At 42.6% G+C, this 246,178-nt stretch overlaps 1 long non-coding RNA gene across 1 annotated transcript; it reads left to right on the forward strand.

Moving 5' to 3' along the window:
* The first annotated feature begins 5,793 nt into the window (after positions 1-5,793).
* LOC124790044 lies at positions 5,794-243,310 on the forward strand. The gene is made up of 3 exons (XR_007016208.1): positions 5,794-5,913; positions 160,394-160,649; positions 242,783-243,310. It is a non-coding gene; the product is annotated as an uncharacterized LOC124790044 (long non-coding RNA).
* The last annotated feature ends 2,868 nt before the right edge of the window (positions 243,311-246,178 follow it).

Genomic DNA, 246,178 nt, shown 5'->3' on the forward strand with positions numbered 1-246,178 from the left:
TTGAAACTGATTGTCATTGATCAAGCTTAACACTCGTCTCCGATCGCTGAAGGTTAGGATCATTTTACGGAGCCTTTTCTGACGGCGTGTTACATCGCTACGATTGGTAGATCATTCTATGAAGATGCACTGGACAGTCTGCGTCGATATACCACAAACCGGGCATCATCATTCACGGTCTGATCATGAGCACGCCTAAACACATCGGCTCTCCCCTGTCATTCTGTTACGTCACCATACCGACCCATATTATTGCGCTGATTCCATACAGCCGACTGGTACATACGCACTCTTAGAGGGTTATACCAGCTCTACAGCGCTTCAAAGCGGCCAGCGTGCTCTTTTAAACGTGTGGGTGATACACTGATGAGCCAAACCATTATGACCACCTGCTTTATAGCTTGTGTGTCCGTTTTTGGGAAGAAATACATCAGTGATTCACCGTATAAGGGGTCCAACAGTTTGTTGATAAATTTGTGGAGGTAAGTGGCGTTAAATGTCGACGCACAGTAGCAAATTTAGAAAACAAGTATCCTGTACATTAAAAGGTGAACTACTACGTATCACTACAGAGAAAGGCACTGTAAAACGATAATAAAAACTTAGAAAGCGGTAAGTTCAGTCGAAATGGCAGTGTTGTTACACGAATAAATCTTCAGCGTTCTTTCATATTGTGACACCCACGCTGTGGTAGATATGAGGATTTTAGTGTACTCACTGACGACAAAGCTGTTGGAAATGAGGTCGGGTCTTGACAGTGTTTTTTTTTTTTTTTTTTGGCAATTTTAGAGTAGCAACAGTGGGTTGGCAGAGGAACGTTAGGCCCCATGTAAAGATCGACTCTATTCTTGCTTACTTGCTTATGCAAGGCATGCTGCCACCTGTTCAGTACTGAGGAAATTAGATTTTTTTTTTTTTAATTTCATCCTACTCAGATAATCAGATCCATTGATATAAAATTCTGCTTCAGTGGTTAACAGTTTCTGGCTGACACCTCCATGCTCAAACTACAGACCTTGTTATTAACCGTATTATACAGGGTGTTTCCGCAAGAGCATGCAAAAATTTAACAGGACGTAGCGAATGCTCCACTGAACAATTTGAGATAGGGAACCTGGAGTCGGAGAAGCCAGCTTAAGGAGATATGGAAGTAAACTTGTCTAGCGCTTTGTCTTGCATTACTGTTTTGCAGCTTATTTACAACTAACGTGCGTACAAGTTTACACGTACTATGGCTCTGAGCACTATGGGACTTAACTTCTAAGGTCATCAGTCCCCTAGAACTTAGAACTACTTAAACCTAACTAACCTAAGGACATCACACATATCCATGCCAGAGGCAGAATTCGAACCTGCGACCGTAGCGGTCGCGCGATTCCAGACTGCAGCGCCTAGAACTGCTTGGCCACTCCGGCCGGCTTACACGTACTGTACTGTCTATTTATATGTACACTGTTTATTTCCTGCAAGGAAACAAGGAGGCCGAGCCTGATTACCGGGAAATCATGATGCAGGTTTTGTTTACTTTACTTGTCCATAAGGTGGCTCTGTTGTGTCGTATTTACGTTGACCCATGACAGAACGTGCTACGAGTCAATGACACCCATTCACTACTCGGTGCTATTCAGAGACTTACAGTACAGTACGATGGAGTAGTACATGTACAGTATTTACTGGTCGCTGGACTGGAAGGGGAGGTTCTATTATTTGGCCTGCGAAGTCACGTGACCTGAATCCCCTTCATTATTTCCTACAGGGATATCTCAAGTCACTTGTGTAAGCGTCTCCAGCGGATACGGAGATGGAAGTAGTTGCCAGAATTGTAGCTGCCTGTGATGTGATTCGAAACACAGCAGGGATATTGGTCAGGGTGCGTCCGAGTCTTGTTCGCTGATGTCATGCTTGCATTGAGGTTGATGACCGTCAGTTTCAGCACATTTTGTAATATACAGTATAAATGGTACGTTCATTTTGTCAATGATGCTACAGTTAACAAATGTAAATAAAAAAGTAAGAATTAAAGTGATTCTATTCCTATTACCTCCGTAAGCTGGCTTCTCCAACTCCAGGTTCCCTACCTCAAATTGTTCCGTGGAGCAACTTCTATGTCCTGGTAAATTTTTGCACGCACTTACGGAAACACCCTTTTACTTTTAATAGCAAAGTGTGTAGTCTGCGAATGAGCGTGCCAGTCCGAAACCGGTAATCACTGCAGCAGAATTTTATGTCAATGCAGCTGGGTCTGACGAAATTATATTATATTATATATATAATTTTCTCAAGAATTTATTCGTCTAGCTCCTAAACTGCGAGGCAAGCTACTGATCATCCTATGCTTGCCCGTGCTGCTATTACCAAGTTTCCTGTATTCATGCGACTGAGTACCGGCCGGACCGCCAACTGTTGTACTGTATGCTTTGCGTATCCTCCATGGACACCTACCGAATGTAAGCTTACTATCATTACCTCTCTAAAGTCGTCATTAGTTTTATTTCAAATTTCTCTAATTTCTCCGATAAATGTTGTACCTGTCATTGAAGAGAATAGCACCTACACGCAGCTGTGACTGAAACAGCAGAAATAAAAACTCATGCTCTTTTCTACTTTGCTTCGTAGATTGTGAAGAAGAAACCTCTTTGCTTTCCTTAGGAAATTTTGGAAATCCGATACTCTTTTCTTACGGATATATATATTCGAGCCAAATTGCACTTCTGAAAAGTGTCAACCGAATCGAAATGGAAGATGATAGCAAGTTATGATCTTGTGTTAACGTGAACAAAATGTGCTGTCCCTGTATATGTAGACACTGCTTGTTCTCTATTAATCGACCGATATTATTTTCTGGTTGTTCTTTAGCTGCCTGCAATTAAAATGAGGCATAATGAATTGCAAATACTAATGGGGGATGTACAGACGAAGACTTTACCAATCATTCTTCAAAGATATTTCATAAACATCAGAGCAATTACATTGTCCTGTCTCAATTCCATGCACAATCCTCCAATTAGAATTACAACTGTCCCTTTTTTATAAGAAAATCATTCGCCAGCAGTGTGTACAAGGAGCATGTTCTCAGAACCGTGGCAAGTCACCGCAGGAGCCATCTACCACTGATGATCAACGAGCTAACAGGTATTAAATGTAGTTACTAACTACTGGTAGACATGGCGAGCACAAGATTTTACTAAAGTTGTCTGTTGAGGCCGCGACATGCACCGAAGTGTCGCATTCGGATAAAAGAAGTTATCTAGGTCTGCTATGCAAGAAGTAAAATATCTTTCGGAATTCAGGTATGCGTTTATAGAAGTACGCGTGTATAGAATATGGATGGGCAGACCCAGACTGGAGTACGCTACCCCAACGGAAGTACTATTCACTTTTATTTTTCTGCTATCAGTCTTCTTATATTTGATGTTATATCTGTATCAATTCACGCTGATGCATTTGGAGCTGCGTCTGCTCGTCTTCAGGCATGTAGAGATACATACCAGCTGAAGAATCGCTATAGCTTATATTTCATACTTTTATAGCTGATTACAATTTTTTTCCAGGTAATGAGACTTTCGTATAGCATAGAACTAGTATCCATATGTGCCGTAAATTGAAAAAAAGAAAAGGAAGTCGAATAGCGGATCCTTTTCATTAAATGAACCCAAACAACGATGTCTCTCCTACCAGCAGAAAACAAATACCCCAATATTAGTAGTCTTTATACAGGGTATCTCAAAAGAACACTACAACTTAGCTATAGCACCCAAACTATGTAAGACATTCACACAACGGCTGGTTTATGTGACAGACAAACTCACGAAGTTTTGTTTGTTTGTGTTCCAGGTTGTCGTGAGTGAAAAATAATGATAACGGATCAAGAGAAGGATCAGTATGTGAAATGGTTTCTTGAGAGTAAATTGGACACACAGATTCGCAGGAACTTGTAAACACGGTATGGCAAAGGAACCACCCTCGCGGACGTCGATACGCTAATGATACAGGAAGTTTATGCAGACAGGAAGCGATGATGTGAAACACTATTCTGGACGACCTGGAACAAGTGAAGCCGACACAAAACGGAAACGGTTGGCTTTTCAACGTTCACCGCAGAGCTATTTTCGGAGCTGTTTGCGTTACCAAATGGTTCAAATGGCTCTGAGCACTATGGGTCATCAGTCCCCTAGAACTTAAAACTGCTTAAACCTAACTAACCTAAGGACATGACACACATCCATGCCCGAGGCAGGATTCGAACCTCCGACCTAGCGGTCGCGTGGCTCCAGAATTAAGCGCCTAGAACCGCTCGGCCGGCTCTGCGTTACCACAACTGGCTGACTGCCAAGACAAAGTCGTTTTCCAAAAAGATGGAGCAACGTCACATTGGGCTCGGACTGTGCGAGATGTCCTCGACCAGTTGTTGCCAAATCGCTGAACTGGCTCCGATGGTCCAGTTCTCTGGCCACCTGGGTCGCTTGACATTACACCGATGGACTTCAGTAGGGGTACGTAAGAACAGAGTCTACCAAGCACCTGTCAGCCACATCAATGATTTAAAGAACCGAATCGTTGCTGCCATAGCCACATTTGATGTAGATATGTTGCGCCAAGTGTGGATAGAGGTTGAATACAGACTAGATGTTATGTTTGTCACCAAAGACCAACATACGGCAACTGGCTTAATGGTATAACAACTTTGTGAGATACTGTCTCCTAAGCCAAACATGGCACGAATATCTTAATTAGTTTGGATGCTACAACACATTGTCTCAAAATGTACAGTACAGAGTCACTCTGTACTTTCGCCAGCACGGGCAAAATTAGTTCAGATAACGCCGGTGAGGCTCTCCACTTCTGTCACCAGTACGTGCGTTTCTGTGACCGTACAGGAAGGACTGGATCCTAGTAGAGGAAACACAAACTTGTAAGAAAGGTAAATCGTATTCGACCTACAGGAAATGTATTCGCAGCTGCGAATACGAACAACCATTAGTTGTATAAGCGAAGGACGACAATGAAAACTGGTGTCAGACCGGGACTCGAGCCCGAATTTCCCGCTTTACGCGAGCGGTCGCCTCAATCGCTTTGACAACCCGTGCACGACCTACAGCCAAACTTCCACACGTCGTCGTTCCTGCACCACAACCTGTATTGGTATACATATTGTGTAATTCGCTTACGGGGAGGACATTTTAATTGAAAGTCGCCACTTGGTATCGGTGGATAAATAAAATACTGGAGTGCTGTGTTGTTGAGAAGAGCGACGTAACGTTTGTTTGGACATGCAAACATGTACGAAGCATCGTTCTTCTTAAAAACACAGGCACTGTAATTTCGTATTCGATCTGTTAGCGAGCAAGGGCTTTGAAGTATCAGTAACACCCGATCTGAATAAATAGGACTTCAAATCATACGGTAATTAGATTACGAACAATTGTCTTTCAGCTTCAGCCTGTATATTCGAATCTAGATGTTCTGAGAAATCGATGAGTTGTGCTATAACTATTCCAAATACTCGTACATTTCAATTTTAACGTAAAACTGAGATACAGAAACCTAGGGCCACTTGCGCACCACACTTCTCACCATTTAGCCCGGTACCTGCAACAACGACAAGACTGCTGCCACTTCTGGTCCAGAGAGGAGACTGAAGCCCGCTGGGGCAGGTGAGGCAGCGAGCGGCCCGTGCAGGCGACAGGTTGTGCACGCGGCTCGCCGTTTATTCCTTCCCATTTGCAGCGGGCTGCGGCGCTTTGTGTCCGACTGCAGAGCTCGCCTCCTCCCTGCGACAGGTTCTGCACGAGACGGGCTGCGCCGGCCAGGGTCTCAGCTCATGGGAACCCGCCGGCCGGCGCGGCAGGTACGTCAACGACTCTCGCAGCTCTCCGCTCTGACCTCTGACCGACGGCTGGCCCCAAATCCGCGGTGAGTCTATCTTCTGCAGTTTCCTCACATTCATTTCACAAAACCACGTGCTTCGCCGTACAGCCGGAACAAAGCTGTAGAGAAAACTTCATCCTTGCTTGCGTAGCGTATGTTGTATTGCTTTTCCAGACATGCATGCTGTCCCTGCACGAAGGGACGATATTCGGTCCATCTAATAAGCGCTCTAAACTGCATACCTAAAGTGCTATGAGCACTTCCTAATGCAAATTCTTTGCTTTCCGCGTTTTGGGAGGTGGTTGTATGGACCAAAACAAGAAAAAGAAGCTCAATAAAAATGAGCTTCAAAGTGCATACCTTAAGGGCTGTGCGCACTTGTTCATTTTCGCGACTGTCGAACACATACCTTCTACTGTACAATTGCTCTTAGCTCTTAAGGTATGCACTTTAGAGCCATCTTTATTGGATATTTATCTTGTTTTGCTCCATACTAATATCTCTTAAAAGGGTTTGCAGTAAAACAGATTTATTTCACAGTATCGAAGATGAAGTGCTCGTAGCCCTTAAGGTGCGCATTTTAGAGCCCATGTTTACTAGGATTTCTTGTTTGGAATGATCATTCCTTTTACATCCCTGAATACTGACCATTCCTCCTGGGACGTCCAGTATTCGGAAGCTTGCAGAAACATATGCAGCGGGGAACACTTTACCGCAACGAAAACGCTACAACTAGCCCGCCGGCCGGAGTGGCCAAGCGGTTCTAGGCGCTATAGTCTGGAACCGTGCGACCGCTACGGTTCCAGGTTCGAATCCTGCCTCGGGCATGGATGTGTGTGATGTCCTTGGGTTAGTTAGGTTTAAGTAGTTCTAAGTTCTTGGGGACTGATGACCTCAGATGTTAAGTCCCATAGTGCTCATAGCCATTTGAACCAACTAGCCCGTTTCTAAAACCAGATAAAATAACAGGAACTGTCACTTCGTTTCAGGCTACGCTGCCATCTATTTTTGTGGACGAACAGCCACTACCTAATTTCGAATCCGTTTAGTGCATCAGTTTCACAAAATCTGTTCCCCTGCTTCAAGTAGTCCTCTACAGAGAAGAAGCTTATAACTGCATTGAACGGTATGTCCATATATGCACCTGCAGTATAGAAATGGTGCAAGTTTCTCGACAACGCTGTTGCTTCCCGACCCGACCAAGACGTATGTTCTCAATTTTCGTCTGTTTTATGATTGTAATGCTGCCTGCAAGACGAAGAGGCCAATGCTGTAACGTCACGTAACTTGGAAATCACTTTAACATTCCATTACGGGTGACGAACTCATTTATCGTGTCCTTGCGACCGCTGTCTTGCCCCAGACGCTTGGAAGCACACAAGATGCGTCATAATTAATATCGAAAACTGACGCAGATGAAAGCATGCGATGACACAAGCGAGAACTTTCCGGTAAACATCGGTCCGCAAAAGAGCCGTTTCTCATAAACAGCGAATACGCCACAACGACCCGCAACTAACTTCTGTATGAAACATTATCAAATGGTTCAAATGACTCTGAGCACTATGCGACTTAACGTCTGAGGTCATCAGTCGCCTAGAACTTAGAACTAATTAAACCTAACCAACCTAAGGACATCACACACATCCATGCCCGAGGCAGGATTCGAACCTGCGACCGTAGCTGTCCCGCGGTTCCGGACTGAGCGCCTAGAACCGCTAGACCACCGCGGCCGTCGAAACATTATCGTAGTTAGTTCAAATGCACATGAAGCGCACACTTTTCGATATAGTTCCCGTTTAATTAGTTCATATTTTACCCATGACCTACCGCAAAAACAAATACAATATTACTTCAGCATTACAGTTTATTGTCCACTTGCACCTGTTAAAGGTGTCCTATGTGTAGTTGTCGCATATGCACGTAATACTGCACTAGTCTCTGCAGTGACGTGTGATTTATTTTAAATATCCCTTAATCAGCCCCTAAGTCTTGAGAAGACCGTCCAATCTGCTACTCCAGTTCTTCAACCGTATTGACGGAAGTACTGTTAACTTCACGCCTGAGATAGCCTCAGATAGAAAATTCCAGATGATTGATGACAAGTGATCTTGGAGACGGAGGTGCACGTCCTGCTCCATCTATCCATCTTGGACCATACTCGACGTCATATTTGATCTCACGTCAACAACAAAACGTGCAGGTGCCCCAGCTTGCTTCTACCACATTCCCCAACCATGAACTGTGAGTGAAATTCGAGCCCAATTAGATGGAAACTTAATCGAAAAGCTTATATTTCAAATCCATTTCTACTAAGCAGGACAATATTTTATACGTGCAAAATGTGTATACAGCTGAAGTTATCATTATTGCACACAAATATAGCGGCGGTACCGACACCCATCAGAAGCTTATTTGGTGTACATAAATATTTCATATCGTTGTCAGTAGCATCTTGTAACCACATATCTGTATTATCTTTCAAATGGCTTGTTCGCAGGCCCATGCTTCCTGGAAGGATTTTTGTTCTGTTTCGTATATTTTCACCTCTGTCAGTTTTCGCTGTTAATTATAATGCACCCTGTATAACACTGTCTTTCGGATGCAAGCTAAAAAGTCCAACAAAAGCAGCGAAATGATGCAACGTTATGCTTAAGAAAATAAATACGCGAAATTTATGAAGTATGGGAGAGGCAGTGGGTTTCATAACTCAAAGTAATTTATTAATTTCTACTGAATGACGTTTCAGAGCACATGTCTACTGCAAATACATGTAATGAGCTCATTGAAAAATGCATTATAATTAGAGCGAATATAAGAAAATTAATTAATTAGTTTGGTAAGAGTATTTTTCACTGAACACGTTCAATGAATAAACGAAATTCTGCTGTGTATGTCGCACAGTTGACTGTTATTTCCTTTCTGTCATGCTACAGCTTCATGGCTGCTGTTGTTCCTAATTAACGGGCCGATTTTTTACTTCTGAAATTGCTTCCACCCAAAAACTTACAAACAGGAGTAAAGGACGTACATATGAACTTTACTAATATTAAATTTGAACTTTTTTTAACGTGATTTCAATATATATATATATATATATATATATATATATATATATATATATATATATATATTCCTTACGATCAACCTATGGAATCTATATCGAACACCACACCCAAATACTTTACATATAAAATTCACAGCTATTTCGAACAAGTACATTGGATAACTTCAAACGAGGAGAGAAAATGAGTATCAATAACATATTTCTGAACGTAGTCGTTATATAAACTATGTCAGAGAATAAGTCATTACGATGTTACGCTATGGCTTGAAATTTTGGATGGAACTCTTAAGTTGTACGTATTTTCGCACACATATAACCGATTCCCGGGACACAGCCGACTATGTCTCCTGTTGCTGCCACTGTTCTTGCTGCCTCTGTTCTCCCGCTCCGTGGTTTAGAAATGTCTCACTGTCCCTTTTTATGTTTGATGCAATTTCTTTTCCGTACCAATTACGAATAACTTGTTTCAAGATATCGCCGGGAGAAACATTTATGCAGAAACAAACCAATAATGAGGATAAGCCATTATTTGCACATTCTATTCTCTCTCGTAGTCTTCCGGTACTTTGTCTCAGAGAAGACAGATATGGCAAGTCATTACTTCTCACTCAAAATATAATCCATAGGTATCAGTTGCAAAATCTCTGGATACCGAAATGCTGTTCCTAGCACGGCAACAACTCACATTTTTAATTATTCCTCTTAAATAGCCTTCACATCAAATAGACGTGCGTTCAGATGCAGTATCAAAAACGTCTTTCTTATATCAAGGAGAATAAGTTCCGTCGGTATGTTTACTTAATAACATTGCCTCTGTTTCAGTCTACAATATTACATTCCAGAGCCTCTTACATCTACGATTCCGAATTAAAGGGAATTATTATGTTTGTTCTGGTGCTATTCTCATTTATTATTTTGTTTTAATGATTCTTCTAAATGCACTTTACTTTTAATATCAACGCCAATCTTTGAGAAACAATGACTTAATAGCCTCATTTCTTCAGTTAGAAATAATCCTCCAAATTCCTTCGCTGCTGTTAGTAGTTTCTTTGCGTAAAAGATTGTCTTTATTGGTTTCTCACTATTGATATTGGCATTTGCTATTTCTAAATAGTTTAAATTTATTGTCTATTTCTAAATATCATGCCCCAGAGAATTACAGCTGGCAACTTCTCCTCCAATTGAATACTTACGTGATCTAATTTTCATAAATAAAAGAAACAGACACAATCACTCGATTTTTGCATCTTACGATGCGGGTATCACACGAACTGGGCAACTGCTCACCCAGCTGGTTGGGTGACAGAGGAAAAACTTAAAACAAGAACCAGTACAGGCGATTGCCACTCTAAGGCTGTAATTACACTGATGAAGACAGCAATTACGAATATTCAGTTTTTAATTCAGGTAGACTAAAGTCAATTTCGCGAAATTATAGTGAAATTAACATTTCAGGTTACTTGATATATACATTGGATATTAAATTTCCTTGTATAGCTTCTGATAAAGTATAATATTACGATAGAAAATGATCTGCCGTGGGCAGGAACCGCCATAATTGCTCATCTATAGCCAGAAACCGTCTTATCCCATTTAGCTGTTTCCGTTTGAGTTTTAGACATTTTTATCGGTATGTAATCCCGCTTAATTGCGCTTTTCAAGCGTAGTATCGTAGCAGCAGAAACTCTTACCAGTGTATCTGTTGGTTGCCGAAATTCTTAAGAACTAACGTACGACAGAGCTTAGTAGCATGAAATTTCGCTTCATATCAATGGATGTAGAGAGCGAACAATACGCGTAACGCACAAAGGCGCCGTTAGTACTCAGTAGTTACAACGACCAGAAGTTTTAAAACATGTTGTAGCTTGATTTAAAACTTTGTACTCACCAGTCGATGGCGCAGCAACTTTTACGTCCATCCAAAAAGCTTACCTGCAAAGAAATGAAAACAATTGTTTGGTCTGGTTTAATTTCATAGTATTCCGTTAATAATAAATTAATTTTAATATTAGTGACGTAAGAAAGCGCTGAACTTCGCTGTTATAAATAAATAGGTAGTAATCATATTAAATGGTTCCTCCTCCTCTGCTCGGTACAACAATTTATAGCCTGATGACAGCATTGCATGCCAAACTCCGGTTAAGTACACAAATTAATACTGTACACCGTAGACAAATTTGCGCTTTTATTTATAATTAAATTTTAAGTCATTTGTGGTCAATACCTTCGTGTCATCAATTTCCAAAATTATTTAAGACAGTGTCACTTTGTTACCGTATTAACAAGTTGTTGTTGTTGTTGTGGACTTCAGTCCTGAGACTGGTTTGATGCAGCTCTCCATGCTACTCTATCCTGTGCAAGCTTCTTCATCTCCCAGTACCTACTGCAACCTACATCCTTCTGAATCTGCTTAGTGTATTCATCTCTTGGCCTCCCTCTACGATTTTTACCCTACACGGTGCTCTCCAATGCTAAATTTGTGATCCCTCGATGCCTCAAAACATGTCCTACCAACCGATCCCTTCTTCTAGTCAAGTTGTGCCACAAACTCCTCTTCTCCCCAATCCTACTCAATAGCTCCTCATTAGTTACGTGATCTACCCACCTTATCTTCAGCATTCTTCTGTAGCACCACATTTCGAAAGCTTCTATTCTCTTCTTGTCCAAACTAGTTATCGTCCATGTTTCACTTTCATACGTGGCTACACTCCATACAAATACTTTCAGAAACGACTTCCTGACACTTCAATCTATACTCGATGTTAACAAATTTCTCTTCTTCAGAAACGCTTTCCTTGCCATTGCCAGTCTACATTTTATATCCTCTCTGCTTCGACCATCACCTGTTATTTTACTCCCTAAATAGCAAAACTCCTTTACTACTCTAAGTGTCTCATTTCCTAATCTAATTCCCTCAGCATCACCCGACTTAATTTGACTACATTCCATTATCCTCGTTTTGCTTTTGATGATGTTCATCTTATATCCTCCTTTCAAGACACTGTCCATTCCGTTCAACTGCTCTTCCAAGTCCTTTGCTGTCTCTGACAGAATTACAATGTCATCGGCAAACCTCAAGGTTTTTATTTTTTCTCCATGGATTTTAATACCTACTCCGAATTTTTCTTTTGTTTCCTTTACTGCTTGCTCAATATACAGATTGAATAACATCGGGGAAAGGCTACAACCATGTCTGACACCTTTCCCAACCACTGCTTCCCTTTCATGCCCCTCGACTCTTATAACTGCCATCTGGTTTCTGTACAAGTTGTAAATAGCCTTTCGCTCCCTGTATTTTACCCCTGCCACCTTCAGAATTTGAAAGAGAGTATTCCAGTTAACATCGTAAAAAGCTTTCTCTAAGTCTACAAATGCTAGAAACGTAGGTTTGCCTTTCCTTGATCTTTCTTCTAAGATAAGTCGTAAGGTCAGTATTGCCTCACGTGTTCCAAGATTTCTACGGAATCCAAACTGATCTTCCCCGAGGTCGGCTTCTACCAGTTTTTCCATTCGTCTGTAAAGAATTCGCGTTAGTATTTTGCAGCTGTGACTTATTAAACTGATAGTTCGGTAATTTTCACATCTGTCAACACCTGCTTTCTTTGGGATTGGAATTATTATATTCTTCTTGAAGTCTGAGGGTATTTCGCCTGCCTCATACATCGTGCTCACCAGATGGTAGAGTTTTGTCATGACTGGCTCTCCCGAGGCCATCAGTAGTTCTAATGGAATGTTGTCTACTCCCGGGGCCTTGTTTCGACTCAGGTCTTTCAGTGCTCTGTCAAACTCTTCACGCAGTATCTTATCTCCCATTTCGTCTTCATCTACATCCTCTTCCATTTCCATAATATTGTCCTCAAGTACATCACCCTTGTATAAATCCTCTATATACTCCTTCCACCTTTCTGCCTTTCCTTCTTTGCTTAGAACTGGGTTTCCATCTGAGCTCTTGATATTCATACAAGTGGTTCTCTTCTCTCCAAAGGTCTCTTTAATTTTCCTGTAGGCAGTATCTATCTTACCCCTAGTGAGACAAGCCTCTACATTCTTACATTTGTCCTCTAGCCATCCCTGCTTAACCATTTTGCACTTCCTGTCGATATCATTTTTGAGACGTTTGTATTCCTTTTTGCCTGCTTCATTTACTGCATTTTTATATTTTCTCCTTTCATCAATTAAATTCAATATTTCTTCTGTTACCCAAGGATTTCTATTAGCCCTCGTCTTTTTACCTACTTGATCGTCTGCTGCCTTCACTACTTCATCCCTCAGAGCTACCCATTCTTCTTCTACTGTATTTCTTTCCCCCATTCCTGTCAATTGTTCCCTTATGCTCTCCCTGAAACTCTCTACAACCTCTGGTTCTTTCAGTTTATCCAGGTCCCATCTCCTTAAATTCCCACCTTTTTGCAGTTTCTTCAGTTTCAATCTGCAGTTCATAACCAATAGATTGTGGTCAGAATCCACATCTGCGCCTGGAAATGTCTTACAATTTAAAACCTGGTTCCTATATAATCTATCTGGTATCTTTTAGTATCTCCAGGATTCTTCCAGGTATACAACCTTCTTTTATGATTCTTGAACCAAGTGTTAGCTATGATTAAGTTATGCTCTGTGCAAAATTCTACAAGGCGGCTTCCTCTCTCATTCCTTCCCCCCAATCCATATTCACCTACTATGTTTCCTTCTCTCCCTTTTCCTACTGACGAATTCCAGTCACCCATGACTATTAAATTTTCGTCTCCCTTCACTACCTGAATAATTTCTTTTATCTCGTCATACATTTCATCTATTTCTTCATCATCTGCAGAGCTAGTTGGCATATAAACTTGTACTACTGTAGTAGGCATGGGCTTTGTGTCTACTTTGGCCACAATAATGCGTTCACTATGCTGTTTTTAGTAGCTAATCCGCACTCCTATTTTTTTATTCATTATTAAACCTACTCCTGCATTACCCCTATTTGATTTTGTATTTATAACCCGGTAATCACCTGACCAAAAGTCTTGTTCCTCCTGCCACCGAACTTCACTAATTCCCACTATATCTAACTTTAACCTATCCATTTCCCTTTTTAAATTTTCTAACCTACCTGCCCGATTAAGGGATCTGACATTCCACGCCCCGATCCGTAGAATGCCAGTTTTCTTTCTCCTGATAACGACGTCCTCTTGAGTAGTCCCCGCCCGGAGATCCGTATGGGGGACTATTTTACCTCCGGAATATTTTACCCAAGAGGACGCCATCATCATTTAATCATACAGTAAAGCTGCATGTCCTCGGGAAAAATTACGGCTGCAGTTTCCCCTTGCTTTCAGCCGTTCGCAGTACCAGCACAGCAAGGCCGTTTTGGTTAATGTTACAAGGCCAGATCAGTCAATCATACAGACTGTTGCCCCTGCAACTACTGAAAAGGCTGTTGCCCCTCTTCAGGAACCACATGTTTGTCTGGTCTCTCAACAGATACCCCTCCGTTGTGGTTGCACCTACGGTACGGCCATCTGTATCGCTGAGGCACGCAAGCCTCCCCACCAACGGCAAGGTCCATGGTTCATGGGGGGATTAACAAGTAATGAACAAGTTACTAATGTTCAAATGCAACAACGTTTTGCAACTGTTGCACGGAATTTTTCAAATTGGTTATTTTTTCTGTAAAATACGTTAAGAATACTACGTACAGTAATGACGACTTTTATTATTTCTCGTGCGTGAAAGAACATTTGCTGACAAGTATTTGAAACGTTGCGGTGCGGTTGCATTTCCGTCAGTGAATGTTAGCTAATAGCGATGACAGAAAATACAGCTTAGTACCTGAGACTTGACAGGAAACGAGTGAATTATTGTGTTAATTGTTATGACATTTGTCGAATATCATTTCAAGCAACACCGCACTAGCTGAATCGCATTACAGTAATTACTGTCACGATTTCATACGAGCACAAAAAGAAACAAAAAACGTATTTAACCTTACTTTTAGTGCCTCCTCCATTGTTTAACAATGTCCGTAGCTTGTATATAATTGTAACACGATAACAGTAATAATATGAAAGAGGCCATTTAACTTAGCACTTTCCATACGCCAAATATTCTGCAGGATTTTCACGTTTATCTACCTGCACGATGACTAACTGAGCTAACTAAATTGTTCTACTTCTCAGATACCTCAAAGAGTGACGGAAAGGGATGGTTACCCTGGTTGTCCCATTGGTTTCATTTATCTTTTTATTTTCGGCTTCCTCTTCCAAGTTGTAGAGAGCAGCGTTTTGTCTTTCCACTTTGGTTTTATAATGTTAGGAGAAGCACTTGCATCGTTTTTGGTACGATCTTATTCCGTTCTACGAATACATCTTAAAAATTGACTTTTTCTCGTTTTATATGCCCCTACATCGATGTGCGTCTTGTTTTTGCTCTATATTTTTGTGTTTTCAGTCGATTTCAATAGTTGCTTTAGTTCCACGCCAATTAATTTCAAGTTCCTACCACATCTTAAACAGAAAAGTAATGGCGTCAAGACTATTTTCATATGAAGGAGCAAAACATCGATTACACTCAGAAAATCATTTAGGGCTGTCGTCTTAAGCAGAGTAATTTAAGTGCTTTGAATTTTGAAAGTGAGTAACATCATGCTTTCAACAACACCACAGGCTCGTCTTATGAGTTAACAAAGGACATAAGACACCTGCATCCATGAACGAGTGTTAAAACGTTGTTGGTTTGGTTTCACCTACATGTTTTTGCAATGCAAATATAAACTACCACAGAAGAACCTAAATTGATTCGAAATCTATCAACATATGACTAGTGTAGACTTATTATATAGTCTTCATAACTATGAAAGGAATCAAGCTTGCCACGCCAAGCAAAAAAACGGCGGTTTTAACAGAAAACTAACACCGTGGAAATTCCGTGTCTTTCAGAAGGGACTAATCTGGCGCTTCTGGAGAAACTAAGTAACATGTAGGTGTATTAATAATTTTTTATTGTAACGACTGCTGGTAGTCACTCATGCACTCTCTGACGACTTGGAGGAAATTTCGAGAAACGCATTGAGAAGACGCTCCATTCTTGTAGGATGTCACAAACTGTCATCCAAAGCCTACCACGACAACTTATTCCAGACTCCATTGTCCATGTGATCATGCGGCCATATTGAGATTTACACAGGCTCTCTTCCCAACATAGCAATCATCGGGAAAAGAACTTACAGTTCTTCAAATGTATTGTAGTTAGACGTCTTCCTCAATTCTGCAAATAACAAGCAGTTCCATTAGTAAGACCATGACAGATCCTACCCACTCCCCTAGTTCCCATGGTCATTGCTGCCATTTTCTTTAACAAGACGAGGAGAAGGTGTAGTGTCTTGATTAAAACAAAGCTAAACGTAAATGTAAACAGATTGGAAGTGTGTTGGTTAACACGTCCGATAACGACAGTCCTGCGTTGGAAAGCACCCGCAGTCCTCTAATTACGTGGTTACTCGTGAGTTAAGGCAACTCAAACATCACTACAATGGAATAAGTCTCAAGTGTTCTGTGGTTCGAAGAGGGAAGGAAGAGTATTGTTTATCGTCCCGTTTCCGACGAGCTCACTGAAGATGGGTTAGGGAAGGACTGGGAGGGAAATCGGCCTCGCCTTTTTCAGCAAAACCATCCTGGTATTTGCCTTAAGCAGTTTTAAGAAACAACACTAAGATTATTGTTAATGTCCCCTCTAGTACTGACATTTAATGTAAGTTTTAGAAAAAACTGATCAGAAATACACAAAGACTAGATTATTGCCCAAGTCATGCTGCTTAGGTAATCATCAAAGTGTTACATGCGTTCAGAAAACCTTTCATGAAAAGATACATTTTGCAACTTCATTTGTCTGTAGCTATCTCTTTAGTACTAAGATTAACAGAAATGATTACATTTACAGTTAAGGTTTCGAGGTACACTGTGGTGATGCGTTTGACTAGTATGGCTGGACGTTCGCAGTAGCACTTACTGTCATAGACAATCCCACGCAGTAAACTTACACACATTTTACTGCACGTATTGACACATACTTGCGCTTGTCGTATGTGAATCATAAGCCAATCCAGTTTCAGACTATCAGTTAGAGCGACCATGAAAAAAGTTGCCACACACTTCTATGTGACGTGTTCAATACGAGGAGCTCGTAGGAGAATGCGGCATTTCTACATTCATATTACTGGAGCAGTAGGTACTGACAGCTGTAGATATTACCTAACTATCAATTTAAGTCATAGTTGCAAAATAGTAACACCAATTATTTGCAAAAGAATGGAGAAACTGTGGAAACCGACGTCGGGGTAGGTTATTTTGGGTTCCGGAGAAATGTAGGAACACGCAAGGCAATAATAACCCTACGAATTCTCTTTGAAGATAGGTTAAGAAAAGGAAAACCTACGTTTATAGCACTTGCAGATTTAGAGAAAGTTTTGGTAATATTGACTGGAATACACTTTTTGAAATTCTGACGGCAGCAGGGCAAAACACAGGGGCGAAAGGCTATGTACAACTAGTACAGAAACCAGTCGACAATAATAACAAACCAAAGAAAAATTTGGCTTAGCAATTAAAGTTCAAGAGAATAAATAAAAATCTGGAAGTCTTACGATGGCATTATAATCCTTTCAGAGACATCAAAGGACTTGGAAAAGCAGTTGAACGGAATGGACAGAGCCTTGAAAAAAAGGATATAAGATGAGCATCAACAAGGGTAGCGGAAAGTAACAGAATTAAATCACGCGATGCTGAAGAAAATAGATTAGAAACCGAGACACAAAAGTAGCAGTCGAGCTTTGCTATTTGAGCAGTAAAATAAGTCCCATAAATTTAGACAACATAGTCTACGGAGAGCGATGACCTGATGCTTATTTAAGTTAAATTGAACAGTCGAGATCGCAACAATATGGCTTTTACATAAGCCGAAACCAGTAAATAAATAAATTTTATTGCAATCTCGACTGTTCATTTAAACTTGAGTAAAATAACTGATGATGGCTGAAGTAGAGAGGATATAAAATGTAGATTGGCAATGGCAAGAAAAGCGTTTCTGAAGAAAAGGGATTTGTCAACACCATACTCTTCTTTCCCTGATTTTTAACCCCTTACCATGCAGTGGATAGTCTTAATCACATTTTCTAAGTACTGATTAAAAAGAGTAGGAGACAGAGAGCAGCCATATCTTACACCTTTTCTTAGTTCTTTCCGGTTGGTTCTTTCTCTTCTCAGTTTCATTGACACTACCTAGTTTAATATGATTTAAATATAATCAGTTTATAAGTTATTTGGTTTTCCAGTCCAACCTTTTTCCCTCATTATAGTTGCTAGCTTATCCCGGGCCAAATTTCCAAATGGTGTAGTCCAAGTCTATAAAACACAATAAACCTCTCTCCAAGACTTAGCAAGAGTCCTGATGCATTTCTTGTGCCTGTATTCCGTCTAAAATCAAACTGCTTTTCAGCCAAATTCTCCTCCATTACCTTTCGCAGCCTTCTATTAATGATTCTTAACACAACTTTGCCTGCATATAAATGAGGCTGATTATCCTATGCTAACTGCATTTCTTAGTTCCTCGTTCTTTGGTTCTGAATCATTACTGTTGGCAGGAAGTCCTCTAGCCATTCACCACTGCTGTATTTTGTTACTTCTTCTTGGTTCAAACATTTTAGTGTTTCTCTGAGGAGACATTGAACAGGATTAGTGAGAAAATGAATTTGTGACACAACTTGACCTAAAAAAGGGTTCGGTTGATAGTACACATTCTGAGACATCGAGGTTCAAATGGTTCAAATGGCTCTGAGCACTATGGGACTTAACATCTTAGGTCATCAGTCCCCTAGAACTTAGAACTACTTAAACCTAACTAACCTAAGGACATCACACACATCCATGCCCGAGGTCGCACGGCTCCAGACTGAAGCGCCTAGAACTGCTCGGCCACTCCGGCCGGCGAGACATCAAGGGACTACCGATTTAGTACTGGAGTGTCTGTGTCGGGGGAGGGGGGGGGGTTAAAAATTGCACAGGAAGATCAAGAGATGAATACAGTAGGCATTTTCAAAAAGATGTAGGTTGTAGCAGTTATTTGGAGATGAAGAGGTTTGCACGTTATGGAGTAACATGGAGAGCTGCATTAAAACAATCTTTGTACTGAAGACCACAACAACAACAGCATTTAATGACGGGCATGTTAACGGCGGTATTGTTGGTGAATTTAGGCTTCCTTCCGTCGGTAAACACTTGAGAAAGGTGTTATTACTTTCATGATCCTCTTGAAGTGTGACTCGAAACGTATGCCAACGTGTTCTGAAATTTTGCGATACTTGTGGTATAAATGGTAGCAGTCGTGGGAGGCATGATAAATTACTACCTAATGCCGTAATTGTGAACAAAAATTTACACCCTGGACAGCCGTCCTGGGTTCTAAATGATTAGCAAATTAATTCATATTTTTTCCGAGCATATTTTTAGCGACCGGTAAAGTCGACTACCTAGGAAAAATGTTGAGTTATTGTTCAAATCAAGGTACATGCCACGAGTAACTGCAGTAACTCACGCAAGCTTGCACAAATGGTATCCTGAAGAATGCCGCACATGGAAAGAAGACTCATTACTTGTAGGACAAAAATCTCCGTTTGCTGTGTAGCCGTCAACTACTGATGATTTACCTGTTAATATAATCAACAAGTTACAAAAAATCATCAAATTGCCATCAGTGAGAAGAAAGAACGTTATATTCAGAGTATAAAAATTAGAAAAGAAGAGAATTTTTTTATTGTATTACGTAACCACGCTATGGACACGCCCTATATGACAGTAACTGGTTCACACGTGGCGTGTAGACAGCCAGCCAGTCGGCTGGTGGAACATCCATCCAATTTGGTTGTGGACTGGTCAGCTCCCAGTCCTTATTCAATGTCCCACCTAAGAGTCTCCGTAGCTGACTCTTGTCCTGCTCAGGGATTAGGTTTTCAAAAAGGAGCACAGTCTCTTGTTACACACACACACACACACACACACACACACACACGCACAGACAGAGAGAGAGAGAGAGAGAGACGAACCAAAACATTATTACCACTGCCTGCGGCGAGAACGGATGCCGCCGGGTGGTAAAATGGCCAAGTGACTAATAACCCGTAAACGGTAATTGAGCTCACAACGGATAGATTATGTTTGTACATGTCTGTCACGCTGTATTTGTTTTGCCTGCCACATCATCGTGCTAGTTAGGCACATCCGTATGATTGTTACAAATTAGATTTGTGTTAAGGTATAGATTGGTGCAGGGGTTAGCTAGGACACTGATTCAGGTGTCATTGTGAAGAGCTTGCGTAGCACTACTAAGACCTAAAGCTAGATAACAAAAATATTCGTTGGAATGTAAGTAAAGGTCAGTACTAAACTGAAAATCATAAGAATTGAAGGATACTGTCTCTTATGATTCGAAAATACCCCCGAATTACAGAAAACGCAAATCAGATGAAATCCCGCGCCGAAGGGAATCCAGAAAGCTTAAAAAAAACCAATGCCGAGCGAATGCGAAAGCTACAGCAGTATCGAAAAGGAAACGAAAAAACGGCGCAAAGCGATTAGACGTATCTTCCCCATAGGGCATACAATGGCCAGCGACAATCCAGACTTGTGATTTATCTTTTGTGTAACCATTATACCTCTCCGTTTAAAGATTGTATTAAAGTAACATTAAATTGCATATTAACAAGAAACACTTACTATGACTAAGTACCTGATTAATGATAACTGAAACCAACGGTGGTATTGTAATCCAAAGTCATTTATTCAAAACATGCTACCAGTTTCGACGTCATCCTCAAGCCCCAGGCGTAATCTGCCATCAACGTAAAAACCACAATGACAAAGACCAACGGAGCCTTCACATGGAAACAGTACAACTTATTAAGCATGTTACGCCAGCATGTGCAACCAACAAAGTAGAGTGCACTGGGGCCAAAAACAACTCGATTCAGTATCTTCGTACCACTAACATGCCCACCAATGGTCAGACATCTCTGTTGGTCTTTGCCTTTGTGGTTCGTACGTCGATGGAAGATTATACTTCGGGCCTGAAGATGACGGACGCCTTTCGGCGTCGAAACTGGTAGCACGTTTCGAATAAACGACGCTGGATTACAATACAGCTGTTTGGATCAATTATCATTATTCAAGTACTTCATGTCTAGTTGTTGCCCCGCTGTCCTCGATAGATTACCAGAGACTTATTACGACTTTATCCCGATTTTTTCACGTAACAACTACGATGCGGACGCGAACTGCGCACAAAGAACTTTTCCGTCTTCCTGAATGTTTCACAATTGTTCTCACGAGTATGAGCGAATCACGTTTAGTCCTCGCACTAAGGGGAAGTCCACGGACGTTACTCGGAACTTCCCACTGCCTCAAACGTAGTGAGAGGAGTACCAGGGTGCTACAACGATAAAAAAAGGAGACGACAATGTGACCGGTAATAGATGTTTGCTTCTGCCTCTTTATCTCCGAAGTCGAACACAGTTCTATATGTATTTTGAATCAAATGTGCCGCGATGTTGCCGCGTTGTTTTTGCAAAGGAGGAAATGGGACTACAGACAAGTAAATATATCTGGCTGCCCTGGAGCACCGGTGATTCCTTGTAGCTAGCAGAGATTCGTTTTGCCAGCTGAGGCTGGTGCGTGTGTGCTGTGTGGGGCGGGCGCGGCCTCTCCGCCATGCTGCACACGATCAATAGAGTGGCGAGACTGCCAGCTAACGAGCGAGACGTCAGCCTCCGCTAAATACCCGCATTACATCCCGCAAGACCGACCGCACCGCACCGAGGCCGCAAACGCTGCTCGCACTTCCACCAGCGTTTTTTCACGGAAGCTGTTTCTAGAAAACGTTGACTATACTCCATGCCTCCGCATCCTGTGCAGTCACCATTATATTCTGATGAACGAACACACCGCGTTTCCGCCTATATTAGTAATTACTATCATTAATTACCTTTTTTAAGTCTGGAGGTCGCAATGTTGACGTCGCTACAATTCAAATGTTCATTAATTTTAATATTGTTGTTGTTGTGGTGGTTTTCAGTCCTGAGACTGGTTTGATGCAGCTCTCCATGCTACTCTATCCTGTGCAAGTTTCTTCATCTCCCAGTACTTACTGCAACCTACATCCCTCTGAACCTGCTTAGTGTATTCATCTCTTGGTCTCCCTCTAAGATTTTTACCCTCCATGCTGCCCTCCAGTACTAAATTGGTGATCCCTTGATGCCTCAGAACATGTCCTACCAACCGGTCCCTTGTTCTTGTCAAGTTGTGCCACAAACTCCTCTTCTCCCCAATTCTATTCAATACCTCCTCATTAGTTACGTGCTCTACCCATGTAATCTTCAGCATTCTTCTGTAACACCACATCTCGAAAGCTTCTATTCTCTTCTTGTCCAAACTACTTATCGTCCATGTTTCACTTCCATACATGGCTACACTCCATACAAATACTTTCAGAAACGACTTCTTGGCACTTAAATCTATACTCGATGTTAACAAATTTCTCTTCTTCAGAAACGCATTCCTTGCCATTGCCAGTCTACATTTTATATCCTCTCTACTTCGATCATCATCAGTTATTTTGCTCCCCAAATAACAAAACTTGTTTACTACTTTAAGTGTCTCATTTCCTAATCTAATTCCCTCAGAATCACCAGACTTCATTCGACTACATTCGATTATCCTCGTTTTGATTTTTTTTTATATTAATCTTATATCCTCCTTTCAAGACACTGTCCATTCCGTTCAACTGCTCTTCCAAGTCCTTTGCTGTCTGTGACAGAATTACAATGTCATCGGCGAACCTCAAAGTTTTTATTTCTTCTCCACGGATTTTAATATCTACTCCGATTTTTCTTTTGTTTCCTTTACTGCTTGCTCAATATACAGATTGAATAACAACGGGGGAGGCTACAACCCTGTCTCACACCCTTCCCAACCATTGGTTCCCTTTCATGCCCCTCGACCCTTATAACTGCCATCTGGTTTCTGTACAAATTGTAAATAGCCTTTCGCTCCCTATATTTTACCTCTGCCACCTTTAGAATTTGAAACAGAGTATTCCAGTCAACATTGGCAAAAGCTTTCTCTAAGTCTACAAATGCTAGAAACGTAGGTTTGCCTTTCCTTGATCTTTCTTCTAAGATAAGTCGTAAGGTCAGTATTGCCTCACGTATTCCACGTGTTTAATACCTGTAAGGAATTTTGCCACCCTCAGATTTCGACACATGTTCATCACGCTATCACTGTTGTAGATGATGTTCCAGTCCTTAGTCCGAAGGCTTGTTTGACGCAGCTCTCCACGCTTGCCTGAGCTGCGCATGTGTCATCTCCGCACAACTGCTGCAACCTACATCTACATCTACATGGATACTCTGCAAATCACATTTAAGTGCCTGGGAGAGGGTTCATAGAACCACATTCACAATTCTCTATTATTCCAATCTCGTATAGCGCGCGGAAAGAACGAACACCTATCTCTTTCCGTACGAGCTCTGATTTCCCTATTTTATCGTGGTGATCGTTCTCCCTATGTAGGTCGGTGTCAACAAAATATTTTCGCATTCGGAGGAGAAAGTTGGTGATTGGTATTTCGTCACGAGATTCCGCGGCAACGAAAAACGCATTTCTTTTAATGATGTCCATCCCAAATCCTGTATCATGTCTGTGACACTCTCTCCCAATTTCGGGATAATACAAAACGTGCTGCCATTCTTTGAACTTTTTCGATGTACTCCGTCAGTCCTATCTGGTAAGGATCCCACACTGCGCAGCAGTATTCTAAAAGAGATTGGACAAGCGTAGTGTAGGCCGTCTCCTTAGAAGGTCTGTTACATTTTCTAAGTGTCCTGCCAATAAAACGCAGTCTTTGGTTAGCCTTCCCCACAACATTTTATACGTGTTTCTTCCACTTGAGCCTGTATGCTGTATTCGAGCTATGCCCCCTCCCCTCAGGATATGTCCTATAAACCTATCCCTTCTTTTAGAAAAGTTGTGTTATAAGGTTACTCCTTTTGAAGTTGCATTAGCTACTCAATCTACTCCTCAATTCTTCAGCTTTCTTCTGTGAAATCACATTTCATAAGCTTCTAGTCTCTTTTCTGTACTAGTTAACCTCCACCTTTTACACTTCTACAAGGCTATACTCCAGACGAATGCCTTCAGAAAAGATTTCCTAACGCCCAAATTTATATTCCATCTTAATGAATTTATGTTGTTCAGAAACGTGTTTCTTGTTACGCTAGTCTTCTAATTCTGCCATCATCAATTATTCTGCTGCCCAAGAACCTTTAGTATCTTATTTCCTGATATTAATTCCCTCAGTATCACCTGATTCAATTCGACTACGTTCTATTACCCTCGTTTTACTTTCTTGACGTTGCGTCTTATAACCTCTTTCAGAGACGCTATCAGTTCCGTTCAAATAATACGCCAAATCTTTTGGCATATCTGACAGAATTACAAGGTCGTCGGCAAACCACAATGTTTTTATTTCTTCTCCCTGATCTTTAATTTCCTTTCCAAATTTCTCCTTGACTGCCTTACCGTTTGCTCAAGGTACATACTGAATAACATGGGACGGGGAGGAGGTGGGGAGAGAGCGGCTACTCCTCTGCCTCAATCTCTTCTCAACTACTGCTTCCTTTTCAACATAATTAGTGAAACAATATAGTTCTAATTCAGTTTTGTCACCACTGTTCAGAGATATATTTCTTGAAGGTCACGCTCTGCCTATCTACTCTAGCTCAGTTTCACCTCTTTACACACATCCACATTTTTAAGCATACATACAGATTCGCTAGATCCAGGAAATACTTTTGTAGCTTGCTTCCGCCTCAATAGTATTCACATATATGCTGCAGGAGCTGGCGATTCTTCACAACACAATGCAGTGATAAGAATTAGTCTTCCCTGTGCGATTCTACATTATTATTTTTATAGAAGGTATAGAGGAGCTGGTCAAAGTATGGAAACACCGCGAGGAATGCATGCGCGAAAAGAAATGCAGATGCTAGCCAAGCTTGCAGGCAGCACTGCCGTTTCCGACCACGCACGGCACCTGTGCAATGTCCTCAATGTGTTGCACGTGTCAGTCGTAGCCACAGAAGTGTTCTGTGTAGTTGTGAGTGCACCATGTTCCAGCTAAGTCAATTTGAATGTGGGCTAACTGTTGGCGCTCGTATGGTGGGGCTTCCGTAAACAAGGATGCCGAAGTGTTCGGTGTTTCAAGAAGTAACGTATCTAAGATTTATACTGCATTCGGAGAAAGCGGAAATACATCATCCGCCAAGTCACAACGCGGACGAAAGTCTGTGTTGAGTGATGGTGATAGACGGTCATTGAAGAGCACTGTGACGAAAAATAAGAAGACGACAGCTGCAAAAGTCTTTGCAGAACTGAATATCGCACTCGCGAACCCTCTCAGCACCAAACAACACGAAGCGACCTTCATAAGCAGAGAATTGCACGGCGAGCTGGAGTTCCTAACCCATAAATTAGTGATGCAAACGCCCGTAACCGGAAATCGTGGTACCGAAGCCATAAAACCTGGACTGTGGAGCAATGGACGAACATAATTTGGTCGAGTGAGTCTTGTATCAGACTGTTTCCAACTTCTGACCTATTTTATGTCTGGCGTACGCCATTCAAAGCCTACAAAGCAAACTGCTTGCTGCCAAGAGCGAAGCATGGCGGGAGGGTTCGCCGACGATTTGGGCAGGCATATCGCAGTATCCGATGGGCATTGTGGTTCTTCTGAAAGGTCGCGTTACTGCCGAGGATAATATAAATCTGACTGATCAGGTCCGTCCAATGGCACTGTATTTGTTAAGCAATGGTGATGCTGAATATCAAGTCGACAGGATCATTGTTCAAACAGTTATCATCGTCTGCGGCTGGTTTTGTGTGCACGACGGTGAATTTCGCGATTCCCCTGGCCACCAGAGTCACCATATCTCAATATTATTGAGCCTTTAGGATCTACTTCGGAGGAAAGGGTGTGTGATAGCTATCCACCTCCATCGTCGTTACCTGAAATTGCCACTATTTTGCAGGAACAGTGGTATAAGATTTTGAAAACTATACAGGACCATCCATACTGATACAAGCGGAAAGTTATTTGAATGCCAACAGTTTCCCCGCACAGTGTTAGGCATGATAATGTGTCGTGGTCTTTGCGTTTCGCTTTGTTTTAAGGTAAGGACCAAACTGCTGAGGTCATCGGTCCCTAAGCTTACGCACTACTTCACCTAACTTTAACTTACGCTAAGGACAAGACACGCACCCATGCCTGAGGGAAGACTCGAACCTCCGACGGAGGGAGCCGCGCGGACCGTGACAAGACGCCCAGACCGCTCGGCTACCCCGCGCGGCTCCCTGGTTTTGTCCACCTGTATTTCGACAACTATAATGAGAGTAAATATTATATTTTTCAGCAATGGCGTATTCCTGAAGGCAGACTATAGCCAATTTCCATTTGTGACGAGGACACTATAGATGATTGCATGCACATAACTGTCAGGATAATCAGTTTCGGCTGTTACGTGACGCGTGTTATGCAACGTTATACTGCCGTGATAACATGGATTTAGAAATGTACATACCCCGTAACTGTATATGCAGCTTGTGCGTTAAAAACTGTTCCGCTGGCAAATTTCGGATTTCTAGATTCCTTTCGCTGAGGACTGATTTCCTTACTAAACTAATAAAGAATTTAATCTGCCTTGCCTTTGTTAGCGGGAAAGCTATTCCATGTTACTTTATACTAAGACACCTTTGGATCTTTATTTTATTTTATTTTTGATACCTTGCACCAGAGTGTTAGATTATTACTTATTCTTCTTCTTTGCTGATATATGCATTGCGTCCCTTGCGTCTTCGGTTAAAGAAGAAGCTATCTAAGTTAAGAATTTAGAAATGAGGAACCGCCTCTCGGGCCCAATGGGTATGTAGTAAAGAAAGGTAACTGAATAAACAAAAATTATGTTTTACCTCTTATGAGAAACATCCGCACCGTTGCAGAAAATGGGCGTATACACAAAGCTACCCGGTTGATGTGTGGAATATCAGCGTCCAGTCGTCAAGGTTGGAACATGATGTACTAATCCAGAAGCTGATCGATATAAGCAGAGAAATATACGAACCGACGGTATCCAAATTGAAAGACATTTTCTTGCACTCAACAGGAACTTGCGTTTGAGTGTAGGGTTCGAGATGTCAAAAGTAGCCAATGCGTCCCGAAGTTTTAGTAGGACAACACGTTTTGCCGATTATAACAGAGCTCCGTCAATATCTAAAGGTGTTGACATCGGCGAGACTCTAGCCTTCTTGCTTTCTTGAAAGTGCCTACAAATTTCAGTTTGTCAGTAGGTATATTCTATTCCAAGGAAACACTGTCGCGGGTCTTATTTAGTGCTGCCGCACTAGAATTTTTGCGAGGGACCTAACGATGTTCAGAAACAATAGGCTAAATGCAGTTGGCGGTGGCGTGTTTGTTGCTGTTAGAAATAGATTATCTTGTACCGAAATTGAAGTAAGAAAGCTGCTGCAGAAACAATTAAAAAAGCATCCCAAAGTTAAACGAACGCAAAATCCCCAAGATAGGGGATCTTTTAAAATAGTTCGAAACTTAGCGCGGACTTCCCTAACGAAAATTTGGCTCGAAACCTGGCACAGTATCCAAAGAGATTCCGGTCGCATGTAAAGTATGCTAGCGGCAAGACACAATCTATGCCTTCTCTCCGCGATAGCAAAGGAGATACTATCGAAGACAGTGCTGCAAAAGCAGTGCTACTTAACACAGCCTTCCGAAATGCCTTCAAAAAAGAAGACGAATTAATATTCCAGAATTCGAATCAAGAACAGCTGCCAACATGAGTAACGTAGAAATAAATTTTCTCGGAGTAGTGAAGCAACTTACATCACTTAATAAAAGTAAGTCTTCTGGTCCAGACTGCATACCAATTAGGTTCCTTTCAGAGTATGCTCATGCATTAGCTCCATACTTAACAATCATATACAACCGTTCGCTCGACTAAAGATCCGTACCCAAAGACTGGAAAGTTGCACAGATCACACGAATATTCAAGAAAGGTAGTAGGAGTAATCCACTTAATTACAGGCCAATATCATTAACTTCGATATGCAGCAGAATTTTGGAACATATATTGTGTTCGAGCATTATGAATTACCTCGAAGAAAACGGTCTATTGACACACAGTCAGCATGTTCAGAAAACATAGTTCTTGTGAAACACAACTAGCTCTTTATTCGCATGAAGTGTTGAGTGCTATTGATAAGGGATTTCAAGTCGATTCCGTATTTCTGGATTTCCGGAAGGCTTTTGACACTGTACCACACAAGCGGCTTATACTGAAATTGCGTGCTTATGGAATATCGTCTCAGTTATGTGACTGCATTTGTGATTTCCTGTCAGAGAGGTCACAGTTCGTAGTAATTGACGGAAAGTCATCGAGTAAAACAAAAGTAATTTTCGGCATTTAGCAAGGTAGTGTTATAGGTCCTTTGCTGTTCCTTATCCATATAAACGATTTGGGAGGCAATCTAAGCAGCGGTCTTAGGTTTTTTGCAGAAGACGCTGTCATTTACCGACTAATAAAGTCATCAGAAGATCAAAACAATTTGTAAAACGATTTAGAAAAGATATCTGCATGGTGCGAAAATTGGCAGTTGACCTTAAATAACGAAAACTGTGAGGCCATCCACATGAGTGCTAAAAGGAATTCGTTAAACTTCGGTTACACGATAAATCAGTCCTATCTTAGGGCCGTAAATTCAACTAAATTCCTAGGAATTACAATTTGAAGGAACACACAGAAAATGTTGTAGGGAAGGCTAACCAAAGGCTGCGTTTTATTGGCAGGACACTTAGAAAATGTAACAGACCTACTAAGGAGACTGCCTACACTACGCTTGTCCGTCCTCTTTTTAGAATACTGCTGCGCGGTGTGGGATCCTTACCAGGTAGGACTGACGGAGTACATCGAACAGTTCAGAGAAAGGCAGCACGCTTTGTATTATCGCGAAATATGGGAGAGAGTGTCACAGAAATGATCCAGGATTTGGGTTCAAATCAAATGGCTCTGAGCACTATGGGACTCAACTGCTGTGGTCATCAGTCCCCTAGAACTTAGAACTACTTAAACCTAACTAACCTAAAGACATCACACACATCCATGCCCGAGGCAGGATTCGAACCTGCGACCGTAGCAGCAGCGCAGCTCCGGACTGGAGCGCCTAGAACCGCACGGCCACCGCGGCCGGCGAGGATTTGGGCTGGACATCATTAAAAGAAAGGTGTTTTTCGTTGCGACGGAATCTTCTCACGAAATTCCAATCACCAACTTTCTCCTCCGAATACGAAAATATTTTGTTACCGACCTACATAGGGAGAAACGATCACCACGATAACCAAGGGAAATTAGAGCTCGTACGGAAAGATATAGGTGTTCGTTCTTTCCGTGCGCTATACGAGATTGGAATAATAAAGAATTGTGAAGGTGGTTCGATGGACCCTCTGCCAGGCACTTGAATGTGATTTGCAAAGTATCCATGTAGATGTAGATGTAGAACGTTCCATTCTAGATTTTTTGATGGGTCCGAAAAACATCAGTGTTGAATGGTAGTAAATCAGTTTTAACTCCTGATGAAAATTACAGATTTAACTTGAGGCAAACGAAGAAGTATCAGTCGGCGCGTCAACCTGATATGTAAGGAAACATGTAAGAATCATGAAACTTCCTGGCAGATTAAAACTGTGTGCCCGACCGAGACTCGAACTCGGGACCTTTGCCTTTCGCGGGCAAGTGCTCTACCAACTGAGCTACCGAAGCACGACTCACGCCCGGTACTCACAGCCTTACTTCTGCCAGTACCTCGTCTCCTACCTTCCAAACTTTACAGAAGCTCTCCTGCGAACCTTGCAGAACTAGCACTCCTGAAAGAAAGGATATTGCGGAGACATGGCTTAGCCACAGCCTGGGGGATGTTATGTTATGTAAGAATCATGATCAATGAGACTACCTAAAAGTTGCTGCAGAAAGCTGCGTTTCTCTTAAACGCTTTCCGACGCGGTTTTCAGTTGTCTATAAAGTTCGGAGAAAGTTTATCACAAAAATATTATTATTCCAATATTCTGAAGAACTAATCAAATATTATTATTCCAACATTTTAAAGAACCAGTCAGAACAGCGGATAATTTATGTTCAAGGCGGCTCACAGGTAGAATCACTTTAGACAAAACTTTTAATGTTCATGAAGATGAGCGATTAATGTTTATTTCAAAATTCTCATAGCTTTCAGAAAGATTGCATGTAATAATGGCCGTTATGGACAAATGCAACTTAGAATGCGACAGAATGTAAACCCGGCATAGAACATTTTACAGCTGGCTCGCAGTGGAAGCTGTTAGACTTGGTGGGTCCGCAGTTTGAAGTTTATTGCTTTCTTTAGTCAGAATAAGAATGAACCAACACAAGTATTCTAACCGTTGACAAGCCACAGTTGGGGTGTATTAGATGGACACTGGAGCAGTAACAGTCTTTGAGACTGTCTCTTGATAACGTTGTGAAGACAAGCGATATATGGCAAAATAATGAAAAATAAAAAAACAGTCAATAGCAACCAACAAAAACCGTACATTAAATGGCGAAAAATGCGGCATATAATTGATTTCCACATAGATCCGTGGTCGAGGTAGTCTCCAATGGAGCCAGTCCGATATTCACCTCTAGTGATTTAAGGAAACTACAGATAGCGAAGGTAAATTTGCATAGCTGTATGAGAATTTGAAGTCCAAGCCTCGCGAATGCGAGTATTTCCGTAACAGCTGTGCAGCTCGCCTGTTGTTTGGAAGGCTAACACCAGAATTTGATGCACAAGGTACAGCAGTATTACTAAAAAGCTTCCGTGAAATCGCGGTAGAGCACTGCGTGTGAAATAAACCCCAAGTCTACAGCCGTAGTAAATTGCTTGTGTTTTGTTATTAAAATAGCGACCCGCGCCGACTTCGTGCAGGTAGCACTAAAAATACCTATGGCCAGATGACTTGCTTGGCGTAGCAGTAGAACATCACATATACGAACTTCCCTCGTGAGTCAGTCTCTCTCTTAATGAAAACCATATCAATGTCCCTAGAATAGTTTCTGAGACTAGCCTTCATAAACGAACGGAAAAATGTGACAGGGGACTTCAATTAGTAATGTGTGTAGATAGCATGCGTATGGACTATCGTCTCAGTCGTGGGACTGGACTTGCCATTTCCTGTCAGAAAGGCCTAACTGACGGAAAGTCATCGAGTTAAACAGAAGTAATACCTGGCATTCCCTAAGGAAGTTTAATAGGCCCTCTGTTATGCCTGTTCTACATAAATGATTTGGGTGATAGTCTCAGCAGCCCTCTTAGACAGTCTGCAGATGATGCTGTCATTTACCGTTTTGTAAAGTCATCGGAAGATCAAAAGAATTGCAAAAGACAAGACATCATATGGTGTGAAAAGTAGCAATTGAGTCTAAAAAATGAAAACTGTTACGTCAACCACATGAATAACAAAAGGTATCCTCAAAATTTCGGTTACACGATAAATAACACATATCTAAAGGCTGTAAATTCAACTAAATGCATAGGGTTTACAACTACGAATAACTTAAATTGGAACGATCATGTGGATAATGCTATGGGGAAAGCAAACCAAAGACTGCGATTTATTTGCAGAACACTTACAAAACTCAAGAGGTCGACTAAAAAGACAGCTTAAACTAAACTTGTCCGCCCTCTTCTGCGCTACCGCTGTGCGATGTGGGATCCGCATGAGATAGGATTGACGGAAGACATGGAAATAGCTCAAAGGATAGCTCACTTCGTATTGTTGCGAAGGACGGAAGAGAGTGTCACGGATATGATATGTGTATTGAGGTGCCAATTATTAAGACAAAGGCGGTTTCGTTGTGGTGAGATCTTTTCACGAAACTTCAGTCATCAACTTTCTCCTCCGAATGCGAAAATATTTTATATACGCCAAGCTATATATAGAGAAATGTTAATCGTAATAAAATAAGAGAAATCGGAGCTTGCGCGGAATGATGTAGTGTTCGTTTTTCCTGCACGCTGTTCGAGAGTGGAACAGTAGATAAATTGCCTGAAGGTACCCTCTGCCAGATACTTAATAATGAAGTGCAGAGTGATCACGTAGATTTAGATGTAGATGTAGATGGCTGCACGTAGATATTCCCACACTACTATACCTGGGTGAGTTGCGTAGAAAGACTTCAGAAAGTAATCCGAGTTTATATGACTAGTTTCTTTGCATTTCTCACAATGACTGAAGAAGGCGCAAGACTTCTACGAGACAGCGCTTTACTCACAAGATGGAACGCCCGGTCACCCGGTACACAGGGTAATTTCTTGTGAACCTCTTCTAAATCGAGTGCGGTCTGTGGCAGCTGAGAAACCGACTTCTTCTCAGGTTTTTGTATGTAAAGCCAAAGCCAAGTCATTCGCAGATATACATATATAAAAACAGTGCTATAAACAACGATGAAATAAAATTGCATATGTGCTAAGTAAAGAGACTGTGTTTGGTCCGTGCCTGTTTTTCAGGACTTGCAGGTCGCTTGCAGATATATCGGTAGTTTCGTATGCCTCACATCGAACGATTGTTGTTTACGTTGTAACAGTGACACTGTGCACTGTGTCACTTTATTAACAAGTACGATTAAAAGTTTAATATATGCAACAGTGTACAAACAAGTACGATAGGTTTGATTGTCACTATCTGGTCGACATTTGACGTACCTGTTAGCGTTACCCTGCACTTTAGCTGGTCTTTGTTTGCTGTCGCAGCTGAATATAGGTCTTCAGCACAAAATATCTAGTACACGTATAAGCGATTTTAGTTTTGATGCATTTGATTTGTTATATTCTCAAAATGGTTCCGTAGTTCTTTATGGATCGCTTAAACGTATTCGTGATGTTAGTATGCGGAAGTAATCACAACTAGCTATCTTTTTACGTAAATGCTGATGAATTGTCTGCTTACAACACTTTCACAGGTCTAATAGAGTATCTTTAGACAGGTTAACCAACTTAAAGGCTTTGAAAACTTAGAGCACAGCGCAAGCTAGGAATATATGTCGCAGCCTATATCAGTGTATTACTGAATATCTATTGAGACTCAGTCCATTTAAAATTATTGTAGCCCTCCTCTAACGGATATCAGGTCAATATGAGTAGCAAATAGGGGTAATGCAGGAGTATGTTTAATAATGAATAAAAATACAGGAATACGGATAAGCTATTGCGAATAGCTTAGTGAATGCATTATTGTAGCCAAGATAGACACGAAGCCCACGCCTACCAAAGTAGTACAAGTTTATATGCCAACTAGATGAAGAGATTGAAGAAATATATGGTACGATAAAAATTTTATTCAAATAGTTAAGGGAGACGAAAATTTAACAATCATGGGGGAATGGAACTCGATAGTAGAAAAAAGAAGAGGAAAAATAGTAGCTGAATGTAGACTCGGGGAAAGGAACGAAAGAGGAAGCCGCATGGTAGAATTTTGCGCAGAGCATAACTTAATCATAGTTGACACTTGGTTTAAGACTCATGAAAGTAGGCTTTATACGTGGAAGAGGTCTGGAGACACTGGAAGATTCCAGATAACTTGCATAACGGTAAGAAAGAGAACCAGGTTATAAATTGTAAGGCATTTTCAGGAGCAGATGTGGACTCTGTCCACAATTTATTGATTATGAACTGCAGATTAAAATTGGAGAATCTGCAAAAAGGTAGAAATTTAAGGAGATGGGACATGGATAAACTGACAGAATCACAGGTTGTAGACCGTTTCAGAGACAGCATTGACAAGAATGGCGGAAAGAAATGCAGTAGAAGAAGAATGGGTAGCTTTGAGAGATGAAATAGTGAAGGCAGCAGAGGATCAAGTAGGTAAAAGACGAGGGCTACTAAAAATCCTAGGGTAACAGAAGGGATACTGAATGTAATTGATGAAAGGAGAAAATATAAAAGTGCAGTAAATGAGGCAAGGAATACAAACGTCTAAAAATGAGATCGACAGGAAGTGCAAATCGCTAAGCAAGGACGGCTAGAGGACAAATGTAAGGATGTAGAGGCATCTATCACTAGGGGTAAGATAGATACTGCTTACAGGAAAGTTAGAGAGACCTTTGCAGAAAAGAGAACCACCTGTATGAATATCAAGAGCGCAGATGGAAAACCAGTCCCAAGCAGAGAATGGAAAGCGGAAAGGTGGAAGGAGTATATAGAGGATCTATACAAGGGCGATGTCCATGACGGCAATATTATGGAAATGGAAGAGGACGTAGATGAAGATGAAATGGGAGGTATGATAACGCGTGAAGAATTTGACAAGCACTGAAAGACTCAGTCAAAGAAAGGACCCAGGAGTAGGCAACATTCCATTACAACTACTGATAGCCCCGGGAAAGCCAGCCATGACAAAGCTCTACCATCTGGTGAGCAAGATGTATGGGACAGGCGAAATATCCTCACAATTCAAAAAAAATGTAATAATTCCAATCCCAAAGAAGGTAGGTGTCGACAGGTGTGAAAATTACCCAACAATCAGTTTAATAAGTCATGGCTGCAAAATACTAACACGACTTCTTTACAGACGAATGGAAAAACTGGTAGAAGCTGACCTCGGGAAAGAACAGTTTGGATTCCATAGAAATGTTGGAACACATGAGGCAATACTGACCCTACGACTTATCTTAGACGATAGATTAAGGAAAGGCAAACCTACGTTTCTAGCATTTGTAGACTTAGAGAAAGCTTTTTACGATGTTGACTGGAATACTCTCTTTCAAATTCTGAAGGTGACAGGGGTAAAGTACATGGAGCGAAAGGCCGTTTACAATTTTTACAGAACCAGATGGTAGTTATAATAGTCGAGAGGCATGAAAGGGAAGCAGTGGTTGAGAAGGGAGTAAGACTGGATTGTAGCTTATTCCTAAGGCTATTCAATCTATATATTGAGCAAGCAGTAAAGGAATCAAAAGAAATATTTGGAGTAGGAATTAAAATCCGTGGAGAAGAAATAAAAACATTGAGATTTTTCAGTGACATTGCAATTCTGTCAGAGACAGAAAAAGGACCTGGAAGAGCAGCTGAACGGAATGGACAGTGTCTTGAAAGGAGGATATAAGATGAACATCAACAAAAGCAAAACTAGGATAATGGGATACAGACGAATTAAATTAGGTGATACTGAGCGAATTAGATTAGGAAATGAGACACTGAAAGTTGTAAATGAGTTTTGCTATTTCGGGAGCAAAATAACTAATGATGATCGAAGTATCGAGGATATAAAATGTAGACTAGCTATGGCGAGGTAAGCGTTCCTGAAGAAGAGAAATTTGTTAACATCGAGTATACATTTAAGCGTCAGGAAGTCTTTTCTGAAAGTATTTGTATGGAGTGTAGCCATGTATGGAGGTGAAACATAATTTAGACCAGAAGAGAATATAAGCTTTCAAAGTGTGTTGATACAGAAAAATGCTGAAGATTAGATGGGTAGATCACGTAACTAATGGGGAGGTACTCAATAGAATTGGGAAGAAGAGGAATTTGCGGCGCAACCTGACTAAAAGAAGGGATCGTTCGGTAGGACACGTTCTGAGCCATCAAAAAGTCACCAATCTAGTATTGGAGATAAGCGTGAAGGGTTAAAATCGAAGAGGGAGTCGAAGAGATGAATACACAAAGCAGATTCAGAAAGATGTGGGTTGCAGTAGGTACTTCCACAGGATAGAGTAGCGTGGAGATCTGCATCAAACCAATCTCTGGACTGAAGACCACAACAACAACATGAGTAGCAAAACCTGCTTACACGTAAACCTTTCATTTAGGAAATTTCCGTCCAGCGATGATTACGCTCTTTTGTTCTGGAAGGTTTATCACAGTCTCACAGAGAGCTCAGCGACATATTTCACTACCTACGTTGGCTTACTTCTATTTTTCTCTTATGAAAATAAATCTGATTTTCTTCGCTTTTTACTTTTGCAATATGCAGTTAGTTTTGTAATATTTATAAACCAATCAGAATATACTCGATCCTCTTGTAAATCTCTTTTATAGTAGATTTCTTTTTCATTTAAGTTAGATAATAGTAGTAATTTAACTAAAACTCTTTGCGTTAAATTTGAAGACCTTCCAAACTATTATTTCTCAGTTAACTTTATTATTGGTTTAATATAAAGTTGTTGAAGGGCAGTTTATTTTAAATTATAAATCGGGAACTCAATTTTGTTTTATGTGCCGTGGCTTAGCTATATTCATTGTTAATTTCAATGTCAGCACAGTCAGTTCTTCGGAAGTGTATGAGTGCCAGCAAAGTTCTAAGTCCCCACTGACGAACTATAATCATCAAGAAAAAGTACAAACAAAGATCCTACGTGCCACCAACAGTTTGGTCCAGAATTAAAACCTTTTCAGATGTTGGCGATACGCGACCTACTAAGGATTCGTGGTTAACATGTTCACTCGGCACTTGTAACCAGAGGTAAAAGCTTTTCTGTACAAATGCCTTCAAAAATGTTCCTTTACAGAGCGTGGTCTCTCTTTAATTTATACTGGGGAAGATCTTCACGAACTCAGGGTGAATTTTCACACTAGAAACAATATAAGTTTCCGCTATCAAATGCTAGGGTCTGTCACCTTAGATGCAATGCACTGGAGTCATTAGCCCACTCAAGACTCAAAAATCCACTTATTTACAACCACACAAAAGCAACAATTCAATCCTTAGAGTGTACCACACAATAATAAAATAATAAAAATTTCCACGACTTAATTACCTCTGCGAGTGTTTCCAGAACCATTAGCAACACGCCTCGGAAAAATACGGATTCCAGTCCACTATCATCAAACAACAACTGACAATCACAACCTTTAACGCTTGCTATACCCAGGGCCGGTTTAAGGCTCTAGCTACACAAAATTCCGCTTGTGGCACGAAACTGAGAGGGGCGCCATAAGCGGGAGCAAAATTGATGCTCAGGGTGCATTATAATTAGTAGAGAAAAAAACCCATGTCCACGCACAGCAGTTTTAGATTTATTTTCAAAAGTCTTACCCAGAACACAAGGATTGGCAACTAATGTGTAAGGGAATAGGGTGGGGGAGGGTTGGGAGGGAGGAGGTGGAAGGCGCCAAATGATGAGTGGCTTGTGTGGAACCATGTTCTCTAACCGGTTCTGTCCATATCAAAAAATAATTACTCAAGCCTGTCAAACAGCAACTCGCTACTAAAAATATCCCTGCACCATATGAATCCTAACTTTCTCATCCGCGAAACTAGAAATCAAATCCTCCAAAATTTATTTTGGAAGGATATGTGAAGCGATACGTATCATCGGTAGTCTCTTCCCCAATTACGACTTACCGCACGCAATAGCTCGCCCCCGACAACTATCTTACTTAAGACTATCCCTTCACGACTTGAACAGACTTCTCGTTCTGTTGAAATGTTACTGCCTTTCTAGACCATGTTAAAACAGACTAGAATCATTAATTTTGACGAATGCACAGGATCACTATTCTTTTTAACTATTTAAATATTGCTAACGAAGACCAGCGGCCAGTTCCAATGGTAGGCTGTAATCTCTCTCCATTGCACGGTAACAGGTCGTATGGCAACGTTGGCCAGGAGGCCCCATCCGAGGAAGTTCGGCCGCCAAGTGCAAGTCTTGTTTCAGTCGACATGCGCGCCGGTTATGAGGATGAAATGATGATGAGGACAACACAACACCCAGTCCACGAGCGGAAAAAATCTCCAACCCGGCCGGGAATCGAACCCGGGCCCGCTGCACGGGAGGCGAGCACGGCACCACCCAGCTAAGCAGGCGCGCACAGGTTGTATCGTACCGTAGCAATCCCGAACATGTACGTGCTGCATCTCGATTTTATGAAATCTACAACACAGTTACAATACACATATTAGAAAACTTTAGCAAGTATTGTTTTTTACTTTTCCTTGGATATTAAACCTATTTCCAGATGCTGATTCTGCAAGTAAAACCGAAACAAAAAAAATGGACGTTTTCAGCTTGACACAGCACAACTGCGAAGGGAATCAGACTGTTCAGAATACGTGGTTCGGCTGAGTAATATTAGACCACTTACCAGAACATACACCGCCTGTGGAAACTATCACATATTACACACCAAAAATGTCGGAGATTACAGTTCATGTATGACTTACTACCTACCGTATTTCTTGTCTCGTGGTAGGTGGTATAACGGCTACGAAAAGCCATTCCGTTTTGGAATGCGTGATGTTCAAATAGACGCCCAGCTACCAGGATTTTCGGAGATACTCAGTATGATCGTATGCTGGTTAGTAATCGACTATCTGGTACAATATCGAACGCCTTTCGGAAATATATCTATTGCTCGGAATGTGTTGTGTGTGAATAAACCAATCTGTGTTACACGGAGTGGCTTTTGCCGGAATCCATGCTGATTCTTGTAGGGAAGCCTGTTTCTCTCCAGCAACTTCATAATGTTAGGCTTTAGATAATGGTCTAGGATCCCAGAGGGACGTCAGCAATATTGGTTAGAAATTCTGTACATCTGATCTTTCATTCTTTTTACAAGCAGCACTGATTTTCGCTTTTTTTCCAGTCACAGAGGAATTATCCTCAATAAAGACGACCAAGGAAAGATGTTACTTGTGCGGCATATTCGTTTTAAAATCTAAATGAAGTAGTCTTCATTTTTTTCCAATTCAATGGGTGGTAATGTACATATCTCTCATTTGTGAATCTGTCGAACATTGCCACGGTCATATATTCCTGACACTGTGCCAGAATGGGGACGATCAGCAGTTAATAAACTCAAAAGAAAAATTTCAAAAAGCCAAGATCTCTAGTATAGCATTTATTTCGATAACCGGTTTCAGTACGACTACGCTACCATCTTCGGATCTGCAGTGGATAGAACCAAGTTCCCAGGGTAGCAGGTTTGCAAGTCAAGTATAACACTGCACAAAAATAATGGTCCTTGCGTTTGGAAAAATAACATACCTAAAATTCTACGAATCCACGTAATCTCCTCAACCTGTGCTATGTATGTATTGCCATTTTTTCGCATGGAAACTGAATACTTAATAGATTTAGTTTCTGAGTTCGTTGTTGCAAACACAAACTTGACCATTTCGAGCCTGTTTTTCGATGTATGTTATAGAGTACGAAAATGTTGGCTTGATTACTTACTGGATTACAACATACACTGCTTATGTAAACCAATTCTACATCTCATCAGAATAGGGTGTTAATAATTCCCTAAAACTTTTAACAAAAAATTATTGTTTTAAGCTTACAACGGTTTCTGATTTGGTTTACGCTTTGTATATAAATAATGGCTCTTTTTTCAGTTAGCATATTTAAAGTTACTTGGTATTACATATTCGTGTCTTACACAAAACGATTCTTCATTGTACTACCATGTGCCACTTGCTGGGCTTATGGAATAGTTGTGCTCATTCTGCATTTCCGTCTGCAGTCAGCTGTTCTGTAAGCATGAGCACTTGTGTACCGCGCACTATCCTTACGTTTGTACATATTGTGTATTTTAAATTTGACATGCCGAACCCACTGATTTTCATGATCTTCATACTCCTATTTGTGAAGTGACATGCTACGTAGCAGAGATGGAGAAGATAGCGTGAATTTGTTTTTATAGGTGCATGGACAATTATTTTTTTTCACATCGCCATACTTGTAAAATAATCGCCCTGCCAACTTGGTTCTATCCATGGCAGATCCGAAGATAGTAACGTAAGGTTGCAGAAGCCGGTTATCGAAATATATTCTTTACTAAAGATCTTGGTTTTTCAAAATTTTTCTTCCGAATTTGTTGTTACGGCCAATTTCATTACTCATGCTTACGCAACTGTGGAACAATAAACGTTCCTTTACACTCCTTCAGAGGAGCTAACGAACGTAGAGCAACTTCTTTACGGGAAACTAATAAAATTCCAACTGTTATTGTTGAAGATTTGTATGGCATCAGCTCAAACAAATTTCAAGAAATTTTACAAGCCAAAGGTGGTCATATTATGTGGGAGGACGTTAATATAATAGATTGGTGCGTAATTTCGTAGTGTTTTTGCTCTGCATGTTGGATTTCTGGTTGCTGTGAGGTTTTATTTATTGATTGTCATTTTTTATTTGTATTTTACTGTTGCCATTTACGTTTACGTATTGTTAGTTTGTCATTTGGAGATGGTGAATGGAGTTGTGGATGCTATAAATTGGAGTGCCAAGCGGATAAATTGAAACATTTGCGACATATTCTTATGTTTGAGTTCAATAGAGGGGTGACAGCAGCGGCGACAGCCAGAAACAAAAAAAAAAAATGGTTCAAATGGCTCGGAGCACTATGGGACTTAACATCTGTGGTCATCAGTCCCCTAGAACTTCGAACTACTTAAACCTAACTAACCTAAGGACATCACACACATCCATGCCCGAGGCAGGATTCGAACCTGCGACCGTAGCAGTCGCATGGTTCCGGACTGAGCGCCTAGAACCGAGCCAGAAACATTTGCCCCGTGTATGGAGATCATGCCACTGGACAGAGAAAGGAAAGAAAAGGGGGTTTTCCTTTTAAGGACGATCGTTTTGACATTAGTGGCTCTCCACGTTCAGGAAGACCTTCAGGGTTTGATGAAGATCGTTTAAATGCATTAATTCACAATGCTCCACATCAGTGTACTAGCGAACTGGAAAATGTGGTGAACTTTGGTCATTCCACAATCGTGTGGGAAGCGGATGTATGGGTACCGCACGCTCTAATCCAAAATCACAGAAACAAGCGGGTGAGCATATGTGCATCTCTGCCTGATCGTCATCAATTGGCTCGTGAACAAAAAAAAGGTTCAAATGGCTCTGAGCAGTATGGGACATAACATCTTAAGTCACACTTAAACCTACTTAACCTACTTAAACCTACTTAAACCTAACTAACCTAAGGACATCACACACATCCATGCCCGAGGCAGGATTCGAACCTGCGGCAGTAGCACCCGCGTGGTTCCAGACTGAAGCGCCTAGAACCGCTCTACCACAGCGGCCGGCTGGCTAGTGAACAACACCGACAATTCCTATCCTGCATCGTTACTGGTGATGTGAAATACTGCCTTTATGTTGACGTAAGAAAAAGAAAGAAATGGTTGAGCCAAAACAAAGCAGCAACGCTCCGCACAAAGATCTGTGTGCACTCACAATGGATAGATAATGTTATGCATCTTATGGAACAGCGACGGTGTGGTGAACTGCGAATTGTTTCCCCGAGGTGTAACCATCACTGCTGACATTTACTGTCAACAACTGAGACGTCTTGCAGACGCAGTGCAAGAATAACGACCGGGAAGACTGCCTGAAGTGGTGCTACTCCAAGAGGACGGCAGCCCGCATTCTACTAGAGCGACAAAAAACACTACACAGGAGAAGGACTGGGAAGCCATTGAGCACCCCGCCGTACCCAACTGATCTTGCACCCTCAGATTTTCACCTTCTCCGCTTTCCATCGATCAACCTTCAAGGAACTTCCTTTGTGGATGAAAATGCGCTCCGAATATGGCTCGACTCTTGCGGAATGGAAAAGTTACCCCAGCGTTAGCAGACAGTTGTAAATAGTGATGGAGAATATATTATTGATCACTGAAGTCTCTGTTGTGTTTATTAGACTTATAAAGAAATGCTTCGAACTTATGTACCAACCCAATATACCGGGTGATCAAAAAGTCAGTATAAATTTGAAAACTGAACAAATCACGGAATAATGTAGATAGAGAGGTACAAATTGACAGACATGCTTGGAATGACATGGGGTTTTAATAGAACCAAGAAAATACAAAACTTCAAAAAATGTCCGACAGATGGCGCTTCATCTGATCAGAATAGCAATAATTAGCATAACAAAGTAAGACAAAGCAAAGCAAAGACGATGTTCTTTACAGGAAATGTTCAATATGTCCACCATCATTCCTCAACAATAGCTGTAGTCGAGGAATAATGTTGTGAACAGCACTGTAAAGCATGTCCGGAGTTATAATGAGGCATTGGCGGCGGATGTTGTCTTTCAGCATCCCTAGAGATGTCGGTCGATCACGATACACTTGCGACTTCTGGTAACCCCAAAGCCAATAATCACGCGGACTGAGGTCTTGGGACCTGGGACGCCATGCATGACATCCCCGTGCATAGACGAACCCGCTACAGTCTCCATTTCTTCCTGATCTGTCTCAGCAGCATTACGCCTTGTGCTCGGTCGGACACTACGGGGTCTATCGTCTAAACAACCCGTAGCTTCGAACTTCGAAATCATTCTCGCCACAGCTGCATTTGTCAACGGATCATTACTCATTCGAATCCCCTTCCTGTGGGGATAGGATCGTAACGCTGAACTAGCACATTCCCCATTCTGATAATACAGCTTCACTAAAAGCGCCGTTCCAGGTAACGTCAACATGCTGCGACTGCTGGCGCATCTGATTCTCTCAATTACAGCTCCTTTTATACACGATTGTCATGCGCGGTCACTGACGTTTTGCTGTCCAGCGCCATCTGTCGGACATTTTGTGAACTTTGTTTTTCTTTGTTCTAATAAAACCCCATGAAACCCCATGCATTCCAAGCATGTGTGTCAATTTTTACCTCTCTATCTACATTATTCCGTGGTTTATAAGTTTTCAAATTTATACTGACTTTTTGATCACCCGGTAAATAAATAAGTTATGAATAAAGTGAAAATTTCTTTTAATGAAAAATCGCGCCAAGTTTTTGACCGATTTACTTCAAATTTTTAAATGATGCACTAACACACATTAAGACGGATATAAACTATATATTTTTAAACGACAATGTAAAGGCTTTTTGTTAAACCTGACAGCAGTAAAGAAAGTGCTGTACTTGCGCCGTGAACATGTGCGCTTTAGTTCGCTTTCTTCCAGTTAGTTTCAGTGCTAATCAGGGAATGTAAACCGTTAGATAAATTGCTTTCCCTGTGTGTATTCTTTCTCCTCATAAAAAAGTCCTACTGTCGTCATTGAGTATTTGTATGGTTCCATCCCAAACAAAGAGAGTTTTATATACCTAGAGCGGTCATATTACTTGGGAGGGCGTCCACATAATTTTATTCAGACTCTGTGAAGTAACCATAGACCCGACGGGTCACCGCACTAGATAATCTGTGGTTGTGGATGTTTCTGGCGGCCTCGTTTTCTTTTGGTTACTGCGGCATTTGAAACTCGAACAAGCATTCTTCGTTGCACACAAACGACTGATAACTGTCAGTTTAAATCATCATTTTCCGACACAGAAGCTGGTCTTGAAGTGATCCTTAGTTGAAACAGCGATCGGCCCCTGCATTAGGCGACAAATAACATGAGGAACGGCCGCGAGAGCTGCACCTGCTACATAATTCCTGGCACGTGTGCATTAGAGGAGCGGGCGGCCGCTATCTACACGTGTGCATCGGACGCACGCCGCCTGCCGCGGCCCAGACCAGCCCAGCCCAACACAGCACAGCAGATCGCTTGTTGGGGAAAATAACAACCTGCAGCCGCCGCCTGCGGCCCAAGTAGATTCGCATCAGCCCGCCGCGCGCACTCCGTCCAAAACGAGGACGGCCGTAACAACGATCCAGACAAATTACAGAAGCTAGTACGTAACCTGAGCAGTCAGGTGGCCGAGAAATTCAGTTTGAACGCTTCCGTGCAGCTCTACTGCGCAGGATAAGTAGACCACTTTAACCAGATCATTATTGCGTTTTCCAAGCTGGAAAATTCGCGTTTTGGACCGTTTTCTATGAGTTGGAACAAAGGAAGTCTGGGACTGACAGAGTCCGAGATCATTAGAAGGTGGCGATATCTACGCTCGAATGTGATTGTCTGGAGCGCCATCTTCAAGACTGCGCTCTCGCCTGACGGTCTACAAGGCCACTGAAGATGTAGAAGTTCCTACGAGTAATAAAGTCGGAGTGCGAGTGATTCAGCAAGGCCCGTCGGTGTTTTGCGGGTGTGTTCTGCACTTTACAGTTACGAGTAATTATGCAGCTTCTCATGCTAATAGTTGGATCACTGGTGGAATTGTGCGGTATGCTGGTGATGTAGTGAAGACCGTTGCAGGTCTGGATAGTTTTAATAGTTAAGATATGATTGCTTATCGCACCTTTCAAGTGAACGAGGTGTACAACCGGAACATAGATCAGTCATATTTTACGAGTACGATGATTCTTATGACCAGGAATCATCGTAAAATATATGGGTGAGAGTCCGTTGCTGTATGTTCTAAAGGTCATTGCCCTTGGCTGCCGTAGAGATCATAGCCACAGTTCAAAGAGACGAATACCGGTATTGGTGCATGTACCGAGTGATCACGAAGTCCCATTGGGGAATTGCGTATCCACATCTTCACAGATGAACGCATTGTATTAATGTGGGATCATATCAGAGGAGAGCTGTGAGGCAGTGTGATTGTTCTTTATTAATTATTCCAGAGTTTGTGTGTGTACACCATCGTTTTCATAACCGACTATGATATCCTCCATGTACGATGTGAAATTCTCCTCGACACTCTTGGCATGATGGTACTTAATGCACTTCGAACAACGTCCTTAAATTCGTCTACTATCTCGTAACATGAGGCAGCAACCCTATGTTTAATGAGCACCATAATGTGTTATCTGAAGAGACAGACCACAACTTCGGGGTGGACACTCCAAAAGTGCAGGCAAAGGGACAGCACCACTTCCAATCCAGTTACCAGGAATTACCTCATTGAGATTTTCTCCAGCGGCCGTATCACAAATGGTTCAAATCGCTCTGAGCACTATGGGACTTAACTGCTGAGGTCATCAGTCCCCTAGAACTTAGAACTACTTAAACCTAACCAACCTAAGGGCATCACACACATCCATGCCCGAGGCAGGATTCGAACCTGGGACCGTAGCGGTCACGCGGCTCCAGACTGTAGCGCCTAGAACCGCTCGGCCATTTCGGCCGGCGGCAATATCACAATAGGCTGCTGCTCCATCCTACTGGAACTATATACGACCGACCTTTCCCCGATTTTGCAGACGTAGAATAAACCGATCGTGTAACATGGTGTGATACGCGATGACGTTCAGAGCATCGTCAAAGAAATATGGACCTACCAAGTGGGTTGCAGACATTTAAGACCAGTTCATGACATATGGCGTATTGTGTTAAATTTCTTCATAAAAATGTTGGTATTCTTTACTCCATGAATAAATGTTTTTCGCTTTTGAACTGCGACATATTGCACACTCGTCTCAGAAAAACACTTTCCACAAGCCTGATGGCGTTTTTGCATGTCATTATCACTTAATTCGTTTACACATGAAGGTTAAATGCCCTTAACTCCAAATCATCCGTGATGTGTTTCTGTAGTGTCCATGTTGTAAGTGGACTCATCAGCCACGATGTAGGTGTACATCAGCACACACAACAACAAGACACAAGGATTTAGTAAGATCTCTGTAATGTATAGGGAGTAATGGGGCTTATAGATCACCTTGCGGTACGACAGCACATTAAAAGTTGTTGGCCTCTCTCAAACATCCCGGCGACTGTTCATCAGAAACAAAAGTGAGTGTCCCTGGAAAGTGTCATAGGACAGCCTTTGTTCTCTATATACAAAAGCGATCTGGCGGATGGGATAAGCAGCAAATTTGCGACTGTTTGCAGATAAAACTGTAGTGTACGAGAAATTGTTGTCGTTGAGTGATTCTAGGAGAATACACAATGACAAACAGAATTTCCATTTGATGTGATGAACGGCAGCTTGCTCTAAACGTAGGAAAATATAAGTTAACGCTGATGAGTACGAAAAACAATCCTGGAATGTTCAAATACAATATTAGTGGTGTGCTGCTCGACACAGTCGCACAATTAAATACGTAGGCGCAAGGTTGCAAAGCGATATGAAAGGGTCGTTAATAGGGAGAGCAAATGGTCCAACTTTTATTTGCAAGTATTAGGAGAATTCTTGAAAAATATGGCTGATCTATTAGGGAGTCTGCCTATAAAACACTGGTACGAACCGTTCTTGAGAACTCCCGAATGTTTGGAATCCCTACCAGTTCGGATCAAAGGAAGACATCGAACCAATTCCAAGGAGTGCTCCTAGATTTGTTACCAGTAGGTTCGATCAATAGGCGAGTATTTCAGAGACGCTTCGTAAATTCAAATGAGAATCGCTGCAGGAAAGACTATGTACTTTTTACATGACACTACCGACAAAATTAAGATCATCAGCATTACGATTCTACCGCCGGCAACGTCCATTTCACATAAGGACCCCAAAGACAAGGTAAGAGAGATCAGGGTTCGTATGGAGGCATATAGACAGTTCTTTTTCCATCGCCAGATTTGCGAGAGGGAATGATTAGTAGTGGAAGTAGATACTCTCAGCCATGCACTGTAAACTGGCTTATGGAGTACGTATGTAGATGTAAATACAGATTCCTGTTTTCTGTTGTACAGTAAGAGAGGCACATTTTCTTCTGTGCTTATTGGGTTTTCATACAACAACAACTTCAACTAAACACGTAGGACAGAAATTGCTATTCGTGAGATCTGGCGATCATGCTAATCTTGGAACTGGACCTCCACTACCAATTCAGCGTTGAGGGTAGATGCTGTTAAGTTGTTCACTCACAACAGTGAAGTAGAATGGTTGCTGTGTCGTTGCGTGGAAACTACAACCTCTCGAGAGCAACATCTGAGTCAATACATCTCAAATAGACACCACACAATGTGCAACTTCATAATGGGTGGTAGCTGAAGAGCTGTTACGTGTTGTTGAACAATTTCAGCTCGTAAGCTGATAGAAAATCGTTGCTTGAGATCTAAAATTAGTGTGCCATATCGATTTTCCTTAGAGTTGTACATGACGCAGGATCAGCCCCGAGCATCGCGCACTAGTCCAAAGCGTCACAGGGTAGCACGTCTGACCCGCAGCCCGCCGCGCAAGATAGCGGAATAGCAGGCAACGATCCCACTATGTAGGCCCAACAGATCGCTGCTCTCTGCGCTCCGCTTAGGAATTCACTAGAAATGGGCTAAATTGTAATGAGGAATGGGTTGGAATATTCCAGTTCTAAATAGGTAATAGCTGACAGGAACCGAGTAATTATTGAAAAGGTTCTACACAGGTTGTGAAGCACACAGGAATGGTCAAAAGTGATAGTATTACTGCAGCAATGTTTTGTAAGTGTTTTTCATTATTAAGAAAATAATTTCAACTTAGATTTGTTTAAGAAACTTAACCATACATTCAACCCATGCTACGGTCGCAGGTTAGAATCCTGCCTCGGGCATGGATGTGTGTGATGTCCTTAGATTAGTTAGGTTTAAGTGGTTCTAAGTTCTAGGGGACTGATGACCTCAGATGTCAAGTCCCATAGTGCTCAGAGCCATTTTAACCATTCAGCCCACAACAAAATCATTTAATTTTGTACACGTTTAGTGTTTAAGTGAGTGCGACGGTAATTGTGAACTGGTAAACTTATAGTTGGATATCAATAGCTGAAGTGCTAATCGGATCCATGTGCAGACATGTTGTATACTTCATTACGATTTCACGTTTTTTGCATGGTGCGTTCATGGTGTTGTAACTATAATGGCCAGCAGTTTATGAAATATTTTAAAAATTGAAAAAAATCTTAGCTAAATAAATAAAATACTCCTTCACTTACCTTTTTAAGTTTCCACAAACAAATAATTATTGGCTGTCTTGGAAGTATTAGAGAATTGTCAAGACCGTGCTAAATGAGCCTATATTTGTTCTGCATCGAAAATTCGCTAGAGAATGCTAAATACAAGTCGACGTCTCATAAGAAGTTCAATGAATATTTTTTAAAACGACTTTTAACATTTTTGTTGATATGTTTTTCATGTACTGTAAGTATGTATCTTACGTTTGCATGTATATATTATTTTGCACATTATTAAAATAAACGTGAGTATACATATGTATATTCAGTGTAAGTACTACAGTCTACTATCAGTCAAACTTGTTTACTTGAATTTGTCAAGACCGTGCTAAATGAGCCTATATTTGTTTTGCATGTGAATCTATTACACTTTAATAACTTTTCTTGTGTCCTGACCACACTTTAATTATTTTCAAAAACACCTTACACGTTCCGTCATTTTCAAAGGCAGTGTTATGGCAATCTTCGCTTTCGATCATTTGAATAAATGTTGTTTCGAACTCTCAGTAATTTGAATTTTTTTCCTGGTCTCGCGTTTCAAATTATCGACAGTCGTAAATAGGATGAGTCAACAACTATTGCCACGTAGAATAACATCGAAAGTATGATAGTAGCTGAAAAGTTTGTAGGACAAATGTTGCATGGGACAACGGGGGCCATAATATGACGGTTTTTTGTTGCTAGGTGTGGTCACGTCAGAGATATGAAGGTCAACTTTGTTTTTTTTAAATGGGATGCTGTAGTTTGATACTTTTTTCTGATAGCGGCTATCGAGACGAATCCAGTGATGTGTAACAGTAAGGTCTTTCAAGGTCAACGAAGGTCAAAACGATGGCGTGAACGTCCAATTACAAAAGGTGTTCGAAGTGATGACCATTGGTATCAATTCAGTGCTGCAATCTTATTATCATGGATTGACTGGCATTCCTTATCACTTCGGCACTTATCGAAGCACATTCTCCGACAATTCTATCTCGTATATCGTGCAAATAGTAAATATTCGCCAAATACGGCGTATCCATCTAACGTGCCATTGTCATCTAAACACCATTCGACGGTTTCGCACTACAACACTAACTGGAATGGTAAGACTAGTATGCGAATGGCGTATTACTTCGAAGAACAAGTGGATATGCTTCTCATTAATGGAGAATGCCAACGAAATTCAGTGAGAGCTAGAGACTTATACGCTCAAAGATATCCTCAACGTACTCACCCTACACGTCGTACATTTAAATATGTGTATGATAAATTGAGAACAACTGGATCTTTAACGCACCGGAAACATATCCGGCAAAGGAAAGTTACTAACGAGGAAATGGAAATTGGTACTCTTGCCATTGTGCTTCGAGATCCTTGTGTTAGTTCGCATCAAATCGCAAGGGAATCTGGCGTGAGCCAGAGTAGTGTTGTTCGCGTTCTGCATCGCCATAAATATCATCCTTACCATATCAGTCTCCACAAAGAATTAGCTGGTACGGATTGTATGCGTCGTATTGAATTCTGCCAAAAGGCTCAACTTCAGGTTCAGAGGGATGACACATTTATTCAATTGATTTTATTTACTGACGAGACTACATTCACGAACCATGGAAATGCTAATTTGCATAACATGCATTATTGGGCAACCGAAAATACATTTTAGCTGTGACAAGTTGCACACCAAAAACCGTGGTCGGTGAATGTATGGTGTGGAATTCTGGAGGACAGAATTTCATCGAAAAAAGTCTTAATGGCAGGAAGTACACCACATTCCTGCAAGAAACACTACGTTTGTCATTGGAAGAAATGCCATTAGGAACGAGGAACAGAATGTGGTATCAACACGATGGATGTCTGGCACATTTTTCGCTGATGCCTAGAAATGAGTTGCAGAGACAAATCGTTGGATTGGACGCGGAGGAGATGTGTCGTGGCCGGCTAGTTCGCCAGACTTGACGCCTCTGGGTTTTTGCTTGTGGGGATCCGTAAAAGACATTGTTTATAAAGATGTTCCAACTACACCTGAAGATATGCGAGAGAGAAATGTCAGATAATGTGCTTCGATAAGTGCTGATGTGATAAGGAATATCACTCAATCAATGATAAGAAGATTGGAGCACTACATTTATACCACTGGTCATCACTTCGAACACCTTCTGTAAAGGGACGTTCATGTCGCCTTTGTGACCTTCGTTGACCTTCAAAGACCTTACTGTTACACATCATTGGATCCGTGTCGATAGACGCTATCAGAAAATAAGTACCAAGCTATAGCATTCCATTTAAAAAAAACAAAGTTGACCTTCATATCTCTGAAGCGACCCCACCGTCATATTATGGCCCCCGTTGTCCCATGCAACTTTTGTCCCAGAAACTTTTCAGTTCCTATCATACTTTCGGAGTTATTCTTGGTGGAAATAGTTAGTGACTCACCCTGTATGTATATATATATATATATATATATTTATATATATATATACATATATATATATATATATGTACAGATATACAGGCTGGGTGGGTGGAAGGGGAGGGGCGGGTGGCGACGGGCCAGCGAGCCTGCGCAACCCTGCCACTGCGCGAAGCACCGAAGTCCTGCGGATTGTCTGGGCTGGCCCACGCACCATAGAGGCCACGCCAGGCCGATGACTGATCTCCACCATTCCAGATATGGCATTTGCGACATTCATCATTCACACAACATTAAAGAAACAAGGTTTTTCAACAGAAAATGCCATATATGCTTTCACCAGTCAAATTTTGAATGATCTGAATAACCGAACACCACCCATTGGGATTTTTTGTGATCTCTCAAAGGCTTTTGATTGTGTAAATCATGAAATTCTGCTAGACAAGCTCAAGTATTGTGGCATGAGTGGGACAGTGCACAAATGGTTTAATTCGTACCTAACTGGAAGAGTGCAGAAAGTTGAAATAAGTAGTTCTCGTAACATGCAAAGATCAGCACATTCCTCAAACTGGGGAACTATCAAGCATGGGGTTCCACAAGGGTCAGTCTTGGGTCCTTTGTTGTTCTTATTATATATTAATGACTTGCCATTCTATATTCATGAAGAGGCAAAGTTAGTTCTCTTTGCTGATGATACAAGTATAGTAATCACACCTGACAAACAAGAATTAACTGATGAAATTGTCAATACTGTCTTTCAGAAAATTACTAAGTGGTTCCTTGTAAACGGACTCTCACTGAATTTTGATAAGACACAGTACATACAGTTCCGTACAGGGAATGGTATGACGCTATTAATAAATATAGACCTTAATCAGAAGCATATAGCTAAGGTAGAATATTCCAAATTTTTAGGTGTGTCCATTGATGAGAGATTAAATTGGAAGAAACACATTGATGATCTGCTGAAACGTTTGAGTTCAGCTACTTATGCAATAAGGGTCTTTGCAAATTTTGGTGATAAACATCTTAGTAAATTAGCTTACTACGCCTATTTTCACTCATTGCTTTCATATGGCATCATATTTTGGGGGAATTCATCACTGAGGAATAAAGTATTTATTGCACAAAAGCGTGTAATCAGAATAATTGCTGGAGTCCACCCAAGATCATCCTGCAGACATTTATTTAAGGATCTAGGGATATTCACAGTAGCTTCTCAGTATATATACTCTCTTATGAAATTTGTTATTAACAACCAAACTCAATTCAAAAGTAATAGCAGTGTGCATAACTACAATACTAGGAGAAAGGATGATCTTCACTATTCAAGATTAAATCTAACTTTGGCACAGAAAGGGGTGAATTATACTGGCACTGAAGTCTTTGGTCACTTACCAAATAGTATCAAAAGTCTGACAGATAACCAACAAGTATTTAAGAAGAAATTAAAAGAATTTCTGAATGACAACTCCTTCTACTCCATAGAGGAATTTTTAGATATAAATTAAGAAAAAAAAATATTTAAAAAATAAAAATAAAAAGAAAAACAAAAAACACAAAAAATAAAGTTGTTATATTAACTTAAGTATGTTGTTAAATTAACCTAATTATGTCATGTATTAGAAAATTCGACTCGTTCCACATCATTACGAAATATCGTATTCATGATCCATGGAACTAGTATTAATCTAATCTAATCTAAACGATGCGTACGACGTACGTTCCGAAACAATCATGTTATTTTTCAATGTAATCACCCTTTATTGCAATAAACTTATCACGTTTGTCGATTAAAAACTCTATGCATTTGAAAAAGTAATCTGATTCTTTATCAGCAAAGTGTCCCATTACTGCAGCTTTCACTTCATCACCGTCATCATCGTCATCGTCAATAAATTTCCTTCCTTGAAGATCTTTTTTCAGTTTGGAGCAGAGATAGTAGTCACTTGGGCTACATCTGGACTGTAGGATGGACGATCAATCTTCTGGAAGGTACGTTCCATCACTGCAGCCTTCGCAATTGCCACTGTATGCACTGGCGCATTCTAGTGGAGAGGACCACGTTATGTGACAACTTTTTTCGCTTTTCTAGTTTGACGGAGTCACGTAATTTGTGCAGAATAGAAGCATACATAGTATTGTGCGTTGACAGTGATAGTCCTTTCTTTGAAATCAATCTAGAACCCCAGAACATTGCTGCCATGATCTTCTTGTGGACTGAGTGACCTTCGCCTTTCTTTGTTGAGCTTCGCCTGATTTAGGCCGTTCACGAGATTCTCTTTCAAATAGGGGCTCATAATAAAGAACAATAGTTCCGTCTCCTTTAACAATGGACTCCAGTACTTGATTGTCATGGCACAGCTATAAAAACTTTGTGCACAACTCACGCTCTGCTCCTTCTGCGCTGCCGAGAGAAGTCTGGGTACCTATCTTGCACTGACCTTTTTCATGTACAAATGATCATGCACGATCCGGAAAACGGTAGTTTTTGATAACCCTAACCTTGGTGCAATTTCTTTGAGTTACAACCGCCTGTCATTCAGAACTCCACTTTCAACAGTAGCGATGGCTTCGTCAGTCGGCACCTGAACAGGTCGACCAACACAGCGGTCATCAGCAATGCTCTCTCTGCCTAGACGAAACTGTTTAGACCATTTCTTGACTGTGAAGTGTGAAGGGGAAGCATCAAGCGGACTTTGATTTCAGCTGGCCCTTTTCTGTCAGGAACTTCATCGCTGCACGGTACTCGATTTTATTTATAGCATCACGTCCTACCTACTCAAACAAGTGTCGCCACTCGACTGAGGCTAGTAGCTGGCCCATCTACTGATAGAGGTCGATAGCTCCCCTCCAAGGCGTTTTAAACTACGCGCGCTTATTCAGTGTCAGACTGTAAACTTATGGTTGAAGGTCTCCTGCCCGTGTTTGCTTACAAACAGATTTGTTTTTGGAGAGGGTCCGCCTTGAGCAAAACACAATTTTTATTCCCCAAACATGCTTCACTGAAATTTCAGCATCATCAGTGGGCTTTTTGCTATTTTCTTATTTTCACATGCTGTGGATTTCCTTGATTTTATATAATTTAATGCAGTTGTTTTGTTTCACAGTTTTCATTTTTGTTGGTTTCTGTTTTCCCCATTACCTTCACCGGAAAGGCCAGCACTTAGAAATTTTTCGTGTCTCTCACGCCTTCCCAGAGAAGGTAATTGGGAAACCAGAAACCTACAAAAATGAAAACTGTGAAACAAAATAACTGCATTAAACTACATAAAATCCAGAAAATCCTCACCATGTGTTAACAAGAAGATAACAAGAAACCCACCGATGATGCTGAAACTTCAGCGTAACTTATTTTGGGAATAACAAGAAATAATTGTGTTTTGCTCAAGGTAGAGCCTCTCCAAAAACAGATCTAGTTTCTCGTACTTGTTCTATTAAGATTTCCGCCTTTACGGAAGTTCTCTCTGTATATTCTTTCGCCTTACTGGGCATATCCAATGAACCAAACGGAAAAGAGTAACGTTATATCTTTGATACACAACCATGATCTGAAAGCAATGGTAAATTCCAGAGTGAATAAATCACAGGCGAACGTGCATTATTAATTACGGCAACATCGTTAACTTCAATATGGCAGGCAGTTGTTTGTTAAGTTGTTTGTTATGAAACATAGCAGTTGCAAACACGTGCCTCGCAGGCACTGCTCATTCAGGATCTCATACCGCCTAAAACATTCATTTCCGACTAGTTGTTCGTGATCTCAAAATATTCAGTTATGGATACTCTGCTGTCTTTATAAATAGTTTTTATCCCTAAAGTTTCAGACACACTTATACGTAGGTAGTGTGGTGTGGTCTGACTGCTCAATCTACATCTGAAAAACGAGATTCACCATGTAAGCTAGTACAGTGGCGCTTTAACTAGAATTAACAGGTGTGAATACTGATAGTTGAAACTTCCTTTATCAGTATTCGGCCAAATAGGGAAGATGCTAGTTTACGGTACTTGATCACTGGATCATGCGCTGAAGTCCTACACTAAATTAAAAATCCGTCGGCTGTAGGTCATGGAGTCCAAATGGGGACATTGCAATCAGCGAACCATTTGGTGTTGGTAGAGACGAGTTGGCTACGCATCATGGCACGAGAATTAGGGGACATTGCAATCAGCGAACCATTTGGTGTTGGTAGAGACGAGTTGGCTACGCATCATGGCACGAGAATTAATCTTATAGCTTTTTTCCGACACCACCACCACCACCACCACCACCACAGACACAATCATCATCGTCGCGTCGTCGTCGTCACCATCATCAACAAAAGAAACAAGAAATGACACTCAACACATACTAATTGTAGTCACTTGAACTAAACTGGTATACCCAAGAGACTTAACATGCAAGACCCTGAAATGATATCATCTGGTAAGGTTTTGCATCAGAACGCGTGCCACATAAATAAGTACTTGAATGTGTCCTCACATTCGTGCCTTTTCGTCGCTGAGTTTGGGAATGACCCGCTACATTGTGATTGCTGCAATCACAAGTAGCAGATAATGACCCTCTCGGCCCACTTTTTTTATGTGTACGGCAATCTGCCATGTGTGCGGCCCCAATTATATGCACACTCGTCTCGTATCTCGCTTATTTTCTGCACGGCAGTCACTCAGCCGGCTAGTACAAGGTTTCGCGACCTGGCGACACATTCAGAGCGCCGAGTGGTGAACGGTATAGTAACGTTTTATGAACATAAAAACTCTGTGACAGACAGTTGTATCTGTACCAGACTGATATATCCTGTCTCCACATTTCAAACAAAATACAACATACATCACCTGTCTGGGACTGTGTCTATACGGCGTCGTGTGTTTTGCACTTTTGCATAATTTCTTCACATACAACAAACAACTGGTTCAGCATGTGCGAGTTTTAGTTTCCGTGGCCGTTGTCATATTCAGTAAAACCAGTGTGACTGCTCGTTACGTTGTTTATAAAAACAGCGTTTCGACCACCAAAAGTTGACCGGTAAGTAGATCAGACACGACGGCGTTGATGATGATGATGTTTAGTTTCTTTGGGCGCTCAACTGCGCGGTCATCAGAGCCCATAAGACATCCCAGTTTTTCACACAGTCCAATTTATTTACTCAGTCCAATTTAGCCACTGTCAAGAACGATGATCATGATGATGAAATGACGAGGACAACATAAACACCCAGTCCCAGGGCAGAGAAAATCCCCAACCGGCCCGGGAATCGAACCCGGGACCCCGTGATGCAGAGGCAGCAACGCTAGCCACTAGACCGCGAGCTGCGGTCAGACACGACAGCGTTCACGACATTATCAACCGGTCCGCGCTAATGTCTAGGATTAACAGCAAACTTATTCACTTTGTTTTACGAAGGCAGTGTGTGTTCATAGTGAAACAGAAACAAGATGCTTTTCGTGTGACGCAGGCTGAGGCGCTGTACTAATCAGACTGTGCATATTAGCGTAATACTGCTATTATTAACAATCAGGACACTACCTTGAAGCGCTTGCCATTCTATGACTTTCTAACATCAACGGAGCAGAAATCTAAGTGAAATTGTACATCAACATTCATGTTATTCATTACTACTTACACAATTTCAAATATCTGCGCTACTGGTGCATCCGTAAGCATAATATATAATACTATAATTTAATAGATGGCTCTGAGCACTATGGGACTTAACTTCTGAGGTCATCAGTCCCCTAGAACTTAGAACTACTTAAACCTAACTAACCTAAGGACATCACACACATCCATACCCGAGGCAGGATTCGAACCTGCGACCGTAGCGGTCTCGCGGTTCCAGACTGTAGCGCCTAGAACCGCTCGGCCACAAGGGCCGGCATAATTTAATAGAATATAATATAATAAGTAGACATCATTTGTGATTTCATCCTACCAATTGCAGGGCGAACGTCTCTTAAAAAGTTATTATTTTGACGATTTATGAAAGTGCGAATATTTTAAAATTTTTAGTAATTGCTGCAAGTTTCTTTCAGAACCTTAAGGTAACGTTCGTAAACATAGGTTACAAAACAGGAAAGTGTCTCACTGACAGATGCTGCGGCTTTAAACGTTCCAACTTTACTGCGTAAATTCAATGTGAGCTTCCCACCTTGCAGACTCCATCTTACCATCGGTGTTCAGGGGCCTTTTCCCAGTTACTGTCTTTGTTAGAAAATGAGTTCACTTCCATTCATTCACTTTAACAGTACACCATTCCATGCAGCTATTCCACATTTACTTGTGTGTAATTAGCTGACTAATTTTCTTACTATAATAACTTCTATGTAAGTTTTTCTTAGTCGATTAATATTTAATTGTGACAAGAACAAACGAGAACACTGTTTCTCGATACGTTTCTTATGCGAAAATAAAAGTTACAACCGACTATCTCTCCACAGAATGGCTCCAAGCGTAAACATATTCTACAGGGTGTTAGGGGTGTAACTGTTGACTGCGGACGGTGTATTGAACAATATTACATCAGTATTTACTTCATTTGCACACTAATAATTACTGATGTTACGAGTTTAGGTTGGTTAGTACCCCTAACTAGGTGTGGCACAAGCAATCTATTAATGTTTATTTTCCATTGGGCAGCAGTTCAGGTATTGAAATGTGGACGCGTAGATGCAAAACAGATTGTCTATAGTGACAGGTGTAGTGTTTGCGGGAAGACTGTTACATACCCATAAAAAGCAACTAACATACTTCAAAGAGTACAGCATTAAGGTGTAAAATTCACGACAACTAATTCCGCAAACAGTCTGAGTGTTCTGCTTGATGTGTTACACTTGTAGATGACTGTTTATGTTGGGAATGTTTTAGAAATATTGAAGGAATTCGGATTTGGTTCACAGTAATAATAACTAAACAAGTAACAAACATCTGTTTGTGTCCTACTTGCTTGAAACTTTCTGTCTTGTGGTAATAGTTTTACACATTACATTACGAAAACTTCTATGAGATACTAAGTTTGTTATGCGCGTTTAAATGTCAATAAAAATACACGTCAAAATTTTAGAGAAGGGGGAGGGGGGGAGGAAGAGAGAGAGAGAGAGAGAGAGAGAGAGAGAGAGAGAGAGAGAGAACATAAGTAAGATTGCGTCACTATGACAATTCATTTTCGTATCACTACTTGTTGCGTTCTGCTGTTGCATTCTGTTCCATTACTGGCACGTTGCATATAAAGTGTTAGTTAATTGGCGATGAAATGGATTGCTCGTTAATTAACTCCAGAGAAATACTGGCAGTACCCATATGTCTAAGAAAATCGGTCTTACAAAATTAAGAGGGTCCCATCCGGTCACGAACGTGTGTCCATTAATTCGAAGGGAAGGATTGCACGAAACTTTAATTGGAATTTCTCGTGTGAATATCACCTGAGACAGAAGAGCCCATATTTCATTAGAAATACGTGAAAAGTCTGCCTACGTTAGAGCTTTAATGGTGTAATATTAACATGAAAAAATTAATTACACATCCTGTGTTTTTATAACTGTTCCTGGTTTGCAAAGATAGCCTTCATGAACCGTATTGCTCGTATTGTACTACAGTTATTTTTTCTTCATGAACTACGGTTGTGACTGTGAAGCAGGACAAGTTTGCAAAATAGTAGTTATTCTATTGTTTCCGTTTCCAGAAAAACCATAAACTATCGGAAAATTATGTTACTCTTTTCGTATCAAGAAACACTTTTTTTTGCATAATGCGTGTTATGATAGTAAAACCGACACTTCAGTTCTCCTGACACAAGGCAAAATGTGTTTCAAGAGTTACTGTCAACTGACGATCATAGCGTGAGGAAAATGGTCCATATCTTAATTGATTAAAAAAGGTTAGGTGAATTGGTTGTCATTAGACGACGTCGGCTTGTAAAGAGAGTGACTCAGGATTTAGTATTTATTTGAGGTACACTATGTGATCAGAAGTATCCGGACACCCACAAAAACATACGTTATCCATATTAGGTGCACTGTGCTGCCAGCTACCGCCAGGTACTCCATATCAGCGACCTCAGTAGTCATTAGACATCGAGAGAGAGCAGAATGGGGCGCTCCGCGGAACTCACGGACTACGAACGTGGTCAAGTGATTGGGTGTCACTTGTGTCCCGTTGGAGATTTATATTTTCAGAAAAATATTTCAGTGTCAGCAGAGTTCTATGACTCCTGCATGGGAAAAATATGTTGGTGTTGCCATACAATCTGAGCAATATTCGCATTTTTTACCACACCCGAAACAGCTACGTTTCAGAATGGCACTCCAAAGCTTTTCTATTTCTTGTGTTGTCGGTCATCGAGCGATACGGTGCAGCTGTGGAGTCATTCTCTTCGCTTATGGGAGCGGGCGCTCACTTTCTTTTTGGCTGTTTAGATTTAGGTTTCCTGAGATTTCCCTAAGTCGGTCCGGGCGAATGCTAGGATGGTTCATTTGGAAGGACCACAGCCTATTTCCTGCCCCACTGTTGTCCAGTATAAGCTTGTTATCCCTTCCAAATATCGCAGTTTGTGTAATCCATGTTGATTCCTACGAAGGAATCCTGTTAGTTGGCACTATATCTGAACGTGGCATTAAGAACTCTAGACGTGTACATTGGATGCTGTAGGACATAACAGAGTTGCGTCATGTTGGTCAGGGCATGAACGACAGGATGGTGTATAGGGAGTCACAGTATCTTCTCACATACTCGACAAGATACGCCTCCGAATCTAGAGACCAAACCAAAGGCAACTTGAGTGGGACACTAGAGGCACTGCGACGTACGTGTACGGCGTTTTCCCAGTTAATAAGTTAACAACCGATTAAGAATGTAGAATATCGACGGGTTATGACGGTGACGACCAATATCCCAACCATGTCAGCCGAACGGAATTCAGAAAAATATATTATTTTGTAAATGTAGAAATGAAGGCTCAAATGGTTCAGATGGCTCTGAGCACTATGGGACTCAACTGCTGAGGTCATTAGTCCCCAGGAACTTAGAACTAGTTAAACCTAACTAACCTAAGGACACCACAAACATCCATGCCCGAGGCAGGATTCGAACCTGCGACCGTAGCGGTCTTGCGGTTCCAGACTGCAGCGCCTTTAACCGCACGGCCACTTCGGCCGGCAGAAATGAAGGCTTTGCTGATCATGCGGTTCAGGGTTGCCTCTACTTCCAAGAAGACAAAAAATACATTATGACTGGAATCTGTGAACAATTATCAGAGGATGCGGATCTACTGAATAACGTTAATATTATTGCAAATCACATTTCCGAGAAGCACTTCAGTCGATGAGGTCAAGAGGACACTTGGTATTTCTCCCAAACAATAACGGGGTCGATAAATCAGTCGAGATGATGGTATAATACGAAGTGTTATTTCCACAGCAGTAATGTACTAACCAAATACGATACAGTTTAAAATCATAATACAAACTGTATGGAACAGCCGTCTACACGTGATTCCGCAGCCTCGAGGACTGTCGAGGTATCCATGTACCGGCAAGAAATACGTAGAACACTGCAACTATAACAGATTTCACTGCAATTTGATAGAAAATACTGTGAGACGAGGCGGCCATTTGGATGCATTTTAATAACTTTTCTTACGTCTTGAGCACACTTTTACTATTTTCAAAATCACGCAAGTTTGCCCTTGTCTCATGATTGAGAATGTTGAATGTGATACTCTCTATCTAATGAAAAATTTTACATGACTGGCATAATACTGCCTTTCAAAATGACGGAACGTCTAAACGTGTACGGTGTTTTCGGAAATAATAATAGTGTGGTCAGGACACAAGAAAAGTTATTCAAGTATAATATATTTAGATGTAAAACAAATATAGATTCATTTAGCACGGTCTTGACAAATCTCTAATACTTCCAAGACAGCCAATAGTTATTTGTCTGTGGAAACTTTAAATGGTAATTGAAGGTGAATGTTATTTACTTAGCTAAGATTATTTTAAATTTTTTGAAATATTTTATAAACTGCTTGCCGTTAAAATTACGACACATCAACGCACCATGCAAAATATGTGAAATCGTCATGAAGTGTACAACATGTATGCACATGCATCCGATTAGCACTTCAGCACGACGGCACAGAGTAGGTAGGAGTAATGTCTGTATATAAGGAAAGATTACGCAGCGGCTTTCTCATTCAGAAATAATATTTAAATGTAGACTGTGTGTGAAAAGATGTTGTTTTGTCTTGCCAAAGAACGACTAATGTCTGCTAACACATGTCTGAATTCGAAAGTGGCTTATCGTGACGTGGCACTGCTGTCGTCCGAATATACAGTCCACGGAGAACCGTACTCAATGCCGTATAGGGCCTCAACGATTCCACGCGACTAGCGCCCGAGAGGTCAGATATCCTGTTCACCCGGCCGCACAGTATCGCACAGATTTGTCACGTACTTCGAGTCAGAAACATGGGTTCGTTTGCAGCAAGACAGGTACCCACAGAGATGAGGTGACGCTGTCTGAAGCACCGCGGACTGTCAGCAAGGCGACCATCTCTGCGGCTTTTTTCGACGCGTCAGCAAATGCGCACCAACAGTGGTGAGACCAAAGACAGCACTGGACAAAATGCTGGCACCACGCTGTCTTTTGAATAGAGTCCCTGCTCTGCATATAGAATCACAATGGAAGTAACCGTATATGGAGGTTTCGGGGACAACTAAGCTTGTCAGATTACATTCGTCATACTCATACGTGCCCAGCACAAAGGGCGATGATATGTGTAGCAACTGGATACACCACAGAATTATGTCTGGTTCGAATAGCCGCCACTGTGGTCAGCAGGCATTACATTTCTCACTTGTTAAGACGGCGACTGTGCCATATATTCCAGGTCTCGGAGAGGTTGTCTTTCAACTACACTACTGGCCATAAATATTGCTACACCACGAAGATGACGTGCTACAGACACGAAATTTAACCAGCAGGAAGAAGATGCTGTCATATGCAAATGATCAGCTTTTCAGAGCATTCTCACAAGGTTGCCGCCGGTGGCGACACCTACAACGTGCTGACATGAGGAAGGTTTCCAACCGATTTCTCATACACAAACAGCAGATGACCGGCGTTGCCTGGTGAAACGTTCTTGTGATGCCTCGTGTAAGGAGCAGAAATGCGTACCATCACGTTTCCGACTTTGATAAAGGTCGGATTGTAGCCTATCGCGATTGTGGTTTATCGTACCGCCACATTGCTGCTCGCGTTGGTCGAGATCCAATGACAGTTAGCAGAATATGGAATCGGTGGGTTCAGGAGGGTAATACGGAATGCCGTGCTGGATCCCAACGGCCTCGTATCACTAGCAGTCAAGATGACAGGCATCTTATCCGCACGGTTGTAACGGATCGTGCAGCCACATCTCGATCCCTGAGTCAACAGATGGGGACGTTTGCAAGACAACAACCATCTGCACCAACAGTTCAACGACGTTTGCAGCAGCATGGACTATCAGCTCGGAGACCATGGCTGCGGTTACCGTTGACGCTGCATCACAGACAGGAGTGACTGCGATGGTGTACTCATCGACGAACCTGGGCGCACGAATGGCAAAACGTTATTTTTTCGGATGAATCCAGGTTCTGTTTACAGCATCATGATGGTCGCATCCGAGTTTGGTGACATCGCGGAGAACGCACATTGCAAGCGTGTATTCGTCATCGACATACTGGAGTATCACCCGGCGTGATGGTACGGGGTGCCATTGGTTACACATCTCGGTCACCTCTTGTTCGCACTGACGGCACTTTGAACAGTGGACGTTACATTTCAGATGTGTTACGACCCGTGGCTCTACCCTTAATTTGATCCCTGGAAACCCTACATTTCAGCAGGATAATGCACGACCGCATGTTGCAGGTCCTGTACGAGCCTTTCTGGATACAGAAAATGTTCGACTGCTGCCCTGGCCAGCACATTCTCCAGATCTCTCACCAACTGAAAACGTCTAGTCAATGGTGGCCGAGCAACTGGCTCGTCACAATACGCCAGTCACTACTCTTGATGAACTGTGGTATCGTGTTGAAGCTGCATGGGCAGCTGTACCTGTACACGCCATCCAAGCTCTGTTTGACTCAATGCCCAGGCGTATCAAGGCCGTTATTACGGGCAGAGGTGGTTGTTCTGGATACTGATTTCTCAGAAGCTATGCACCCAAATTGCGTGAAAATGTAATCACATGTCAGTTCTAGTATAATATATTTGTCCAATGAATACCCGTTTATCATCGTTTATCATCTGCATTTCTTCTTGGTGTAGCAATTTTACTGGCCAGTAGTGTACATAACGCAAGACCTTATGTTGTCGATGCTGACCTGACCTAACTAGATGCATAAGGTGTTCGACTGTTGCACTTGCCACGACATTCTCCAGATACCTCAACCGTCGAAAATATCTGCTGAGAGATTGGCACGCCAGCACTTGGCAGCCACTCCGACTCAAACTCTGGCAAATAGATCAAAGAGATCAGTGTACTAAATTTCGTATCCTGTACACCCCAAATCACTTACATCTACATGTTGTTGTTGTTGTTGTTGTTGTGGTCTTCACTCCTGAGACTGGTTTGATGCAGCTCTCCATGCTACTCAATCCTGTGCAAGCTTCTTCATCTCCCAGTACCTACTGCAACCTACATCTTTCTGAATCTGCTTAGTGTATTCATCTCTTGGTCTCCCTCTACGATTTTTACCCCCCATGCTACCCTCCAATACTAAATTGGTGATCCCTTGATGCCTCAACACATGTCCTACCAACCGATCGCTTCTTCTAGTCAAGTTGTGCCACAAACTTCTCTTCTCCCCAGTTCTATTCAATACTTCATCATTAGTTATGTGATCTACCTATCTAATTTTCAGCATTCTTCTGTAGCACCACATTTCGAAAGCTTCTATTCTCTTCTTGTCCAAACTATTTATCGTCCATGTTTCACTTCCATACATGGCTACACTCCATACAAATACTTTCAGAAACGACTTCCTGACACTTAAATCAATACTCGATGTTAACAAATTTCTCTTCTCCAGAAACGCTTTCCTTGCCATTGCCAGTCTACATTTTATATCCTCTCTACTTCGACCATCATCAGTTATTTTGCTCCCCAAATAGCAAAATTCCTTTACTACTTTAAGTGTCTCATTTCCTAATCTAATTCCCTCAGCATCATCCGACTTAATTCGACTACATTCCATTATCCTCGTTTTGCTTTTGTTGATGTTCATCTTATACCCTCCATTCAAGACACTATCCATTCCATTCGATTGCTCTTCGAAGTCCTTTGCTGTCTCTGACAGAATTACAATGTCATCGGCGAACATCAAAGTTTTTATTTAAAAAAAAAAGTTCAAATGTGTGTGAAATCTTATGGGACTTAACTGCTAAGGTCATCAGTCCCGAAGCTTACACACTACTTAATCTAAATTATCCTAAGGACAAACACACACACACACACACACACACACACACACACACACACACACACACACACACCTATGCCCGAGGGAGGACTCGAACCTCCGCCGGGATCAGCCGCACAGTCCATGACTGCAGCGCCTTAGACCGCTCGGCTAATTTTATTTCTTCTCCACGCATTTTAATACCTACTCCGAATTTTTATTTTGTTGCCTTCACTGCTTGTTCAATATACAGATTGAATAACATCGGGGAGAGACTACAACCCCGTCTCACTCCCTTCCCAACTACTGCTTCCCTTTCATGTCCTTCGACTATTACAACTGCCATCTCGTTTCTGTACAAATTGTAAATAGCTTTCGCTCCCTGTATTTTACCCCTGCCACCTTCAGAATTTGAAAGAGCGTATTCCAGTCAACATTGTCGAAAGCTTTCTCTAAGTCTACAAATGCTAGAAACGTAGGTTTGCCTTTTCTTAATCTAGCTTCTAAGATAAGCCGTAGGGTCAGTATTGCCTCACGTGTCCTAACATTTCTACGGAATCCAAACTGATCTTCCCCGAGGTCGGCTTCTACCAGTTTTTCCATTCGTCTGTAAAGAATCCGCGTTAGTATTTTGCAGCCGTGACTTATTAAACTGATAGTTCGGTACTTTTCACATCTGTCAACACCTGCTTTCTTTGGGATTGGAATTATTACATTCTTCTTGAAGTCTGAGGGTATTTCGCCTGTTTCATACATCTTGCTCACCAGATGGTAGAGTTTTGTCAGGACTGGCTATCCCAAGGCTGTCAGTAGTTCTAATGGAGTGTTGTCTACTCCCGGGGCCTTGTTTCGACTCAGGTCTTTCAGTGCTCTGTCAAACTCTTCACGCAGTATTGTATCTCCCATTTCATCTTCATCTACATCCTCTTCCATTTCCATAATATTGTCCTCAAGTACATCGCCCTTGTATAGACCCTTGAAACGCGTATGTATTCAGTACCAGCGATGGCGAGGCATGACAGAATCTCTGACCAGAGAGTTATTTATCGTGTCTAGTCTGCGCTTGACTGCGCGAGAGTTCAGTTGCGAGTTGTACGCAGTCGGAGTTGTGTGTGAGGAGTCGGCGGGCGTCGACATGGGTCTCTGGTCAAGGTTCGGGACGAGGTATATTGTTAAATAAGGTAATGAAGCAGCATTGCGCACATCTGATAATGTAACATATGTTAATTGTAATTAATTTGTTCAAGAATTGACCCAATAATAATTTTGTTTTCAAAGCAATCGTTTTAAGAAAAGAATCATTCCAATTGAAACAATATTTCCTATGCTTTTCCTCCCAGAATCAATTTATCAGATTAATTACTGCACAGGGCCTAAGGTCAGCGCTGCTGCCCTATTATTGTGGTTTTAATGATTAATGTTCATTTCTCAATTTTTGTGTCGAGTTTACATTTGAGTCTTTATTATTCTATAATTTTTGTGGGGAGCAAACATTTGCCTCGTTTTCATTATCATAGACTTTTCTTTATTTCTGCTGGGAGGTTACGTTTTACAGCACCATGTCCATTAACATTTAATTATTTTCCATCATTTTTGTGGGGAGGTTACACTTGGCTGTATTCCGATTAACATTTAAATATTGTCATTTTTTTTCCTTTAATTTTTGTGAGGAGGTTACACCCTCTATATACTCCTTCCACCTTTCTGCTTTCCCTTCTTTGCTTAGAACTGGGTTTCCATCTGAGCTTTTGATCTACAGGGATATTCCTCAAATGACACCTAAGTGCCTGGCAGAGGGTTCATCGGTCCATCTTCACAATAATTTTCTATTATTCCGCTCTCGAACAGCAGGCGTAACACCTGTATCTTTCCGTGCGGGCTCTGATTTACCTTATTTTATTATGATGATCGTTCCCCCTCTGTGTGTTGGCGTCAACAAATTATTTTCGTGTTCGAAGGAGAAAGTTGGTGATTGACATTTCGTGAGAAGATTTCGCTGCAACGAAAAATGCCTATGTTTTAATGATGTCCACCCCAAATCCTGTATCATGTTAAGCGAATCACGTATTATTCCACCTATGCGTTACACGCAAGATATAATTTTGTTATTTGCTATCGTTTCTGGTGTTGCAGTTTGAGTGGCTAGCTGTGTAAACTATACATTTTCTACGAAGCAAAAGCGAACTACAATACCAAATAAAAATTGCATTGTGTAGGCCTGTTTTAGAGATTCTACTTAAAAGGTCTAGTTCCTAGATAACAGGACGCAGCATGTTATTCTCAATGGAGAGAAGTCTTCCGAAGTAAGAGTGATTTCAGGTGTGCCGCAGGGGAGTGTCATAGGACCGTTGCTATTCACAATATACGTAAATGACCTGGTGGATGACATCGGAAGTTCACTGAGGCTTTTTGCAGATGATGCTGTGGTGTACCGAGAGGTTGTAACAATGGAAAATTGTATTGAAATGCAGGAGGATCTGCAGCGAATTGACGCATGGTGCAGGGAATGGCAATTGAATCTCAATGTAGACAAGTGTAATGTGCTGCGAATATACAGAAAGATAGATCCTTTATCATTTAGCTACAAAATAGCAGGTCAGCAACTGGAAGCAGTTAATACCATAAATTATCTGGGAGTACGCATTAGGAGTGATTTAAAATGGAATGATCATATAATGTTGATCGTCGGTAAAGCAGATGCCAGACTGAGATTCATTGGAAGAATCCTAAGGAAATGCAATCCGAAAACAAAGGAAGTAGGTTACAGTACGCTTGTTCGCCCACTGCTTGAATACTGCTCAGCAGTGTGGGATCCGTACCAGATAGGGTTGATAGAAGAGATAGAGAAGATCCAACGGAGAGCAGCGCGCTTCGTTACAGGATCATTTAGTAATCGCGAAAGCGTTACGGAGATGATAGATAAACTCCAGTGGAAGACTCTGCAGGAGAGACGCTCAGTAGCTCGGTACGGGCTTTTATTGAAGTTTCGAGAACATACCTTCACCGAAGAGTCAAGCAGTATATTGCTCCCTCCTACGTATATCTCGCGAAGAGACCATGAGGATAAAACCAGAGAGATTAGAGCCCACACAGAGGCATACCGACAGTCCTTCTTTCCACGAACAATACGAGACTGGAATAGAAGGGAGAACCGATAGAGGTACTGAAGGTACCCTCCGCCACACACCGTCAGGTGGCTTGCGGAGTATGGACGTAGATGTAGATGTAGAAATCATGGCAATAAACTGAATTTCATTCAATATTCCGAATATGTCGTCCGTGATCTAGGTGTGGTAGCGTATAAAAGCGCTCTTCTCTGCTGTTACAATATCGGTTTCTCCATTTCGTCAAATCAATTTGTGTAAGAGCGCTCTGATGTAGACACTTCGGAAACAGTCAACTTTCATAGTTATTCTCTTCACGATTAGATTCTCTATAAACTGTTGTCCATGTATCCCCATGTGTACTGTAATTTACGTTTCTTTATTGTTACCGTGGTAGTGTAGAATGTAAACGGACAACTGCGGAATGTTCTTTTTAGGAAGCTACCAGAATAAAAGTGCGGTAAGGAAGGCATCTTTCTTCGTGCACATTCCATTTATAACCACAGGACATTCGTATAGCGCGTTACTGCCGACTGGATAAGCCAGTCACGAACCATAGAGCTCATCTTCGGACATTCAGAATCTTCTCACTCAGTCTTGCAGAGACGCCACGTGCTTAAACGCTGCCAAGGAATGCATTGGTAATGTCGTTACGTAAGAGGTTCCAGTCACCGATAAGTATATTGTACCTATTCTCTCCATATCAATGGTGTCTCATATCTCATTAGTAGGTTTATTTCGTCAGTTTTAAGTGCTTGGCCTAGTCTATTGATAAACGCAATTGTGTATGGCGGTGGCAATTATCTTGTAACTGTTAGTTGCCTATAACCACACATACCCATTCACCTCTAATGCAGGATGACGGATTTAGGAGGTAACAGTACCATCCTACGCATGCAAAACAAACACAAGCGAGAATGGTGCTTCAATTAATTAATGTACGAACATTGAGATCCTCCACATAATGCAGTAATCTTTATCTCTCCACTGGTCATTTAAAGAATAGAAAACGTCGAATCCTTTACGCTACCCGTATTCTGATACGTTAAATTAGCAAATCGTATTACACGAGGCACTAATAAAGCTAGTTACACTCTGCACATGGCAGAAGCATCTTCCACATACTCAGTAACAGAACTTAGAAGATTCTTGTCACAAAGCTTGTTATAAAACAGCAATTCATTACCGAGCGAGGTGGCGCAGTGGCTGGACACTGGACTCGCATTCGGGAGGACGACGGTTCAATCCCGCGTCCGGCCATCCTGATTTAGGTTTTCCGTGATTTCCCAAAATCGCTCCAGGCAAATGCCGGGATGGTTCCTTTCAAAGGGCACGGCCGACTTCCTTCCACGTCCTTCCCTAATCCATTGAGACCGATGACCTGGCTGTCTGGTCTCCTTCCCCATAACAACCCAACCCAACAGCAATTCATTCTGAAGAAGAAGTCTTTGCAATATGTGTAGTAAGAAGCTTGATCCTAAGAAATGTGGTAATATAACTGCGTACTTTCGCGGTCATAGGGATACGGCAACACCACTGCTAAGCGGAAATCACTGTAATCAGCCACCTGAGTGTTGGAGGGAAAGCCGTACTTACTTGGGTTATGAGGAAATATCTACTGTCAGCTAGAAAATATCTCAAGGCTCTTGGTTCAAATGGCTCTGAGCACTATGGGACTTAACATCTGAGGTCATCAGTCCCCTAGAACTTAGAACTACTTAAACCTAACTAACCTAAGCACATCACACACATCAATGCCCGAGGCACGATTCGAACCTGCGACCGTAGCAGTCACGCGGTTCCGGACTGAAGCGCCTAGAACCGCACGGCCACCGCGGCCGGCTCTCAAGGCTCTTCATTTGACACCACACAACAAATGAGTAGTTGGTTGTATGGTCTAAAACCCCAACGATAAGAATGCTTCAATTGCCCAGTGTGATACATCTTAGGCCCGAGACGATAACAGCAAAGGCTACCCTAATTATTCGGATTCTGCGGAACCAGAACATAATGCACGGAAGAACAGTATCTTCCCGGAACCTCTCAAAGCACAGGAAACAACATTTACTGGTTGTCTCAACATACAGATGTTATTCAAAAAAGGAAAATTGATGCTAGTGACACTTAATTGTGACAGATTCGAAATTGTTCTATTTGCAGTACAAGGCTCATATTCTCGTGAGTCTGATCAGTTTGATTCGTGTGTATATCGTATATAAAGCTGAAAACCATATTTTAAACTCACGAACAGTAATTTAGAAACGAAGAGCATTGCATTCCTGATATTTAATAGTATACAGCGTTCAGTAACAAACTCCATGTCGCCCTCAGAAATACTCTCTCTTTTCACAGAAAAGTGCAGCAAGCCTTACAAGCTGATGAATGGCCCCGTAAATAAATTAAAATAGTTCCTATCATCTAGTTTCGACCAAGGCTTTTGGGAGAATTTCCTTGGTTGGCAGGTAAATATCACGACTGGTAAGCCCTTCCTTCCCAAATATGCACAACTGTGGACTCCTTTACACCACTATCAACTCGCATGGAAATTGGCTAACAAGAGCCAAAGACTCTCTAATGGAAAAGATATACAATGATCCTGAAAAATTAAAAGTTTAGACGTTCTGGTGAGAACTCGAACGAACGCTGTCGAAGGTCACCAACTACCATTTTAAAATCCAAGGTCACCAACTACCATTTTAAAATCCTATCATAATTAAAAATTTCAGTGAGCAGATCGGCAGGGATCGGGAAGACACACTTATCTTCGGGAATTTCTCGGCCCAGACCTCGTCAGCAAAACAAATGCCAATGGACAGCGATTAATAAATGCATGTAGAATGGCACCCTCAAACACTGTCCACACACTTTAAGAAACCACCATGAAATATGACGTCAAAGAAATCACCAACCAACCACATAGAATGACAGGTAGGCTATGTAATTGTAAATGTAGAAAAATGTACGTTAATGCGGATGAGTAGGAAAAAAAAAACAGTAATGTCTGGGTACAGAACTGTAGCGTTCTGTCTGACACAATCACGTCGTTTAAACATCTGGCGCAACCTTATAAAGCGATATAAAATGGAACGAGGATGTGAGGACTGTTGTAGGGAAGACGAATGGTAGACTTCGGTTTATTGGGAAAATTTTGGGAAAGTGTGGTTCAGCATATAGGATGCTAGTGGAACCTATTCTTGAATACTGCTCGACTGTTTGGGACATTCAGCACGTCGGATTAAAGGAAGACATCGAAGCAACTCAGAGGCGGGCTGCTACTTTTGTAACAGGTAGGTTCGAACAACATGCAAGTGTTACGGAATTTCTTCGAGAACTCAAATACAAATCCCTGGAGGAAAGGCAATGTTTTTTACGAGGAACACTACTGAGAAAATTTAGAGAACCGGCATTTGAAGTGGAGTGCAGAGTGATTCTACTACCGCCAACATAAAATTAATGTAGATAAGATACGAGAAATTAGAGCTCTTACGGAAGCATATAAATAGTCGTTTCTTCCTCGGTTTACATGTGAGTGAAACAGGGAAGGAAATGACAGCCAGAGCGAGAGCACCAGCAGCAGCGAGTACTGTTTGTATAAAGCGTTTATTTTGCATTTTGTTTACGACCTTCCACTAAGGAAGGGATTCTATTTGTGTTTATCTGCTCTGCATAGTAACTAACAGTTCTTGATAAAACTTTACGTAGTTTTCGTGTTAGATTTCTTAGTGTTTTCTTGATCGTTTAGAACAGAAAGCGCCCTAAAACCGTCTTTTGTTTGTTTCGCGGCCGTTAGCCACTAGTCACTTGAATCAGCAGTTGTCTTGTGACAGCCAGAGCGAGAGCACCAGCAGCAGCGAGTACTGTTTGTATAAAGCGTTTTTGTACTTATTTGCTGCGCTTAGCTTTTAAATAGTTTTTCTGGGAAAACCTAGCGTAGTTTTCGCGTCTCGTATTTCAGTGAGTGTTTCTTGATTATCAGAGTAGCTCATCAGAAGATTATCTTGGGAATTTGTCACCGTATAGAGTAGGGTAAACATAGTCATGTGTAGGGACTGTGGTTGTTGTGAGCGGACGCAAGGAGAATTGGCCACTCTTCGGGGGCAGGTGGAGGCTTTGTCTGTTAGACTCATCGAGCTCGAGGCGCAGGCGTCGGCTCGTAGTGGCGTTGGGGCAACTGTGGTGAGACCTATGCCTACTTCGGTGGCCTTGGAATCACATGGAACCCCTGATGTCGCTGCGTCTTCCGGCAGTGAGCATCTTACCGGTCAGCCATCACTCCAGGGTGAATGGCGGACAGTGGTGGGCTCGCGCGTGCCTGGCCGAAAGGCGAAGGTGGGATCTGGCCGCGTGGCAGCTGCCTTACCCCTTTCCCACAGGTACGGGGTACTTCCTAGTGGTGATGACATCGTTTCCGAGCCACCACAGGATGCCTCGCCTGTTGGGCCAGTGGCCGATTCTCCGGCAAGGTCCCGACAGTCACAGAGGGCGGGCCTATTAGTTATAGGGAGCTCCAACGTTAGGCGGGTTATGGAGCCCCTCAGGAAAATAGCGGGTAGGTCGGGGAAGAATGCCAGTGTGCACTCGGTGTGCTTGCCGGGGGGTCTCGTCCGTAATGTGGAGGAGGCCCTTCCGGCAGCTATTGAACGCACTGGGTGTGACCGGCTGCAGATAGTAGCACATGTCGGAACGAATGACGCCTGCCGCTTGGGTTCTGTGGCCATCCTTGGTTCCTTCCGGCGGCTGGCTGATTTGGTGAAGACAACCAGCATCGCACGCGGAGTGCAAGCTGAGCTTAATATCTGCAGCATAGTGCCCAGAGTCGATCGCGGTCCTCTGGTTTGGAGCCGTGTGGAGGGTCTAAACCAGAGGCTCAGACGACTCTGCGACTATAATGGTTGCAAATTCATCGACCTCCGTTATTGGGTGGAGAACTGTAGGGCCCCTCTAGACAGGTCAGGCGTGCACTACACACCGGAAGCAGCTACTAGGGTAGCAGAGTACGTGTGGCGTGCACACGGGGGTTTTTTAGGTTAGAGGGACCCCCCCTTGGGCGAAACGATAAAATACCTGACGGCTTACCAGAGAGGACATTATCATCGTTGATAAAGAACGTCCGTCCTCAGAGACCAAAAACAGGAAAAGTTAACGTAATATTGGTAAACTGCAGGAGTATCCAGGGCAAGGTTCCTGAATTAGTATCTCTTATTGAAGGAAATAGTGCGCATATAGTATTAGGAACGGAAAGTTGGTTAAAACCGGAAGTGAACAGTAACGAAATCCTAGACACAGAATGGAATATATACCGCAAGGATAGGATAAACGCCAATGGTGGAGGAGTATTTATAGCAGTAAATAATTCAATAATATCCAGTGAAGTTATTAGCGAATGCGAATGTGAAATAATCTGGGTTAAGTTAAGTATCAAAGGTGGGTCAGATATGATAGTCGGATGCTTCTATAGACCACCTGCATCAGCAACCGTAGTAGTTGAGCGCCTCAGAGAGAACCTGCAGAACGTCGTGAAGAAGTTTCGTGATCATACTATTGTAATAGGGGGAGACTTCAATCTACCAGGTATAGAATGGGATAGTCACACAATCAGAACTGGGGCCAGGGACAGAGACTCTTGTGACATTATCCTGACTGCCTTGTCCGAGAATTACTTCGAGCAGATAGTTAGAGAACCAACTCGTGAAGCTAACGTTTTAGACCTCATAGCAACAAATAGACCGGAACTTTTCGACTCCGTGAATGTAGAAGAGGGTATCAGTGATCATAAGTCAGTGGTTGCATCAATGACCACAAGTGTAATAAGAAATGCCAAGAAAGGAAGGAAAATATATTTGCTTAACAAGAGTGATAGGGCACAAATCGCAGAATATCTGAGTGACCACCATCAAACGTTCATTTCTGAGGAAGAGGATGTGGAACAAAAATGGAAAAAATTCAGAAACATCGTCCAGTACGCCTTAGATAAGTTCGTACCGACTAAGGTCCAAAGCGAGGGGAAAGATCCACCGTGGTATAACAATCATGTACGAAAGGTACTACGGAAACAAAGAAAGCTTCATCATAGGTTTAAGAGTAGTCGAATCATAGCTGATAAGGAAAAGCTGAACGAAGCGAAAAAGAGCGTAAAGAGAGCAATGAGAGAAGCATTCAACGAATTCGAACATAAAACATTGGCAAACAATCTAAACAAGAACCCTAAAAAGTTTTGGTCATATGTAAAATCGGTAAGCGGATCTAAATCCCCTATTCAGTCACTCGTTGACCACGATGGCACCGAAACAGAGGACGACCGAAGAAAGGCAGAAATACTGAATTCAGTGTTCCGAAACTGTTTCACTGCGGAAAATCGTAACACGGTCCCTGACTTCAGCCGTCGCACGGACGCCAAAATGGAAAATATTGAAATAAACGATATCGGAATTGAAAAACAACTGCTATCACTTAGTAGCGGAAAAGCATCCGGACCAGACGAGATACCCTTAAGATTCTACAGTGATTATGCTAAAGAACTTGCCCCCTTTCTATCAGTAATTTATCGTAGATCGCTGGAAGAACGTAAAGTACCTAGCGACTGGAAGAAAGCGCAGGTCGTTCCCATTTTCAAGAAGGGTCATAAATCAGATGCGAATAATTATAGGCCTATTTCGCTTACGTCAATCTGTTGTAGAATAATGGAACATGTTTTGTGTTCTCGTATTATGACGTTCTTAGATAATACAAATCTCCTTCATCATAACCAACATGGATTCCGCAAACAGAGATCATGTGAAACTCAGCTCGCCCTATTTGCCCAAGAAATTCACAGTGCCGTAGACACTGGCGAGCAGATTGATGCCGTATTCCTGGACTTCAGGAAGGCATTTGATACGGTTCCGCACTTACGTTTAGTGAAAAAAATACGAGCTTACGGAATATCGGACCAGGTTTGTGATTGGATTCAGGATTTCCTAGAAGAAAGAACACAACATGTCATTCTTAACGGTTCAAAATCTGCAGATGTAGAGGTAATTTCGGGAGTACCGCAAGGAAGCGTGATAGGACCTTTATTGTTTACAATATACATAAATGACTTAGTTGACAACATCGGTAGCTCCGTGAGGCTATTTGCAGATGACACGGTTGTCTACAAGAAAGTAGCAACATCAGAAGACTCGTACGTACTCCAGGAAGACCTGCAGAGGATTAATGCATGGTGCGACAGCTGGCAGCTTTCCCTAAACGTAGATAAATGTAATATAATGCGCATTCATAGGGGCAGAAATCCATTCCAGTACGATTATGCCATAGGTGGTAAATCATTGGAAGCGGTAACGACCGTAAAATACTTAGGAGTTACTATCCGGAGCGATCTGAAGTGGAATGATCACATAAAACAAATAGTGGGAAAAGCAGGCGCCAGGTTGAGATTCATAGGAAGAATTCTAAGAAAATGTGACTCATCGACGAAAGAAGTAGCTTACAAAACGCTTGTTCGTCCGATTCTTGAGTATTGCTCATCAGTATGGGACCCTTACCAGGTTGGATTAATAGAAGAGATAGACATGATCCAGCGAAAAGCAGCGCGATTCGTCATGGGGACATTTAGTCAGCGCGAGAGCGTTACGGAGATGCTGAACAAGCTCCAGTGGCGGACACTTCAAGAAAGGCGTTACGCAATACGGAGAGGTTTATTATCGAAATTACGAGAGAGCACATTCCGGGAAGAGATGGGCAACATATTACTACCGCCCACATATATCTCGCGTAATGATCACAACGAAAAGATCCGAGAAATTAGAGCAAATACGGAGACTTACAAGCAGTCGTTCTTCCCACGCACAATTCGTGAATGGAACAGGGAAGGGGGGATCAGATAGTGGTACAATAAGTACCCTCCGCCACACACCGTAAGGTGGCTCGCGGAGTATAGATGTAGATGTAGATGTAGATGTAGAGGTACAGTGTACCCACGTTACGCACCGCACGGTGGCTTGCGGATTATGTATGTAGATGTAGATGGAGAAGTAGATCTTTTCTATGGAAACCTTAAGTTTGTGAGTACGCAAGGACTACGTTAAGTCCGACCAACATCTATCATAGACCAAAATCTGTCATAGACCAAAATCTGCTTCAAACCTAATCGGAAAAAAACAGAAGATAAAGTACAGCGATTCGGTCAAGAATGCTTAAAAAGAAATCGTGCGTGAATTTATACGATTGCTGCGGACAAACATACAAACATGGAATGCATTTGACAGGACTATTTTAGAACCAGAAAGAAAATTCTATTACTCAGCGTAAACGTAAACAAGGACGATGGCCCCAATAATGTGATGGAATCTTGGAAATTCGCATCCGTGCCAAAACAAACAGGCGACTTAGATGCACCTATCTCTTCAACAGATGGCCGGAAATTGGTAATAGCTGACCACAAGAGCGTGCGAAATATCTGCAAAATTTTTAGGGAAGAACCACCATATTACAGACAGCCCAATATTTCTTTGCGTATCGAGACTAACAGAGAAGATAATTGTGACATCCTGCTGCATTGCTTTGAGAAACGACAAAACTGTGCACCCACTGAGCAAAATTGCAATCGCACACATATAAATTGAAGTGCAAAATTTTAGCACGAAAATAATGTGCGCATAATGCTCTCGTACCTAGAGCTCCACCAACTGCGGTGACCGAGCGAGGTGGCGCAGTGGTTACACACTGGACTCGCATTCGGGAGGACGACAGTTCAATCCCGCGTCCGGCCATCCTGACTTAGGTTTTCCGTGATTTCCCTAAATCGCTCCAGGCAAATGCCGGGATGGTTCCTTTCAAAGGGCACGGCCGACTTCCTTCCCCGTCCTTCCCTAATCCGATGAGACCGATGACCTCGATGTCTGGTCTCCTTCTCCAAAACCAACTAACCAACCAACTGCGGTGCTCGATGCGGTCGCACATTGTCATCCGTTAAAAATAAGTCAGGGTGGAATGCACCCTTGAAAAGATCCACATGGGGAAGGTGTACAGCATCACAATAACGTTGACAGTAAGTGTACGTTCAAAGATTTGGAGATCAGTACACCCACGCAACGTTTTATCTCTCCACACCACAACACCAGCACCACCAAAACGATGGTGTTCGACAATGGTCGACGCACCCTCATATGGCGAGAGGAGGGAAAATGTGAAGCATCTAGGAACATTGTTGAACATCATCGTACAGGCGGTCCAGGTGTTATGGTGTGGGGGACACATTGGCTCACAGACCTCCAAAACTTTAAGCACAGTACACTAACTGATGAACATTATTATGACACTGTACTCTTTGCCCACATGCGTCTTTGAAGGATTGGCCTGACTTCATTTTTATGGAGGACATTTCGTGACCGCGTCCAACAGCGCAGGTGGAGGAGCATCCGCAAAGAGACGATATTTGGTGAAGCTAATGGAGTGGTCCGCCTGTTGCCAACGAATTAAACCCCATCGCTAGTGGCTGTAAATTATTGGAAGAGGAACACAGAACTGCAGGCCGCAGTGGCCGAGCGGTTCTAGGCACTTCAGTCTGGAACCGCTTGACCACTACGGTCGCAGGTTCGAATCCTGCCTCCGGCATAGATGTGTGTGATGCCCTTAGGTTAGTTAGGTTTAAGTAGTTCTAAGTTCTAGGGGACTGATGGCCTCAGAAGTTAAGTCCCATAGTGCTTAGAGCCATTTGAACCATTTTTGATGGGGGCACTGTCGGATACTGGCCTTTCGAATGGGAGCTGGATGGGGGCTGGGAAAGCTCTGATGGATTGACGGTGTGTTTTAGGAGACAGGGTGGTGGGAGGGGCGATTGGTGGTGATGATGATGGTGGTGGTGGCGGCAACGATGATATGCTTGGTCCTGAGGGCTCCCTGCTCACGTGCTCTGTGTTGAATAGAATTGCAATCGACGAGCCTCCCGGTTGTGGGACGACTGTCCAGCCTACAATCTGGCTGGGGTCCATGTCCGGAGCGGAAAGACGAGGCAAAGCTGCCAAGGCAGTGTCGGGTGTTACACGTTTCCAGCAACAACATCGATCCTAACTGCCTACCAAACGTGGGTGACTGGCGAGCGACCAGACCCTAGCTTGGAAAATGCCCTACGCCTCGGGGGAGCAGGTGGAGTGTCTGGTAGGGGCCGGAATCTTGGTTGGTGTTCTTTGCAGCAGTCTTCAACTGTTCCGGATTGTTTGACCGATGAAGGATTTGCCGCAACCGCATGGAATATTATATACGCCCGCTTTCTTGAGACCAAATTCGTCTTTTACTGTCCCCAGTAAGGCGTGTATCTTGGACGGTAGTCGGATAACCGTGTCAATTTTTTGTTGTTTTAGCAGTCTCCCAATGTTTGCCGTCACGTTGCCTGCATACGGTAGAAAGGCAAGGCCTCGTTCCTCATCTTTAGACTGTCCTTCATCTGGGTTTCTTCTACGTTTCCGTCATCTGAGGGCTGTCTGGATCTGTCGATTGCTGTACCCGTTGTTGTGGAACACATTTTCTAGGTGTTTGAGTTCTTTGTGCAGATTTTGTTCGTCCGATATCGAGTAGGCCCTGTGAACCAGTGTGTTGAGCATCCCGTTGAGTTGTGCAGGATGGTGGCAACTCGAGGCACGTAAATATAAGTCCGTATGTGTAGGCTTGGGGTACACGCTATGTCCCAGTGTGCCATATGATCTTCGCTCTACAAGTACAGCAAGAAAGGGTAATTTCCCTTCCTTCTCCATTTCCATGGTGAACCAATGTTGTCTTGATCGGAATTTAGATGTTCTAAAAACGTCTGTAAATGATGATGTCCATGGGGCCAGATGATAAACGTGTCGTCCACGTATCGGAAAAAGCACACAGATTTCTGTTCTGCCGCTTGTAGTGCTTCCTCTTCGAAACTCTCCATAAATAAGTTGCCTACCACTGGTGAGAGAGGACTCCCCATAGCCATACCGTCGGTCTGCTCGTAGTATTGGCCGTTGAAGACGAAGTAGGTGGATGTAAGTACGTGCCTGAAAAGTTGTCTCAACTCGGGACCAAATTTCTCGCTGATAAGGTGGGTCGAATCTTCTAGAGGGACCCGTGTGAAAAGTGACATGACATCAAAGCTGACCATGATGTCTGTTTCTCGTAGGGTCAGCTTCTCAAGACGACGAATGAAGTCCGCCGAGTTCCGAATATAGTGTTCGCACTTTCCCACATACGGTCTGAGCAGGCATGCCAGGTGCTGTGCGAGGGGGTACGTGGGCGCCCCTGTGTTGCTGACAATGGGACGCGTCCCTTCCTTATGTGTCTTAGGGAAGCCGTATATTCTCGGAGCTACTGCGGAGTGCTGTCGAAGTCTCTTCCTATCCTTCTCCTCGACTGCGCCATTTTCCAGTTGGGTGGCAGTGCTTAGTTGTATCCCGTTGGTCGGGTCCGTCTTGATCTTCCGGTATGCCGGGTCGTCAAATAGATGGAGCATCTTCTCTTCATAGTGCTGTCTGTCAGAAGAGAAGGAGACCGTCGTCCTGCCCGCCGACAAAGGAAACACCACAATCGAAGCGTCGGCGCTCGCAATCGAAATGTCGACGGCCACAATCGGACCGTCGGTGCAGGGAATCAAAGCCCTACTGACGGATACAAATAACACCAACAATGAGCAGACAGACCAAGCTCTAATACCAATCCTTAATCCTTAAAATACCCAACATCTCGCCAACCTCAGGCAATGAGAAGACACTACCGAACACCACCACAGTCCACAGACATTCCCACACACATAAGCATACAATGTGGAGTAAAAGCCAACAGGCTACAAACTCCTCAACACACTTCCCCAAAGGGGGTAAAGTAAAAGGTGTATGTGTGTGTGTGTGTGTGTGTGTGTGTGTGTGTGTGTGTGTGTGAGAGAGAGAGAGAGAGAGAGCAGACAGACCATTTCATCAGAATCACCGAATTCGCCGAAATATCGTGGGACTTCAACGATAGCATACGGCTGGACACCCGAGAGACCACCTGGAAACAACACACACGCCTGGAGAGCATCCGATCACATCTCTCACACCGTTTCTCAGGCGCCGACATAGTTACGTTATAAGCCACCATGTTACACTCTACAATTCGGAGCCCTCTAGTGGCAGAGAACTGCAATGAAGAATAAAGATGTAGAATCTTAGTAACTTCTATTTTATTTAAAAGCTTTAATAGTTTCCACGTAAAAATTCCTAGACATTGGTTTTCAGCACTCTCTCGTACTACTACTACTACTACTACTACTCGTAGTAGTAGTAGTACTACTTCTCTTTCTCCTTCTCCTCCTCCTCCTCCCCCTCCTCCTCCTCGATTCTATAAGAACTATTATGACCTTCCGTTTCCAAACGCTAGTTCCTCACTCTTTAGGACAGTACTTGAGACTCCTTCGAGGGAGACCTTTGTTTCAAAGCAGGGTAACGAACAAATACAACATTAAATAACACTTAATGCTGCTTCAGACGTTATTAGAATATAAGATATTTCATGCAACCAGCGAGCTTTAGTTAGCTGAGGAATGATGAACGAAGTATTAGAAAATCCGAAACTAGGAAAATTGACTGACAGAATTTTGAAGACGAACTTGTAGTTATATAATCGCCACGGAATCCTACACTGGGAAAATTTTATAAATAGGGGAGAACTGTTAGCAAAATCAGCACTGGAAGTAGATTAGTTCTAGTAAAAAGTAACTGCAGAGTTTTGAAGTGCAGGGATTAGCCCGTTACAAACTTCTAGGACTTTTAGAGCGGAGTGAGTAGATAATATTTTGAATTATAATCCATGTCAGGTTCAAATGGCTCTGAGCACTATGGGACTTAACATCTGAGGTCATCAGCTCCCTAGAACTTAGAACTACTTAAACCTAACCAACCTAAAGACATCACACACATCCATGCCCGAGGCAGGATTCGAACCTACGACCGTAGCGGTCGCGCGGCTCCGGACTGAAGCGCCTAGAGCCGCTCGGCCACAGCGGCCGGCTCCATGTCAGGAGACGTACCTTTCCGTGCTACAACCATTTGAAAATACGTTGGTAACGAGACCACTTTCACAAGTCATTGATTAGGTGTCACCCATTATATCATTTATTTTACAGTTGCACTCATTAATGGACAAAAAAATTGCCCTTGTACTCGTCGACGGGTTCTCTTTGACGTGATGCAGTACGGCTTCTTCCAATTCGTGTGTGTGGTGTGTCTTTGGAGCACTGTAATTACGCCTGCTGACGGTGAAGGTAGCCTTTGTCGAAGCCGTTGCGCAATTGTGGCGAAAAGGGTATGCAATGGAGTTGGATTTCGTGAAAAACGATCTTGATAAAGGCGACGAGCAGCGTTTCCATTACCGTGAGCTTAGCCATTCAGAAGAATCATGTTCGTGTATTTTGCAAAAGTGTACTCAACCTTGTTGTTCTAACACTTATTGACACATGATTGAGACTCGAACCAGGTCAGAGAGGTAGGATAGATGTCAAATGGCATCAGCCGTTCTGAAAACAATTCCCCCTCCCCCCCCCCTCCCCAAAATCCCGCTCATCCTTGATTACCCTGTTGTATACCTAACAACACGTTTTCAGACAGCTGCAACATGGAAACGGCATGTTTCCGGAGACGAGTTTTATTCAAAGTATTATGTACTCACTCACCTCCAGATGCCTTTCATAACGCGTAGTAGAAGTTTGTGGTTTCGGTCTTATGAATTTTTGGTTTTAAAAGGCTGAACAATAACTGAAGTACATACTGCATAATATTAAGACTATTTGTATCCAGTGAGCGAAGTTGTATGGTTTGTAAATTCAGTTTATTATATCTCAGGAACAAGAAAATGGTTCAAATGGCTCTGAGCACTATGGGACTTGACTTCTGAGGTCATCAGTCCCCTAGAACTTAGAACTACTTAAACCTAACTAACCTAAGGACATCACACACATCCATGCCCGAGGCAGGATTCGAACCTGCGACCGTAGCGGTCGCGCGGTTTCAGACTGTAGCGCCTAGAACCGCTCGGCCACCCTGGCCAGCTAACTCAGGAACATAACTGATGGTAATGTAAGGAAAAACAAACAGTAATATACAGAATATTGTCGCTTCAGCATACATACCTTACAACAAGTTCTGGAAAATAAAACGTTAGTTGCAACAGAAAAATGAGAGTAACGCTTTTCCTACTAATTTTTCCAGTGTCGATGAAGTAACAGCAGCAATCAAATAAAATAATGAGCTACATGACAGATACAGACATAGCTGTTTAAACCAGAAAAAATTATGTTGTACAGTGGTTTTCAAGCCAATGACAATCTTACAGCAACAAAACTATCTGATCAAATGTATCAGGACACCATTATGTAATGCAGAATTGACTACCGGATGTCACAACATGTGGAACCGCTTGCATAAAAGGAGGTGCGGAGTATTATGATGTCAGTAGAGAAACAGTAACAACAAAGTGGGTCGGGTGGGTCGGTCGGAAGAGTTCGGTGACTTTGAATGTGGACTATAGCTCGCGTCACGTAAGTCGACGCTCCTGCGCATAGAGGCGGAGCAGTGAAGAGACGAGAAGTGCGCATGCATGGCAGCAGAGAGTGGGCTAACAAGGTCCACGTTGCCGAACTGCATTGCTGCAGACAATAGTCAGGCTCATTTGCCTACGGTACATCGTATTATATGTTCAAATCAATGAGGGGAATAGTAAATATTAAAACCAATTTCGATCATTAGTCATGAGAGAAATATTAATTCACGTCTTGACGACGTTGCGTCCATTTGCTCCACAGATTTACTCTGCGTGACGTCGGGAGGTGAGAACAGCTGACACAGCTTAGTGAAGACGTTAAGTACAATTTTTCTCAAAATGACAATTGTCTAACGACAAGATCATTGAAACTGCTTGCAGTAATTATCATTTATTGCGGTTTCAACTTTATTATAAGTAAAAATTTAATACACAACAAAATTAACCTCAATCATGAGTCGAAATCATTATATTTGCTTGACAAATGCTTCTACTCAGTAGGATTTTTAAAAATGTGTGTAAGGTGTGTGTGTTGATGTGTTAGACTGTAGTTAAGTGTAATCACTGGGCATAAAAAAGAATTAGTGGTAGAAAAGACTATCGTAAAAATGATCAGTAAGTTGTCATATTTTTCGCTGTTAACGGGCATTATAAGTGTAACCTAACTCGTTCAACATTACAGTCAGAGACCGCATTTATAATTCACTGAACAAGCAAACAATTAACCATCATCTGCGAATAACGCCAGGGAATGATGACTGGTAACACTGAAAACCATCGATATCTCGACAAGTAACAGTAACTGTCATTTAGGGCCTTTTCCAGTTCGTATCTTGGAAATGACAGGGGTTAACATGTGGAAATATCGGACTTTTGATGAATATATCCAGCTGCATTCTCACGTGTTATTAGAGCATACAACATAGTGGGAGAAACTTAACTTCTCCTTGGCAATATGTTGAACATTATAGTCTGCATAATTCAAAGGATACAAAGTCCTAATAAAAAAGGCAGGAAGTTCTCATTATTATGTACGCAACGGTCTTTAAAACTAAGAAATATTATTACTTCCTTCCAAAGTGTACATCACAAAACCACCGTCACTTCTATTGGAATATGTTTCCGAACAATCTGATTGTAAATTTACGATGACAGGTTCAAGGCTTATATCCATCATCACTTCCTTGTCAAATTATTCTTTATGAAGCTTTTCAGCATGCCGCACAGACTGTGCCCACGCTACAGGTGGAATGTTGCAAATTGCCTCTTGTACAAGCGATTCAGTGAGTGTTATCTTGAATGTTTTTTTTTCTCCCACAAAGCCTTATCCTTTGCCCAAATTAATTCAATAGGGCTAAACTGACAGTGACACATGGGTAAACGCAAACCTGTGTGACCCCATCCACGTGCAAGGAAGTCAAGTTTGTACGTGATTGTATAAATTAACGAACTGCAGGAGATTGGTATGAGTCTGGTTTATATTGTGCTTAATCTTCTTCTTTTAAGCCAGGGAAAAAATCCGCTTTTCTGGTGTTTATACTTGGTGTTTTCTCTGTAACAGTTGAATTATAACTGTCAATGACCGACTTCGAAGCAAGGTACGACAAAAATTGTGAATCACGTCACGAAACTGGCAGCGATCCTTTCCGGAATGGCAGTCACTGCCGTTTTTCTTACACGTAAATACAAGTTTACCCTCAGAAACGAAACCAGAAGAAGAGTCAGCATGTAGAATAATTAAGCGAGAACCTATTCCTATGAAAACTTTAAAACCGTCAGTACCATCACCCATTTTCCAGCAGATCTTCCTGAAATGATTCTAATTGACTCATGTTTCATCAACGTAATACACTGTTGAGCTACATCCTCCTCTTGTATCGTGAATCCTTATATGGGATGTAGTTCATGCTGCACCTACGTCACTTCTTTGAATTAAAAACTCTCTTCTCAATACATCAGAAACCAACGTCTTTTAAATTCTTACCATTGAAGCTAATTTTCTCCTGCTTAGCTGTAACACGTTTTTGTGATTCGGGCATTCATCATTCACCTGGAGCACTTTAAAACATCGTTGTTGAAACCATCCATTTAGGTTAGTTAGGTTCTAGGGAACTAATGACCTCAGATGTTACGTTCCATAGTGCAAAGAGTCATTTGAACCATTTGAACCTTGTGATTTAGATGCTTTCCAGGTGACACAAAACCAACTTTTTTTGCTGTTCCTACCGCTCTGAAACTTTCGTTTACAATTCTCTTTACAGTTCTTTGCCGACATCACATGGTTCGGGACAACTATGGGACTTAACTTCTGAGGTCATCAGTCTCCTACAACTTAGAACCAGTTAAACCTAACTAACCTAAGGGCATCACACACATCCATGCCCGAGGCAGGATTCGAACCTGCGACCGTAGCGGTCGAGCGGCTTCATACTGTAGCGCCTAGAACCGCTTGGCCACTCCTGCCGGCCATGGTTCGGGTGTCCGTTCTTGTGTCTTCAGATGTCAACAGTAGGAGACCTGCCTTCAACTTCACGTTCGGAAAAGTTATAAATGCGGTAAACAATCCCCCTCGCCTGCTTGTGAAGCACTTCACATTTATGACATCAGCTGGCTTTTTTTTTCTTTTTTTTTTAATCGCACTTAAACATTTACAGAGACACATTCACATCTATACTGCTACAAGAAAACAATTACGAAACAAAACTGACAGTTGAATGAATAATTCGGTTGTCGCGAAGAACGGCAGCAGTGCAGCATGTACGAGCGAGATTCTAGCTGTCTAGCTGTAACTCGCTGCTAGCCGCTCGGAAAGAGAATGAATATTATTGGCTGCAAGTGGCTAGTGGTGGGGGATGTGCAGAGCGGCTGAAAACTGGGTCGCCTTCCAACGTGACACAGATTTTAGTCATTGCTTGTCACCCGAGTAACAAATCCGTCAGGGACATTTCAGCCCTTCTTATGCTGCCCCATTCGACTCCTGACGATGTGATTGTGATGTGGAAACGCAGAGGAACAACCATGGCTAAACCAAGACCAGGAAGACCTCGTGTACTATGGACAGGAACCGTCGAGCATTCCGGAGGGTAGTTTAAGAACTAGCATCATATCAGCGAAGGCAATCGCTCATTACTCCTGAAATGCTACCAGCAATCCAGTTATCACAATGATTGTGTGAAGGAGTTAAAAAGAATGATTTACAATGACCCAGCAGCTCCTCATAAGCTGCACATTTCTTTAGTCAATGTTAAGCGACACTTGAGATGCTGTAAAGAGCGATGTCACTGGACAGTGGATGGTTTGAAACGAGTATTTTGGAGCCATGAATAACGCTGTACTTTGTGGCCGTCCGGCAGAAAGGTTTGAGTTTGGCGAATGCCTGGAGAACGTTACTTGCCATCATGTGTAGTGTAAAAACTGAAGTTCGGTGGAGGTGGTATTACGTCATGGGAGTTTTGTTTTCGTCGTCAGGGTGTGGTCTCTTTATTGCGCATAAGAAGATGGTAAATGCAGAGTCATCTGAACACATTTGACGGCGTTGTTTATTGCGTTCAGTAGAGATCTGTTCGGAGATGATATTTGTTTTATCAGCTCGACTGTGAATCCTATCACAACGTAGCATTTCTAAGGCAATGGCTTGTGGACAGCAACATTCCTGAAATGAAATGGACCGGAATCCAGTAGAACACCTTTAGGATGAATTAGAATGTCGATTTCGCTCCAGAACGCAAAGTCCAACATCACTACTTTTTTCTGGTTTCGGCTCTTGTGAAAGAATGAACTGCCATTCCTCCACAGACATTCAGTCACGTCATTGAAATTGTTCCCAGCAGAGTTCGAGTCGTCATAAATGGGAAGTGTGGACACGCCCCATGTTAATGTCCAATACCAGACGTCCTGGAACTGATGAGAGAGTGCATAAAGGGTGTCCCAGGAGGAACGGTGAATATTCAGGGACGTTACAGGAATGACCATTCGAAGGAAAAAAGGTTAGTAAACACGGGTTTTGAAGTACTTACCTTAAGAACGATCAGCACTTCTTCAGTAGAAGAGTAATGTTTCACAAGATAAAAATGAACAAGTGCTCATGGCTCTTAAGGTATTTATTTTAAAGTCCATGTATACTCGATTTTTTTGCTTCCAAGAATCGTTCCTGTCATATCCCTGAATATTGACCATTTCTCTTGGGACACTACGTATACTATTTTGTGCCATATTGAGACTAGTTAAACGGGGATGAAAGGACACAATACAACAACGAAAAGATGTTGAGCACCCGCAAAAATCTATACAACGCATTACAATACCAGATGCTACATGCAAGCAGCTGATATCGACGTAGTTTTACACGTCCACTCAGTGTGGCATGTCTGATATAAAACGACGCCTTGGGACGAAGAGGCACAATAAAGACGTTTTAATTGACACTCTGACAACAAAATGTGTTTCACTACCGCGTACGCTTATGGTACATTCAAAAGTAGGAACTAAATATACGTTAATTCGCAAAAAGTGAGTTGGATGCGTCAGACATATTGTAAAACGAATGGTTTCCCTTTCAATCATACATTGAGCAAGTAATCCCCGTATATAAGGCACAGAGAGAATTTGCTCCAGCAAAGAATCTTTTAGAATTGTCTGAATTTGATGGTTATCTTTTTGTTGATTCGTGAAGCACCAGTTTTTACTGCAGTGCCTTTAACAGAAAGTATCCTACTGGAACGCAATGTTTTCGTGGTATCTTCCCGACTGGTCCCTGGAAGAAATACGAAAAAGGAACATACACAGAAGTTCTACTTGTCCTGTTATGTGTGCTGCTCGTAGAAACATGCAAAGCATTCTCGGAAGCTGGTACGTAGAATACTACGACGTGGAGCAGGAAGTAAATTTGAACGAAGTCAGCTACGACAGTAACCGCGAAGAATTCTAGTGGGACCGTCTTTTATCGCTGGGCCCGGCCCCAGAGGTGCCGTGGGACACGCTGCAAGTTTTAGAAGCTGACCGACAAAGCGAAGAAGCGGGGCCGGCCAGGCGACAAGTAAAAGGAAACAGTAAAGTGCTTGTTCTTACAGCCAGAACGAGGGGAAGGAGTAGAAGCACGCCACGCCAGACGCGACCGCCCTGGCATACAAATACTCACGGTCCCTCCGCAGAAGAATATAATGCCAACTTACAGAGGCGCACATGTTTATTTATGACGAGGCTAGGGTGAAGTGTCCATTTACATTTCCCTTCCCCCTCCCACGCCACCTCGCGGCCTTTCAGCGCATCACTCCGAACCGACCAAAGCGGCAGGCAGCGGGGCTGGTTTTGGGCTGCGGGAAGAGACCTCTGCTGACCGTCCAGGTGCCGCACAGGAGCACTATTATGGCGGCAAACGTCAAATGGGAGAACACAACGCTGAACATCTGTCTGCACCAAACCTACACTACTGGCCATTAAAATTGCTACACCACGAAGATGACGTGCTACAGGCGCAAAATTTAACCGTCAGGAAGAAGTTGCTGTGATACGCAAATGATTAGCTTTTCAGAGCATTCACACAAGATTGGCGCCGGTGGCGACACCTACAACGTGCTGACATGAGGAAAGTTTCCAGCCGATTTCTCATACACGAACAGCAGTTCACCGGCGTTGCCTGGAAAAACGCTGTTGGGATGCCTCGTGTAAAGAGGACTTTGATAAAGGTCGGATTGTAGCCTATTGCGATTGCGTTTTATCGTATCGCGACATTGCTGCCCGCGTTGGTCGAGGTCCAATGACTGTTAGCAGAATATGGAATCGGTGGGTTCAGGAGGGTAATACGGAACGCCGTGCTGGATCCCAACGGCCTCGTATCATTAGCAATCGAAATGACAGGCATCTTATCCGCATGGCTGGAACGGATCGTGCAGCCACGTCTCGATCCCTGAGTCTGCAGGTGGGGATGTTTGCAAGACAACAAACATCTACACGAACAGTTCGACGACGTTTGCAGTAGCATGGACTATCAGCTCTGAGACCATGTCTGCGGTTACCCTTGACGCTGCATCACAGCCAGGAGCGCATGCGACGGTGTACCCAACGACGAATCTGGGTGCACGAATGTCAAAAGTCATTTTTCGGATGAATACAGGTTCTGTTTACAGCATTATGATGGTCGCATCAGTGTTTGGCGACATCGCGGTGAACGCACATTGGAAGCGTGTATTCGTCATCGCCATACTGGCGTATCACCCGGCGTGATGATATGGGGTGCCATTCGTTACACGTCTCGGTCACCTCTTGTTCGCATTGACGGCATTTTGAACAGTGGACGTTACATTTCAGATGTGTTACGACCCGTGGCTCTATCCTTCATTCGATCCCTGGAAACCTTACATTTCAGCAGGATAATGCACGACCGCATGTTGCAGGTCCTGTACGAGCCGTCCTGGATCCAGAAAATGTTCGACTGCTGCCCTGGCCAGCACATTCTCCAAATCTCTCACCAATTGAAAACGTCTGGTCAATGGTGGCCGAGCCACTGGCTCGTCACAACACGCCAGTCACTACTCTTGACGAGCTGTGGTATCATGTTGAAGCTGCATGGGTAGCTGTACCTGTACACGCCATCCAAGCTCTGTTGGACTCAATGTCCAGGCGTACCAAGGCCGTTATAACGGTCAGAGGTGGTTGTTCTGGGTACTGATTTCTCAGGTCTATTCACCCAAATTGCGTGAAAATGCAATCACATGTCAGTTGTAGTATAATATATTTGTCCAATGAATACCCCTTTATCATTTGCATTTCTTCTTAATGGCCAGTAGTGTATTACCGAGAGCTAAATTCCATTCTCCGGATTTTGACTCTTATGTTAGAAGTCACCGTCATTTCGAGACTAGTGAGGTAAAACAAATGTAGGACTGGCACAAACAAAATAATTCTTGTGAAACTTGAGTTTCAAATAAATTACGCGATGCGGCCGGGAAACGTCCTCGACAGCCGCCGATATTTCGAGGGGAGAACACGTAAATGTAGCGTACATCAGGAGGCAACCACGTTTGTAGTTTCGAACATGTTCACTGCATTTCAAAAATAGCAGCAGGCTTCAGGTCGTCCTCACACTGCAGTAAGCAGCACATGGCGGAAGTTAAAGAGTTAGGGCGCTACGTGGTACTAACTTCTAATGGGAAGAAGAAAAACATAATTCGATGATCACTATTCGAAAACCCCACCGCAAAAATTAGAAAGGGAGCAGGAAAGACAAGTTACGGATCGACGCCACTTTTATACATTGTCATCGTTTCGGGAATTATTAAATGGGCTCTGAGCACTATGGGACCAACATCTGAGGTCATCAGTCCCCTAGAACTTAGAATTACTTAAACCTAACTAACCTAAGGACATCACACACATCCATGCCCGAGGCAGGATTCGAACATGCGACCGTAGCGGTCACGCGGTTCCAGACTGAAGCGCCTAGAACCGCACGGCCACACCGGCCGGCAGGAATTATTGGGTTGGTGCGTAAGTACGTATCGTTTTTCCATAATTTCAATATACGTACAAGCGCAACGCACTGTCTTAAAATTTTAGAACGACATTTAAGTTTAGCAAGAAGATGACACGCCGATGCAGGCCGAATTTTACCAGTGTCACAGAAGAGACTGCAGATCCTGAAATCACGCATTCCTTCAACCTGGATGCTATGTGATGGAATGACGCAATCGGGATAGAGAACACACTGACTGATTATTACCCGTTTTACGAATTAAAGTCGAAAACAGTACCGGAAAGTCCACCGACATTCAAAACTGGACCCCTACTTCCCGTACACAGCTGAAGCTTCAGTTGATGCGGGAGAAGTGGCAGGAGGAGGAGAGCAGAGAGGCCGAGAAGCAGGCTCAGCAGCAAAGTGCTTCAACATCTATTAAAGTTCCAGTCAACATTCAAAGCTTTGGTATTGAGGTATCACCACAAGTGCTACAGGTTCACACTGAGTTGAAGAACCCTACTCGTTGCCATGTAATGCAGAAGCGAAAGAATCAGGTTCAAAAATGGTTCAAATGGCTCTGAGCACTATGGGACTTAACTACTGAGGTCATCAGTCCCCTAGAACTTAGAACTACTTAAACCTAACTAACCTAAGGACATCACAATCATCCATGCCCGAGGCAGGATTCGAACCTGCGACCGTAGCGGTCACGCGGTTCCAAACTGACGCGCTTAGAACCGCACGGCCACACCGGCCGGCAAAGAATCAGGTTCGACAGTTCTCGTGCGAGTCGGGTCAGCAGCCGTTACTAGCATCCCGGCAAGTTTTGGGTAGTGTTCATGGTCAGCTTTCTGCAGTACACGGTGCTCCTGTCAATTCTGCACCAGTGATACCTCAGCAGCAGGAGAAATCAGGGCTCGCACAGAAAAATTTAAGTGCTCGTTTTTCCCGCGTGCCGTTCGAGGATGGAACGGTACAGAGACAGCTTGAAGGTGGTTCATTGGACCCTCAGCCAGGCACTTTACTGTGAATAGCAGAGTAATCACGTAGATGTAGATGATACACACAACAGAGACTTTATTCATCTATAATACATTCTCCTTCACTATTTACAACAGTCTTCCACCGCTGGGATAACTTATCGGTTCCGTGACTGTTCTTTTGAAGGGAAGAACTCGTCGAGCCATGTTCGGAGGCCATTTTCATCCGGAAAGGAAGTTCTTCAATGGTTCTTTGATAGAGAGCGGGTAAGGTGAAAATCTTAGGGCGCAAGATGAGATGATTGGGGTGGGTGATTAAAGATTTCCCAACCCAACTTCTGCACAGTGTTTTTTGTCAGTCTAGCAGAATGCGAGTGGGCGTTATAGTGGAACAACATCACTTCACGAGTCTTCCTGGTCGTTGCTGTCCGACTGCGTCTGCAAGATGTTTCAGTTGTTGACAGTAAATGTTAGCAGTGATAGTTACACCTCGGGGAAGCAATTCATTATACATTACACGGTCACTGTTCCACCAGATGCATAACATTACCTCTTGTGGATCCACGTAGGTCTTAGTAGGGGAAGTTTCTGCTTTGTTTGGGCTCAACCATTCCTTTCTTTCCCTATGTTAGCATAAAGACACCATTTCGCATCACCAGTAGCGATACGCGATAGGGATGCTCGCTGTTGTTCATGAGCCACACCAAAACAGCGGGGAACCTCCACCTCGCTGCACTCGCTGGACAGTGAGTCTAAGGCGTTGACCCTGACCGGGTTGCCTCCAAACACGTCTCCGACGATCGGTTGAAGGCATATGCGACACTCATCGGTGAAGAGAACGTGTTGCGAATCCTGAGCAGTCCATTCGGCATGTTGTTGGGCCCATCTGTACCACACTACATGGTGTCATGGTTGCGAAGATGGACCTCGCCATGGACGTCGGGAATAACGATGCGCATCATGCAGCCTATTGCGCAAAGTTTGAGTCGTAACACGACGTCCTGTGGCTGCACGAAAAGCATTATTCAACATGGCGGCGTTCCTGTCATGGTTCCTCCGAGCCATAATCCGTAGGTAGCGGTCATCCACTGCAGTAGCCCTTGGGCGGCCTGAACGAGGCATGTCGTCGACAGTTCCTGTCCCTCTGTATCTCGTCCATGTCCGAACAAGATCGCTTTGGTTCACTCCGAGACGACTGGACACTTCCCTTGTTGAGAGCCCTTCTTGGCACTTAGTAACAATGCGGACGCGATAGAGCCGTGGTATTGACCGCCTATGCATGGCTGAACTACAGACAACATGTGCCGTGTACCTCTTTCCTGATGGATGACTCGAACTGATCGGCTGTCGGACCTCCTACGTCTAATAGGTGCTGCTCATGCATGGTTGTTTACATCTTTGGGTGGGTTTTGTGACATCTCTGAACAGTCAAGGGGACTGTGTCTGTGATACAATATCCACAGTCAACGTCTATCTTCGGGAGTTCTGGGAACCTGGATGATGCAAAACTTTTTTTGATGTGTGTAGTTTAAATTAAAAGATTTTTATGTTTTTTTTTCTGCATACGGAATGACTAAGTAAATGAGGACAGATATATATTCTACTTTTGTCCAGAAGTAAAGGCAACGATACAAAGCACGATTAGTGATGTGGGCGGAGTACAAACCAAGTTTCGAGCATGTAAGTATTCTCAATATGCTGGATGTAATGTGTCAGATAGTTATCAGTGATGTTTATGCTCGTCGAAGTATGCCCATGCTAGTCGTTTTTGTTACGAACAGTAGCGGCAGACTCTCGCTTTTAACACCGCAAGAGACGAACAAACCATTATTAACAGCACGGCCATATGAGCACAAAGTAGGCCAACGTTACGCCCAGATCAAATGGTTCAAATGGCTCTGAGCACTATGGGACTTAACATCTATGGTCATCAGTCCCCTAGAACTTAGAACTACTTAAACCTAACTAACCTAAGGACAGCACACAACACCCAGTCATCACGAGACAGAGAAAATCCCTGACCCCGCCGGGAATCGAACCCGGGAACCCGGGCTTGGGAAGCGAGAATGTTACCACACGACCACGAGCTGCGGACACGCCCAGATCGACAGCTAGGATCATCAAGCACCGGACTTCGAGTAAGGGTGTCAATCAATAGTAGTCCTCTCAAATTACTATGTTGCTCGCCACCGGTACTGCGGACGAACGCAAAGCGCGAAGTCGTGATCAGTGATAGAGAATTGATTCTGGTTTGGCGTTAATGAAGCTTGCTTGTAAATGCGGCATCAACCAGGGAAGCGGTTACAAGATGTGTATCAGGTAGCAACATATAGGTTGAAACCTTGTACTACTGTGCGGAAAGCCACAGTCTACAATGACGGTACACATGTGGTGTTTGTTGAGGAAGCACTTAGCAGTGCAGGATAAGCAGAGAACATCTTCCAGCCCATTGTGTTGCCGTTACAGCGAGTACGGCAGATGCGTTTTGTTACAGGACGATGTTCACGCACATATTTTTCGCATTACATAAGGTGTTCTCCATAATCTTGAACTGCACGAGCATCTTACCCGTTTTGCGTTAAGCAAATGGGGAACTTGGGGTTGCCTTATGTCTTGTCTTCATTACTGGCAACATCTCTTTGTCCAATCGACTGAAACAATTGAAAATAGCAACGAACACTACCTTCCAAGATATTTTTAGAAGGTCTTGGTTCCTTCCAAGCTGTGCAAGTAAGCCAAATGAACATATAATAATAACAGTTTCTTGCATTTGCTGAAGAATCTATCTGCAGTAAAGCCTGGAGAACTCACCACCAACTCCACGAACTCCCCAGGAAGTAGCCTGTACATGGGGGAACACCTGCAGCAACGGGTAGCAGCAATATATCAACCGGTCAGTGCCGAGGTGGAGGCGGTGCTCAAAAGCGTTCCTTTTTTTATTTTGAAGCATTCCGTGCTTGTAAGCTTATAATAAGGTACATGGTAATTACAATATGACACACAAAATGATTGTCTTAAGTTATTCATAATGGATAGAAGCTGGGAAAGGTGACTCCACTAGCCTCATTTGAGTGTGGTGTTGTGATCATTATGTTATGGAATCTTCAACGCAATGTTCGTATAATAATCGTTGAAAAGGCTGGTCGAGTGCGAGTTATGTAAGGATCTGTGTGTGTGATCATTTACATTGCAGCATTTTTTTGGGATCATGCGCATCACATCTTTAGTGGCATCATTTTGATTATGTCATTTCGGTTTCAGGTTATCCATTCAATGACCTCAAGTCTCCTTCAGATATAAGGCCACATTTCGGATGCCGTGGTGAACTTGTGAATTAACATATGTGCGATAACACTTGTTTCACATGTGAAAGTTATGCTGGGGTGGATGTTGTATAATTTTTCATTAATAGCTATTTTGTTCGCTGGCGATCATGTACCACACGGCCTTTCGATGATATAACATTGCTACGTAGATTCCTGCAGATGATATTTCGGTTTATCTGATAGTTCATTTCCTATAGGCGATTTTTTTCTTTTTATATGCATTGGATTGTGGTTCTTGTATATGGAACTGAACCCAAAAAAATATGACCTAATATTTCTAAAGCTGTTGGTATCGTTGTTATGTCGACCGACGGCTCCATGCTTCCTGGTTCCCATCGGTCGACTAACGCTTATATACAACTATGGTTCCCATTTCTCGTACTTTTGTGCATGCGGTTGACCAGGAGAGATTTTATTTTTGCCTTACGTCGGTGAGGTCTAGACCACGCCTCGTTATTGGCAGCGTTAGGGTGTCGGAACACACTTTAAAAATATTTTCCCCATGCTAAGCAAGCATAGCGCTTTGCTATGATAAAGTTGCTGTAAGTATCTATTCCAAGTAACTCAGTTTACGTATTACAGAAATTTTTAGTGCTTGCATTTTTGGTAACAAGCTCAGCGACCTGTCGCAGAACAATTTGATGTTGGCTCTAATTTTTACAGCCTATTTGCCAATATCGTGTCGACATCTTCGCGGGCATTGCTTCCGAGTATATGGTGAGAGTTTTGCAGCAGCTGCTTTGTTGACACAAGTTCTAATGTCTAGTATCACTGATGTCAAGTACAGAGGTTTTTTCCTTCATTTAGCCGAGCAACCGTAGCCACAGTAAAGTCACTGACGTGTCACAGGCGTACGCTGTGCAACATTTCCTGACGTTTCCGATGGTCGCACAGGACTTTGTGGCCAGCATGCTTGTTAAGAGATGCTCTGCAGAGATAGCATACAGAGCCATCGTGAGTTTGCATGCATTTGCCATGTATGGCGCTGTATTGATATGCGCATAAGTTCTTCTTGAAAACTGGCTGCATTTTCAGTTTAACCTCCCTAGTGATGATCTCGTAACCAGATTTTAAGAGAGTGATGGGTTACATTTTATTAATATTCTTGCTGTTGCCCTTCTTAGGTAGCGGCACGACGATGCAATCTTTGAATACGAGAAGTGTATCTTTGGCGTCTCATAACGTATTTGCATTTCCAACAACATGCATCACAAAAGATCCCAGTAAAGTTCGTACAATATTGCGGGTAGCCCATCAGGTCTTTGTGATTTTCGTTTAGCGAATTTGTTAACAGATTCTTTGAAGCCTTCGGCGAAGGATCCCTCAGATTTGCAGTTCCATTCTGTGTCATTCGGACGACGGTCATTTCAAGCACCCTGAGATTAAGGCGTTCCTTACATATTTGTTTGCGGTAGGGGTTGCTATAATATTCCTATGCTTGTGTTATGATTTCGCGCTGATTTAGTAGTCTTTTTGCCTATTCGTCAGTGACATTGTCAACAAAAGTCGCACTTCGTCGCCTGACGATTCTCAGATGGTGGTGTAAAGAAGCGGTTTCCTTGGAGGCTACACTTTGGGCTAAGATCTCACTAAATTCGTCTCCATCTTTCGTCGCTGAAGAGCTATTATTTGGTTTTGTACTGCTTAATGTCCCTAACGACGATATCACTCAGGATGTTACTGCGTTAATTCAAGACGCGCAGACATCGACAGTAAAACTCTGTTGTCTGTTTCTGCCAGAAAGCTTTTTGCTTGGCGTATCGTACGGTTTTATTCCTTATTTTAGATTTAGCTAAGCATATTCACAATTTTAAATCATTATTGTAGCGTCCTTTGTATCGCGAAATCTGATGCCAAGCTCGCGTTATTTCCTCATCTAGTTTGTTATCCTGCAAGAGATTGACGGTGAGCTTCCAGAGCCCTGTACCGCTACGACAGTTTGTACGTTGGAGGTTTATGTAAATCTGATAGGCGCGGTGATGAGAGACGTTGACAGAGCCCTTGTGAGACATAAATTTCGTGCATTCGATTTGCGAGACACCTAATCACGTAAGTATAAGCCGAACTTTCACCATGAAGCTTTTACCACGTGGCCTGCAAACAAAGGTCATGGACAATTTGTTCGTAGTCCTCAGGTTTATTTATGTTTGGAATTTAGTAGTTATCGCTTACCACACAGTCAAAATCACCCCAAGGATAAGATCTGGATTGAAACAACCGTGTGAAACAGGGATATCATTTTTGTAAAACGATGATCTCTCGTGACGTCAGTTAGTTTCGGAAGGTGAAAAAATTCGTTTAACATATGATATTCCCTTCGCACTCGTGAGATACGTAACTTCCGTAAAATTGATACCTACACACAATAAAACTGCCGTTCCAGTTGACTCTTATTCGTTCATATTACTAATTGTTACGTATCATCCAATGCCGATTTAAGCAAGTACTTTTTGTAACAGCGCAATGTCCACATTTGCGCCACAGAAAAAGTTTGTCAGAGATCGTAATTTTACAGCACTTCGGATCCTGTTTACGTTCAAAGTCCGAAAATTTTGAGTTTAAAGTCTTGTTTTACGGAATTTCTGGGTTTCCCTCTGACTTCACCGTCAGACTATCATGCTCTGCCACATTGTGCAGGCAGAGAACTGGAGTTTCCACTATATTTTGTTGGCTGTTTCCAGGTTCTTCGATGTTTACAGCTGGACGCACAAATCCGTTGTTGAGCCCAGGTTACTGCATATTCTCAGGTACTCCCGTAACAACCCTGATACATGCGCTAAAGTATTAGTCTTGGTGACACTTCTTTCTCCATCTCTGACTAATGGCTTAGGAGAAAACTTACGAATGACCTCCGGGAAGGTACCGTAAAGCACAAATGAAGTCACGATGGAGCGGCGCCACACTGATTGTTTGGCCGAAGATCAGAGTTGGACAGTCACCCACTGTCGAAGACAAGTTACCCATATTCTCAGTCACTTCCCATGAAAGCCTTGGTAATAATGCTAAAAAACTTGTGTTGGCAAGATTTGGCATTTGACGAGTAGTTGCTGTGTACGCTTGCGCTTTACCTTTATCGCGTATGGGTATGACTGGATAATCCACAGATAACTTTAAGCGTGAGCATAGTGCGCTCTGCCTAAATACTTCCTCGTGGGCCCAGACAGCTGATATCTCTGTAGAATCTCTAAGACTAACTGCAAGGTTGAATCGTAGCTTTTTGTCGTGTTTAGTCCGAATACCGATTCGATTCAGCTAGCCACGCTATTCTATCATGTGCAAGGCTCTTCACCTGTTCATAAATACAACAACATCCATCTATTTTAACCTCTTTACTGTTGTCAAGCCTTGAACTCCATCTGCCGATTTTACACCGCTTTAGTCAAGTTGTGCCATAAAGCTGTTTTCTCCCCAATACGATTCAGCACCTCTTCACTAATTGTTCGGTCTACCCGTCGAATCTTCAGTATTCACCTTTAGGACCACTTTTTTATCTGCAGTTTACTGTCCACGTTTCACTCTCATATAAGGAAACACTTCAGCAAAATACTTCCAGAACAGACTTCGTAACACTTAAATTTACATTCGATGATAAATTTCTGTTTTTCAGAAATGCTTTGCTTCCTGTTGGCAGTCTGAATTTTACATTCTCGCTACTTCGGCCAATGTCACTCATTGTGCTCTCCAAATAGCACAACTCAGCTACTACTTTTATATTAATTTCCTCATCCATCTCCCTCAGCACCATCTAATTTAACTCGACTATACTCCATCACTCTTACTTCTCTTTTGTTGATATTTATTTTATAACCTCTTTTCAAGACACTAACCATTCCGTTTAATTGTTCTTCCAGGTCTCCCATGCCTGGGATACTGTTGGCCGACAAGTTTCTCAACGAATAATCGCTCCCCGAACCGTGCAAAAATTGAAAATGGCCCTGAGAGAGGAGTGGTGCAATATCCACCAAGTACCCCTCAACAGTTTGGTAGCCAGCAAGAAAAACAGGGGCTAAACATGCATTGGTGCCCAAGGAGGGCATAATCCTTACTGGAAGTCTGATGCCGATCTTTATGTTGGGAGTCTGACCTGTGTCAAGCATGGATGTTATTTATGTCTATTATCCTCCTTTCCCATGTGATGAAATCTGTATCAGTTTTCGTTATAAACACATATCTCCACGTATGTTACGTTTGTACTTTGTTTCATGTCGTCCATTATTGCCTGTGATTATTCCTGTCCAGAAACGTCTATGTGCCTTGGCAATTGTTGAGCAATGTATCTTGCTCACCATGTGGGATATATTTGTCATCGCTGGCTCTCCCAAGGATCTCAGTAATTCTTGGGAATGCCTTCAAATGAGAGTGCATGGTTTCGCCTAAGGTCTTGCAGCACCCTGTCAAATTCTTCTCGCACTGTCGTATCTACCATCTTCAGCTACGTCCTCTGCCCTTTACAGAACACTGTATTCAAGTTCATTCTCTTTGTACAGCCCTTATATATTTATTCCTTCCACCTATCAGTCCTCTCTTCTTTGCTTATTACTGGCTTCCTATATAGGCTCCTAATATCTAGGTGCTCTTCTTTCCTCCAAAGACTATTTAGTTTTCCTGTAGGCTGCAGGCAGGCAGCCAGCCAGCCAGCCACCCATTCATCCATGCACTGCTCCTCTAGCTGTTTCTGCTTTGTCATTTTGTTATTTTTGGTCAATTTAATTTTTAGACGCCTGTTTTCCCTTTTAACCGCTTCATTTCATTCATTTTTAAATTTTTCCTTTTGTCAACTAAGTTGAACCATGGACCTTGCCGTTGGTGGGGAGGCTTGCGTGCCTCAGCGATACAGATAGCCGTACCGTAGGTGCAACCACAACGGAGGGGTATCTGTTGAGAGGCCAGACAAACGTGTGGTTCCTGAAGAGGGGCAGCAGCCTTTTCAGTAGTTGCAGGGGCAACAGTCTCGATGATTGACTGATATGGCCTTGTAACACTAACCAAAACGGTCTTGCTGTTGTGGTACTGCGAACGGCTGAAAGCAAGGGGAAACTGCAGCCGTAATTTTTCTCGAGGGCATGCAGCTTTACTGTGTGGTTAAATGATGATGGCGTCCTCTTGGGTAAAATATTCCGGAGATAAAATAGTCCCCCATTCGGATCTCCGGGCGGGGACTACTCAAGAGGACGTCGTTACCAGGAGAAAGAAAACTGGCGTTCTACGGATCGGAGCGTGGAATGTCAGATCCCTTAATCGGGTAGGTAGGTTAGAAAATTTAAAAAGGGAAATGGATAGGTTAAAGTTAGATATAGTGGGAATTAGTGAAGTTCGGTGGCAGGAGGAACAAGACTTCTGGTCAGGTGAATACAGGGTTATAAATACAAAAGCCAATAAGGGGTAATGCAGGAGTAGGTTTAATAATGAATAGGAAAATAGGAATGCGGGTAAGCTACTACATACAGCAGTGAACGTATTATAGTGGCCAAGATACACACGAAGCCCACGCCTACTACAGTAGTACAAGTTTATATGCCAACTAGCTCTGCAGATGACGAAGAAATTGAAGAAATGTATGATGAGATAAAAGAAATTATTCAGGTAGTGAAGGGGGACGAAAATTTAATAGTCATGGGTGACTGGAATTCGAGAGTAGGAAAAGGGAGAGAAGGAAACATAGTAGGTGAACATGGATTGGGGGAAAGAAATGAAAGAGGAAGCCGCCTTGTAGAATTTTGCACAGAGCATAACTTAATCATAGCTAACACTTAGTTCAAGAATCATAAAAGAAGGTTGTATACATGGAAGAATCCTGGAGATACTAAAAGGTATCAGATAGATTATATAATGGTAAGACAGAGATTTAGGAACCAGGTTTTAAATTGTAGGACATTTCCAGGGGCAGATGTGGATTCTGACCACAATCTATTGGTTATGAACTGTAGATTAAAACTGAAGAAACTGCAAAAAGGTGGGAATTTAAGGAGATGGGACCTGGATAAACTGACTAAACCAGAGGTTGTACAGAGTTTCAGGGAGAGCGTAAGGGAACAAATGGCAGGAATGGGGGAAAGAAATACAGTAGAAGAAGAATGGGTAGCTTTGAGGGATGCAGTAGTGAAGGCAGCAGAGGATCAAGTAGGTAAAAAGACGAGGGCTAGCACAAATCCTTGGGTAACAGAAGAAATATGGAATTTAATTGATGAAAGGAGAAAATATAAAAATGCAGTAAATTAAGCAGGCAAAAAGGAATACAAACGTCTCAAAAATGAGATCGACAGGAAGTGCAAAATGGCTAATCAGGGATGGCTAGAGGACAAATGTAAGGATGTAGAGGCTTATCTCACTAGGGGTAAGAATATCAAGAGCTCAGATGGAAACCCAGTTCTAAGCGAAGAAGGGAAAGCAGAAAGGTGGAAGGAGTATATAGAGGGTCTATACAACGGCGATGTACATGAGGACAATATTATGGAAATGGAAGAGGATGTAGATGAAGATGAAATGGGAGATATGATACTGCGTGAAGAGTTCGACAGAGCACTGAAAGACCTGAGTCGAAACAAGGCCCCCGGATTAGACAACATTCCATTAGAACTACTGACCGCCTTGTTAGAGCCAGTCCTGACAAAACTCTACCATCTGGTGAGCAAGATGTATGGGACAGGCGAAATACCTCAGACTTCAAGAGAATATAATAATCCCAATCCCAAAGAAAGCAGGTGTTGACAGATGTGAAAATTACCGAACTATCAGTTTAATAAGTCACGGCTGCAAAATACTAACGCGAATTCTTTACAGACAAATGGAAAAACTAGTAGAAGCCGACCTTGGGGAAGATCAGTTTGGATTCCGTAGAAATACTGGAACACGGGAGGCAATACTGACCCTACGGATTATCTTAGAAGAAAGATTAAGGAAAGGCAAACCTACGTTTCTAGCATTTGTAGACTTAGAGAAAGCTTTTGACAATGTTGACTGGAATACTCTCTTTCAATTTCTGAAGGTGGCAGGGGTAAAATACAGGGAGCGAAAGGCTATTTACAATTTGTGTAGAAACCAGATGGCGAAGAGTTGAGGGGCATGAAAGGGAAGCAGTGGTTGGGAAGGGAGTGAGGCAGGGTTGTAGCCTCTCCCCGATGTTATTCAATCTGTATATTGAACAAGCAGTGAAGGAAACAAAAGAAAAATTCGGTGTAGGTATTATAATCCATGGAGAAGAAATAAAAACTCTGAGGTTCGCCGATGACATTGTAATTCTGTCACAGACAGCAAAGGACTTGGAAGAGCTGTTGAACGGAATGGATGGTGTCTTGAAGGGAGGATATAAGATGAACATCAACAAAAGCAAAACAAGGATCATGGAATGTAGTCGAATTAAGTCGGGTGATGTTGAGGGTATTAGATTAGGAAATGAGACACTTAAAGTAGTAAAGGAGTTTTGCTATTTGGGGAGCAAAATAACTGATGATGGTCGAAATAGAGAGGATATAAAATGTAGACTGGCAATGGGAAGGAAAGCGTTTCTGAAGAAGGGAAATTTGTTAACATCGAGTATTGATTTAAGGGTTTGGAAGTCGTTTCTGAAAGTATTTGTATGGAGTGTAGCCATGTATGGAAGCGAAACATAGACGATAAATAGTTTAGACAAGAAGAGAATAGAAGCTTTCGAAATGTGGTGCTACAGAAGAATGTTGAAGATTAGATTGGTAGATCACATAACTAATGAGGAGGTGTTGAATAGGATTGGGGAGAAGAGAAGTTTGTGGCACAACTTGACAAGAAGGGATCGGTTGGTAGGACATGTTCTGAGGCATCAAGGGATCACCAATTTAGTATTGGAGGGCAGCGTGGAGGGTAAAAATCGTAGAGGGAGACTAAGAGATAAATACACCAAGCAGATTCAGAAGGATGTAGGTTGCAGTAGGTACTGGGAGATGAAGAAGCTTGCACAGGATGTAGTAGCATAGAGAGCTGCATCAAACCAGTCTCAGGACTGAAGACCACAACAACAGCAACAACTAAGTTTTGATGCACTCTACCAAAACTACGGTTCGGTAGATCTAGTATGCTACATAAAAGACTTAGTAAATGGTACGATTACCAATAGTATTAGTAGAACTGGCAGGGAAAGAAACATATATGAACGCGTAATAGAGAAACTGGGAGACGACGACTTTTCATTGTATTTTTCTTTTTGATAGTTTGTTTTTCACGTAATCATAATGTAAAGAATTCAGTGTTAATCCATTGAGTACTTTATACCCTTACAGGAAATAAATTGCATTTCATAAGTAGCAAATATTAGTTGGTCGAGTAATTTCTACACTTTAATGTAACCAAATTATTTTTAATTGAAGTAACATGCACAAACTTCATATAATTGCTGTTATTTTGTACTCAGTGGAACGTTCTTCATCATGATGAAAGACAAGAGTTTCCTGTTAGTGCTGACAAATCTGAAAACTGAAACTTCCTGGCAGATTAAAACTGTGTGTTGGACCGAGACTCGAACTCGGGACAGAAGAGCTTCTGTGAAGTTGTGATGGTAGGAGACGAGGTACTGGCAGAATTGAAGCTGTGACGACGGGTCGTGAGTCGTGCTTGGGTAGCTCAGATGGTAGAGCACTTGCCAGCGAAAGGCAGAGATACCGAGTTCGAGTGTCGGTCCGGCACACAGTTTTAATCTGCCAAGATGTTTCATATCAGCGCACACTCCGCTGCAGAGTGAAAATCTCATTCTGAATGTGAAAACTGTTTACGAATGACAGAAACGTGTTTGATATGAGTTCGATGAAATATTGAATCGATGTTTGATATATTTTTGTATTACTGGTTTTTTTTTATTTTACCTTTTCGTTGAGTAATTGCGTTTTCTAGCGCTACATGATAAATCAGTATCGTTATCTTTATTTTTACTATGACATCACTCTGATTCACGCTACAAATCAACAATTTTCGTAGCCGGCCGTTGTGGCCGAACGGTTCTAGGCCCTTCAGTCCGGAACCGCGCGACTGCTACGGTCGCAGGTTCGAATCCTGCCTCGGGCATGGATGTGTGTGATGTCCTTAGGTTAGTTAAGTTTAAGTAGTTCTAAGTTCTAGGGGACTGATGACCTGAGAAGTTAAGTCCCATAGTGCTCAGAGCCATTTGAACAATTTGAAGTCATATCCGTAAGGATATGACTGTATTCACAATAAAGTACAATAAAGAAAGTGCATAACAGGAGAATAAAATTTCATTTATGTGGAGCCATTGCTTCAGGATGTTTTCACTTTCCACATTTTTTATTATAGCCTGTAGCCAGCAATCTTGAATGAATAAGCATGCATTCGGCTTCTTTGTAACTGTGTGCACGTTCGGATGAGGTATTAATGGAATTAAAGTGAGGAGTAATGGTGGGTCCTCTGGGGACGGTAGGGACCCCACTTAGCGCCGCGTGTGGGCACTGCCAAAAGCAGGCCCCGCCAAAGGGTCTTCTTTGGAGGCGCGTCGCGGCTGCAGCTTGGCACGCAGCACCGGCGCAGACCGGGAATAGCTGCCGCCCACGCCCGCCGCGCCGCCGGAATGCCTAATGCACTCGCCCGGCTGCCGCGCTTCATCGGTAGCAATGCCCTTCGCTTCCGCTCTTCCAGGCCCCATCCCCAGCCCAGCCCCAGCCCTTCTCTACATACATGCGCGCACACACGCACACACACGCACACACACGCACACACACACACACACACACACACACACACACACACACACACACACGTGCTGAATCGCTCATTTGACTGACAACTTTTCAAGTGAAACACCCCCCAGGCTGTGGCTAAGCCATGTCTCCGCAATATCCTTTCTGTCAGGAGTGCTAGTTCTGCAAGGTTCGCAGGAGAGCTTCTGTAGAGTTTGGAAGGTAGGAGACGAGGTACTGGCATAAGTAAAGCTGTGAGGATGGTTTCTGAGTCGTGCTTGGGTAGCTCAGATGGTAGAGCACTTGCCCGCGAAAGGTAAAGGTCCCGAGTTCGAGTCTCGGTCCGGCACACAGGTTTGATCTGCCAGGATGTTTCATATCAGCGCACACTCCGCTGCAGAGTGAAAATCTCATTCTGGAAACATTTCAAGTGACAAGACACGTATCTTAGGATTTTCTGGTCTCACGTAGCAAGTATTCCTTCCTTGATATCCTTCGGAAAGCCATTAACCACATGTTTTACAGACCTGGACGCCTTTGGACATATGCCTGCTTAAGACATAATGAGGAATAAAGAGTTGTACCACAAGCTAAACTTGCTGACAGCCAGAATAGCAGCTTAAGAAAACTGCAGGTCTACAGCGCCGAGGAACAGTATAGAAGACGCCATGTGCAGAGTGTTCAAACAAGGGGTATACAAAAACATTAGTTTATATTTCAATATCTATTAGGCTTTATAACTTAATTCATCCAAGACTGTATACAGGAGCTCAAATATTCTTTGTATGTTGGTGCAGTTCAGTGTGCGCACGATTATAGCTCGACATATATCGAAACTATACTCCACTTCTCGTCACATGATGTTCCTGAGTATGACAGGTGTTGGCCTCTACTGCGGCGTAGGTCCGTTGTCTCAGATCTACCCGATATCAAACCTGTTCCGGCGTAACGTCAAGCGCCGCCACGACGATCAAAAACGGAAGAGCAGAAGGGGCTGTGAGGCGACTGTGCCAATAGTACGCTGACAGACCCGTCTCGCCGGCCGGGGTGGCCGAGCGGTTCTAGGCGGTACAGTCCGGAAACGCGCGACAGCTACCGTCGCAGGTTCGAATCCTGCCTCGGGCATGGATGTGTGTGATGTCCTTAGGTTAGTTAGGTTTAAGCAGTTCTAAGTTCTAGGGGACTGATGACCTCAGATGTTAAGTCCCATTGTGCTCAGAGCCATTTGAACAGACCCGTGTCTAGGACGACACCGAGACGGGAGCGGTATCTAGACCAAGAGAATACAAGCGCCGCTCCGTCTGGCCGCAGCTCGCATTGAAGACGAGTGATCCTATGAACGGTATTGTTTTACTTGTACTGCAGTTGTATTTACTGAAGGACATTGATTATTTGCATGTCGCCATTTGCTTGCGACACACCTTTGTGAATACGAAAAGTTAAGTATTATCATTTACCTTACTGTAATAAACTTCATTAATACGATTTGCTTGAATTGTTGTCTAGCGACCCGAGAAAGCAGGTTTCCTGGGCACCCTGCATTAGATGAGTGGACAGAACACAACAGAACCTTTATTCTGTAAACAATGTTCTAGATAAACCCCCATGTACTGAAATCCACCGGAGTCAGGTCGGAAGACTGAGGAGGTCAACCCTCCTTCCGATCCAACGCTCAGAAAGCATCTCTTGCAGAAATGTGGTCGTATCCCCATAATAGCGCGATGGGGCACCATTCTGTTGGAAAATGACGTAGGGAGGCATCTGTGGAGCAGCATATTTCGGCAGCATGTCGAGACACTTGTACCCTGTCACTGTGAACTCCATAAAAATGGACCAGTCACATTTTGTTTATGTACTCCGCAGCACACGCTAACTTTTGGTGTGTCCCTTCCCTATTTAATCATTTCTCTTTTCTCCTCGTGTCTCACTCCCCCATGTTCGACAGTTACGAGGGGCGTTTGAAAAGTCCGTGCAAAAATAGAAACTACACTCCTGGAAATTGAAATAAGAACACCGTGAATTCATTGTCCTAGGAAGGGGAAACTTTATTGACACATTCCTGGGGTCAGATACATCACATGATCACACTGACAGAACCACAGGCACACAGACACAGGCAACAGAGCATGCACAATGTCGGCACTAGTACAGTGTATATCCACCTTTCGCAGCAATGCAACTGCTATTCTCCCATGGAGACGATCGTAGAGATGCTGGATGTAGTCCTGTGGAACGGCTTGCCATGCCATTTCCACCTGGCGCCTCAGTTGGACCAGCGTTCGTGCTGGACGTGCAGACCGCGTGAGACGACGCTTCATCCAGTCCCGAACATGCTCAATGGCGGACAGATCCGGAGATCTTGCTGGCCAGGGTAGTTGACTTACACCTTCTAGAGCACGTTGGGTGGCACGGGATACATGCGGACGTGCATTGTCCTGTTGGAACAGCAAGTTCCCTTGCCGGTCTAGGAATGGTAGAACGATGGGTTCGATGACGGTTTGGATGTACCGTGCACTATTCAGTGTCCCCTCGACGATCACCAGTGGTGTACGGCCAGTGTAGGAGATCGCTCCCCACACCATGATGCCGGGTGTTGGCCCTGTGTGCCTCGGTCGTATGCAGTCCTGATTGTGGCGCTCACCTGCACGGCGCCAAACACGCATACGACCATCATTGGCACCAAGGCAGAAGCGACTCTCATCGCTGAAGACGACACGTCTCCATTCGTCCCTCCATTCACGCCTGTCGCGACACTACTGGAGGCGGGCTGCACGATGTTGGGGCGTGAGCGGAAGACGGCCTAACGGTGTGCGGGACCGTAGCCCAGCTTCATGGAGACGGTTGCGAATGGTCCTCGCCGATACCCCAGGAGCAACAGTGTCCCTAATTTGCTGGGAAGTGGCGGTGCGGTCCCCTACGGCACTGCGTAGGATCCTACGGTCTTGGCGTGCATCCGTGCGTCGCTGCGGTCCGGTCCCAGGTCGACGGGCACGTGCACCTTCCGCCGACCACTGGCGACAACATCGATGTACTGTGGAGACCTCACGCCCCACGTGTTGAGCAATTCGGCGGTACGTCCACCCGGCCTCCCGCATGCCCACTATACGCCCTCGCTCAAAGTCCGTCAACTGCACATACGGTTCACGTCCACGCTGTCGCGGCATGCTACCAGTGTTAAAGACTGCGATGGAGCTCCGTATGCCACGGCAAACTGGCTGACACTGATGGCGGCGGTGCACAAATGCTGCGCAGCTAGCGCCATTCGACGGCCAACACCGCGGTTCCTGGTGTGTCCGCTGTGCCGTGCGTGTGATCATTGCTTGTACAGCCCTCTCGCAGTGTCCGGAGCAAGTATGTTGGGTCTGACACACCGGTGTCAATGTGTTCTTTTTTCCATTTCCAGGAGTGTACTTTGCCAGAGAGGTGAAATATACATTCATCACTAACCAACACTGCAGTGAAGTACTCGTTGTTTTCGTCCATGCGATGCAATATTTCAATATCAAAATCACATCGTCTCCAATGATCCTCAGGCTTAATGTGATACAAAAGTTGGAGTTTCTATGTATGCAGCCGTGCACAATGTCGTGCACCGTCTAACAGGGATGTTACTTCCCTACTAGCTTGTCTAATGGATTTTCGTGGACTTCTAGCGAATTATTCGCGCACACACGCCGCAGTCTCTTCATTCACATGCGTTTTAGGATTTTTTACAGCATCTAAAATCAAACTTACCATTTCTCGAAGAGTTCTGTCCCACTGACAAATGGATTTACGCGCGGAAGAATCTTAAGGGATTTTAAATCCTCTAACCATGGCACACACTGCATCTTTCGTTGTAGCATTCACATATTGACTGCCTGGAGTTCGTCTCACTGCTGCATAGTAGACATTTGTGAGCATGGGCCATACGACTCAGCGCTGTTTATAAAATAGTGAGGATCATTTCTTGGAGATTGTCTCTATCGATTGCGTACCTAACAACATAAAATGTCAAGTTCTTTCGTTATTAGCATTTGTTTGTGTTTACCTCTAGCCCGGAAACCATGTATTACGACATGTAAAAAGACAGAACGCCTAACACAACAACAGACGATATGAAAGTCGGGGAGGATCAGGGAAGATTTCCTGGTACCCTTACAGCCATCTCTCTCCCTATCTCTACACCTCACGTGATGCGACAGCACAGCACCCGTGAACCCTGTATGTCTCTACGTGCCAGAGGCTAAAAATCCAGTAAAAAGCAGAAATTAAATTTCCCTTCTAATATCCAATAACGTAGAAAGGAATTATAAATTACAAAATATTAGTGTTGTAGTACCGTGTTGCAGTATCGTGTGCCTTGTGGATTCGGTATGAGCATATACAGTGATGACCTAAAACATTATGACCACTGCCTACAGCGAGGCTAATGCCGCCTGGTGGCGTTGCACGCACATGGCGCGCTAGGTATGGAAGAGCAGAAACGAATGAGGAATGATTTTGCCAACGATGCGTAAATAGGGAGTCCACCGACACAGACTTCGACAAAGGGCAGAGTGTAAGTGCCTGGCCCCTGGAAAAGACCATCTCTGAAACGGTTAAGATGGCCGGCAGTTCCCGTGCAATTGTTGTGAGCATCTACGGAAGCTGGTTGAAGGACGGCGAAGCCACCAATAGGCGACAAGGTGTTGGACGATCAAGCTTCGCCACTCAACATAGGAATCGGAGACTTACCCGCTATGTAAAGCTGGATAAGCGGCAAATCTATGGCAGAGCCGGCGACAGTGTACAATGCTGGTTCAGGTGAGAGTGTACCGGAACACACAGTCCAGTGCATATCGTTGAACGTGGGATTCCACAGTAGATCCTTACGTGTTCCACGTTATCAAACAAAATCGTCAATTATGACTCAGTGAGCACGGTATCATCGAAACTGAACCCGTCAGTTAATGTAAACGTGCCGCCTCGTCAGATAAATCATGTTTCTTATTACACCAGTTCGAGGGGAATGCCCGGATACGCCGTCGTCCAAAGTACGGCTGCTCGAAACATGTAGCCCTTGACAGTCGCAGGCTTGGGCGAGCAAGGGGGGATTTATCCTACGGGAGACATTCATCTAGGCTTCCACACGACCTGTGCAGTAATCGAAGGCATCATGACACCTGTCGATTACATGAACATTATTGCGGACCACCTGCATCCCTTTATGCTTGATGTCTTCCCCGACGGCGGCGGCATCTCACTGCACGGTAACTGTTCGTGTCACAGGGCTAGAATGGGCTACATTGTGTTGGGGAGAACGATAATGAATTCAAATTGATGGGCGCCATCTCCTCGCCCACAAACCACCGGCCTCTAATTAACGAGAATTTTGGTACCCTTTGGTAGACATGTGATGCGTCATACCGAAGAAACCTACCAAGGACTTCTCATACGATGCAGAAGGGCAGTTATGTTTTGTTGCAAAGGTTGATCAGTATGCGGACGTTCATAATCTTTTGGCTCACCAGTGAATGTGTGCGTGAGACGTCCAAAGGCAAGTATGTACACTTTTTTCCCTTAAATCTTGAATTAAAAAATTAATTTTTCAAGCACTAGCGTCAACAGTATTATTATTATTATTTTCGACTGTATTGATTCAAATAAACACTCCCCCTCCCACCCCCCACCACCACCCCTCTCTCTCTCTCTCTCTCTCTCTCTCTCTCTCTCTCTCTCTCTCTCTCTCTCACACACACACACACACACACACACACACACACACATCTTTGGATATATTACCTGTTAAATCGTCCATACAACTACCGTGAACATTTGCCTAGGATATTGGAAATTTGTAGCAAGTTCATGTGGGACCAAACTGCTGAGGTCATCGGTCCCTAGGCTTACACACCACTTAATCTAAATTAAACTAACTTACGGTAATGGCAACAGACACACCTATGCCCGAGGGAGGACTCGAACCTCCGACGGGGGCAGCCGCGCGAACCGTGGCAAGACGCCTCAGACCGCACGGCTACCCCGCACGGCCATGGTATCTAGAAAACATGCTAGAACAATATAGAAGATAAGTAAACACGCCGATAACAAAATCAAAAGCAAATAATGTAAGTTCTGGGGCTATAACTCTGTGAAATATGGAGAAAAACGTTCAGTAAATAATGGACTGACGACTCATTTCTGTGGCAGCAGTGCCTCAGAAATCATTTGCACCCGTTTCATGGCTCATAAAATGTAGGTGACATTTTGTGCCAATACTGCACCATCACAAAGTAGAACCGGCTGCCATAGACGAGGTCGCTGGTGGATGCTACTGCGGTGGCACTCGACCATGAGACTGCCAGTTCGAATCCCGTTGGTCTAAGACATTTTCGTTACCAGTTTACGGGCAGTAATGGAAGAATAAGTGGTAACTTGAAGTAAACCCCAAACCTCTCAGCAGTGTCTCGTCCAGTGACATTGCTGCTGCTGATTTGTCCATAGGACAGCACCGATTTCCTTCATGCTGAGATGATTAGTCTGTGTGCTGATATCGAGTATTATCCTCTTCCTCTTGCCTCTCATCTGTACCAGCAGCTCAAACATGACATTACATCTCTGAAGAAGGTGACTGTGTTCATTGCTTGTAAGCAGTTATGGTACTAAAGACACAATACTCGCTATTTGGTTGTTGAAAGTCTTAGTGTTCGCCGGAGCACCGTACAGATTAGACAGGAATACCAATCACTTGAGGACTTCCAGCCACTAATGCCGGACCGCATTACTTTTTTTCGCATAGCAATAATTTCACAGATACAGGACATACTTTCGGACAAAATACTGTAATTGTGCTCTGCATAAGAACTGTAGCAGATACTCACACATGAAAGAAGTTCAAGAAAATCGCCATACGTCACTGTCCACCAAATGGCGTTTTCAGTAATCAGTAACAGTTTCAAGCCAGTCTGAGACAGAAGAGAAGACACGTATCAAAGGGGATATTAAGTTCTCAGGTTTCGCATTGACATAATAAATTTGTCGGAAGTCTTGCTTTCTTTCCGTTTCGTATTGATGATTAGGTGTTACGAAAAACAAAATAATAATCGAAACATATTCCGTGGATAGCCTAGCACCCGTGGTCTAGGGATAGCACCTTTGGCTAGTAATATAAAATGGTGCAAGATGTTCGAAATACTCAGATACGTACGGGTAAGCTACAAGGAAAGTCAGGTAATGTACGACATGTACAAGAACTAAGAGGGAACAATAAGAGGAAGATCAATAACGAAATGCTCGGATTAAAAATTGTATAAGGCATGCATGTAGTCCTTCGCGCCTACTGTTCAATCTATACATCGAGAAAGCACTAAAGGTTCAAGAGTGGGACTGAAATTCAATGTGAAAGTACATCAATGACAATATTTGCTGATGACATTGCTAAGCTTAGTGAAAATATAGAAGAATTAAAGGATGTGTTGAATAGAATGGTCTAATGAGCACAAGATACGGATTTAAATTAAATCGAAGAAAGACGAAAGTAATGAGAAGCAGCAGAAATGAGAACAGCGAGAAACTTAACATCAGAACTGAGGATCACGAAGTAGAAGACTAGGTTAAGAAATTCTGATACCGAGGCAGCAAAATAACCCATGACGGCCGGAGCAAGGAAGACATCAAAAGCAGACTAGCCCTGGCAAAGAGGGCATTTGTGGCCAAGAGATATGAAACATAGGCCTTAATTTAATGAATAAATTCCTGCGAATTTACGTTTGGAGCACAGCAATGTATAGTAGTGAAAACGGGAATAGAGGAGAATCGAAGCATTTGAGATGTGGTACTACAGGAGAATGTTGAAAATCGGATCGACTGATAAGGTAAGAAATGCAGTGCTTCTCCGTAGAATCAAATTATGATCAATGCTACACCCAGAGTGTCATCCACGACCCTCAGGAACCGTTTACTGTAACCCACACTGCGAGCAAAGATACACATGTGTGTGATGTCAAATGGATCTGAGCACTATGGGACTCAACTGCTGAGGTCATTAGTCCCCTAGAACTTAGAACTACTTAAACCTAACTGACCTAAGGTCATCACACACATCCATGCCCGAGGCAGGATTCGAACCTGCGACCGTAGCGGTCTCGCGGTTCCAGACTGCAGCGCCAGAACCGCGCGGCCACTTCGGCCGGCTGTGTGATGTCCTTAGGTTAGTTAGGTTTAAGTAGTTTAAAGTCTAGTGGACTGATGACCTCAGATGTTAAGTCCCATAGTGCTTAGAGTCATTTTGTCCTGTTGGCCTGTCCCCACCAATGTATGTAAAATTAAATTCCTAGTGGATGTTGTGCAGTCTGATGACATCTAGTGTCCCACTTTTTGTGCATCTGACGGTCGAGAAATTTTCCTTCGTAGGAAGAAACCCTAGCCTCTTTCAGCACAAGCGAAAGGTCGCACAGGCCCAAAGCACTATTAACTTTGGGTTCCCCATCCAGAAATAAGCAGACAAATTTTTAGAAAAAAAAATATTTCATTTTCATATAATATTTTAAGGTAACGTTTCACAAAATTTTATTTCCCTAACTGAAGCCCTTACAGATGAGAAGCTCTTTGATCTCAGAACCATCAAATGATCAGCACTAGTAATGTTAGTGTTCTTAACCCCATTCACCTAGTAAGAAAATACTACTGTTTAGAAATTACCTCCAATATTAAATCAAAATTTAAGTTTTGGGCCACTACTTGCTTAAGCCCTGTGAAGGATGTAGAGGTATATTTGTGGAACTGAGAAGAAAATTTATTGCGGTTAGAGATAAACAAGCCATGAACAACATATATGAACAATGAGACTTATTTTGGTGGTTTACATTATATGGGGTGATTTTTACCACCGTGTACAAACTCTAGAGATTGATCGATGGGAGGATACGGAACAAAAAAGGTCTACTTCATTTCGGATGTAACTTCATCAGACCTTTATTGTTCCGTATCCTCTCATCGATCAGTTCCTAGAGATTGTTCAGGCTGGAAAAAATCACCCTGTATTTATTATAACTCAGCACTGTGCCACAAAAGATTATACCCCCACATCTTGGGGTAAAAGCAGGTACCCTGTGGGGCACAAAAGGGCAATGTTATATTTTCCGTCTGAGGTATGGGATACGCTGATACTCATGGGCCCACTTCTCACACTTTAAAGACTTAATCCAACCATCTGATTTTCTTGTTGACGAGCGGGTCTCTTTGCAAAGAAGATACGGCGTTTCATTCTCATCTTCAAAAGAGTTGTTTGTCCCACACATCTTCAGAATATTCTGACTCTTTTTTTGTGGTCTAGATCCGGAGTCCTGCAACATTTTTGTCTGTCTGGTAGATGCTTTTGTTGCATTGTGTTCATTTTTGTAGAGAGACTCCACGATCAGGGCGCATTTTTCTCTTCACCTGGTTAATGGTGGCCTCTCTTAATGAGGAGACGTCTTTACACTCTCCGGTGATACAGTGCTGAAGACCGTGTTTGCACATTAGTCGACATACCACAATGCGGAGAAGAAGCTGTAACTTACTTTGAGGTGTTCTGAGAATCTGCCATTATTTTTTCTGTTGTATCTGATGGTGCAAATTCATCTACGCCAAATGCATTCGCATTAAGCGGGAAAATACCCATCTTTTACACCCCAGAGGCGTCATTTTGCATCGTTGCTGTTCTGGTATATGCAAATCTACACAACTGAGCCATTTGGTACTGTGTAGCCACTCTTTTAGCATGGCTTTTAAGCCATGTCTTAATTTCCTGACCATAGAAAGTGCTTAATGGTCCCATCACGAATGAAAATACACCCCTTCAATAAGCGACAACTAATCAAACAATTATTTACAAAAATAATGTAAAGATTGGCGCAAAATAATTGTAAATCCTGTGTATGATTAGATTAGATTATATTAGTACTTGTTCCATAGATCAAGAATACGACACTTCGTAATGATGTGGAACGTGTCAGGTTAATAAAAGGTGTCCATACAAGATATTACATTAGACAAAATATTACATGACATTCAATATTTTTAATTTTTTTTGTTTTTTGTGGAGGTTGGGAAAGTACCCACTTACTATATCCAAAAATTCATCTAATGAGTAGAAGGAGTTACCATTAAGAAATTCTTTTAATTTCCTTTTAAATACTATATGGCTATCTGTCAGACTGTTGATGCTATTAGGTAAGTGACCAAAGACTTTTGTGGCAGCATAATTTACCCCCTTCTGAGCCAAAGTTAGATTTAACCTTGAGTAGTGAAGATCATCCTTTCTCCTAGGGTTGTAGCCATGTACACTGCTATTACTTTTGAATTCGTTCGGATTGTTAATAACAAATTTCATAAGTGAATATATATATTGTGAGGCTACGGTGAAGATTTCTAGCTCTTTAAATAAGTGTCTGCAGGACGATCTTGGATGAGCTCCAGCAATTATTGTGATTACACACTTTTGTGCAACGAACACTCTTTTACTCAATGATGAGTTACCCCAGAATATGATGCCATACGAAAGCAGAGAATGAAAATAGCCGTGGTAAGCTAATTTACTCAGATGTATATCGCCAATATTTGCAATGACCCTAATAGCATAAGTACCTGAACTCAAACGTTTCAGCAGATCCTCAGTGTGTTTTTTCCAGTTCAACCCCTCATCAACGCATACACCTAGGAATTTTGAATATTCTACCTTAGCTACAGATTTCTGATCGAAGTCTATATTTATTAATGGGGTCATTCCATTTACTGTGTGGAACTGTATATACTGTGTTTTGTCAAAGTTTAATGAGAGCCCATTTGCAGAGAACCACTTAATGACTTTCTGAAAAACATCGTTTACAATTTCACCAGTTAATTTTTGTCTGTCGGGTGTGATAGCTATACTTGTATCATCGGCAAAAAGTACCAGCTTTGCATCTTCGTGAATATAGAATGGCAAGTCATTAATATATATTAAGAACAGCAGAGGACCCAAGACCGAACCTTGCGGCACCCCATTCATGATTGTTCCCCGGTTTGAGAAATCACCAGTTTTTTGCATATTATGTGAACTGTTTACTTCAACTTTCTGCACTCTTCCAGTTAGGTAACATTTAAACCATTTGAGCACTGTCCCATTCGTACCACAGTACTTGAGCTTATCTAGAAGTATTCCATCATTTACACAAGCAAAAGCCTTTGATAGATTACAAAAAATCCCAACGGGTGACTTCCGGTTACTCAGAGCATTTAATATTTCATTAATTATTAAATAGTAGTTATTAAAACGTTGACACACAATTGTTTACCTTTAAAAGCATATACTTCTTCTGTCGCACATGTAAGTTTTATGCCCCCCATCGCTTCTCCCGGTTTTACCCGAACTTTACCTTATCTGTAAAATTCCTTTCGCATAAGAAAGAAAATGAAGAACCCTTTAATGTGGCCTATGTTCATAAAGCATGTTAAAAGTGTTAGTCTTTGTGTTCAGCTACTGAACAGAAGATATCACAAAGTAAGAAGCACAACCACAAAAATCTAACAAATTATTTTGCTCAACAACAGGACTGACACTTCCAAGCCTCATGGAGGTACTGAAGCTGCCGACTGTCTTCATAGACTAACAGCCAAAAAACAGTGTTACCAATTCGTAAAAATTAATATGGAGGTTCCCAGTCTCACCCCCATACCCGATTGTATCCTAATTTTCCCTATGCACTGTAACCGAACAGGGACCAGTGATGTTCTTACTGAGTGGAAAGAATTTTCTAGAGTGTTCTGGATTTTAACTGTCATTCACATTAATAGGAAATAGAACTGACAGTTGCCCGCCGTCATAAGCGCTGACTGTACATATTTTCCCGAAACCGGGTATCCCAGGGGGAGTGGTCAATATTCAGGGGTATTACAGAACGACCATTGGAAGCAAAAATTCTTCATTTGGACATATGCCCTATTTCAAGTGCTTTCCAAGACGAAACACATTTAATCTACATTGTTATTTATTTTCGGTATTATTCAATCATCAAATTAAAATCGTGTGGCATTGTTGCCAATGAGAACTTGTGGACACGTTGTATGTGAGATTGGTATAGGGTTTCCCCGTGTAATGTTCGCCGTACACGTATTCGTGGGACATTAATACAGGCAGAAAGTCGCCGTGATCTGGTAGCTGGACCATGAATCCAACATTTCAACAATGAGTTGCTATTGCTGCACAGGTTGTTTAACTACACGTTCAGCGAAAACGGGGACTTGGAAGAATATATGCTTCACGCATTGTGCTGAAAACTTTCTAAACACTCTACAATTAGGAATCCGAATTGTCGGAAAGCGCCGACGGTATTCTTCGACGGCAGCTGGATCATTACCGTCGCAGAAGCTGTAAAAATACAGTCTGCATGCAGCAGAGATTGGAACTAAAGAAGTAGTTTGGGTACAGCAAAACATCAAAGAGAATGGTTGGGTAAGACAGGTACGTGCGCGCCGCTAGTCCAAAAACAAATGTGTATTAAGTGTGTTCTGTCTCGGAAAACATTTCCTTGAATATCGACGATTGCTCCTGGAACACCATGTATAATATTACAGCTTACGTCAAAAAGTAAAATGCGTCGTATTATGATCTCATTGGTTGGGAATGCATCATCTACAATGCGCTTATTGATGGAAGCTGAATATACCAGAGGGAACCGAAAGTAATATATTTCTGTACGTGTCGATATTCGTTTGTCATTTATCAGCCCATTGCGTACTTCGAAGTCGTGCCAAAGACATTGTAAGGTTAGAGCGACTTGTTTACTGGTACATAATTAAATCTTAACTTTTTTTCAGTTCGTGGTGAAATGATCAGCCAAATACTAGACGAGCTACGTACAGGCGTCGCATGCTTTTTCTAGTTTCGGAAGACTTCCGGCATAAGAAGTCAGCCTCATTCTGCCAACGGCCTTGTCAAAGAGGGCGGAGGAGCGGATAGAGGTTCAGGGCACTCTCTTGTCCTAGGGGTGGGAAATTGCCCCTAAAGGCGGAAGAATCAGCAATGATCAACGACATGAAGATGTAGAAGGCAATGGAAACCACTGCATTAAAGACACGTAACGTGTATCCACAGGACATGTGGACTGTAATTGAAGAAGTGTCATGATGATCTCTCCATTGGCAAAAGACTCCGGAATAGTCCCCCATTCGGATCTCCGGGAGGGGACTGCCAAGGGGGAGGTTACCATGAGAACAAGATTGAATAATCTACGAAAGGATAACGTTCTACGAGTCGGGGCGTGGAATGTCAGAAGCTTGAACGTGGTAGGGAAACTAGAAAATTTGAAAAGGGAAATGCAAAAGCTCACTCTAGATATAGTAGGGGTCAGTGAAGTGAAGTGGAAGGAAGACAAGGATTTCTGGTCAGATGAGTATAGGGTAACATCAACAGCAGCAGAAAATGGTATAACAGGTGTAGGATTCGTTATGAATAGGAAGGTAGGGCAGAGGGCGTGTTACTGTGAACAGTTCAGTGACCGGGTTGTTCTAATCAGAATCGACAGCAGACCAACACCGACAACGATAGTTCAGGTATACATGCCGACGTCGCAAGCTGAAGATGAACAGACAGAGAAATTCTATGAGGATATTGAAAGGGTAATGCAGTATGTAAAGGGGGACGAAAATCAAATAGTCATGGGCGACTGGAATGCAGTTGTAGGGGAAGGAGTAGAAGAAAAGGTTACAGGAGAATATGGGCTTGGGACAAGGAATGAAAGAGGAGAAAGACTAATTGAGTTCTGTAACAAGTTTCAGCTAGTAATAGCGAATACCCTGTTCAAGAATCACAAGAGGAGGAGGTATACTTGGAAAAGGCCGGGAGATACAGGAAGATTCCAATTAGATTACATCATGGTCAGACAGAGATTCCGAAATCAGATACTGGATTGTAAGGCGTACCCAGGAGAAGATATAGACTGAGATCACAATATAGTAGTGATGAATAGCAGGCTGAAGTTCAAGACATTAGTCAGGAAGAATCAATACGCAAAGAAGTGGGATACGGAAGTACTAAGGAATGACGAGATACGTTTGAAGTTCTCTAACGCTATAGATACAGCAATAAGGGATAGCGCAGTAGGCAGTACAGTTGAAGAGGAATGGATATCTCTAAAAAGGGCCATCACAAAAGTTGGGTAGGAAAACATAGGTACAAAGAAGGTAGCTGCGAAGAAACCATGGGTAACAGAAGAAATACTTCAGTTGATTGACGAAAGGAGGAAGTACAAACATGTTCCGGGAAAATCAGGAATACAGAAATACAAGTCGCTGAGGAATGAAATAAATAGCAAGTGCAGGGAAGTTAAGACGAAATGGCTGCAGGAAAAATGTGAAGACATCGAAAAAGATATGATTGTCGGAAGGACAGACTCAGCATACAGGAAAGTCAAAACAACCTTTGGTGACATTAAAAGCAACGGTGGTAACATTAAGAGTGCAACGGGAATTCCACTGTTAAATGCAGAAGAGAGAGCAGATAGGTGGAAAGAATACATTGAAAGCCTCTATGAGGGTGAAGAGTTGTCTGATGTGATAGAAGAAGAAACAGGAGTCGATTTAGAAGAGATAGGGGATCCAGTATTAGAATCGGAATTTAAAAGAGCTTTGGAGGACTTACGGTCAAATAAGGCAAAAGGGATAGATAACATTCCATCAGAATTTTTAAAGTCACTGGGGGAAGTGGCAACAAAACGACTATTCACATTGGTGTGCAGAATATATGAGTCTGGCGATATACCATCTGACTTTCGGAAAAGCATCATCCACACAATTCCGAAGACGGCAAGAGCTGACAAGTGCGAGAATTATCGCACAATCAGCTTAACAGCTCATGCATCGAAGCTGCTTACAAGAATAATATACAGAAGAATGGAAAAGAAAATTGAGAATGCGCTAGGTGACGATCAGTTTGGCTTTAGGAAGAGTAAAGGGACGAGAGAGGCAATTCTGACGTTACGGCTAATAATGGAAGCAAGGCTAAAGAAAAATCAAGACACTTTCATAGGATTTGTCGACCTGGAAAAAGCGTTCGACAATATAAAATGGTGCAACCTGTTCGAGATTCTGAAAAAAGTAGGGGTACGCTATAGGGAGAGAAGGGGTCATATACAATATGTACAACAACCAAGAGGGAATAATAAGAGTGGACGATCAAAAACGAAGTGCTCGTATTAAGAATGGTGCAAGACAAGGCTGTAGCCTTTCGCCCCTACTCTCCAATCTGTACATCGAGGAAGCAATGATGGAAATAAAAGAAAGGTTCAGGAGTGGAATTAAAATATAAGGTGAAAGGATATCAATGATATGATTCGCTGAGGACATTGCTATCCTGAGTGAAAGTGAAGGAGAATTAAATGATCTGCTGAACGGAATGAACAGTCTAATGAGTACACAGTATGGTTTGAGAGTAAATCGGAGAAAGACGAAGGTAATGAGAAGTAGTAGAAATGAGAACAGCGAGAAATTTAACATAGGGATTGATGGTCACGAAGTCAATGAAGTTAAGGAATTCTGCTACCTAGGCAGTAAAATAACCATGACGGACGGAGCAAGGAGGACATCAAAAGCAGACTCGCTATGGCAAAAAGGCATTTCTGGCCAAGAGAAGTCTACTAATATCAAATACCGGCCTTAATTTGAGGAAGAAATTTCTGAGGATGTACGTCTGGAGTACAGCATTGTATGGTAGTGAAACATGGACTGTGGGAAAACCGGAACAGAAGAGAATCGAAGCATTTGAGATGTGGTGCTATAGACAAATGTTGAAAATTAGGTGGACTGATAAGGTAAGGAATGAGGAGGTTCTACGCAGAATCGGAGAGGAAAGGAATATGTGGAAAACACTGATAAGGAGAAGGGACAGGATGATAGGACATCTGCTAAGACATGAGGGAATGACTTCCATGGTACTAGAGGGAGCTGTAGAGGGCAAAAACTGTAGAGGAAGACAGAGATTGGAATACGTCAAGCAAATAATTGAGGACGTAGGTTGCAAGTGCTACTCTGAGATGAAGAGGTTAGCACAGGAAAGGAATTCGTGGCGGGCCACATCAAACCAGTCAGTAGACTGATGAAAAAAAAAAAAAAGTAACGCAACAGTTGCTTCCCACAACTTTTTCGATGCTTATCAAGGTGCATTATACGTTGGTGAATGCCAAAGGCGATTTTATAAGTACAATACAATAATTCTGATCTTTCAGACTCGTATCGATCAGGAAGACCAACAACTTCAGACAATGTCATGTTAAGGGTGGAGAAACAGTCTAACACTCTTAGCCAATCTTGGTCGACCATCCAAGAAAATTTGTAGTATATTCGTAAAGGAAAACTATGCTAACGCATCTACCACATGCAACATTGCTTTATCGGCACTGGGTCACTGAGGACGAAAGTAGAGTCCTCTGTGATACCTCAAAATGCAAATGGCTGCGGCTCTGTCCGAGACTATCTCCACGAAGTACTGCTGAGCCAGGTTTACACACCAAAAAGACGCTGTAGTGTGTTTGGTGAAGTATTCGCCGGTCATGCATTCTGAAGTGCTGAAACATGGACAAACAATGAATGCAGGCCTTACTGTTAACAACTGGCTCGACTAAATCAATCTTTAATTGAAAAGTGCCCAGCGACTGTCAACAAGAAAGGCATTAATCTGCAACACAATAATGCAAGACCACACTGTGCTAGACGAACCCTGTAGAAAGTTGAAGTTAATGAAATAGGGTGAGATGTATTTCCTCATGCACCGCACTCGCCAGATTTTGCGTCACAGGATTTCCATTTATTCACAGCGCTAGAAGATTCTTAAGCGGCAAAATGTTTGAATAGGTGGATGATGTCCAAACTGCCTTTTCCAGACATCTTTCTGAAAAACCAATCGATTTTTATCGATCCAGAATTAAACATTTGTACACGAGATGACAAAAGGTTGTTGATAAATAGGGTGATTACATCACTTATTAAAAATAAAAATTTGTTAACAATGTAACTGCATGAATTTAATGTAAGAAACGACATTACTTTCCGGTCCCCCTACACTTGACATTCCGAAATTCGGCAGGAGAGAATGAGCACACGGGTGTATCTGAATGGATTAGACAGTGAAGAGTGCATGAAAACTTTCCGCAAATGTTTAGATATATGGTACAAAAACATATTGAAAGACAAACAGAGCCCGAACTTAAATGTAGATGGAGTACAATAAGATCGCAAAATACACACAGCTTTATGTCAATGCTCTATTATTTACTGTGCGTGACTATACTGCGCAAAAATAAACATATAGGGGTTAAGTTTCTGAGTACTATGGGACTTAACATCCGAGGTCATCAGTCCCAGAGAACTTAGATCTACTTAAACATAACAAACCTAAGAACATCACACACACATCCATGCCCGAGGCAGGATTCGAACCTGCGACCGTAGCGGTCGCGCGGTTCCAGACTGAAGCGCGTAGAACTGCTCGGCCACTCCGGCTGGCAATAAACATATAAATCTGAAAAGTAATTAATGTTATTTTCAAATATAAATTTGAAGAGTGTGTGCTACATGTGTTATCCACAGTGCGACAGTTGCGAAAATCCAAAGCATCGCGCAGACCGAGGCTTGTGCAAATTATCGCTATGACGTTTTTCACTGTCCTGGAGACACACATAAGTGGCAAAGTAAGGCATGAAGGCATAGATGTCACAAAATTAGAGCAAAATCCAGTATACGGGCGCACAATGAGGTGTTCAGTAACTGTACATCGTTCACACCCTCCCTCGGCGAATTTGTAGCTGTGTGAATTTCTTCCACCAACATTCTCACACCCAGCTACTTCCGGTGAAGAGCACTGGCGCGTACATGCGGCGATAAAAAAAAAAAAAAAAAAAGACAAAGGAGAAAGAGAGCACAGTCGGTGGGCCTGTAGCGGTAGATGGCGCCTGTAATATGGACGTGTTTTCCGGTTGTTTGCGTGCATCAAGTACGCATCCGGCGGGGCGGTACGATGTGCCTTTTTATAGGGTTTTAATCGGTTGTATTTCCGAACGTAATGGCGTGTAAGCTGATGAGTATTCCGGCGGCGGGCGCAGACGGCGCCGGCGCCGGTACCGCCTTTACGAGACGCGGCGCGACAGCGCGATGGCTATCGGCAGCGCAGGAAGTGCCGCGTGTCCTCATCCTGATCGGAAGTGGACGTCGGCGCGCGCAGCAGGAAGGCAGGCAGCTGCAGTCGGGCTGCAACGGCGCTTCCGCGAATACCGCACAGTCCGGGAGCGCGAACTGTCCGTCGCGGCTTTAGGGCGAAAGAACACTTACCGAAATGAAATTCAACACCAGACTAGTTACAAGACACACATGAGTACGATTATACACTTCCGGCCATTAAAATTGCTACACCACGAAGATGACGTGCTACAGACGCGAAATTTAGACGACAGGAGAAAGATGCTGTGACAGGCAAATGATTAGTCTTTCAAAGCACTCACACAAGGTTGGCGCCGGTGGCGAGACCTACAACGTGCTGACATGAGAAAAGTTTCCAACAGATTTCTCATACACAGACAGCAGTTGACTGGCGTTGCCTGGTGAAACGTTGTGATGCCTCGTGTAAGGAGGAGAAATGCGTACCATCACGTTTCCGACTTTGAAAAAGATCGGATTGTAGCCTATCCCGATTGCGGTTTATCGTATCGCGACATTGCTGCTCGCGTTGGTCGAGATCCAATGACTGTTAGCAGAATATGGAATCGGTGGGTTCAGGAGAGTAATACGGAACGCCGTGCTGGATCCCAACGGCCCCGTATCTCTACCAGTCGAGATGACAGGCATCTTATCCGCATGGCTGGAACGGATCGTGCAGCCACGTCTCGATCGCCGAGTCAACAGATGGGGACGTTTGCAAGACAACAACCATCTGCACGAACAGTTCGACGACGTTTGCACCAGCATGGACTATCAGCTCGGAGACCGTGGATGCGGTTACCCTTGACGCTGCATCACAGACAGGAACGCCTGCGACGGTGTACTCAACGACGAACCTGGGTGCACGAATGACAAAACGTCATTTTTTCGGATGAATCCAGGTTCTGTTTATAGCATCATGACGGTCATGTTTGGCGACATCGCGGTGAATGCACATTGGAAGCGTGTATTCCTCATCGCCATACTGGCGTATCACCCGGCGTGATGGTATGGGGTGCCATTGGTTACACGTCTCGGTCACCTCTTGTTCGCATTGACGGAACTTTGAACAGTGGACGTTCCATTTCAGATGTGTTACGACCCGTGGCTCTACCCTTCATTCGATCTCTGGGAAACCCTACATTTCAGCAGGATAATGCACTACCGCATGTTGCAGGTCCTGAACGGGCCTTTCTGGATACAGAAAATGTTCGACTGCTGCCCTGGCCAGCACATTCTCTAGAATCTCACCAACTGAAAACGTCTGCTCAATGGTGGCCGAGCAACTGGCTCGTCACAATTCGCCAGTCATTACTTTTGATGAACTGTGGTGTCGTGTTGAAGCTGCATGGGCAGCTGTACCTGTACACGCCATCCAAACTCTGTTTCACTCAATGCCCAGGTGTATCAAGGCCGTTATTATGGCCAGAGGTTGTTGTTCTGGGTACTGATTTCTCAGGATCTATGCACCCAAATTGCGTGAAAATTTAATTACATGTCAGTTCTAGTATAATATATTTGTCCAATGAATAGCCGTTTATCATCTGCATTTCTTCTTGGTGTAGCAATTTTAATGGCCACTAGTGTAGAACTACGAAGGGTATTCAAAGGTTTAGTTACCACCTCGAAAAAATCAAACTGCAGTTATAAAACTCCACCTTTGTAACTGAATGGTCAACGCAACTGATCGTCATAAGAGTTGCTAGGAATGGAACGGAGTACATTCAGCCTCGTGATGTCACTTGAGGAGCTTCTTGACCGAGCAGTAGCGGCTCCAGCTCACGACAACTGACAACGGCCGGATGAGCGGTGCGTCAACCTCATGCCCCTCCATACCGCATCCAGTGACGTCACTGGCGGAGGATGAAACGGCCGGTACCGTTGGCCTGCCATGGCCTGCGAACGGAGTTTACGTTTATGACTATGAAACTTAGTCATGGTGTTAGTCCTTCTCTACATGTTCATCTTTCCATGCGATACATTTTTTCCCCGAAAAATGACGACTTTGTGGATACCTTGGTTGTAGAAGTCTGCATTTTGGCTTTTCAGTGCACCGGCCTGTATGGTCGTGGTCGAAGAAACTTTTCGATTCCTGACGTTTTGTCCAGACGTGCGCAGGAGATCTTCGGAGGCGACGATGAGTCTTGCACCTCCGAAGAAGTCCAGCGCAGCTCTGGAAGCAACGTCAGAAACCGAAAAGTTTCTTCGACCACGGTCTCACAGCCTGGAAGACTTATCAGTTCAAAATATTCAAATGTGTGTGAATTCCTAAGGAATCAAACAGATAGATCATCGGTCCCTAGACTTACATACTACTTAAACTAAGTTAAAGTAACGTATGGTAAGAACAACACATACACCCATGCCCGAGGGAGGGTTCGAACCTCCGGTGGGAGTGGCCGCGCAGTCCGTGACATGACGCCTCAAACCACGCGGCCACTCCGCGCGGCGGACTATGACATCCTGTTGTGAAACTTTCTTCGTATATTCAGTAAACTTTCTACCTCGAAGTTCAACCAAGAAAATCAACTCGTCGTTTCTCTGGAAATGCCACCCGCACAGTGATTTTTACATTCGAGGAAACAGGAAGAACTCACTGGATACGAAGTAAAATTTCATTGCCCAAAGAAGAAGCATGCGTGACTGTATCCTGTACACAATGAACCGGGTCATTGCCGAGATACTGAAACACCCCCTTTGACAGTTACCCGTGCAGCTTCTCGTACCCTCGTCGTGAGATTTCCGTAGTACTGTTGTACCTCGGAATGGTATCGCAGTCCAACACTAAAAATTTCTTTAAGTTCTTCACCGTTGACATCAGTGGTAAGTCGCCTGAGTCAATGACCAGCAAACAGCCAGCTACGAGAAAAGGCCAATGAGAACAAGGGAGCCAGCCGGAGTGCCGAGCGGTTCTAGGCGCTTCAGTCTGGAACCGCGCGACCGCTACGGTCGCAGGTTCGAATCTTGCCTCGGGCATGGATGTGTGTGATGTCCTTAGGTTAGTTAGGTTTAAATAGTTCTAAATTCTAGGGGACTGATGACCTCAGATGTTACGTCCTACACTGCTCAGAGCCATTTGAACCATTTGTGAACACGGATGTAACTTCTCAAGAGGGACCAGCCGAGCGTCCTATTCCGCAAATTCAGCAGAAAAGGACATCTGAAAGACGAAGGTACTAAAGTCTGAAGGCACTAGAAGGACTGACCACACGAGTAAACTAGCACACACGAGGTCACGTGCTGACCCCACTGCAGAAGAGCGCATGGAAAGCGCCAGCGTAAGTACTGCGACTTTCTTAAGCTCAGTTTCAGTTGTAGGGGAGGCTATGTTAGTTGTCCCTCTGCTGCACCTAATCGACTACAATCATCTTTGGAGTTGCTAGTCTCGCTGGAGAGACTGTCACTGTAAGCTCTAGCGCCGACAGACATCACTGATGGGTTGTAGAGAGCGCCATCATTTTTTTGACCTGCTGGACGCTTGACCAGCAGGGTCAAGAAGCTGTACGCCATACGGCATCGTGAGGGGAGGGGGGAGGCACTGCTGCTCCACCGTCCAGTTTCTGGCGACGACAGTGATGCTGCTGGCCTCAGCCTCCTAACTGGAGGCCACAGGTCGAACTCTGCACAGCAAAGAGTATTAAGGCCGGGCTGGAGAGCGAGTCTCCTGGGCGCACATCCTCAACGACAGCGCTTCGGAGATCAGCCTGCAGAGGCTACTGTCCGCCGTCGTCCATCGAGGACCTCGCCAGATGCGGCGCCTGGGAGCCATCGACGGCCTGTGATGTAACTGCTGCCACACAAGCCTTCCGCGATGCAGCAGTTCTGCCGGGCAACGCGCGACTGCTACTGCTGACTGGGTTCGCACACCGCTGGCCCGACTAAGCTGCCAGAACCTGGGAAAGACAGTCCAGTATTTTTTTATTACACGCAGATTGACGAACGATGGCGTTTCACGTAGGTCGAGGCACGGACGGGGATTGCATTGTTGCTGGTTCCAAACGACAGCTGCGATAGGTGCTTTGCCGTTAAAGAAAGCGTCTATCCTGCAAATAATATCTCTCGCTTGTTTATGTGAATTTACCACTGACCACCACCACAGCAATGACAATAACAGAAGACTTTATGAGCAATGTGTGCTCTTCACACATGTAACAACCAATGTCCAACTACGGAAACCAGGAGTAAATATTGGTTCCCTGTAATATACATGTACGACCGGATGCTTTTTGTCGTTCGTGCTACACAGCCTGAAAATAACACTAATGAGGAGTCGAAACTAGTAGCCTAAATAAAAATCTATAAAAATAACGGCTGTTGGAATATTATTTTTACAATTCATCGACCAGCCGTAGTCTCACGGTGCATAATCGCTAGAAGGAGTTACATTTATATAATACATTCCTTTACCCAGTACCCCAATGACAAGGTTGATGTCGATGTCCAGGGCAGATGGCATCAAAAGGTCGATGCAGATAGACTGACCAAGCTGCAGCGCTATTGCGTCGGGCGAAAACGGCGGGCGATGCTGTGCGGTCCGTTGCGGTATGCAGACAAGATGGCTGACATTCCACTGCGTGGTATGGGACATGATAATCGCTCTTATGCCCGCTGGTCCCACGCACGAGTCACTACCTTAGTGACTTGGGGAGACTGGGGCACCTCGACCATAGGGGCACGATGGCCAACTTGTATTGTTTCGTTAAATTCCCGCCGGAATACGCCATCGGCCACGGAGGATGGTGGTAACCATACAGTCGTCTTTCCACAAACGTGTCAGTGCAGTTATACTCCCGGGTTCCCGGGTTCGATTCCCGGCGGGGTCAGGGATTTTCTCTGCCTCGTGATGACTGGGTGTCGTGTGCTGTCCTTAGGTTAGTTAGGTTGAAGTAGTTCTAAGTTCTAGGTGACTGATGACCATAGATGTTAAGTCCCATAGTGCTCAGAGCCATTTGAACCATTTTGAAGCAGTTATACTGTCGAACGAGAAAGAGCAAGCTATTATGTTTAATTATTACTCCTGAAAGTAAATTTTACTTGCTCAAAAAATGTGTGTGAAATCTTATGGGACATAACTGCTAAGGTCATCAGTCCCTAAGCTTACACACTACTTAACCTAAATTATCCTAAGGACACACACACACACACCTATGCCCGAGGGAGGACTCGAACCTCCGTCAGGACCAGCCGAACAGTCCATGACGGCAGCACCTAAGACCGCTCGGCTAATCCTGCGCGGCTTACTTGCTCAAAATGTTTTGTTGTGTCGTCTAATACACGCTCTTGCAAAACAAACAAGTGCAATGGTTATAGTCTATAGATTAAAGATTATTAAAAAGTTTACTTAAGCGAACCAAATTTTCCAATATGGCCGTTTATTTAAATATGGGCAAGTCGGACCTCATGACCAACGTGCCTCGCTGTCTTTTGGTAAGTAGTAACGTTAATAGGTAACTTACTAACGTTAATAGATCATCTCCAATGCAATTTATACGTAAGCAAATTGTGTCCTGCATTGATTTTAAACTGGAAACATTTATGCAATTGTTTGATTTTTTTTTTTATTTTGCCTTCCAAAATCCACAAGTTGTGTTCAAATATTCAATTGAAACAACAGTAATATAAACTTTAAATTACTACTTACGGGACACTGCAGAACACTTATTTGGAAGTATCAAATCTACATGTTTCTTCGAATGTATGTTTACATTCATCGTCATACTGCGAATTTGGTTTTAGAGTGCTTCGAAATCATAAAAGGAAAACTGAAAGAAGGAATGTTTCTGAAGCGACTATCAGATAAGCAGTGATAGAAATAAAACGGCATGGAAGATCAGTTAGGTAGGATTCAGAACCTACGGAAACGGCATCAAAAATCTGAGATAGATTTGGCTTCGCAAAAGATTTCGGGTAATGCATTTCTTTGTTTTGTAGTATTGTACTCAATATTTTCACTACTTTAATAACAACATCAAATATAATGGAAATAATATATAAAACTAAGTTCGCTAATCATTTTCTGACAGCTTTACTTATTCATAAACCATTTAAATACATAGCTGAGACAAATTCATTTTTTCAGGTGTAGGAACCTGAACGGAAAACATGCTATAAGAGTGCTTTACTAAAGCTAGTGACATATACTCTGGCAGTCACCAAAAGAAGTTATGCAGTTTACATATATCTAAGCAGTTTCCTGTCCACCCCAATTCTGGACCGCCTAGGGAACGACGTGACCTGATTGGTTTTCAGGATTTGTGGAACAACACCCAACGGTCTTCATTAGAACTAAACAAAAAGTTAGTTTGTCACGATGTACTCGTTTCAAAAAGCACAACACCGTCTTTTTTTTTATGACAACCGAACGATGTTTTGACAGGAGTGAAACTGAGACTTGGTAATATCTGGAGTTTTGTTGAAACTGGAATCACGACAGTCCAAAGGCTTGACAGTAGGCGCCCGAAGGGGATTACGTCAAATACGGCGGGTACCACCTGCTGAAACAGGATCACTTATTACCATGGCTTTAGCTGTTGGTGCAATTGGGAGCAAGAGTGCCTCCATTCTCATAGTCCCTAGGGTTAACTTCAAGGCACATTTTATCAGAGACGGCTTGTTGGGGCGGTTGGTAGTGACTAACATTCGGGGTGGATGACATAAACTAGCTTTTGAAATATATGATACTAACTGACATCCATAGTTCCCATTTAACCACTGAACTCATAGAATTTTGGAAGGAAAATGTTGTTACACTTTTGTTTTTTTCCGGCTCACTGTGCCACAAACTACTGCCTTGGACAGAAGTGTTTGCGTCCCCTTTAAGAAGTTTGTAAACTCCGTGTGCGATGCGTTGGTGACAACAAGCAAATGACCAATGATGATAACGACCTCCCAGACATAGTGAAAACACACTATCAAACGTAACTGTGCACAGAAATATATAGGCTGGACTCAAAGTAGCAGGCATCTCCCCCTTAAATAGGAACATTTTCACCGTTAGTGACATTCTGGCAATGTAACAGACAGATCTGATCCTAAAGCTGTTGGTTGTCGCTTGATTGCTCGAACTGGCCCCATTCAGCTGCTCGAGAACACGTGGGAGGCCTCTACTGTCAGTAACAACGCCTGTTACATTAAACTTCAAATCACTAACCGTGCTTCCAAATGCCTGAAGAAGTCAGACCATTTGAAAAATTTCAACCAAGGAAAAAGACAACAAACAAACGAAAAAGAAATTCAGCAGTACTGACAGATAGCCCTGTGAACGACGGTTTACAAGGAGAACAAGTCTCCACGTCAACGAAGAAAACACTTTAAACAGAAATATGGCTGGTCTCCGAAAAAAAGGTTTCTAAAAAAAGTGTCCGTGGTCAAACTAAATCACACGAAAAAGTCCTCAAAGCGCAGGAAGGAAGTAGGCATCCCCAAGAAGGTTATTTGCAACGGTCGTTCACTCAGCACGGGAATCCAGGATATTTCACGTTGAGGCTTTCCTCTTACCTGTTGATATTATAATAGCGTTTGTGAATTTCTATGACTTTCCTCAATAAGCGGCCGCGGAAGCACTTGACCACAGCGGAAATGTCCGTATCGACAAATTTTATTATTTGGTTGGCCTCAAGCAACGCGTGCTCCGCCACAATTTAGATGTGAACAGAACCCACAGTTTGTGAGGAACTTAGTTGCACTGAATTATCCATATCAGTGGCCATCAGCATAGCCTGAAGTAACAAGTAACCTAATGCTATTTGTAAGACACGTCAAACTTCTGACTTACGGCTTGTTCGACGCCATTGAAAAGACATCACTAGCCGCCAGAATAGAAGAGGCTTCCTCAGATGAAGTAACACTCGTGAGAGTCTTGGTACGATATTGACGGAAGTAAGAAGTAGGCGCTTTGAGAGTTAACAAACCTGTATATTTTTGAGGATTGCGCTGTATTGTGTTTGCCTAGTGTGAGGGTCGCAATATTTACGCAGCGACAAATTTCAGTTCATCTATCTGTGTTACTGTTCGAGTGTTGCACAATAACAAACAAAGGATACTCAGAGTTTTTGTTTGTTCTATACAAAGTTAAGTTCACGTCAAGCACAAAATGGATCAGTCGACCTTCAACCGTCGACATTCAACGACCGCAAGTATATACCGGGTGATCAAAAAGTCGATATAAATTTGAAAACTTAATAAACCACGGAATAATGTAGATAGAGAGGTAAAAATAGACACACATGCATGGAATGACATGGTGCTTTATTAGAACAAAAATAAAAACCATATCGCTAGACGCGTGAAAGATCTCTTGCGCACATCGTTTGGTGACGATTGTGTGCTCAGCTGCCACTTTCGTCATGCTTGGCCTCCCAGGTCCCCAGACCTCAGTCCGTGCGATTATTGGCTTTGGGGTTACCTGAAGTCGCAGGTGTATTGTGATCGACCGACTTCTCTAGGGATGCTGAAAAACAACATCCGACGCCAATGCCTCACCATAACTCCGGACATGCTTTACAGTGCTGTTCACAACATTATTCCTCGACTACAGCTATTGTTGAGGAATGATGGTGGACATATTGAGCATTTCCTGTAAAGAACATCTTCTTTGCCTTGTCTTCCTTTGTTATGCTAATTATTGCTATTCTGATCACATGAAGCGCCATCTGTTGGACATTTTTTGAACGTTCGTATTTTTTTGGTTCTAATAAAACCCGGTACTTCGTGATTCAGTTACCCCTGTCGATACATTTTATGCAACCCGCTCTACGTCTGAATCAGGAACGGTATCTAGACAGGCGGCAGCCACGTAATGAATCTAAGTTCCCTCTTAGAGCTACGGATGACTGTTAGCAAACGGAATGATACATAAAAAATACAATTGACGATTGGCAATGAGTTACACGGCATTTTTGCACCAAGATTCTGCCATACTTATCTAAATGTCTTCTATCTTTTTTTGCGTAATCAGCAGTGTAGTCATAGAGGTTTTACAGGTCTCTGTAAGTTTATTACGTTTGTATTTAATCTTTCGAAAATGGTGCAGAGGTTATATACCGGAAAGTTATTACTTCCATGCTTCCCATTTTGATATCTCATATTAATTGCATTGTTTCCGTTGGTGAAACACACTTTATAAGCCAACGTTTCTGAACCATTCACGGAATGTTAAGTACTATAAACGGAATAAACTTACACAGACGTCCAAAACCTGTATGATTACACTTGGATGAGTAGCAGAAGAAAGGTATGTCTTGGTCCAAAAATACGATGTAACTCATGGCCAATCTTCACTTGTATTTTTTTACAGAATGCTTGTTAACAGTCTCCCAGTTCTCTGAGAACTTACATCGATTAGGCGGCTGTCGCCTGTCTTCGATACCATTCCTGATACAGATGTAGTGTGGGTTGCATAAAACGAATCGGTAGGGGAAGCTGAATCATTGGCATGAATTGTGGATTTGGGATTCTACATTACGGTAGCTGCTCGTATTAATGGCACTTCAAATAGTTATAGAATTATCTCTGTGGCACACCCAAATATTCCAATCGCTGTAGCGACAGCAAGCGGTTTCTCTGCAACACATCAACCGCGACTGCTCATGAGGGTCTGCATTCGCCACATTGCCTTAATTTTCCACATCGCTCCATAAACGGGCAGTTGTATATTGTGTAAGAATCGCGTGAAGAAGCGCAATAACCGCCATTAAATGGTATTGAAGATTCAGCACTTAAGATCAGTGAAATAGATGACACGCAGCCATTTCGCAATAAGGGCTACGATACTTTTTACATTAAGCATTAATTATGAGGCGTATGTGGTTGAAGTAAGAGCCGCATTTTTTGAATGGCGAAAGAAAACAAAGGTGAAGAATTTATCTGTGATATTTGGATTTTGGTTAAAAGAACTCTACGAATTTATGAGACGGTTTCTTCCTATAAATTATACTTGAGCCACCTTATAACAATCAAACTGATTGAAAGCAGTGGATGGAAAACAGCGGTCCTGTAAAAAAAAAAAAAAAAAAAAAAAAAAAAAAAAAAAAAAAAAAAAAAAAAAGACGAAATCGATATCATTTGCCAGAAATGTTACAGGGGAATACTTTGTAGGAAGTAACAGGTACTAATTTCATTGCTAAAGAGATTCTTTCTAAATCATTTCCCTGCAAACGGTTTAACAGTAACTACTGACTAATACACAGATCTTCTGCAAAAACTAGGACAAATGACTGGGAAAAACTGATTTTCCGAAAATAATTATTCAGGTCAGTGGACCAGTCCATAAAGATACTTCGGCAATGGAAATATTAATGGATCAGAGATTAGAACAGTCACCCTATTCAGTGGATTTAGCACCCTCTGATCAAATGTCGGAATAGGTAGTAAAGAAATTAGTGGCTCAACAACGTTTGGAAAACAGAAACAGTCGTAAATGAATGTTTTGCAAGCCTTCCAGATTCACACCCCAAGTATGAATCATCTGACTGGAAGAACTATGGACTTCATGAAAACACTTTTAATGCGGGAGGATATGTCAACCGGGTGCGTAATAACAAGACACCAAAGGGTATTTGTAAAATGGTGTCAATAAATGTAGAGACCTGTTCTTGACACCAAGAAATATAAATAGTCTTTATGAATATGGTTCCGAAAATCCTTCGCTACGGAGTTACATGGATTTATTGCTAATATTAAATGTGATACATTTAACAATGTATATTTACGAAAATTTCTGTAAGTGACATCCTCCACATTTTTAATATATATTTAGATGAAGCAATTCGGAAAGAGAAGGAGATTTTTAAGATTAACAGTAAACAGCAAACAACTGGCGGATAATGAAGAGGACCTACCAAGGGGAATACATTTATTAGATAAGCTTTGTGAGGAGTAACATTTGACGATTTCAGAAAAGAAGACAAAATCAGTGACTTTCAAACGGAAACATCATGTACGGACAAAAATTATGATCAACAACAGAATAACAGAGCAGGTCAAACATTTTAATTATTTAGGTGAAGTCACATATGAGTAAGTCAAAAACGTAGAGAAGAAATTTGCAGAGTTTGGAAATATATGTGGAACAATTAACAGATGTCTAAAAAGTAAAACGAGGAAAGAAACAAGACTTAAATTTTATAAGGCAAAGTTGGTTCCAATGCTTGCTTACGGAAGTGAATTGTGGGTTATTGGTAAAGGTCAAGATAGTCGCTTACAAGTCACGGAGATGAGGTTTCAAAATGCAGTAAAGGAATGCACAAGAGCCGACAGATATAGAAATTCGGAAATCAGAGAAGAGCTGAAAAATAAAATACAAGAAGATAGAAGAAACTGGATTGAACATCGTGAGACAATGAGTGGAGAAAGATTGCCTCTCGTGATAAGAAGATTTAAGACAGCTGGGAGAAGAAGTCAAGAAAGACGGAGGAAGCAATGGGTACAGTAACAAACAAAACAAAATAAGCCTACTGCTTGATGTGAAGATGAAGATGAAGATATCCTCCTGCTTCTATGTATGCCTTGAATCTGCGTCTCATGTGTTGCCGTACTCTGTAGAAAATTGCTGGAATGTGTCGTATTCGTGCAACTCTGTTTTCGATACGATCGGCCAGAACGTTGACATTAGATACAGAAGTTAAATCTACTAACGATTCCATAGGTAAAATTCCAATCAATCCAAATCTGGTGATCAGGCAGGCCATACAATGAAACATCTCGACCAGCCCGTTGATTCGGAAACTGGTTATTGAGATTTCGGCGAAGTTTTAGAGTAAAATGAGGTCGATCACCATCGTGCATAAACCACAATCACTGGATGACATCTAGAGGTGCATTATAAAGTAAATGAAGCACCTCATTCCTGAGGTACAACAGGCATCTTTGCTCAGCAAGACGTTATGGGGAGAAACAGGGGCCAATAAGACTGTCACGAATGATTCCTCTCCACATGATGATGCTGAACAAAAGACAATGAGACAAACTAAAAGCAAATGCTAAGACACGTCTAAGCAGGAATGTAAATAAAAATGCACGTGTGCGGTCCATTGCGTAATCGGAGGTCACTACAGGGAATAACTTTAGGAACTCCATAACGACTGATTTTCGTACTTTTGTTCAAATAGACTTTTTATATTACTTTTGTGTTAGGAGCAGACCTCCACATTTATGGGCACCAATTTACTAACACCCTACATAGAGTGAGTCGCGCAAGACGTAACACTTCTTTTACTTCGTGAACGATTAAGTTTTCGGCAAATGCTAAAGCGTCGAGGGACACGCATTATTATTATTTTCTTGGTTGTTTCATTAATGTTTTTAGCGCTTTTATCAACAGTGATATTTGAATAAGTACTTTTTTTAAAAATGGAACCGTATACTTTTTGTAACTTGTTTCGTTAGCTCGTGGGAAGGTAATTACAGGGATACAGCGTTTGTTAATGTTGTAAAAAAATCGAGAAATGTTCTCGAATTTAAGAGCACGGTGGCCAACATTGGCGTTAGCGGTGCAAACACCGCCAACCAGAGCTCTCGTGCTACGCTGTATCAGAATGTCAACAGATTTGGCTGTTTACTTGACTGCACTACAGGCCGCTCATTTTTGCTTCAACATTCGTTGCTTGTACACCAATGAGAAGAAGTACATTACTTTTACATGGTGAATGTAAAAGAAAAGCTTTGAAAACAGTAGAGCGGTATAGGGCTATCTATCGGGATTGTCAATGTCCGACGGAAAAGGCAATTGCACGAATTATTAAGACCTTAGTGCGGAGAGGCTGCTTGAACGTCAAAAATATGACTGCAGTTGACAGAGAGCACGAAGAAGCAGTTCTGGGTACAACGCTAATGAATCCGCACAGTGGTGCGAGACACATTGCCAATGAATGTGCAGTCAGCCAGGCGATTGTCATTCGCATCCTGCATAGACAAAATTTCCATCCCTATCATCTGTCACTACAACAGGTACTCGACGACCGTGATTTCGAACTTCGTACAGAATTCTGTCTGTTTTCCATTCAGCAACTGAGAGACGACCCTACTTTTTCCTTACGAGTGCTCTTCGCCACTGATGCAACATCTACTAACTACGCTAATGTAAATTTGCATACCATGCACTACTGGGCAGCCAAAAATCCACACTGGCTTCGTCAGGTGCGACATCAACGGCCGTGGAGCATAAACGTATTGTACGGCATCATAGGAAATAACATTGTGGGACCTCACTTCATCTCAGGCGTTATAAATGGACATTCGCACGCACTCTTTCTGCCAAAGATTCTGCCGGTTCTTCTAGAAGATATTCGACAGTGTATGTGGCTACAACACGACGCTTGTCCAGCTCACTCGTCCCGGTGCAACACAAATACTGAACGAGAACTTTCCTGGACGTTGGATAGGACAGACTTCTATTGTCAAATGGCCTGCGAGACTCCCCCCGTTTGACTCATGTCGATTTCTTTCTTTGGGGAGTACTGAAAGATACAGTCTATGACGAAGCCAAACTACGCCAGACGAGATGTGTCCTCAGATAACCAGAGCATTCCCTACCATATTATCCACTGTAATTATATCTGTTCATCGTTCTTTCGAACGGCGATTGCAAATGTACCTTTCAGTCCATGGTCAATAGTTTGAACACATGCTTAAAGAAAGGATAAAGTTATTTTTTTGGAAGACAAAACTTATGTTACCTGATATGGGTGGCTACAAAATCAGTGTTAGTAAGTTGTTTATTTCATTTACGTGCGTATGAAACTACAATGCAATGTCAAATAATCGACTGCCTTTCTTGCAAGTAACTGGTAACACTATCATTACGTGCTAACATTCAGCATGAAACGACGTTTCGTTAAGAAGAATATTTACTTTGCGGTGTAAGGGTGGTCACCAGAGTATTTTTAATCAAATATCTAGTTCAGCGAATGTATCCAGTATGATATAATTTACAGCAGAGTAGGTGGAGACAGTTGTTCTGACAGCATGTATTTGTACCTCTAACAAGCACACAGCCATGCACAGGAAAAGATAGGTCACATGTTCCTTCTACCATTTAGATATTTAATACAGCAGTTGCTTTTTTCAGCGTGTAAGACATCTTTATTTTTGAAGAACGAACAGCTGCTTTCTCTGTTTCAGCTCACATAAATCTGGGAGGATACACGAATGTGAAATAGTTTCCCTAAGCCCTTTGTGATACGCTAGATTCTAGCCTATGTCGTATTTCCACATAATACATTCGTAGGCGAACCTGCATCTAGGTCTTTACTCCGTTCAAGGGGAAATAAACCTTTATTCTCTTAGCCCAGGCCTACCTTACGTTATAGAACTTCGTTACCGGCCACCGTGCTCTCACTTTCTAGGACATTTCTCGAATTTTATTTTTTTACGACAGGTTTCAACGTGAGCCTTTAAATGCTATATCACTGTAATTATCTGCTCAAGAGCTATCGAATGCAGTTATAAAAACTATAAGATTCCATTTTTTTAAAATGAACTTGCTTCAATATCTCCGTTAATACTAGCGCTGAAAACATCAACCAAACAAAAATATACGAATTCCTCGACGCTTCAATGTCTCCGAAATCCGCGTTTCGATATTTGAAATAAAAGGGGTGTTGTGTCTTACGTGACTCATCCTGTATAAACGACGGAACTTCAAAAAGGAAGTTACACATTATTATGGCAGGCGAAGTAACTTAGACGCGCTGAGCGGTCAGAGGCGCCATTCACGAACTGCGCGGCCCCTCCCGCCGGAGGTTCGAGTCCTCTCTCGGGCATGGCTGTGTTTGTTGTCCTTAGCGTAAGTTATTTTAAGCATCGTGTAAGTCTAGGGACCTGTGACCTCAGTAGTTTGGTTCCTTAGGAATGCACACACATTTGAACATTTTTGCAAGTAACTTTTATTGACTGCTGCACTACCTTGCCGGCCGTTGTGGCCGAGCGGTTCTAGGGGCTTCAGTCTGGAACCGCGAGACCACTGCGGTCACAGGTTCGAATCCTGTATCGGGCATGGACGTGTGTGATGTCCTTAGGTTAGTTAGGTTTAAGTAGTTCTAAGTTATAGGGGACTGATGACCTCAGATGTTAAGTCCCATAGTGCTCAGAGCCATTTGAACCATTTGCACCACCCCAAATTGACGCAGACACATGACACTAATTTCCGACATAGTCGCCAGTTTTCTGTAAACAACAGTCAGAACGTTTGTAACAATTGTTAAAGTTCTCATCGATCTAAATCTGCTCCTTGGTCTCTGAGCCATTCAAGAACCGCTGGTTGAACGTCGTCGTCATCAATATCATTGGAAAAATCTGCGATTGCTGCGACTCAGTTCCTCGATTGCCTGGACATTGTCCTTATGTAGTTGATACTGGTGACCATCCTTCCCAGTCAGCATCAGCACGTCTGTGCGGCCTTGGTCAAATTGTGGACACCATTTCACTACGGGTGGGATGGATGAAGCATTTGGTTCGTGCACAACCAGAATTTCAAGCTCAATCTGTGCGCAGTTTAGACATTTTGCCCAACGAGAATCGTACTGGGCCGCGTTCTTTGGAATATGTTTCCAGCTGGCGCAGCACTTCACTCGCACACTGCGATGCATCTGTTATTCGCGCCGCAGCAGAACTGTGTCTACCCGTAACTCTTCTCTTCTGAGGAGACACTACGACTGTTATGTAATGATATTTGCATAGGACGATCTGTATAACTCACTTTATGACGTCCCTCCTGGGACATTGCGCAGGGTCCACAATTTCGACATTTGGTTCAAGCCAGCCAGACAGCTATTATTTATGTTCATTGGGATCTCTCAGTAATGAAGGTATTTCCATCCTTACCCAGGTCTGCAATACCTCAACAACTGTACGTATTATCTCAAAAGCATTCTGAGGAACATTTGTAGAAATCGTATTCCTAAGTTTGCCTCAGATTGTCGCAGCCGAATTTTAACAAGGGCACTGAAGATGACTATTTTAATACTAGTCTTAGATCAGTAAGTACTAGTTCCACACCGAACTTACATGCCAGTAGTTACCGGTAGACGTTAACGAAAACAAATCGGAGCGCGGTAAAGTGGTTTACCCCATCACTTACGCAATAATTATTGTTGCAGCGACTTTAACTTCACAGTTCTCTACAGCTGCGCACGCATCATTTTTAGGACTGGTTTTATCTTTAGGCCTGCTTTAGTGTGTTGTCTTTGTATATAACGCGATGATTTATTACGGTATTATTTCTTTTTCTGTATAAGCGAGGAACAATGTGGTCTGCAAAACTAAAATTACGACGTAAGGTTTGATTCTTCCCGCTGCAACGCCACAGTAACCAACAAACAATATGACACGCGAAGCTCACTACAGGTTGCAGACGACACTCTAAACTCGTTACTGATGTGATATAGGGCTGAGTCCTTAACACATCAATCTTTTCCCTCATACCATTTAAAGGCAAATGTAATGTGATAGCGGAAGTCTCCATTCAGTGTCTCGAGGATAACGAGTCAAGTGAAATGCTGAAGACGACAATAACTGATAGCATCTTCAAATCTTGAATAACGTGAATAATTAATCTAACAGGTTTGTCATGAACTATCGTGAGGTCTTTAAGAGGTATAAAACACAGTCAATAAAAGGTTTCACATTGCAGTATTTTCTCTTGTGCCGATGACTGCGTTCCGAAACCCAACCAAAGTGCCTTTAGTTAGGAATAAACCGAATTTCATGCTATGCTTCTGCTCTTCTCACGTTAAAACCCAGTAGTGATAAATACGTAACACATAGGGGTTTCATGTTGGCTTTCAAGAGACATGTCCACAAAGAAAAGAAAATTTTTCGTAGGATTCCAATCAATAAAATGAAAAGAATTATGAAAAGGGTAAATAATTTACAGAAATGTTTGATACAGCCTTGAATGCAGTATATCGTCAAGTTTTATTTCCGCCAAACACTGTTAGTTCCCGACGTGGGAAGTTATTCCAACAGTCACCATGGGGTCGTATAATGGTGCGTAGCGTGCGCAGTGTTATTTATGATTTCATGAATCCAAACCCGCTACCACAGTCCTTACACAAATCAGGAATAAATGTCCCAAGCCATCATCTCAGAGATAATCTGTTATTAATTATTACAATCGTTTCACCGAAACTGGCTGTGTATTAAAAAAAAAAAAATGGTTAAAATGGCTCTGAGCACTATGAGACTTAACATCTGAGGTCATCAGTCCCCTAGAACTTAGAACTACTTAAACCTAACGAGCCTACGGACATCATACACATCCATGCCCGAGGCAGGATTCGAACCTGCGACCATAGCGGGCGCGCGGTTCCAGACTGAAGCGCCTAGAACCGTTCGGCCACAAAGTCCGGCTGGCTGTGTATCACATTGGACGCTAGGTCAGCAGTCTCTGATGCAGGAATTGAATGAATTCGGCAATCTTACGTTCGTAGTCCGGGTAAATCAACGAGACGTGCCAGTTTAGAACTGAATATGCCTAGTGTGGAAAGTATTACGGAAACTCCTGTCTTTCAAACCCTACAAAATGGAACTGCCGCAAGCTGTAAGAGAAAGTGACAAAGAAAAACAAGCTGAGTTTTGTGTAGAAATGTTTAACAAAATGCAGACTGAAGATGATTTTCTTAATAAAATAGTGTTCAATGACGAAACTACCGTCCATATCTGCGTTAAAGTGAATCGGATCGGCACAATTTTTTTGTATCGGCTGTGCAGAAACCATGTCAGGTAATCGAACGTGTGCGGGACTCGCCTAAGGTAAATGTTTTTTGCGCTTAAGCTGTAACAAGATTTACGGTCCTTCCTTTGTTGCCGACTCGACTGAGACTGGTATATCGTACCTAGACATTCTTGAACATTATACAGAGGGGTCCAAAAAAATGAATCTACTGTTTAAAAGTCCATAACTGGCAAACTAATTAACGGAGTGGTCTCATCTTTGGTAGTGTAATAGTTTGCAGTTCCGGCAATCGCTACACAAGCGATGTATTACTTTTTTTTTTTTTTTTGGTCGGATGACAGTCGCCAGAATAGTTAGCGTTTTGTTCTTAGTTGCACCTAGTTACTCGAATAAACATGGCTGGCGCAAGGCTTACATTCGATGAAAGTAAGTCAGTTTTGAAGTGGTATTTTAAGTGCGAAAAAGTTAATGAGGTTCAACGGCGTTTGCGAAATGAGTATCAAACAGAGCCACCGACACGTTTAACGATTCGTCGCATTCGAGTCCAATCTGAAGCCGAAGGCTGTGTTAAAGGTGTACACAAACAACGATTTGGACGACCTGTAACAGTAACAAGTCCAGCTAACTCCCGTCGTGTGTTACAACAATTTACTCGCTCACCACAGAAGTCTGTAAGACAGTGTGCCCGTGAAACTGGAGTGAGTTGCGCAAGTGTTCGCGGAATTTTGAAGACAGCAAAGTGGAAGTGCTACATCCCACGATTGCTACACGCATTGAACGAGGACTACCCAGATCGTAGAATGGAGTACTGCGAGTGGTTTACTAAGCATGGTGCGCAACGATGAAGAGTTTGCAGAGATCATTGTGTGGTCTGATGAGGCACAGTTCAAACTCAATGGTACAGTAAATCGCCACAATTGCATCCACTGGGCCGCCGAAAATCCGAACGTCCATGTAGGCAAAGCCGTGAATTTGCCAGGAGTAAATGTGTGGTGTTGGGCCATTCTTCTTTGTCGGCACAGTTACCGGTGAGGTGTCCCTTCAGATGTTTCAGACATCCATTTTACCTGCCATCCGAGACTTGTATGGAGACGGAAGAGTTTACTTTCAACAAGATGGTGACCCAGCCCACTACCAAATTTGTGTTAGAGCGTATCTCGACGAAAATCCACCAGGAAAATGAATAGGCCGTAGAGGTGCTGTGGAGTATCCACCACGTTCCCCAGACCTAACTCCTCTGGACTTTTACCTGTGGGGAACACTAAAGGACGTCGTTTATCGTCAAAATCCACGCATATTGGATGAACTTCGAGAATCCATCGTACATTCAACTGAACACATTGCAGTCAGTAGTTTGTGCTGCAATTAGGCGGCATCGTTTGTGTGTGGATGTTAATGGTGACCATTCCGAACTCCTACAGTGATATCTTTAAGTTGGACTTTAAGCTACACTTTCACTAAAAATGAGACAACTCCGTCAATTATTTTGCAAGTTATGGACTTTTAAGCAGTGGATACATTTTTTTGGACCCCTCTGCATAATGTCTCAATTACATCACAATATGGACACAACATTTATTTTCCAGCAAGATGACTCGTCAGCACGTTATCATTGTGAAGTTGTCACTTATCTCTGTATGAATGTGCCGAATTGAATGTGGTGGAACAATATTCTGACCACCACGATCAGCTGATTTAACCCAAACGGACTTCTGTGTTTTGGGTTAATTAAAGACAGAATGTTTGTTCCTCCGTTTCCGGGAAACGTCAACGAGCTGCGACAAAGGATAATACAAGCAGCTACCATCATACACCAAGACTTCTTCATAGCATCTGGCAGGAGACTGATTACAGATGGAACATTTAACGTGTTACAAAAGATAGCCACATTTAACAGTAAATAGAACTTGAAGATATACCGCATTCAGTGCTGTAACGTATCAAATATTTCTGTAAGTTATTTACCTTTTCCGCAATTAAAAGTTACTTTGTGTCTAACTAATGTATAGACACCCTGTACATCATCCGATAAAATATTAGCGCACTACCAACATTCCATTCGACAGAAATTATTTACGCTTGAGTGGCAACGGATGAGATCAGGCAACAAGGCTTTGCCTGGAAATGGATTCGCGTATTCCATTGTCACTGTGTTTTCAAGCGTGCAGAAGACCACCGAAAAGGGACCATCTCTTGTATAAAAAGTCGTCCGCGTAACATGCATGAAATGTCACGCGCAGGTGTGGTAAGAGGTAGTTAGAACGCCTTGAGCCCGGTGGATGCATTTCGACTCGCTTTTCAAGATCCTCCGGAAAAACGCCCCGTAGCTGTTTCATTTTTTATACGACGTTCCAGAGCATTTCGTGCACGGCTTAGCATTTCCAATATATTTTCCACGGCTCTCTGCGTTCGTTGGTACCATTCTACAAATCTGCAGAAAGAAACGATTCTGGGTTTTGAAAACCACCCAAAACGTTGGACATTACTTCTTGTATTTCTAGACTTCTTACATGAACAAATAAACTCTGGTCAGAAAATCAGTTTTAACGTAGTTTTCCGAACTGCGTATATGGTTTACCTGATGGTCAATCTGGAAAAAGGTGCTATAACAATCTTCACAAACTTGCTAAAAGGATGCCATAAAGTGGCTGGAAGAAAATGCAGACGAGAAATCGCGCTTCACACATTCGTAATGTGATATATTCTGGTTCTTAGCAAAGAATGGTTCCTCGTTTAACAATCAGTTACGAGTACACATACAAAAAATATGTCGGTAACTAGTATTTAGGTAGAGCTTTATTTACGTTTTGTTAATTAACAACAACATAACTCATAAAACTTTAGGATCAGTTATATTTTCAATTTTAGACCCAGTGTATGGAGGTATGGAGCTATAGCGAGTGTTATGTCTTTATTGTGAAAATTAGTCCCTACCGCGTAATATTTAATATTAGCACTGTTAGTGTTTTCGGTCAGTAAACCATCATTGGACGTGCTTAAAAGATAAAAAGGGTCACAAGACTTGGCGATCTACTGACGGAAAATGCTAAAAGCATTTATATTAAATAAACGCGACTGAGACTGTTTATCACACCTAAGTAATGTTTTTCTCCGTACAGCTATGTTCTCCTGATGCTCAAGTAGTCAGCACAATTATGTACGTGGTGAAATCGCGATTTATGTACATGAAGTTATTTCAGAACAATATAGTTCCTTGCATGCACATAAACGTTATTGAAGCTAATCCGATATTTCCTAACCCAGAACGTCTCCTCGTATCCAATTAGAACATGACCGGTTTTTACCTTATTTAGACAATAATCAACCACCAGAGACAGTATTTTGATCTAACCTACGTTAAACACTAAGAACATAAAAAATAACGCTATTGGCTCTGAAGCACTGGCAGACTTTGTGGTCTGTTTATACATAAAGTTATTTGCTGTCAGTTTTATACGGAACGCGTTATTGGGGTAAGTGTCTTCCACAACTTCGTAATACCTTACACAAGTTACCTTAATCCTAGGCCGTAAGTCGTGATTGGCTCGGTAGAATAAAGTGTTGCTGTGACGAAGTTCCGTCTTTCTGAGCAGCAGTACTGAACAGCAAATTTAAACGATAGCTAAGCTAGACGGATTCTTTCGAGCAGTAGCTTCTTATTTATCACGTCCGGATACATATACTTGAGGGTATAAAAATAAAGCATCTACTAGGACAGTATTTTCACGATTTATTTTTAATGAGGACGTCAACGAAAAAATGCTTTCAGTTGCCTGTTATTTGAAAGTTTGCTTGAACATAACACACAAAATTTAAGTGATGGTTATGTCCTAGTAACAGACTTATTCTTGGTCTGATTCTTTAACAGCGACAGCCTCCTAATTAAAAATTGTACAAAGTGGCTGCGCGGCAAACGAAATATTCCATTTAAAGCAGATCTTAGAAGAAGGGAGGAAAGTAGATTATAGACTAACATCATTGGGGACTTAGCGCAAGATGTGACTGAACAACGACAGAGAAGTAAACTGGCTATGCCATTTTCCAAGGAACCATATTCTCCTTAATCGATTCAGGAAACCACGGAAAAATTAAATCTGGATGAGCGGATGTGGAATTGAACCCTGTTTCTCCTGAATGTGGGCCAAATCTCCTAATCAATGTAAATAATAGAGGGCGATGTCTTCATTTTACGTGCATTTTCTCTCTTCATACAAATGCATCACACATTGCTCCACAAGCGTAGTGAAGTACATGCTGATATGTGACTTACGTAACTTTGCTGTATCTCGTGTCTCTAAGTACGTATCCTAATTTTCCGTATTATTTATTTATGAGAAATACAGGACAGGTACAGCACAACAGTCTCTATATTACATATATATGTGGTGTCTGTTCTTTCGACAGGACCGAAAGAACAGACACCACATATACATAACTACGGTAAGGACGGCCAATGATCTCTTCAGCGCGGATGTACACCAGGCTCGAACTCTTACGGGAATCGGCGAAATGCCGTGAGTAATGAGTATAATGGACAGGGGCACTATGAATATAGTGCGAGACAATAAGTCTCACGAGAGGCGTGCCAGAGATAAGTCCCTGCAGCCGCACTATCCTCTGTGTCCTTGGTGGCTCAGATGGATGCCGACACGGTAGCTGAGCGTGTTCGGTCAGAGAGCTGGTTGGCCTCTGTAATAAAAAACTGAGTGGAAGGATCAACTAACGAACTTTAACGGATCTCATGTGACGTCCGCAACGACCAAACACAACGATCAACAACGAACAAAATGGGAAAAAAAAGAAGATGGATGCGGCACGGTAGCTCAGCGTGTTCGGTCAGAGGATTTAGCAACCCTCTGTAAATAAAAAAAAAATAAAAAAAATGAATGAACGGTTCAACGAGCAACCTGAACGGGTGTCATCGGACGTCCGCCAAGAAGAAATTCAACAAACAACATAGAACAAAATGAGATCCCAAAAAAAAAGATGGATAGAGCGTCTGCTATGTAAGCAGGAGATCACGGGTTCGAGTCCCAGTCGGAGCACACATTTTCAACTGTCCCCGTTGACATATCAACGCCTGTATGCAGCTAGGGGTATTCATTTCATTGTAATTTCATTCTAACGAGCTGCATCGTTGCCGATGGTATCTGTTCTTTCGGACATGCCCGAAAGCATAGATACCATCTTCATACATATATTTATTTATTTAGCGCATGAAATTACATATGAACGGCGACTAGCAATTGTGGATTACATAGTTTTACAAAATTTTACAAAAATATATTAATTTCATAATTTATAATTTAAAAAGTAGGTCTATAAATTAATATCTAATTTGTCCATCCATTCAAGGGCTGCCTCTGTCACTTCAAAGAAATCTTCCCACTTCCCATGGTAGGCTCTTCTGCTACAGCTTGTTACAATGTGATGGTGTTCATTCCCACAGTAACAATGAGAAGATGAAGCCCTTCCCCATCGGTAGAGGTTTTCAGCACAGATGCCGTCATCTGTTCGGATCCGATTAATTGTTCTCCAGGCACGTCGCGTTAGTTCCATACCGGCTGGTCTTGTGTCAGGTCTTTGGAGGGTCTGATGTTCCTCATGGGCAATAGTGTTCCACATTTCTGTCCACTTTTTGTTGACACAACGAGGGTCACTCCAAAAAAAATGCACACTATTTTTGTAAAAATACAGTTTTCATTCTGCATATGTGAAAGTTTTACAGTGTGTAGATACATCCTTCCCGCTTGTTTTCAAACTTAGTTCAACCTGTCCCCCTGAGTGGCGCCGTCACAGCATGTCTTCAAGATGGCTGCTACACTTGACGTTCGTCAGAAGTAACGTGCTGTCATACAATTCCTGTGCTGTCAAAACGAGACAGTGGGAAACATCCACAAGAGGTTGAAAAAGGTGTATGGAAATGCTGCTGTCGATCGCAGTACAGTTAGTCGGTGGGCAAGCAGGTTACATGATGAAAGCGGGCACGGTAATATTGAGGATTGTCCTCACAGCGGCAGGCCTCGTACTGCACATACTCGAGACAATGTGCAGAGAGTTAACGAATTGGTGACTGCTGACAGACGAATCACAGTGAACGAATTGTCACGCTACGTTGGGATAGGGGAAGGAAGTGTTTTCAGAATACTGAAAGTGTTGGCGTTAAAAAAGGTTTGTGCCAGGGGGTTCCCAGGATGTTGACAGTGGTTTACAAAGAAACAAGAAAAACGGTATGCAGCGAACTTTTGGAACAGTACGAGAATGGTAGAGATGAATTTCTTGGAAGAATTGTGACAGGTGATGAAACCTGGCTCCATCATTTTTCACCAGAGACGAAGAGGCAATCAGTGGAGTGGCATCATGCAAATTCACCCAAGAAAAAAGAATTCAAAACCACACATTCTGCTGGGAAAGTTATGGCAACGGTGTTTTTCGATTCCGAAGGACTCTTGCTTGTGGACATCATGCCAAGTGGAACCACCATAAATTCTGATGCATATGTGACGACACTGAAGAAACTTAAAGCTCGACTGAGTCGTGTTCGACCACATCGGCAAAAGCAGGATGTTGTGCTGTTACACGACAATGCACATGTTAGCCAAAAACCATGGAAGCGATCACAAAACTCTGATGGACAACACTGAAACACCCGCCTTATAGTGCTGACCTGGCTCCATATGACTATCATCTCTTTGGGAAACTGAAAGACTCTCTTCGTGGAAGAAGGTTTAAAGATGATGACTCCCTTGTGCACGCTGCCAAACAGTGGCTCCAACAGGTTGCTCAAGAATTTTACCGTGCGAGTATACAGGCGCTGGTTCCAAGATTGCCTAAGGCAGTTGAGAGGGATAGAAATTATGTGGAGAAATGAAAATATTGTTCCTAAAGGATGTATCTACACACTGTAAAACTTTCAAAATTTTAGAATAAAAGATGGATTTTAAAAAAAAAATTGTGTGCATTTCTTTTAGTGACCCTTGTAAAAGTAGCTGCCTGTAGCGATTCTGCCTGCAGGACAGATGGTTACCTAGATTTTAACCGGTTCATTCGGAGTGCAGGAACGTCTGAGTGCATTGGAAGCTCGGGGATTTTAAGTAATTTTTGGTATTCCTTGAGGATTGCGTTGTGTCTTCGGAGGTCTGGTGGCGCAATGTTGCTTAGAGGTGGTAACCAGTATAGAGGAGTAGATTTAATTCAGCCTGCATTTAGCTCCACATCAAATTTTCTCACATGTGTGCTACTGAGCCACACTGGGGCACACTATTCGGCAACAGAATAGACCAGCCCCAAGGCAGCGCATTGCAGTGTCGTAGTTCTTGCGCCCCTGAGGTACCACTCCGCTTCTGTATGATGTTATTGTGTGATCTCAGCTTTGCTGCGGTGTGGCCCATACCCCTAGTGAGATCACGCTCTTGCGAATTAATGATTCTACTGTTCCCTTTAGTTTCTAGACTGTATCTGATACGAGATGATTAACAGTATTTTAGTATTTGTAACTACTGTTTAATAGTCTATTTCGAATTTTGAGTTGGTGAAGAAAGGAACTCAATATTCTGTAAAAGTTATGTAGCAGACAGTTTAATAAACAACACTACTCAGAGGGATAGGCAAAATGTAAAATGCATGAGAATAAAAGACAGGGAACTTGTCGTACAATCTGTACACTATTTTAGACACTGAGCCCGGTATGACAATGGAATTGCACGTTCACGTCAAATTTTCTAGAGCGAAAGAACTATTCGCGAACTCTAGTCTGCCCCATCCGTTAGGCCGTATAGACAGTGACAACGTTAAATGTAGATCTGTTCTTGTTGTGCATTTAATCTACCTTCCTCGCATTTTTTTTTTTTTTTTTTAGCATCGTGCTAACACCGATTTAAGACAATTTTGGTAAAACCGATGTCGGAATAGCTCATACCGAATGTTAACCACGGGCTTACTAAGTATGAACTAAGTTTTTTGCAACTTCACTACACATTTAGCAACTGCCACTGTATATAATTTTCTCCTGATTGCAGGTACTGTTCTTTGATTGCCTCTAGCCCATCAATTCAATCAGCCCTTCCGTTATGGAAGGATCGTACAACTTCAAATGCATCCGTAACACAAATTGTTATATTCACAAACACGAAATAATCGGATTCCGTAAGCATGATTGCTGAAGAAGTCCAGTACAATCACAATCTATCAAGATGTACGAGATTCGAATTCTAGTAATGGAAGAAATTTATGTCGCCAGTTTTGTTTTGAGCAAAGGAGTGGGAGATAAGCGGTCACCAGACTCTAAGCCAGTGCCACTGGTTAAACTCCAGAACTTTCCGTAAAGCCACCAAGTACAGCCATGAAATAATGTGATCTATATCTCGGCAAACACGATGCTGCTATTGGAGAGTAGTTATGTCCCAGTGCCAAGATTGACCAGATCTATTTTCTTCCTTCAGTATGCAATGATTACAGAATGAACCCAGTACATCATTACAATACACCAATCAACTACTAACGAAAGTCATCCAGAAGATATGTTCATCCACTTGATAGGTACTGATTTAGGTGGAATTGCGCATGAAACACTAATCTCGTTTTCGGGAGGAACGGTTTCAGATCCCGGTCTGGATATCCAGATTTTGTTCTTCTGAGGTTTCCCTAAATTACTTCCAAGGAATGCTGCGTGGTTCCTCGAACAAAGCAACTGCCTCGTGTTTCTAATATAGTACTCTTCACCAAAGGTATATACGCCGATGAGCCAAAACATTATGAGCACCTGCTTAATAGCGCGTTGGTAGGCCTTTGGAACACAATGCAACAGAGATTCTACGTGGCATTGATTCGACAGGTCCGTGGTAGATTTCTCGACGTATCTGGGACCAGATGTCTGTGCAAAAGTCAGGCACCTCCCGAAAATTACGGGCCGGCGGTTTGTGGGCGCCTGTCTGGCATTCGATAGCTTACCGTATTTCTCCGATCGGTTTCAGGTCAGGAGAAAATGTTGACCAGGGCATCAACGTTAATTCAGTATCGCTCTCTTCAAACCACTGTAGCACTATTCTAGCCTTGTTACACGGAAAGTTATACTGCCAGCCGTTGGGAAAACTTAAATACAGGTTTCTAGCAGACGTTCGCCTGGATGACGACGTATTCGGACACGACCATCGAGCTGGTGTAACAAGAAACGGGTCCATCCGACCAGTTGACATGTTTACATTGATCCACGGTCCAGCCTTGGAGAACCCGTGCTAATGCAATTGATGTCGTCTGGCAACATGGGAACACGTAAGTGTCAACTGTTTTAGAGCCTCAGGTCCAATAATATGCGTTGCGTGGTATGTTCCGGAACACTTCTGCCTGAATCGGAACTGTACTCTTTCGTCATTATCTGCCACGGATCGCCGCCTATCGTGGTTTACAGAGCGGACAAATCTTCGATCTCCACGTTCCGGAACGAGGCGTAGCCGTTCAACACCTTTTCGCCTATTTCTGGTTTCACCGTCCTTCAAACAGTCTGTATGTCCAGACAATAACATGCGAGCCGCTGACAACCTCTGCCGTTTTCGACATGCTCGTTCCCAGGCGCCAGGGCATAACAATCTGTCCACTGTCGAAGTCGCTTATGTCAGAGGATTTTCCCACCTGTGGCCCGAATCATCGGCAGAATAATTCCCCATTAGTCTGTGATCTGCTTACTTATTTCACTATCGCACGTACCCGCGGTATTTACTCTCGTGATGGGCAATGGTCATAATGTTTTGGTTCATCAGTTTATTTTGAACAGCCTAAAACTCCCGCATTTCTACTTTCCTTCGTCCCTTTCTTCTTCTTTCCAGACGAAATTTTCGCAACATGTCAGAGAACGACAAAGAGAAATTACATCTGTAGACCAGAACAAAAATGCATGACATTTGTATTGTTCCCAACGCAAAAGCACTCCTTTCCGGCCGGCCGCGGTGGTCTAGTGGTTCAGGCGCTCAGTCCGGAACCGCGCGACTACTACGGTCGCAGGTTCGAATCCTGCCTCGGGCATGGATGTGTGTGATGTCCTTAGGTTAGTTGGGTTTAAGTAGTTCTAAGTTCTAGGGGACTGATGACCACAGATGTTAAGTCCCATAGTGCTCAGAGCCATTTGAACCATTTTTGAACTCCTTCCGGTGACGAGACGTGCTAAGAACGAGGCATGTAGGGAGCTGTAACACTGAGACATGTCTCACGCTGACATCCTTAGCTGGTTAACTCATGGCCCTCATGTCACTGAATTTGCACGTCGTTCATTAGAGTGACTTCAAGATCGCACATGTTTCCACATAACAAACTTTGTTAAGTCAACGTTGAGGACATATTAACAGAATACTACACAGCAGCTAATGGAACCCGTAGTGTCTAGGAATCCTGCGTACTTAGTTCGCTAGACAAACATACAAGTACTATTAATGAGTTTTATTACAATAAGAAAATTATAATACTCAACTCTGGCAATTACAGAGATGTGTCGCAAGCAAAGGGCCAAATACAGAATAATCAATCTTCTTCAGTATAGACAATCCCAAGTCTGTGCTACATGGAGAGAACAAGCGAAGTGCCTAGCGTTGACGCTGCTCCAAGTCGCTTATCTTGAAGCTGTTATCGAACTGTGCCGTCACCAGTCGGTTGTAGAGCTTATGTCCTCTTCCCAGAGGAGCCACTGCTCTCACGTTATCGTCCTGGAAGGGAGGTCGATCAGCGTGGGATTGGCTGGCCCCTTCTCACAGCCTTCTCTGCCTTATCGTTCCCGACTGACGTACCGGCGGTTGGGTTTACGCCGTAACAGAACCAAACCAAACCAAACCATTATTTGGATCCGCTTGTATAAACTAATGACTCTCACATGAGTAACCATAATATAAACTGCTACAAACACCTACATATCTGTGGACATGTGTGGGCTTTTACTCAAGCGGAAGAGAAAATGTAAGAATAAAACTTACGAAAAAAAGGAAATAACTTTTTTGTTATTTATAAACAAAGCAATAACCAAGACAGGCTGTTCGAAGGCGTACGTCTTCGCATATGTGTGAGATCGAAATTTGAAGATCAATAATCTTCAGTACCGTGTTGCTCCAGCCACTGTGTTTTAATTTCCTTGACATGCTCTCCACAGATGGTCAACAAGAGACTGCTGGTGATTATCACTCTTCGACGTTAGCTCTACCGAAGTTACCCAGTGTATGAGGACGACTCCTGCGACGACGGACGGTGCTATGCAAGTTTCAATTGATTTTAAGCATGTTCAGACGGGTTCATGTCTCCAGGCGCCGCAGGCCAGCACATTCGGTTGATTCCTGTCTACTGGAGAAAGGTGTTTACGAGGGCTCGCATTTTATTCGTGCGTTAGTACTAGGTGACGTGGAGATGGTTGCGTATTGTCTGTGTCAACAGAGCCTTTCCAATTCCCACTAAAAAGACAGTGCGCAGTTGTGCTGCATCCTCCTAAAAACTAAAACTAAACTCCATCCGAACAGGCCGTGAAGGCCCAACGGTAGCGACCATCCTCAGCTCACAGGCATCACTGGATGCGGATATGTGGAGGGGGGGGGAGGGAGGGGGCGGGGGCATGTGGTCAGCACACCGCTCTCCCGGCCAGTTTACGAGACCGGAGCCGTTACGTCTCAATCAAGTAGCTCCTCTGCTCGCCTCACAAGGGCTGAGTGCAGCCCGATTGCCAACAGCGCTTGGCAGACCGGATGGTCACTCCTCCACGTGCTAGCCCAGCGCGACAGCGCTTAACTTCGGTGATCTGACGGGAATTAGTGTTACCACTGCGGCTAGGCCGTAGATACCTTAGGGGTTGCGAAGCAACTCAAATCGCTTGATACGGGCAAGTCTTCAGGTCCAGATTGTATACCGATGAGGTTCGTTTCAGATTACGCTGATACAATAGCTCCCTACTTAGCAATCATATACAACCGCTCACTCGCCGATAGATCTGTACCTGCAGATTGGAAAATTGCGCAGGTCGCACGGAGTAATCCATCGAACTACAAACCTATATCATTGACGTCGGTTTGCAGTAGGGTTTTGGAGCATATACTGTATTCAAACATTATGAATCACCTCTAAGGGAACGATCTATTGATACGTAATCAGTATGGTTTCAGAAAACATCGTTCTTGTGCAACGCAGCTAGCTCTTTATTCGCACGAAGTAATGGCCGCTATCGACAGGGGATTTCAAGTTGATTCCGTATTTCTAGATTTCCGGAAAGCTTTTGACACCGTTCCTCACAAGCGACTTCTAATCAAGCTGCGGGCCTATGGGTTATCGTCTCAGTTGTGCGACTGGATTCGTGATTTCCTGTCAGGAAGGTCGCAGTTCGTAGTAATAGACGGCAAATCATCGAATAAAACTGAAGTGATATCAGGTGTTCCACAGGCAAGCGTCCTGGGACCTCTGCTGTTCCTGATCTATATAAATGACCTGGGTGACAATCTGAGCAGTTCTCTTAGGTTGTTCGCAGATGATGCTGTAATTTACCGTCTAGTAAGGTCATCCGAAGACGAGTATCAGTTGCAAAGCGATTTAGAAAAGATTGCTGTATGGTGTGGCAGGTGGCAGTCGACGCTAAACAACGGAAAGTGTGAGGTAATCCACATGAGTTCCAAAAGAAATCCGTTGGAATTCGATTACTCGATAAATTGTACAATTCTCAAGGCTGTCAATTCAACTAAGTACCTGGGTGTTAAAATTACGAACAACTTCATTTCGAAAGACCACATAGATAATATTGTGGGGAAGGCGAGCCAAAGGTTGCGTTTCATTGGCAGGACACTTGGAAGATGCAACAAGTCCACTACAGAGACAGCTTACACTACACTCGTTCGCCTTCTGTTAGAATATTGCTGCGCGGTGTGGAATCCTTACCAGGTGGGATTGACGGAAGGCATCGAGAGGGTGCAAAAAAGGGCAGCTCGTTTTTTATTATCACGTAATAGGGGAGAGAGTGTGGCAGACATGATACGCGAGTTGGGATGGAAGTCATTAAAGCAAAGACGTTTTTCGTCGCGGCGAGATCTACACTCCTGGAAATTGAAATAAGAACACCGTGAATTCATTGTCCCAGGAAGGGGAAACTTTATTGACACATTCCTGGGGTCAGATACATCACATGATCACACTGACAGAACCACAGGCACATAGACACAGGCAACAGAGCATGCACAATGTCGGCACTAGTACAGTGTATATCCACCTTTCGCAGCAATGCAGGCTGCTATTCTCCCATGGAGACGATCGTAGAGATGCTGGATGTAGTCCTGTGGAACGGCTTGCCATGCCATTTCCACCTGGCGCCTCAGTTGGACCAGCGTTCGTGCTGGACGTGCAGACCGCGTGAGACGACGCTTCATCCAGTCCCAAACATGCTCCATGGGGGACAGATCCGGAGATCTTGCTGGCCAGGGTTGTTGACTTACACCTTCTAGAGCACGTTGGGTGGCACGGGATACATGCGGACGTGCATTGTCCTGTTGGAACAGCAAGTTCCCTTGCCGGTCTAGGAATGGTAGAACGATGGGTTCGATGACGGTTTGGATGTACCGTGCACTATTCAGTGTCCCCTCGACGACCACCAGTGGTGTACGGCCAGTGTAGGAGATCGCTCCCCACACCATGATGCCGGGTGTTGGCCCTGTGTGCCTCGGTCGTATGCAGTCCTGATTGTGGCGCTCACCTGCACGGCGCCAAACACGCATACGACCATCATTGGCACCAAGGCAGAAGCGACTCTCATCGCTGAAGACGACACGTCTCCATTCGTCCCTCCATTCACGCCTGTCGCGACACCACTGGAGGCGGGCTGCACGATGTTGGAGCGTGAGCGGAAGACGGCCTAATGGTGTGCGGGACCGTAGCCCAGCTTCACGGAGACGGTTGCGAATGGTCCTCGCCGATACCCCAGGAGCAACAGTGTCCCTAATTTGCTGGGAAGTGGCGGTGCGGTCCCCTACGGCACTGCGTAGGATCCTACGGTCTTGGCGTGCATCCGTGCGTCGCTGCGGTCCGGTCCCAGGTCGACGAGCACGTGCACCTTCCGCCGACCACTAAAGACAACATCGATGTACTGTGGAGACCACACGCCCCACGTGTTGAGCAATTCGGCGGTACGTCCACCCGGCCTCTCGCATTCCCACTATACGCCCTCGCTCAAAGTCCGTCAACTGCACATACGGTTCACGTCCACGCTGTCGCGGCATGCTACCAGTGTTAAAGGCTGCGATGGAGCTCCGTATGCCACGGCAAACTGGCTGACACTGACGGCGGCGGTGCACAAATGCTGCGCAGCTAGCGCCATTTGACGGCCAACACCGCGGTTCCTGGTGTGTCCGCTGTGCCGTGCGTGTGATCATTGCTTGTACAGCCCTCTCGCAGTGTCCGGAGCAAGTATGGTGGGTCTGACACACCGGTGTCAATGTGTTCTTTTTTCCATTTCCAGGAGTGTATTTACGAAATTTCAGTCACCAACTTTCTCTTCCGAATGCGAAAATATTTTGTTGAGCCCAACCTACATAGGTAGGAATGATCATCAAATTAAATAAGATAAATCAGAGCTCGGACAGAAAGGTTTAGGTGTTCGTTTTTCCCGCGGGCTGTTCGGTAGTGGAATGGTAGGGAGATATAATGATTGTGGTTCGAAGAACCCTCTGCCAAGCACTTAAATGTGAATTGCAGAGTAATCATGTAGATGTAGATGTAGATACATCTCTAAGCCATAATTCGTAGGAAGCGCCATCAGCTGGTGGTGTTGACAGCTGGCGACCAGTACGACACAGACTGCCGATGATTAGTGTATCAGGATAATGGCTGGACGTTTCTATGCTGTCAATGTAATGTAAGCCGATTCGGTGGGCTATTTGCTGTAAAGTGCCGTAAACTGAGAATGCGCGTACCGTCCAGCCTTGGAATGACGCATGAGACATATTGAATAGACTTCATTGTCCCGTTCAGGATTGATAGTTTCCTGTGTTCAACTGCTGTGAGAATGTAGGCTTACTTCCACCTTTCACTAATCAGGAGGATGCTCCAGTGTCTGTGTCAAAAAGAGTACTGAATAGAATGTTTACTAATAAAGAAACATTCACGCTAACTACGTACATCATGGGAGCGGTGTAAAACTTGTTGTGAGTAGACTTGTTGTGGGTTGGCACCACAGCTTTGATAAATTTGAAGACTGACATCGTTTCCACTGGGCTGCTGTTTGAAACAGTACTTTAGTAAGCACTAGAAACTAGTTTCGTGCTTTGCTCATTGTCAAATGTAGAATAGATGCGGAGGTATCCTTCCTTTATGCTGTAAACAGAGTGGTCAGAAACAGTTTGAAAATCTTGTAAGGGTATTGAAACGTAGATTGCGCTAAGAAATAACTGTTGAGAAAAAGTTCGATACATGGAAGTTAGTCGCGTCGTTGAGCGCGAATGCAAGTAACCAGCAAGAGACATAGTCGCCAAATGTAGTCACAGTTTGGTTTCCTCAAGCCCAACAAACGTAGCTTTTATTCATATAGCTGGAATTTATCACTTCCGAGAAACGCAAATTTCATCTGGTACCGAGCATTTCGGTAAGAGGTAACTTACGAACCCATGGATGTCAGTGCATTTTAGCGCGTGCAAGTGCTCGAATTTACGCGCTCAACGATCTGATTCGCTAACGTCAGTGCTAATCAAATCGGAACCGGCGCAACCTATCGAATTTTTTTTCTTAACAATTACTTCTCAGCACAACCTACTGCATTTCATACAGTTTCTGGCCATCCTGTATAACAAAAGGCATATGCCATCCGCAGTACATGTAAAGCTTGGCCATCAATGTACACGACCTCTGAATACGTATCCACAAATTACACATACACAAACTGTTTGAAGTTCCGCCTTAGGTGTACAAGGGACTTTAGTTGTGTATAATTTACGAGGAGAATATATCCACATCCATTATGCACTTGACAATGAGTAAAGCTCGAAACTCACAACCAGTGCTTAATAAACAACAGTCTGATGGAAACGACGTAATTTTTCAAGTTTATTACTGTTTTGGTCTCTCTTTGGATTACAACTCGAGATATCTAACTGTGGACACATTCGGACGTAGAGTCACCTGCACCGCCTTCGACAAGGGGAACGCGCAGAGATTAGTCACTGCAGCGAAGCGTAAGCACCTGCTGACAGGGACAGGCGCCTCGCCAAGGCCGGAACCTGTTCCCCGGGGCGCCCTTCTCCGGCTGCCGTCAGCGGCAGTAAAGGCGGAGACGTAGGCCCGGCGCTCGCGACATTCCCGCCGGCGACGCTAATGGCCAGCGCCGGGGCCTATCGTTAGCGTCCGGCGTGCCACGCCACTAGCGGGGCATTCCTAACTAACTTAAGTGCCGTGACCCCGGCACTCGTTTCCCATCGGCCCGGAGGAGCGGGCCGCGCGGCAAAAAGAAGACCGTCCCGCCGAGGCCGCAGTCACTTCCTCCTCCCTCGTAAATTTACAAAGCAGCCGGGATCCTCCTAGTTGGATAATACTCTTGTCTCTGACACCCCTATAGGTAAATCCTAGGCTGAGCAGGTTCCGCCTCACTTAGTCCACTCGACTCAGGCGTGTTAAGTGAATTTAAATTTTAATTAAACGAACAAGTGTTTTTACAAGTTCGCTCTCGAAATGAATCGCCTAACTTTCACTGGCAACGGAAGTGTAGCGTTAAGCAAAATCGTTATCGGCACTGTCCAAGCAACCTTCCCCCTTTTAAAAACCAGTTCTCATTCTTTTTCAGATCTTTTTATTGTTCCACTCTTCTGGTGAGATGATTTTTGGTATACGATTCCATCTTATCTCCATCTTGAAAATTTCGTAGCCACTAATTCACATAATTCTTTAAATGATAAACGCATTCATCAAAATGGATCAAATGGCTCTGAGCACCATGGGACTTAACTTCTGAGGTCCTCAGACCCCTAGAACTTAAAACTACTTAAACCTAACTAACCTAAGGACATCACACACATCCATGCCCGAGGCAGGATTCGAACCTGCGACTGTAGCGGTCACGCGATTCCAGACTGAAGCGCCTAGAACCGCATGGCCACACCGGCCGGCCGCATTCATCAAGTTCAGTCTTAAACAAACATTTGAACAGTGCAAATGAAAAACGTAAGTGCCAAAGCTCACATTTCTCAGGAGACTGAAAGAAAATCCTTGTACAAACTTGATTTCTATCCAGAAAACTGAAAAGATTGTGATACCTCAGAACTATCCAGAATGAGATTTCCACTCTGCAACGGAGTGTGCGCTGATATGAAACTTCGTGGAACTCGGGACCTTTGCCTTTTGCGGGCAAGTGCTCTACCAACTGAGCTATTGAAGCACGACTCACATCCCGTCCTCACAGCTTTACTTCTGCCAGTATCTCGTCTCCTGCCTTCCAAACTTTACAGAAGCTCTCCTACTAACCCTGCAGAACTAGCACTCCTGAAAGAAATGATATTGCGGGGACATGGCTTAGCCACAGCCTGGGGGATGTTTCCAGAATGAGATTTTCACTCTGCAGCGGAGTGTGCGCTGATATGAAACTTCCTGGCAGATTAAAAGTGGCGCATTAGGCGCTAAATGGTTGGAGATCCAAGACTCTTCACAGAAAACGTGATTCGAAGGCTTTTCTGCTCTTTAAAGTAGTATAGATGGTGATCTGTGGCATCTCTGCCGAAAGAGTACAATGCTAGTGCACGCACAAGTATTTCGGAGGACACTGGTCATCGTACATAGTTAAATGGCTTATTTCAATAGTGGTACAAGTCCATTTTTGTTCATATTGAAATACAGAGTCCTTAAATTAAGTGAGCACAGTTTTAATCTGCCAGGAAGTTTCATATCAGCGCACACTCCGCTGCAGAGTGAAAATCTCATTCTGGAAACATCCCCCAGGCTCTGGCTAAGCCATCTCTCCGCAATATCCTTTCATTCAGGAGTGCTAGTTCTGCAGGGTTCACAGGAGAGCTTCTGTAAAGTTTGAAAGGTAGGAGATGAGATACTGGCAGAAGTAAAGCTGTGAGGACGGGGCGTGAGTCGTGCTTGGGTAGCTCAGTTGGTAGAGCACTTGCCCGCGAAAGGCAAAGGTCCCGAGTTCGAGTCTCTGTCCGGCACACAGTTTTAATCTGCCAGGAAGTTTCGCCTCAGAATTATGCTGTTCACCGTATCACCACAAAAAAATAATGAGAGAAATTAGAAAACAAATACTTAATTAACTCGGAAACTGGCTGGTTTTATGTTCTGCCACTTTTTTAGAAGCTGATTCTTCCTAAGAAGAAAACAGAAACCAGCCATTGTTAATAATGCTATTTGCTTACACAAATAGCGCCGTTACCAGCTTCGAACCGACAGGTTCATCTTCAGACAGCCGTTCACGTTTACTCTGATAAGCCAAAACATTATGATCACTGCCCACCGCGACGTTGGATGCCGCCTGGTGGCGTTGCAGGCACGTGACACAGTAACAAAAATAAGTAAGCTGAGCAGACCCGGACGGGGGATCACTCTAGCGAAGATAAGGGCTGCAAATGGGGAAATCTATTGAGATAAGCGATTTTGACAAAGGGCAGATTATTATTACGCAGAGCGCGTGAACGAGTATCTCTAACACGGCGAAGCTGATCGAATGTCCACGTGCTATTGTCATGAACATCTATAGAATGAGGTAGACGGACAGTGAAACTACCATTAGGTTGGAGATCCAAGACTCTTCAGAGAAAACGTGATTCGTAGGCTTTTCTGCTCTTTAAAGTAGGATAGATGGAGATGTGTGGCATCTCTGCCGAAAGAGTACAATGCTGGTGCACGCAAAAGTGTTTCGGAGGACACCGGTCATCGTACATAGTTGAACATGGAGCTCCGCAGCAGGCCACCCCTCTGTATTCACATGTCGACCAATGACATTGTCAGTTACGACTGCAATGAGCACGAGACCATAGGGATTCGACCGTTGATCAATGGAAACGTGTCTGGCATTTCGAGTGAATCCAATTTTTGCTGTACAAGGTGGATGGTCGTCTCCACAAACGCCGTCATCGAGATGAACGGCGGCTCGAAACGTGCAGCACGCCATGGACGCAGGCTGCGGGAGCGGTATTATTCTATGGGAGACATTCTGCTGTGCTTGAGTGGGACATGTGGTAGTAATCGAAGACACGCTGACAGCTGCGAATTTCCTGCATCCCTTCATGATTGATGTCTTCCCCAACGGCGATGTCGCCTTTCAGCAGTATAAATGTCCATGTCTTAGAGTCAGTACCATGCTATGATGGTCAGAGGAGCACTATAGCGAACTCACTTTAATATCTCGTCGAACAAATTCATCTGCTGTAAATCCTATGTAATCCATCTGTGTCAATGTCGGGCGCCATCAGCGCGTACAGAAATTAGTGGCCGGTTATTTACGCGAATTACAAATGGTTCAAATGGCTCTGAGCACTCTGGGACTCAACTACCGAGGTCATCAGTCCCCTAGAACTTAGAACTACTTAAAGCTAACTAACCTAAGGACATCACACACATCCATGCCCGAGGCAGGATTCGATCCTGCGGTTTCGCGGTTCCACACTGTAGCGCCTAGAACCGCTCGGCCACTCCGGCCGGCCGCGAATTACAGGACGTGTGCATAGACATCTAATGCCGCATATCGCCACAAGCCTACCAACGAACTGTCGGATCCTTGATACGCAGAATCAGTGATGTGTTTTGTTCCACTGACGGAAGAACAAGCTATCAAGCAAGTGGTAATAATGTTTTGGCTCGTCTGTATATATAAATCTTTTGTTGTTTTTACATTAGTTGTTGGAAAGATACAGTCGACAACAGATGTAAACAACAGCAAATGTAATATAAATCCGAACAGCATTCTGAAGATGAACGTGTTAACGGCGCTATTTGTATAAATAAACAGTATTATTAACAGCGGCTGATTGCTATTTTCTTCTTTGAAAGAATCACTTCGTATTTGTACACAGACACGCTCTCTTAAATGTTAGTTTCCACCAAAAGCTGGTCGCTGTGGCCGAGCGCTTCTAGGCGCTTCAGTCCGGAACCGCGCTGCTACTACGGTCGCAGGTTCTAATCCTACCTTGGTCATGGATGTGTGTTATGTCCTTAGGTTAGTTAGGTTTAAGTAGTTCTAAGTTCTAGGGGACTGATGACCTCAGAAGTTAAGTCCCATAGTGCTCAGAGCTATTTGAACCATTTTTTCACCAAAATAGTACGAGAAAAGTATTTGTTCCAAGTACCATTAATACTGATGCATTAGGTTTTATTTGCAATAATATATGTACAGAAATACAGCTTTAGTTTTGTAAGTAATAGAATTATAGTCAACAAAAAACACTTCCCGTATCTTGTAAATTTTGTAGCTTCTGAGGGAAGCACTGCTTGGCACAAAGAGCGGTCACCATCTACTGAAGACTGATCTTGTTCATAGTTTGGCATCTGGAAGAAATTTAGAGTACAGTAGCACGCGTTTTTATTTTTTAATGGCACTTAGGGCGTTTTCCATGTCCAATCTTCAATTGATTTCTACTCTACAAAAGACGGATATTGTCTTGCAGACAATAGTTGTTAAAGGTGTTTAATACGAAGAAAGAAGGCAAGTTTAGCGACTTGACAGCTCAGCAGCAAACACCTGAAGTATAAACAATTGTTGAAAAATTACCTGAAAATTGCTTTATTGGAAGAAAGTACATGAATTGTATGATTTTTAAATTTTTACTTCAAAGAGTCTCAGTTTTAATTGCAATTTTATCCCTCAACAAAAAGACAAGTGACTGAAGTTTCGATTTTCCAACGTATTTAGATCTAAAGAAAAATGAACAATACAGAAGAAATTTTATTTCATCAGCAGTGGTCGTCACGTTCACCAATAAATGCTGTTTTGTAGGGATCATTTTCCATGAATTTTTAAGTGTAGTATTGTCTTACTTCCAGTTGAAAGTACAGTAAAAACTCCAAAATGAACTTTGAGTGAGGTGTTAGTTATTCAGAACATTTATTTATTTATTTATTTTCTTTTATTATTTTAAGAAAACCTGTGAGTTTGCTAACAGTATTGCCATATTAAAGAAGAAAATCTGCCTTTAATTATTTAGCAATACACAGAAAACACGAGGACTTAACAGATGGCACGGGAACATAAAAATAGTAAAGTGTCACTACAGACCTAAAGGTGTGGGGTTCAATCCTCGGTCTGTCCTACGATTTTTAACTGTCAGTTATATCACATTGGAGAATGTCATGTACATCGTGGTTTGTAGTCCCCTGTAACTGGCTGATGAGTCAGTTCATACGTCCGAAGAAGGTAAGGGCATACCATCACTAAAAGGACCGTGCCTAGTGAAGCAATGCTGTGTACACGCCAATCTTCCGGTTGAATAACAGCTTTACTTAGGATACCCTTCCCGATACCAGAGTGAGACTGATAGGACTGACTCTACCTATGTAAAGACTGTATTGTTGCATTGCTTCGTGACAGGTTAAGATTATGTACATTGTAACAGTTCAGGAAAGTAAATCTGTCGCTTCACCACGCCGTTGGTTTTCAGATCTACAATAGTGTTGATTTATTTTTTTGTAGAGAAACTAAAAACAAAAATTTCCTGATGTAGCTATTGTTCAGAAGGATATGTTTTAAAAGCGCTCTCATTTTTGATTTTTTGTTCTATTTTCGCTAAGACAAGGTAGTATCCCATATCGTTTGGTCAGTTGAGTCAATGATATGCTTTTCGCTTTCTAATCTAGCTGCAATCTGTTGTCGACACATTTTTAGTATACAATAAAATTCGGTGTTTCACATCTTACGCCAGTCTTGAGTCCACAGTCGTTATCAATTGTAATTTATGTTTGTTCTCATTCTTAAGGTTCAACGTTTTATCGTCATCGAGTTCAGTTGCGATGGAAAGCGAGCTCTACTGAAGAAAGTGAAAGAAGCTACAGAGCTTCAAGAAAATAGGAATAACCTAAACTAAAATAGCACAGCAGAATCTAAACCTGAGTTCTGCCGCGTACAAAGCCATGGATCAAACCACTGCGTACTTCACTCGTCGCCACATTTATGTTTGAGCAACTGATGTTAAAATTCGCCATCAACATCAACATCTTGCCGCAAAAACAAAGGTGAGTAAAAAATCGTTATACTATGCATTCTATGAAGATAACATTGTATTATGAGATGCACCCTTAGAATTTTCCTATTTCATTCACTGTACTTATGTGTAGCTGATGTGATATCTATACTGCTGACAGTTCACTCAAATGGATGTACTGACTCTTATTGTTACGTAGAAATATATAGTGTCTAAAAATTAGGTAAGGGAACTGTAGGAGGAAATTCTTTTGGAAACCAAAGAGTGATTTCGAACGATGGTTTTGTCAGTTTTGTCAGTCTAGAGTAACTCACCAGAAATTCGACTGAGAATATCACATTCACAGGTTTTTCAAAAATGATTTTCAGATGCCCTGTATATCAGAAATTGTCATACTCATCACATATTGAGGGTACTGTGGGAGTCATAGAGAATGAAATTGGATTGCGAATACCTGCATCTAACTCTCATCTTGTAATAACATGAAATAACATCATATTCATATAAGAAGCACTAGAGCAGTGCAAATGTTCTATTTGTTACTAACGATTGTTAGTAACGCCTCCACATTATCTCATCCTCGCATAAACACCGTGGAGCCCACGGAGCTTATCCGACGGTGGGTATCACATTCAACCATGTCCTCGATTCTTTAGTGAGCAGAGTTTTGGCACATTTATTCATGGTGAATATTCAGGGACATAATAGGAGCCATCAATCGAAGTAAAAAAGTTCAACAAACATGGGCTCTAAAATGCACGCCTTAAGAGCGATGAACATTTGTTCATTAGAAGAGATTAGTTTCATAGCATCGAAGATTAAGTGCTCATAGCTCTTGATGTATGAGTCGCCGTCAGTTTCGATGTAGTATCCCTGTTCACCATGGTCCCTGTTGACGAAGCTCTTTCTTACATAGCTGATATGTTTCCTACTGATATAATAGCGTTGTTTCGACATTGTTTATCCTCGACTTATTTTCAATATGACAACGAGTTTTATGAACAAATTGATGGGGTGGCCATGGGTAGCCCTCTGAGCCCTGCTATTGCTAATCTATTTATGGAATTTCTCGAACAAGTGCTGCAGTCGGCAAAAACAAAACAAAAAAAAACAAAAAAACAAAAAAAAGTCCTTAGAAATGGTATGGAATCATGCTGAAGAGGAACTGAGTGGTTTTTTTTTTTGTGCACATAAGCAGTTTCAATCCAAAGATACAATTCACCATGGAGAAAGAGAGTAATGGACAACTAAATTTTTTTGGACGTATTGGTTATTAAACGTGCAGATGGGACTTTAGGGCACAAGGTATATAGGAAAGACACACACACGCCGATCGTTACCTACATAAGGATTCGAATCATCATCCTGGGAAGAAGAGAGGAGTCATAAAAACTTTAGTGGACAGGGCTAATAACATCTGTGAGTCAATTTATTTGCAAGATGAATTAAGCCATTTGCGAACGGCTTTCAAGAGAAATGGGTACACTGACAACGAAATAGATCGAGCACTCCACCCGAGAAGAAAAATGTCCGAAAATACACGACGACGACAACCGTCTGCTGGAAAAGTTTTTCTTCTATTTATTATAACATCACGTACATCACGGACCATATTGGGAAAGTTTTGGCCAAGTTTCAATCCAAAGAAAATTAGTGAAAGTTTAAGATCGGTGAAAGACGCACGACACCCCTTAGCTACCCCAGGTGTGCATAAAATTCCGTGTAGCAGTGGCATGGTTTATATTGCAACAACTAAAAGGAGTGTTAATACCCGCCTAACGGAAGACAAAAGGAACTGTAGATTGGGACAAATTGACAAATCAGCTGTAGCGGAACACGTTTTCAAAGACGGTGATCACGAAATAAAATTTAGTGAGACAAACGTGATAGCTCGGATCTCACATTATTATACCCGCATGTATAGAGAAGCTATAGAGATCTACAAGCACGAAAATAATTTTAATAAAAAAGAAGAAGGATTAAAACTAGACAAGATATGGCGGTCGACTCTGTACCAACGAAGTGACTACCGATTACCTATAATCGAGAGAGATGGCACTAGCCAGAGAGAGTTTTAAAGTCGAAAGCACATGATGAGTGGTGGAGCCATCTAAGCGCTCTATACAGGGTGTTACAAAAAGGTACGGCCAAACTTTCAGGAAACGTTCCTCACACACAAAGAAAGAAAATATGTTATGTGGACATGTGTCCGGAAACGCTTACTTTCCATGTTAGAGCTCATTTTATTACTCCTCTTCAAATCACATTAATCATGAAATGGAAACGCACACCAACAGAACGTACCAGCGTGACTTCAGACACTTTGTTACAGGATATGTTCAAAATGTCCCCCGTTAGCGAGGATACATGCATCCACCCTCCGTCGCATGGAATCCCTGATGCGCTGATGCAGCCCTGGAGAATGGCGAATTGTATCACAGCCGTCCACAATACGAGCACGAAGAGTCTCTACATTTGGTACCGGGGTTGCGTAGACAAGAGCTTTCAAATGCCCCCATAAAAGAAAGTCAAGAGGGTTGAGGTCAGGAGAGCGTGGAAACCATGGAATTGGTCCGCGTCTACCAATCCATCGGTCACCGAATCTGTTGTTGAGAAGCGTACGAACACTTCGACATGATGACGTGCTCCATTGAGCGTAGATGGAAGAACAAATTAAAATGAGCTCTAACATGGAAATTAAGCGTTTCCGGACACATGTCCACATAACATCTTTTCTTTATTTGTGTGTGAGGAATGTTTCCTGAAAGTTTGGCCGTACCTTTTTGTAACACCCTGTATAAGCGGGACCTCCAGCGCCTAGCAGCCAGTCGCCGACTCACTTCAGAAGATGTTGCCCGCAGTAGGCAACGAAACGTCAGGAAGGAGAAGCAGTTTTATATATCGACCACGGCAATTCAGCCCTGAAGTTTTAATTAATGAAGGCGTCGGCCGTGAAAGCTAACATGTTATGAATTCCCAAATCGTTGGATTGGACACGGAGGATATGTGTTGTGGCCGGCTAGTTCGCCAGACTTGACGCCTCTGGAATTTTTCTTGTGGGGTTTTCGTAAAAGACATTGTTTATAAATACGTTCCAACTACGCCTGAAAATATGCGATAGAGGATGTCAGAGCAGGTGCTTCGATAAGTGCCGATGTTATAAGGAATACAACTCAATTCACGATATGAAGATTGCAGCACTGCACTGATACCAATGGTCGTCACTTCGAACACCTTCTGTAAATGGACATTCATGCCATCTTCTTAACCTTCGTTGACCTTTAAAGACCTTACTGTTACACGTCATTGGATTCGTCTCGATAGCCACTATCAGAAAATACGTGCCAATCTATAGTAACCCATTTAAAAAAACAAAGTTGACCTTCATATCTCCGAAGCGACCCCACCCAGCAACAAAAAACCAACGTCATATTATGGACCCCGTTGTCCCCAGCAACATTTGTCCCACAAACTTTTCAGCTACTCTCATACATTCGGAATTATTCTAGGTGGCAATAGTTAGTGAATCGCCCTGTACAGTGGTGTACGGGTACTTTTTATCAGGTGACGTAAGTATTTTAGGTCACCTATATAGTATTATAATACTGTCACTAAAATGTATTGAAAAGTACGATAGCTTTCCATGTAAAGGAAACCCAGATTTATGTACCTGGTGCAGACATTCTTATTTCGGTTTTCAAACTTTCGCCACAACATTCCTTGCGAATGTTGCGATGATTCACACCTAAAGGTCATGATCGACAAACTGCCTTTCCCCTGTCCATTTTAAGGCTGTAGCTGTGGAGTAAATACTTACACTTTTTTCCATTTTCATTTTGGTCACCAAACTGTCAAGTGACAATTTTTGCAAATTTGGAAATTTGTGGTAAGGTCTTATGGGACCAAACTGCTGATGTCATCGGTCCCTAAGCTTACCCACTATTTAATCTAACTTTAACTTACGCTAAGGACGACACACACACCCATGCCCGAGGGAAGACACTAATCTCCGACGGGGGAAGCCCCGCGGACCGTGACAAGACGCCTCAGACAATTTTTATCCCTTCTCATCTTCACTTCCCTATTCCTTCAATATTCTGTCATGATTTTTTTCCTTTCTTCAGACAATTACGCACCTTTTCTCTTACTGCTTCTGCCTTGGATTCCTAAAAAAAATTGCACTTTTCTTATAGCAATATCTCTTTCTTGTGCTCCTTGTGCTTTTCTGTTGTGTACGTATAAATAAAAAACTTCTCGGATTCATCTTGCTATTAATTTTTCTTACAGAATCTTGAATATCTGTATTATCAAGCTGTTCACTCCGAAGAAAATGTACAAAAATATCCGTCTTTTTGTACAGCTATATTATTATTTTTTGAACAATTTACAGTTTTTATTTCACTCAGGCATATTTAAAGTTCTGTGTCTGTTGCGGTTGTTATACAAGAATGCCTTATTTAAATTCATGTTTAGTCCAATAAAAGTACATTACAGTATTGTTAAGCAAATCATTTTTGCCGGCCGGTGTGGCCGTGCGGTTCTAGGCGCTTCAGTCTGGAACAGCGTGACCGCTACGGTCGCAGGTTCGAATCCTGCCTCGGGCATGGATGTGTGTGATGTCCTTAGCTTAGTTAGGTTTAAGTAGTTCTAAGTTCTAGGGGACTGATAACCACAGATGTTAAGTCCCATAGTGCTCAGAGCCATTTGAACCATTTTGAACCAAATCATTTTTCAAATCAATATCGCGGCACGGTCACTGCGGTTTGGTAGTAGTGTCGTTCAACACTTGAGGAATCGTCTTGGATCCGATCCCAGCCACTGATTACATTCTGAGTGCAAATCATGAGCAACGGAGGCCGAAGGCCTCCGGTATGGGCACCTTCGCTCTGCCGGCAGCCCTGTCAAAGAGGGTGGAAGAGCGGACAGAGTTTCAGAGCCAACGGAAAAGATTTTATTGAAGACACGTAACATGTATCCACAGGACCTGTGGCCTGTAAACGGTGGAGGGTCTCATCAAATCAGTCTCATCAGCTGAAAAGTTTGTGAGAAAAATGTTGCATGGGAAAATGGGGGCCATAATATGACCGCCCCCACCTCCCAAAAAAATATGATTAACAGACTTTCCGAACGCCAAAGTGAGTCCAGATACGGAGGTCAAAACAGTGGAAGCGAGTGCGTAAGACCTGGGGAGAGGAGTGCGCCTCGGTGGATGCCGCAGACGTGTCGGAGCGGGTCGTTAGCGCCGCTCGAGCGCGCGGTTCTGTTCGAGCGCCCGCGTCGGCGTCCTTGCCGGCGCCCAATGGCGGGCCGTGTTCGCCGGGACGTGACGCCGGTGGCAGCCAATGACGGCGGCGTCTAGCGGCGCCTAGCGCCGGCTGCCACGGCCGGCCGGGCGTCGGGGGCGTGGCCTGCGCACCCCGCCGGAATATACAAGGTGGCACCGCGCGGAGGTCCACCACCCACGGCGCATTCCCACCTTGTCTCACTCACACACACACACACACACACACACATACACACACACAGACTTCTATTTAATTTGAGCGTCCCACTTCTTCAAGACGTCTGAATCAGATGAGACTTCCACTAATTGCAAGACTACTTCTGCGTCACCTACAAACAACGAACGCTCCCACAGCGTGGCGAGAGCACCGTAGGAGACCTGCAAGCAAGTATGTGTTTTCTGACATGACAACAACTTGATGTTCTAGTACAGCTCCCGAAAATTATGCCAGCTTACTTTTCATTACAAATTTTTGATATTCGTATGGCCGTATCTAAACCATATTCTAAAAATAGTCTGTGGACCAATTCTCGCTATGTGAATCAAACTTGTTTCCGTCCTTACGTCATAGAGCACGGGTCTGGTCAGGTAGCCGAGTAACGGAACGAACTGGTGGAGCAACTGTTCTACTTGCGTCTACAGCAAGCTCCGTTCAGGATAAATACACTAAATCTTGTAATTTTGAAGTTACAAGCAGCAATGAAAATTTGCTGGAAAAAAGCACAAATGTAGTAATACAACCCAAACAAAAGAGTAATATGTGCCCGAAACAACGGAGCAGGATTTCATCGAACAGAGAGCAATCTAAAGAATTTATCGGCAGCCCACGTGGAAATACCGATGTCCCAGGAACTGAACATAAGGAAATAAGGCGTCTGACAACCGCGACAATTGATTACCAGGTTGCCAGAGCGCGCTACAGTGCAAGCCGTCAGGCGAACTATACGCAACAAAAAATTGTTCAAATGGCTCTGAGCACTATGGGACTCAACAGCTGAGATCATCAGTCCCCTAGAACGTAGAACTACTTAAACCTAACTAACCTAAGGACATCACACACATCCATGCCCGAGGCAGGATTCCAACCTGTGACCGTAGCAGTCGCGCGGTTCCGGACTGAAGCGCCTAGAACCGCTCGGCCACCGCGGCCGGCTATCCGCAACATTCTCAGCGCAGACTTAAATGGGCCTCAAGCTCAGAGCCGTGGATCATCGCCACCACTTCACACTCAACATAATACTGTGCTTCAACAGTCAGTCAGTGAGTGACTATAAGGCTTTCAGATATAGAGGGTTAAAAGCTGACTCTGTACGCTGTCTGCAGTATGGGTTAGTGTTCATCTTTCTTTCTTTCTTTCTCTCTTTATTTATTTACAAGGGCGGATTATCAAAGAGCTTTATTGTTTTCCATATCACTCACTATTGTGGCAAAATTAGTATCATTAGATAGAAGTACAGATAATTTTTTCATCCAGTGTTATATTTGTGAATCTGTATTACTTTTAAATTGCAATGTATTGCTGGCAACAAAAGTCGTCAGTGGGTAAATGTACCACGAAGCTGTGATTGACATTCTCAATCGCTCAAAGAGATACCTGCAATAAGTACGTCTATGAACCCCGTACGTACCCATATAATTACTTTCTTTTATACAATTAATATTTCTTGTCTAATTTAAGAATCACCCCAGATTAATATCTCGTAGGATATCAGTGAATGGAACTCAAAGCTTCATGCCATAAACATCTCTCGAGTGGACGCTGTACTCCTGTACGCTGTACGCTTGTGATTAAAATGTAGTTCAGCTCTGATCCCACCTCATTATTTCTTAATACAGTCACGTTTTCTTGTAAGTGCTGTGCACAAACTATGAAAAAATACTTAGATTATCTTTCTTGCTCTGCAAAGAATACGGTAGCACACATTTTCTGTCTTCTGCCTGCTTACAAGGAACTAGGAGGTCCACTTGGTGTGTTGTGCAGCCCATATTACGTCAAACAGTCTATGTGACCACATAAAAACAGGTACTTAAAGCAACTAAGTAGGTACACCTCCCGATCAAAAGTATCCAGACACCCCTGTATAATACCTAAATGTCACGAGAGGCGGAAACCCAAGTACAAAATGAAGTGGAGAGTATTTTTATTATTTTATTTTATTTTTATTTTTTTGCAGTAGAGAAGCAGTAACTATGAGGTGGTTCGTTCGGGAGAGCTCAGAGACTTCGAACGTGGACTAATCATAGGATGACACCCGAGTAACAGATCATTAGAGACATTTCAGCTTTTCTACAACTGCCCAAGTCGACTGTTGGTGATGTGATTCTGAAGTGGAAGCGTGAGAGGACAGCCGCAGCTAAATCGAGACCATACAGACCTCACGTACTGACGGACAGGGACCGTCGAGCATTGAGAAGGGTTGTTATAAAAAAATCGCATGAAATCAGCGGAGGGCGTCACTCCTGAGTTCCAAAGTGCTGCCGGCCGCTGTGGCCGAGCGGTTCTAGGCGCTTCAGTCTGGAACCGCGCGACCGCTACAGTCGCAGGTTCGAATCCTGCCTCGGGCATGGATGTGTGTGATGTCCTTAGGTTAGTTAGGTTTAAGTAGTTCTAAGTTCTAGGGGACTGATGACCTCAGAAGTTAAGTCCCATAGTGCTCAGAGCCACCTGAACCATCGAAAGTGCTACCACCAGTCCAGCAAGCAAAAAGAACAGGGTACAACTGTCGAGCAGCTCCTTATAAGCCACGTATTTCTATAGTCAGTGCTAAGCGAGGGTAGCGGTGGCGTAAAGAGCGATAGACTATTCCCATACTCTGTGACAGTCCGATGGAAGGGTTTACGTTTGGCCAATGCCTGCAGAACGTTACCAGCCACCAGTGCTAGCAGTGAACTACGAAAGAGATGGCATTATGGTATGGGCGGTGTTTTTCGAGGTTCGGGTGTGATTCCCATTTTGCGCTTAAAACGCTAAATGTGTAAATTCGTGAATATATTTTACAACATAGTTTACTGCCTGCACTAGAGGAACATTTCGGACAAGTGGCTTGTTTGCATCAGCATGACAACGCACCCTGTCATAAAGAAGCATTCGTGAAGCAATGGTTTGTGGAGATGAAATTCCTGAAATAGCATGGCCTGCCCAGAGTATCGACCTAAAACTAATGGAATAACGCTGGGACAAATTAGAACGTCAACTTCGTTCCAGTAGACCACAGCGTCTGGTTTCGGTTCTTGAGGAAGAATGGGCTGCCGTTCCTCCACAGACATTCCGACACTTGATCTAAAGTGTCTCCAGCACAGTTCACACCTTCATAAAGGCGAAGAAGGGTGGACACGCCGCATTTCTAATGAGTGGCCGGATAGTTTGGTAAGATATTGTACGTAAAACCTGTGTCATGTAACTCACGAACTGAATTAACATTGGTCAAAACTGGATAGTCTCGACCGCTTGTTCCATTGTAAAACAATGCGCTCTGTTATTTTGTAGCACAAGCATAGCAAGTAGTAGTAACAGATAATGCTTTTACGAACAACTGCAGCGCCTTGATGTTAACATTATTATTATTATTATTATTATTAGCGAATTCTTCCAGTAAATGAAAGAAGTTAAGAAAATAACTTAATCCACTTTTCTTTAGGTACTACTTCTTGTTCCAGTAGGACTACTTTGCGAGGAGGCGGCTTGTTTACATTCTTCCGACTACTTTGGTTTGTACTGTTTCTGTTTTGGTACTCTGATGTAACTTCCCTTTTGTTCAAATGTTCAAATGTGTGTGAAATCTTATGGGACTTAACTGTTAAGGTCATCAGTCCCTAAGCCTACACACTACTTAACCTAAACCATCCTAAGGACAAACACGCACACCCATGCCCGAGGGAGGACTGGAATCTCCGCCGGGACCAGCCGCACTTCCCTTTTGTCTATTTGCGACTGAAGGTGTCCCTTTATAACATGTTGGTTGATCTTTTGTTTGGGTTGTTCAAGTCCTTCCGAATTTCGTTCAGTATAGTTGTTCTTAACTGATGTTACATGGTTTATTATCCTTTTTGTCATTCGCTTTTCTGGTAGTCTGTTGAGATGACCAAACAATTTCATTCGCCTTTTCTTAATATCAGTTTCGAAACTTGAAAACTTTTGACTGACTGAAGCCTGTAATCTTCTTGAGTATGTCTTGCACCTAAAATGTTCCTAATGGGTTAGTCTCTCTTCTTTTTTTATTTCTTCAAGTTCGTGTTTTCTGTTAACCGTCAGTGTTTCACTTCCGTATTGGACTAACCATAGGGCTTTTTCCACTTTCTGCAGGCAATTTTATTGTGAGATTTTTCTCAAGGCCTGCCGGTTCCATGATTTTCCGCGGTATTTACAGTACGTGACCCTGCTGATTTTACCGTATTTTCTTTTTAGACTCGTGATTTCTGTCTTTTAACATATGAATTCAGTTTTCTCAAATGAGATTTGTAACCCCACTTTTTCTTCGTCCTTTGCATCGCCAGGTCGTCAGCAAACGCGACGAGTGGCATGTACAGGTTGTTTTTGGGACAACCAGTAGGATTGAGTATCAAAATTAACTTTCCTTCAGTTCTTTCTCCCATTCTTCGATAACCGTGTCTATGACACATCGAACAAAACATGACGAGTCCACTTCCTTGTCTCACACCTGTTTGAATGTAAAAGGGTTCTGAGATTTCCTCCATAATCATTAACATATTCAACGTAAGTAATCACTAATAGAAGAAAAATACAAGTTCTGACAAAGGAGGTGAGAGAATGTATTTCCAGGACGTGAAAGTATCACATCAGGAAACAGAAGGTGAGTTCAAATGGTTCAAATGGCTCTGAGTACTATGGGACTTAACATCTATGGTCATCAGTCCCCTAGAACTTAGAACTACTTAAACCTAACTAACCTAAGGACAGCACACAACACCCAGCCATCACGAGGCAGAGAAAATCCCTGACCCCGCCGGGAATCGAACCCGGGAACCCGGGCGTGGGAAGCGAGAACGCTACCGCACGACCACGAGATGCGGGCCAGAAGGTGAGCGAATGTCACTGTCTTCTCCGGAGCGGATGAAGTATTTACGTGTATGACGTACGTAGGTGTGTTACCACCGTGAACAGTACAAACAACTTCTGAAATAATGTTTCAAAAGGTGTTCCAGTGTGTGGGTGGCTAAACGCAGACGGCAGGAAATCATTGCCAGCTTGCACCGAAATTCAAATTGATCGCCATATCTGAATTAACCAACGGCTTCCACACTCTACGCGGTAACAAGTGTTTTGCTGTCTTTAATCAGTGCATTACATGTTGCAAGAAAAATTTCTTAACCCTCTCGGAAAGAGGATGTATCATACGAATTGAAATACAGATGAATCTTGGGGAAGAGGCTAATTTTTCCATTTGAGGGCTTACAAAATCGTGCTTTAATCTTCAACTGTCCAACGTTTTGTTTGCAGTGTTATATTATGTTAGAACAGTATGTGGGCGTTATTGAATGACTCTTATTTTGACTGACAATAGAATTTAAAATACTGTAACGTTCAGTACCACGACGGAAGGAGGAAGATTAGGGTTTGACGTACCGCCGCCGACGAGTTCATTAGAGACCTAGCACAAGCTCGCAGTTTTGAGAAGAACGACGAACAAAATCGGTCGTATCCTTTTTTCAAACTGAAAAATCTAAAGAGGGATGGCTGGACGAGATTTGAACCGCTGTCTTCCATAATGCGAGCCCAGTGTCTTACCTCTCCGCCGCTTCGCGCCGTTCCAACATGATGAGTCTCTGTGGACGAAAGTTCGACGGTCACATCTGATAGAGATCTGATATCGCCATATAAATTAACTTGTACGACAATGGCAGCGAAATTTCGTGACAAATCGAGAAAACTATCAAGTGTGACCGTTAGAAAATCTGTACCTGCCGGTTAGTCAGTTCATATGAAATGTGCGCTATGCAGCTAGTATTTATATGTAATTCCTTTGCGTAACATGGCAATCAATCGCTCCCTACATGTGCTATTGTCTACGTTATTTTACTTCGCCCTGCGCTTCCTACGGCTCATCTAATTTGTTTTTGCCATTTAGTTGCTTCTCTGAATCTCTTATGGTTCACAGGTGATCTGTTATTGGATAAAAATTTCCCGATGAATTGTCGAAGCTATGAAGTTTATGGTTTAGAAATATCAAGTATTATTCAAGTGGCAATGTTGAGATACCTCGGCTTTTCGATGAGTCTCAGTCACAATTAAGGGTAATCCACAGGTTCTCAAAACTTCGACTGAAGATGATAAGAATGATACTGGTCGAAACGTCGTGACACCTCAACACTGCCACTAATTTTCACCAATATCTAAATCTATACCCGAAGGCACCTTACGGTGTGTGAGGGAGTGTGCTTCTGCTACCACTGTCTTTTTCCCCCGTTTTCCAGTTCCATTCATGAATGGTGCATGAGAAAGACGCTTCTCCGTAAAACTCCGTAAGAGCTCTGTTTTCTTTGATTTTCTCGGCATGATACGTTGGCGAGACGTATGTGGGAGAAGATAATATGTTGCCAGACTCTCCTGGGACCTTCTCTCTCAGAATTCCAAAGTGAACCTCTGCAGGATACACAAAGCCTCTCTTTTAGCGTTGCCACTGGAATTTGATGTGCATATCCGTAACTCTCTCACCCAAAATAAACGATTCCGTGACGAAACGTTGTACTCGTCGTTGTATTCTCCCCGCCCCCTCTCTCTCTCCTCTCTCTCTCTTTCTCTCTCTCTCTTTCTCTCTCTCTCTTTCTCTCTCTTTCTCTTCTGTTACTCTTTCTTCGTAAGGGACTTAGACTGATGGACTGTACTCGAGAATCAGTCGAAAGGGTGTTCTGTAAGCCACGCATTTCATGGATGAATTACATGTCCGAAATATTCTCCTACTGAACCTCAGTATGTCACACGATTTTCCTGCCACTTGTTTTATGTTGTCATTCCACTTAAGGTCGCTTTTCAACAGTAGTATATGCCGGGAAAGCCCACATTCACAGTTTATTATAATTTTGTACAGATGTTTTATCAACTGCAATTTCAGATCGATAAATTCAACCATACGAAGTATGATGGATGGATAATGGTGCTCATTATGCTTTGGATATCTCTCATTCTCTATACTATGCTTATCAACGTAATTCAAGTTGGTATATTACTTGCGATTATATTTTGTAAGAAATTTCATTTCTTTCGCCTTGTTTACTTGTTTATATTGTGAAATTTTAAACGGCTAACTGCACTTTCACCCGCTCCCATTTGCAGGCTCCTAATCTAACGGATATCAGGGGCAACAAAAATTTGATTTTCAGTATTTCATGTAACTATTGGCCAAATTTAAAAATTTTAATTTCTGTCATAATTTACTCATCGAGAGGTATAATCTTACTTAAATAACTGTTATAGTTAGAAACTGTGTATGTGTCTTCAGACAGAGTAACTCACGGCACGCAAATTAGCCATATTCATCCAGTATTTTAAAATGAGGGCACTTAGCGACTTCCAACAAAAAGCTTCAAACTTAATTTCAAACCTTTCTGAGCTTTTATCTCTAGCAAAACCTCCCCCTCCCCCACTACTCTTCCCTCGTCCAATGTAATATGAGGCAACACGGCTTGCAGACAGCACAGTCCATATATACCACAGAGTACACCTGCGTTGTACGCCACTCAGCTCAGGAGATATGACGTCATAAACGTTCAGATGCCCGAAAAACTAGCTTTTCTTAAAACAGAGCGCAAATTAACTTGACTATACTCACCCAGTGTTTGACAATGAGAGTACCTACCAACTTTCAATAAACTTAAAGGGTAATTTGAAGAGCTTTATACGTGGAATTCCGTGTATTTAATGTACTGGTGATGGAGGGGGGCGGGGGTTACTATTGGTAGACAACGAAGAGTAACCTGGCTCAGGGAAACATCTAGACACCAGATTTTAGGAAACCACAACATACCTTTCTAACTACAAATTAACAAACTCCTTCCAATGACTCGACCAGGATATCAGATCATCCCGTCTCCCATATATATTAAACTCTATATGTCTCTCCATCTTCCCCTGAACACAACTTGTTTTTCATAACCTCAAAAACATTTCTTCAACATTATAATCTGCTTATCTTCTAATTTCTTCAAAACTCATTGCATCTCAGGCTAGTACTATAATATGGCAAAGCATGCAACAAATACTGTTTATTAACGAAAGGGTAAAATGTTGGAAGTGTTGACGACGAAGTCAATAATACACTGAAGAGCCTAAGAGACTGGTACACCTGCCTAATATCGTGTCGGACCCTCGCGAGCAAGCAGAAGTACCGCATCACGACGTGGCATGGACTCGACTAATGTCTGAAGTAGTGCTGAAAGGAACTGACACTATGAATCTTGCAGGGATGTCCGTAAATCCGTAGAAGTATGAGGAGGAGGAGGAGGAGGAGGAGGAGATCTGTTCTGAACAGCACCTTGCAAAGCATCCCAATATGCTACATAATGTTCATGTCTGAGGAGTTTGGCGGCCAGCGGAAGTGTTTAATCTCAGAACAGTGTTCCTGGAGCCACTCTATAGAAATTCTGGATGCTGGTGATCAGACAGGATTCTTACGTACGTGTCAACTGTGAGAGTTCTATCTAGACGAATCAGGGGTTCCATTTCACTCCAACTGCACACGCCTCCATCATTAGAGAGCCTCCACCAGCTCGAACAGTCCCCGCTGACATCCAGTTTCCATAGGTTCATGAGGTTGTCTTCATGCCCGCACACATCCATCTGCTCAATACAATTTGAAACGAGATTCGTCCGACCGGACAACATGTTTCCAGTCATCAACAATCCAGTGTCGGTGTTGACTGGCCCAGGCGAGGCATAAAGATTCGTGCCGCTTTGTTTCGTGCAGTCATCAAGGCTACACGACTGGGCCTTCTGCTCCGAAAGCCCATATCGATTATGTTTCGTTGAATGGTTCGCACGCTGACACTTGTTGGTGGCCCAGAATTGAAATCTGCAGAAATTTGCGGAAGGGTTGCACTTCCGCCACGTTGAACGATTCTCTTCAGTCGTCAGTGATCCCGTTCTTGCAGGATCTTTTCCCGGTCGCAGAGATGTCGGACGTTTGATGTTTTACCGGATTCTACGGTACACTCGTGAAATGGTCATACGGGAAAATGACCACTTCGTCGCCACCTCGGAGATGCTGTGTCCCATCGCTCGTGTGCTGCCTATAACACCATGTTCAAACTCACTTAAATCATAATAACGTACCATTGTAGCAGCAGTAACCGATCTAATAACTGCGCCAGACATTAGTCGTTTTATATAGGCGTTGCCGACCGGAGCACCATGTTCTGCCTGTTCACATATCTCTGTATTTGAATACGCATGTCTATACCAGTTTCTTTGGCGCTTCAGTGTATAACGGTTGATCTACATGAGAAACAAATCAGAGTTTCGCCTTATTGACACTTCTATTCTATTTATGAAACTAGAGATGGCACTGAACAACATCAAGTGAAGCAAAGCAACAAGAATACCGAAGAAAATGGTTCAAATGGCTCTGAGCACTATGGGACTTAACATCTATGGTCATCAGTCCCCTAGAACTTAGAACTACTTAAACCTAACTAACCTAAGGACATCACACACATCCATGCCTTAGGCAGGATTCGAACCTGCGACCGTAGCGGTCACGCAATACCGAAGAGAATAAGAATGAAGTGCAAGTACCACAAGTACGGCAAGGCTTTTAAAAACGAGGAGGGATAAAGAAAGTAGAAAATCGGGAAAAAGAGTCGGTTTCAATTCCGTTACTGTATCATTTTGATTTTCTACAGGGAACTAAAGAAATGTGAGGCAACTGCGGACAGTAATTAAAGTACGATTGGAAAGATATCAGCACCATCCTTCTTAGACGATGAAGTTATTAAGAAATGGAGTCGGATATATCGACTTGAATAATTTGAATGATTAAGTGTGCACTAAAAGAAATCTTCCCGTAACTGCCACCTCTGCATCCGCATCACGCAAGAAGTCAAAAGCCAGTTTACGGAAATGTAAAGAAACTGCGACCTGTCTCATGCTCAGCAGACTTTGTTCTCTGGAAGCCTGTAATGACAATAGTGTATAGTTCCAGAAAGTAATATATCGTAGTACCAGAAAAGCTGTCCTTTATTGAACACAGTGTAACTGAAATGAGAACTATTCCGGTTGAAGCAGAAATTTAAAGCGGTTCTCTTGGGAACAAATTACAGGATGGTCGAAATAAAACCAGCAAGTGAAATGTTTGTAAGTTCTGCGCAAAACAAGCATCCTGCTTAATGAATAGATTAAACGCTATTTACATAAGATGCTGGAAATGAAGTTAATTCAGAGCTTTGCGCGATTAATCAAATTATGGGAGACATGAAGCGGGTCTGGATGACGGATGGTAGCAGTAGCGTTTGCAGTCTTCCATTGTTGCTTGCCCCATGTATGGGAATTACACTCCTGGAAATTGAAATAAGAACACCGTGAATTCATTGTCCCAGGAAGGGGAAACTTTATTGACACATTCCTGGGGTCAGATACATCACATGATCACACCGACAGAACCACAGGCACATAGACACAGGCAACAGAGCATGCACAATGTCGGCACTAGTACAGTGTGTATCCACCTTTCGCAGCAATGCAGGCTGCTATTCTCCCATGGAGACGATCGTAGAGATGCTGGATGTAGTCCTGTGGAACGGCTTGCCATGCCATTTCCACCTGGCGCCTCAGTTGGACCAGCGTTCGTGCTGGACGTGCAGACCGCGTGAGACGACGCTTCATCCAGTCCCAAACATGCTCAATGGGGGACAGATCCGGAGATCTTGCTGGCCAGGGTAGTTGACTTACACCTTCTAGAGCACGTTGGGTGGCACGGGATACATGCGGACGTGCATTGTCCTGTTGGAACAGCAAGTTCCCTTGCCGGTCTAGGAATGGTAGAACGATGGGTTCGATGACGGTTTGGATGTACCGTGCACTATTCAGTGTCCCCTCGACGATCACCAGTGGTGTACGGCCAGTGTAGGAGATCGCTCCCCACACCATGATGCCGGGTGTTGGCCCTGTGTGCCTCGGTCGTATGCAGTCCTGATTGTGGCGCTCACCTGCACGGCGCCAAACACGCATACGACCATCATTGGCACCAAGGCAGAAGCGACTCTCATCGCTGAAGACGACACGTCTCCATTCGTCCCTCCATTCACGCCTGTCGCGACACAACTGGAGGCGGGCTGCACGATGTTGGGGCGTGAGCGGAAGACGGCCTAACGGTGTGCGGGACCGTAGCCCAGCTTCATGGAGACGGTTGCGAATGGTCCTCGCCGATACCCCAGGAGCAACAGTGTCCCTAATTTGCTGGGAAGTGGCGGTGCGGTCCCCTACGGCACTGCGTAGGATCCTACGGTCTTGGCGTGCATCCGTGCGTCGCTGCGGTCCGGTCCCAGGTCGACGGGCACGTGCACCTTCCGCCGACCACTGGCGACAACATCGATGTACTGTGGAGACCTCACGCCCCACGAGTTGAGCAATTCGGCGGTACGTCCACCCGGCCTCCCGCATGCCCACTATACGCCCTCGCTCAAAGTCCGTCAACTGCACATACGGTTCACGTCCACGCTGTCGCGGCATGCTACCAGTGTTAAAGACTGCGATGGAGCTCCGTATGCCACGGCAAACTGGCTGACACTGACGGCGGCGGTGCACAAATGCTGCGCAGCTAGCGCCATTCGACGGCCAACACCGCGGTTCCTGGTGTGTCCGCTGTGCCGTGCGTGTGATCATTGCTTGTACAGCCCTCTCGCAGTGTCCGGAGCAAGTATGGTGGGTCTGACACACCGGTGTCAATGTGTTCTTTTTTCCATTTCCAGGAGTGTATTTTAGGGATCTCACCCTTCCAGTCGCTCACAGAAAAGGAGTTCAAGCGATCTTGGAGACCACTGAATTCATTAGGAAACTGTTGCAAGGGCTCAAGTGCGCTGTGTGCTGCTCTCCTAACGTGCTGAAAATATCCACGAAATCCTGGTTTCTAGTTATCTCTTTGCTGTCTAAATGACATACTCATGAAATGCTGAAAACATTCTTCGGGCCTGTTTCACTTCCGTCATCCTGTGCCAATAAAGTGCCAGAAATTTCCTTAACCTTTACCAAATACATAAAATTTAACGTTAAACAAACAAAGAAAGTGTCAGTTCTCGAGAACTACCTACACGCTGTGTATGAGTAACCTAAAATACGGATGCGGGACATGAGCCACGATGAGAATACGTAAAAGAAAACGTGCAGTTGAAATCATTTGGAAGGGTTGTCTATTTGCAAGGGACGACTGCAAAGGAGGTAGAAGACTGTGGTCTGTTTCTTTTCATTAGTAATATTTACCATATTTGTTTACGTCTGTCTGTTTCGACGGAAACTCTTAGACAGTTACATTTGACGCTACGTATCCAACAGATTTTTCCTTAAAAGAATCATTGTTTGGTTTTGTGCCAGTGAATACTGAAAGTGGATAACCGTTTCAAATCTTATGTCAAGTAATTTTCTAACGACTTTCAAACCGAAATAAATGTTTTCCTAAGTAACAGTATTGCGGCAGCACTTGTTTAAGGAAAAGACATACTGTACTCAGAAGAAAAATACAATAAATGCACCAAAACAGAAATTCTCTTCGAATAGCGTTCACAACAATTTCAGTAGTTTAGCAGATGACCTTTGCAAATCACTGTGGTAACAGTGATAATAACAGTGCTTCGTTTGTTAAAATACAGCCTGCAATTCATTGAAAGAATAATAAATTAACCTTGACCGAAACAACCAACTCTTTTAGACATACAATAAATTTAGTGTGCCACGAAATAATACCAAAATCAACTAACCACTTGCTTTTGGAAAAAAAGAAACTCGAAAGACAGTGACATATAATTTATGTACGATTAGTTTCCGATGAGCTCGTCCAGCGGTAAAGAAATAAAACTTCGAACGCATAACAAAGATGAAATCTCTATCTAGCAGCTCTGATAAGTATATCTTGTAATTTTTCCAAGTGAGATCCAACGAATTTCTAGGTACTTGCTCACGGCCGAGTCAGGTACAAATTGAATTTTCATTCGGTTGGGCGACTTGAATCTCAGAAAGTTTAGAGCTATCTCTACCGAAGCATTGAAAGATTTTTTAGTGTGAGTGTAAAAAGAAAATTCTAGAAGAAATGCAACAGAGTTCTAATTTAGGAACATTCCTAACACAGAAGAAGACTGGTTATGCAAATGAAGATTACGAGAACGACACTGGACAAGTACAAACACATTGCAGGCGGCGCGCGCTTCATCAACGTACGCGGCACGTAGCACTTCAGAGGTCGTAGGAGGTGCCGATTATAGAGTAGCGATAATGAAGCTATTATGCGGAATAGTTGATATAAATGCAAAACGAATAGCAAGACGTAGCTTTAAAGTGTATAACATGCGATCGATTGAACATATATAATTCGCTGACGCACACATCTAATGAATATTCCTTAGGTGCTTCCCGAGAAAGTTAAGAAGAAACTAACGGCGGCTCACTCAATGCATTTTGCGAAGTGAATATTAATACTTTAGCTTCCTGTAAAATAGATATACAGATGAAACTAAGTGAAAACTTAAAAGCTAAGACGTGATATATTTTATTTCCCTAGGTCTCATTTCACATCGTCGTCTATTAGCTCGGTTTGTTATTTCAATGATCAGAGCAGAACATGATCTACCAAAACAAATTCATCCCGCAACCGATAACAAACGGTACATGCGCAGAAGGTGAGGAGAATGTTAATAAATTTAGAATAACAGAAATGCTTCAGAGGCCCTGGTTTGCGCATTCGGAACGATGTACTCGTATTACATCAAACAAATGCAAGCATAATCGCAGATCTCATAAAACAAATATTAACTGCCAAACATTCGCAATGATACGATAATTCCTACTCAAATTACTTTTTATGGAGTACGTAGAAACAGTAAGGACTTAACGTTGTTTTTCCTCATTCTGCTGCTCTTCCTCCTTGACTCTGACAACAGTCATTTATATACAACAAAGCTGCTTAAGCCTTAGCGCCACACTGGCAACTTACAGTGGTAAGTACTATCGGCCCTATCTTTGATTGCACGGGAAAATAATACACCAATATTAGTATATGTGCCAGATTAAAGAGATTATTTTACCAAAACCCATTATAAATGGTAAATGGGAATGACAAAATACCGCCCTCGGACAAAGTGTTTGGTTATATGAAGCGGAGATCAAATGTGAAGCAATTTTACACAATTTTCTAGTGACATGTCGAAAATCTGAACAGTTGAAACTTCAGCCCGGAAAAAAATAAATATGTGATGTTGGATACAGTGTAGGGACAATGCAGATTATACTAACTTATAGCCGTAATACATGCTCTACATGCAAACACAAACGCTAGAAAGTGGATTGAGCCACAGCTACATTCCAGTGGGTGATATCTATGACAGACAGTGTTTAGAAATACCTGCAAGAAATTTTTAGATGTGTTCTTGAATGTGCGCTTCAATTTCTAATAACGGATGAACTATCATGCTCCAAAGAAACCGAACGTTGAATTGTCTTCCACGCGATTCGCATGGCAACCTACATAACGGAACTGTCTTACAACTCCTCTTATGTCTTTACGGCACAATCGTTTGATTATACAAAATTGTTACTACAAGAGAGCAGTTGAGAACATTGCTCTGTATCGCTGTCAGTCCAGAGGCGAATTGATACCTCGACAATACAAATATCAGGAAACAGTTTATTAGAGATGAGACAGTCTTTAACGTTTGTAAACTCAAATTTATTTAAAACAATCCAAAAGCCAAGTTTCAGCTTGAAATAACATGAACACTTTCGTACTGGATCGGCACCCAGGACTCCTAACCACCTACCATTGTCCCTGTTAACTGACCACGAAAGGTCTCAAATGTGATTTCCACCCCAAGTAACAAGGCGTGAGAATCTTTAAACTCGAGATGACGTGGTATAAAGTTTGTGTCAGATGGAGATTTGAATCTAGCAGCTAACTGACTTGTTAAATAAGCAGAATCAGATGTCAGATGCCGAATGTTTCCACCAGTAGTGAGACGACAAACTGAGACGACGAGCCGAAAAAGTTTTGCTTTCCCGGAATTCAAACAGGACACATATAGCCGCCGTTTTCTAGTTTTCTGGGGACGAACAAACGTTAAATATCGGATTATTTCAACGACGGCGAGCTGTTCTCACGCCTGGACTGGAAATAACGACACCAAAGTATCTGTGCTGACTGTTATTGACCAACACAAACAGACATTAACTATTGCATTCTTTTTCACCAGTAGCTAGATCTGGCATGGTTCAACATGAGATGATGTGGTGAAAGGTTCTGTGTCTGACTGGGACTCGAAACCGGCACCAATCGTTGTTGCCGACATCACATGGAGATACATTTGAAACCGTGATTGTTTTTCACCTGTAGTTTGTTGTGCACAAGCTATAGCTTGAAACGCATAATTGAAGGATTTGTATCAGACCAAGAGATTCGAACCCAGACACGTTGGTTTCGCGAAAACCGTGGGGGTTTGGAATTTTCGGGAAACGACGAAACGATGGAAGTATATCACGCAGAAGGGTTCGAATCCCACGAAAGAGACATGATTTCGAATCCCAGCCTAGGACCAATATTTTTAATATCTCAAATTTAAGAAATAAATGCCTAGGGATCTTACATGATGATTGACTCATTTATGAAATAAAATTTCCAAAAAAGTTTACAAGTGACAGAGTTTCTAATTGCCGCGACTTCTGTCTCTGTCATGGCTCAGCATAAACCTTCAGTCGGAAGCGAAGTTTAACGTTGATTTTTGAACCACGGGGAAATCCTGCGTTGCTCAATTGCAGTTACCGGAGGCGAAGAGTATCTGTTCGTACTTCTTAAAAGTTGCTGCTTGAAGTGTGGATCGAACCCAGACCCTAAGCATACAATGCTAAAATCATTTCAACAGAGCATCGAACGGCACGTATCGGTGGCTCATGATTTTGTCACAACAAAGGATGCTGCGAATTGGATGGGAATTCTGTCTGCGTGGAAGTGGATTACAGCCTGTTTCCTGGTTTTTCCACATCGTCAGTGACCAGCTGCTTTGACTATCTAATGTGTACTTTCGGCTTGATTTTATAATCACCAGTGAAATAAAACCACACAATGGCCATCAGCACGATTGGGTACAACGTAGGATGTGGAAATTTCTTCAGGAAGTGCTGCTTTCCACTTCAGCTGCCGTGGTATATTTATGGCAGTGCAAATGTAATCCCAAGAAATCGAGCACTGTCCGCTCTCTGTTTGTTTGAAATCGCTTTCCATCTCATACAATTGTGTAGCCAGGACGTGGTGACCTATTGTCACTGACCTATTCTCATGCAGCGTATGATGTGAAGAATACTGAAGTATGCAGCCTACCGTTACAGGTAAAATTGTCTGAAAAAAAGTAGGTTGGTGCGTAAGTTCGTGGAGATTTTCTTTGCTGTATTGTCATGCAGGTTCTACGAGTAGAAGAATATTTATAAATCGTCATTTTTTTATTTGAGGTTATAGAATTGTTATTGCATCAACTTACTGAATTTGGCTTGGTTGGAGATTATGAGGTACATTTTCTAAGCTTTAAGAAACAGAGCGTGAAACAGTAAAAGAATCCAACATTTGTGACATTTTGTTATCTTTGGATTTAATAATGTGTTGCTAGCAGCAATTAACGGAAGAAAATGGTTTTCTCGTTCCATGTAGGATTGTTGTTGTCGTCGTCGTCGTCTTCAGTCCAGAGACTGGCTTGATGCCGCTCTCCATGCTACTCTATCCTGTGCAAGCCTCTTTATCTCGGAATAACTACTGCAACCGACATCCTTCTGAATCTGCTTAGTGTATTCATCTCTCTGTCTCCCTGTACGATTTTTATCCTCTACGCTTCCGTCCAATACTAAATTGGTGATCCCGTGATGCCTCAGAACGTGACCTATCAACCGAACAGTTCTTCTAGTCAAGCTGTGCCACAAATTACTCTTCTCCCCATTTCTATTCAGTACATCTTCATTAGTTACGTGATCTACCCATCTAATCTTCAGCATTCTTCTGTAGCACCACATTTCGAAAGCTGCCATTCTCTTCTTGTCTACACTCTTTATCGTCAATCTTTCACTTCCATACATGGCTGCACCCCCTACAAATACATTCAGGAAATACTTTCTGGCACTTAAATCTATACTCGATGTTAACAAATTTCTCTTCTTCAGAGACGCTTTTCTTGCCATACCCAGTCTACATTTTATACCCTCTCTACTTCGTCCATCATCAATTATTTTGCTTCCCAAATAGCAAAACTCATTAACTACTTTAAGTGTCATTTTCTAATCTAATTCCCTCAGCATCACCTAATTTAATTCGACTACATTTCATTATCCTCGTTTTGCTTTTGTTGATGTTCATCTTATATCCTCGTTTCAAGATACTGTCCAATCAGTTCACCTGCTCTTCCAGGTTTATTATTCGACAGGAATTATTGGCCACTTTCAGGAAGACCTACGGGCTTTGATGAAGGACGATGTAAGGTGTTTCACTATGGTCCATCCGACTGTTGGCAAACGTGATGAAATGCAACCATTCTTAAATTCAACAGACAGTGTTTGAAAAGAAAATGAAAGAAGTGGTAATTATGATTAACATCCTTTCGCCGATGTAGTCCTTAGAGATGAACCAGATGCTACACTGAAGTGCCAAAGAAACTGGTATAGGCATACGTATTCAAATGCAGAGACATGTAAACAGGCAGAATACGGCGCTGAGGTCGACAACGCCTATATGAGACAACAAGTGTCTAGCGCAGTTGTTAGATCGGTTACAGTGGCAGGTATCAAGACTTTGAGCGTGGTGTTATAGTCGGCGCACGAGCGATGGGACACAGCATCTCCGAGGTAGCGATGAAGTGGGGATTTTCCCGTACGACCATTTCACAAGTGTACCGTGAACATCATGAATCCGGTAAAACACCAACTGTCCGACATCGCCGCAGCCGGAAAAAGATATTCCAAGAACGAGACCAACGACGAATGAAGAGAACTGTTCAACATGACAGAGTGCAACCCTTCCTAAAATTGCTGCAATTTCAATGTTGGCCCATCAAGAAGTGTCGGTGTGCGAACCATACAACGAAACATCATCGATATGGACTTTCGGAGCCGAAGGCCCACTCGTGTGGCTTTCATTATTGCACGACACATAGCTTTACGCCTAGCCTGAGCCCTCATGAATCCATGGACCCTGCATGTCAGCAGGGCACTGTTCACTTTGCTGGAGGCTCTGTAATGCTGCGGGGCGTATGCAGTGGGAGTAATACGGGACCATCGCCGTTGGCATCTGTTGCCAACAACTAAGACACCTTGTGGTCCCCATATGAAAAAATGACTAAGGAATCTGCATCAACTGTTGCTACTCTACTAGAACGTCCGTCTGCACTCTGCTGTTTTTACGAAAGAACATAACTAATGGCTTGGTTGGAAAGCAATCCCTGTCGGACTTATTTCTAATCTCCTGCTCTCAAACTTTTAGCCGGCCGGGGTGGACGAGCGGTTCTAGGCGCTACGGTCGCAGGTTCGAATCCTGCCTCGGACATGGGTGTGTGTGATGTCAGGTTAGTTAGGTTTAAGTAGTTCTAAGTTCTAGGGGACTGATGACCTCAGAAGTCCCATTGTGCTCAGAGCCATTTGAACCATTTTTTTCAAACTTTTACCTTTCCTACTTGGCTCGATTCACATTCCAGACAACCATTTCTAAGAAGCTCGAACAAACCCTCTTCGCCTCTGGCAACGCCAATTGAACAAGCAGGATTTCCCCATGGTTCCAAACATGGTTTCCCTTCGCTATCAACTGGAGGAAAGTCGGTGTAGGCTGGGCCATGACAGAGACAGAAGTCGCGACAATTAGAACCTGTCGCCAGTAAGCTTTCCTACGACGGAAATTTCATTTTATTCATGAGTCAGTCATCATGTAAGGTGTCCGCCCCCGGTAGCTGAGTGGTCAGCGCGACAGAATGTCAATCCTAAGGCCTCGAGTTCGATTCTGGGCTGGGTCGGAGATTTTTCTCCGGTCAGGGACTGGGTGTTGTGTTGTCCTCATCATTTCATCCCCATCGACACGCAAGTCGCCGAAGTGGCGTCAAATCGAAAGACTTGCATCCGGCGAATGGTCTACCCAATGGGAGGCCCTAGTCACACGACATTTACATATATCATGTAAGGTCCCAGAGGGCTAATTTCTTAAACCTCAGATGTTGAAAACATTGGTGCTGGGCTGGGGTTCGAACTCAGATCTTCCTTTTGTGGGATTTGACCCGTTCTGGACGGTATAGTTCCAACTTTACTTCGTTTCCCCGAGATTCCAAATTCCTGAAGATTTCCACGAAATCCACGTGTTCGAGTTCGAATTCTGGTCTGACACAAAACCTTCAATCATGTCGTTTTACCCTACAGCATGTGACACCAAGCTGCAGGTGAAAAATAATCGTGATTTTAAATGTGTCTCCAGGTGTTGTCAACAACAACAACAACAACAACTGGGGCTGGTTTCGACTCCCAGTCACCTACTAAACTTTTCGTCACATTATTTCCATTTTAAGCACGCGCACACTTTGTTACTAGTGAGTGAAACCAAATTTAAGATCTTTCATGGTTATTTAATAGGACAATGGCTGCTGCGTAGGAGTAACGGGTCGCAGTCCAGTACAAAAATTTTCTTCGTGTTATTTCAGGTTGAAACTTGCTTTTCTGCAATGTCATTTATTACAATAATCATGCATTAAATAGTGTCTCACCTCAATAAACTGTTTCCTCGTATTTGCATTATGGGGTATCAATTGGGGAGAAGTCCGGCGACTTTTCTGGCCAAGGTGGGGGTTTAGAAAGCACGAAGACAAGCAGAAGAAACTCTCGCCGTGTCCGGACGGGAATTTTCTTGTTGAAATGCAAGCCCAAGACGGTTTGCCATAAAGGGCAACAAAATGCGACATAGAATATCGTCGACGTAAAGCTGTGGCGCGGATGACATCCAAAGGAGTCCCTCTATGAAATGCAATGGCACCCCAGACCATCACTCCTGGCTGTCTGGCCGTATGGCGGACGACGGCCAGGTTGGTACCCTACCACTGTCCGGGGCGTCTCCACACACTCTTCGGCATTGACTGGAGCAGAATCGTATTCAGTAATGAGTCACGCCTCGAAATGAGCCCCGATGAATAGCGAAGATGCGTCTGGCGCCGCCCCAGACAGCGCTGGATTACCAACTTGACTTTCGTCTGCCATACGGTACGGCGATCAGGAGTGATGGCCTGGGGTGCCATTTCTTTTCAAAGTGGAACTCCTGTGGTTGTCATCCGCGGTGCTCTTACAGCACAGCTGTACGTCGACAATATCCTAGGCCTCGTTTTGTTGCCCTCCATGGCGAGCCATCCTTGGCTTAAATTTCAGCAAGGTAACGCCCGCCCGAAAACGGCGAGGGTTTCTAATGCTTTTCCTCGTTCTTGTAAAACCTTAACTCGGCCAGCTGAGTCCCGGATCTCTTCTCAATTGAGAACGTTTGGAGCATTATGGGCAGGGCCCTCTAACCAGTTCGGGAATTTGGCGATCTAACGCGCCAGTTTGACAGAATTTAGCACCATGTCCCTCAGATGGACATCAAACAACCCTGTCAATGCCAAAGCGAATAACTGCTTGCTGAATGGCCAGAGGTGGACCAACACGTTGCTGATTTGCCCAATTTGTGGAGTTTATCCAATTTTTGTGAAACTGTAATCATTTGGTTGTCGGCACATGTACGTCCTATATACTGATTGGCCCGCATCTCGTGGTCGTGCGGTAGCGTTCTCGCTTCCCACGCCCGGGTTCCCGGGTTCGATTCCCGGCGGGGTCAGGAATTTTCTCTGCCTCGTGATGGCTGGGTGTTGTGTGCTGTCCTTAGGTTAGTTAGGTTTAAGTAGTTCTAAGTTCTAGGGGACTGATGACCATATATGTTAAGTCCCATAGTGCTGAGAGCCATTTGAACCATTTTTTTTATATACTGATTTCCGTCCTGTTCCGATAATTCCTTCGTGGTGCATCGTGGTTTTGGCCTTAAAGTGTATTTCAGCATCGAAAATGTTCTAGGATCCTGTAACAAACGCAGGTAAGAGATACTGGTCCGTAATTCTGCGGTACCGACCGTCTCTCTTTTTTATATAGTGACGGGCGCTGTTTCCCAGTCAAATGGAACTGCGGAAGTGATTCTGGAGAAATGTGAGCTACGAAACAAGCTGATTCCGCGATGTATTCAACGTAAAATCTAACTAGCGAACGAGACTTTCTGATTATATGTATCAGATTGTTCCCCTAAACCAACATACAGGTGATAGGTACAATTAGGAAAACAAGCCATCGTTTCCACATTGAGTAAATACAATTTCTGGAAGAATCCATGGACTTGTGGTTGCTTGTAAAAAGGTTAAAGTTTAATGCACTGTCCACAGTGAGGTCATTAGAGACTCAGCACAATCTCGGAAAGGGGAAGGAACAAGAAGAATATTAGTCGTGTCCATTCAAAAGGAAATAGCCCTACATTCACCTTCAGCTATTTAGGGAAACCGTGGAAACGTGGCTAGTCGAACGTGGAACTGGTCTCCCGCACCGACCAAGCACAGTGTGCTACCACCCCGCCACTTTGCTCGATGAGGGTGCTTTTGTAGCATCTCAGGTCACTTGTCATCAGCCCTACTGAGTACCCATAGCATGCAAGCGAGCAAGACGTTCGAGCCTTGGAACGTACTCCGAGCTATCCTAAGTACTGGACGGCGGTTGAACGGGGCCGCATCAGGATGGCTGCCCAACGGCGTTATGTCGGGTCCATGACACACGCGTTGCCGCTGCCATCAAAGCTCATAAGCATAACAGAAGGTAGTGATCCAATAAATGTGGTGTACCTAGTAAAACAGATAGGTTCCAAAAAAGCCGATCAGATGAATCTCAATTCGCCAAGGATCCAGGCGGTCGGGTAGATGCAGCAGTTTTTAACATCCAGAAAACCATTTGACTCGAGACTACACTAACGCTTATTCAGAAAAGAACAATCATCTGGGTTATCACATAAAATTTATGTCTGGACTGGGGATTTCTTGGTAGGAAGCAAGCGCATGTTATCTTGAATGGAGAGTCATCGACAGATATAGAAATGATTTCAGGTATGTCCGAGGAAAGTATGTGGGGGCCCTTGCTGTTCGGGTTGTGCTGGAATATTAGTGGCGTGACAGACAACATTAACAAGTAACCTCAGACTTTTTGAATATGATGGAGCTATCTATAATGAGGTGCTGTCCGAAGAAAAGCGTCACAAATATTCAATCAAATCTTGATGACATTTTAAAGTGGTGCAAAGACTGACAGCTTGTTTAAATGTCCAGAAATGTAAAATTGTGCACGTCACAACGAAAAACAACATTGTTTCTTGTAACCATAATATCAGTGAGTCACAGTTGGAATCAGTCAACTCACACAAATATCTGGGTGTAACAATTCGTAGGGAAATTAAATGGAATGGAATGGAATGATCTCATACGCTCAGTCTTAGGTAAAGCAGGTAGAAGATTCGGTTCATTGGCAGGATAGTAGGAAAATACAATCATTGTACAAAGGAGACTGTTTACAAAACACCCGTACGACTCATCCTACAATACTGCTCAAACATGTGGGATCCATACTAGACACAACTGATTCTGAGCGCATACAAAGAACAGCACAAATTTTCTTGATTTATGACAGAGGGTCGAGGAGATTTTGTAAAACTTCAACTGGCAGATGCTAACTATCCTGCGAACGCTTACTTACTAAGTTTCAAAACCTAGTATTGAGTGAGGAATCTACAAATAGCATTCCTTACATTTTTAAGCGACAAGATTAATTATAGCGTGCTCAAAAGCATTTAAGTTATCACTTTTCCCACGCTCAGTACGCGAACGGAATCTAAAGAAGCCTTAGTAAGTAGTAGAATGGGTACCCCTACTATGTGCTTCACAGTAGTTAGCGAAGTATGGTTGTAGATGGAAACTGGCACTTACGTCAATAGTTAGATATCTAATATTTTCTTATATAGTGAGGAAAGATGCAACATAGCGCCAGGAAAAGTAAACAGTTTAACTCTGAGGCCCTCAACCTTTTCAAACTGTCGCTCTCCTTTTATTTTATAGAAAGTCATCGCGACCACTTCAAATTTGTTTTTAAAATTTTACATTCACTTCACATTTTCAAGGAAGTATGTCTTTGTAATCATCATCATCATCATCATCAAGACTGATTATGCGTTTCAGCGTTCAGTCTGGAGCATAGTCCCCCTTATAAAATTCCTCCATGATCCCCTATTCAGTGCTAACATTGGTGCCTCTTCTGATGTTAAGCCTATTACTTCAAAATCGTTCTTAACCGAATCCAGGTACCTTCTCCTTGGTCTACCCCGACTCCTCCTACCCTCTACTGCTGAACCCATGAGTCTCTTGGGTAATCTTGCTTCTCCCATGCGTGTAACATGACCCCACCATCTAAGCCTGTTCGCCCTGACTGCTACATCTATAGAGTTCATTCCCAGTTTTTCTTTGATTTCCTCATTGTGCACACCCTCCTGCCATTGTTCCCATCTACTAGTACCTGCAATCATCCTAGCTACTTTCATATCCGTAACCTCAACCTTATTGATAAGGTAACCTGAATCCACCCAACTTTCGCTCCCATACAACAAAGTTGGTTGAAAGATTGAACGGTGCTCAGATAGCTTAGTCTTGGTACTGACTTCCTTCTTGCAGAAGAGAGTAGATCGTAGCTGAGCGCTCACTGCATTAGCTTTGCTACACCTCGCTTCCAGTTCTTTCACTATGTTGGCATCCTGTGAGAATATGCATCCTAAGTACTTGAAACCGTCCACCTGTTCTAACTTTGTTCCTCCTATTTGACACTCAATCCGTTTATATCTCTTTCCCACTGACATTATTTTTGTTTTGGAGATGCTAATCTTCATACCATAGTCCTTACATTTCTGATCTAGCTCTGAAATATTACTTTGCAAACTTTCAGTAGACTCTGCCATCACAACTAAGTCATCCGCATATGCGAGACTGCTTATTTTGTGTTCACCTATCTTAATCTCACCGAGCCAGTCTATTGTTTTCAACATATGATGCATAAATAATATGAACAACAGTGGAGACAGGTTGCAGCCTTGTCTTACCCCTGAAACTAATCTGAACCATGAACTCAATTTACCGTCAACTCTAACTGCTGCCTGACTATCTATGTAAAGACCTTTAATTGCTTGCAAAAGTTTGCCTCCTATTCCATAATCACGTAGAACAGAAAATAACTTCCTCCTAGGAACCCGGTCATATGCCTTTTCTAGATCTATAAAACATAGATACAATTCCCTGTTCCACTCTTAACACTTCTCCATTATTTGCCGTAAGCTAAAGATCTGGTCCTGACAACCTCTAAGAGGCCTAAACCCACACTGATTTTCATCCAATTTGTCCTCAACTAATACTCGCACTTTCCTTTCAACAATGCCTGAGAAGATTTTACCCACAACGCTGATCAAAGAGATACCTCTGTAATTGTTACAATCTTTTCTGTTTCCATGTTTAAAGATTGGTGTGATTACTGCTTTCGTCCAGTCTGATGGAACCTGTCCCGACTCCCACGCCATTTCAATTATCCTGTGTAGCCATTTAAGACCTGACATTCCACTGTATTTGACGAGTTCCGACTTAATTTCATCCACCCCAGCTGCTTTATTGCACTGCAATCTACTGACCATTTTCTCCATTTCCTCAAATGTGATACTATTTCCATCATCATTCCTGTCCCATTGTACACCGAAATCTGAAACATTACTGATCGTATTTTCACCTAAATTGAGCAACTCTTCAAAATATTCCCTCCATCTGCCCAGGGCATCAACAGGATTCACCAGCAGTTTTCCTGACCTGTCCAAAATAGGTGTCATTTCCTTCTTACCTCCCTTTCGAAGACTGCTAATTACACTCCAGAATGGTTTTCCAGCAGCTTGACCCAAGGTCTCCAACCTGTTTCCAAAGTCTTCCCAAGATTTCTTCTTGGATGCTGTAATTATCTGTTTGGCTTTGTTTCTTTCTTCAACATAACTTTCTCTGTCTACCTGAGTTCTAGTATGTAGCCATTTTTGATATGCCTTCTTTTCCCTTTTACAGGCTGCCTTGACTGTGTCATTCCACCAAGCTGTTTGCTTCATCCTACCTTTACACACTACTGTTCCAAGACATTCTTTGGCCACTTCTAGTACTGTGTCCCTGTACCTTGTCCATTCCTTTTCCAGTGACTGCAATTGACTACATTCAACTAACTGGTACCTTTCTGAGATCACTGTTATGTACTTGTGTCTGATTTCCTTATCCTGAAGTTTCTCCACTCTTCTCCTCCTACACATGGACCTGACCTCCTGCACTTTCAGCCTCACAATACCAATTTCACTGTAGATTAAATAGTGATCAGTGTCATCAAAGAATCCCCTGAATACACGTGTGTCCCTCACAGCCTTCCTGAATTCCTGATCTGTTATTATATAGATTTCCTGTATTCGTTTGGATTTAGATTTTCCCTGCTTTATGAAATCTATGACTGTGCAATACTTCTTTTTGACAAGATGTAAATACTTAGACGGTGACTCCAAAATTACTGACTGACTCTAATATCTCCTGCTACATTTTAAAGCAAAATAGGTACCTGAGAGTTTCAAAAGATACGAGTTACTGAGCACTTCAGTAAAATATCTTTTTTAAAAATGAAAATTTAAATTTTCTTTTTGAAATCATCATCTTATGCCGCGATTAGTTTTTAATACTTGTAATGAAAACATGAAAAAGGATAATTATGAATTATATCAGCACTCTCTCCACCCTCCATATCTACTCCCACCGGAAGACTGAGTCGCAAGTTTTGTGGCCTGTCATTCCCCCTAACCTGGAAATCTCCAAACTGTTTAGTCTCTAACGTAATGCGTTGATTATGTCTTATCTTTTCTTTGCCGATTATTTGCAGATTTCTTTTATTTGATATACACTACGTAACCAAATGTATCCGGACACCTATTAGTTGGCAATGATATGTAATGTGTCCACACTTCGCCTTTATGACGGCTTTCGCTCTGCTAAGGGCACTTTCAAGGTGGTGTCTGAATGACTACGGATGAATGGCAGCATATTTTTCGCCGAGGACCGAAACCAGAGAACGTAAGTGATACTGGACCCTGGGGTCTGGAGAGAAATCTACGTTCTAACTCATCCCAAAATTGTTCCATTGGGTTCAGGTCTGGACTCCATTTCGGGAATGCGATTGTCCAGGAAAGATTTTCTCACATATGCTTCTTTACGACAGACTGTATTGTCATGCTAATACAGTGATTGTCTCTGAACTGTTGTGCTACAGTATGGGACACACTGGGCTGTAAAATGTGTTCATAACCTTCCGCATCTACCCATTTTCTTCACCGCAATAAGGGTACCACATCCTAACTATGAAAAACATTCATTTACCTTAACACCATCTCCTCCACTATTCGCACTACAGATGATGGCAGATAATATTGTACCGGTATTGGCCAAACTCAAATCTCTCCATCGACGGTCGCTGAGTGTCGATACTCGTACATGAGAACTGTCTGGTCCCTGCTTTAGATGTGGTTGTTCCTTCACGTTTCCAGTTATCAGTCACACCGCCAACAATCGACTTTAGCAGTTTTAGAAGGGCCGAAATGTCCCTGATGGATTTGTTACTCAGCTGACTAGTCCACGTTCAAAGTCACCGAGCTCTCTCGACCGAGCCGTCCTGCTGTCGCTCTGCACTGGCGGATCCACCTTTCGAGACACCTAGAGGTGATTTCCGCATTGCGTACCGGTGTCCGGATACTTACCGTCAGATAGCGTACATCTAAGATATAGTAACTATCGGAAGAGAGCTGTGATGCAACTTTTGAATTATCCGCGACTGTCTGCACACTTTGTAGCAGACTTTGCAAGAAACGTATGTATAATTATGCGTTTTGCAACTATGAACAATGCCTTATGCGTTGTATTTTGTTGACTGAGTACTACTGTCAGGTTTAAATGGCTCTAAGCACTATGGGACTTAACTTGTGAGGTCATCAGTCCCCTAGAACTTAGAACTACTTAAACCGAACTAACCTAAGGACATCACACACATCCATGCCCGAGGCAGGATTCGAACCTGCGACCGTAGCGGTCGCGCGGTTCCAGACTGTAGCGCCTAGAACCGCTCGGCCACTCCGGCCGGAAACTGTTAGGTGTTGTACTTATTGTATGGCAAGTAAATGTAAAGCAAAGTGGTCAGAATGGGCACAATAATCAATACATAGGTGTTACATGGTACCTTACTTCATTTTCCCATAGTTTCTATAAACCACTTCTGGAAATTCCTACTCTCACACTCTGTCTTCAACCACTCCAAGTTTGTGCTCAGCCACTAGAAACCGCGACATCGATGGGATTTCAACTCCAAGCTATTTTTTCTGCCTATTCTAAGTAAAAGATACTCTCGACTTTATGACATTTTGATCAGTCATTTTATGACTCTTCAATTGGTACTTTTAGGCCACTCTTTACTTGTCTATCGGCCAGTCACATCAACTACTGTGTACTTTTTTCTGTGCACAATCGATATCTACGTCTGATGAAATGTTTGTTACCCATGTTTACCGGCAAGCTCCGATTACCAGGTGTCCACCTGGTGAGAGGAAGCCGACCAGCTGCCTTGTTACAAATAATTAAACCCGTGTAATGGATTCAGCGCCCAGGCCCTCCCATTGTTATTCTTAGATTCCCTGTACCTGATTTCAATCATGGCCGTTAACGTTGTGATCAAAGGCAATAATTTTTATTTAATTACTGAATAGCAGTGTTCTGCTGTTCTCTATACTTAACAATCGTTGTCAGTAATCAAAATCTTGTTAGTATGAAATTTGACACTATAGTGTCTTATCTACTTAAACGTGTCGCTTTAGTCTAAGATTACAAAATAATAACAATTACATTTGTTTCTGTATATATTATAATAATCGATGAAATATATCATCCTTAGCTATAGGAAGATTCATGCCAAAAATTGTTTTTACATTCTTTATCAAGCAGGATTGAAGGAGGAACAGATTTACCTTCTCCATACCTTTAACATGAGCTTCGCAGAAAGTCAACGGACATCCTTATGGTCAGAACTTCAAAAGTCATCTTAGTTACAACAGACTTGTCCGTTTTCAAGCAGTCTATTTCATGATTCGAATGATGAGAACACAATGCCAATTACTTGACGAAGTGGTCAAGGTCGTGCCATCACAGATCTGGAGGTCCACAGCTGTCTATTGATTTATCTATCAGTGGAGCCCTTTATGCACAAAATATTTGTATATGTATCGTTAATTCTCTGCTCCTTGTGTTAGATTCAACAACAATTGTTTCACGGAGAGGCCAGTGATAGCGGTCTGATATTATCTTCCGTTCACAGTTCCTGGCCACCAGAAGAGCTGTCTTCAATATTTTGCATCACTTTCGGTGTTGATACTTGCAGTTGATGCTCCTCTCCAGCCACTTACGACACTTTACGTTCGTGCTTTGTTCAAAAAACAAAACTGTCAAGCCACAGATTCTTTTCATCTAACTTTCTACTACAAAAAAATTTTAGTTCATTTCGACTTGGATGATGCAGTCTTCCTTTCTTGCTCTTACACTGACCTACTACCGCTACAAAATCCGCGACACGAGATCGGGCTTCCAACATAATTCGCCAAAATATAATAATTACGATACTGTTTATAGGGCATTTATTCACTCAGAGTTCTGCAGCATCTTCTGTACTTCCACTCTCGATCCGTGTTCAGCAGAAGTTCTGAGTAAGATTATGCATTGAATCACTTGTTACACCAGCTTCTGTATATTCCATTTGACTGCAGGTATATCCCGATATTCGTTATTTGCTTCTCTATTGCACCACTACTACACTGGAGTCATGTCAAACTGGCACTTCCAATTAGTCTCCTCCCGTGCGCCGACAACACTACATTCCTCGACCTCTGTCCGACGCTCGAAACCTCAGACACATACTTGCAGCTTCACCTCCACCAGGTCAGTTTATAGAGCAGCGGGAGGTTCTTCAAAATCGACCCACTAAATTCTAGCAACGGCTATAGCGTTACTCCAATATGTTTCGGCACTAAGAATATAGACACTCAAGACTTCTACGAACGTGAGGTCGAACAAATCTTCAGATGCGTCGTACAAATACATACTAACTGCGCGTAACTTACCACTGACTAGACGCTTGTTGAACTTTCCTTCCACTTTGTTACATCTGCTAATATACGATCAGAGGAACATCGACATTGCATCGATCTTATTAGCGTGGGCGGGGAATATCAGGTGGTAGCTTTATAGCATGCTTTGGCGATGGAATGGTGGTGGAGTGGCGTAGTGTGGTGTTGTAACTGCGGCAAGCGCCAACTAGTCGCTACGCAAATTGGACGATCGTTGTTTGTTGAAAAAAAACTATTGGTGAAGCAATGGGAAAGATACCGTCAACGAGACAGGAACAAAATAACCTCGAAGTCAGTATCTGACAACCCTCAACACTGGTGCAGTTTTTTGAGAAAGTAATGACTCTAGGCGTACCTCGAACGCAGAACAGCCGAAAAAAAGATAGGTGAAGAAGATCTGACTGCATGCACCTCTTATTGCTGGAGCCTGTCATGTGTCTCCCAGGTATCGTGGATTATCGTAGAGTTCAGTCAGCGCGCTTGTCTTCTTGTTCTCAATATATCGTCCGTACAAATTTCTTTTCTTTTTTTGTCCTTTCTTCCTCAGGAGAGTCAATGTGGAGATGGGAGAAAATTCCAGAAACGAGCTATCGTATTTCAACTTGCACATATCCATCGCCCGATCCGTTGGCGTACGAATGCGCATTGTCCAGAGGGTCTCAAGAAATGGTGTATCAGTCGCAGTCACGTAACAGGGTATGAGAGCTGTAGTAGTTAAAATATTCAAAGCGAAAGAGACCGGAGACGAGTTTTACGCCTCACCGATAACAAACCGTTTCAAACCCGACATGAAATGTTGCAGCCAGTGAATGTTGGTCCATCACAACCGGTTTCCGATGCGACTATTGCACAGGGAACTGCATCCGATAAGCATTTGGAGTCTGGGTCCTCGCAAAAGGCCATTGTTCCAAATGGCTTGCGAGTAGGAAGCTGCACTGCTGCAGTGGGCGAAACAACACAGAAACCAGATAGTAGCTGTTGTATGAGGAGTAGCGATTCAAAATTATGATGGGCGTCGAGTGCACCGGCGAGGCAATGAGGCGTTTAAGCCGCTGTGCGTCAAGGAGAAGACTCTTGCCAGAGGTGGTTTTAAGAGATGAGTTTCATACCACGTCTTGGGCTAACTCATTCTGGTTGCCGTAAACATGAACCAGAACGTTTACTTTAACACTGTCGGTGACCAGCTCTTGATCTTTCTTCTATAAATCTGATGACTATGCTGAGGAGACTTCCGTCTTCCAAGATGACAACAGCCGTATTCATCGAGATGCCTGCCTAAGTTCCTGGTTTGACAAACACTGGCCTACCCTACCGTACTTTTGGTTATTTGACTTACCATACCTACAGATAACTCTCAATATAAATAATTTGAACAATGATTTAGTATTACTTCATAATCTCCGTATGGGTGAAATACAGTACTAACAGTTAATTAATATTAAAGTAACACCTATAGAGAAAATATCAACAGAGATTGGCAAGCATACACCTTCAGCTATATCGCACCTCGGCTAATTACCCGATCGTAATCCCATAGAGAATATCTATGACTATTTGGAACACCGGTGAACTGCAGCAGTCAAGATCCCCACAGCTGCACATGGCACACGCGAAGAAACTTGTGAATTCTCTCCCACGTCGATTTGGGGCTATTATTAAGCGTAAGAACGGTGTTACGCTCTATTAGCTTCACGTCTCCTCGCGATGACTAATTATTTGTCCGGTTTTTTTTATATAGGGCTATTTCGCTGTAAGGCACATGATGATTGATAGTTCAGTGTTAACTAATTTCTGTTCTTCGAACCGTGTATGAAGCGCAAGAAAAATCGTTGGCTATATCTCTCGGTACACACTCTCATCCTCTAATGGCTATAGACGGTAAACAACGCCAACACGCGCTTCGGCTGTTTTGAGTTCTGCGGAATGTGATTAATCTCTGTTTACGACTGTATGTTGTTATCAGTCAGAGTAAAGAGCAATTTTGGACAGTTAATGGTGTGGAGAGGCGGGAAACGTGTACTAACGTCCGAAACGTAGTACAGCACGATTTTTAGAAGGAGAAAGTTATCTCGTATAAACATATCTTGAACGTAATTCTCCAGGTAAACTGCACCGTAGTCCTTCTTCAGATACCCCCATGTCGTCAGCCGTTTCATACATCTGATCGCTGATTACAATATTCTCAAAAATTCAATTGAACATTCGTAATTAAAAAATTCGGATAAGTACGAGTAGAACTCGAGCACCGAGAATTCCGTACAAACTTGATTGTGTATACCAGATAGCTCCTCCATCCCGGAAATCGATAATCTCGACGATTTTGGCCCGTTATCGTCATCTATGCTAGCAAGATATACGTCTACCCGTTACTGACAAGGAGTCTTAACACAACGGCCAGACAGACAATCGGATACAAAATGACACAAAAACGATGTTTTTGTGAGATATAATTATAAATTAACAATTTTAGTTTTTTTCCACTTACTTGTACTGTGCGCCCTTGCTTATTGCCAAATTTTATGATTCTAGGTCAACGGGAAGTACCCTGTATTCTTTGTGGGTGAGTTCGCGGGTGTCAAAATTGTGCCATATATGACCGTATCTTTTCATTGCATTGACATAGAAGCTTATATTTTTTATACCGCTAAAGGATTATTGACTTTTATGCCTTACATAAGGCAGCTGCGGTGGCGGAGCGGTTCTAGGTACTGCAGTCAGGAACCGAGCGATTGCTACGGTCACAGGTTCGAATGCTGCCTCTGGCATGAATGTGTGTGATGTCCTTAGGTTAGTTAGGTTTAAGTAGTTTTAAGTTCTAGGGGACTGATGATCGCAGATTTTAAGTCCCGTAGTGCTCGGAGCCATTTAAACCATTTTTGCCTCACATAAATTTTAACTTGATATGTCAACGTGTTCCTGAGAAAATCGGGTCTTAACAGACGGACAATAAAGCGATCCCATAAGGATTCCCTTTTTACTAATGAGGTACGGAACCTTAAAAAAATGAGCCATCTATTCATTAACTCTCACAACTTTGTACGCATTTTCATTGGCGATAAGCCTTTCCAAACAGACAATTTTACAAAGAAACAGTATTCCTATTTGAATAACAGACGTGACTTCCGTAAATGGCCGTACAAACAAATATATTCAGCAGACCAAGTTGACTGTTTTGTCGATCGAGCCAACAGTGATCTTTGCGATTTGAAGCCTCTGCTGTGCCTCCCGTGCCAGTTGTTTTTATGTCTGTCTGTTATTGTATGTTACTGTGATGATTAATACGTTGGGAGCGTAGTATCGTGTTTGTGTAGATGACGATGACAAAGAACTCAGAGACTGAGACCCAGCGCCGGCACTCGGTCTGCTACTTTCGAATATCACAAATCTAGCGGCGCCAGGTGCCAACGTACAAAGTGCCAGCATTTTCTTTCCCTTTCTGGTCAAACATCGGTTATGAAAATTTATTTAGACTGCGTAGAAGCGTTACTTTTAGTTATTGGGGCTCTCGGACTCTGCGTTGGATAGTTTCACTAAAACTCAGTGCAATATGCCGATTAAGCACCTACTCGTTCTCTTCAGTCACCTCCTATCCGCTTCTTACCAATATTGTGAAATGTATAGTGTAATGATAATTGTTGTAATTGGATGACTGTTTCGAACGTAATTTAGGGTTCCTCGTTATATATGTTCGAACTTTTCGGGAAAATCCTGCCGTATCGAGTACGTAAAATCAGCGTATTCTCTAAATACTCATATGAGCTTTTGATATCTCATAAACAAAATGTCGTATTTCTTAGTAACTCGTAAGTCAGGTATGGCGTGTCCAATGTGTAAAGCTCCTTACCCTTTATATCGTTCCTCCGGATAGAAAAATTTGAAATGTAAAAAGCTATGCCGAGTATTTCATTTTTCATTTTCATAAAGTACATAAATAGTTCTTCTTCTTTCTCTCCAAAAGAAAACACCGCATACATCCACCCTGGCACTAAGGCACGTACATCCCTTTGTTGAGCTGTGAGGCCAAAACACGTTACTGCTGACAGACTATTGTTCTCGGAAGGCAACACCGAGTTTAAAGTTCCCCTCCGAAAGACGTTTCTCCAACGGTTTCATAAGAACTCCTAGCAGAAAGGAAAGATTTTTTTCCAGTTAATCGACTACACTGATGGACAATCTGGTAGTAACCAACTATGCACTGCCGTCGCTACAGCCCTTCGCGGTAAAATTCTGACAAAAAAAAATTCTTAGACTTCAAGACCCTAATGTTTCTTCCTTCGTACCACGATTCCCAATTTAACGACGTCGTGGTACTACGATTTAAGCGACTCCAGCCACGAAGGTGGCCATGTATTCTCGCAGGCTAGCATACTGATAGCACTGTCAACATCTTCTCACTCATCTCCATTAAAGGATTAGGTTAAATATCCTGTTACAGTGTGCATCGTTTATTCGGTATTCGTGGATCTCCTGGAAGGGTCATAACTTCAAAGTGTCGCTGGTAACCGGAACAGTGGCATACAGGTTAGTGATCACGCACTCGCTTCCTGCTCTCGCTTTCTTGATATTGACTTGCTGCCTAGATACTACAGAAAATAGAAATATACAAATTTTAAACGACTCTACATGTATTCAGGTTAAAACGAGATTCCGTGCACCTATGTTATGTTGATTTGTTAGTACACAACAGCTACCTGTCTTACAGTCTGTAGTATTATCTTACAATCTGTAATATTGTAGCCAAATATTCAAATGGTCCGTGCTCTGTTAGTTATATGTACGAGGGACATTCAATAAGTAATGCAGCAAATTTTTTTCTCGGCCAATTTCGATTGAAAAGATGCGGTATTTGTTGTGAGGCATCGTAGAATATTCCCGCTTCAGCCTCTATAGTTTCATGAAGTTTCTATAAGTGGTGGTGGTGCTATACGTAGCCTTCAAAATGGTATCTCTAAAGGAGGCGCATTCCAGGCAGAGAGTGGCCATTGAGTTTCTTTCGGAGGAAACCCAGAGTATCACAGATATTCAAAGGCGTTTGCTGAGTGTCTACGGAATCCTGGCAGTGAACAAAAGCACGATGAGTCGTTGGGTGAGGCGACTGTCATCATCGCAAGAAGGTCGAGCAAATCTGTCCGATTTCCAGCGTGCGGGCCAGCCGGCCGCGCACAACTACGATTCCTGCAATGTTGGAACGTGCAGACAGTCTCATTAGAGGTGATCAACGGATCACAACTATAAACTTCGCTGCACAACTGGACATACCTGTTGCTAGTGGTGACACATTGGTCTATTAGTTGGGGTACTCAAAGGTGTGTGCCGACGGGGAGCCTAACAGAAGTCCATAAAGGGCAACAAAGGAGTATCTTTCGGAACTGCTTGTGAGTTACGAGACTGACCGTGGCAATTTCTTGTCGAACATCGCCGCAGGCGACGAAACATAGGTTCACCACTGCAAACCGGAAGCAAAATGGCAATTAATGGAGTGGCATCACACTATCTCTCCTCCGAAGAAAATGTTCAAAGCCGCGCCTTCAACCGGTGAAGTAATGGCGATGCTCTTCTGGGACTCTGAATGGGTTATTCTGTTTGATATGCCCCCTAACGGTGCAACAATCAACTCTGAAGCGTACTTGTGCTACCCACTGGAAACTGAAGAAATGACTCGAGCGTGTTCGTCGCGCAAAAATGCAAACGAACTTATCCTTCTCCATGATATCGCAAGGCTTTACATAAGTCTGCGAGCACAAAAGAAGCTCACAAATGTCATAGAACTGTCGTTACTCATCCACTCTACAGCCTGGATCTTACGTCTTCCGACTTCCATCTGTTTGGCCTAATGAAGGAAGCGCTCCGCGGAGTTATGCCCGGAGTTATGGTGAGGCATTGGCGTCGGATGTTGTCTTTCAGCATCCCTAGAGATGTCGGTCGATCACGATACACTTGCGACTTCATGTAACGTGGATGATGCAGCAAGATGTTGGCTCCGACGTCGGCCAATAGAGCGGTACCATGAGGGCATACAGGTAGTCTCAGTAGGGTGGCGTAAAACCGTCGCATTTAGCGTCGATTATATTGAAAAACAGGGTTTTGTAGCCAAAAAAAGTTGTGAAATAATATGGTGAATTGGAATTCTGAATAAAACCAACCTGATATATATATATGTGTGTGTGTGTGTGTGTGTGTGTGTGTGTGTTGCCATTACTTACTGAACGCCGCTTGTATTTATTACTTCATATTATATAATATCTGTTATTACTATCAAACAAAAGTAAATGTTTCTGGGAACATAGCTCCTGTAAGTGAGAGGAATGAAAAATTTATGCTGGTCTATGTACCGGGTGATCAAAAAGTCAGTATAAATTTGAAAACTGAATAAATCACGGAATAATGTAGATAGAAAGGTACAAATTGACACACATGCTTGGAATGACATGGGGTTTTAATAGAACCAAGAAAATACAAAACTTCAAAAAATGTCCGACAGATGGCGCTTCATCTGATCAGAATAGCAATAATTAGCATAACAAAGTAAGACAAAGCAAAGCAAAGACGATGTTCTTTACAGGAAATGCTCAATATGTCCACCATCATTCCTCAACAATAGCTGTAGTCGAGGAATAATGTTGTGAACAGCACTGTAAAGCATGTCCGGAGTTATAATGAGGCATTGGCGTCGGATGTTGTCTTTCAGCATCCCTAGAAATGTCGGTCGAGCACGATACACTTGTAATTTCATGTAACCCCAAGCCAATAATCGCAAGGACTGAGGTCTGGGGACCTGGCAGGCCAAGCATGACGAAAGTGGCGGCTGAGCACACGATCATCATCAAACGACGCGCGCAAGAGATCTGTCGGACATTTTGGGAACTTCTTTTTTTTTTTGTTCTAATAAAACCCCATGTCATTCCAAGCATGTAAGTCAATTTTTACCTCTCTATCTACATTATTCCGTGGTTTATTAAGTTTTCAAATTTATACTGACTTTTTGATCACCCGGTACATCTAGCACTCAGTTTCGGCCCTTACTAGGGCCACATGGACAGTATCTGACCCTCGCAGCCAGTGTATACTGCCCTGAAGTGTGAGGGGACACTCTGGGGATGTGACCATCTACCAGATCTATTACTCACTACATAGCGTATACACGAAAGTCTCCATATAGTCCTAAAGTTACTTTCCATCTCGATGATCACTCAGTATACTCCATCACTAGCTGCACCTTCCGTTTGAGGTGGTATTTCTTATTGTGGGTTGATTTTAAGCGATCGATATATTGCGAAGTGCCTTGTCTTTACCCATTCCTCGTAATAAAAGTTACCTTCTGTACTGACTTTCCCTGTCGCCGTCCTGCTTCCTCTTGAAGTTGTGGTCCTACTATGCACTGCGACGTATTTGACCGCTGACTTATTTTCCGCTTGTAGAGGTACGAGCGCTATAAGAGAGCTTCTACATTTAAACAACTCACTACGAAATAAAAAATAAACGATTTCCGTAACTCTCCTATATGCAAATAGCTTCTCAGCTCACAACAACTGGTAATTTAAAAAATAGTTCAAATGGCTCTAAGCACTACGGGACTTAACTTCTGAGGTCATCAGTCCCCTTTACTTATAACTACTTAAACCTAACTAACCTAAGGACATCACACACATTCATGCCCTAGGCAGGATTCGAATCTCCGATCGTAGCAGCAGCGCGGTTCCGGACTGAAGCGCCTAGAAAACTGATAATTAACAAATTTTTTCAGACAACATATTCATACATGTTGCTTCAATGATCGACCAAAACTGTAAGTTCATACTAAACTCGAGATAGCATAGCATATAGTCTGTATAACAACATTCATTTTTCTTCAGTGCTCTACCATTATCGACAGGCCTCTTTTTCTCCTTTGCAGTCCACCCCCCCCCCCCCCCCCTCCAAAGCACGACTGCAAACTGCAAGTGACCCCTCACTGGCCAGTCCATATTACACATCTGTCGTCGCTTTCTGCGATGTGCCTGCATTTTTCTTTTTGATACCTGCGCATAAACTCCAGGAAACGCGGAAACAGTAGACGCTCTTTACGTTACTACTAATCAAAGTCAAGTTTTTCACACGCACGTCTTTCATTGGTCTAGTGAAAGGGAAGTGAGACGTTTTGCTATGTTTTACAGTAAAATGTACCACTACACGTTATAAAATGCTGTTACTGGTTAGAGTCGATGACGGTGCCCTCATTAGCACTCGTCTGAACTCTCACGGAATGAAATAGAAACTGAGACAGTCTTTTGTCGGGAAGCTCAATCCTCTGTCTATGTTTCCCCAAAGGCTTCCGGTCTATCACTGACATGGGGGGGGGGGGGGGGGAGGGGGAGTGAGGATGGAGCTTCCCATCCCCCTTTTCTGATTTTTCTCCTCTTCACTATTTGTTTTTATTCTTCGTTTCCTTACTTTCCTATTAAATATGATACAGGTCTACATGCCGCAGCCGTATAAATAGTGTGCCTGTAAATGGTTCAAATGGCTCTGAGCACTATGGGACTCAACTGCTGTGGTCATCAGTCCCCTAGAACTTAGAACTACTTAAACCTAACTAACCTAAGGACATCACACACATCCATGCCCGAGGCAGGATTCGAACCTGCGACCGTAGCAGTCGCACGGTTCCGGACTGCGCGCCTAGAATCGCGAGACCACCGCGGCCGGCGGTGTGCCTGTAAAATTGTTATTTTACATTGTTACTGATGGGAAATAATTTTCATAAATTATCATTATTTAAAATACCAAGTGACAGGTCAAACTAATAAAGCAGCAAATAAATGAAAAATAGTGTAATTCGGTACATCACCTCTTCTTTTATCGTAAGTGACAGGTCAAAAAAAAACATTAGTAAAGAAGTAAAACGATTATGAAATAAAAATTTAGAATATCTCCTCTTATTTTAGTTTACGGGGCCATAATTCATACACATACCACCTTAATGCAAGTATATAACTGTGACCTGCGAATATGAATAGATGCGCTAAATTGTTCATAAAAATCGAGAAGAGGTTCGTCTAGAGGTAATGCATAAGGTTCATTCAGTACGACAATTCACATATTAGCGAATTTTGTAAAACTTTCGGCTACTGCTGAAAAGCATTTGACGTAAAAATGTGCTCGGTGTTTTCAGAAGATGGAAATAACTGGAATCTGTATTTAAGAGCTGAGCGTAAGAGACTGCCGGTATTACTAAATCCTCCGAGATGGCCTATCATGTCTGCAAACGGCCATCGATTTGCAGTTACCGCGGGGCACGTAGGCAACTAAACACGCTAATACCCTGGCGACACTCACACGAACGTAGTCCGAATCATTTAGTCTCATCGCAGTAATTATCTAATTAATCGTCCAACTCCGTTCGATTAATTTATCGATTGCGCGTCGTAAAGATGATTGAAAGATGCAATCGCGCCAATAAGAAGAGTGGTTGAGCGAGAAACCGACGAAGACTTTTGCTCCACTGCCGCACAGTGAATGAAGACTTATGAAGGAACAAAAAGTTATCCTTCATACCACTGAAAAACGATCTAATAGCTATAATCTTCAGATTGGACATACATGGTAACAATTGAAAGCTTTTGTCATTTTAAATTCCTCTCACTTCACAACATCTACAGTTCAAACGTCCTTGTCATATATTTCGTAGATTACTCTCTTTATTTATTCAAAGGATTATTCTAGAACAACGTCCCAATTATCCCATTCTTGGTAAATTACACTTTTTAAAATAAGAGCTACAGACTGGCACTACATATCCAAATATTAACATTTTCATTGGATTCCCAGGTGTGGAGCGACAATATGCTATAAGAGTATCGTATCAACGATATCAACTGAGTTGACAAAGTACCCCTAATCTATGTTCCAAAAGCAGGACTCGCTTGCACGCAAAAACAAATAAAAAAAAAAGTAGTTAGGACTAGGAATAATCGTGCTCCAGAAGTGCTCAAAAAAATACAAAGGATGTTTTTCTGTTGCTTCAAAGGACGTCTATTGTTGATACACGATGAAATTCGAAAGGTATAGATAAGAATTACAACTTATTATAAGTAGCTTCTATATACTCCGTGGACCACTGCTATAGGGTAAACAGATTCCACCTTTTCTAACTAGGAATGTGATGTAATTTAAGGATCTTTCATAACAAGTAGCAACGTTTCCTTGTGACGTTCACTTCCCGATATTTCCTCAGCAGAAGAAAGATCTGGTGGAAAACTTATGTTAGTATGCGTTTCTAAGCTCACACTTGTGTAACACGTGCAGTGTTCAGCATTCGCGGCCGTATGACACTTAATACCTGTTAGTCACTCGATCACGTACAAAAATGGCTCTGAGCACTATGGGACATAGCATCTAAAGTCATCAGTCCCCTAGAACTTAGAACTACTTAAACCTAACAAACCTAAGGACATAACACACAGCCATGCCCGAGGTAAGATTCGAACCTGCGACCGTAGCAGTCGCGCGGTTCCAGACGGAAGCGCCTAAAACTGCTCGGCCAGAGCGGCCGGCCGATCACGTACACCTGTCTTCCTCGGTCCGTGCTCTTGTGGTTATATCGTGAATAATAATCTGACAATCTGAAAGAAGCTACCATTTCTGAGAAATTGACTCCACAATTTAAGAAAACATGTCGGACTCATGGTAAGAAATACAACGAAACTCTTCGTCTTCGTACCGTAGACATTATAAAAGTCAAAGTTTGAAGCATGTAAAAACAAAAGTGAGATACAGACGTTAGCAAGTGTAATGCTCTTCACTAAACAACTCATTTTTGTATACATTGGATTTAGAGCAGGTGCGGTGAACATTTATATCCACTAAATTATGGCGCCAGGGTTCATGACTATTATTCGTCAGTAGGCAGGAATCTATTTTTCCAATAAAGTAACAACAGATCACAGTCAGTCTCTCTGATATGTAATACAAGCACAGCTTTCACGCAGGACAGCTGTGAACAGTAGTTCGGATCCACACTTTTACGAGACAACCAACATTAGAATTATCACTGAAATAGTTTTTGACCTATTAGTTCGGACAACAATGCTACATTCCTTTCGCAAAAAAGGATACTTAGTTTCTGTTTACAATACGACGGTGAAACGAGTAATAGCCAAACGCTATCCAAAGTACTGATTTACCATTCCAGTCATCTTCTGTTAACCTAAACCGATAAGTATTGCCGCTGTTGGTTTACAATGTGCTCAGACAAACCACACAGACAACGTAAGCAAAGAAATAACTCAAAAGATAACCGTAATAAAGGTTCGCTGATTCGTGTGAAGAACTGACTACTTACTACCTGTAATGTCAATAATGGTTTGTAGTTGCACTTCAACATAAAAATTTTCTAATAAATGTAGGAATTAAACATAATCAGTTTACAAGTTGGTAGTACACAAATACAAAATGATGTTCAATAAGACAAAACTGAATATTATAAATAATTGAATAGCAGAAGTTTCAAACATTCTAAGTGCCATTTTTTCACAATGAGTTTTCGTTTCTGTTGCTTTCTCGGTACTCTGTGGCATTTGCCTAGACTTGTCCTAACTGCCAAATTATGTATAAAATGTTTCAAAAATTCATTACTAGATAGTCATGGTCTTCGTGCCAAGTACCGCATATTTCGGCAGATAAGATGATATTTGAAGCATGAGAAAATGCACCCAAAATCGGATTTGTTAAAACATAAATTGAAAGTTATATAATTTAAAACCATTATAAAATAAATCACTCACCAATGCATTTTAAACGTTGGAAATCCTCACAGTCATCATCCAAGCGAAACAGTCTCAAGCACATCCTCACTTTCATTGTTGAGTAGCTCGTCATATGGGTCCCATTCTGCACCTTGTGAATTGACTTCCGCTTCGTCATCAGTATCCCACAACAAATCGTCCTCAGTGTCTTCCATAGCATTGTATATCCCACACTTCTTGAAGGATTTGATCACTGTTTCCATTTTCACTTTTTCCCATGATTTGATCACGAAATCACATAAAACATTAAGTGATGCAGCCCGCATAGTTCCACCTGTCGTAAACGACTTTTCGCCACTCATCATCCAATTGCTCCATTGTTCACACATGTGGTCTATGAATGGTTTATTCAGAGCGACGTTTAAATGTTGCAGCATCTAACTCGAAACACGTGGTATAGCAGCAATCTTAGTATTGCTTCGTGCTATGTGGTTTTGTTATTCTCAGTTATGTGACTGCGATATGTATTCCACACCAACAAACTTGACTGATTTCGTAAGCACTAAGTCGTTTCCGCCACACATTTTCCATCCAAAATTTTGCATTCTAGTCTATCCACCCCTTTCCGTGAAAATGTACAAAAATGCCTCGTACTATTGTAAACCTGGTCTTTTCATGGCCTGTACTTCTGATTTGGACAGTTTTTACGCCTTTTCTTTCCACAGCTGTGTAATTCATCACACCGAAGTTCATCGATGTTTCGTCCATTTTTCCAACATGAGATAGGGGAAAGTTGCATTTTTTCCTCATATGACGAACAAACTTATGAAAACTCTTAATTTTGTGGTCAATATCTTTCAGTAATTTCTGCACAGTTTTTGTTTTCTGCCGTATTACCAGATTTTTTTCTGTTCGTGAAACAATTGCACCAACCTACTGTTGCTTTAAATTTGTTGCCATGCTCTGGATTGGCTCGTGCCCACTTCAGTGTATAAGCCCTGACCACGTTTCTTGTAACGACATAGCAGTTCTGCCTTTGTTCTTGTACCCTTTCTGCAAATGCTGTTTTCTAAATCTGGCCAGAAATTTATTCCTCTCCTCATAGAACACTTTCTCATTGCCTTTTTTTTTTTTTCAAATAGCATCTTCATTCTTTCGCCAATCCCTTGCCTCTTCTCTGTAATACAGAAAGCCATTGTGGCACCAAAGTTATTCGATCTTTTAGCATGTTTTATGACCTTTAATTTGAATCTTGCTTTGTATTTCGTTCTTTTGTTAGTTCTATCATTAGGCACACACTTTACAAATTTTACGCCGATTACACTTGCAGTGCAAACGGTATGAACACACAACAGAACCTACAAGAACACTTGTTAGCTGTATATACGAGTTCCGTTATTTGGCAAGTGCTTCTACAATGCCATGACAATGCTGAAGGGGCTTTTGCCTCATGACGAGTGCAACCGTACCAGTTGTTTATTAGTACAGAGCGGGTATGTCTCAACAGCCAACACGCCGTTTTATTAATACTCAAGATCATTACCAGAATCAGTGCGAACATTACTATACCAATGATCACTGTTCTAAACTAATTTACAGGCCATTGATAGTTTGGGTATCGTCTTATTAGACGAGCATCAGGAAAACTATGTATCATTGACCAAAATTTATACCTCGTCGTATCTCAAGGTCGTTTTATCCGCCGAAAAATAACGTAGTGCATCCCACTGTAGTTCAAGTGGCATGAGTCAGTATCTTCGTCCCGCTAGATTTACACAAGAATGTAGAGTCAGCTACATCTGTGAAGCCATTCCACGTAATTCCAACGCATACAACTGACTTCTTTGATTGAAAGATGCTGCTAAAACACTGTTGTCAATGCAGGCGCGTTAGATCTCCAAATGCAAAATGATCAAAGCGTCACATACTAATCCATCTCAAATAGCTACTAAAAATTCATACACTGAAAGAGATGAATGAAAAAAATGAAGACGGGAGACATTGGCTGATGTACGGCATGCCGTACTTCATCCGGAAGACCAGCCATGTTTATCAACTACGAAACAGAAAGATCAGTTGACAATGTTGCCGCTTCTTTTTCAGCAGCAAAGGGAGTTCTATAGCAAATTTTGCGATATCTGATCCCCAGAATGGAACTGTGTAAGAAACAGGAGTCAGTGATGTTAGATTTCTTGCTTGAATTCAGTTTTCTTATTCTCTTGTAAAAAATTGAAAAGATGCGACTACTGATCTACTAGTTAAAACATTACTTTTGTATTTCAGTGCTTGCATCATCACAAAAAATGGCATTTGACACAACTGGCACTTAGAACCAGTCAACTGTCTGATATGGCACGTTCTTATCGAATTATTTATTTTCTGATTTGTCTCATTAGTTATCGCAGTGATGAGGTGAGGAACATAATACTATGGTATCCGAATACCTTCTCAGTTTTTCGGATACGAGTAAGTTATGTACAAAAAAGAGATATATTGTCTTTTGATTCTCCTGACAAATGTGAGATTTCGCACTTAGACATTTCTATTCTTCAGTTATAAAACATACTGTGTTATGAAACCAATAATAACCCTCAATTGCACGAACTCTGGTCGCGTCGAAGTAAATTTTTCTCTACGAAAGTATCAAACAACAAGAATTACCTAAAATGAGGCTAGTACCGTTCATGATCTTCAATAATCACTTAACGGGCAGTACAACGTATTATTGCAAAAATGTTATTAGAGGGTCTATTGTGATGCAGTCAAGGTTTGAGTTGACTGCAGCATTCTATGGCTAACCAGGTACTAGTAAAACGGAAAAATGTTTTTAGTTTTTAACAATAGTTGGAGTTGAGGAACGACTGGAACGTATCGCGAAATGTATTGAAGTACTGCAGTAGCGAACATTGCCAAACCATACTGCGGAAAAAATAACGAGTTACATTTCTTAATAGGTATCAAGAGTCTCTGAACGATCGTATAGCGACTTTCCTTGTGATGCAGAACAAATTCTTGCTACAAATTAAACAGCACTAACGATCATCTATAACTATTTACTTAAATCAGTTACATCTTCATCAATCATTAATACGAAATAACGAACAAATATCACCGTTACAGACACAAAGTCACATTCGGAGACCTCGGAAATAAACGTCAGACCATTATAGTTTGATGAAATCCAATCCACCAAATACTAGAAAAGGTAAACCGCTCTTCCGCCCTCAGTATGCCTCATAAACGGAAAATAAGCAGCAGATCTTTAAGCGTTTGATTTTCGAGTTATCTTTGTTTTCAGTGATGCCGTTTGTGGTATGACTGCATTTTGGTTCGAAGTATATTGCTCATCTCATTTTTTCTAGTTGGCGAACGTTCTAAAATGTTAATTTGTTTTTCGTTCAAGGGCACATGTCTACGCTCTAACTTCTGGTGAAATATATCTGAACGTAGTGTTTGTTTTCTTGCCTCTCGTTTCTGACTTTTGTACCAAATGTGGGGGATGGCTTCGATGAGTTTAGCACTGAAATGAGCTTGGAATATTCCACTACGAAACGATACGAACGAACTCAGGAGGCATAAGGCATGTAAAATTAATTATGTACCCTGTTACAGCTACAATTTTGTTCATGGCTGTTATTTTCCAGTAAATGCAGTATAAATTTCAGTCGGCAGTTGCACAGTTGTTTTATCGAAATAAAAATATCTGTGTAACTGACAGCTAAATTTTATATATATATATATATATATATATATATATATATATATATATATATATATATAGAGAGAGAGAGAGAGAGAGAGAGAGAGAGTATATTGCATAAATCGTACTTAATTTTACAGCTGTTTGTAAGTTCAACAACGGATGCGAATGTAAATCAACGAGCATGCCAGCAAAATGTGGAAAACTCATTAGCGCTCCGCAGTCAGAATTTTTCACTGCAATCCTTTGTCTGATATAACAGTGCCCAGAACTTGCATTCTCAGTTTATTTTCATTCTAATATTTCATATGATTCAAACACATGTTCTTTTCGTCTCGTAAAGCACGTTCGTAAATTACAAGCGTAACGTTTGTGTTTCTACAAGATCTGTGTTTGGACAACAGCAGAAGTTTCACCGCTTCTCTCATGGATTAAGCATTGCAGTTACTGTGGCTCCTGAAAAGGCTTAGAAGAACACTAGGAAACACAAGGCATCCGAAATGGTACTTTACAACGGAACGCATGGCCCCTAGAAATTACATAAGAACGACTACTGCCTATCTCACGCATCAAAGAAAGTATTTGTTTTTACATTTGTTACAATGATCTGAAGTTCAGTGCAAGGGCGGCAGCAAAAGAGAGAGAGAGCAATATTTGAAGAACTATACGGGAATTACACTACATATGAAGTTAATGAAATAATCTCTTCAGATTCCTATAAGCGAAGAACCAATGCCGTGACCGTCATTACGTAAGTGGTACAGATATTTCAAGGAGGTTGGATGTTACCCATCATACTCAATGACGTTGAATGAATGATAAAGACATCAAGTGCTTACGAGTTATTTACGTTTGTTCTTTAAAGGACTCTGTTCAAATGGTGTCACATGAACCGCGAATCCCTTCAACGACAGTGCACTGTGTACTTTGGAAACGTCTACACATCAACCCTTATTTATTACAAATTTTTACGCGGTTAACTAAAGCGCAAACTGAACCACTGCAGATTACAGAGGAAGCATGTTTTTCATGTCTGAGGGAGGAACATATTACTTAAAACGCGAGACATTTAACGAATAATCAAAAATTTATGTTCGAGATCGCCAGAACACGTCAAGAACGCCACTCGTCAAAACGTAGTGGAATCTCAACATTCCCATCCGGCTTCTCATCAACTTTTCAAGTATGCATAACAGTCAACGTAAAGAATTTCTGCGACTTGCGCTCGATACATCTTCACAATCCACGAGAAATGGTACACCATACCGCGAAAGTTAAGTAAAGTTTAATATACTGTGCTCTCCTATGATTCACGCACCATCAGAATTTTTTCTCTAGTAGCCAGTTAATAGAACAAACATGGTAGATCTGTACCTCGTACCCCAAATATATCAAAACCTGCCGGCTGTCGTTTTTGCAGTATAATGGTACGCCATTGCACGATTTCTTCAAAACGACAGTCATTCTGAACAGAATGTACGCATGGGATTTGTATATGTGCCTCAGTACCCTCCACTGGCGGGCACCTGATCTTATACCGTTTGACTCTTTTATCCGAGCGTATATCGAACAACACGGTCACCAACCTCTTGTCAAAGACGTTAACGATTTGAAAGCAAGTATTGACAATGAAATTACCATTCTTGATGCAGACGTATATTATTACAGTGAACTGAGCTACGCAATAAAAGTTGAAGTATCGCCTGAATTACAGTTTATTGTTCCCCATCACTCTCTGCATAGGAAGGCAATGTCATGACTGACGGACTTGATTGATTCACTCACTCACTCACTCACTCACTCACTCACTCACTAGCTAGCTAGCTCGCTCACTGACTGACTAATCATCGTTCAGCTCAAACCGCTAAGAACAGAAACTTGAATTTTGGAGAGGGTTTTCATCTTACACTGTGGGCATAGTTTAACAAGGGATTTTTCGATATTCCACCCCTAAAGCGGTGAAATAGGGGATGAAAGGTTTTTTGAAACTATGTTGCTATTTTTTGAAAATAATCACTATTAAAGAACTTTTAAGGCATTTTCAAAGATATAAAGATCGATATTTGACTACTCAGTTAGATATAGTTTTTGGAAATTCAGCACTTAATGGGGTGAAATAGAGGATAAAAATTTTTAAGAAAATATTTCGATATATAAAAAAATTTGAAGCTAAGTCTATGAAAATTGGTACTTCACTTCTCGATTAGGTGTAAAGTAATATGCGTTAGAGAATGGAATATTCTATGGAAATGTCACCACAAGAACGTTAAAGGCATGAGTAACAAAAATCATGGACTCCAGCTACCATAGTTGCTGTTTGATCAGAGATACAATCAGGAAAACCATGTTCATACGGCCTTAATTAGTTTAGAAAGTCTAGAAGGTGTTGCAGTTTATAGAAAATTTAAAAATTCGATTAAAGAAAAACAAAAGACAAATTCTATGCAGACAATACAGTCTACGCGAGCGAAGCAGAGGGCGCTAAGCTAGTTGAGTCATATTATTGAGGTGTGAAATTAGTTTTGGGTCAGCACGCATTACCTCACATTACTCTGATTTGGAAAAAAAAAAAAAAATCATTGGAGGGTGACATCTGGTTGGCATGCATATCCTAATATAGTTGAAAGAAAAATGTGTTTGAAGGAAACATGCTAATTAATTTTCTAACCTCTTTCTTCTGTCACTGGAAGTGAAAAACTAATGGGGATTTTCTTACATGACTTAAAGTCTTCAGTGCTACAAGGGAAAAAAGAACAAAACCTACATGTAGCAGCCTCTGTTAAGAAGTTTCAAATCTAGAAAAAATAAAGGACATTAGCATGGCATTTTTAAATTAATGGTCGTTAGTTTAAATCATTCATTCAGTTATTAATTCTCGATATCGTTTAAACAGAAGTGTTTACATAATTTAAAAATGTTTAGCAACATATGGTTTTATTTCCTTTCATCCCTCTTCTTGGTGCTGTTAGGTGGACGGAATGTTATAAACATATCATAAATCTACATCCGTAGCCATTAAAAATTAAACGTTTCTCTCACGTAATAACATATCAAGATAGTTATCATTCATTACTGAGATATTCATTGTTTAATAACATCTGCATAAACACCTGCTTTATCGATTACCGAAATAGTTTAAAACGATGAGAAAGAGGAGGAGGGGAAGATTATCCGCGTCAGCTGTATGAACACTAGACAGTTAAAAACTAAAACAACTTGCAGAAAAAAGCACCTTTTTTAGTGTCTACTTATGCAGAAAGAGGAGGGGAGGCGGCTCATAAACGCAAATTACAAATTACTTTTTAATTTCCATAAGAACCTCGAATCCTTAATTTAACTGTTTATTGATTATTCGTTGTGTTCAGTGTACGCAGCATGCTATTTATTTCCTCGAGTTTTATCCGCTGATAAGATTAAAAGCGGATCAACAATTTTTTTATGTTTTCTGTAATCTAGTAGAGGTGTAAGTCTGCCTCCGTTCTGTTAGTTTATATTTGACCACCCATTCAAGTTTATTACTTCGCTGACAAGGAAGGCTAAGTCGACAACACTGCCGCACGGTCGTAGCATCAGCTAACATCTTGCCTCATTCAAGAGATTTGCACGTATTTTACATCAGGTAATTTGGAGCGAAACACGATGTCAACATGAACGTGATTCCAAATCGAGAATTAATTTCAAAAGCTTAGTGCTCTTGTTTATTTATCAAACTGTTAACATATTTGTATTCTGTAAAAGTGGCATTATGCTTTCTTTAATATATAAGTCATATGCCCGGCTTCTGTAATCATAGTGCAGTTTTATAATTTCGAGAAAGATTCGCTGATGAGCAGTACGTTTGGGGTGTTATTCAAAGCCAAGCTACATCGGCTACTACAACGTGGGAGTAGGACTGCTGGTAACTTGACAGTCAAGTCCGTCTCGGTAATTAAGATCTCCAGCGGGACGCTGTACGTACTACCGCGAGGCTTTCACAATTGACGTTCCGTGGGGAGGAGACGTCGTGCGGAAACCGGGCTTCAAACCGGGACTGTGAACAATCGCTGCCTTATAAATGACTCAAGAAGCGCAGCGAGCAATCATTAAAACAGTGTAGTTGCCATCCGAACTGGGGACGGTAATGTTTATAGTGATTGCGCGAGGGATCGAAGAGGGAGCCTGATGGAGGGGAGAGAAGGGGCTAATGACGATGACGTCATTGCGCGGGAGGGGTTAATTGCGAGAGGGGGCGTGGTCGGCGCCGCGACGACATGGCGCCTGCAGTCGCCAATCAGGCAGGGGGTGGTGGGGGCGGGGCTGGGCATGGCAACGTGCGCGTCATCAGTGCCGAGCAAGGGAGTAATGCAGTAAGACTGGCGGGAGCCTTCGTCTGCGGTAATACGTCAGACCTCAGGCAACATTGCGACACGTCGGCTGCGCCCACCGCAATTTCTATCAAATCGTCTGTAGGAGTCCCGACACTGAAGCCTTCAAAGCGAGTACAGAAATTTCGCTTTTTCGATCGTCAAGTTTTGAAACATAAAACTCAGAGAAAATGATGGAGCAATCATCGAGATATGAGATACATTTCCCTGTGTGCAAACTGTTTAAAAAACGGCAAGTAATTTAACGCATCCATTAAAGAAGACCGGCACAGTCTGTACTCTTCCAAATATAAGGAAAGACAATTAGAATTGCGTCTGAACTTTTAACAGAATTACAGGAAGTCTAGAATCACATGGAAACAGTTTAGATATACTTAATGACTAGAAAAAACTTTTAATACATGCAGCACTAGCTCACATGGATGGAACAGGATATTTGGTTCAGCCCTCAAAAAATAAAAACTTGGCATCGAGATGTGGATCAGTACCTCGAAAACAAATATAATTGCTACCTGGGGTAGGTAGACTGCAAAGCAGAAGACATCTGACTGGCATTGACATGTCGTTATTCTCGATCACACGGATGGATATCCACGCAACAACAGTACATAGCAGCGAAATGTCACTATTCCGAGCTTACGGTTGCACGTTTCTGCTTCGTGTACATCGATGTTGTTGTTGTAGTCTTCAGTCCTGAGACTGGTTTGATGCAGCTCTCCATGCTACTCTATCCTGTGCAAGCTTTTTCATCTCCCAGTACCTACTGCAACCTACATCCTTCTGAATCTGCTTAGTGTATTCATCTCTTGGTCTCCCTCTACGATTTTTACCCTCCACGCTGCCCTCCAATACTAAATTGGTGATCCCTTGATGCCTCAGAACATGTCCTACCAACCGATCCCTTCTTCTGGTCAAGTTGTGCCACAAACTTCTCTTCTCCCCAATCCTATTCAATACTTCCTCATTAGTTATGTGATCTACCCATCTAATCTTCAGCATTCTTCTGTAGCACCACATTTCGAAAGCTTCTATTCTCTTCTTGTCCAAACTATTTATCGTCCATGTTTCACTTCCATACATGGCTACACTCCATACGAATACTTTCAGAAATGACTTCCTGACACTTAAATCAATACTGGATGTTAACAAATTTCTCTTCTTCAGAAACGCTTTCCTTGCCATTGCCAGCCTACATTTTATATCCTCTCTACTTCGACCATCATCAGTTATTTTGCTCCCCAAATAGTAAAACTCCTTTACTACTTTAAGTGCCTCATTTCCTAATCTAATTCCCTCAGCATCACCCGACTTAATTAGACTACATTCCATTATCCTTGTTTTGCTTTTGTTGATGTTCATCTTATATCCTCCTTTCAAGACACTGTCCATTCCATTCAACTGCTCTTCCAAGTCCTTTGCTGTCTCTGACAGAATTACAATGTCATCGGCGAACCTCAAAGTTTTTATTTCTTCTCCATGAATTTTAATACCTACTCCGAATATTTCTTTTGTTTCCTTTACTGCTTGCTCAATATACAGATTGAACAACATCGGAGAGAGGCTACAACCCTGTCTTACTCCCTTCCCAACCACTGCTTCCCTTTCATGTCCCTCGACTCTTATAACTGCCATCTGGTTTCTGTACAAATTGTAAATAGCCTTTCGCTCCCTGTATTTTACCCCTGCCACCTTTAGAATTTGAAAGAGAGTATTCCAGTCAACATTGTCAAAAGCTTTCTCTAAGTCTACAAATGCTAGAAACGTAGGTTTGCCTTTCCTTAATCTTTCTTCTAAGATAAGTCGTAAGGTCAGTATTGCCTCACGTGTTCCAGTGTTTCTACGGAATCCAAACTGATCTTCCCCGAGGTCGGCTTCTACTAGTTTTTCCATTCGTCTGTAAAGAATTCGTGTTAGTATTTTGCAGCTGTGACTTATTAAGCTGATAGTTCGGTAATTTTCACATCTGTCAACACCTGCTTTCTTTGGGATTGGAATTATTATATTCTTCTTGAAGTCTGAGGGTATTTCGCCTGTTTCATACATCTTGCTCACCAGATGGTAGAGTTTTGTCAGGACTGGCTCTCCCACGGCCGTCAGTAGTTCCAATGGAATATTGTCTACTCCGGGGGCCTTGTTTCGACTCAGGTCTTTCAGTGCTCTGTCAAACTCTTCACGCAATATCATATCTCCCATTTCATCTTCATCTACATCCTCTTCCATTTCCATAATATTGTCCTCAAGTACATCGCCCTTGTATAGACCCTCTATATACTCCTTCCACCTTTCTGCTTTCCCTTCTTTGCTTAGAACTGGGTTTCCATCTGAGCTCTTGATATTTATACAAGTCGTTCTCTTATCTCCAAAGGTCTCTTTAATTTTCCTGTAGGCGGTATCTATCTTACCCCTAGTGAGATAGGCCTCTACATCCTTACATTTGTCCTCTAGCCATCCCTGCTTAGCCATTTTGCACTTCCTGTCGATCTCATTTTTGAGACGTTTGTATTCCTTTTTGCCTGTTTCATTTACTGCATTTTTATATTTTCTCCTTTCATCAATTAAATTCAATATTTCTTCTGTTACCCAAGGATTTCTACTAGCCCTCGTCTTTTTACCTACTTGATCCTCTGCTGCCTTCACTACTTCATCCCTCAAAGCTACCCATTCTTCTTCTACTGTATTTATTTCCCCCATTCCTGTCAATTGCTCCCTTATGCTCTCCCTGAATCTCTGTACAACCTCTGGTTCTTTTAGTTTATCCAGGTCCCATCTCCTTAAATTCCCACCTTTTTGCAGTTTCTTCAGTTTTAATCTACAGGTCATAACCAATAGATTGTGGTCAGAGTCCCCATCTGCCCCTGGAAATGTCTTACAATTTAAAACCTGGTTCCTAAATTTCTGTCTTACCATTATATAATCTATCTGATACCTTTTAGTATCTCCAGGGTTCTTCCATGTATACAACCTTCTTTCATGATTCTTAAACCAAGTGTTAGTTATGATTATGTTGTGCTCTGTGCAAAATTCGACCAGGCGGCTTCCTCTTTCATTTCTGTCCCCCAATCCATATTCACCTACTATGTTTCCTTCTCTCCCTTTTCCTACACTCGAATTCCAGTCACCCATGACTATTAAATTTTCGTCTCCCTTCACAATCTGAATAATTTCTTTTATTTCATCATACATTTCTTCAATTTCTTCGTCATCTGCAGAGCTAGTTGGCATATAAACTTGTACTACTGTAGTAGGCGTGGGCTTCGTATCTATCTTGGCCACAATAATGCGTTCACTATGCTGTTTGTAGTAGCTTACCCGCATTCCTATTTTCCTATTCATTATTATACCTACTCCTGCATTACCCCTATTTGATTTTGTGTTTATAACCCTGTAGTCACCTGACCAGAAGTCTTGTTCCTCCTGCCACCGAACTTCACTAATTCCCACTATATCTAACTTCAACCTATCCATTTCCCTTTTTAAATTTTCTAACCTACCTGCCCGATTAAGGGATCTGACATTCCACGCTCCGATCCGTAGAACGCCAGTTTTCTTTCTCCTGATAACGACATCCTCTTGAGTAGTCCCCGCCCGGAGATCCGAATGGGGGACTATTTTACCTCCGGAATATTTTACCCAAGAGGACGCCATCATCATGTAATCATACAGTAAAGCTGCATGCCCTCGGGAAAAATTACGGCTGTAGTTTCCCCTTGCTTTCAGCCGTTCGCAGTACCAGCACAGCAAGGCCGTTTTGGTTATTGTTACAAGGCCAGATCAGTCAATCATCCAGACTGTTGCCCTTGCAACTACTGAAAAGGCTGCTGCCCCTCTTCAGGAACCACACGTTTGTCTGGCCTCTCAACAGATACCCCTCCGTTGTGGTTGCACCTACGGTACGGCTATCTGTATCGCCGAGGCACGCAAGCCTCCCCACCAACGGCAAGGTCCATGGTTCATGGGGGGGGGGGGGGGGGGGTGTACATCGATAAGAAGACTAAAAGTTAAGTTAGCAGTAAGAGAAACGGTGCATCCTGCCAGCCGCAGGACTGCCTTCAGTACCATACTCCTATTCCTATTATAAATCTTCAAAATAAGTGTGATATTAATTTTCACGCAAGAAAGGAAAGCTTACGGCGACTGGCGCCTCTGACAGTGACGAAGAATTGCTTAGAGATCCAGGAAATTACAAAGATAGATACAGGGAAACATCATAAATATGGTCTACTTTTTTGCCTGACAATTATGGATATAATCCCTCCAAGATCTTCCAGAGTCTGAAGAAATTCTTCAGTTAATCTGCAAACTTTAGCTTGAAGAGTTAGCAACTCTAACAAAACACCGAGAAGAAATCGAGCACACCAGGTAACGTTTACAACAATGTGTATTAATAGAATCTGACGATCATTGTACACTATCCTCAATTACACAAATAGTTACACGTTCTGAATCTCTAAAATCGATTGTTCCGCAAGAGTTCCACGAGTATTTCGCATAGCTGGTATTAGGAAGAACGCCTTGTTGAAATCAAGCACAGATGATCAACAATGGAACTCTGGAAACTAGCAGATATGAACTTTCTTTACTGCGCCCCCTGAAAGTACGTCCGTTGCTCCCTGGTGATTTTTCCTGGCAATGTGGGAGGTATTACGCAGCACTCTGAACCATTACTGTCAGGCTACTTTCAAAGTGTAATCTGATTTGTATATAGTTCCTTCTCAGAAAGGACCTTATTTGTGTACCTTAATCTTCTTGTTGAGCGCAAGTGCTGCTATCTTTGTGAAAAATTTTATGCTGATAATGATTTTAAATTTGACCATGATGTTAATTATAATGATTATCAGTATCATAATGCTGTTGTGAAGTTATTACCAAGGAGGATCAAATAACATTTGAGCGAAACATACATCCAGTGCAGCGAAGTTCAATATTGCATAAGAAAGAAAGTATCCACAAAGTTTCCCAAGCAGCTGCGGGACAAATGGCCTTGTTATACAGTTAAGGTGAGATGTAATGATAGATGAATTAAAACATGGGTTAGCACTAATACACTCGTGAATATTTTTGTATGGAAAACACATGACATGCTGAATATAAGACTCACGAAATATAAACTACACACGCATGTAAAAAGTACGGAGCATTGTGCAGGCTACAACATGCAACTTCTAACCGTACATTTTCCAGCTACATTCGCATACAGTACGTGGGTAAAGAACTGATAGCCAAGACGCCGAAGTGATTGAGGTACTAGTCTTGTACTCGAGTTCGGTCAGTCCACCCGAAATTAGGTATTTCATTGTTTTCCTACATCAATTTGTTGAATTCTGCAATGGTTCCTTACACAAGTACTTAGATGATTTCCTTCCACATCTTGTGTTTTATCTGTAATGATTGGAATGTCAACGGAACGCTGTTTACTTACTTCCAAATGACTGTTTACGTCATTATATGAATCCTATCCGTTCTCAGCTTGTCCTTTCGAATGTGAATTGTACAAGGGAAACAGTATTGCCATCGTTTAATAGTATATCTGAAGTACTTGTTCTTTAATTTTTCCAACAGTATTTAATAACAAGAGCATCATTTTTTATAGATTAACTCATATAAAGTGGACTAAATGTCTGTAATATTAGTCTGGGCTAATGCGAGGTTAATGTCCTCCCTATTTCCATCGCCTATACACAGCTTCGGGCAACTAGTTTCGAGTGTTTGTGCGTTGTAGAATTACTGTAAATACAGAATGTTATTTCTCGAGTCCCAGATTCGATTTCTATTTGTATTAATATTAGTGTTGCCGCGTAAGGAGTAGACAGTTGTAACCACGTATTTTTTATCTTTAGTGAGATTATATGGATTACTGTTGAATGGATATCAGTTTTCAGTATTACAACTGCTCGTGATCCTTGAAAATGAAAGAGAGAACCTTTTAAATCAGCAATACTCGAAGTGTCCTCTGAGGAGTTCTAAGGCTCCACAAGGCCTTTGCGAGGATCCACCAAAATGATATTCACCTAAAGAACATAGCAGATCAAATCTTAAAAAATGGCTCTGAGCACTATGGGACTCAACTGCAGTGGTCATAAGTCCCCTAGAACTTAGAACTACTTAAACCTAACTAACCTAAGGACATCACACACATCCATGCCCGAGGCAGGAGTCTAACCTGCGACCGTAGCGGTCGTGCGATTCCAGACTGTAGCGCCTTTAACCGCTCGTCCACTCCGGCCGGCAGATCAAATCTTACCACACACTACAAAAACGACTCTTACAAATATCATATGAATGTTGGTTGTACAAAAATAATTTTTTCTCTATGTGCATCATAGCTCAAAATGAGACGACACGCAACATAATAAATCTACACTAATACTGTGATCCAAAAAACTACAAAAGAAGGAATTTAGCTAGAATGAGCAGGTATGTGGTGACTCGATACTCGTCACTACACACACACACACACACACACACACAGGGAACGTGCTGACGCGCTCTCTCTCTCTCTCTCTCTCTCTCTCTCTCTCCCCTCCCTCCCTGCACGCTCTCTGATCTACACACGCCGCAAACATTCCAATATGCTCTCTCCATCTCTCTCTCATCCACAAACACTTCGAGCCACCTCGAAGGATTTCATCGCTTCGCTGTCTATGCTTCACTGCCTGGAGCTATATAACCCGTGCAGCAAGGAGTGCTGTTTCTATTCGAGCTTGGGATTGCAGCATGTAGACCAGTTCGGCACAGCGAAACCACACACCATTATCGGACCGCAGTATATTCAATTCGCGTTCATTTTCGACTCAAGCTGTGAAGTTCAGTATCTTGTGGCGATATGATTCTATGTTTGTCATATTGTAAAATTAAAGTGTTGATTTTAAACGACAGAATGGAGCTTTGGATTGAAAGTGTTGCAACAAAATGTTGCATCGAAAGTTCAAGGATGGTTCACCTGGAACTTGACATCACCCTCAAAGATTTCCGATCAAGACAAAAAGAATCAAGAACGTGATGTAACGACTTCAACCCCCGCGGTTTGAAGCAGTAAGATATCTAACGATTCGCTAAAGGTGACAAAAAGAAAGTAAAGAAAGTGTGGTGGATGTTACATCAATCCAGGATTAACTGATTTTAACGGATCACATCTCTACATGTTAGGTAACAAGCTATTTCCGAATATTTCAATGTCACCTGCTAAACTGCACCAAAACTTAGAAACTGTACCCGCCAACTGAAAAGACGAGAATGAAGAATTTTTATACGTAAGAAAGAGTAAATTAAGAAGTCAAACAACTGTAAAGTATGTGCCTAGGCTGTGAATGAAAGCTACGAATGCATTGTGTATTGGTTCAAATAGCTCTAAGCACTATGGGACTTTCTATACAGCTGAGGTCACCAGTCCCCTAAACTTAGAACTACTTAAGCCTAACTAACCTAAGGACATCACACACATGCCCGAGGCAAGATTCGAACCTGCGACCGTAGCAGTCGCGCGGTTCCGGACTGAAGCGCCTAGAACCGCTCGGCCACCGCGGCCGGCCATTGTGTTTTGTTCGCTATCACACTGCATAAGCAAGCGAAGTGCACCCTATCGCTGACTGCCGGCCTGAGTGGCCGAGCGGTTCTAGGCGCTACAGTCTGGAACCGCGCGACCGCTACGGTCGCAGGTTCGAATCCTGCTTCGGGCATGGATGTGTGTGATGTCCTTAGGTTAGTTAGCTTTAAGTAGTTCTAAGTTCTAGGGGACTGATGACCTCAGAAGTTAAGTCCCATAGTGCTCAGAGCCATTTGAACCTATCGCTGACTATTTAACGCTTTTTTTCTGAACCTAAGAAAATTTTTCTTTATGTGGATATGCTCATAGTTGATTTTTTAACGATTTTAGATGCAAAATGTTTACAAGACTATGTACTCGTTCAAAAAACATACTTTGTACACTTGGCTTAATTTTATACAGTAAAATAACTAATTATGAAATATTCTCTATTGTAATAAGAAGTAAAAACATCATTCGATAATTACCAAGCAAAATAACATCAATATTCAATTATACAATGGACAACAGCGAACGAACCACATCTGTATATTCTAGTGGTCGCGAATTGTTGCACACTGCTACATTGACTTGCTGATATTTTCATACTGATGCCCAACAGTTGGCAGAACTTACACGTGACAAAAAGGGTGAACATTCACAAATGCTGACCTCAGGTTTCTATTGGAAAAAAATGCTTCTTTTGCAGGTAAGACACACTGGAAGTTAATTTACACAATTGTAGCCAGAGTGTTTCAAAGAGTTAATAAGACCATATGCAGCAGGCATCACACAACGTATGCTGGATGAGAAATCTGCAAAGCATTTTTCTACAATACCACTTTGTAACGACATTGTTTTGCATTGAATTAACAATCCCGTAGGCGATATCAAACAAGAAGTAGTCGGTAGCCCTCAGCACAACAAATTCGTCTTGCAAATGGATGAGTCGACAAGTGTTGCTAGACTGGTCATCTTGCTGATAATTGTACAATATACTTATAAACATTCGCTAGAAGACGACCTTGCTTACTTGTGCATGGTTGCCAGCTAACACAGTCGGAAAAGAAATAACTTAATTAGCAACTTTTTTTAATGAAAGCATCTCGGTTGGAACTGTTGGCTCTGAGCACTATGGGACTTAACATCTATGGTCATCAGTCCTCTAGAACTTAGAACTACTTAAAGCTAACTCACCTAAGGATATCACACAACACCCAGTCATCACGAGGCAGAGAAAATCCCTGACCCCGCCGGAAATCGAACCCGGGAACCCGGGCGCGGGAAGTTGGAACTGTTGTATCGATATTTGTACAGATGGGACAATGACTGGTAAAACAGCAGCTGTAGTGTCACCGATGAACAGTTAAGTGCCAAACTGTATTTACAGCCGCTGTATCCTGACTGGATAAACACTTGAAATGAAGAAGATAACGGCATATCTAAAACTGGTTCTTGATGAAGCAGTAAAAATAATTTATTACGTTAAATCACGCCCTCTTCAGTGTTGATTGTTTTCAGTATTGTTTGAAGATTATGGGAGCTAAAATTAATGTTCCACAGTAATAATAGATGATTATCTCGGGGTAAGATCTTAACAAGATTATTCGAACTAAGAGCTGAATTACAAGCTTTTATGACAGATGTTTCTTACAAATTAAAAGATTATTTGAGCAATGTGACTTGGTTGTTCAGACTAACCTTTTTGGCAGATATATTTGGGAAAATTAAATCTGTCTTTACAAGAAAAGTAGACAACAGTTTTTAATACTAATAAAAAAATAAACGCCTTCAAAAAAAACATTTTTGGATTATTTGTGCTGTAGGGGAGAATTAGAAAGCTCTTTAACACTAAATGAGTCCGTTGGTGCCAGTCTCGTAAACTGACATTCGGCTGGGAGAGCGGTGTGCTGCTACATGCCCCTTCATATCCGCATCCAGTGACGTCTGTGGGCTGAGGATGACACGGCGGCCGGTCGGTACCGTTGGGCCTTCATAGCCTGTTTTTTCGTGCGGAGTTTAGTGTCCATTGGTGAGACAGCAAAATTATCAAATAAAATTCTTGAAGAATTGGTCCAATATCTCAACGATATACGTGCCTCTTTTGAGATGAATGTTGCTGAAGGGCAGAACACAAAACTGAAAAGGAATTCATGAGTTCGGAATCCTTTTGTACCAAAGTTTCAGAGGCCAGCAAAAACATCAAACGAAACCTATGAATCCCTTTCAGAAATGATATCAGATTTAAGCCTGGAATCATTATTCAAAACAATGTCACTTGACGATTTTTGTTACAGGGTTCGTGATGAATATTCACAACTTGTCTTACAGGCTCTGGCTGTTCTTCTCCCGTTCCCAACAACATTCCCAGCATATGCAGCTACGAAGACAAAATACCGCAATAGACTGGATCTGCACCTGATACGCATCTTCAGCTCTCTTCTTTGTGCCTAACACTGAACAGTTGATCAAAAATAAGAAAACATCAATACCTACCATTACATGGAAACAATTTCATCAGTTAACAGTGGAATCAGTACAATTTTATTATGTTTATTGTATTATTATGAGTTGTTTTGTATGATGTTGTTGAAGTCTGTAGCGTATAATGTACCTATTCTTCCATGATGATTATGAAAGACTATAATTAAAGAATAAACATAAAACAAGATTTTGCTAATTTTCGGGCTCCGTAAAATATTTAGTATTTCAAACTGGTTCCATCGCCAAGAAGCTTGAGAACCGCTTGTCTATAAAAAAAAAACTACCAAATAAAACATGTACCGTATAAGAGCAAGATAATTATGCGTTATCGTCGTCGTTGTTCAAAAATGGCTCTGAGCACTATGGGACTAAACATCTTAGGTCATCAGTCCCCTAGAACTTAGAACTACTTAAACCTGACTAACCTAAGGACATCACACACATCCATGCCCGAGGCAGGATTCGAACCTGCGACCATAGCAGTCTCGCGGTTCCGGACTGCAGCGCCTAGAACCGCACGGCCACCGCGGCCGGCGTCGTTGTTGTTGTTGTTGTCCTCGTGCCCTTGTCATTATTTGTTGTGCGCAGAGCGATTGCAGATTATTATAACGTCTTGTAAGATTTTGTTTTCGTCTTCAGCAGCAAACAGAAATACATACATTAGATGTGTAATTGGACGCCCTGTTCAAGCAAGGTTCTCTTTAACATATATTGTCTTATGTTCTCTGTGTCTGTGGTGCTATGCCTGCCAACGTTAGTGTAGACGAGGGGGTATACAAGCCCTTGGCGAAACCCCATGAGAATAAATGACAGACGCAAATTCGGCATACGGGCGAATTTGATACTCCTGGACATTTGTACGTTAGTATAGTGTGGTTTCCAAGTTCTTGAGTATAGAAACGTTCTTTGCCCTCTTCTAACCTGCGCTGCGACCTAAACCAACGTTTCATCACGTCAAGATGGACATGCTTCGTGATAGTTAATACACATCACTCGGAAATAGCAAAAACGACGTTTTTCTGTAGTTTTTACAGGTTCCACCAGAATAACAGCTCGATTTGTTGAATCGGCATTTCGGGACATAGTGTCTACGGACTTTTCTAGATAATTACAAAGTTCCAAGTCATCAATAAAGATTCGTGCCCTTAAGCCTTTAACCTGTTCGAAAGCAGTCAACATATTCAAACTTACACCAGTTACAATTCTACAATCGAGTAGATATAGGATTCCGTAGATGCAATACCCAATCAAATACCAACGTCGAATGAGACGGTGCTAATGAAAACATAATCTAACAAAAATCTTCCGTAACTTTGAACTGTTTTTCACAAGCTGCTGTGAAATCTGTACTGATAGTAGAGAAGTGCTTTATGTACTCCATGCTGTTTTATCTTTATTTTTCTCAAAGTTTCTTGCCTGTATCCAGCGAACAAGAAAATTCGTGCCAGATTTATTCTATATGCGCAGCTCGTGTTTCTCCTTCACTCAGCGCAACGCGACTGCTCAGTTCTCACACAATATGTATTCATTATACCGTCGCGCACTTGTTTCATATAAAATTAACTTTCCGGTTGTCAGCGCAAGGAGAGTACATAACGTGCCGTAACAACTGGCATTAAATTCCCCTCTTGTTGCTCAGTCCTGTAGCTCAAACCCATGCTTCAAAATGATAGATCGTATTGCTCAAATAATTCCACTATATTTTCTTGCCTCCCATTTCATTCAAGTGTTGTCCTTTTACTGGGAAATTTCACATCCTGGATACGAGAGGTATGAAACAAATTACATTATTATTCTACTGATGACAATTTTAATCCTAAGGGGAGTGATTTCTTTAAAGAACTGTTTCTTGCTCTAATCTGCCACGTAAAAAGTGCTAATCGGTCGTTTCATGTATAACATTAGAATATATAATATTATATAATACATAAAATTATTATTAAACTAAAAATTATTATTACTAAAATAAAAATTATTATTTATAAATAATATATAAACATTATATAAAATATATAATATTATATAGTATAATTATTACAAGGAACATTACTTTCAACTTCAGGTACGTCGAAAATAAAAATAAAAACGTGAATATCAAGAAGAGTGTGTTTTTAGAGATACTGCTTACATGAATTGGCTAGTTTCAACGTAATCCTCAGGGCGACTGATACCTATATGTCGTAAATGCGTACCGTTTCCCTGTCCCTTCTGTAAACCAGCTGCCACCTGTCTATCAAGTCATACTATCACGGTACCCTGCCCGTCTAAAAAAATCTCCTCATGATGACCTCTTCCTTTTCAAGAAACAACGGGTATAAAGTAGTTAACAGTTTAGCGGGAAACGGACAATAAGGAGAACATTCCCCAAACGAGAGAATTAAACACTGGAAGTTCGAATGTTGCGGAAAATTGGAAAATGTGAAGGGACGGATGGGCAGCTTAAAATTGGTCTGATCAGGGGTTAGTGAAAAGATACAGAAAGAAACTTTTATTGAGATGGCTGTAGAGTGCCACAAAAGCGTCAGTGGTTGGTCTCTGTTGCTCATTCTCGTAGGACTGCAATACTCCAGAACCAGCGTACACGTTAGTCTGCACTCCAATCTGGGAGGAAATAATGGTCCATATAAACTGCCCAGTTCCCACTACAGTATACAGGCAGGCAAAGTTAACCATCAGGTATCATTAATTTAAATCGTCTTAGATGATAAACAAAAGCAATGTGGCAAAGCTCATGATGTATGGAATCTACTTCGAGATTAGTGTTTATACAACGTGCTGCTGCTGCTGCTGCTATGACGAAGAATTGTTTGGTTTCATGTTAGATGGTTTGTCTTTAGGAGAAAAACTTTTAGGCACTGGAAAGCAGGCTGTAATTTCCATCGTATCAGATCGAGATGATGATTACGACGACACGACGACGACGACGACAACAACAACAACACCATGTTCCTTTTGTTGTCTTGCGGCTCTCCTACAGTTTGGTGCAGATAATTTCCATGCATGTCAGCAATTTTCCGTCAGATAGTGACTGTTGATCACATTTCGCGAAAATGGAAAATAGATAATAAATGTGTTGGTGAACTGAATTGCAAGAAAAAACCACCTAGCATATATAGTCATGGCTGTCATGAGGTACTACTTCTTAATTTCTTCACGGGTTGGGACCGAGCGAGGTGACGCACTGGCTAGCACGTAGAATTCGTATTCGAGAGGGCGACGATTCAAATCCGAGTTAGGCCATGCAGATTTAGGTTTTCCGTGATAGATTCAGCAAATTCCGGGGTGGTTTCTCTGAAACGGCCCGGCGGATTTCCTTCCCCATGCTAGAAACAATCAGAGTTAGTGTCCCGTCTTAATGACTTTGCTGTCGATTGACGTTAAACCGTAATCTGCCTTCCATCTTCATGCGTTGGCAGACGCGACTTCAGTGAACGCAACCCCTGTCCCTAGGGTATTCTGCAGAAGTCACTTTGCGGTGTTGCCGGTACGGCGAGCGATGCATTTAGAACTAGAGAGTCTCACATCACATGACGAGGATGACTTAATATCACAATACGTATGGTTTCAATAGTTATCCTCAGGTTCTACTTCCTGTCCCCGTTGCAGCTGCGCTGGCTGCAAATGCCAAATTAAATCGAATAAATGTTTGCGTAATTGAAGAGGAAAGTTTTATGTTTTGCCAAATTAGAGGCATCGCTGCGTTAAGTATCGGCCCGAAATGGGGTCTTTTCGAGAATAAGCATTATTTCTTTCGAAATGTAATTCATGAAGTACCCATTGTTTAATATCAAAACAATGAAATAAAAGTTAAATTTATGAAATTGATCATGTTTTAGCTGCAGCCTCATTGTTTTGTTCCAGCTATACAGGGAGAAAAGTATTTAAAACGACAAACTCTGGGAGGTTTTATGGGACATCAAAACAAATATTTTTCCCTAATGTCATTTTTTCCTATGAGGAGTATTTAAACCAGTAAAGGAAGATTTCTCTGGCGGCAAATTAATTAAACCAACAAACACTTTTCTATTTTTTTATGACCAAGAGACAACACATTAACACAACTCAATTTCAGTTACAGTAGATTTTCAAAAATGCCTCCATTGACACGTAAACAAAGGTTACACCGTCGGATCATGTTCTATCTGACACGGGAAAAAACCCCAGGAGTATCCTGAATTGTTACTGCTGCTGCTACTATCAGGGCAACCAGATCCTCTTCTGATGCAACAGGAGTTAGTAAACAAGGTTGCACATCTCTCCCCACACAAAAAGTCCAGAGGGGACATATCTGGGGATCGAGCAAGCCATGGTACAGGACCACCTCTGCCAATCTACATTTCTGGGAACCGTTCTGTCCAGGAATCGACGCACACGACGACTGAAATGTGCCGGCGCCCCGTCATGTTGGAACCACATGCGTCGTCTTGTAGGGAGCGGGACGTCTTCCAGCAATTCTGGTAATGCTCTGGCGAGAAAATTATAATAGCGCCTGCCATTTAATTGCCTAGGTAGCAGATACGGCCCAATTAAACAGTCCCCAACAACACCGACCCACACATTAACGAAGAACAGCACTTGATGAGCGCTAGTAACTGTGGCATGTGGGTTATCCTCACTCCAAACATGTGAATTGTACATGTTGAAGACTCCATCACGCCCGAACGTTGCTTCATCGATAAACAATACAGAGAATGGAAATGTAGGATGCATTTCACACTGTTCGAGGTACCACTGCCGGCCGAAGTGGCCGTGCGGTTAAAGGCGCTGCAGTCTGGAACCACAAGACCGCTACGGTCGCAGGTTCGAATCCTGCCTCGGGCATGGATGTTTGTGATGTCCTTAGGTTAGTTGGGTTTAACTAGTTCTAATTTCTAGGGGACTAATGACCTCAGCAGTTGAGTCCCATAGTGCTCAGAGCCTTTTTTTTTTTTTTTTTTTTTTTTTTTTTTTTTTTTTTTAGGTATCACTGCGAAAACTGTGCTCTGGGTGGATAATCAACTGGTTCCAGGTTGTGGACACGCTGTAAGTGAAATGGACGTAACAATTACTCTCGAAGGACTGTTATTACATTCGTCTGATTCGTCCCCATGTTACGTGCAATTGCACGAGTGCTGACTGAAGGATCCCGCTCAACATGCTGCAAGACAGCTTCCTCAAATTGCAGAGTTCTTACCGTGCGACGGCGTCCCTGTCCAGGTAATCTGCTAAATGACCCGGTATCACGCAGACACTGGTACACAGCAGCAAAGGTCGTATGATGCGGGATACGGCGATTCGGATATTGTTGGTGATAAACCCGCTGTGCAGCTCGTCCGCTGTGGTGCGCTACGTAGTACGCACCAACCATATCAGTGTACTCACTCCAGGTGTATCGCCCCATTAGTAAACAGAGACAATGCACCACTACACTGGTGGACAGCAGTTGCCTACAACTGAAGGTCGTAATACGACCTCTAACAACTGAAGTGCGTAATACGGCCTCCACCGGTTTAAATAATCCTCATAGGAAAAAATGACATTAGAGAAAAATATTTGTTTAGATGTTCCCTACAACCTCCCAGAGTTTGTCGGTTTAAATACTTTTCACCCTGTAGTAGAGCGCTCGCTGTGACTTACTTGATACAGTGGCGCTTCCCTTTCAATCTACATTACAAAGCAGTCAGATATTTTCTCGTTGATGCAATGTCCGTCGGAAGTTTTGCCAGAAAATAAAGGAAAGTAGACATCTCCAGTACATATAAAACATTTCCTCTAGGACTGCTGAAATGTTTATCTTCGGTTTTCACACTATTTCCACTGGTAACGTTGATAGGATACTAGGAGAGACGAGGCTATAATGTACCCACTGTGTATAATCTGCAGTCCGAACAGCGACGGAATCTCACCCTAGCAATTTTTCAGTCGGCATTCTAATGGCGCGGAACAAGGTGGCAAACTGCCTTAAGCAGACAGGAGCTGCTGTGACCGCCGGGGACCCGGCGTCCAGCCACTAACTTATTTAACAAATTCAGATCTCACGGGGAAGAAACAGTTGTCCACTAGCTGTGAACAAACTACCTGCTTCTCGGCAGCTGCCGGTTCAGAGCTGAGGTCCTGCTTTAAATTCGCTCCGTCTTGTTTTATGTCCGAATGCAAATTACTTTGGGCCGATACTTAACGCAGCGATGCCTCTAATTTGGCAAAACATAAAACTTTCCTGCTCAATTACGCGAACATTTATCTGATTTAATTAGGCATTCGCAGGCAGCGCAGCTGCAACGAGGACAGGAAGCGACCAGCTGCATTACCATAACCGCCGCTGTTGGAAACGGGAATCTGATGCAGCGGGCATATTTTTAGCAGAGTGCGCGCCGCGCTGTAGGCCACCCGCTGGCCGTCCGCGCAGTTAGTCGACGTCTCAACAAGCCTTTGTTCCTCGTCTAACGATTTTTGCAAGCACTCATTACGTACACCTATACGTGTATAGCAGCACTAGGGCAGGGAGTGTATTTAAGTTTGAGAACATGTCACCAAGTTCTAATTGTATTACAAGAGGACCGCACCGACTCGAATTCGTCGATGTCGTGTAAATTTATGGGATACGCACGGCTTGGCCAGAAATACACTACTGGCCATTAAAATTGCTGCGCCGCGAGAGATCAGCCGAGCGGTCTAAGGCGCTGCAGTCATGGACTGTGCGGCTGGTCCCGGCGGAGGTTCGAGTCCTCCCTCGAGCATGGGTGGGTGTGTTTGTCCTTAGGATAATTTTGGTTAAGTAGTGTGTAAGCTTAGGGACTGATGACCTTAGCAGTTAAGTCCGATAAAGATTTCACACACATTTGAACATTTTTGAAAAGTGCTACACCAAGAAGAAATGCAGGTGATAAACGGGTATTCATTCGATAAATATATTATACTAGAACTGACATGTGATTACTTTTTCACGCAATTTGGGTGCATAGATCCTGACAAATCAGTACCCAGAACCACCACCTCTGGCCGTAATAACGGCCTTGATATGTCTGGGCTTTGAGTCGAACAGAGCTTGGATGGCGTGTACAGGTACAGCTGTCCATGCAGCTTCAACAAGATACCACAGTCCAAGAATGGTAACTGCCGTATTGTGACGAGCCAGTTGCTCGGCCACCATTGACCAGCCGTTTTCAATTGGTGAGAGATCTAGAGAACGTGCTGGCCAGGGCAGCAGTGGAACATTTTCTGTATCCAGAAATGCCCGTACAGCACCTGCAACATGCGGTCGTGCATTATCCTGCTGAAATGTAGGGTTTCGCAGGGATCGAATGAAGGGTAGAGCCACGGCTCGTAACACATCTGAAATGTAACATCCACTGTTCAAAGTGCCGTCAATACGAACAAGAGGTGACCGAGACGTGTAACCAATGGCACCCCATTCCATCACGCCGGGTGATACGCCAGTGTGGCGATGAAGAATACACGCTTCCAATGTGCGTTCACTGCGATGTCGCCAAACACGGATGCGACCATCGTGATGCTGTAAACAGAACCTGGATTCATCCGAAAAAATGAAGTTTTGCCATTCGTGCACCCAGGCTCGTCGTTGAGTACACCATCGCAGGCGCTCCTGTCTGTAATGCAGCGTCAAGGCTAACCGTAGCCATGGTCTCCGAGCTGATAGGTCATGCTGCTGCAAACTTCGTCGAACTGTTCTTCCAAATGGTTGTTGTCTTGCAAACGTCCCCATCTGTTGACTCAGGGATCGAGACGTGGCTGCACGATCCATTACAGGCATGCGGATAAGATGCCTGTCATGTCGACTGCTAGTGATACGATGCCGTTGGGATTCAGCACGACGTTCCGTATTACCCTCCTGAACCCATCGATTCCATATTCTGCTAACAGTCAACGGATCTCGACCAACGCGAGCAGCAATGTCGTGATACGATAAACCGCAATCGCGATAGGCTACAACCCGACCATTATCAAAGTCGGAAACGTGATCGTGCGCATTTCTCCTCCTTACACGAGGCATCACAACAACGTTTCACCCTGCAACGCCGGTCAACTGCTTTTTGTGTATGAGAAATCGGTTGGAAACTTTCCACATGTCAGCACGTTGTAGGTGTCGCTACCGGCGCCAACCATGTGTGAATGCTCTGAAAAGCTAATCATTTGCATATCACAGCATCTTCTTCCTGTCGGTTAAATTTCGCGTCTGTAGCAAGTTATCTTCGTGGTGTAGCAATTTTAATAGCCAGTAGTGTAGAAATGCCAAGTAACTGAAGCAGGCGTTCCAGTAGCCAAGAGTTAAAAAAAATTTAAAAAAATAAAAACAGCCACTTGTGTTAGGGTAGGTTCCAGACAGGGGTTGGCGTAGCGGAAGGGAGGAAGAAAGATTCGGTTTAAAGTCCCGTCGACATTGAGGTCATAAGAGACGTAGCACAACCTCTGACTGTGTCAAAGACGACGAAGGAACTAGGCCGTGCGCTTTCAAAGGAACCATCCCGGCATTTTCCTGGAGTGATTTAGTAGAATCACAGAAAACCTAAATCTGGATGGGGGAAAGGAAAGGTGATGATATCAGCTGCATCGGGACTTTATGTGGAATAAACGGCGAAGAGTGAAAATGTGTGCTGGACCGGGACTCAAACCTGTGATCTCATGCTTACTATGCAGTTGTGTTAGTTAGCCACTGCGCCACCCGCACACACAGCGTTAATCGCATATGCGCGGACTACCTCTGCACGCTTCTCGGCCGACGCACATTGCCTCCTAGCTCCACCACTTATCCTCAATACCCGTCCATGTTCTCCGTGCTCGCTAATTTTAGATTTCCACTGCATGTCGAAGGATTCACAGCCCATCGAGACCTGTCAATTTTTATGAATGTCTGGTGTCTGTTCTTTCGAACATGTCTGAAAGAACATACGCCGCACATTCATATAAGGGATTATAAGGCGTAAGCAAGAACTTACGCAAAATTTGATACTTTTATTATTTTGAATTTGATGAACTACGCGTGCTGCAGTGCTATGGTGACAGTCATCGTAAAAACATGGTAAGCAGTAATTCCCTCTGCATTTTACACACGTTATAAACGCCGCATTTGTACTATTACACGGCTGTTTAAAGTCTCTATAGAAAAACGAACTTGGTTTACATTCCTGAAAGGTTCGTTCTCATATCACAATTTGGCTGCAAACCACTCGTAACGGATCATTTCGCCAAATTTTGGAGAGGATGGCTGCTGGTGTACAATGGAACGTATTCTGATGGACTCTTCTCGGGATGTGTTTTCTTTTCCTCTCTCTCGAGGAGACAAAAGTAGTTTTGAAGGTTTTTGATCAAATTCTTTAACTGACGACAAAAACAGGCATCGCAGGGTTGCCCTAGCAGAGTCCATTTGAGAGGAGCGGAGGGGAATCACTTCAATAACGCACTACGGCAATCCTTCTTCATCTTGAAATATCTCGTCGTATAATTGTACATTTGTCTGTCTTCCCCATTATCCATTTAATGGAAGCAATTTGTTCTTCAGCACATAGGTCTTCATTATCTCAGTCAAAAGGTTTCTGTATAGTGCTGTTGTAAACTGTCTAGATTTTGAGGAAGCAATGACGACATTTCTATATTTGGACGCGAAATGATCCACAGTTTCTGGAATCGGTCTGGAATAGCCAGTACTTTCTTGTAATCATGCACAGACCGTTGGCAGGATTTTGTGGAAAGGATTACAGCAGACTGCACTGTATTGGAGTGGGTTACTTTGTTCATATTTTCGGATTATTTGCAGTTACGTAACATAATAATTGAAAATAAAATAAAAAAATGTTTTCACAGAGGGATTGGATCCCACGACTCTTAAATTCTCTGCTCATATTCCTTGAAACAAAAAGCTTCTTAGTGCTGCTTGACAGAGGCACGTCGATTAAGTAGGCGTAACGTTGCAAAGCGGTATGAAATGGAAGGAGCATCTGTGGATTGCAATAGCGAAGACGAATAGTATACTCCAGTTTATTGGGAGAATTTTACGAAAGTGTGGTTCATTTGTAAAGGAGATCACATGCAGGATACTAGTACACCCATTCTTGAGTATTGCTGGAGTGTTTGGGATCCGTACCAGGTCGGATTAAAGGAAGACATCGAAGCAGTTCAGCAGCGGCCTGCTAGATTTGTTAGCGGTGTGTTCGAACAACGCGGCAGTGTTGTGGAGATGCTTAGGGAACACAAATGGGAATCCCTGGTAGGAAGGCGTTGTTCTTTTCGAAGAACACTACTGAGAAAATTTAGACAACCAGCGTTTCAAGCCGGCTGCAGAACCAGCGTACAGCCGCCAACTTACGTTTCCAGTAAAGACCACGAAGTTAACAGAAGTTATTGCTCGTACGGAGACATATAGGTAGTTGTTACTCCCGCGCTGTATTTGCCAGTGGAACAGGAAAGGAATGACTAGTAGTGGTACCTCCACCACACACCGTATAGTATGCGTCTTCGCCCTGGAATCTCACTAACTCGATTGGCATTGTCTTCAGTGACGAGTCCCGCTTCGCACTGACGTCCGATGATCAGAGATGACAGCCCCAATGACCAGCGAGGACGTGTCTCGATACGCCCCGTACGGCGATGGGATACCAGCATGATTGTCGCCTGCCATACTCCCTGACAGCCAGGAGAGATGATCTGGGATGACGTTAATTTTCATAGCTTGACCCCTTTGGTAGTCATCCATGGCATCTTACGGCACAACGGTACGTTGACGCCATTCTACGCCCCGTTTCGTTGCCCTTCATGCCAAGCCATCCTGGACTTATATTGCAGCAAGATAATGCCCGCCCACACAAGGCGAGAGTGTCTAATGCTTGTCTTCGTGCTTGTTAAACCCTACCTTGGCCAGCAAGGTCGCCGGATATCACCCCAATTAAGAACGTTTGGAGCCTTACAGGTAGCGCCCTCCAACCAGCTTGGGAGTTGGACGATTAGAGAGAATTCGGTACGACACCCCTCAGGAAGACATCCAACAGTTCTGTCAATCGACGCCAAACCGAATAACTGCCTGCATAACGGCTAGTTGTGGCCCAACACGTTACTCTCTTGCTCAATTTGTGAAGCGCTCTCTCACTCTCTTGAATAAATCATCCAATTTTTCTGAAACTGCAATCACTCGTTTGTCTATACACGTACAGCACGTCTACATATTTCTGCCGCATTCGGATAATTCTTTTGTACTGCGTCTTTGTTTTCCTAGTACATAACTAATGAGGAGGTATTGAATAGAATTGGGGAGAAGAGGAGTTGGTGGCACAACTTGACTAAAAGAAGGGATCGGTTGGTAGGACATGTTCTGAGGCATCAAGGGATCACCAATTTAGTACTGGATGGCAGCGTGGAGGGTAAAAATCGTAGAGGGAGACCAAGAGATGAATACACTAAGCAGATTCAGAAGGATGTAGGCTGCAGTAGGTACTGGGAGATGAAGAAGCTTGCACAGGATAGGGCAGCGTGGAGAGCTGCATCAAACCAGTCTCAGGACTGAAGACCACAACAACATGTGTTTCTTCTAAACGCTTGTCCATTTGAAGTTCCCACTTCTGTCGCTATCATTTCTGGCCGAGTTTAGCAATTACCACAAATCTGGACGAAGTCGGTGATGAAGAGTAGGCGCTGAAACCTTGTTAGGTGATGTTCTGTTATCTTTGTGGATGTCTTCCATCAAACCATGTTTCAACATAGTTTACACGATTCACGAACAAACTGATGCGGCGATTTCATCACTTCATTAATGAAATGGACGTCGTAACATCGTTCATAAAAGCACGTGGAGCGTTGGAACTGTTTTGTAAACAATCTGATTCATATTTGGAGGTGATGATACCTATAGCTGAATCTAACGAAGGCATCCAGGTTCGGTTAAAGTTAAAAATAATCTATACGGTTCTAGTGATATTTGAATTGATTGTTCTCCTGTTTTGTTGCTGTGGTCTTAAGTCGGAAGACTCGCTTAATGTAGTTCTCCAAGCTAATCCATCCTGTGCAAGCCTCTTCATCTCTGCGTATCTACCGCATCCTACAGCCATTTGAACTTCTTTATTGTATTCGAACTTTGGGCTCCCGTTACACATCCTTCCATTAACAAATTGACCATTCCTTCAGACTCTAGGACATGTCCTATCAATCGATCAAAAAATGGTTCAAATGGCTCTGAGAACTATGGAACTCAATATCTGAGGTCATCAGTCCCCTAGAACTTAGAACTACTTAAACCTAACTAGCCTAAGGACATCACACACTTCCATGCCCAAGGCAGGATTCGAACCTGCGACTGTAGCAGGGGCGCGGTTCCGGGCTGAAGCGCCTAGAACCGCTCGGCCACCACGCCCGGCTATATCAGTCGATCCTTCTTATAGTTAAGTTGTGCTATAAATTTCTTTTTTCCACAGTTCGATTCAGTAACTCCTCATTTTTTATTCAAGCTACCCACCTAATTCTCAGCATTCTTCTGTAACGCCACATTTCAAAATCTTCTCTGCTTGTCTTAACTATTTATCGTCAACGTTTCGCTTCCGCCGGCCGCTGTAACCGAGCGGTTCTAGGCGCTTCAGTCTGGAACGGCTACGGTCGCAGGTTCGAATCCTGCCTCGGGCATGGATGTGTGTGATGTTCTTAGACTAGTTAGGTTTAAGTAGTTCTAAGTCCTAGGGGACTGATGATCTCAAATGTTAAAAGTTCCATAGTGCTCAGAGCCATTTTTTTGTTTCACTTCCATACAAGGTAACAATCCATGCAAATATTTTCAGAAAAGACTTCCTACCGCTAAAATGGTATTAGATATTTACAACTTGCTCTTTTTCAGAAATTCTTTCATTTTTTGCCCTGTCTAAATTTTTATATCCTTTCTACTTCAGCTATCTTCAATTATTTTACTGCGCAAAAAGCAAAACCCATCTACTACTTCCAGTGCCTCAGTTTCTAACCGAATTCTCTCAGAATCGCTAGATTTAGTTCGACTACATTTCATCACCCTAGTTTTATTGTTTTTGATATTTATCTTATAAACCTCTTTTCAGGGTACTATTCGTTTCGTTCAACTGCTCTTCCAAGCCGTCTACGACAGAATTACTATGTCTTCACCAAACGAAGTATTTATGTATTTCCCCTGAACCTATATTCCCTTTCGAGATCTTTTCTTCACAGATTGCTCAATGAACAGACTGAGAAACATCTGGGATAGGCTAAAATTCTGTGTCTATTCCACATCAACTACGACGTGCGTTTCATGTCAGATTCTTACGACTGCAATCTGGTTTCAGTCCAAGTTAAATAACCTTTCGCTGTCTGTATTTTATACCCGCGAACTTCAAAATTTCAGTTTCTTGTGAATGACCGAGAAAATCAGCTGCATCATAGGTGATGTCGCAAACGGAGGTCAGCGTTTCGACCAGTCACCGCGGGGACACCTGATAGAATTTTCAGCACCAGTATTTCACCTGTACAAAGAGAAAAGAGGGCGGAAATCAGTCCCGATCTTGCGTGCCATTGTTCTGCACGGAATCCTATATCTCTCCATCGAATGACGATACGCGAGGCGTTTGACTGTGATTAGTGAAAGTAAGTTCAGCAGTCACCTCGGAATTGTTCTAGAGGAATAGGCTATGTACCAGTACCATGCTTCATCTTTCCCTTCCTCTTTCGTCCTTTCACTTTCTCTCATTCCACACTCGTACATAGTAACAACACAGGTTACTGACATTTAGCATGGGCACTTCTCCTAACTGTCCAGATGATACAGGATAACCCTACACTGCGCAGGTCACAGTAAGCTGTTTGGCGAGATGCACACAATGTATCAATATTGTTTCACTATGCGGTTATCCCACTCCCTACCTTATTCCGTTGCGTAAAATACACTAAAAATATACGACCGTCGAATGCCTACATATAAGTTCTACTTTCTTTAATTTTACTGTCATGCTCATTAGGCATATTTAGGGGGAATTAATAGTTTCCTTGACTCTTCTTGACATTCCTTTCAATAAAAAAGCGTCCTGCCACAATGATTTATATTTTCTGTAAATGCAAATCTGACAGTAAACCTGTGAGTTGTTACTAGCACGGTCCTATTGGAAGTGATATGCTATTGCCTTCCTTCGACCTTTGAACTGAATACCAAGATAGTGCAACTTGGTGGTTTTCACGTATGTAAATGGTTGCAAAAGACGAAAAAGAAGCAACACGTGACAGAGAAAAATCCCAAGCACCCACTGACGATTGATCCCAGATTTTTTTTCTGACGCCCTCTAAGCCACAGAGCTACACATAACATAAATAATTTATACACTCTGACGGGTTGTTTTAAACTTTCGCGTAAACATATGCATGATTAAACCGTAAATTTCGAAGTGTTCCGTCCGACATGTGCGAAAGTTGGAGGTCCTAATCTGGCACCGGTAAATAAATAAAATGGTAATACATTAGCAATGTGAAGGAGAAAATATCCGCCAACGAATGACAAGTGTAAGTTATCGAAGATCTAACGCACATAACACAAGCAGCCATAAAGATATTAGATTCTTGTTAAACTTACTCTACAGATTCTTCTAGTTTCTAGAAATATTATTCCTGTAGGGCTCACAAATAAAATAAGTAAATATGAGAGCGTGAAAGATATGCTAACAAACACGTTTAATTACTTAACCGCTCTGCTATAAATATTCATTTCTTACATTAATAATGACCCGAGGGGAAGAACAGCACTAAGGAACAGCCGGATGACAATTTTTTGATACCTTCTTCACAGAAAAAGGGCTTGGGATTTGCCTAGTAAAGTACCTATCTCACAATCTAATACAGACCTTTAGAAGCAACTTATCCGCACTCGGACCTTGCTCGGCATAGTAATATGCATTGTACCCGTGCAGATAGCTGAGAGCATTAAGACTTTGCTTGTGAGACACGCTGTCGTTTATCGACTAATAAAGTCATCAGAAGATCAAAACAAACTCCAAAACGATTTAGAAAAAATATGTGAATGGGGCGAAATGTGGCAGTTGACCCTTAATAACGAAAAGTGTGAAGTCATCCACATGAGTGCTAAAAGGAACTCGTTAAACTTCGGTTACACGATTAATCAGTCTAACCTAAAAGCCGTAAATTCAACTAAATACCTAGGTATTACAAATACGAACAACTTAAATTGGAAGGAACACACAGAAAATGTTGTGGGGAAGGCTAACCAAAGACTGCGTTTTATTTGCAGGACACTTAGAAAATGTAACAGACCTACTAAGGAGACTGCCTACACTACGCTTGTCCATCCTCTTTTAGAATACTGCCGCGCGGTGTGGGATCCTTACCAGATAGGACTGACGGAGTACATCGAAAAGGTTCAAAAAAAGGCAGCACGTTTTGTATTATCGCGAAATATGGGAGAGAGTGTCACAGAAATGATACAGGATTTGGGCTGGAAATCGTTAAAAGAAAGGCGTTTCTCGTTGCGACGGAAACTTGTCACGAAATTCCAATCACCAACTTTCTCCTCCGAAAGCGAAAATATTTTGTTGACACCGACCTACACAGGGAGGAACGATCACCACGATAAAATAAGGGAAATCAGAGCTCGTACGGAAAGATATAGGTGTTCATTCTTTTCGCGCGCTATACGAGATTGGAATAATGGAGAATTGTGAAGGTGGTTCGATGAACCCTCTGCCAGGCACTTAAATGTGATTTGTAGAGTACTCATGTAGATGTAGATGTAGACCTTCCACGCTGTCCTCCAATACTAAACTGGTGATCCCTTGATGACTCAGAACATGTCCTACCAACCGATACCTTCTTCTAGTCAAGTTGTGCCACAGATTTCTCTTCTCCCTGATTCTGTTCAGTACCTTCACATTAGTCATGTGATCTACCTATCTAATCTTCAGCATTATTCTGTAGTACCACATTTCTAAAGCTTCTATTCTCTTCTTGTCCAAACTATTTATCGCCCATGTTTCAGTTCCATACATGGTAACACTCCACACAAATACTTTCAGAAAAGCCTTCCTAACACTTAAATCTATACTTGATGTTAACAAATTTCTTTTCTTCAGAAACGCTTTCCTTGCCATTGCCAGTCTACATTTTAGATCCTCTCTATTTCGATCATCATCAGTTATTTTGCTCCACAAATAGCAAAACTCATTTAATCTAATCCTCTCAGCATCATCCAATTTAATTCGACTACATTCCATTATCCTCGTTTTGCTTTTGTTGATGTTCATTTTATATCCTCCTTTCAAGACACTGTCCATTCCGTTCAACTGCTCTTCCAGATCCTTTGCTGTCTGTGACAGAATTACAACATCATCGGCGAGCCTCAAAGTTTTTATTTTTTCTCCGTGGATTTTAATTCCTACTCCGAATTTTTCTTTTGTTTCCTTTACTGCTTGCTCAATATACAGATTGAATAACATCGGGGATAGGCTACAACCCTGTCTCATTCCCTTCCCAACCGCTGGGTCCCTTTCATGCCCCTCGACTCTTATAATGCCATCTGGTTTCTGTACAAATTGTTAGGCTTTCGCTCCCTGTACTTTGCCCCTGCGTTAGTATTTTGCAGCCGTGACTTATTAAACTGCTTTCTTTGGGATTGGAATTTTTGTATTCTTGAAGTCTGAGGGTATTTCGCCTGTCTCATAAATCTTGCTCGCCAGATGGTAGAGTTTTGTCAGGGCTTGCTCTCCCAAGGCTATCAGTACTTCTACTGGAATGTTGTCTACTCCCGGGGCCTTGTTTCGACTCAGGTCTTTCAGTGTTCTGTCAAACCCTTCACGCAGTATCCTATCTCCTATTTCATCTTCCTCTACGTCCTCTTCCATTTCCGTAATATTGTTCCCAAGTACATCGCCCTTGTATAGACCCTCTATATACTCCTTCCACCTTTCTGCTTTCCCTTCTTTGCTTAGAACTGGGTTTCCATCTGAGCTCTTGATGTTCATGTAAGTGGTTCTCTTTTCTCCAAAGGTCTCTTTAATATTCCTGTAGGCAGTATCTATCTTACCCCTCGTGATATATGCCTCTACATCCTTACATTTGTCCTCTAGCCATCCCTGCTTAGACATTTTGCACTTCCTGTCAATCTCATTTTTGAGACATTTTTATTCCTTTTTGCCTGCTTCATTTACTGCAATTTTATATTTTCTCCTTTCATCAATTAAATTCAATATATCTTCTGTTACCCAAGGATTTATACTAGCCCTCGTCGTTTTACCCGCTTGATTCTCTGCTGCCTTCACTACTTCATCCCTCAAAGCTACCCATTCTTCTTCTACTGTACTTCTTTCCCCGATTCCTATCAATCGTTCCCTAATGTTCTCTCTGAAGCTCTCTACAACCTCTGGTTCTTTCAGTTTATCCAGGTCCCATCTCCTTATATTCCCACCTTTTTCAGTTTTTTCAGCTTTAATCTACGGTTCATAACTAATAGATTGTGGTCAGAGTCGGGATCTGCCCCTGGAAATGCCTTACAATTTAAAACCTGGTTCCCAAATCTCTGTGTTACCATTATATAACTATCAGAAACCTTCCAGGGTCTCCAGGCCTCTTCCATGTATACAATCTTCTTTCATGATTCTTGAACCAAGTGTTATTAAAACTATTTTTTTTTTTTAATTTCAGGTGTTTCGGCTTGCGCCGCTATCCGAAGGGGTTGATCACGCAGCAGCAATTTACCGTCGCAGCGAAACGGACAACTTTCCAAAATGACCAGTAGCCTGTCTTACGGGCAAATCAGTGCTGTCAACGGCTGTGGAAATATCCAGAGGGCGAGACTTCCTATATGGCGAGCAGTAGCACTATTTCAACAAGGAAAAGCGTACACTAGCCAGCAGAAACGAACTCACCAAGTGGCATAGATTGGTAGCTATCAATTCAACATGTGTTGTGTTCTGAAACGCAAAAAGAAGCAAACCTTCAAGCAGATTCCTGTTCATATAATGGAAGAGGATTGATGATATCTTCAAATGTAAAGATGTCAACGACACAAAGGTTACAGTGGTTTACTGAACATGGCCTCTGAAATTGCTTAACCATATAGTTAACAGGGATCCACAGTTTAACGGCAACTTCGAACCATAGCACAACCTGGCATTTTTCAATTTACCAGACCATTGTCGAGAGGAAAGAGGCGTATTTGTAATAAAACCTTCCAGGAATGGCTGAGAATTGAACTTTTGAGCTTCATATTCTTGGATTTGGAGACTGACACTTACCCGCACAGCCACGAAGCCTTGATTACTGAAGACGAATTCCAGGGTGTTTCCTTAAACAGACCAATGCCACTTCCTTAGCCTACTGTTCTCCAACAGAGGAAGTACTCTGTGATGATAACCTTTTTATCATTTTGAAAGCTTTGTTTAATGCAGCTTCTCAGTTAATGTGCTACGCAATCACTAACGACTCATGGAAACGCAGTCTATCTATTCAAAAGCAGACACGTATATGTGACGTTATATTAATGTGAAGACTATCAAACTATAACCATCCTTATAACACAGCAGTTATGATATTAGATTTCTGAAAATAAAAGCACTAATTCCCTTCCCAGTCCCCAAGCAATGAAGAAAGATCAGGTTTGAGTGTCCCGTTAAAAACGGAATTATCAGAAAAAGGTCGAGACTCCCCCTGTCCAACAGTCCACTTGACGTATCAATACCGACGGATGAAGATAGGGGAATGAAACAGTGGATAAATAAATAGATAGCCGTGTGGTACTGTCGGCTGTGAGACTCTCAGGAGCTGCTCCGGCTTCTAATCGAAAACTGTTTCCGTCCTACACACACATGGCCCCTTTCTACATGGTGCATGGTAGCTGTGTCTTCAGCTCATCTGTTGGGTGTAGGTGGCTACATTGGTTGTGTGTGCAGTATGGAGCACGTTCGTTTATTATAGTGATGAGTCCGTTTATTATAGTGATAAAAGGGAGAGGGTGAACCTGGTGTCGGCACATACCCTACTCCTCTCCAATAGCACCAAGGGGGCCAACGCGCTTAACACCCTCATCCGACATCCGACGCTCGATTGCCATCAACAGTGTCACTTACCCTAAGTGCTTAAAAGACTGCGAAGATGTTTGTGGTGTTAAACCTGGCGATGAAGAACTCTATGCCAACATCTCTCTATACTTTGCCGGCCAAATACTGATGACGATCACATGTCTCAACAACCGGATTCGAACCGACTACCTCTTAGTCAACTGACAGCACCGAGTCGTGCATTAGCAACCTCCGCTACGGAGGCAGCTGTAACTTAGAATTTCTCTTACGATTCCTATTTCAGTAAATGAATTCTCTAACTGAAGCACATAACCAGTCAAAGCTTAAGTTTGCTTTTGAAAACTGGACACGTCTAATTCAGGAACAAAAGTTAAATATTTTTGACCGATATTTGCTTTGCCTACTGAAGTACTTTGACAAGGCCCCTTTAACAGCTTTCAGCATGCAGCCTGAATTTCTTCAGTTTCAGTTTTTTTATTTTGCTTTACATATGGACTTTTCACACACCGAGTGAGAAACTCACAAAAACGTTTAGAAAGCGCAATAAAGTTGACCTGATATTTTTAGTATTTTAACGTTTTCTGATCACTTTGGATATGCCAAGGTGTCAGAACATTTTATTCATCTACCTTTGTTCCCAGAAGGAGATTTTCACTCTGCAGCGGAGTGTGCGCTGATATGAAACTTCCTGGCAGATTAAAACTGTGTGCCCGACCGAGACTCGAACTCGGGACCTTTGCCTTTCGCGGGCAAGTGCTCTACCATCTGAGCTACCGAAGCACGACTCACGCCCGGTCCTCACAGCTTTACTTCTGCCAGTATCTCGTCTCCTACCTTCCAAACTTTACAGAAGCTGCCAGTTTCATATCAGCGCACTCTCCGCTGCAGAGTAGAAATCCCATTCTGGAAACATCCCCCAGGCTGCGGCTAAGCCATGTCTCCGCAGTATCCTTTCTTTCAGGAGTGCTAGTTCTGCAAGGTTTGCAGGAGAGCTTCTGTAAAGTTTGGAAGGTAGGAGACGAGATACTGGCAGAAGTAAAGCTGTGAGGACCGGGCGTGAGTCGTGCTTCGGTAGCTCAGATGGTAGAGCACTTGCCCGCGAAAGGCAAAGGTCCCGAGTTCGAGTCTCGGTCGGGCACACAGTTTTAATCTGCTAGGAAGTTTCATCTTCCTTTGTTGTTCTCCTGTTTTCCTTTTCTGTAAGTGTATGATGAAGTCCCGTAGGTAGCCACAGTATTAGAAATCAAGTTCGCTTCTAACGTTATAAGATACTTTAAAGAAATACAAAGGTACGCTAGTAATCTTTGTGTTAGTATTGTACACTAGGTGTCTCAATGTCTCATCTAAGCTGGCTGTCGGGGCCGAGCGGTTCTAGGCGCTTCAGTCTGGAACCGCGCGACCGCTAAGGTCGCAGGTTCAAATTCTGCCTAGGGCATGGATGTGTGTGATGTCCTTAGGTTAGTTAGGTTTAAGTAGTTCTAAGTTCTAGGGGACTGATGACCTCAGATGTTATGTCCCATAGTGCTCAGAGCAATTTGAACCATTTTTTTAAGAACAACACACACACACACACACACACACACACACACACACACACACACACACACACACACCTATGCCCGAGGGAGTACTGGAACCTCCGGCGGGAGGATCTCCCTGGTCATCTCTGGGCAATAACGCACTACTTCTCTGATGTGTTGGCATGGTGTGATGATATGAGGAACGATATCCTATAGTGTCCTCGTTTGATACAAGAGGACCCCAAACGGCCTTGCCGGCCAGCACGACAGCCGGTAGTGTCACTAGAGCACCCCCTGAACGAGCACTATACCCACGCGATATGTTCAACAGCAGGTTACCCAGTTAGACTAGTTCGACAGGAGCCACATCGTGGAGCTGCGGGAACCTGGGTGATCCTGTCGTCGTATTGCGTGCCACATCGCTCTTACAGACATCACAAACGCCCTTTGTTGGCCGTGATGGAAACAGCAAAGTCAGCATGCACTACATGTAGGCCCTG

This window comes from Schistocerca piceifrons, chromosome 3 (assembly GCF_021461385.2).
Source record: "Schistocerca piceifrons isolate TAMUIC-IGC-003096 chromosome 3, iqSchPice1.1, whole genome shotgun sequence".
NCBI lineage: Eukaryota > Metazoa > Arthropoda > Insecta > Orthoptera > Acrididae > Schistocerca > Schistocerca piceifrons.